This window comes from Triplophysa rosa, linkage group LG18 (genome assembly GCF_024868665.1).
Source record: "Triplophysa rosa linkage group LG18, Trosa_1v2, whole genome shotgun sequence".
NCBI lineage: Eukaryota > Metazoa > Chordata > Actinopteri > Cypriniformes > Nemacheilidae > Triplophysa > Triplophysa rosa.
In genome coordinates this window covers 22,210,402-22,454,194 of record NC_079907.1, presented here as the reverse complement: position 1 = coordinate 22,454,194, position 243,793 = coordinate 22,210,402, and the positions used below count along the sequence as shown (strand labels likewise).

The 243,793-nt window shown below is 38.8% G+C and overlaps 9 protein-coding genes across 28 annotated transcripts in view; 4 read left to right on the top strand and 5 right to left on the bottom strand.

Moving 5' to 3' along the window:
- The first annotated feature begins 489 nt into the window (after positions 1 to 489).
- Positions 490 to 102,892, top strand: raraa (retinoic acid receptor, alpha a). 7 transcript variants are annotated; one of them, XM_057358161.1, is made up of 12 exons: positions 490 to 697; positions 42,308 to 42,356; positions 42,436 to 42,481; positions 56,840 to 56,966; positions 62,129 to 62,592; positions 95,767 to 95,915; positions 96,566 to 96,707; positions 99,659 to 99,819; positions 100,037 to 100,213; positions 100,367 to 100,571; positions 101,751 to 101,909; positions 102,071 to 102,892. In XM_057358161.1, exons 5-12 carry the CDS (start codon positions 62,454 to 62,456, stop codon positions 102,388 to 102,390), a joined length of 1,452 nt encoding a protein of 483 aa, XP_057214144.1. In that variant the 5' UTR covers positions 490 to 697; positions 42,308 to 42,356; positions 42,436 to 42,481; positions 56,840 to 56,966; positions 62,129 to 62,453; the 3' UTR covers positions 102,391 to 102,892. The 7 variants fall into 7 exon arrangements, with proteins under 7 accessions (XP_057214144.1, XP_057214142.1, XP_057214146.1 ...); XM_057358159.1 differs by lacking the exon at positions 56,840 to 56,966; XM_057358163.1 differs by lacking the exons at positions 42,308 to 42,356; positions 42,436 to 42,481.
- A 3,824-nt stretch (positions 102,893 to 106,716) lies between these two features.
- On the top strand, positions 106,717 to 120,342 carry vps35l (VPS35 endosomal protein sorting factor like). Of its 2 annotated transcripts, none has more exons than XM_057358626.1 (30): positions 106,717 to 106,770; positions 107,069 to 107,168; positions 107,434 to 107,610; positions 107,686 to 107,802; positions 107,883 to 107,907; positions 108,000 to 108,076; positions 108,157 to 108,285; positions 108,487 to 108,571; positions 110,450 to 110,506; positions 110,623 to 110,719; positions 110,963 to 111,010; positions 111,088 to 111,181; positions 111,351 to 111,551; positions 111,954 to 112,000; positions 113,353 to 113,464; positions 113,540 to 113,656; positions 113,766 to 113,819; positions 113,900 to 113,980; positions 114,069 to 114,131; positions 115,043 to 115,128; positions 115,212 to 115,292; positions 115,389 to 115,452; positions 115,959 to 116,057; positions 116,300 to 116,377; positions 117,038 to 117,152; positions 117,966 to 118,105; positions 118,185 to 118,350; positions 118,425 to 118,543; positions 118,665 to 118,811; positions 118,882 to 120,342. In XM_057358626.1, the coding sequence occupies exons 1-30, from the start codon at positions 106,754 to 106,756 to the stop codon at positions 118,978 to 118,980; spliced, it is 2,892 nt and encodes a 963-aa protein (XP_057214609.1). In that variant the 5' UTR covers positions 106,717 to 106,753; the 3' UTR covers positions 118,981 to 120,342. The 2 variants fall into 2 exon arrangements, with proteins under 2 accessions (XP_057214609.1, XP_057214610.1); XM_057358627.1 differs by lacking the exon at positions 106,717 to 106,770 and adding an exon at positions 106,858 to 106,976.
- A 129-nt stretch (positions 120,343 to 120,471) lies between these two features.
- Positions 120,472 to 126,169, bottom strand: get4 (guided entry of tail-anchored proteins factor 4). The gene is made up of 9 exons (XM_057358628.1): positions 125,992 to 126,169; positions 124,777 to 124,855; positions 122,749 to 122,830; positions 122,351 to 122,500; positions 122,131 to 122,269; positions 121,816 to 121,956; positions 121,651 to 121,726; positions 121,286 to 121,358; positions 120,472 to 120,916 (listed from the first exon to the last, which is right to left on the bottom strand). The coding sequence occupies exons 1-9, from the start codon at positions 126,129 to 126,131 to the stop codon at positions 120,828 to 120,830; spliced, it is 969 nt and encodes a 322-aa protein (XP_057214611.1). The 5' UTR covers positions 126,132 to 126,169; the 3' UTR covers positions 120,472 to 120,827.
- Positions 126,170 to 126,486: 317 nt separating this feature from the next.
- zgc:174164 (uncharacterized protein LOC570656 homolog) lies at positions 126,487 to 143,918 on the bottom strand. Of its 3 annotated transcripts, none has more exons than XM_057359333.1 (22): positions 143,785 to 143,918; positions 143,154 to 143,263; positions 142,996 to 143,072; positions 142,601 to 142,673; positions 142,299 to 142,375; positions 141,548 to 141,731; positions 141,406 to 141,468; positions 141,248 to 141,319; positions 137,242 to 137,411; positions 136,759 to 136,849; positions 136,277 to 136,404; positions 131,783 to 131,954; positions 130,711 to 130,800; positions 130,431 to 130,626; positions 130,208 to 130,313; positions 129,837 to 130,020; positions 128,764 to 128,850; positions 127,924 to 128,029; positions 127,702 to 127,843; positions 127,480 to 127,576; positions 127,272 to 127,318; positions 126,487 to 126,988 (listed from the first exon to the last, which is right to left on the bottom strand). In XM_057359333.1, the coding sequence occupies exons 1-22, from the start codon at positions 143,840 to 143,842 to the stop codon at positions 126,934 to 126,936; spliced, it is 2,385 nt and encodes a 794-aa protein (XP_057215316.1). In that variant the 5' UTR covers positions 143,843 to 143,918; the 3' UTR covers positions 126,487 to 126,933. The 3 variants fall into 3 exon arrangements, with proteins under 3 accessions (XP_057215316.1, XP_057215317.1, XP_057215318.1); XM_057359334.1 differs by having other exon boundaries at positions 143,160 to 143,263; XM_057359335.1 differs by lacking the exon at positions 141,248 to 141,319.
- A 1,020-nt stretch (positions 143,919 to 144,938) lies between these two features.
- lg18h10orf88 (linkage group 18 C10orf88 homolog) lies at positions 144,939 to 149,471 on the top strand. Of its 3 annotated transcripts, none has more exons than XM_057358421.1 (7): positions 144,939 to 145,132; positions 145,326 to 145,486; positions 145,616 to 145,813; positions 146,865 to 146,937; positions 147,027 to 147,227; positions 148,083 to 148,369; positions 148,743 to 149,471. In XM_057358421.1, the coding sequence occupies exons 1-7, from the start codon at positions 145,073 to 145,075 to the stop codon at positions 148,918 to 148,920; spliced, it is 1,158 nt and encodes a 385-aa protein (XP_057214404.1). In that variant the 5' UTR covers positions 144,939 to 145,072; the 3' UTR covers positions 148,921 to 149,471. The 3 variants fall into 3 exon arrangements, with proteins under 3 accessions (XP_057214404.1, XP_057214406.1, XP_057214405.1); XM_057358423.1 differs by having other exon boundaries at positions 144,940 to 145,257; XM_057358422.1 differs by having other exon boundaries at positions 144,941 to 145,486.
- A 2,946-nt stretch (positions 149,472 to 152,417) lies between these two features.
- On the bottom strand, positions 152,418 to 176,235 carry htra1b (HtrA serine peptidase 1b). Its single transcript, XM_057359427.1, has 9 exons — positions 175,613 to 176,235; positions 167,461 to 167,563; positions 166,744 to 166,948; positions 156,168 to 156,362; positions 155,831 to 155,863; positions 155,409 to 155,523; positions 155,261 to 155,318; positions 155,022 to 155,117; positions 152,418 to 153,738 (listed from the first exon to the last, which is right to left on the bottom strand). Exons 1-9 carry the CDS (start codon positions 176,073 to 176,075, stop codon positions 153,570 to 153,572), a joined length of 1,437 nt encoding a protein of 478 aa, XP_057215410.1. The 5' UTR covers positions 176,076 to 176,235; the 3' UTR covers positions 152,418 to 153,569.
- Positions 176,236 to 188,193: 11,958 nt separating this feature from the next.
- On the top strand, positions 188,194 to 198,726 carry LOC130569176 (uncharacterized). Its single transcript, XM_057358631.1, has 3 exons — positions 188,194 to 188,538; positions 191,101 to 191,190; positions 195,847 to 198,726. The coding sequence occupies exon 3, from the start codon at positions 195,884 to 195,886 to the stop codon at positions 197,702 to 197,704; it is 1,821 nt and encodes a 606-aa protein (XP_057214614.1). The 5' UTR covers positions 188,194 to 188,538; positions 191,101 to 191,190; positions 195,847 to 195,883; the 3' UTR covers positions 197,705 to 198,726.
- Positions 198,727 to 201,263: 2,537 nt separating this feature from the next.
- plekha1b (pleckstrin homology domain containing, family A (phosphoinositide binding specific) member 1b) lies at positions 201,264 to 236,821 on the bottom strand. Of its 6 annotated transcripts, XR_008964778.1 has the most exons (14): positions 236,687 to 236,821; positions 222,915 to 223,075; positions 220,579 to 220,635; positions 220,073 to 220,118; positions 219,466 to 219,563; positions 216,791 to 216,916; positions 214,417 to 214,554; positions 214,002 to 214,070; positions 212,317 to 212,381; positions 210,993 to 211,056; positions 210,554 to 210,643; positions 207,204 to 207,274; positions 202,311 to 202,507; positions 202,058 to 202,164 (listed from the first exon to the last, which is right to left on the bottom strand). XR_008964778.1 is itself a non-coding variant. In XM_057358386.1 (13 exons), the coding sequence occupies exons 2-13, from the start codon at positions 223,053 to 223,055 to the stop codon at positions 201,957 to 201,959; spliced, it is 1,173 nt and encodes a 390-aa protein (XP_057214369.1). In that variant the 5' UTR covers positions 223,056 to 223,075; positions 236,687 to 236,821; the 3' UTR covers positions 201,264 to 201,956. The 6 variants fall into 6 exon arrangements, 5 of the variants coding, with proteins under 5 accessions (XP_057214369.1, XP_057214368.1, XP_057214370.1 ...); XM_057358386.1 differs by lacking the exon at positions 202,311 to 202,507 and having other exon boundaries at positions 201,264 to 202,164; XM_057358387.1 differs by having other exon boundaries at positions 202,055 to 202,507.
- Positions 236,822 to 240,510: 3,689 nt separating this feature from the next.
- btbd16 (BTB (POZ) domain containing 16) overlaps positions 240,511 to 243,793 on the bottom strand; it is a 14,746-nt gene continuing 11,463 nt past the window's right edge. For all 4 annotated transcript variants that reach the window (XM_057358650.1, XM_057358648.1, XM_057358649.1 and 1 more), the window contains 5 exons: positions 243,292 to 243,374; positions 241,702 to 241,776; positions 241,322 to 241,423; positions 240,897 to 241,085; positions 240,511 to 240,809 (listed from right to left, as the gene is read on the bottom strand). In XM_057358650.1, the coding sequence (XP_057214633.1) occupies positions 240,744 to 240,809; positions 240,897 to 241,085; positions 241,322 to 241,423; positions 241,702 to 241,776; positions 243,292 to 243,374 (515 nt within the window). In that variant the 3' untranslated portion in view covers positions 240,511 to 240,743. The remainder of the gene's footprint in view (positions 240,810 to 240,896; positions 241,086 to 241,321; positions 241,424 to 241,701; positions 241,777 to 243,291; positions 243,375 to 243,793) is intronic.

Below are 243,793 nucleotides of genomic sequence, written 5' to 3'. Positions count from 1 at the left end.
TTTTTAATGCTGCTTGAAGTACATTATTTAAAAATATGTTACATATCCATGCGACATTTCATTCAACACACCCAGAAACTCATAAACATGAAATCAACTCATTTAATTTGCAAAGTTTATTACAGCAATAATCTCAAGTTATTAAAGTAGTAGGCTGTAATTAAAAGAAATGAAGAAGGCATAAAATAAGTAATAAAAATGTATGATTACATACTTGGTGTGCATGAGCAGAAATGAGTGTTTATGGTGTCAAAATGTTCAGTTGCAATTTTCCTTTCATTTAACACATAAACTTATTAACGCTCTTTAAAACTTAAAACTTTTTTTCATAAAGCCTCCACATACACCAAACTGACCAAATGGTTAGCTTTGAGACCAACACAAATGTAAAAGTCCCTCTAGAAACGGTGATGAGTGTCACAGATGGAGCTGAGAGAGTTAACGGGACTTTGAGGAAACGGGGCGGGTTTATTCACTCGTGTTGGGTTTCACAGACACACAGTACACATGACTCTCCAATGGCCGCTGCCTTTCATGCGGATCAACGGTAACTAATACACATCTAAAAGCTCTGAATCTCACGATTATTCGGCTTTTCTGGATCGGACGGGGAACTTTATTCACGCGACGTCCTGAACGCATTGCATCTGCTGGAGGCGTCAGTGAGGCGGCGGGAGGGCGGAGTCAACAGGTTCAGGTATTTATCTTCATTTACTCTCACCTCACCTGGCTTCTTTAACGACGACTGCTGAGGAGTAACACACCGTTGAGTTGTTTTCTTCACAGACTAAACACAGACAGCATGACACCAAGTGTTTTGCAGTCCCGATAGTGGGAAACGATAAGAATAGCGCCAAAAAGTGAGCTTTGCAGTACACGAGATTGGATTGTGCGATTTATGACGCCGAAATATGCTGTCTAGGCAGGGAACTCTGTGGGGTTTGAAGCACTAGCCTCGGTGTTGCAAAAGTTTATTTAAAGCTTATTTTAATATTGTAGTTAAACGGGCATGTTTCGTAGTTAAGTGAGTGAAGCGGGAATTCACCGTTTGCTTTCGTGTGTACGTCCCGTTTGACACAGACCACATCTGTTTATACAAGCGAAAATATGTTAGTTGTAGAAGAATGTTTACCAAAATATATTGATGTATCAGTCGTATATTTTTCGTCCCAGCACTTTTTCATTTTCGCATATTCGATTTATAAGCTGTAGTTTGGTGAAGATGACTGACAGATACCTTTAAAACAGTGGTATGGAAGTGTAGGCTATTTTCATGATTTACTACAATATGTGTACCATGGCATCTTCACAGTACTTAGAGTACAAAAGTACTACTAAGTCAAATAACGTACATTACCTTGCTGAATATGTTGAAGGTTTTTTTAATTTGATTTCAATCATTGTTATCGTTTAATAAAAATGCATTTATTTTTTAGTGGCATCTCCCTTACGAAAATTAACCATGTTTTTTTGGTGCATTGATGACTTAGGGCAAAACCATGGTTTTACTACAGTAACCATCGTTTACTATGGTTTTTACAAAAAAACATGGTTTTCAAAACCATGGTTATTTTGTGAAAACCTTTGTTTTACTACAGTAGCCATGTTTTTTTTTTCAATTTTAACTGTAGTAAAACCATGGTAAATTTTCGTAAGGGAGTGGTCCCACAGGGATTGGGATTGACTGGATCCCACATTTTATTGCAAACAATAGCTGTATTTTGGTGATGGCTCTGGTTACCGTGGGAACATATTAAAAAGCAATATATTGAAAGCAATTGTGGTGTAACAATGGTCGAACGTTGCTTTGCACAGACTTAGTACATAGTTAAAGCTGAAAGGAGCTCAACAATGTACAGCAAGATGCAAATAAGTTAAGAATAAAACTACAGTCGGGTTTTTAAAAGGTTCATTTATTTTATTCATGAACTAAGTGAAATTTAGCAATAACATATGACCTATTAAAAATATCTTTAAGCTCTGATAAGCAATGGAATACCTTCTGTAGAAGCCACAGGTCAGTGTCTTGCTTGATTCCTGTTCAAAAACTGCACTACCCACAATCCTGAGGAGAAGAGCCTCCAATCAAGTCACTCCCGTAACTAAAAAAGCTACAACTTTTTGCAAGCTGCATCCAAATATACATTTATTTCTTAACGCTATTCCAGCATCTGTTGCTATATTCATGGCAACAACCAGTTAATCCATACACAAGTTAGCCTACACAAGCAGGGGGAGGGATATTTTAATATCTCGAGTTGACCGTAACCTGCATGTCTTTGGTCTCTGGGAGGAAACCGGAGTACCAGGAGTAAACCCATGCTGACACAGGGAGAACTTGGGACCGTTTTTCCTGTGAGGCAACAGTGCCAACGGGCCACAAAAATTGGACTAGTATGATATTAGTCGTATTAACACAAGTGTGTTAACTTGTGTATGGATTAACTGGTCGTCGCCATGAATATAGCAATAGATGCTGGAATAGCGGTAAGAAATAAATGTATATTTGGATGCAGCTTGCAAAAAGTTGTAGCTTTTTTAGTTACGGGAGGGACTTGATTTAAAGTGGATGTTACTTATTGACTGTCATCATGGAAGTGGGAATTGTGCCAGAGAAGTTCAGCAGTGCTCCTCCTCACTCTCACAGTATGAAGTGAATGATGGACCGCTGGGGAAAAAAATGTGCTTGAATGCACTGCAAGTCGCTTTGGATCAGAGCATCTGCCGCATAAATAAAAACGGTAATGTAAAAGAATTTACTAAGAACATCCTCATATTTATAACACTAAAAATATTATGCAATAATGTATTGGATAAAATATTTGGGACACAGTCTGTGAAAATTCTTCATTCATGTTTCAAAAATCTTGTTTGACGTATTTGTTCAGTGTTGGGGAGTAACTAGTTACATGTAACGGCGTTATGCAATTTAATTACAAAATAAAAGTAACTGTAATTCGTACAGGTACTGTGAAAAATATGTAATTAAATTACAGTTACTTACGAAAATGTTAAAAGGAGCCTTGGGTATAGAGAGATGTATGGCTTAATATATTAACAATGGCATTGACTTTATAAATGTGAAATAAAAAAACTGTCACAGTATTCATAAACTTTGAAAAAAATATTTTGACTTGGAGGCCGCCATTTTTTGTGTCAAAATCCGTGACGTCAAATGGTTGCAACCTAAACCCGTTCTCTTAACGCTACAGCGAAGCACACACGTTTTCCATATATAAAAGTAAAATATGAGACGTCAAACATAAGATCAGATATATAAATACACAGGGACAGTAGGTGGCGGTATGTCCTCTTGACACAAGCCAGCCTGTCTGCCATAAAAGAAGAATGCGTTCAGTAAGCGTCTGTTCAAGTTAAACGTGCATTAAATCATAGCTTTAAACTACCGTCTTTAAGACAGTTAAGACTATTTAAGACATCAGCATCCACTATTATCGTATACTTTATACATTATGAGAATATACTGATAAACACTATAATAAGATCGCTTGCGGTTTGGTTATTTATTCTGTATTAGAGCACACGTGAATATTAGCCCCCGTCAGCTAATGAGCGACAGAGAGAAGACAATAAGCTAAAGTCAAAATCTGGATAAAATGCATTTTATTATGGCTAAAAACATTGTGTATATATTAAATTCGCAATGATTTTGGTTATTAATATGTATGTTTGTATTGTTTCTGACCAACAATATTAAAATGTATGAAAATACACTAAATAGCGTCTTTATTTTCTTCAACCAATTTACGTCATCGAAAAAGAACATGGCGGCCTCCTTAGGTTAAAATGAGCAATACATTTAGGTTTTTTTTAAAGAAATAAAATATTTGATGGGTTTCTAACGACAAATGCAAGTAGTGTAAGGCTATTACAACGTATTAAGTTATACATCTCTCTATACCCTGAGTTCCCTTTAATGAGGGCATTACATCTGAATATTTTCTGTTTGCCTCCTGCCAAGGCCGTTTAGTAAAGCCATGCTATTCTGATGCTTTTGATTCGCTTTTCATTTTAGACGCCACGTCTGCCAATCACATCAGTCCCCACTGCTTCTGAAAGCTACGACCAGTCTGAGAATTGACGCCTGCCTGGTGAGCGATAAAAAGGCGTTCCACTGCAATTAAAAAAAAACTTCATTCAGAAATCTGATATGTGCGGAACTATAGACGCCTTTACTGTTAGTAAACATTGTGGCGCGTTTTTGTGGAGGCAGAAAGATCCCCCTGACCGCATTACTAATGCTAGGTAGCACGTTTTGTTTTCTTGCTTTTTAACAATGACTAGAAAAAATCAGATTAAATTGTAACATGTGAGGTCACTCACTGTCTAGGACCGCGATTGTTTTTGAAAAGTTAACTTTATCGCCATGAACCTGGCTGACCTGTACGTGCTCACTCAATGGATCCAGAGAGAACTGACATGATTACCTCCAGTTAAGTGACATCTACACCTACCAGACAGAGAAACCAAGCGTGTATAGTAAAGATAAAGAGCGTATACATCTATAGATGCCTGTGTGTACTAACAGTGGCAAACGTTAGCAAATGCATTTACTTGAACACAAACCTGACACATAACATCACTGTTCCCTCTGGCTTTATACTAATGCGCTTTTGACAACTAAAGAAGAGATGACAAACACTTTCCTTTATGTTTAGTTTCTGGCCGATAGTTAACTGCTAGTTCTATAACTAACAAAGTTAGCAGGCATACCCTATGCGTTCAAAAGTTATCGCTACATGAAAAATAACATTTTCTGATTTGGGAATACGTGAGATATTTTTAGACACAAAAGACAGTAGTTTTTAATCTTAAGTGTTTTGAAGTGAAACGCGGGAATGTTTGATGATCGTTTCTGTTCAGTCCGCTGGTTTTATTTTGTTTAACTACAGCTGTTGTCCGTGTTTTTGTTTGGCAATGGCAGCAGGTATGTGTTAAAATATCAAATTGGAGACTGTATTCTGTCGATTGTGGCACTAAACAACACAACAAGATGATATTTTAAACTCCTTATGCAGACGAATCTAAACTGGTTTGTATTGGCCGCCTCCAGTTTTCCCTTTGGTTTGCCTCCAGCTAATGCCGTGACTTAAGCGTGATGTCGCCGTAAAGGGGTCTATAACAGTCCAGTGCAAAATATCTTTGTTATTAAAATTCTTTCGACATCGAAGGCTTCAATGCCGAACCTTTCATTTAATAAAAGCAAACAGTTTTGTCGTTATTGTGAGTGTAAACAAATTAAAGTAGACCCTTTTGTTTAGAATGATGTTGATGTATTACTCGTTACTGTATGATAAAAATGATGGAGTATTTTAAGTCCAATTAGATGCTATGTGGAGAAATCCACCAAAATGCGCCATCATCATTAAATAATGTAGGATTAGAAAAGCCAGTGACTAATCCCGCCTGCTACACAACGCTAATGTAATCGTATTTTAGCTCTGTATTGCTTGGTTCATGTCCAGTTTATTTAACGATGTTCATCTCCATTCATAACAAATTCCACGGATTTCCATTGACAACTATACACACTCAACGTGAGCGCATTACTACGCTTCGCTGTTTGCTATGACGGCTATTTTGATCCTGAAGATGAACAATTTGATATTTGAGATATGAAAACTAACCGCTCATGAGTTCAGGAAACATCATATCTGTCTATTACTTGAGACAGCGCTGGATCATTTCAAATCCACAGCAAGAACAAACGATTCATCACAAGAACATATTAACACAAGACCAATTATTTTCCTTTAAAGGGGTCATATGGCGGAAGTACGTGTTTTTCTGTGTCTTTGGTGCGTTATAAGTTGCTCATGCATGTATTAGACGTGTAAAATTGCACAAATGAAAGTGTGGGAACAAAAGAGTCATTCTATCTAAAAGCGAATGCTCAACCAGACTTGCCTGAAACGCCTCGTGTAACCACACCCCCACAAATCTACGTAACTTCGTAACATGATTTGATTAAGACCGCCCAAATCTAGTTAAGGTGGGCGTAATTGTAAATCTCATTGTATCGCCTGTCAGTACAATTGCTTTGGAACCTGATGTTCCGAATATGGTAAGAGGCGTTACATTTCCGTGAAATGCTTGCAGTATTTGACCGATCACTACGCACTGGTGAATTGGCCAGTCATAGCGCACCTCGCTTTTCAGAGCCATGAGCTTTGTAAAAAATCAGCGCCTTTCAGAGAGGCGGGGCTAAGAGGAGATACAAACATGCACGGTATGTGGAAAATACAGCGTTTTTTAAACTTTAAATGGTGTTTACACATTGCGTTACATCTAAAACAAACAATAATATTCGTTTTAGCCGTGCAATATGACTCCTTTAATGTACAACACTATAAAAATAAAATATATACTTTTTTATATAAAATAACATGCAGTTGTTTCAAATGATTTCAGTTTTCAGTTCAGCCTGGTGTATTCAAACAGGCTCTCTACCTAGCACTAATCTATAACAAAGCTTTTCTGTAGGCTCTGCCTCTTTTTAAATGACGATCAGAACCAGTTTGTCACCTGCAGTTAAACGCATAGACAGGTAGCATTTTAAGACTTATTTTCACACTTATATTTGCGTATCGTATCTTCTCGAGGGTTTGAAACTTTTCCTATGAGGAATGTTATCTTCAAGCGCTACCTTGTGGACAAATCACTCTATATTAGTTTATCGTTTATTATAATCTTAATTCAACTGATGAAGGGTTTTGAAAGTCTGATACTACTCAGTATTGAGTACTACTGTAAGGTTAACCCCGCCAGGTTTAAATATTTGAAAATTATGAACAGTTCTCACATATTCGTGAGAAATTTCGAAAAGTAATCGAATGTTATCAGTTACTTTACTTTTATAAAGTAATTAAATAGTTACACTACTCATTACATTTAAAAAACGTGTCATCTGTAACCTATTACATTTCCGAAGTAATCTTCCCAACACTGTATTTGTTCTATTGAGTATACTGGATGTTTGTTGAAATCACTGTAGCTGAATTTTATAAAACACAATTAGCAGTTATTCTGCAGAGGTTTTGCAGAAGGAAACTGGTATCATGAAAACTTGGTTTCTGCTGCAGGTCATTAAATCAAGGGCCAACACACTTTTCCAACACGCTGTACTGCATGTGTACTGCAACGCTAAGCGTTCCCTCGTTTCAAATAACTCTTGTGTTCTTGATGTTTTGGCCGGTGTTTCAATGTTAAACAGCTGTATTGTGTGTGTTGACATGCAACAACAACGCAAACAATGTTCAGTACAACACACAGGTAACGGGAAACATGGCCCAGCATTGTAATAGCGTAATAGAATATTTAGCTGTGTTTGTTTGTCGTTGCTTGATGTTCCAAAATGACGCACGTTCAGCTCTTTCTTTGCTTCTTGATGAGAGGAGACCTCTTGCTGATGAGTAAGGCCATGTCAGCACGGCATGGAAAAAGCGTCCTGGCATTAAGAACTTGATAGTGACTCAACATCTCCTGGCAAATTATATTTCATTATTTTCAACTGCCTCGTTTTGGAGATATTGTTTTACTTATTTTTGCATAGCATGACCATATGTGGATTGTTTTGCAAATGAAATTAGAGAATTGTCAGCTATGGTGGATTGTAATATGGTTTCTGTTATTTTAGGGTGTCACGGTTATCATTGTGGACATCATATACCTCATCAAAGCTTTTAGGATGATGACGTCACTTAAAAACTATTCTTTTGTTATTTGACATTTACTCAACGGTTTCGCTTTTTTGAAATTATGTCATCTACTCACTCTCATTGTTCCAAACTCCTATGGCTTCCTTTCTTCCTGTGTCACACATTTAATTCAACTGCGTGCGAACGTGACTGGATTAGTATCGAGATTGTCAGTGATCTTGTTATATGCTCAGGTCAGCATGTGTCATCTACTGTCAGCAGAGATTATTTCTTTGTTTTACCGTAGTGTAAAGGTACCATTTAAAATCTGTGTTTTTTATTGACTTTTTTACATTCTTTTCCCACAGTTTACTGTGCAGAAACCGCTAAAAGAAAGCCATGCGTAGGTTGACTTCCCTCAAATATACTCAAGTATGTAAACACAACGGCTTCTAGCTACGCAAACATAATTTCACGTATCATTGCCTTTTGAAATGTGTTGCATATTTCAATTGCAATTCATAATGTAATATAAGGATGTTAAATTAAATTCCGGACAAATAATATTTTTTTTCATATGTACCCCACAGCTTTAGATTTGTATTTAAATCATTGACAAGTAGTGCTGATGAGGCAGAGAAGCACCCTGGACATGTGGCCAGTCCATCACAATGGGAAACAGCAATGGCACATAAATGAAACTAGTCACATTTAATACTTTGTTGCATGTCATTTGCAGGCAATACATGCTTAAAATTCCCAACCTACAGTTTAGACATCAGCAGGTGCTGGGTATCTTCTTTGGTGATGCTTGTTTCGGGAGCAAGTCTCCTTGAACCTTACGAAAATTAACCATGGTTTTACTACAGTTAAAACCAAAAAAACATGGTTACTATTAGGGCTGTGTATCGCCAACAACTTCACGATACGATATGCATCCCGATACAAGGCTATGATGCGATACGGGCACATTTTTTATTACATTTCTCATATGACAGAATAGATTTAGAGCAAAATATACTTGCAGAAAATTGCCATTCATAACTACTTTTCAGTTAATCTTACAAATCAATGCATAAAGTAGTTTTGAGAATGAGTATAAACTTGCAGAAGATCAAGTCCTTATACAGAGACCCTTGTTTGTAAAACAGGGTTTCTAGGCTACATCATACGTATGCATGTTTTATACTAATTTTTTGCTCTTCACTTTCTATTACACGCACATACTGTGGCTCTTCCACATCTACTGTATTATGAGCAACCGGCACGTCACTACATCTCTCCAGCGGCGGGAGTTTCATTGATTTTAATTGATTTAATTGTTTTATAGTGGATAAGGCAGAAGCAGCGCTGCGTTGTGTGTGTTGAATTAGCACCTACATGACACTAACTTTACACTTTGCCATAAACGCAAACATTTTTGTGAATTATACGTTCACGTATACTGCTCTCACGGATGCAGAGAGAAGGTAAGAGAGCGCGCTCTTAAACTTTCTCTTTATGATGGTGAAACTTTACAGTTAATCCACAGGTCACATAAAATCGTGAGGGGCGATCCATATGGAACACGGATTAACTCCGATCAGATCCTTTACACCACTAATAATTGTTACACAAAATGTTTTGCATAATAATTGGTTAATTTCAAAAGTGCTGCAGAATCGATGTATCGCCATATCTATATTTTGAACACAGCCCTAGTTATTATAGTAAATCCATGGTTACCACAATATTACCATGGTTTTGCAAACCATGATTTTCAAACACCATACGTAGTTAAAACATGGTTGCTATGGTAAAACCATGATTTTACCAGTAGTAATCAATGCACCAAAAAACACGGTCACTACACTTTTGCCACAAAAACAAAGGCTAATTTTCATAAGGGAATCTTTTCTTCAGCATATCGAAATCATGCTCCATTCTGCTCAGATGAGGTGACTGACTTGGCCAGGCAATTTCCCTTCCTCAGTTTTAAAAATAATTATTTGTTATTTAAAATGCGCCAAACCATATATATTAATTTGCAGCTGTACATTGTTAATAAAGATGACTGAGTAAAGTAAAATAAATGTTTTCTAAATGAAACAGGACCCTCCATAATATTTGGGGCAAAGAACCAAAGTGCATAAAAAAATCCACTACATGGCTACTTTTGATTGCTTTTCAATGAAGAAAGATGCTCTCTGCTTGCAATTTCCCCCAAAATATTTAATAACCAAGCATGCAAAGGATGCAGAATCCACAGTATAGTATTTTGTAAAAGATCGGTGGTTTCTGCAGAAATATTCAGAGCTTTTTGTGTGAAGTGTTTGTCGTTTCATAATGCGTACCATTGCACATGCTTGGTGTTTAATGTGTGCAATGCAGTATGCGTTAAACTGTAGGCTAGGAATCGTTTCTAGGTGAAGCAACAGTGGGTAATGCTGGAGTGATTTTATTGCCTGAAGCTTTGACGCAGCGCTCAATGCCTCCGGAGAGCACGAGAGTGTGGGAAGAGACGGAGAAGATGGAGAAAAAGCAGGAATCGGAGCAGGGATTGTGAAGTTAAACCATCATGATGCCTGGAGCAGATAAAGGCACAGACAGCTCTGTGCGGGTTACTGAGCGAATACTGAGGATCACACACACATCCTGAGAAAAAGTCTTTTTCTTTAACACACCAGCGTTTTATCTTTCTTCTTGCCTTGATGGTATTAGATAATCTCCACGTGTCAGACGGGGCCAAGCTGTGTGCTCATGGGAGCAAGAAAGAGTTAGTGAGGGGTAAAATGAAAAGCTAGCTTGGAAAAGAGAGAGAAGACCGTAAGGTATTATTTTACACATGACAGTGGAGTTGCATGCAGTTGTGTCTATATGTAATAGGCGTGTTAGACAGTTTCCGTCTAAGGCGATGTTAGAAAGATGAAAGTTGATGTGAGCGACATTAGTGACAGTTGTGCAAAGTCAACTTTATGCATGAGCATTGAGCTCACCTGATCTGCCTTCTGGTACCGGAGGAAACCAATAGCATGAAGAGCCTGCAGAGCGTAAAACTACACAGCAAATACAAATATTAGGTTAAAAATGTGGATCTGTGTAATGCGTCCCTATGGGATGTTATTATTAGGGTTGGGTACCGTTCACTTTTTAGCCGGTACCGTACCGGTACCAAAACGGTACCTGGAATTCGGTACCGGTACCAAACGGTACCTTTTTTCAGTACTTTACTTTATTTATTTCAGTGAAAAAAAGTCCAAACCTCTCAATTCAAACATTTTGTTGAAATTTTACACAAAGACTATAGAAATAACTATTACAACCAGCTTATTCTATTTCCTCCTCACACACATAATCATTTATTCATGCAGTGTGATAATTTACCTAAACCATGAGTCCTCCACCATTAACAGACCATTAGATAATATAGAAAAACAAAACTTGTCTACAAAAATATTTTTAACAGCATCATTACTGAAAATAACAGATTGATTTGTAATATACATTTTTAACAGAGATACTGAAAGAATTACATATAAATATATAATGTTGATCATACAATAATACATGATGTAAATGTGCATCAGTCTCCTTCGGCGCTGTTCACAGCTTTAAACTGCACCTTGGCCTCACTCACCTCTTTCCATCCACTGCTCTAATCTGTCACTAATAACTTTGTTTCAGGACTTCATGAGATGATTTTATTCATTGGTGGACAGAAAACACAAAGCGCCTTAACAAACTTAAATGTTCAGCGCAGTGTTATGTGTGTGCGTGCCGGCTGCGTCTGAGCGCGCACTTCCTTAACGCGACTGTATACTTAATTTTCTGAACAAGAGCAAGTGAAATAAATAATATAAATATGATAACCATATGTAGAGTCGAGTGTTTATTTTCATTTTGTACGTTGATAAGGACAGCCTGCTTTATTAGCGGTTTTAGTTTCGCTTTGCGTGAAGTAAAATGTTCTCTCTCTCTCTCTCTCTCTCTCTCTCTCTCTCTCTCTCTCTCTCGTACCTGCTCACGCGCAGTACCCGATACGTTCTCAAGTACCGAAATCTGGTTCAAACCGATTGATTTAATGTGAATCGATACTCGGTAGTACCGACGTAATTCGGTCGGTGCCCTTAAAAGTACCGAGTCCGGTACCCAACCCTACTTATTATACGGCATAATTTTGGTGCCGACCTTTGGGAGTTTATGTGCGATGTCTAGAAAGCCTATATTTAAAGCAACACTTTATAGTTTTTTCGATGTAAAAATTAATATCTCTTAAATTATTTCAGTGGCAGAACAACTCTTAACTGGACGAATTCTACTCACGCTGCTACCTGAGCAGCCTCAGAGCAGCTACAAGCACACTCTGTAAATTCTGTGTTCGGGTCGGTACACACAGCCCCGCCCATCCCCTGCCTACGGAAGAGTGCGAAATGGTTTCCAAAGAATGCATTCGCCGGTTTCATCAGTTTAGTCAACAAATGCATGTGTATTGCGCTGCCCACGGGGAAGCTTATACAGCAACATTATTTACGGCACTTGTAACAGACAATTGCGCTTAACAACCACATGGGGGAGCCGTGAGCAGAAGTCCAATAATGTCGCTTTAAAGGTGTGCTGAACTGGCCGTTTTTATTATTTTATACTGTTGTCTGAGGTCTACTTATGACGTTCGAGGGTGTTTACATTCGAAAACATCAAAATCAATAAGTAATAGGCTATTTTCTACCTGGGTTTTGAGGCCGTCTCGACAAACGTACTTAAAAATAAACTTCAACCACGCATTCCTAATATCAGAATCCAAAGGAAGCAACTGTGTTCTTCCGCAACCAGGCGCTGCACAATGTTGCATGTTTGTTGCTTGGTTGCTCTAAATAAAAATAACAGTGAAACAAGTCCTCACTTTTGCACATATGACACAGAGCTAGCCGCCCTGGAGAGCCCAACGCCAAAGTGACAGGGTTGCCAGATCTTCACTGAAAAAATAAGCAAATAAAGACAAGACAAAAACAAACCTTAAAATGCAAATTGTTTATATATTTTATAAGACTTCTGCAAAAATCTGCAACAGACCATTTATTAAGACTTAAGTGCCGAAGCTTTTTGATCTAAGACCAAACAACAAGCATAAAAGCGCTTATTAATAACAAACATGGCAACACAGCAAAAGAGTGCTGTGTGATGTAGCCTTCCGAGCATAAACACAACACAGCAGTTTAGTTTAAACTGACAGACAAAACAAATCTTTAGCCGAAAAATATGTCGCTATGGTTACCAGTTTGTCAATCATCACAAATGCGGGAGTGTGTACTATGTGTAACTAAAGTCATTCGCGAACCAGTGGGCGGGGCTAGAGAAGTAGTCGTTAATATTTTTCTGTGGAGGCGGTGTGTAACCTATCTATGACACAGATAGGTGCATTCCAGGACCTGGCGTTCTGAGCCTGGTGTCAGTAACAGTTGTAATTTCAGTAACAAGGGCGTTTTCAGTTCTGACACTTACAGGATGTTTGCTTGAATACGATTCCCTCTTATATAACACAAGCTCGGGGCGAAATTGAGGTCTTAATTCATTGCCCTTTTAAGTTTAGGAACAGTGTGTGTGTGTGTGTGTGCGTGTGCGTGTGCGTGTGTGTGTGTGTTTAAGAAAATTCTTCATACGGATTTTCTATTATTGGTGTTTCCCACAGATTTTATTGGACCTACAGGAAAAAAGTTACTTTGGAAGGCAGTCAAATCTTATATAATAGGGTGGAGCAGAAAATGCATGGAAATGCGGCGAAGCAAAGAGAAAATAACACAGGCTGCTCTGTGGAGGACGTCCTGCCTTCCAGTACAAAGAGCCAATCTGAAAATCTGTGGTGAGATGCTTGCCAAACATTAGCTGAAAATACATTGAAGATGTTTTTAGCGCGGTTTGAGCATAAGAAATATACGCTTTGGTACAGTAGATGTCAGCTTTAAGTTTTGGTTGGAAATGTGTCATTTATGTCGTCCCCCATTCAAGTAGATTGGACTTTGGTCTTCTTATGACTTGAAAGATGCTGTGTGTAATTTTTTTGGAGGATCTATTGACAGAAAGGCAATATAATCTACATAACTATGCACCACAATACATTAAAATTGCTCATATCAGTGCAGAACAATACAGTAAGCGACTGTTACAGTACGCTAACATCATACACACTGTAATTAACCAGCAGACCGTAAAATGCAGACAAGCTCTCAGGTTGCATTACGATGTAATTACATGTCACACAGCCCTGGGTGCTTCGCTATAAAAAGAAAGCCAAGCCAGTCCGTTCCCTAATTGAACCTGATAACATTTTCAGAGAAAAGAGGCCTTATTGTGATCAGCAAAATTCCCCTCTCCCCTCCCTGAGCCGCTGGTATCAGATTCTCCGGCGGTGGCTCTAGAGCTCAGACCCACACCAGGCCTTAACCCCATGTGCCCTGCTGGTCTGGTCTAATATTATCCCTAAACTTTAGCCCTGACATAACCTCAGCGTGCTCTATAATCTGACACACTGTGATTAGACAAGTGGTCCGTCTGGGGCTGAGACTGTGCATGCTGTATGGTACATACTGTACATCTGGATATGGATCATGCTTGCATAGATGTTTCAGATCGTGAGCTCAATCTAAAGTCCACGTTCCAGATAGCTGTTGTCTGTTTCCATTACACTGCTCCTCCTTTCTCTGTTTTCCTCTCCGACTTTCTTCCTTAGCTCTCTTCCTCTCTCGCCCTCGTCGCTCGGCACTCTGGGACATGCTGTTGATATTTGAGTTGGAGTAGAGCCGGGCGGTACTGTACAGCTCCACTGTACCGTTAACCCCTTCCTGCCCTCTCTAGCCTCAAACACGACGCAGAAAACAGAGATTCTTTTCCGACAGTTTGATGCTATTTCGCCAGACTCTCTTTAAAAAAGCCCGCAAGATGGTGAAGATGTTTGCTGTTGCCTGCACCGCTGAATTCCAGCACGCTCTACGTGTTGAGCTTCGGTCGCGGAGGGAGCGTGGCTGCATTCTTGCGGTCAGTCGTGTGGTGTTCTCCAATGGGATGGGCAGACGTATGGAGTCACACTCGGTTAAAAACACATGGGTGCTCACCGCTGCTCTTAACTTTACTGTCAGGCAGGACAACTGCCGCCCACTTAAGAGGTCATGGTGGATGTGTTGTTGTACCGGGGCCTCTGGTTGGGTTTTTGTACGTTCTATTTTTAAAGGAACGTTCCAGTTAAAAGCTATCTATCATATACGCTTTTATCCAAAGCATTCAAAGTACAGTCTGCGTATGTGTTTCCGTGGCTGACGTCACGCACTTCCAGTTGAGCTACAGGAACACGTGCTATCAAGAGCGTTTGTTGCATAATGTCGAAATCCAGAGATAATAATTTCTTGTTTTTTCTTGTGCAACAAAAAAGTTACTGAAATTGTTAATATTTTGAAGATAAATGTATTTCAGTTTTATTTTTTAATTTTGTTCAGAATACAGTGATGAGTATCGTATCGTGAACTTAGCATCGAGATATGTACCGAATCGTGTATCATTACACCCCTAGTTTCAATGGGAAAAGCTAATGGTTCGTAATGGTATTTTAAAGGAAACCAGTAGAATTTCTATGATTGTTTCTATAATTGTTTTTTTTTTCTTCAGCAGGGGAAATAATTAAACTGAATACTAGCATAATTTTTATTATACACAGTAAGTAATATTTTGACCCTTGTGTATTTAACATTTATTTTATCTACCCTAGCTGCGCAAATTAGCAACTTATGAATCAGTATATTGATATTGTTATAAGGTGCGGAGTATAAACTTCAGCAGTTCACACACCCAAAATGTTTAAAATATTTTACTTTTCAATGGTGCTTGCAAGGATGCATACGCTTATATTATTCGTTTTGTGTTTGATGTTGTCGACGTGGTAATTTCATTTGCATTTCGGCGTATGGCCTCTTCTTTATTGTCTATGCAAATGGAACCCTAATATCGTGCCAATTACGAGTCAACATTAATCAGGCGTGCCCGTTCAGCGAAGATGCACGTAATATGCAAATTTCAGTAAACAAACAACACATAAAGCTGTCTGGCCACAGGCCAATCATATTTCCCTATAATTACCAATACACATGAGCTATTGAGATGTCTGTCGTCATTTTTCAAGCTGCCGGTTGTTCTTGTCAAACCTGTGGCGGTTCTCAGGTTGCCGCGCAGATGCATCAGGACCTTGCGCTCTGATTGATTAATTGTGCTGGGATGGCGAGGAAACCAATGAAAACAAAACTCGGTCCATAGACACCTCCAACATATTAATGAATACCAGCACCGGTCTCTCACTGAAATTACGTGAGTAAATTGACCAGAACAAGATGGATGTGGTGCTGTAAATGACTCGAGCACCGCTCTCTGCTTGGTGTCGGCACAGCAGTGATTAGAACACGCCCATGCGCGGCCCCTCCTCTTCACTGGAGCCCGCAGATGAACAGAGACCCCGCAGGGCCTGGCCACATCCAGAACCTAATGAAAGGGGTGAAGCTTAATGCAGAACGATTAATGTGGTCTTTTTTAATAAAAAGTTAATTAACCGTTTCATTAACATTTCTTTAACGGTTTTCAAACGCTAAAATATTCAATGTACACTCCAGAGTCACGTTAAGTGCCTTTGTCATTACTAACAGTGCACTTAAAGTGATAGTACTTAAAGTGTTGCCCAAAAATGAAAATTCTGTCATCATTTGCCCCCCCCCTTTGTCATTTCGAACCTGTATATGACAAAAGAAGATATTTTGAAGAATGTTGGTAACCAAACACAAAACTAATGCAAGTGAATGGGTAACTCTGTTGTTCGGTTACCAACATTCTTCAAAATATCTTCTTTTGGGTTTTGCAGAAGAAAGAGTCACACACAGGTTTAAAATGACATGAGGGTGAGTAAATGATGACAAAATTAAAATTTTGGGTGAACTATCACTTTAAGATTTATTGTCACCTGTGGACAGGAATCAACACCCAGCCTGAATGGTATAGTATGAAACTGGTGTTCTTTATGGACCGAGATTTTGGCATTTTGGGCATTGCACACATTGGAACAGACCATCCCGGTGTCATACCAGATCATCCCATGTCTTGATTTTCTTTCTCCTGCAAGAGAAATCTAAAAGTCAGACCAAAACAAGAGATTCGATGCCTTGGGATGTGGAAAGTTGGCTGAAGTTCAGTATAAGGTATAATTCAGACGTTACGTTCCCTCTGTGTTATAAAAACAGATATATCAAGCTTTCTATTAAAGTGTCAAAGCACTCATTTCAGGAGCAGAATATATCATCATCACCATGACTACATTGTCTCAGGTGCACTGATTTAATGATGGAGAGTATGTCAATGCTTGTCACGCCTCTTCATTTTTAACCCAATTAATTGAAGCATAATATTATAGAAATGAAGTTAGGGAAAATAACTGTTTTCTCAAGTTGCAAAGGACATAATAAGCCACTCGTATTGCTGACATTTGTCACCATCGAACTGGATAAACCACTGAAAATTCCTGGCGAAGGAGACGAGGACAGAAATAGAGAGCAAGTCATTTTGTCCTTCACTGGGAGCTTTTTAAAAAACGACTTCCTTTTAATGGAGCAAAATCAATGCACGGGAAAGCCAGCTCCAGCGTCAAGCTCACTCATGTGAAAATGTGTCAGAAAATGTATCACTCCCTGATGTTTGGTACTCCCACCACACGCATTTCAATAGTGCCTTCATCAAATTCCCTGCCATAATTCATTTTTAATCTCCCATTAACTCTGCCGCCTGACGCACAGTTCCAAAAGAAACCACAGGAACCCACATGAAGTCTCGCAAATCTATCCTGACAAATTGCTGTTGGAAGTTTGGCACAATAGAAGAAGTGTTGTTTTTCTCTCAGTCTTTGTCTCAAGCTGACAATCTCCTGCGGTCACGCTCCGTGTTTGTTGTATCCGTGGCATTTTGCGAGGTTTCCTTCATCTTCCTCCGCAACGTTAGCTGTGGTTTGCGTGTTTCCGGTCCCGAGCCGCTTATCTGACGCGCGGGCACAACGGCATCTTCTGTAGTAGCTCCCGAACATAAAAACCCACCTCATATCTCGTCGCTCATTTGACACATGATAAAACCACAAACATTTCTGTCCACTCACGCTCATGTTCTCAATACAATCTCCCATCAACTCTTGAAAAGCACGATTATTTTCTGTCATTTGTAGTTGATACCATAACAAATTTGTGAGTATGGAAGCTGCAGGGGAACGTTTCGCAACTGTACTATCGAGACAAACGGATCTTTGAAGGAAATGTTTTTGGAGATGTTCGGTTGAGAGGTTGAGGTTTGCCTCCTTTCATCGCAAAAAAATGTTCTTTCGCCAACTCAGTTATTGAATCTCGGCGTTACACAAGCGAGTCTTCAGTGACTCTTTTGTATGTGTGTTCGTGTAAACAAACTTTTCATTCGCTGGAGTTTTTTTTACGGTTTATTTGGACATACTTGATGTAACTTTCAGCATTCTTCTCGAGTTCACGTTGAACTGTGTGATTAAACCACTGTGTATATGTTAAGCATCGTGTAATTGACAAGTGTTTTGAATCCAAACCGCAATCATTGAAATTAACAGTCAGTGGCGCAGCTCTTGATTCTGTGTATAATACAAGTGGATCATTATCTTCCACTGGAGACTGATGAGCTACCCGCAGGTTCTTATTCATTTTTTTCCATGCCGCATATATAAACACAACTGAAGGAATCTGACGGCAATAGCTCTTCATTAGCGCCCAGTGTTGACGTTATAATGCGGCTGAAGTCTTGTCGGCAGGTTTGTGGGAGGTTTAATAAACGTTTAAAAAAGGTTAACTCTCTGACCTCTGACACTGTCCTGTGACCCCTGCTTTTCTCTTTAGAAGGACAACAGGCAGCTGTCGCCACCAATGTGCTTTTTGTCTTTTCACACAAAACATTTGTATCTTCTACAGAAGGAACTAAAGCAAGTGTCACAAGTTTTATTGCTCCGGGACATGGACGAATCCCAAACCCCATGTATTGAACTTCAGGGCATAACTCATCCAGCAGCATTTGCGTGACGGACATAAATGATACCTCAAGTCACGAGGAGAGGTGTACTGTTAGATTCTGAGCATTCTGACTGATGGTTTTTAACAGGCGGATGATCGGGTGAAAAGTTACTTTGAAGAAGAAACCTGAGCCCCATCCAGACACGTGGAAGTCTTGGGCAAGCACCCCTCTATAATCTAGATTTAATTTTCTTTTGTTGGTTTGGTGCGTTCTCTTTTTGGATTTTGTATGAGTCATACTTTGGTTTGATCAAATATCTCACATAATATCTTTGGTTCGACTTTTGCCCTTGTTTTGGTTTCTCACAGAGGAGATATATTTAGCTGAATAAACCAGAAACATTTCTTTGTAAAAATGGATGAGAAGCACAGTCAACTTTTCGGTGTTTGACTGTTCCAACATGGCGGAAGACTAAGGGTATAGCGGCCCATGGAAACTGTTGCTAATTGATGTATATATTTTTTTCCTGTCATGGGAAACTGCGGCTAGCTGATTCTGTTTAGTACAAACGTTATGGCTCGTCTGCACCGTTACCAGATTTGCATAATTCCTCTACTAAATTAGCTAAAACAACACAGAGCTCATGCATTCTTGGCGAATCCCCCCTCAGTGTGAACAGAATCGGATTAAGTCCTAAAAAGGGGAGTGACAACCATATTTAGCTGCAGCATGTATGTGGCCAAGACTACTAAATCCCCCTGCAGCTCAGCAGCCAGTGTCACATGAGGTAGATTGAGCCATCTCACGCGGCTAAACCGCCTCAACCGGCCCGCCCCGTAATGAAGGAATCAGAGCTTGACAAATCTGCCGCCTCAATGTCCATTCAGCAAAGGGGGGTTTGGACATTTGCCTCTTATTGTAGTGTGGCTCTCTTTTTAGGCTCTTTTGGAGTCTGTTCTCAATCATTTAAAGTGTGAAAACATGGCGTGCGTGGATCGAGGGGTGTGGCTATGAGGGTCTTGTTAGGACGAATCACGTACAGTAGATGTCCTGAAATTGAGTTTTATGGTTGTGTAATAGATTCACTCCCTGGCATCCCAAAGCTGCGCAGGTCATTTTCTAGCGTTTTCTCCTGAATATGCCAGAACGTGGAATATTTAAAGATGAACGTTCTCCAGTTCTGCCAAGGTCTGTTTCTCCGCTGTGTCTCTTGTGCCGTTCCGAAACAGATCTCCCTCTGATCGGCCGCGCCGCTGGAATACACAGCCAGATCCGCAGTGCTTTTCTTCACTTCCAGACCTGCGCGTCAGCAGAAAAGTTAGCAAAATATAACACAAGCTGCTCTCTCCTGTGAAGGCCTGGAGCCATGAAGACTATTGCAGATGCATGGAGTGATTTCTTACAGCTGAGTCTCTATACATGTCAACAGCTCGTCTGAACCCTCTCAAAAGAATACAATGGGCCCACCTGATATCTGCCCTGGATAGGGGATCTGTCTGGCTGTTTGACTGATTGTCTGTCTTGGTCCTTGAGTATGTGTTTGTCTTCTTTTCTTTCTTTTGATTTTTCACATTTTTAAAGGAATGGTTTACCCAGATATAAAAATGGTCTTTTCAACCTTAAGTCATGCTAGATGTATGACTTTGTTTCTTCAGTTGAACACAAACAAACCATTTTATATTAAAATGCCGTCAAGTTATCTCATATTGAAGACAACGTGGTGAAGCTCCAAAAACCACAGACATGCATCATTAAATGAATCTAAATGACTCCAGTGCAGGGCTCTAGACTGCGACCAAAATGCTCACAAATGCGATCGTTTTTTTATAATGTGCGAGGAAAAGTTTCACAGGGTCTCATTGGTGCGAGTGCGTAAAACTAATTTTTGCCCCGCCAAAGATTTATTTAACATTTAATGTGATTTATGAGTGGGGAATGACGCGCTTGTGATAATTGCAGGAAAGAGCGAGCAGAGAGCTCGTGGACGCCCTAAGTCTGTGTTTGACTTCATTCGGTGTTGCGCAGACCGAACGGCATAAAAGCACGATGGGACAGAGTGCTCCATATGCTTTTAAAACGCTCTCATGGAACATTGATGTCATATTCCGATCGTTCTGCGCAGCGATTAATGGAGTCGAACACATCGGTCTCTCTCCTTCACACGTTGATCAAAAGCAAGGTCGGAAGTCATAATCAATGTTTAACGTGGCGCGTTTTGAAAATATTTTTACCTGAATGACAGCTGGGTGTGAATGATCTACATCCAACTATTTTAAAAGACAGAGAGACAAATTAACAGAACTATTCATCAACAGAGGTCATTATGATGGGTGCGACCAAATTGTAAGTTGGTGCGACCGACTTAGAAAGTGGGTCGCATCAGTGCGACCAGTGGGAAAAATGAGTCTAGAGCCCTGCAGTGGGTTAATATATGTTATCTAAAGCAAAGAAAATGTGTTTTAAGCTTAATAGTCATCAATACTTTGCATATTCTTAAAAAAACGTTTTAAAGTATGGCAGCAAGTTGACAACGTCAAATCTCATTGGGTTTTACATTATACATTTGGCATTTTTTTCAACACAGAGTTGGGTCAAAAAAAATGAACCCAACACGTTGGGTTGTAAATGAACCTTTGTTGGGTTCTTTCAACCCAAAATGCTGGGTTGATTTAACCCATTGTTGGGTTACGTTTAATTTTTTTTGTATTAATTTAACCCAACTGTTGGGTTTATCCCTTTTTGACCCATCGCTGTATTGAAAATATCCCAGCGTGTTTTGGGACTATTTGCATCATAATGAGAAGAAAACATGACAGCATTATAAAATTATTTGTATGGGTTCAACTGAGGAAAGAAAGTCCTATACATCTGGGATGGCATGAGGATGAGAAAATGTTTCTATACTGTATGGCCTAACTGTTCCTTAAATGCCACCCCCAACCTATATGGTACGTATAAAAACTATATTTACTCTTTTTTTTGTTGTATTTTCATCAGGATTGTAATGTTCAGGTTAATCAGGAAGATGTTTACGTGTAGAATGACTTGAATAGGCATTTATTTAAAGCTTTGATGTGTTTAGCATGATAAACCATTTGTCATAGCCAGTAGCGAAACACAACCTTATGTCTTCATTTTATGCACCGGCCCATCATTTTCATTCACAATTTGAAAACGGTTGCATACTGCATGAGACAAAATGAAAAGAATTCCTCCCTGACATACACACACACACACATGGACTGTTTTACATCATAACATGTCACGCCATGAAGTATTTACAGTTTCCTTCCGAGTGTGAATTCTTCTATCTTGCACTCAAGTGTATATTCGAACACTTCCTCAGGGGTCTTTACACGGATGCTTGCCGTTGTTCATCAGAGGTTTTATTCTGATGGATGTCAGGATGCTCACGAAGGCCCTGTATCCCATCCACTCCTTTGCTTGGTAATACTGGGAGGGGAAAGGTGTCAATAGCAGCCAATAGGAGTGTTGTGTTGCATGTGAGTCTAGCCATTGCCCTGGCATTTTTAGATCACCAACTTACTCAAACACATCCACTCACACACACGTGTATCTATTTATACTTGATTTGTGTTGACGCACAGTGGGAGACTGTCAGAAAGTGTTAAAGTACTCATTGGGCAAAGTGCTGGGTTATGATAGTACTTTCAAAGCAGCACTGCGTCGACATTTCAAGAGCGTTTTGGTTTTCTTAGATGTAATTAAAACAAATAAAACACGTGATTTTGAACTATAGTATGGTGTAGATCAAACTTGGATGCTTGTATTATATGTTTGTTTTTGCACCTGTTTAGGTGGCGTAGTTGCTCTCCACTATGTTCGCTAGAAGCATGATGGGAAGCAGATGACACATGGCTTAGAAGAACCAGGATGAAATATTGTTCCCACATACTGAAAGTATTATTTACAGTAGTGCACAGTGCATTGCCTACAATGAGTCTAAACAGTTTTGGATGAATGAAATGAAATAAACAGCAGGTCTGGAGAGGTTTTTGAAGTGGAAGCATGGTTGCCTTGCACATGTGTATGCCTACATGTTGAGTGTGCTACAGTTAGATATAACTTTTATTCTTTTCATATTTTATATGAAGTGTTTCATCAGTCATTATTAAATTACATTCGTCGGGTGTCAGACTCCATTTTTATAGATTCTGTAAAATGTAATGCAATGTAATTTCAGAGCGTCAGACAGGGTTTAACTGCAGGGTGAGTTCAGGGTAAGAAGGGGCTCTGATCAAAGACATGCATGTGTTTGTGTGAGCGAGTGGAGAAGCCGTTCTATTAATAAGCTTGGAAATGTCCTGCACAATTCCTCTTCCTCTCCCTCTTGAAACGTTTGAAGGTAGAGACAGAAAGGACAGGAATCCAAATGAGCAAACAGGAAATTCACCAGTAACAGGACGTAAGGGCAAAGGTCACACGAGCCTACAAACCTGTCACATCGAAGATGGTTGGAAGAAAAGAACAAGATTTACACGTGCCGCTTGTATGCCCTGACGTCATTTCCACTGAAACAGGAATTTAAGGCTGAACATAAAATTGACAATAAGAATAAGTTTACCTCACAGCCTGATATTTGATAAGAAGCTGAAAAAATCACCAATAGGATCTCTTTTAAATGATCTCAGTTATTACTCCTAGACATCAATGAGATGAAATAGAGAGCAAATCTAAACTTTTGCTCGAGTTTCTTTTGTCTCAGGTGTTTCTCCTTGGAAAAAGAGTCAGAAATCTCACAAATGTCATTAGAGTTTCAGAAGAGACGTCAACATTGTCACAAACTGAGCTCAGATTTGCCACGTCTGTAAACAAAGGTCAATATTTCTCATTAAGATTTACCCAAATCCAGTTTTCCCCCTACAATCTACATTAATTTTACACCTCCATACTCTCCATGTATTTCAACTATTGTCTTTTATTTCTTTTAAGCAATTTGAGGAGAAATATCTGAGGCTAAGTTTCATACTTAAATGAAAACCAACTGAGCTATGAAAGAACAACCCCTTTCATTTATGTGTTTTGTGGCATTAAAGATTACAGCATGTTTTACCTCCAATTAAATGTCTTGGGAAAAGAATTTTAGCTTCCCAGGGAACGCACATATACTGATTAAAAGTATACCTCACAATACACTGTTAGCTGATTTGGATAAAAGCGTCCACTAAATCAGGGGTACCCAAACTTTTCAGCCCACGACCCCCTCCCTGCATTGTCTTTGGTCGATATTAACCAATGTTTCATTTCGACAAATAAAAATATCCTAAGCTTAAAGCCTGAAAAAGAATCTGCCTGCACATATGGGAATTGGTGCACCTAACCTCATGCGGTTGCTAGTGTGATTAGCTTATTGATAAAATACGCTATTCCTAATTTATAAAAATGATTTCTGGAAATCATCTTGCGATCCCGGGGGGGTCCCGACCCCTACTTTGGGAACCCCTGTACTAAATGCATCTGCTGAATGTAAAAGTAAAAAGCCCAGTGCAAAGTGTCTGTCACAAGTGTCTGTCAAGTGTGTGAAGAGGACGTGGGTCTTGAGAGGAGTGATAAGAAGACACTTGTGAGAGAATACAGACTCAAGCTTTTTTATTCAGTCACTCTAAGTCTTTTGTTAAAAGGATGATATATATATATATACATACATATGCACATTTTTTATGTATTGTAATACAAATAATCCCTTTAAAGTTGCGATTGTTTTTACTTCCATATTTTGCCGCATTTCCGGGTGAAATGGAATTTTGAATGAGAAAAATAGTGGGCGTGGCTTTCGTCTTTCTCTGCGATTTGATTGGATGTATAAAAACAGCCGTTGCATTTTGAAATGGAACTGGCAGCAGACTGACAGTTGAAGGGGAGGAGTTAACAGATGCTCCGCCCAAGCCACCTAACACACGTCATTTAAGATGGATAGTCATCACAGAAAGGAAGTGCATTTTCAGATTTTAACTGAAGTTTATGAGGGCGCACGATTTTTAAAAAGAGTATGACCCACATTGATAAAGTATTTACACTAAACACTGCAATATTTCATGAAAAAATAGGCATTGCAATTTTTTATTTCACTGGGACTTTAACATTTCTCACCCACGTGAAACTGAAAAACTGGTTTGTGTGTTCTTTAGGTTAGTAAAATGAGAAAGGTACACAAGGCTGTAATTTAGCGATTGGAGTAAACGGGGAAGTTTTGTTGGTGTTTGTGTGTGTTGTTTGGGGAGCTCTTTCTGGCCTGCGTTTTTTTCTGAAAGTACATAATTACAATACGTGAACAGATTTAATAGTGGAGCTTACTAATGCTTAACAGCTTTGTGTGCCTTAGCCAAAAAAAGATAGATGTCTTTTAATAACTCCAGATATATTGTCATGTTTTGTATTTCTTGCATAATCAATACAAAATGCATTTTCCAATAGATCAGTTACAATGGACTGCACGCCCATCTGATTTCTACAGTCATGTCTTATCCCGTGTAAAGACATCTGCTGTAATACTAATAGTGATCGCCTCTAAATAGAGATTGTTTGGCATTTCGAGACACATCTGCTGCTTTGGTCAGAAAATATGTGGCTCCACCATTTTTCTTGTAAACCTTCATCACCTCATTCATAATCAAGAGTTTTGAGTCGACTCTACCACCATAACGTTCTCATTCTTTTTTGTATTCTGTCCAGGTCATATTTCACCCCGAATTCAAAATAAAACCATTAAAGGCTGTGGTATTGACAATGAAGCGGAAACGTTTTTCTGTGTAAAATATAACAGCCAGATCTTCTCAGTTTGTGAGGAATGACTTGTTCCTGTTTACAGTTCCTGGTTCCCATCCAGCTTGATCCAGCTTGAGCAATCAGGCCGAGCAGAGTGGATGAAAATTCCAGTGTAAGGACGCGGTACATCGATAAAGACTCCAGCTGTACAGTAATTGGTGTCAAAGGTGTTGCTGTTTTGTAAGGATTAGGGTCAGGAACTTACAGCAATGGTCGATCAAGACAACACGTGTTTTTCAGCTTCCAGACATTTGACCCACCATGAAATCAAGTAACAAGGGCCTTGTTGGTGATTCTGTGATTGATTGCAGTGTTTTTTCAGCAGTTCAATGCAGTCTGGTTCATCAGACAGTAATTTCGGACAGGGTGCAAAATGGGTTCTTGTGTTAAAAAACAAGATGGAGAGCAACTGAATGGTCTCGAGACATGTTTGCGTAATGAACTATTTTAATGCACTGCAGTGGCCAAACATGTCTGTCTGTGGACTGGTCATTAAGAAATTGATACTCATTTAAATGGCTCTTAAAGACCCAAAAATGAAAATTCTGTCATCATTGACTCACCCTCAATTTGTTCCAGACATGTATAAATTCCTTTGTTTTGTTGAACACAAAGAGAGATATTTGGAAGAATGTTACACCGTGTCTACACCGGACGCGACCGGCGCGATGCGGCACGACAAAAGATGTTAGAAACGTATTAGAACTAGGGCTGTCAAATGATTAATCGTGATTAATCGCATCCAGAATAAAAGTTTGTTTTTACATAATATATGTTTATGTGTGTACCGTGCATATTCATTTTGTATTTATAAACACATACACATACATGTATATATATTTAGAAAATGTTTAGACGTATTTGTTTATATTTACCAATAACTGAAATTACATATAACCATTTACTAATTTTTATATTTGATATTTTCTTAAATATGTACATGTATGTGTATGTGTTTATAAATACAAAATGAATATGCACATTGCACAGACATATATTATGTAAACACAAACTTTTATTCTGGATGCGATTAATCGTGATTAATCTCGATTAATTGCTTGGCAGCCCTAATTAGAACCCATTATTATTTTAAATTTTGTCCACACTGGATGCGGCGCGACTATCCCATTAGAACCACCGGTGTGTCGTGTCGCATCGCGCCGCATCCGGTGTAGACACAATGTTAGCAACTGACACATCTGGGACATCATTGACTGCATAGTAGGAAAAATTAAAATGGTAGTCAAAGGTGCCTATTAGCTTTCCTAAATTGAAAGCTCTCATTGTTAAAGTCAACAGCTGGTTTACATCACAAGAAAATCAGGAAGGAGATCCAGAGTGGCTATCAGAGCTTTGAAGGTGCTGTATATATGAATGTACTGTGCACTTCCTCACGGCGACGCAGTCCATCAAAACCTCACTGCTGTCGGTGATTGTTTCCTGTTTTTTATGTTCACGCACTTTCAGCAGTCTTTCCCCGTCTTTTCCTGCTCGTTTTCTTTCTCATGATCTCTCTTCCTGTCTTTCTCGCCTTTGTTGTCTGTTCTCTGGTCTTTTGCTTCCCTACACAAGTGAGTCAGAAAATCATTTTTAATGCTGAATTCAAACATGCCATTTAATGAGTTGGAACAGTGTTTTATGATGATTGTAAAATTTGAACCTGTTTACAACAAGTGTGAACATAACTTTCCTCATTAGCATGAGAATGTTATCAAAAACATTTTAGCCATAGAGCGTCACAACGGACCGGAATCGAGTTCTGTCCTGAATCAGAATCAAATATTCTGTACTTGACTTTGTATTACACACGGAACGTGTTTTGTCAGCGATCCAGTCAGAATTGTGTAACAAAGATACATTTGTCCCCCGAGACTGTTAAGCCCGATGTCAACAAAAATCAAATATTCAGTTGCGGTTTGTAGCATAAGTAAATGTGAATATATAAGATCAGCTTAATAGTGATGGCATGTGCCCACCCTGTCAGAAGTCAAATGTGTGAAGGCTTAGTGTGGCTAGAATCGTAACACACTTACATGATACTGTCTGCCGTACACAACTGTTGTGTGTGTTGTGAGGTGCTCTTACCAAAGGCGCCCTCGGGATATTTTGGATAGGGTGCCCAGATGGGGCCACCAAAAATCTTAGGATGGCACACCAGAATCATGAGGCATGCAACTACACAACTGATCGACCGATGAAGGAGATTTGTTTTTTGGTTTAGGTCTGACAATAAAGTGTTGCATAGTGTATTGTAATGTAGTACACTAAGTACAGTGTAATATAGTTGTATGCCACAGCGCCTAGATTACAGTAATTGTGTGTGTGTGTGTGTGTGTGTGTGTGTGTGTGTGTGTGTGTGTGTGTGTGTATTATAAGGTGACCGTCACTCCTAAGGAATGGCACAAATCTGTGTTTATCGGATATTCCGGACATCAGCACTCCTAACTGTGTGATACAGTGTAGTGTAGTATATAGTGTAGTGTAATGTGGTTGAATGTATTGTGCTGTTGGAGTTCTGGGTCGCCTCCTGACAGGATTTTGGCAGCAGCAAACGTAAACACATTTCTGTGCCATTCAACCATAACAACGCGCACGCACATCCAGCTGTGTGCTCTTAAAGTAACACTGCCTTCATTAACTCTAAAGTCCCTGACGCCTGCACACTTCCACTGTTTGATTAAGTGCACACTTAAGTGTTCACTTCCTAGATGTGTTTTAAAGGGGATGCATAAGTAAAAAGTGAAGCCATAAGTCAGAACAAACTCGTCCAGCTGTCCAATTCATCACATTGTGAATGAAAACTCTCGCCTTACAGTGATTTACGCATTCTGCATTTACAGCCGTGTACTGGAATAGAGGCACAAAAGTGTCCGCGTACATATAAACGCTTGTAGAAATGGAAAATGAGGACAGAATGTGGCTACGGTTTTGAGGAAAGAGCTCACAAAGGCCAGAGATCCATCTGTTACTGAGCAACATGACAGACTCTCTATTGTGCATGTTCCTCTTGCTTAAAGTGCTCGTATCGTACGTTTTTTATTACTTCGTGTATTTCCATGAGGTCCACTTATAATGTTAGTAACGTTTTCTGGGCCAAAACAGTTGTAATTTAGCTTTCATGACCGTTTTCCAAGTGGTCTCAGATCCTTACGGGACGCGTCCAGTGGCGGGAAGTGATCGGGCTGGCATTTCCAGTTCATTTTCTGTGGGCAAAACAGAGGTGTAAACGGTCCAGTCGATGAGAGGGGAAAGTCATTTCGCTGTTTTAAAGTCTACATAAAGTGTCAGAGGTTTCGGGCGGTTTTATAGCTTACTTTTTTTAATAGTCACTTAGTATATATTATTCACGATATTCATCAGTTATTGCCAAAGGATATAAAAATCTGTAAAAAACTGTCCCCTTACTGTACCTTACCAACCTCGTCTGTGAGACTTGAAGAGACTCAATACGTTGAGTGCAAACGTATCATACTGAAACTTCATATAACCCTTCTTTTTAAGAATATGCAGATGTACTGTTGTAATGATTCTATTTAAATAAAGTCTTCAGATGTTCTGGAATAATGATATTCACCCAATGGACGTCGTTGATGTGTAAATGTGGGCAGTCGTGTGTTGATGTATCGTGTGATGTCACAAAGTTGCAAAACGTGGAAGGAAAGTTTTGGAGATTTCTGTTGTCCATACATCATATAAGACGAAAGAAGTCCTTTAACACCTTTGTGTTTTTCTTTTATTTGCGGAAACTTCGCAAAAGCTTGTCCTTTCTGTAAGCCTAGAACACTGGGAAGAGCTCTCTGTCCGCAGCACACTGCTCTTATTGTGAATATTCCCCTGGTGCCGCGCCAAACCCATAGAAACCTAATCGCTCTAGCAGAGGACCCACTACTGAAGGACTGTGGCTAGAGAGGCAGTTAAGTGATTATCCCAGCGCTGTGGGGACTTTGTGCCGCAAAGCCTCGTTCGATTGGCTGGAGAACCTTGGGTTTTAACTTTATTTCTTTGAAGTTCGTCATTTGTCGAATGCTGTGACAGGCCCCTGTCTCCACAGCATCATCTCAGCACACAATTTTTCATCTAATGACGAGAGGGCCTGTGTCTGTCGACAGTGAAAATGAGAGATTTTATTTAGCCGTGCTTGTGTAAATGAGATTTAGCCATAGAGTTGATGTTAAGCTATGTTTACACTGCACGTCCAGATCACATTCCAAATATTCTGCACAGATTTCATTGCACGTGTGATTTCTCTATCACTTGTGTTTCTAAATCTGATACATATCTTATCATCTGCTGTTCATCTAAACACACTTGCGTATTTTATTCTCCTTTCATTTTGAATTGTTTTGCCAACAGTGAATAGTAAGATATAGGTCTATAGTGTCAATCGTCCTATAGCATTTAGGTAAGGTTAGTATATTTAAAGTCCCACTGCATTCGTTAATTTTATCACTTGCAAACTCATCTTTTATCATTAAAATAGCATATGTAAAAGTTTTCCTGTGATTATAATTTCTTCATGCCTTAAAATGTAACTACACCCTTGTTCCCTTTAGTATAGTGGATTCATGAATATGCAAATTAGTGCCCGCCTCCATGAGCTCAGACCATTGATTATAGGTACATAGACGTCCTCATTCGAGCGCGTGCTTGTGTTGGAGAAGCAGAGCTGAAACATAAGCGATCGTTTCAGTGCCGAGTCTCTGCTCCATCCTTGTGGCTTAAATCTGTTTACGTGATTGGTTACAGGGTTATGATGTCATAAACAGTGGCAGTTGCAAAAACTGTCTATGCAGTTTCATGGAGAAAATACTCTGCAATGTTTAAAATGATGAATTTGCACATGGTTTATCTTAAAGCATATTAAAAACACTACATAGACATATAAACAACATTAAAACTTTATTTTCACCACACGGGGACTTTGAAGCTGCAATCCATAAATTTTGCCTCTTTGTCGCCATCCCTGTTTGAAACCTAAAATTGCAGGTTACGTTACATGTCTTTACGGTTGAATTCGAACGACGTACAACTGACAGTTCATTGTTATTATAAGCTTACCATTACAATTTGTAAGTTGAGGTAACCATTTGCACACTAATGTTTTATGATTTTTCTTCATTTTTAACTGAAAAAGTCCTCAATTCCACAGGCCAGATTGTGCTCCAGACAGAAACGTTTTGTATTTTGCGGTATGTAAATACAGTCAGTTGTGTCTAACGTCAATGTAAACTACTTTCGGAAAACGAGCTGTAAATGGAGTTCTCTTGAACAGAGACGTTTGTTTGCTTTTCTAGCGTTCATGGCAGCGGTAATTCATCAAATGATGATGAATGGCCGTGTATCCAGATGTGAGATGAGCTCTAAAGAAACAATTAAGGTGAATCTTTACATTCTCAGTAAAGTTTGCCTCGGTGGTCTGCGGAATATTCCACAATGTATTACTGCAAGTCAGGATATTTCACCGCTCACATCGAGTTAGCAAATTTGCATAATTCGTTTGGTAAACCGACTGGTAAAACAACACAGGCAGCAGATGTAAATAAACTTTGCTATCTGCGGGTGCAATTCATGCTCGGTGAATTCCCCCTAAGTGCTTTGCAATTAAATAAAGCCGCAGTAAACCGCTGAGGTTTCAAGCAGAAGATCAAACAACTGCTCTGCGCTTTTGGGGAAAAAGGTTCTTGTTTGTTTCTCCTGTTCTTCAGTTCTGCTTCTCTTAGGCCAGAGACCGGGGCTGATTGTTGTGCTGCCACTTTTCAGAGTTGTATAAAATTTGTAATGGAGGAAATTTCCAGGCGTCTTGTAAAGGAGTAAAATGACTGAATTAGTGGATATCTTGACCAGCTCTTTCACGGACTCTGCACAATCTCACATTGTGCTGGAAATGTCAGCGCGAGCATGAATACATGTCCCTCGATGAATTTACGGTAAATATCCACTGTGACTCCCTCGTGCTGGCCGCCAGCTCGTCTCCGTCTGTCCTGCGTGCTTCTTATGATTCTTACAGGTTGCGAAGTCGTAATTATATCATCAAGTGCGTTCAGAGCAATATAAATGTGTACCTTACCTTCAAACCAAGTCAAACCTCTTCTCTGTTTTAATGTCTGCCAAACGACTTCTCTCTGACAAGCCTTCAACTCTTAAACTGCGGTCTCACTTTGTGCTGTTGTTCATGTGCACCCAAATACGATATTTCCGAGATGGCTTTTGTATTCAACAACACATTGCGAACATCTACAACCCTGCACACAAGCCATTACATAGCAACACCCTGGCAACCACCCATTACACCCTACAAGCATCATGGTTGCGATTTTTACGCTCACACCTTGTTCAGGAAATGTAAAAATAGTGACACACTGTCAGAAAAATATGTTTTTTGTACCTTTTCTGTTGCTGGGGTGGTACCCTTAAAGGTTCTTTTTTTGTAGCTTTACGGGTATACAACACATAAAATGTTGTACCTTTTTGGGTACGTTATTGTACCCTAAGGACCTATTGTGTACCAGGTAAATATGGGGGTACAAAACATAAAATGGTACCTTTGAAGGTACAACAATAGGTCCTTAGAGTACAATAATGTACCCAAACAACATTATATTATGTTTTAAGTGACAGAAAGTATCATTTTAAGTCTTTTTTTTTACCAGGGCACAAGGTAAATGTGCCACAGATCAAGGGATATCTCATCGCAATAATACAGTGTTAGCCTTTATAGAAAACATGCTCAAGTTTGGACAGTTTGTGAGGACCGGTTAGGCTTTAGAAACTCTTAATTGTATTTACTGTTTTATTTGAGAATGTCCTCTGTTATTATTATTCATATGACTTTGAAGTTGAGAAGCAACAATTCTGCACATTGGCAAGGGTTCCGTGGGATTATCCTTGGTGCCAAACTTTGCTCAATAAAGTTGGCAAGGGTTATTCACGAGAACCAAATCCACAGGCAAATGACCAGAGATTGGCATGGCAGGAGAAAATGTAGAGAGAGTAAGAGGACAAACGAGGTAAGAGGAGAAGAGTGAAACACAGAGGAAGGAAAAATATGATCTGTCACATGAGTCAGAGGAAAACCATCCAAGAGAACATAAAGAGAACGAGACACGGAGAGAGAGAGGGGGACAGGAGATTGAGGAGGGATGAAAAATATTGATGTGGACTCACAGATTGTAAGCACTTTCCACACACACACACATGTTGGGTTTCCATGCTTTACGGGGACATTCCATAGACGCAGTGGTTTTTATGCTACACACAACTGTATATCATATTCCCTCCCCCTAACAATCACACACAACTGTCTGCTCTTTTACATTTTCACAAAAGTTCATTCTCTATGATTTATAAGCTTGTTTCCTCATGGGGACCAATAAATGTCCCCACAAGGACAAGGGTTTTGGATATTGCCATCTTTGTGGGGACATTTTGTCCCCGTACCGTAGGGTTTACCAGGTACACACTCTATTGATAACTCTATTGATTACTGGCTCCGTGTGCACACTTATAGAGCTTTACTCAGTTGGGTGCGTGTGTGTTGGTAATTTGAAAAGAAATGTGAGTTAATGCATTCATGTCTGACAGTCCAAGCTGCACTCCTACGTTCAAAGAAAAAATTGAAAACTAAACTAGGTGTGTATGCAAAGAGAAGCGAATTCTTCTTCACTTAGTTTCTGGTCCTTATAAAGTGGTGAATGTTTGTTTCTTACGAGGAGTCAATGTAAAATTGGGCTGCAAAGAAACTTTATTTTTACGAGCGCACGCACACACACTGATCTCAGCGCGTCTCAGATAAGCGATATCCCAACTTCCCACAGTGTCTCCGAGTGGGCCGCTCTCAGCTCGTGCTGAGTTGATGAATTATCTCGGCAACATTAAGCCGCGCTTGTTATTGTTTGGTCCTGATTTATCGAGGGTTTTGGTCCCAGGTCAACTCCCGACCCCACCCCCGTCTCCTCCCTTTGTCTCTCATCTGCTTCTCTGTTTGGATTAGAAGACGTTTGATTGATGACTCCCGAGACAAAGAGGTCTGTCTGAAGATGGTCAGTAAATAAAAACACATGTGGCTGAGACAGGACTCATCAGGGACTGAGCAAGCACTATCTTCATCTTTTTTGCAGCCACACGCGATCTGGTTTCGTTCGGTTGGGCTGTAATGCTGCAAGCAAGCATTGCACTTCAAGCGGAGCACAAATAAATCGGGCTCAAATTAGTCGTAACACACATTTTCCTGTTCTGTAAGATATAAAGCGTGTGACCTCTGAGCTGTGTGTGTGTGAGTGTACATGTGCAGGGTTGCTGACTCATCGATTTGAATAAAAGAACAGTTCTCCCAACAATACAGTTGTCAGATCTGTACAGTGTGACTTTATCTTTCTGTGGATCTGCTGCTGTTGTCTTAACAATGTAGAAATACCATGTTGTCTAGCTCTAAAAAGAACCAAAAAAGGCATGCAAATATGAGGAAAGCACAATAAAAGTACTCCACATTACCATTTCGCTGCTGTCCTTCTGAAACCTTGTATTTCCATATTTCATGATTTTTTGCCATAAATAATTATTAGTCACCCTTTAGGTTAGTAAGTGGGTTTTGCAAATACAGCATATAACCAATAAAGAGTATTAAAAAGTGCTTGTCAACACAGTACTTGTTCATTCCAAGTCCAGTGTTTTCTCCATTTTCTAAAAAACAGTGAATTTGGACATCCAAGGTTTCAGAAGGAGTCAAAATTACAGATTTTTCTTTTATGACAAAAATCATTAGGATATTAAATAAAGCTTGTGTTCCATGAAGATATTTTGTAAATGTCCTACCGTAAATCTATTTTTTAAGTGGGTGCAGCCAGGGCTGGAGTGGGACTAAAAAACGTCTCTATGAGTCTTCTTGGCCCAGAACGGCCCTCAGTTGTGGGGCGGCCGGCCTGTCCGTCCGGGGGAAAATGTGTGGCCCATGTTTAAATTCGGCCCACTGGGAAAAGTCCTGGTATGCCAGATGGCCAGCCTGCCCCTGGATGCAGCAAAATCACATAAAAAAGGCCGGAAACACGTTTATAAACTTCGCTGCTTCTAGCTTTTGAGAATTACCCACTCAAGTTTGGTGTCTATGTAACCCTTAGAACTTCTGCTTTCTGGTTCATCTACTCTCTGCAACGGCAATGCAGCAGTAAGCCAATAGAGAGCGTTAAACCAAAGATGTTTCTTCTTAGCAACAGCCTGCTGCAGCACATTTAAGGCGATTTTCACAATATTTTGATTTTTTTTGCACCCTCAGATTCCTGATTTTCAAATAGTTGTATCTCGGCAACATATTGTCCTATCCTAACAAACCGCACATTAATGGAAAGCTTATTTATTCAGCTAACGTATAAATCTCAATTTTCAGAAAATGATGTCTTATGCCTGGTTTTGTGGTCCAGGGTCACAAATTTGTGTGAGGAAAATATTACAAATTATTATTTGTGCTTTAGCATATTTAAACTTGTCACTACATGAGACGTTGCGGACATCATTGGTTGCCACGTGACACATTTGAATATGCTGAAGTACAAATAAGAGTTATAACAAAGGTACATTTTCAGTGAACACAACTTTCAAATAAAAATTCAACAAAAGCATGCACATCTAGCAAGCAAAAGGCTAAATGTGGGTGTTCAACCACAAAAAGAGAAAAAGTTGGCACACCACAGCTCCAAAAGCGAAATGTTGTCACCAAGAATAACACGAAGCTCATCTATGTGAAGCACCAAACAGCTTTAGAAATGGATGTTTCCCAATTTTAAGGAAACAATTTTCACAACATTTTTAGGAAAAAGTTTCCCCAGATCCTCCTTTTATCTGCCATTGGTTCAATAGAAAAGACAGGTCCATTCCAAACGCACACCAATATTTGAGCTAGAGTTAAAAAAACAACACAACACAAACAGAGAAATATTTTGAAAGCACCCCAGAGGGTGTATTTACACTCTTTTGGAAGAATAATAGCTTTCTTGCATGTTTTCCAGAACACCATCACCATTAAATCTGAAACTACAATATATATGTGGGCACACTGCATCATTAATGTATATAGGAAATTGGTATTGTTTATGCTCTTGTATTGCTTTTTAACTGCGGTCATTTAGGACGGGAGGCATACTGTAAACACACAGTGCTTTGCGCAAGACTTGAAATATCAGACCTTGCATTTGTGTCGAAACTTTATGCTTTATATCCAAGATGTGAGTCATCTCTGGGGCAGTAACAGACTGGGAAACTTTAATGGTCTGGAAACTTGTTTTGTGTTGTTTTATTGAAGTCAGAGTCGTTTTATTCCACAGTATGTATGAGGCATTGCAAATCATACGTGAAGACAAAAAACACTGCTGACCAAATGACATCAGACAGTTTAAAACAGAACGGAAGAACATTAGCCTGCATGTACAGTATTTGTTTTTTGTATTATGTGGCAATTTTATTGCTCAGATGTTACTCTTTCAGAGATTTCTGGGTATTGTTTGTAATAAAAGTATTATATTTGTACCAGATGTTTCTTCTCAAAGAAATAGAAGACGCACAGATGTGATGTTTTTGACGTACAGTACAAGTGCTGTAAAGTGAATATAGTTAGCGCGGAGAATTTCATACAAAATATTCATATTGACATATCAGACCCGACTGCAGACTTCAGTATCGTGGCAAATCTGAGCACAGTTTGAGATCCTGAGATGTCTTCTGAAATTTGAGAGGAGACACGTGTGAGACGACTGAGGCCTTTTTCTCAGGAGAACACTCTGAGAAGCAGAAAACCTCAACATAAAGTCCACACAGCGGAGAAATCGCTGATCTCCAGTTGATCGCTGGAATGTGTTTGTTTTGTGGGTGTGGAAAGGTTCAGGACAGTGTGAATTCACGCAGGAATACAGCACGTTGGAGAAACTAGAAAAGCACATGAAGACCTACCTGTTATTTTTACTAGTAAATGTATGTGATGAGCTGTCAAACGCATATTATCAGTAATGGATGAAATGTGTATTTATCATACAATATTAAACATTGAAATCAAACATTAAAATGCATGTGTGGTTTTTAAATGTACAGGTTTGCATTTGGCAGATACTTTTATCCAAAGTGACTCACTGTACATCGTATTATAAGTAATATATTTGATCAGCATGTGAAGATTGACCTCATGACTTAACACAATGCTCTACCAATAAAGCTACATGAACAGAATAAATGTGTCTTGAATTTGGGCACAATATTGAATGTAGTCTAGGTTGAACTTTGTCTGTATAGTTTTGTTTAGGGTTTTTGAGGATGAGGACATGTGAAAGAAACTTGTCCTAGTTGGAATCTGCTGAATTTTGCGAGCTCCTACCAGGTGATAAATTAATTTGTGCCAAAATATCGTAGACGTTGCTTTTGTAACCTCCTAAAATCAATTTGACCTACAGTACCAAACAATCCAATCAATATTGTGTTGACTGCAGAAGTTGAGTCATCTGCAACTTTGTTCTGAATCTTGCGTGGGATGCCGGCACTCTGTTTTGATTGGCTTAAGTTTCAGCCGCTGTCCACTGTGCTGGAATGAGTCTCAGCACGGTTGACCCTTGACCCCTGAGGGTCATCGTCCATTACCACATGAAACATAAACGTCAGCAGCCCTCCTGCTAAACGCATTTGTCTTCTAGTGGGTCATTGGTCATAGCCCACCTGCTTTAGCCAGAACTCCTTCACATACACACGCGGAGAAATGCATCCGATCCATTAAACACCTTCAGGCGGCTTTGAACTACTGCGGTCGCATTCTGCAAAAGTATCGGTGAGTATGCAAAAGTAACTCTTAGTACAGACAGTGGTCAAAATACATTAGCTAACCGTTAATTGCATTTAATGAAGAAGGCCATGCAAATATATTCAGCTTTGGTTTTAGCTTTGTGACTTTAGGAGTCGCTAATGGATGAGAGCCATGCGCAGAGCTGAAAGCTGATTGGTTTATCTTAACGAATGGCCCGCGAGAAAGCTGCAGCACGTAAATGTGCAGAGAATTGCGACTAATGATGCCTCGGAGTGTGGCGGTGGTTATTGACCTATCAATCCAACCAACAGTCTTTCCCTGGAGCTCAGCTCCGGCGCTGTTTTCCACACATCACTACATTGTCTCCAACATCCATTCATCTGCCTAATGCGCTCTGTCAATACTCACACAATACTGTGAAAGGATTGGTTTGAATGTTCTGCGTTCTGTTGCATTCCAGACATTTTAATGTCGTCTGCAAATACCGCTCGGCTTTCTTTCTGCGAAAAAAACAACCAAACGCGAAATTAAAGATTCATAGAAATGGGGAAGTTATGTAATAGAACACGCTGAGAGGTAATTCTTGGATGTGTAGTTCTCGTAGATAATGTTTTGGTTCTGGCGGGTTGTACACTTGGTTGATTTCATTTAATTTTCTATAGTTACAGTTACGTAACCGTTCCGATCATTTTACTGCCCGTTTACAAATTAATATGATCGTGGAAGATTTTTGGTAGTTGCTGTAGGCAATGTGAAAAAATGTCCTGTGACTGTACATAGACTGAAATATGGCATCCATATACTCACTCACTTTTGTTAAAAAGTTGTTTAATATCTTCTTCGTAAAGGGGGATTTTTACTTCTGCGTCAAACCTACGCCGTAGCCTACGCAAAGACGCGTACCCTACGAATGATAAATGACCGTACATTCACATACTGTACAACACAGGTGTCAGTGGCTTTAGAAATCACACACATTTATTAATGTAAAGACTCTCCTGGCCATAATGAAATAAACCAGAGTGAGTAACTATTATTCTGAATGGTGCCCCCCCACACACAAACACAAATAGAGAAGTTAACCCCAGGTCATTAATCTGATAGGGATGTCAATGTGTGTGATGAAGCGGTTATTGTTCGGCTCTAGGGTGGAGGGGATTCGAGGAGATGACTGTGTCCTGATCTTTCGGCGGCTGCTTTGTGCAGACAGTCAGTGACTGAAGTGAATCATTTTTGCACCTCTGGCATCACCAAACACAAGTGTTTTTATTCTCTCTCTCTGTCTGCCACTAGACAGCCAAAGAATATTCAGCAGTGAATACATTTTCATAGACATGATGCTATCGTACCTTGTAATCTAAATGATTACTGTATCTTTAGTATTAATACTATATAGTCTAATCTTTAGTATATCACTCTGCTTGTAAAATCATGTCCTGTATGGAGACAATTTAGGGACTAAAGGATTTTGAAACTGAAAAAATAATCTTTTCTCTAGTGAATGTAGAACATTTTTGTATCTTTCAACTACTGAAATTTCCTTAGATTTACTTCCATTGCCACTCACCAAAATCAGCTTTCACTTCAACTAGAACTCTCAGACAGGCCAAGCAAAAACTTGTCTATTGGCTCTTTCATTTGGAAGGTGAGACTTCCGTAACAAGAGCTGTATAGGCCCTTTTAACAATGACGTCACTTAACTTCCGCCTTTTCGCAAAGCAGTGTATCATAACATCCGTCTTGCAATAAACAAGAAGAAGAACTTCTGTTTTGCCGTCGCGCTGGAATTTAACAACAGTGAAAAAAACTGACAGAACACGTATTCAAGTACTTATCCTAGCTGAAGTAACTTCTTCTTCTTGAGTTTTACTGGCGGTTGGCAAACCAGCTTATAGGTGCATTACCGCCACCTTATGAACTGGAGTGCTAGCGGAAGTAACGATACACTGCTTCGCGGCAGAACGGAAGATGCGTGACGTCATGTGAAATGGCGTATTGAGCATTCCAGTTTCTTCCATGTGTTTAAATACAAGTTAACTGTCTAAGCTATGCACACTCTTAAAAATAAAGGTGCTTAAAAGGTTCTTCTCAGCGATGCCATAGAAGAACCATTTTTGCTTCCGCAAAGAACCATTCAGTCAAAGGCTCTTTAAAGAACCATCTCTTTCTTACCTTTTTATCATCTGAAGCACCCTTTTTCACCACAATCCTTTCGTGAGACAGAAAGGTTCTTCGGATGCAAAAGTTTCTTTATGGAACCATTTAGACAAAAACGGTTCTTCTATGGCATCGTGAAGCATCTTTATTTTTAAGAGTCATTACCAACTGAATACCTCACAGGTTGAAAAAATCCTGGTTTACATCACCTCCGGTTGATTTGGCAAACGTGGTAGGTCTTGAGGTTTCCTGTACTCTCTCCCTATTAGTTAACTGTCCGAATGTCAGTCAGTTTAAAAGCGGATTAAAGTAGACATCGATGCCTTGCTAAAAGAAAGTTTTGAACAACATAAGGTTGAGTGAATGACCACAGAATATTATAATCCTGACGGATAGTTCTGGCTTTCATTTCTGTTTGGATGAGCCACAGTCATTGAAAAATGAATGTAAACATACAACCGTGACCACACATTCATAATGGGCTACATTTCATGGCAAGCCTACTTTGTTATAGTTTAATAAACTTTTTGCTCTTTCATCATAATGCCATTGCTGTCGTTTTAAACCGTGAGAGAGTGGCAGAGTGGTTTTTATTGCTTTATTTAGTTTACTTTTTGCAAAAAGAAGATTTGAATTTCAGTTGGAAAAGTAGACTGGTAAAAAACAGTTTGTGCGAAACAGAGGGAAGAGTGAGAGATTGACTGCGTGTTCAGGCGTTATACAGCATTCAGTACAAGCCAAGTCCATCAAACCCATCACACACACTGAGTAATGTAGGTCAAAACAATACATCACCTCACAGTGTGTGTGTGTGTGTGTGTGTGTGTGTGTGTGTGTGTGTGTGTGTGTGTGCGTGCGTGTGCGTGTGTGTGTGTGTGTGTGTGTTGCTTGTGAGGGCCAAGTTTTTACATTTGAAAATATCCTCGCCAATATAATGAAATATTTGTCATCGCTGTGTGAAAGGCTCGTAAATCATCTTTTGCTTTGAATCTAATAATATCAACAGGTGAGGGTTAGATTCAGGTGTAGGATATAGTAAAGACCATTATCTTGAATAATACAAAAATCATTACATCTATAAAAAGCCATCAAGGGAAGAGCTTTAAAAGTGTGTGTGTGTCAGAGAGAGAGAGCGAGCGAGAGAGTTTATTTACTGCTGAGGGTTTTTATGTGTGGGTGGACAGCAGGAACTGAACGTGTGCTCAAAAGTGTGTGTGTGTGCGCGCATGTGTGTTTGATGCCAGTCAGTAAGGCCATGTGGTTTAGATTCAGTCGGCTGGTTGCACTGCAGGCATCTCTCCAGAGAGAAAGAACCTTCTCAAACCCATCTTTTCTCTTCTGACACTCTTCCTTCAACACCATCTGTATTGCACTGCTGCTTAGAATGCGGCTCATCTCATTTACAAGCCAAACCAAGTTTATGCAGATACAGATATATTTTGTATCAGATGTCTAGATTTCTCAACCTAAGCAAACACTACAGATAACAACACCACGGTATCGTATGCTAAGTTTTAAACTCTAACATGCAACTCATCCTGTACACTCTTAAAAAAAAAGGTGCTTCAAAAGGTTCTTCGATGCCATAGAAGAACCTTTTGATTCCATAAAGAACCTTTCACATCTGAAGAACCTTTCTGTTTTACAAAAGGTTCTTTGTTGGCGAAAAAAGGTTCCTCAGATTTAAAAAAAAGTAAGAAAGAGATGGTTCTTTGAAGAACCTTTGACTGAATGGTTCTTTGTGGAAGCAAAAATGATTCTTCTATGGCATCTCTGTGAAGAGCCTTTTAAGCACCTTAAAAGTGTACGTTTGTGATATGCACCTCAAGGATACCGTAATGATAAACTCTAATGATTAAATGGATTAGATGATTAGATGGAACGGAGTCATATGTTGGGACCAGAATATAGAGAGTTGGGGATGGTTTTAATTTACTTGCGCTACCATGCATCCATCAAAAATTCCTAGCAACTGAATAACAACTATCTAGAACACTGTACCAACCACATAGCGCATCCCTAGTAACAACCCAGAACATCCTAGCAACCGCACAGCAATGCACAGTGTGCTAGACTAACACACACACGCAGACAGACACAATGGACATTAGCCTCTCAGTTTGTCTCAGACTGGAGGGGATGGATGAATGGATGTTGTGGGGAGGCGGGATGAAAAATGGATCTCGTCCTGCTACCCCACCCCCTTCCTGTCTCTCTTCTTACTGCCTGTCTTTTGTCCTTTTTTCTTCGAAACATTCTTTTCTCATACGTGTACAAACCCATTCATGTTATATATATAGAAACATTCGATTGTAAAATGCTACCTAAGTGGAGAGCTCACTAGGTTTTGGGACATTGAGTTATTCTGTTGTGTGGTTTGGAATGAGTTGTTGAGCATCTTGTTTCCTCTAACTTATGTCTTGAAGCTTGAGATGCTAGAAATATTCACAACCCATTAGAAACACTTGTTGTGCTGAAGGTTGTCTTATGTGTCTCAGGAGCATTAAAAGGGAAAGCTCACCCAATAAATGAAAATTCTCATTTATACATTCTCATGTCATTCAAAACCTGTGGAACACAAAAGAAGATATTTTGAAGAATGTTGGTAACCAAACAACATTGGCCCCCATTGACTTCCATTGTATGGACACGGATTAGACATCAGAATCCATAAGAGACATAAATAAGACAGTTGTTGGCATACAGTAAAAGAGCTTCGTTTGGTCATTTGGTTGTGGAAGAATTTAAAATGACTTCATATTTAGACCTCTGACTCTGACCTTTTATTTCAGATTTTAGGATCTAGTCAGATCTAGGGTTTGCTTTTTGAAAAGCTGGAGACTCAGAAGCGACATTTTGAAGAATGCGTTTTCTTTTCAAAGGTTCATGAATCTAACATGGGTTCTCTTTTCTTCCCTAGCAACACCTGCATCTGTGTTGCCCAGCACAGGATAAAGTTAAGGAAACAGGTATGAAAACTTTTTCACCCACATATAACTTTTGTACATTATTAAGTGTTTATCTAATATTTAATCTTCTGTACTATAGAATTGTCACAAACGTCAAGGAGAGAGAACCCAAGTGCAGGCGGCAGGTACAAAAATAACTTTTATTAACAAAACATAAAGACTAAACTAAACACTTAAGAGGAACAAGACTTGACTGGCGATTAAAAAAAATAAGGCCACAAAGTAAGTATGGTCAACTAGGCTAGGCAAAGCAAAGCAAACAAAACGAAACAGGACAGCAAACACAACGGCATTAAATAGGGGCACTAACAAGGGATAATTACACTAGGCAGGTGTAGGGAATGAAACACTGGCGGGAAGCTAAACGAGGGGGCGGGGTCAAGAGACGGGACAGGAGGGCACATGGCCATCATAAACAAACAATGACCATGCACAATGACCACACAAAACACGTGGGACTGTCACTGACAAGACTAGAAAAGCAAGACAAGATGAGGCAGGATCATGACAAGAATATTTTGTAAGTTACTAAATTATTATTTCTTTGAATACTTAACATATGAGCAGGAACAGTGATGCTTTCCTGCTCATATGTTGTAGGAATAAAAGGAATAAAAAATGTAAAAGATCACTATAGTTGACACAGTTAAATTTGGCAGCAGTGACTCAGCCGGATTGAGCTCTGGGCCACATCGGGACATGATGTTTTTTTGGCCGTAAGCCAGTGCCTTTTGCTGTATGTTTCAAGTCATTTGCATTGTGTTGGAGGAGAAACATGTGACAGTTGGCAAGAACGCTGAAATCTTGTCTGGAGTCTGTGACAGAGATGCGTCCCCAAAGCATGATACACACTTCCTGCAGCCCGCTGCAGATTTATGAGGTGTACGTATACTGCTGTCATCACAGTTTCTTCCAGCTCTTAAAAAGTTTTATGTTTCATAAAACTTTCAGAAGTTGCTTGGTGGTCTCACCATTGTATCCAGTAGTAGAGCCGGACCTTAGCATGCTGCTAAGCTAACAACATAGCCTAGTACTTTAAAAAGGAGTAAATACTCAGCATAGACAGATATTCAGGGATTTTTAATTACATAAGACTACTTTTCTGTACTGAATAAAATATTACTGTGCTTATTTTATAACCATAGTAGTTTTTGGTTTTTAGCTATAGTAAAACCATAGTCTTGCGTAGCCAGACCTTCATACTGAAGGTCTGGAACTTATCGCTGCTTTCTTTGGCCAAGGCCTGCCCAAGAGGCCATATGTCTGACAGGAAAAGCAACCAATCACGTTGCGTTTTGTGCTGTGTCATGTTTAGAGGCACGGAAATGTCCCCGTAGTAACAGACCGGTGCACATTCACGAACGTGTCAAAAGTTAACAGCAACAAAACCTTGCATACTTGTGAACCTCGCATACTTTTAAGAATTAAGTGTTTAGTCGATCGTGATGAATTCTTATAGCAACTGTTGTAAACATGACAACTTACTTAGAGGTGGACAAAGTACACAACTTCCTTACTTGAGTGAAAGTACAGATACTACTGGTCAAATATTACTCCACTACAAGTAAAAGTTGTAAAGACAGATTCTTACTTAAGAAAAAGTACAGAAGTACGTGCTTTTAAAAGTACTCAAGTATTAAAAGTATATTTCCTTTATGTCAGTTGTGCATTGTTTTATTGTCGTATACCTTATGCCTCTGAAGCACCCTACTGAATACACCGAGTAGCTCACAGTATCAGTTGTAATAAAGGAGTAGTTCACTTCAAAATTTGCCCCCATTACCTTAATATGGAAAGGCAATGGGGCAAATTTTGATGTGAGCAACTCCTTTAAGAGCTTTATAAAGAACATATATGAACATATATGTTTAGTTTAGATATAATCCTGTATGATCATTTAGCCTAATTATCCTCATTAGCCCTCTAGGCCTATATGTATTTATGAGCAGTGTTTTTTTTTGTATATTCCCTGGATTTATTACCATAGTTTAACTACAAACATAAACTATAGCTACTATAATTAAACTATGGTATTTTTAGTTACTGTGGTTTTACTAAAAATAGCTTAATTTGAGTATGTTTACTATATATAGAAAATGGTACATTTGTGGATACTGTGGTTTTACTGCAAATACCATCCCTGCTGAAAATATCATGAAATTTCGAATGAAAACTTTACATTTTCCATTTTCTCTGCATGTAGCTCAAGGTGTATGCGATGTTTATTTACCGTTTAGCCGTTATGCCGATCATTTTCATGACAGTGTTTCTATGATCTTTGACTGATCGTAGCGCTCGTTCTAAGCAGTGCATCACACATAGTTGAACCCACAGATGATTACACCACACTTTAGCATGTGCCTTTTTCCTTTTTTATCTATTGTTTTATCTATGTTCTATTTGCTAACATTTATGTTAGTTTAGAGGGGGTTGCCAGATTTGCGTAAAACAATTTGGGAAATTCAACCAATCAGATGACGACTTCGAACGTGCTGAAGTGTTTCCAGAAAAGTGTACCTTGTGCATCAGACATTTAGCCAACGGTCTGTGGGCGTGACGTCTGAGGCTGAGGCTAGTAAAACCATAACCACAAAATTGCTATGGTCTCACCACAATAACCACAGTTTGCTTGTTGTGGTATTTGTAGTACAACTATTGTAATAAAATGATAATCAATTTGCCAAAAAAGCTTAGTTATTACCACCTTGATTTCACAGGAATTTGTTACTATTTCGATGTGATTCATACAACCTATTAGAAAAAAGAAATAATGAAGGCCACCCCTGAAGCTAGAAGGTCAAATGCAGATCGTACTAAAACTTACAAATGAGATATGAGAATTAGCCACATCGTAAATACGTTACAAATTCCTGTGAGATTGTGTTGTACATTTTTGTATAATAAAACCATGGCTAACTTTTCTAAGGCAGTGGTTCTCAAACTGGGGGGCCCAAGATGGATCCAGGGGGGCCACAGATTTTGTGGCATTTTATGTAATATAGAAATGTTTCATAGATTTTATGCAACCAAACGTCAGAAAATTAAGATCACCAACCGAAAGAATTGATGTTCTATCATTGTATAACTGAATAAGTTTTTGGTTTAATTAAAATTCTAAGTTTAAGATTCTAAGTCTTTATTTGGGAGGCACCCTACACAAAGGGGGCCCTACAATGAAAAGTTTGAGAACCACTGTTCTACGGGATCAAACAGCATTGTGATAATGGTTTATAAACGAGCAATCCAAAAATTGCTGTAAGAATTTACATTTTCCATCACAATTATGACTTATTTTTCAAAATGTTGCATTCATATTTGTGAGTAACTCTCATATTTTTCAGAGTAGGAACAAAGTTTGACCCTATGAAGTTTACAAATCCACTTTCGAAAGTTTTTTTAAGGTTTGTGAAGAAGTGTTCACACTTCTTTAGTCTGGTCATGCAGACATTTTGCTATCCAATGTCTATGTCTGTTGGGCTGCTCAACTCCTATGCTCACTTTTAAATCACACTTTAACTCCTGTGATTTGTTACCCCAAAAGAGAAAGAGTAACCCGATGCCAAATCCCCGAAACAGCCCCAGTCACACCTACAGTTTTATGGCACTGATTTTTATCACGGAAAGTTTTAAACAGCATTGGACCATGTATATGAGTCATAAGTGAATACTTACTATGGTGTTGTAACCGAAATGGGATATTTTTGGAATTTCACACTGCTGCTAATGTACTATTTCTCCTCCCAAAAATAATAATATGAATAAATACATGATTGCGGTACATCTGTTCTGATCGCTTTTATATATTTTTAATACATCCATAATGTTGTATTCTGTAACGCTGATACAGTTGTAAAAATGTGTTATTTGTTATGCGATCATACAGCACATGTGAGTGTTGTGTGTCAGCCTATGCTGGAAGCTTTTATGCGTGATGCTGTGTATATTTCCCAAAGGGTCAGCCACGCTGTTTGATTGCCCATGATACCGCATGTGTGCGTGTGTGTGTAGCAGTCTCATGCTGTGTGTATTGTTTGATAAGCCATAATCATAAATCCTGAAAGCTAATCACTCGCCCACTCTGCACCCAATCAAAACACAGGCACATTACCCAGTGCTGGGCGCTATTGAGCTATCCATCATAAGTCATATTAGCACTCTGTGTGTGTGTGTGCGTGTGTGTGTGTGTTCGAAAGAGAGAGAGAGACAAAGATGTTTCCGGTTGGGTTTCCTGTGAGTGTGTTGGTGGTAATTGTGTTTTTGTGTGTGCTTTTGTGTGAAATATGTTGTGTATGTGTTCAAGAAAGAACGTATCATCCTTTACGACTAATTAATGATGAAATTGTCCCCATTAGAAAGAAAAACCACAGATGTGATCTCTTTAATTTCACAATTGTTTCTTCTAGATTGCAGTGTTATTGAATTGAAAGGAAATGAAAACTTAAGTCTTCAGTGTCACAGATTTTGATTGATTGATTGATTGATTGATTGATTGATTGATTGGTTTTGAGAAAAATACACAGAAATCGTAAGTTTCCTGTAGAATTTCATAATCTCAATGATTTGTCATCAAAGTTACCCAAAACCAGATCATTTAGGTAAAATCTGTTTCATATGAAATATTTATGATTAATCATGAAAAAAAAGGTTTGTGTTTACATAATATAAGTCAGTGTACTGTGCACGTGAATTTTGTATTCATAAACACATGCACAAACATGCATATATTTAAGAAAAACACAAAATATAAACATTTATATATCATTTAAATTATTTGTAAATATAAATAAATACATTTAAATATTTCCTAAATATGTGTACATGTATGTGTTTGTAAATACAAAAGGAATATGCACAGTACACAGACATATATTATGTAAACAAACTTTTATTGTGGATGCGATTAATCGTTTGACAGCCTTAGAAATATTGTATATTATATATATATAAACAAATCTAATCAGTAGTTCATATCAGTTTGGAACGGAATGAAGGCAACACAATAACAACCTTAGTTTTCTTTAATTGTTTTTCTGGGATCATAAAATGGATTGTATGTATTTTCCCTCCGTTGGTGGGTGTGGCATGTGTGCGGCAGCCTGTTTGTCTCCCGACCAATCATCAAGCTCATCTGGGTTGGCGCGGGGGCGGGCGGCCGTAATGACAGACGCCGGCGCGCGTGAGTTAAGGCTAGCGGTGGCTGTGTCATTAGCGTGCGCCCTGAAGGAGAGATTAGTCTGATTTATGGCGAGCGACGTTAATGGAAAAGATATGGCTGCCCTCGCACCCTGCCATCCACACTAATGAAAGTTTTGTGCAAATGTGAAAGAGAACGACAGAGCTGTCGCTTCTACCAGCCCAGCATCACTTCTCTATAATTCACATTCATTCATTCTTCAGCTTTAATGTGAGTCTGTCATTAGTGTAACATCCTAATTTACTGTGAATGTTTGTTTTCTCTCGCATGTAGAATCAGCCTTTGCTAAGACAGCGTGTTTGCAGCCCAAACTCCTTCAAATCTCTGATCACATCCTTTTGCAAAACTGTTCCAAACTACCACACTGATAATCAACTTTAATGTAGTTAGTTGCTTGCCAAGTTAGTCTAGTCTTTCATGGAACTCTTATGGATTATAAATGTGATCTTTAGCACTATCTATAGCCTACTCCAAGTGATGACATCTGATCAGACAGAGCTCTAGTACTACTACTAGTATCTGACAGACACTTTTTTATTCAGTTTCACATCTGGTTGTGAACACTAAATTGATTTGAGTGCGATATTGTATTGCATATGTTTTTACTTGAATGGAAATCAGATATTCACTGTTTGTCTGAAGTTGAGAGGGAAGGTTCACAGTGAAAAATCACTTTGTCAATCAATATTTTGTATCAACCACCTTCACAAGACGAAACCCTGGTCCAGAAGCACGATTTCATTTTTTTATTTTATTGTTAAATATTAAAGGTATTTGTTTAACATTATTATTCAGTTAGTCATCTAGAAACGTACAATTTAAAAGGTAAATCACACAAAAGATAATAAAGACTAATAAAGCTTTTTAGAGAGTATATTGCATACATTTTTAATTGTGTAATAAAATAGACTGATCTCACTGGAAATCTGCAACAGCTGGTTGTGTCTCCTTAAAGAAACAGTTCGCCCCAAAATGTAAATTCTCTCATCTTTAGACACTCCAGGTGTATGATTTTCTTTCTCCAGCTGAATACAAACTGAGTTAATATGAATAATATCCTTGCGCTCATTGTTTTTGTAATCTTGAAGCTCTAAATTCATCCATCATAAAACTAATGCAGTACTCCGATATGGTAATAAATGTCTACGAAAGCGAAAGGATGGGTCTGTATAGGAAAAACATTCATATTTCAAACTGTAAACATTGTCTTTAGTCGTATGCTTGGTCGTAAGTCAGGTTATGGCGTAAGGGTTACCTTTGACCTTTCACAACTGTATCGTAAAGCTCATGCAGAAATTGACGAACAGGAAAGCGGAGAGGAAAGTGCGTAAACTCGTCACAAACAAGTCTAAAACAAATTAGGGCTGTCAAGCGATTAATCGCGATTAATCGCATCCAGAATAAAGGTTTGTGTTTACATAATATATGTCTGTGTACTGTGCATATTCATTTTGAATTTATTAACACAATATTTAGGAAATATTTACATGTATTTGTTTATATTTACCAATAATTTATATAAAAATGTTTATTAATTTTTATATTTTCTTAAAGTCCCCGTGAACCGAAAGTTGCGATTGTTTTTACTTCTGTATTTTGACACATTTCCGTGTGAAATGGAATTTCAAATGAGAAAAATAGTGGGCGTGGCTTTCGTTTTTCTCTGCGATTTGATTTGATGTATAAAAACAGCCGTTGCATTTTGAAATGGAACTGGCAGCAGACTGACAGTTGAAGGGGAGGAGTTAACGGATAGATGGATAGTCACTACAAGAAGCTTTCCTGTAGCTCAGTGGGTAGAGCATGGTGCTAGCAACGCCAAGGTCATGGGTTCAATCCCAGGGATTGCACATACTTAGAAACAATTGTATACTATAATGCAATGTAAGTCGCTTTGGATAAAAGTGTCTGCCAAATGTGTAAATGTAAAGTGCATTTTCAGATTTTAACTGAAGATTATGAGGGCACGTGAATTTTAAAAAGAGAATGACCCACATTAATAAACTATTTACAATAAACGCTGCAATTATTCCTGAAAAAATAGGCATTGTAATTTTTAATTTCACTCGGACTTTAAATATATTAATATATGCATGCATGTGTGTGTGTGTGTGTGTGTTTATAAATACAAAATTAATATGCACTGTGCACAGCCATATATTATGTAAACACAAACTTTATTTCTGGATGCGATTAATCGCGATTAATCATTTGACAGCCCTTAAATAAATATTTTACTTTCTTGTGACTTTTATCCTCCTCTGTCGTAAACAGAGATTACAAACGTTTCTCAAAAGGTGTCAATTCTCATTTCAGGGTTGTTAAATTGCAAACATCATCCCAATAAAACGTCATTTTAGTATTCAATATACATGTATACTCTCAAATCTAACGCTACAGACCACATTGTCTTCAGTTCTTAGAGAAGTTTCAGCTTAGTCCACTGGAGGGCACCTGTGAAGTCCAGAGAGAAGAGAGACTGTATTTGACACGCTGTTGCCAAGTCAGTGCGAGAACTGTGATTTTTGCCAGCTGTCTTGATATCTTATGCAATTTTTGCAAGTCTTCTCTTAAGGATGCTTCGATATTTTTCCTGGAAACAAACTAAAGACGTAAATCCTACTGGATAGCTAGCGTGCAGTGTGGCTGAAGAGACAAGAGGCATAGAGCGCAGCACCTTTAATTGGGGGATGTGTCGATTCCTCAGCTAAAAGTTAGTTGGACGAGATGCGAGAGCGCTGGCATGTCTGTTATGGAAAAGGGTGGACCAGAATGTCGGTGTTTAGTTTGGGCTTTAAGTTCTTTCAGCGGAGTCTTATTTTCTCTGGAACTGTGCGTGTGATGTGATTTTGGGATGTGTGGGGGGAGTTGAACGTCGTCAACAGGGCTGATGGGAAAGAGATGGATTGTCATCACGGTGTCAGTGGCGGTCACATGATGAGTACCCGCGCGCGATTGATTAATCTGTATCCCACACAGAAAAATACACCGACGAAAGCAAGCCTCCATCGCTCCGGGCTTCCTCCTGATTAAAGTTCAGAGCTCCATCCATCTCTTCTCCTCCGCGCTCTCTAGGATGGATGGAGCTCGCAGAAACGCAATATTGTTTGCGGCGAAAAGCGATTTGCATCTTAGCCGTCACCCCCTCTGCACAATACAATCCAGATAGAGACCCGCAGAAACGCAGTTAGAGGCAATAAAGCGACGGCCCATCCCTCTGCTTTATCTCGCCCACGCTTTCTCCATTATTTTTCATTTACTTCCTCACTCACTCTTTCACTCTCTTTATTCTTCTGTTCCGTCTCTCTCGTTAGATGGATTTCCTCATTCCTGCAGTTTTGGGGCGTACGTACTACGGGCCAGGGTTGTGCAAAATTCAGAGTTTATTCATAATTTATTAACAAATTGAAGTATTCATAGAGAGGCAATGTTAAGAATAAGATGCAATGTTTTGCATAGAATATGCAATGTTAATAAGAGTGCCGTGCTCAAAGGTGTACATCAGGACAAGACATTCGTCCTTAGGCCTTAGGTAGCATCCGCTATGATGTCATCACACATACATACTCGTTTCATTAACTCGCTTCAGTCATGTGACAATGCGTGATCTCATAGCAAATGCACTTATATGGATGCGAAATCACATGCATACATCTGTTATTCAGGTCATGCAATCTCTTCCAAAGACAGCACGGCGCTCCCCTTCCCAACTGTGCGATTCCTCATGTCCTACACACACACACACACACTATATTTTATATACTGCAGAAATGAGGTCATTCTTTCTCATCCTCTCGGTTTCGTTCAATTTGAGTGAATCGTTTTGAGCCATGCACACACACAGCAAGAAAAAGCAGCCAATAAGAGGCCATTATTAATTAAAAGGACATTTCTTTCAAGATTGTTTCAAAAAGCTTCCCAGGGTGAGAAGCTGCCTTATAAAATAATCAAATCACAATTTTTCATTGAAATATGTTTATATATGAAGTGTCAAAGGGGCCCAGGTGTACTACTATCTTTAACCATAGAAATTAATTATCTTTTCGTAAGAGGTCAAAAGGTCAGGTGTCAAGGTCGGACCCAACCTCTGACCCGAATGCGTGTCAAAATACGAAACCTAAGCAAACGCTTGCACGCGTGAACTCTGGTGTAAGTCACGGCCTGTGAGCTGCGAGCATCACATTCGATCTCATTTCTCACAGAGCGTGAGCGTCTAATGAGACGCTGCCATCGCCGGAGGAGTTTGACCTGCAATCTGCCGTAATGGGCGCTATCACCGCACCATACAGATGAGCAGGCCCCGATGGGTGAGAACTGAATCCAGACGCTTCCGTTGATTGATTGATTTAATCAGAGAGACGTAACACTGCTGTCCATGCTGGGGGAGGGGCCACGCCTTAAAGGTCATTGTGGACCAATCAGATTAAGGGATGGAGGAGCCTGAGGAGGGCAGGAATGCTTCACAATCCTTTCTGTGTGCGACCCTAAATCACATTGTAACCTTAAGCAACACTACATGGTACAGTGATCTTTTGGATTATAAGACACTTATATTTTAGTGTCCAACTGATTGTTTAATGGCGCTATATAATACATTGCCTTAAATGTATTATTTAAAGGGACAGTTTACCCAAAAAGGAAAATTCTGTCATGGATTACTAACCCTTTAGCTGGTCCAAACCTGTATAAATGTCTTTGTTTGGTTGAACACACAAAAAAAGATTATAGGTATTAGAATGTTAGCAACAGAGTTTTGAGGCACCACCCAGCTAACACAGTACGTTCTGACGACGTCGCCAGTTCGTCTTCATTTGGTCACCGTGACATTACTTTGTGACCACGTTCTGAGGACGTCTTTGCAACGTTACGTTTCTTAGAATTTTTGCTTGTGTTCCAGAAACGTTCTAGCCACTTCCACAAATAACGTCGTGAATTAATCCCATGGAGAACGTGGAGCGACGTGATGTACTGGGCTTCACAAAAATATGTTTCCAGTAACGTTACTTGTAAATACTGTGGGTTCCTTTCAATTTACTTTTTAAACGACGACTGTATGACTGTTTTAAACAGGTAAAACTGTGTAGCATTACGCTACCAAATCAATGGACAAAGTCCAATATCAGTCGCGGGCTAACGTAGCATTACATTCCACGTTTCTTGCAAGCTAATTTATTACGATGACATAAAATGTATTCATTACCTCGTCCGTGAACATGATGGGCGATCTCCATACGTCCCATAATGCCACTCTCCTACATAACGTCATTTAGCTTCGCCTTTTGTTGTTGTTTCGAAAGTGCGCCATCTAGCGGTCCAAATATTCCATATTGTGGCTTTAAATCCTCTATATTGTGTTGAAGTCTTTGATTATTTATGTCATGTACTACAGTATAAATAAAATATCTGATTGTGATGTACAGTGCTGTGTTGAGTTTTATAATCGTTATACTGTGCTTTATACATATTTGAATAGAGAATTACTCCAATTGTGCATAAATGTCATCTTTAACGCACAGATTAAATCACAAATTAAATTTAATCCTCCATGTGAGGGATGATAATTGTTTAAATTAAATTTAAGACAAAAAGATTTTAACAACGTGACTGTTTGGTCATTAGGACATGCTCATCACGTCCCAGAAATGTTTTTTGGTACATCGCTGCGACGAATATGGTACGTCCCATGTATGTCTTCAGGAGGTAATCACCATGTCCCAACAACGTCCAATGTTACGTCGTCACGACAAATATGGGAATCTCAAAGTTACGTCACTGGAACGTTATTATAGTACGTCGTGGCAACGAATATGGTCCGGTCCAGGTTTAAATGAAAGTCAACAATTTTTACGCAACAATTTTTCCTACTATGGTAGTTAATGGTGCCTCAGAATTGACGACTGCTAACATTCTTCCAAATATCTTTCTTTGTGTTCAACCGAACATAGAAATGTATGCAGATTTGGGTGAACTATCCCTTTAAGATTGCATAAATAATTTTTTTAAATAGGTTTTTAGAAATGCTTCACAGACAGCAGGGACGACGCAAATAATAAAGTTCAACTATAGCTATTGAACAGTAAATTGTTAGGAAGGAATAATCATTTAATAGGCTCATTCGTTTGTGAAGGAGAGGAAAAGGCTCATCATATTTTGTGTCTTAATAAAACAGAATTGACCACAAATTGTCTGTCACTTGGTAATATGGATAATACCCTATACTTGGTTCAGTATTTGTTCTGTGTTGAATTGATGAGACACCTTTGCTTTTGTTTATGCATTTACCTATGAAAATCCGCTACAATTAAATTGATGATTTGTCATTTGCGTCTTCTGAGACTTATTACCTTCTAACATACTCTATGTACTTCTCGTAGATGCTTGTCTTGGGATAAATTGGCAGACAAAAAAAGGATGCAGACAAACGCAGGTTTCGTTGGTAAAGCTGAAGGGACAGATACGATAAGAACACGGTGAAACTGCCGTCTTGAGTGTTTCTTAGCTACAGTAATAAACAGCTGCAGCTACTCGCTTGCACTCAAGATGACGGCAGAAACACTGAAACATCACACTGACGAACAATAAAGAAAGCACAACAACATTTTCAGTTGCACAGTTGGGGTGCTACTTCCCATTAGTTCCTTCATTTAGTGAACAAATGTAATCATTACTTGTATTGAGTCTCTCCTGTCGCACAGACCAGCTGTATAGTGTTGTGTCATTTTTATGTTTTACATATTGAGTTTTTCCATTAGATGCATTTAATAACAGGTGCAATAATCAATGCTTCAATTGATCAATACTTCTTTTTTAGAGCCCCGGGGACATAGGAAACACTAAGAGACACTCAAAAACACACACGTTTGGTACTGAAGCCTTCAACTGAAAACATACTGTCTCCATTGGGATGTTTAGTTGAAGCGGAACAAGGTGTGTCCTGGGAACAGTCACAACAATTCAAATGTTTGCCCATCATATTGACATGTGTAAATTATTAATACGTTGATTTTAGTATCGAAGATGATGCATTTGAAGATATAAATTGTGTTTTGTATGATACATATTAGGATGATTATTTGTGAATCCGTACATCATTGTTTAAAAGCAGTTCTTCTGTGTGTATGGTTAGATGATGTGAAATATGTTTCTCATTAACAAAGGGGTCTCGTCTTAAGGTTAGGACAGAGCTTCTCTTGGTGGAATAGAGAGAGTTTGGTCAGTGGCCTCTGCCTCAGCTGACAAATGTCATTTTTATCATTTCCACAACTCATATTCTGCCACAGACCACATGTTTTCGTGTGTGTATTTGTATGTTTATTTGTGCTGCTGAATTCGGTCCACTGGTCCAGATTTTGGTCCAGAACTGCTGATGCTGAATTTAACTTAAACTGGGAGACCTGGTAGTGTGGGCTCTTAACCACCCAGAAAACCCTAGCGACACCCTAGCAACCACTCAAAGCAGTATTAGCAACCACAGATTGTGGCACCCCCAAATCCAGAACACTTTAGCAACATAGCAATGACCCTGCCAAACACCCACAGCCCACAATGACAGATTCCAATCTGAACTTCTGCCGGTGGTGTAAGCCAGGGGTCATGTTTGATGTGCTTTTACAGGGAATTCACACCATATCTCTAAAAGAAACACACACTGTCTGCTCTTTATTCTTTATCTCAGTTTTCTTTCCCCATTTTCACCGCACAGATTTCCTAAGATTTCATGTTTAGCAATATTTTCCGTTCAGCCAGCTGTGTCAATAGCCACGCCAAACTAGTGCGTTTTCACACACACAAGGGGCGGAGGGCTAAATTTCAGAAAGCATTTGACACCCTGTTCGTCGTCCTGTGTGTGTGTGTGTGTGTGTGTGTGTGATTACATTTCCCGCCTCTATCACAAACATTGACCTTTTCAAATGAGTACAATGTGTGATCTTCTGGTCAAAAGGCGTCTGTGTCATCGTGTATACAGTGAGACAGACAGTGGTTTTTTTTAAGCCTGCTTAACATTACACTGTTTCAATAACGCATTTCAAACGATGACGACGGAGACAGCAAGAAAAACGAAGATACGCTTAGTCAAACTGACCTACATGTTATGTTAGTGTGTCTGTGCAATTGTGCAATCCATCCACAGAACGTTCATTGTGCGTGCATGTGTGTACACTCTTTAAATTTGCATAAAAAGTATAGAAACATATTTGTCCACAAGCCCATAACATACAGTAATAACATTTTTAAATTCTACGCAATTATAAGACATAGCTATGTGTATACATTCAATACATTAAGATCTTTACATATTTACTTTTTGCTAAAAGTTACTTATTTTTATTCTTTTTCTGTCGTGTGAGATTTTAGGTTCTAATGTATGAATGTTTTAATATCATAATGTTAAATAAGCAATGGGGAGATTTTAGTGGCATCTAGTGGTGAGGTTGCGAATTGCAACCAACGGCTTTCTCCACCCCTCCCCCTCCCTTTCGAAGCACTACGGTGGCTGACACTGGACTAATGCTGGGTTCACACCAAACGCGAACAATCGTGCTCCACGCTCTTTATTACTCATGGGATAAGTTCATTATTTTTGCGTGAGTGGCGTGATCTGACAAATATTTTCAACCTTCGCGGAAGACGAGATTGACGTGCGTTCGTGGCAATCGCGCTGCCCGATTCTCGTCATTCGCACCGCCTGCTGCGAGTTTGCGTTTATACGCGTCTTTGCATTGACTTTGTATGTAATTTACTCACGCAAAACGCTTAATTCGCGTTTGGTGTAAACCCAGTGTAAGATGTCGTCACATTTTTGATTCTTTGCCGAAGAAGATTACGTATTTACGAAACGTGCTCTGTAGAGCAGTTTGCCCGTTTAGGGCTACTGTAGAAACAACATGGAGAATTGCATGTAAGGGGACCCGCGGTGTATGTAAATAGAAATAGTTCATTCTAAGGTAATAAAACATAACGCTATATCATGTAAGGTCTAAACCTCTGAAGACATAGTTATGTATATTATTTTGCATTTCTGTCAATAGATCCTCCCAAAAATTACACACGGCACTTCTAAATCATTAAGTCCAGAGCTGCTGAATTCAGCGGAGTGCTGCAGAATTTATCAGACAAGCCCAGAGTCTATTGTGTTTGTGTTATGAATTTTGCTATATGATGCAAGTTGGACATTATTCATGAATTTATTCAGACAGATGTTAATTCAGAGAGGGACGTTAAACAAAATGTTTTTTTTAATGTATAAATCCAGAGATTCTCACCGTAGCACGGTTCATCCCCCTCACAGATCACGTCGGGTGTATTTCTGCAGGTGCGTGCTCGCTGGCATTTCACCTAATTAAAGGCTGACCTTTCTAATGGAGGAGCAAATGTCAAGGGGTCCTTCTTGTCTGACAAGCAGGGGTGTCTGCTGGGTAAGTGTGTGCGTGCATGTGTAGATGTTGGCAGAGCATGAGGGTTTCACACACTGGGCTCTATTTTAACAATCTAAGCGCATGGTCTAAAGCGCAGGGCGCAAGTGCATTTAGGGCGTGTCTGAATCCAAACATGCCAAATATTAAACACATAAAGATAAAAAATCCACCTTGTCCTGTAGATGGGCCTCTCGCGCGCTTTTAAGAGAATAGGGACAACCCTTTTAGACCATGCGCCTGACGCGCTGACCGTTTTCCCCGTCCTCAAGGGGGATTTTTACTTCTGCGTCGGACCTACGCCATAGCCTGACGCGAACCTCTCCAAAAATGTAACAGCGCGTTAATAAGCAGAATGTACACGCGCTGTGCACCCGCCTATAGGCGCATATAACCATTTTTTTTTAATCATGATTTTTTTCGTGTCATGATTCTGCCTCGTCTGGTCATATTTTCTTATTCTTGTGGCAGGATCATGACAGATCCACGTGTTTAGTGTGAGAGAGACATGGCATTGTTTTTTTGACGTGCCATGTGCTCTCTCCGGTCTCGTTTCCTCATTATTGATTGTTAATTATTTCATGCCCTGCACCTGTTCCTCTCTTGATTTGGTTCCCCATTTAATGCCCTTGTGTTTTCTGTCTTGTGCCGGTTCGTTGTGCTTTATGCCATTGTTAAAGACATTGCGTCTACTTTGTACTCTGTGGAGTTTCATAGTCTAGTCAAAGTCGAGTCAGTTGTAGTTTGTGTCATGTGTTGTTATAGTCTAGTTTAGTCAGTCTATTGTGTTCTGTCTTGTCTGTGTATTCGTATCCTCTGTTATCATTGTTTTACCCCCTCGTGGGTTTTTGCTTTGTGTTTCAATTATTAAAGTCATTGTTTTCCACCATCTCGGTCTGCGCCTGGGTTCTCTGTCCCTTACCACGACAACGCGCTCTTTAACCAAAAACATATTGCGCCATTGACTTTAGACCAGGTTTCAGTTGGTCTATTTCAGTTGCCTCAAAATAGCAACGCGCCAACAATTCGCTTGAACACACCTCGTTTTCAGACCAGTATGAATGCAGAAACAAAAAAGTCATTGCACAAATGGCTCAGCTTTTGTCAGAAGTTAGTTCTGAGAAACGATAGAACATCATTTATTTACATAGTGCATTTCACCCAAAAAACACCTCTTAGTTTAATATTTGTTGTTGAATGCCTGAAATGTATGTATATGGCGAAATATCCAGATGCTTTTTGGGGGCATAGTGGATTGCTTTTAACTAACTAGACCAGTGGTTCTCAAACTTTTTCATTGTAAGGCCCCCTTTGTGTTAAGTGCTTCGCTTTGCGGCCCCCCATATAAAGACGTATAATCTTAAACTTAGAATTTTAATTAAACCAAAAACATTCAGTAATACAATGCTGGAACCTCAATTCTTTTGGTTGGTGGTGTCATTTTTCTGATGTTTGATTGCATAAAATCTATGATAAATTTCTATATTTCATAAAATGCCACAAAATCTGTGGCCCCCTGGATCCATCTTGGGGCCCCCAGTTTGAGAACCACTGAACTAGACTATACGGGCACCCTTCACCGCACATGAATTTAGGACACACTTACATCTCACAATTGCCCTCCGTTATAACGGATCAATAGTTTGTGGTGTTGTGAAGTTCTTTAGTACAACTCCATGCTAACATCTAATCCAAGATGGCACAGCAGAACAAGATTTCACGATCCGTGTGTGTGTGTGAGTTTTACATAACCCTTAACAGTGACCTGACCTTATGAAAATGCTCTCAGATGATGAAACCGCTTTCTCACACACACATGCGCGCTCTGTCCACGTCTGTCCTACATAGAAAGAGATTATTTGATGTCCTTTGAGACGGGTGTGAGGGACACATTCCCGTAAACCGTCTTATGAAATGATGTGGTTAGCTGGACAGAATCACAGTCATCGCAACGTGACGCAATGCAAAGGGCACTTACGTCATCTCAGGTCACTACACGCAGTAATTCACTCCCACTCACGACAATAGAAGGGATTACTGTTACAGAAAGGAACTTATTCCTGTCCAGTGTGTGAACATCAAATATGCGTCAGTCTCTCTAGATACACATACTGTGAAAGATGGTAGCAGCACACAAAACACACAACGTGTGTTGTCCCTAACTCAACGCATCTCTGTGTTATTTCTGGGACAACACATTTGTGTTGCATTTTCCATTTATTTCACTCAAAATCAACACTGTAGCGAGGAAGGCGGGACGAGAGCCGTGGGGCAGGAAGGCGGGGCCGGTGGCGTGAGTGATAATGAGTGTCAGCTGTACGCGCACCGGTCCCGCATGCCTCACGGGGAGCTAGGGAGCATAAGAGGACGAGCGACGGGACTGCCGACGAGAGAGGACCGGGCCCGGAAGCTGTTAAGTTTGTTTATGTTTGTGTGGCCGGCAGTCGTCCGTGAGGGGCTGCCGGCCTGTTTTAATGTTGTTTATTGTTTATTTATTTTGATTAAATATGTTTAGATGTTTGCCGGTTCCCGCCTCCTTCCTTTCTATTTGAACCGTGTTACATTGGTGCCGAAACCCGGGAGGAAGGAGGGACATGCTGTCGAAGAGCCCTCGCCGCCGAGCGGCCTCGCGGTGCTGAGGAGTTTGGGCAGCGCGGACGACGGCGTCCGCCAGCGGCTGCCCGAGATCGTGGTGCTGGAACGATGGGATTCGGTGGGGACGGAGAGCCCGCGGCCGTGCTCCTGGGACGAGGTGGGATGGCGGCCATGGAGGGAGCGCGGGAGTGCCGGCTGCCCTCAGCCAGAAGCCATCGCCGGCCGCCAGGAGGCGGAGGAGGATCGGGCCGTCCACCGAACGTCCAGCACCACAACGTAGCACCGCGAGGAAGAGCCTCTCGGCTGGCTGAGGACCGAGCGACGGCGTGTCGGGGAACCGGACTTTTTTTTTTTTCCTCTCTCCCCTCTCTCGTCCCTGTCGCTCGGGGTGCTCCCGGCTCCGTTCTCTCGTCTCGTCGGTGCGTACCCCCAGGCGCTGGGGCTCTCAAGGGGGGCCCCCCCGGGGGGGAGTAAGCACAGGCGCGGTGTTACCCCCCGGCCTGTGAGGGGCGATGGGGGTATGTAGCGAGGAAGGTGAGACGAGAGCCGTGGGGCAGGAAGGCGGGGCCGGTGGCGTGAGTGATTATGAGTATCAGCTGTACGCGCACCGGTCCCGCATGCCTCACGGGGAGCTAGGGAGCATAAGAGGACGAGCGACGGGACTGCCGACGAGAGAGGACCGGGCCCGGAAGTTGTTAAGTTTTGTTTATGTTTGTGTGGCCGGCAGTCGTCCGTGAGGGGCTGCCGGCCTGTTTTAATGTTGTTTATTGTTTATTTATTTTGATTAAATATGTTTAGATGTTTGCCGGTTCCCGCCTCCTTCCTTTCTATTTGAACCGTGTTACAAACACATAATGTGTAAAATAGCATTACACAGATAATGTGTTGATAAATAACACAATCTTTTTAAGAGTGCATGGTATAATATTCATGTAAAATGGTGTTTTTACGTAAATGACTAAGAATCGACGCTATCTTTGGTTATTTAGAGTATCTAAAACGGACTTTCCATACATCATAAAGCAACATTATTGTAAATTGGTAAGAAAACATCAGTGATGTATCAGTAGCCTGGTTGCAATTACAGATTACAGAGAAACGACATTCAAATGTCACGAACAGGCAATTTGGTTTAATCTTTTGTCAATATAATGTCATATTTGTTTCATGTTATATAACATATTTATTTTTAATTGGTAAAAAAAAAAGATTTGCTGCATCTGGGTTACCGTGTGTTATTAGCAGTGTTGGGTGTAACTAGTTACTTAGTAATTAGTTACTGTAATATAATTACTTTTCCCTTGAAAAAGTAAAGTAAGGGATTACTCTTATTTTTTCTGTAATTTAATTACAGTTACTTCTGATGTAATTAAACTAAATACTTTGTGTAATATATGTGTGTGTAGAAGAGGAATTTACATAAAAATTCAAAGTCTAACTTTAAAATCTGTGCTTTAATGTATAATTCTCACATTTGTAATTAATAATAATACTTTATCTAGTTTAATATTATTTATTTGAATGAATTATAAGAGCCGTTTCATGTCTATCCTTGAATCACTTAACTCATCAAGGTTGATATAGGATATAGAAAGTAATTAGTAATAAGTAATTAAATACTTTTTGGAGAGAGTAAGTTGTACAGTAATCTAATTACATTATCGAATGTGTAATTAGTAACTAGTAATTAATTACTTTTTCAGAGTAACTTACCCAACACTGGTTATTAGTTTTGAGCGTTTGTTATCTGGGATTAACCAGAGCCATTGAGAGAGAGTCGCGTCAACTCCGTTGACTGCAATGGAACAGTTTTTTCACAGCAATGTTCCCGGAGGTTACTAGTAACGCAGGGAGCTGCGGCTAAACAGACCAACTGAGGTAAACTTTTAACCCATTTAAAGACGCAAGTCATTTAATGAATAAAAAAATGAAAGAAATAAAGCATTTAAAGAGAAAACATAACTTCCTGGAACTATCTGAAGGCTCCATGAATCACGTGACACGCCAAAATTGTGAACTTCCGCTGGCGCAACTCTCGCTCTCAATGGCTCTGGGAATAACAAACCTGCAAATGTCGCGACTGGCCAATCAGAATCAAGCATTCCACCGAGCTGTGTGGTAAGATATATTGAGTGCAGCCAAATTGTGCAGCGACTGCGCATATCTGACTGACTTAAACACACCTGTCGCTACACAGCAAATAACAGCTCGCTGATTTATATTTGCATTTAGGCAACAGCATAAACTAGAAAAAACTTTGAGACTTGCCTGGGGTGACTTAACTCGGTGTAAAAAGGAATAAAGAAGTACAAAAAAGAATTTTAGTAGTTTAGTGTCAAGTGGCAAGCTGGGGTGTTAGTACTGTATTGTATTGGTGAAAACTTAAAAATTCAGCAAACTTCAAACCAATTATAATAATAATATTCTCTTTAGCTGTAGTATAATCTACATATTCATGTTATATCCCGCACTGCTCTCGTGATACCAGTAGAAGTGTGTACTACTAAAAACATTGATTTGAGTTTAAAGAGTAAAATGATTAATCTCTCGCTCTCTTCTTTAACCTCTAGGCATTATACAGAAATAATGAGGAGGACATCTTTTAAGAACACAAATCCTAAACTACAGGATTCATTCAACTGAATGTTTTACACACATTCCCTTTGGAAATGAACACAGCAACTCTGTGAGGCGAAGATCCGTCACTCAACCAGGCGAAAATTACCAGAAGAATTTTGTCTCGGACTCAACGTCATCAGCCTTTATGTATAAAGGACGCATGGAATAACCCCTTACATACACACCGACTCTGGAGACCTCGATGGGGGAGTAATCCCTCCAAAGCATCGGCGTTTTGGATTCTTCCGCGTGACCGTGGGCGGACTCCAGGCGGCCATGTCTGGTAAGGGCAACCCCAGCCCGCACCTCAATGGCTTCCCCATGGCCCACTATTCCTACTTCTTCCCGCACATGTTGGGGGGGCTGTCTCCCCCCTCTCTGCCCCTCAGTGGATACAGCACACCTTCGCCAGCCAGTGAGTATGAGCTCAAACCCTTTTATTGAACGAGATTATGCGTGATTGATTGAATTGGATTCGCACCGTGTTGGTTTAGTTTGGCTCAGGGTGCAATCCTTTATCCTGTAATGGATAAGAAGAAGTTAAAACCACCACATCCTGTGAATGTTTGTGATGGCTGATGGCTCAGAACAGAAGTGATGTGAAATGTGATTATTGAGGTTATTGAATGTACGCACATTTGACTTTTACTAAGAACTCTTAACAGCAAACGCAAGTGTGACACACATCATTTCCTGTTTCAGGCAAAAGAATGCATAAATGTCTTTGAAAATGTCGTTTACTAAGAGAGGTGGATCCTTCCCTCCCGCAGAACAAACATTTCCTGTGTGTAAAGAGCTCATAGTCAGACGACGCAAGCTCTTCCTGTGCGCATGTTACGCTGATTTCTCATCCACGCTCCATCACTTTACAGCTCTCATTACCTAATGTTATCACTATATCACCGTTGATGTCAGGATGTCCATTTTAGCACATCGGCTTCCTTTCATGGGTTCATAATGAAGTCCCGAATTGCATTAATAAATATAGAATTAAAAAGTATACTAGAAGTTACTAACTAAGAGTTGTTATTTTAAAAAATGCACATCGCTGCTGTCCTTCTGAAACCTTGTGTCTTCATATTTCGTGATTTAAATTTTTTGCCATAAGTCATTATTATTAGTCACCCTTTATGTTTTTCGCTGGGTTTTGCAAATATGTAACCAATAAAAAGTATTAAAAAGTGCTTTATTTACAGTATTTATTTATTTAAAAAGTACAGTGTTTTTTCCATTTCCTGAAAAACAGTCAAATTGGACGTCCGAAGTTTCAGAAGAACAGCAAGGATATCTTAGCTGTGTGTTGTATGGTGTCTTTGGCTGAAGGATTCTGGGGGTAAATATTAGTGTGTAGATGGTGCTGAGGTGGCTTTGGTGAATGTGGTCACATTAAAGTGTGTGTGGAGCTCTTTGGTTTTGTCTTGGTGGTCCCTGATGCAGGGGGTCCATGTGGGTGGTTGAGCGTATACTAAGTGCCATGGCGGTTGAATATTAAAAAAGACGAATGCCTGTTAAAGCACCTTTGTGCTGTTTATATATATATATATGGGGTTTTCTGTTTAATGTTGAGCACAATGGAAATAGGAAATCTGGCGTTTTTGTCAGGTAGTTTTTTTATAAACTTTCTTGACAGAAGTGTGCAGGCTAACAGCTGCTGGTCATGTGGTTTACGTTTATATGCAGAAACATGAAGAAACGGACGATAGGCTTTCTGTCAAACTGCAGCTGGCGTACCAAAGAACACATTACTGTAACTTCAACCCGGCTGTAGAATGGTGCAGTGATGTGGGAAATGTTGAGAATTAAGGACAGAACACACTGAAAACCCCAAAATGTCTTTAACAAAATCTAACATACCTGGAATAAAACGGAAACATTTCACCACAGTATCAAAAGGATAAGGATATTTACATTTAAAGCAACACTTTGTAGTTTTTCGACCTTAAAATAATGTCTCTAATATTATTTCAGTATTAGAACAACTCTTAAACGGACAAATTCCACTGCCGCTGCGACCTGAACAGTCTCATAGCAGCTACAACCACACGCTGTAAGTTCTGCCCGCCCATCCCTTGCCTGCGGAAGAGTGCCAGGTGGTTTCCAAACAACGTTCTGCATTTGCAGTTCTATGAGCAGAGTAAACAAATTCACTTGTATTGCGCTGCCCACGGGGAAGCTTATACAGCGACATTATTTACAACACTGGTAAGAGACAATTGCGCTTATTAACCACATGGGGGAACCCGTGAGCAAAAGTTCTATAGTGTTGCTTTAAAATAAAATGTCAAGGAAAATTCAAATAAAAAATGAAAAAATGTTTACAAAAAAATCTGATTTATACATGTTGGAATCTCAATCTTGTTGTTTTATGATTTTGTTGTCTGTTCATTACACCACTAGATGCCGCTAAATTTCATACACTGGACCTTTAAGAAAAAAACCTCTGATCTAAATACTCTGATGTGTTTATATTGAGCAGGTTGACAGTAGCTACACACACACACACACACACACACACACAGATTTGTCTCTACGGGCTTTTCCATCGATTATGCAAATGTGCCTGTGCTTTTCCACTTTGTGAACGAATGAAATGTCTGTCTGTAATGCTGGATGGCTCTATTCTGTGCTGAGATATCCGCACACGCACAGGCCTTATAGGAGTTTGTAATATAGTTTACTGTTACAAACACCACATCACATAAAGACTGTAAATGTGAATGCTGATCTGAGTAGTTTGGGACAATAGTGTAGTGCGGTTGTCTAACAACGATCAATATCTGAACAGAGAAAACAGTCTTGTGTCTAATAAGTACATAATAAGCACATGTAGGACTCTAAGGACTCTAATGCATACATTCTGAAAAATTACAAACTTCACATGAATGAATTGGCCTACTAGGGAAATCACAGGACAGGAACCAGGAGAACATAACGCACATAAAAGCGAGGACTGCCGCACAGTGGTGGTGTCTCTGAACAATCACAAAGTGACTCTCTGAAGAAATGGCTGAATGTCCAGCAGGCTTCCGGTTCTCTCATAAATTTGTCCTCCTTGTCGATTTGTTCAATTTGTCTTCATTGGCTCCGGGTCCGAGTTTCCGCCCCGTGCAGTTATACGGCCTCTCCTGATTGGTGGAGATCAGGTGAGCTCATGTCTTCAGAGCTGGAGGTCTCTGACACCGACACTCATAAACCTGTAGACCAGCCAAAACTCTCGTCTCTTTTCTGTGTCTCTCCTCCCATCCATCATTCTGCCCTTCCCTTCAGAGACAGGCAGTGAGACGCGGGAGGAGAGGCAGACGAGCGCTCCAGGTGCTGTAAATCTCCGCCGCCCTTCACTGAAGAATCACCCCAGAGGAGGGAATTCTCACTGTCAGCTGCATCTTCCTTCTCACTTGCTGTGTTGTCCAAAGCTTCCTGAGGAGCGGGGAAGTCCTGAGAAATGAGAGCGAGAGATGAAGTCGGAAGGGGCCAAAGCAAACAGCAGTCGCGGCTGGTGTGGAATGCTGGGAATACTTTCGATGTTTGGACACATTTGACTAAAACGCTCCAGTGTGATTTACAAAAATAAAAAGACATCTGCACAAAACCAAGCATATATACCATTCCGAGTCTGAATATGTCAGTGTTTAGTATAAATAAATCATATTTTTTATGAATGTGTCCTTGAAAATATTCGCTTCCACTCCTCCTCCAAACTGCATGACGGATGTCTCGGTGTGAGGGTGGAACTATAGTGACTGTCCAGTGGTCATGCTTCCGATTTCCAATGATCCAATCAGTTCCCAAAGTTTGAAAACAAGCTCCGCCCTACAATTTTGCCTCATACCCGAAGCCGTTTCAACTTCTGTTTCATGCTGATTTTAAAATGTTTTACAATAGAATGGAATACAGTTTTTTAATCAAATAGAACCATATTTAAATTTTTGTTTCACTTCGAACATATAGTTTGGTGATAAAAATACTTTTACTCCCTGGTAGAACTGTACCTGATGGCTCAAATGATAAATCATTAAGCTTACCATTGAGAATCATGGTAAGGTAAGAGTTTGAACATGGATTTTGGATGCACTTGCTCAATTTTTTTGTTTATTTATTTATAAATGTGTTTATTTAGCATACAAACCTTCATTTGTGGATCATCTCATTTGCACAGTACTATGTTATGTTGCACTGTTACAATAATGATTGATGTGTTGAATGCTATTGCACATATTATTGATGTTTAAAGAAACTTTCTTTTTCTGTAATTTGATGGTTAACCGCATTTCAAAAACTTTTTTACATTATACGTGAAAAAAAGTCTAAAAATAAAAGTAAAATTCTGTTACAGTGAAGGTCAGTTTATATGGCCGTATGATTTCATATTTGTGACCCTGGATCACAAAACCAGTCTTAAGTAGCACGGGGAACATGCCAAAAATACAAATCGTATGGGTCAAAATCATTAGGATATTAAGTAAAGATCATGTTCCATGAAGATATTTTGTAAATTGCCTACTCTAAATATATAAAAACTTCATTTTTGTGAGTGGACAACTTCAAAGGCAATTTTCAATTTTTGTATTATTTTAAAACGGTCGTATCTTCGCCAGATAATGTCCTATCCTAACAAACCATAGACAAATGGAAAGGTTTCAGGTGATGTAAAAATGTACATTTAAAAAAATAAGACTGGTTTGTCGTCCAGGGTCACGTTTGATTAGGCCTGGGGTGTGTAAATTCCTTAGAAAGCAGACATAGCAGAAGGCGGGGATGAAAATATGTATAAGTGTGTAGTTGCATGCGTGTGTGTGTAAAGTGTGTTATTCCAAACTGATTGGATAATTGCGGCATTAACACAGTGTGGGAGGGAATCCAGCCATCTGCTTTGATTTATGCCAATATTGCTTTAATTAGTGAGGGTGTGCGAGTTTCTGTGTGCACAGATAGACGTTATTTTGTGTTGACTGGTCAGGTTAGTTTGGTTTAACGATGGTTTGGTTTTTCGTGCGATGATGCTTTTTCGAACATGTCTTGGTTTTGCCCAGAAGGATTCGATTTCTGCCGAAAACAACTGCGTGTGAACGGAAAAATCCGTCATATTGGTAACGCTCTGTTTGGACTTCTTTTGTGAACCAGGAACAATGGAGTTCCCTTTTTTATGGCTTGCAGTCGTCTGCATACTGTATTTCTTCTCGTTTCCTTCGCTCTGTTCTCCACATGCTATATGTCTTTCTAATTGAAAGCAGCTTTTAGTGTGTGAGCGCTGAAGGATGTCTGTATGTGGACGCACAGACGGGGCAGACATGGCGAATTTTCCTCCGTCCGTGTGAGGCTGTTCTGACTGCTGGATCTAATTGACCCTCTGCTCCCCATTGGCATCTCTCTGTCCTACAGCTCCTCCTCTTCATTCCTGTCTCTCTCCATCTCATACCGTAGAGGTGTGTGTAGATCATAAGGTTTGAGTGGCTACGTCTGGTTTGCTGTCATCTTTGCTTCATGAACACTGATTTTTGTGCCATCACTGGCATTGTGCTGCTGGAAATGACATCATGATAACACTGATGGCTGATGGAGCCGGAGGAACATATATAGTGCCGTAGACTAGATTCTATCTCGCTGCTAAATGAGCTGTGATATCAAAGGCAGCAGATAGAGAAAACAGCCGTTTTCTAAACGTCCATTATCCAATATTCAAAGACTATTGCAGGCTTTTAGGAGCCCCTTGGAAACGCCAACTATACACCTACAGTATATTTGACTTCATCTGAAAACACAACTACTCTCAAATAGCCATCACTGGAGAGAGATGCTTTTTGGAAGCATAATGGTGTGTTGCAGTTACCACTAATATTTATAATATTAGTGGTAATATGGTAATAATATTTAGGGTATCACAGATTTGACATATATTCTCAACATTTTTATATATTGTTTTTCCATTTCATTTTTGTCTTAAATGAAAATTCTGTCTTTATTTTCACGCCCTCTTGTCATTTCAAACCTGTATGACTTTCTTTCTTCTGCAGAACACAAAAGAAGATATTTAGAAAAATGTCGATAACAAAAAAACATTGGTCCCCATTGACTTGCATTGGTTTTGTGTCCGTGCAATAGAAGTCAACAGGGCCCAACGGTTGTCGGTTAACATCATTTTTCAAAATATCTTCTTTTGTGTTTTGCGGAAGAAAGGAAATCACACAGGGTTAAAATGACAACAGAAAATGATGATAGAATCTTTGTTTTGAAGGTGAACTATTCCTTTAAATCACTTCGCCGTACCTTGTGGGACATCAAACACCGTGACCGCTGTTAGAAAGCAGAATTTATCTTCTGTAAGCCTGTGATTTATTAGATTGAAAAATGAAACCACAAATCAATTCAATATTGTTCCTTCCTGCTTTAAGCAGGAAAGACGTTAAATTAGTAACAGGTGCAGATCTGTGTTGTTCTTCGAAGGCAAAACTGTGTTTGTGTGTATGAGATTAAACCCACAAAACCTAGAAAATAAACCAAAATCTTTTCTCAATGATTGAGTTTTTGTCTTTTCCTCCATTAGATCATATAAAAGGTATAATTTATAAAATGATAATAATAAAGGTATACTAATAAAACTATACATTGGATAAAACCATCAAACAAGTGCGTAAGATGATTTGTCAAAGAGTTATCATATAAAATATTAAAAGTGGACTAAAGTGGAATGAAATGTTGTAAAGGTGTAAAGTGTAAGAAATCCAGTAAAGGAGCTGTATTGGTGAGAGAAAGACCAGCTGCAGACACACAGAGACAGATGAGCGGTATGTTTGGATGAGAAGGGGATTGGGGATTATGGTGGAAGTCCGAAGGAGAGTAGAGAGGGAAATCTCGCAGTAAATAAATTAAAGGCAGGAAGCAGCTTGCAATGGGCCTCACCACTAAGTGTGTGTGTGCGTGTGTGTGTGTGTGTGTGTGTGCGTGCGTGTGCGTGTGTGTGTGTACCACACAGATAGTAATACTAGTAGATTTTGACCTTGCGGGGGACATTTTTAGGGCAACATGAGGGAAAACTGCTTATAAATCATACAGAATGATATTTATTGAAAATTAAAAAATGCAGAAAGGTTTGTTTGATTATTAGGTTTAGGTGTTGGGGTAGAGTTAGGGGATAAAATATATTATAAGGCTGATAAAATCAATGGAAGTCTATGGAATGTCCCCATAAAACATGAAAGCCTGTGTGTGTGTGTGTGTGTGTGTGTGTGTGCGTGCGTGCGTGCGTGCGTGCGTGCGTGCGTGCGTGCGTGCGTGTGCATGTGTGTGCATGTGTGTCTTGTCTGTAAAGCCGGGCCATAATGTTGTACTCCATGTAGATAATAAATGATCAAATTGGTTGAGAAATGTGAACGTTGTTGTGCTCTTAATAAAAACAAAAATCAAAAAAGCAGTTTACCCCCTGTTGTGTTTATAGGGCAGTCATAATATGGTGGCGCTGTTGACCCATCACATCCACAGCGCTTAATGTACCTGGCAACTGGAGTAACCTAATAAACATTACATCATTGCATTTTTAACATTTTAAATGAATAAATGAACATACATGGACTAACATAAAAATGGACACACACACATTCAGTGGCCTCGAGTTTTCCAGCTAAGAAATCATTTATCCACACTGAGATCTTTCTCTCTCTCCAGCCAAACGGGATGAATTAGGGATGACAGAGGGAGCGATTGGGAATAAGGGAAACGGAAAACAGGAGGCGGGTTAAGAAAGTGATTAACACACAATTATTGTGCTACTGTGATATAGTGTGGCGGATTTTTCCAGAAGATCTCTGGAGTACAGCACACATTCATCTTATCATGATTTAATGTTCACAAAGAACACACACACAGTTATGATACTTATAGGGCTGGGCAGTATGACAGTTGCAATGTGTTAACTAAAGATTTTACTGCTCCTTTTATACATCAGTAAAGTGAAGATGAGATCAAACTTGAGAACACTGACAACAGATGCCATCGTTTGAAACATTTTGAAGGATGTTGAATGTTGGGAACCATAACTCTCATTTTCACACTGACTCTACAAACACCAGCAGTGTTAACACCAATCCAACAAATCACAACAGCCGTGTTTGTGGTCGTTTGTCGCATCTGAGTCTTTATGAACACCTATTGTTAGACAACACAGAAAGCAGACTTGAGTTGTTCATGGTTGCCAAGCATCCTTCAGTTCTATCTGCAACTGACATATACTGTTTAGTATTGTGAAACTAGTTGTTGAATGAAAGTCTTTAAGTTTTTGTTCGTTTGTTTTTTGACCGTAGTGTTACATAATGTGAAGCTGTTTTTGCACTGATGTCAGACTTAACGGGTTTGTGTGTGTGTGTGTGTGTGTGTGTGTGTGTGTGTGTGTGTGTGTGTGTGTGTGTGTGTGTGTGTGGAGGATGTACACAAACATTGACGCATCAGAGTATTCTTTTCACCCTCGGAACTTTTAATTTACTTTGTTTATACTGCAGAATAAAACACATACAAGCGTATGCAGCTCAGCTGTATTCACACACGCACAGACACACATGTGCACAATAGACCGCTGTATTGTTCTCACGGTGCTAAAATGATCTCATGGCTGATGCTGTCGATTTTTCACCGTTTGCGAGTGTGCACCATTGTTTACTTATGTGATATCAGACTTCGTTTCATACACTTTGCGTAACACACAAAATATTACATATTGAATATCGCATAAAATGCGTATAAAAAAAGAAGAATTCACAAAAATGAACGAGCATTTATTTACTTCATTAGACACAAGCCATGTGTTACTGTACACTCTTTGCATGTTTTAACAAACAGAGGAATGAGTCACAATTATCGTCGCTAGTAAACAACAGCATCTGTGACCGAGCCGAAATTTATCACAACATTACTTTCAAACACTACCATGCCATTGTTTAGTAGAATGAAAGGAGTGTTTGTTTATGGCTGTATTAAAGCATCAGCACTGTCATGATCTTTTATTCTATCACCTCCTCCATTAGATATTAATTTGCACAACAACACGACAAATACTTCACGACATGATGAAAAGAACTGAAATGCGTTTCTAATGTTGTGTGTGTGTGTGTGTGTGTGGAGAGGAGACAGAAAACCAGACGTGTGCGTGTGGGAACGCAGAGCAGTGTTTTCATGAAGATGAGTAGATAAATGATCTGCTTTTGTGTCTGTACTGGAGAGAGGTCAGTGGTATGTGTTGTCGTCAAAGGTTTTTTGTCCGAAGCTTTGTAAGCCCTGGCTGAATATCTGCTTATGTTGCAACTCTAACACGTCGTGCTGCACTAATGTAACTTCTAAAGGTCTGAAATATCAGAGAAGTCCATTGAAAGAGAGACAACAGGGGAATGTATATTGAAAGGGTGTGTGTGTGTGTGCTGGTTAAACATTATCAGTGTGTGTGCTCATGGATCACTCACTGTGACAGGGGTCTGTTCATCTGCAGTGATTCGGCCTTCTGGGATGATGTGGGGGGAAATCTGCAAAATCATGATCGAATAAAAAAAAAAACGGCGAAATGTGATGAATGCTACACTCTTACAAAAGCATTTACGGGAAAATGCACAAGGGATCATGTATTATCATTTGTGTAAAATAATCAAGCAATAAATAAATCCTACACCCTAGTTCAAATAACAAATGTACAGATTTAAATAAAACTCCAATTAATTTAATTAGCATTCTGATTAATGATATATTTGACGTCAAAAAGCTCTTGAAAGTTCTTACCATTAAACATGATGATGCTCATAAAGTGTTTCACCGTCGTTTATGTTAATTGTTGTATTTATTCACTTATTTGCAAAACAGTAATATAATTAGAATGTTTATTTTCTTTTATACAATAGTGAAAAAACTGGTGATAAAGAATATATAAGTTAGATGAAATTCAGGACATTAGAATCTATTTTGTCGTGAAATTCTGGAAAAGATGAATGTATGACTTCTGCTTTCTGCTGAGTTCAGTCATCGTGAGTCGTGAGTGTGTTTGCAAATAAACGAAAATCATTCTTAGTCAGTTTCCCACACTACTGTATCTGTATAAAAAGATGTACTTCGCTGTGTAATGTAGCCTACTATATCATCGGTATACCCACTGCCCCCTCTTTATTTAAGTTAGCGATCTATCAGTGACTGTGATCCGCTGGCTTCTCTGTGCGTGCGCTGGTTTTGTTTGCTCTAATGATCAGCTTTACTGGGACTAGAATGAGCTAATGAATACTGGAGTGTGTTTGGAGAGGCTCAAATCTGCTGATATAGCGCCCTGTGTCCTCTCAGCTCTTATCAAAGACATTTAAATGCTAATCAAGGGCCGCGGTGACCCCCGGCATGACGCTGTTATCTGAAGTGTCCTGCAGTGTGTGTCGCATGCCAGAGTCCTGTAAAATATATGCAAATGAATTCACTAGAGCGCAATTGTAACGAGACGCAATTGTAATTTTGTTCAATTACGAACACGCGAGAGTGACGAGGCCATTCTCTGCACACGCTCAGTAACGTTTTCTCGGTTGCTTCGTGAGATTTTTTGAACGAAAATTTGCTGTACAAAGTTTTGATGCCTTTGCTTTTAAATCTCATTTTAAAGGCTCACGTGGATGACCGAAGCTCAGCCTGTTGTACCTAGCTACTGTAGAAACATTTATTTTGGCTGTGAATCCTTAAAATGTTCTATAAATATTACGGTCAAATATAGGGGTGTCACAATATACTGGTACAAACCATGAAAAAACGGGGTTATTGATATCGTGTTAATTATACACATGCGGTAATATCGTCAATAATTCAGCACCCGTTTAAAGTTTTGCCACAATGGTCACAAACTGAGTCTCTAGTTCTTACACTTGAATTTTAAGTGTGATTTGACTGAAAGCATTACTTGTTCATTTAGAAAAATATATATATATTGTTATCGTAAAGTCCTTTGGTCACGATAATAATGAAGTGAAAATCTGATACCGTAAGAGCCCTAATAACTAGTTAAAGATCATACTTTACTGTCTATTAAAAACAGACGTCAAATAATAATCAACAAGAACTTTTTCTTTAATCGAACAATATTCATGACAGATAAAGGCGAAACCTATTCAATAATATACTGTAAGTAGTAAAACAATGTCAGTATTACGTAAAGAAGTGCTAAGCGGAGAAAGATAAGAGTTAAACATATGAAATAATGTCATATATTGCCCTCTTTTACACTCACACCAGTACCCGGGCCATTTGAAACACTCATATTAAACTTGATATTATAAAGTCTCTGTCGGTGTAAATAATTGAATAGTACATCTGTAGTAATACTGTAATATAAAATGTCATAGTTGATCTAGGGTCTGTTCTTATATGCTCACAGATCTCCCACAATCCCTATCTAACCCAAACACACACACACACCCTCCTCTCTCTCTCTCTCTCTCTCTCTTCTTTGATATGCTGATCTTCTTCTATTCTCTTTAATGAAGAGGTTTGGAAGTTATCCATTTCATTACCCCCAGCCTGTCCCCCACAAACACCCCCCGGGCTCAGGGCTATTTGTCATGGGGCCGTGATGGGCCTTTGTTTGCCGTATTTCTGATGTGCTATTAGCATCTGAACTGCCTCCGACGGGCACATTTCACATCGCACTCCTACTGACAACACACCACTCACAACAAAGATATCAGCGACACTTTGAATGTCTGGTTTATATCACGCGTGCGTGTAAAGCATTTGACTCTATAGTCAGTCCTGGCACTGTCTCCACAATCATTTCGAATAAATTCATGGTAAAACAGAGTTTTTCAGTTTTCTTTTATTGAAACCAGCATTGATTTAAGAACGCATCCGTTTGTGTGGCCTGCAACTCCACCTGCTTTAATGCAAACATTTAACATCCAAACATTTCCGAACCGTCCTGTTGCTCAGTTGTTTCAGAATTCTCTTCACGCTTTCTTTCAGTATCCCGGAGTGATACAAACACACAAGCCCACTCCACACTTGCTCTCTGCATGCTGGATCAGGTGTGTTTTGATGGCCCGGTGCAAGTCTCAAGTGCATGTCATACGGGATGCCTACAGCACCAGCACAGAAGAAAGTAATCCCCCCCCCCCGTCCCACATCCGACACTCAGAACGGACTAATCCTCTTCAACAGCTCTCAACCCAAAAGCGTCTCTCTCCCTTTGCTCTTGGCTGCGTGCTGGCTTACCCGAGCTCAACATCACAAGGATGGGCTTTCACAGGCGCTTGGATGGATGGACACAGTGAGTGCAGGGCAGGTGTATGTGTGTATCAACAATCAGAGCATCTTGATTAATGAAATCGTGTCCTTTCTTTTGCTTTCTCACGGTTATTGTCCAGTTTTTACTTGGTCTCTAAAGGAACTCGCCCTCGTGTTATTTCAAACCTGTTTGACTTTCTTTCTTTGACAGAACACAAAAGAAGATATTTTGATGAATGTTATTACCTGCCACCCATTCACTTGCATTGGTTTTGTGTCAATGCAATAGAGGTGAATGCGTGCTGTTACTGTTCGGTTGCCAACTTTCTATAAAATATCTTCTTTTGTATTCTGCAGAAAAAAGAAAGTCATACAGGTTTGAAATAATAAGAGAGTGAGTAAACGATGACAGAATTGTTCTTTTTAGGTGAACTGTTCCTTTAAGGAAGTTTTCGTGAATCTGTTCTTGTAGCTCAATTGCTAGCACACTGCAGAGGTTGTGGGTTTTATTCTCAGGTAACACGCTTATTCTTTTTTAATGTATGCCTTGAATGCATTTGTTTGACATCTGACAAATGTGTATATGTTCATGTTCATGTCTGGTTCAGAGCTGGCAGTATATACAGATTTTGCTGTCTAAAACATGAATGCCTCAGTATTAGGGGCAGCAATTCATGCAAAGTGAGCTCAAGATATTTTTCTCACATTTTCTCTAAACAAAAATGATATAATGCATAAATGATATAACCTCAAACATTTCAGTTAACATAATAATATATCATTACCGTAATACAAAATAACTTTTGAAATGACCCCTCCGTACCATACCGTATTAAAACCCCCTTTACCTGCTGGTGCTTTTCTCTGTAAGAATGGATTCTGCTTGGCTGAATGTGTAGATTGAGCACTATAGCAGGTTATGGCTGCCGTACATCAGCCATGTGCTATAAAGACCTCTCGCCAGAGCTCCAGAGTGTGCCATAAATGCCTGAGTGTGCTCTGTAGGGCGCATTAAAGGGGCCATGTCTCTGTGTGTTTGAAGAATGATAGGTCAGAGAGAATAAAACTACAATGCAACGTCTTGTGTGTCTAGATTTATGAAACACGCCACCCTGACACCCAAGACTGCTTCAGCTTTGATTTACTTGGCGGAGCTCTAGAAAGCTCTGGAATACCGCTAACATCACAGCGCTAACAGCTCACCCGGTAGAGTTAACAACACCAAAGTCACGGGTTTATTCAATGCGTGTAGTGTGTGAATGCAGTGGAAATAGCTTGAAGATGAAAGTTTTCGGTCATATATAGAGATATTTGTCCATGCTACTTTTTCCTTTTCTAACCCTTGGAAAAAATGTGCAATGACAACCGAAAATCTAGCCCAAATACCACAGTTATCGTAACTATGGCAAAGCTGTGGAAACAGTCACAGAAAAAACTCAATCGCAGAACGATTCGGAAAGCTCTGGACATTGTTTGAGAGAGATTTGTTATGATCTTGCAATAGTAACAAGAACAAACGTTGTCTTTCTACTTATGTCCTACATTATCTGCCATACTAGCCCATACTAGCCCATGCTAGGTCAATCTCTTCTCATTCTTTAGTTTTCTTCTCAACGTTCTTCACGGGCTGAAAGGTGTTCCCACACTCTCAATTCCAGATTCCTGATTTCATCCTGCCTAGTTAAACCACGTCTTAACTGCTCAAACTCAACGATCCAAGAACAGACTAACTCGGAGCTCGTCCTCGTGGACACGGTTCTTGACTAGAGTTTCCAGCCTTTCATAACTCGCAGTCCTGACTCCTTTCGGTCGTGCACTAAAAGATGAAAAGCCGTGCTTGCTTTGAGGAAGGATTCATTGGTAGAAGAACAACAACACAAACAGGAACGTAAGCGTCAGGGAAGACGTATACTGCAGTGCTCCAGTTGGTCTTCAACACACATGGCTCACGTTGTTGCCGCTTTAGATTATCCAGATTAAGACTGTTTTGCTTGCTTTTAAATGTAGAATCCAAATCCAAATCTGTTACCATTTCTTTTACTACTACTACTGATACTCTAACAGAAGATCCCAGGCAAGCCCCCGATCAATTTGATCACTTAATTATCCAAAGAGAAGCGTTCTGAGAAAGATTTTTTAGGTCATGAAAGCAACCTTGAAAACACCAAACTAATGCACACGAGGCCGGTGACAATCTATGCGTCATGTGAAAGGCCAAGCACTATTGTCCTGTTTTAGGGCACCTCTCTTAACTTCCTGGAAATGATTCATTTTAGTGTGGGTTATAAAAACAGTGTAACACCCTTAAAGGTACCATCCACTAGAACGGCCCTCAGCCTGGCTCATAAACCCACGTTTACCCCCTTTATCACCCCACTCAAACACCGAGCTCCCTGGCATGGGGGTGGCACTCATCAGAGGCTTTCTGTTTTTCGGTGCGTGTTGTGTAATCCTCCATCATGTTTCGGTCAAGAGGTTGAATGGAGATAAATGCACGTGTGCTGAAAGAGGACTAAACTCACAAAAACTCATACATTGTTTCATCTTTCTGGCATGAATCGCACATTCTCACTTCTCGCAAGGTCTCAATTTTAATCCTCGCCTAAACATAATCAGGGCTACGTTAGACCATCACTTGATCTTGTTTTTAATTTGACAGTCAATCAAATCATCTTAATTAATCTTGCTCTGTTACTTCATTATTCAGAATGAAATCTCAGTTGCAGAAGAGGTTTACATTTTCAAAACGGCTCCTATTTAATGGATCGATCGAATTTAGATCGTGTCTTAACACGCATGCTTCAAACTAATGTGAACTGCAGGAATGGAGGGACAGTAATGTGCAGGAATGCGGGTTTATCTTATCAGCTCGCACAAACAGATCGGGTACTGCATTATAACACCCACACAGTTATTTTCACCACTGCAACATTTGACTTAAGAGTACGTTTTGAAGCACTGGTCTCCGTGTCCATAGAGCTTCTTAACGTGTGGGAAAATTGTGTAAAATCACTTCACGTCCAGACTTCAGGGTTTGAAAATGCTGGGCTAGTTTCCACCTCCCGCACGATCACTTTGAACAAACTTTTCTTCCTTCCTGAAACTCTCGAATCAATTTGGATATTTGAAAGGAGTGAAGTAAATGCTTTAGAGTGACTCAGACACGTCTGGACGAAGCGGCTGCCTGTTGCGCAACTCATTCAAGGTGTTTTTCTGCAGAAACTACCAGTGTGTCTTTCAAAGGAAAGCGCTCTTGTCGCTGAGCGCGGTTGTGTGTGGCTGGTGAACACGGTGGAACGTCTTTGTGTGATGTCAGATGAGAAAGGCATGGGAGCGAATCTGTGTCATGGAATGGGTCATTGAGAGGTGAGACTGCCTTTTTCCACGGGTTCAGAGAAAGTTCAGCCGCATAACATTAGGCAAATTAGTAATACGGTAATGGAGTGAGAGAGAGAGAGGAGAGTAAATGAGCGATGAGAGAACTAGTGAGGGGCCAAACTAGTTGGGCGGGAGAAACTTAAAGAGGAATGAAAACTTAGACCACATGCTGTGTATAATTCATAAAACCGGACATGTTTACGATATCCTGTCATCTAGAATTAAATAAAATATAAAAATCCATGCATGTAGTTCTGATACATTTAGGAATACCATACATCCTGATTCTTATTGTTTTGCTCTCCCAGACGTCAATATGCTACACAGTTATAACGTGTTATTTTAATTCATCAACTTCCAGTTTGAAATGATTGATAAATGGCTTCATTATATATCGTAAATCCAGAGAAACATAAGCTATTTCAGTGACTTTTGTCAACGTGTTTAGACCGATTTCGAGACAACGCGCGTAGACTTCGATTCTAATAGGGCGGAGATGAGGGAGAAAGGTGGATGGGGGCGTGGCTAGAAGCAGCCTCTTCCCTCGTCACCGCTAGTGGGCAGGGCTTACAAAAAGCTGCTCGCTCTCGTCACGGTCCGCTCACACTCTCTGTTGCGCCGAGCTCGTGGACTCACGGCAGTCGCGCGGATTAACAACACACACGAGCCGATCATACGAGCGATTATACACATTTTAGAAGAAACCTTTTTAACGTTGGAGGAAGAGTTTGACCAGAGCACGGAGCAGATCAAGAGACCGGACAAAATAATCACGGCACATAATCCCGGACTCATCACTCAGCACTGGACATTTAACTGATGAAGTCCTGTCTCGTTTACGCTGTATTTTATTTATAAATTATATGAATAAACCGAGCGAGGCTTTGGAGTACGGTCTACGTTATATTATATAGAATTAATAAGATCTATATAGAATTTGCACTTTTAAAACAAGGACGTCTTGACGTGTGAATACATCATATTTTGCAAAAAAAGTTGCATTTCAACAGACACTGCTTGGGTCGAGCGGGATCATGCACACGGGCTTTATCTTTAGTTTGACGTGATTTCGTAGTCCCTCGTCTCCTCTGGGAATATCTGGGAACGTTTGGGATGGATCAGTCCCTCTGTTGAATCTCTATGCGAGAAGTAACGTGCAGTCGTGGTGTTGTCCTGAGGAATTAAGTCCGATCTGATCATGTACGAGAGTGTTGACGTGAACCCCTTCCTCATGATGGATTACTATAATCAGAGCAGAGGATGTCTGATCCCAGACAAGATGCCTCATCCATTCAGCTCTTCAATCAGACATCAGCACTGGAGCGGATCCAACCACTGTACGTGCACTTTTATTCAACCTTTCTTTTCACGCGCATGGGTTTTTGTACGGATGTCGATGTGTTTTTGCCCCTGAGCTTAACTAACGTACAGTCTTTAGTTTCTAAATGTGATTGGATTCTTTATGTGTCAGTCATTTATTTGCTGACATTTAAATCCAGCTGGTTGACCCACTTACACGCGCGCGGGCGCGCGCACGCATACACTGAGTGACTACTGCATGGAACGCAGCGCGACTCTGGATTTGACAAGCTCTTTAATATCTAAAAATGTAAGAGAGGACGTGCTTTTTACAAGTTCTTTACGAGTTCCAATAGTTGCATTGAGATCTAGTTATTTATGGATGTTAAAAGCACTGAAAACACCGTCTTACGAGAGCTGTTTATGAACGTTTATGATGCATGTTTTACGATGAATCGGACTACATAAACTAAAACCCACAGAATATGATTATAGGACGCTTTCCTGGTCATTAGGTCTTAGAATTGTGAACTCGTTTAAGTTAAAGGTTGTATGTGAGAGATTGCCTGATGTTTTCCTTGTGTGGCTCTTTGAGCGGTTTGTGGTTGGTGACCGGAGGGCGCGTAGGGTCACGCGGGGTCAAGGAACCCATGACCTCTGACACTGCACAATCTTTCTAACCGAGTGTCGGAAGCAGCAGTCTGCTAATGTTTATCCAAAATACTCACACTGTTGTATCCTACAATTGTTATATGTTTAAACTAGCCCAACCATAGACACATCAGCCAACCCTGAGAGACCCAAAATATTAAAAAGCAGGACTTTACCACAAACTCATAGGCTCATAATAACACTCTTTACCTTTCGGTTTATGTGTTTACCTTGTGCGTCTCCGTTCTGTCAGTTCCTGTCCCTGGTTCAGTTTATAATGCTGTTGCAATAGGCCTATAGTAAACTTTACACATACGCACGATGGAGGCAAACTGCAGATAACACGAAAGGTTGATGGTTATTACCCTAATATAAAAAATAACACAAAATCGCATTTAAAAATATATATTTGAAACAAAATATTTTTGTTTCAAATATATAAATAAACAAAAAAGTGAATATATAAACAAATGTGAAATTATTTACCACACGTGACGTTTTTAAACATTGTCTTATATTTCTATAGGCCCCTGCAGTAACTTCACAGACCTCCAGGGGTCCACAGACTGTCCGTGAAAAACACCACACCGGGTCTAAACTAAATTAAACATTGCAAGAATAAAACATTTCCATAGTGCAAGATTAACTAGATCAGTCAATAGAGTGCTTTTCTCAGGCGTAGTTTGAGGTGTATGAATAGGACGTGCTTTATGTTTGTGTACTTTGAGCTGTCATTAGAACCTGACTCTTGTCTAAAGTACATCTGCAGCCTTATCAAAGAGTTATCTACAAGAACAGCTGATGTATGTGTATATATGAAGAGTTTGGCTCCAAAATGAGATAACTCTGTTTTTAAAATGTTGGGTTCAAAAGTAAAAAAATGTGTTATATTTTATCATGTTTTTATTGTGTTAGTTAGCTGTATTTTTTAGTTATTGTGGCTTAAATCAAAACAAACCAACTGCAGTTTGATTGACATTAATTGGAATGCACAATAAAAAATGCATGACTTTTGAAGAGTTATCTCATTTTGGAACCAAACTCTTCATATTGTACATACAAGTGGAATGCATCAGATACGTCCATTTTGCTGCAAATCCGTGTTTCATGAGATTTGTGTGTGTTTTTAGATGCCAAAGTACTTCCTCCTATGCTATTTGAAGGTCGGTTCTCTAAAAGGTGTAAACACGGAGGCTCTACGGACATTCATTTTCTAGTAGAGAAATGTTTTACAGTATCCTGCAGGAAAGCATATACAGACATGCTCAAATGTGTTGGTACCCTTGCAGCTCATTGAAATAATGCTTCATTCCTCTTGAAGAGTGATGAAATTAAAAGCTATTGTATCATGTATACTTGCATGCCTTTGGTATGTCCTAGAATAAAGCAAAGAAGCTGTGGAAAGAGATGAATTATTGCTTATTCTACAAAGATATTCTAAAATGGCCTGGACACATTTGTTGATACCCCTTAGAAAAGATAAACATAATTGGATTATAGTGATATTTCAAACTAATTAGTTTCTTTAATTAGTATCACACATGTATCCAATCTTGTAATCGGTCATTCAGCCTATTTAAATGGAGAAAAGTAGTCACTGTGCTGTTTGGTGTCATCGTGTGCACCACACTGAACATGGACCAGAGAAAGCAAAGGATAGAGTCGTCTGAGGAGCTCAGAAAGAAAATAATAGACAAGCATGGTAAAGGTAAAGCCTACAAGACCATCTCCAAGCAGCTCGACGTTCCTGTGACAACAGTTGCAAATATTATTAAGAAGTTTAAGGTCCATGGAATTGTAGCCAACCTCCCTGGGCGCGGCCGCAAGAGGAAAATCCACCCCAGATTGAACAGAAGGATAGTGCCAATGGTAGAAAAAGGATAACTGCCAAAGAGACTCCAAGGTGAAGGTACGTCAGTTTCTGATCACCCCATCCATCGCTTTTTGAGCAAAAGTGGGCTCCATGGAAGAAGACCCAGGAGGATTGCTAAAACCCATATTGACAAGCCACAATCCTTCTGGGAGAATGTCCTTTGGACAGATGAGTCAAGACTGGAGCTTTTTGGCAAGTCACATCAGCTCTATGTTCACAGACGAACAAATCAAGCTTTCGAAGAAGTGAACACCATACCTACAGTGACACATGGAGGAGGCTCGGTTATGTTTGGGGCTGCATCTGGCACAGGGTGCCTTGAATCTGTGCAGGCCACAATGAAATCTCAAGACTATCAAGGCATTCTGGAGTGAAACGTACTGCCCAGTGTCTCAGTCACAGGTCATGGCACCTCCAACAGGATAATGACCCAAAACACACAGCTAAAATCACCCAAGAATGGATAAGAACAAAACATTGGACTATTCTGAAGAGTCCTGATCTGAATCCTATGGAACATCTATGGAAAGAGCTGAAACTTGCAGTCTGGAGAAGGCACCCATCAAACCTGAGACCGCTGGAGCAGTTTGCTCAGGAGGAGTGGGCCAAACTACCTGCAGACGTCTCATTGAGAGCTACAGGAAACCTTTGCAGGAAAATTGTGCAGTCTTCGTTTTATGTGGAGGGGTACCAACACATTTGAGCACGTCTGTAGAAGCTTTATGCGAGGGAGTTGAGGGTGTCAGTATGGTGTTAGTCATCAGACTGATGCATCAGGGTCTTAGCGGGGGTTGATCAGGATCAAACACGCTTGATCTTTAATAGTCGGCTTCTCTCTGTGCTAAGGTGGATGTTTCCAGAGAGATTACACGCCTCAGTATGAAGGAATGTTGCTGCCTCTTATTCATATGACAGTCAAAAACATGCATATGCAGGACCTGCTGTACATACATAATGTGCGTTTTGGCATTTCTGTGATGATAACAATCCTCAGTGCTCAAACCGGTGATAGAGTGACCTTCAAATGTCTGTGCCATCAAACCAGATGTGTTATTCAGGTAGCTAGCTATAATCATGTGGACAGTCTTACTAACTTTTACTAACATGTTTAGCAAGATTGATGATAGCAGTTAAATTGAAGACAGTTACTTTAATGCTACGTTGATAATGATCAAGTCTTGTGATAGAAATTATGGACGCTAAAAACATCAAAGGGTTTTGACTGAATTACTGGTTTTTGAACGGAGTGTCTTAGAGGCCGTTTACACGAGACCGTTTTTAACTAAAAATGGAAAACTTTTGATGCGTTTTGGCTGTTCATTTACGCAACAACAGCGTTTTGGGGTACTAAAAACGCAAACTTTTGAAAACGGGTCTCAAAGTGCAAGTTTTTGAAAACGACGGCGTTATCGTCTCTGTGTAAACTCTGAGGCGGCGTTTTCCAAAAACGATGATGTCATACGCATGCGTTTTATATGCATTTATATACACAATCTATGAACACACATGCACGCAGACAAAGTGTATTAAAAGCGCTTTTAGCTTAAAACAGGGTATGCGTATGTGCGCAGGCACGTGGTTTTTCTTTACAGCGCCACAGCGCCATCCACTGGCCTGGTATGCCTAATACAGCGTTTTTATTCATTTTCCCGGATCCGTGTAAATGCATATCGTTTTGATATGGTAATTCGCTGTCGTGTGTACGTGAAAGGAATTTTTTGTATGTTTTCGTCGTGTAAGAGAAGTGGTTGTGCTTCAGAGTTCAACTTTAGCATTGGAACATTAAGTGGTAACCCAACACGGTATCAGAATTGTTTAACGTGCAGAAGCAAACAAAAATGTCTGCACTATCAAAGTGTTTATACAAGTGAAATCATGAGGGCATTTTCTCCCTTGTTTCTCTTTTAGCTGTACGCAATTATATGGTTAGTGCGTTGCATGCTAGTCTTCTGTTTGTAGTTTCTGCGCTCATATCGCAGGTAATGGCGACCACAGCATGGTGGAGTCAGGCTTTGTCTCATATTAATCTTTAATGCAGACCTGTCCCACTTTACTTACCTGCTTCATGGCCTGGTCCGTCCTCTCATGTGCCAAATGTTTGGTTGGATGGGTCATGATGGGTGACTAGTCCATCACACACATTAAGACAGACATCATTTCTAGAAGTGTTACACTTTGCACTGGTTTATGGTGCATACATGGCATTTTATCTCTTCTGCATGATGCTGGATGTTTGACTTTTGGATATTGGTTGTTGATATGGTCTTGATCTGAACCATGTTTGTGATGGCTCTCAGAAGAGCCTGTACACATTACAAATAGAGTTTGTGCATGAGTTTGCCTGAGGATCCCCAAGTTTTTTAGATCATGATCATTTTACACTTTTATCAACATTAAAACTTTTACCAAATGTGACAAAAATTCAGTCTGGACGCATTCGGTCCCAAACAAATTGGCATTTAAGTTTGTGAGTTTGTTTTCTTGCAACTGTATGGACAATATTAAACAAGCTGAATACTTAGTTTTTTAAACAGCATGCTGTCTTAACATTAACACTAATCTTGCATCATTTCAGAAATGTTCCGAATTTTTCAAACAAAAAAGTTTGTTTGTGTTTTTATTTCTGAACGTGAAGGAATCTTAGTTCCCAACGTCCCATTCCTGAGATCTGTGTTAAGATATGAGGGTGGTTGAAGCGACACGCTTTTCACGTGCAGTCTAGGGTGTTATGTTTGCGTTGTTTGCTAAATAGTTGAATCGCATGGCTAGTATTAAATAAAGCAGAGAATACTGTACTTTTATTGGCAGCAGCAGGTATTAATATTTAGACAAACACACAAGGGTCGAGACACGTGTAGAACTTTGCGCATGACCTGCATTTCTATTCTGCTGAAATTCTGTGGGCGTGAATACTACTACAGCTGTCAATTTGTTGCAGTAGTACATGACATTCTTTTTTTATAGCCTTTGTAATTTTAGCTCAATTTGATATGATTTATATGTCACCACTTTGTGGTGTCTTGTGGTGTCTTTTGTCTTTACTCAGCCAACAAAAAAGCACTCAATCAGTTAAAGGGATAGTTCACCCGAAAATGAAAATTCTGTCATTATTTACTCACCCTGAATGTCAGTAACCAAACAGATCTCATCCCCCGTTGACTCCCAGTATGTATTGTCCCTACTATGGCAGTAAATGAGGGTTGAGATCTGTTTGGTTTCTGACTTTCTGTCAAATATCTTTCTTTGTGTTCATCAGAACTAGGGCTGTCACGATCATGAAATTTGGCTGACGATTAATTGTCTAGTAAATTATTGCGATTATGACGATTAATTGTCTGTTTTGGGGCTTTGGCGATTAATTGTCTGTTTTAGAGCTTTGACATTTAATTCTCATGCATTTTTGATTCAGCTTTGAAACAACCATATTGTTCTGAATATAAAAAATATGTTTTTTTTCTTGGAAATACATCGGAAAATAGTGGTTTATCATATATTTAAGGTTTAGGCTTTTACCTGTCAATAATACAACCACCAAATACTGGTAAATGAAGTAAATTGATCAGGTGTGAATTGAAGCCACCATTAAAATACTATCAGTCATAGAAAAGCTTCTAGTCTGTTTTTTTCTCACTTACAAGACTACAATAAGTTTTTACTTCTATGTTAATGAAATGTTGGTAGACTGGTTTTCACACTGAGATTATCTTAAATAATATGAAAATGTACTGCAGGTTATTTTTATGGTATATGCTTTGGTTTTTATTGTGTTGCGGTGGTATGTTTTACAAGTATTACAATGCGTTAGTTACAATAAATACACTAAAATATGTAATATGCAGATGCACTACAGCTCCCCCTAGTGTCTTCTATAGAGATGTGCAATAATTGCGATGATCTGAAACCATCACGACGAGGCCAAACAATCGCCATGAGACGGTTATTTAATAATCGTGACAGGCCTAATCAGAACAAAGAAATTCATACAGGTTTGGAAATTTCATTTTTGGGTGAACTGTCCCTTTAAGCAGTAAATTATGGTTATGTGGATCAATAAACAAAATCAGTGTTATATTAAAAAATAACAATGTATTCATTTTGATTGAATGTTGTATTCGCTTTCGTGTGTTCTTCACGGTGAGATTGATTGTTATTTCTACTTCGATTAACGCATTTATCATTTTTACAATGACTGAGTTGATTTCTCATATGATAATTAAATAGCAGGAATGGGCCGCCACATCAGACGTTTTTGAGAATCACACGTTGACTTGGGCAGCAGATATGGTGACCCTTTTCTCAGGAAGGGCTGATCTCTGACTTCAGATGTGCAGGGGCTGTCCAAAGACCTTCGATTCATACAGGAAATTGATGTCTGAAGAGGGAACGGGATCGTCTGATCCTCACAAATCCCCACGAGTGCACACACACATGAAAACGTTAAACTTTGTTTACTCTGCTGACAAACCCATGACCTCTGAGACAGTGGGCATGTGTTCAGTCATTCTACCCTTGAGAGATTTGCATAATGGGATATATGGTTCAGATGTGCCAAACATGGAAGAGTGAATGGGGTCAGTCTTCATTTGCTTTATTGAATTATTGAGGACGAACGAGAGAAGGAGCGAGGGGCCTCTGTCTGTTTTCATTCAACCCCTCTCTTTGCCCCCAATGAACCATGCCAGCAGTCGTCATTAGCGGAGAATTGCATGTCTTCATTGTCTGCCATCTGATATGCTGCAGGACAGCAACAAATTGACTGTTACAGTAATATGAATATAAAGATTGTGAATCGTAAAATGGTTGATTAACACAAATAAGACTTTTTGAGGGTGTCCTTAAGTGTTATAATATATTCTTGCTCTTTAGACACCACTGTTGGTTACAGAAATACTCGACTATGTTATAATGATGGCGGCCATTTCTAATGCGCTATTCATATTACACTCTTCAAAATAAAGGTGCTTAAAAGGTTCTTCTCAGCGATGCCATAGAAGAACCATTTTTGGTTCCACAAAGAACCATTCAGTCAAAGGTTCTTTCAGGAACCATCTCTTTCTTTCCTTTTTATCATCTGAAGAACCTTTTTTCGCCACAAAGAACCTTTTGTGAAGCAGAAAGGTTATTCAGACGTTAAAGGTTCTTTATGGATCCATTTAGACGAAAAGGGTTCTTCTATGGCATCGAAGAACCTTTTAATGCACCTTTATTTTTAAGAGCGTATAGCCGTCGGCTCTCGTAATAAGTAATTCCCACAGCTTTTCTTTAAACGCTATCACACCCACATTTGAACCGATATGACACATCTCAGTTGTGTTTGTTCACATGTTCATAGAGTAGAAAGATGTGTTGTCTCTCTGTTGGAGAGAATTAATGGTGAATAACTAAGGGCAGTATAGGGTTGAAGAGCTGGTTTGAGTGCTTTTTTGATTTGGCAACATAATTGGCCTACTTTCCTTTACAAAGACATCTGGAAACCAGAGCAGTCTAGATTGTCAGTGCTGCGTGTCTGTAAGCATTGTTTTTTTTTTTGTAATTTATGAAGAATCAATTTTTCTGATTTTACAACACTAACTGCTGTTTCTATGGTCAAAACAACATGTAGATAACAGGTATAAGCAGTGCGACGTATATATCGTACATGCTATGGAAAAATCTGTCTGTGCTAAGAATAAATTTGCCAATGTAGCGCGCGTGCGATACAGTTTTGCACGTGTTTTAGACAGAGCCGCTTGTTTGTGTGAGGTGTATTTGTCGCGGTGCTTGTTTGCGTGTGATGTAAATCAATGGTGCACCGCTATTTTAGTTGTTTTTGCGTCTAAAACTTGTTTTCCTGCTGTACTGAGTCCACTGTACTGTACTATCCGGCTCTTTAAATATGTCACCTGCTTGTTTTGCGTGAATGTGAATGAGCTGTTTAACGCATTACTACACGTACATGCGTGTGGCACTCGTGCATTTGTCTGCGTCTTTGTATGAGGACTCTGTATGATCTCCGGAGCTGATCTGAGAGTTTATTTCTTAAGCATTTCACTGCTAGAGAAAAGATATCGTCCACACACTCTTTGCGACGACCCGTCAAAATAAAAGTCTGGTATACATCCAGATTAAAACACTGTTGTAATATAATATTTACTATAGTAAATTGTAGTTTTCTAGCAGTAAATTGATCAACTATTAACACTAGAGTATACTTATATTTACTAAACTAATATATTAAATATTATACCATTGTATCTGCAAAAGGAGGAATTTTACTGCAGTTTACCATTGTAAATAATTGAATAGTATACTACAGTATGTGGACAAATATAAAATTATTGTATAGTAAAAGAATGGAAAACACAGAACTCAGAAAAATTCAAATGAACTTGGTAAAAACTCAATTATATGGCCCTAATATACCCAACTGTAACACCGCAGTCAGTGATTTAGTTATTAATTTTTATATACATTTTAAGGAATACATTTGGATCAGTGTGCTTGTGCTAAAAAAGCAATGCTTCAACAACAGGATCAGAGAATGAATTTGAGGTTACATGTTAACAGCACTATATTATTTAACACTGTATTTACACAAACATTCTGAAACAAAAAGGAAAAGTTCACAAAGTGGCCAATAAATCAGCCGGGCTAAATATCAGTGATTGCTGTAATTCATTCTTGATGGATAGGGTTCTAACAGTTTTGCTAGAAGCAGAAAAGCAAGTTCCAGTCATTAATAATGTTTATGCAGAATTTGACGTGCACTGAATATATTTGAGCCTGTGTGTCAAAACATATTAAAAGATTTGAGATCATGGTCTTGTAGTGAAACGGAGATGAATACTGACTGCAGAAGCCTTGAAAACAGGTGTGTGTGTGTGTGATTAATATAAACAGGAGGTGTGTATAGGTAGGGAGTCTCCTAATCTCCTCCGCTCAGCATGAACACATGCCCTTACCAGAGAGAGAGAGAGAGAGAGAGAGAGACAACTGTGACATTACCATCAGAACTAGGCCATTTAGCTAATAAAATATGATGTCATTTTTCGTCCTTTTAATTTTTTATATTTTTATTATATATGGTGATTTTAACTAAACAAACATTGAAGCTGGGTAGATTGAAAATTCAACGTATAGACCACTTCGAAAGATGTAAACAGTGCTTCAAAAGCACTTCCAGTTTCAGCTTTTTTATATTTATTATTATTATACATTTATAATTAAATCTTAAAGTGCCCATTATGTTCTATTTTTAAATGTCCTAATATTGTATTTGAGTCAAAAAACGCTGTCATTTTCTCAAAATATGCATTTAATATCGCCCCATTTCTCAAAGATCTCTAAACGGTTCCCTCTTAGCAGTTTGAAGATTCATTTCTCTAAACCCCTCCCTTCCGCAAGCCCACTGCTCTGATTGGTCGGCTACCCCAGTCTGTTGTGATTGGTCTTTCCCAAGCGGCAACCTTCCGATCTCTCTCGTGAAGCCAACGCGGAAGTGACTTAAACTGCAATTCATTGACCGGCCGCTAGAGGCGGGCTCCAAAACAGAGCAGAATCTCATTGAGCCCCATGTTAAAATGCCCAACTTTACAGCAGAAAAAAACATGTTTACAGTCTGGTTAAAAGATGATTTTGGTCTATATAGCTAATTTTACCCTTCATGACAACTGTGAGAAGGGTGAATTTTTTTATAACTCACCCGTTAAACTTATATTAAGCCTTAAAATTCTGCAAATTAGGTGCGTGGCCAGTTGAGTGACAATTGGTTTCAAACCCCAACCACGTCCCGCCTCTTTGCCCATTTACAATTATTCGGGAGTGACGCACTGCTAAAATAGCGACTGCCGGCTCCACCCACTTTAAGCTTCAAAACAGCTCATCAGAAATCTACGGGTGACGTCACGGACACTACTTCCATATTTTATACAGTCTATGGTCTTTCCGCATAAATGCACAGCTACATTTCAGCTCTTGGAGGCTTATTATTAACTTACACAAAGATTATTAGTACACAGAGATGCTAAGGTTAGAAAAATAGCATCGATTTGTGTTATAAAGATGATGACACTTATGTAAGCGAAAGGACCCACAGCTAAACAGTAACAGTAAAACCACGTTAATGCGTTAGCCGCAATGCTAACGTGGCTGACTTATGAAACATTACAGCATACTAGCATGGCGCTAGTAATGCTAAGGACATGGCTTCGATTCAGGGGATTACACATACTCAGATAGAAATGTATAGTACAATGCAGTGTAAGTTGCTTTGGATAAAAGCGTCTGCCAAATGCATAAATGCTATATGCTAATCACACTTACAGGTTGTGATTCAGAGATGTTTATTGGTCCAAATAAAGTCATGCTGACCGATCGTTCATGGACAAGCGTTTAGCAAATCCCACTCTGAACTCGCCAAGGTTGGAGAAAAAGTTGTCAGTAAAATGACAAAAGGTTTGGATTATACTGCTGTGCAATCGTGGGGAAAATATTTTTATCCTCTGGTTCTTTACATCTTCATCCTTTGGATTTGGAAGTAAAAACAGCGTTACATCCAGCGTTACATCCACCGTTTATATAACCTTCATCACCCAAATGCAGTGAACAAACAAACACCTGAACTTCTCTCTCTCTCTCTCTCTCTCTCTCTCCTGCACAAAAGAGAAAGTGACGCCTGCGCATGCTCCTTCTCCTGCTCTCCTTGCTGCCGCGTGCTGCGTGCTTTTCTGGGAGAATTGTCCAACAAGGGACTAAGAAAAATTGTTACGAGAAAGTTTTATATGTTCGAAAAAAACTTTCCAAAACCTGTACGATCGAAATACTACGTAATACGCCCAACTGATTTTTTGACAAGTTGACCACGTTAAGCATGAGAAGACAGCACGTTTAACATTGTAAAGAAGTCAGAATGCATGACACACCGTTGCAGCACCCCTTTAAGTGGCAACTCTTTTCACGTGATGTTTGGCCTATTAATTTTTAGGCCAATAGTTAATTAGCTTTTGTTGGTCATAAATAGCAGGGAGCAGAAGTTCCGTTTGTTGACGCAGGAAGGTCGACTCCATTTGTCTTGGACGATATTAGAGTCTGATCATGTCATAAACAAGAAATGCCTTGGGTCCATAAGCACAAAGCACACTCTCACTGTAAGGCAGTGTATAATCTAATAGCAAGATAAGTGTATGTGTGTTTGAGACGGCTCTCCCATCGGGCCTGTCTCTGGCCCGCTAACACACTTAAGCTGGGCTTAACTAACCCAAATCTGATTAATACCCCTCCCGTCTTCTCCCAGAGCTCTTCGGACCACTGGTAATGAGAGCTAAACAAGCCCAGACCCAGACCTGAACCCCCGGATAAATAACCCAGTGATTACAGCTCCAACAGACAGAAAGGAAGACAAATGGTCTGTCAGGAAGGAGGAGTTTAAAGCTCCTAAAGATGAAGAGGTGAGGAGAACAGAGGTTGAGTTACGTTGTTTGTTGGTCGCCAGAACATTAGGAACGTAGCCTCAGCTTGAACCTCTAGAGAGAGAGAGAGAGAGAGAGAGAGAGAGACTGTGGTGATTCTAAGATCTTCTGAAATAAATCAATATTATACACATTATAGACATTCAGACATGTATAGATATTATACACATTATAGACATGTATAGATAATACATTCAAATATATTAAAATGTGATGTCATCAAAATGTGAAGCATTTTTGTAAAGCAGGCTAAATCATTAAACGCATAACCTGGACGTGAATATGTTGACAAATACACCGTACATGTGCATCCTGTGGTGTGACATAACAAACATTTAGAAAACTAAAATTAATAATAAAAAAGAACATATCATTAACAGTTTTAGTATAAAATAGCATATGAGAGATTTATCTTCATTTTTTCTAGGACACATTTACGGTTTATTTGTGAACTACTTGTGTATGTATGGGTCGTATCATTTAACACAGCATGTCCACCACTTTAAAGGGGTAATACATATATATTTTTATTGTGAAACAAACAATAACTAAGACCCTATCCACACTAATGCATTTTCGTTTGAGAACCGGTTTGGCCTTTCGTCCACACTGAGACGACGTTTTTGTCAACGAAAACGGAGCTTTCTGAAAATGCACTCAAAATGATGAGGCGTTTTAGTCATGTGACTCAGTTGTTTCGGCTGCACTCCTGTTTGATAGCATTAATGTCAGTTCGTGCTTTACTTTACTTTAGATTGCATTTTAGGAGACGGATTACTTCATTACTGGCAGAGGAGCGTGAGTTAAGGAGCTTTATAGTCTTGTGTTAAAGGGTGTTAAAGGAGACTCGTCTCTAAGTTACCTCATTGTCCGTCTGTTTAAAAAAACGGTGTCTTTGCTCCACGTTGCCACGACATAGTAATGCGTTTTGGGCAGCGTTTGGGACGAAGTGTGGACGAAGAGCGTTTTGAAAACGAAAACCCCGTTTTCAAATGAAAACGCACTAGTTTAGACAGGATCTAAGATAAATAAGAACTCTTAAGTGTGCACAAGTAGAGAGAGAGAGAGAGAGAGAGAGAGGTTTGTTGTTAATGGGCAATGTGGTGAGTTACTATAAGTGTTCTGTGTGTAATTCAGTTGACATGACACACACACACACACACACACAGTTATCTCTCGTTTATTTCTGTCTCACTTCATTCATCTCTGCATGTCTGTCTCTCCAATTCATCGTGCCGTGGATGTATGTGTGCATCTGTGTGTTTGTGAATTTTATGGATATACAAATATGTTAAAGAGTACATTCCTCGAGATCATAAAAAATACATTTCATGAAGTGTTTAATTTTGCCGTGTTTGAATGTAAGCAATCTGCCAAGTTGTAAATCCGAAGGTGAACGAATAACAAAGTTATTAGCTTATAAAAAAGGTAATCGACTCTGAATCACGCGAACAAGCCATGACCTGTCCGAATCTTTAACCACAATGTACCTACGTCACTAGAAAAATCCCCGCCTACTGACTGCGAAAACTTAACTCTCTCCTCCCCAAACACTGTACTAGCTCGTTCGTGACGTGTGCATCATGTCTAAGAGAAGCTGTGTTCTATGTGGTGAAACTAAGTCAGTCTTATTTTCACTACCAAAGGAAGAACTTCTGAGGAAAAAATGGTTACTATTTATTTTTCAAACGACACCAAAGGAGTATAAACCGAACGTTTTACTTTGCGCGCGTCATTTTACCGAAGATTGCTTCATCAATCTTGGCGCCTTTACTGCAGGATACATTAAACGTCTTTCCTTAAAAGATGTTGCAATACCAACTTTATTTGGACCTGTAAGCTCCACCGAATCACAACCTGTAAGTGTGACTCTTTATTTTTGTCTTTACTTAAAATTAAATTTGTGTGACGTTATCTCATGTCTGTGTTTAGCTAACGTTACCGTTATTTTTGGGGTTGTTACTGTTTGTTTACCTAACGTTAGCTATAAACTCTTTGCGCTAATGTAAGTGTTCAACCATATTAACTCGCAAAGTCTTTATTTCAAGAACTGCGTGGTGTACTATAGTTATAATAACATCTGAAGATACGAACACCGTACACTGTATGCCGTGATAACTAACTGTTACAAGAGAAGTGTCTAAAACAGTCCTTTTTCTTACTGGCATCTGTATAAGGATTAAAGAATTATTCGTCAGACTCGTGCTCGAACTGGTAAGGTAAAATCGACGCCATCTCTCTCTATACACTGTTAATATCCAACCACCTGCAAACCGTAATACAGCAGTAATGATAGGCGGTCCATTTGCGACACATGCTGAACGCGTTTGACCAATCACAGCAGACTAGACCATCTGACCAATCACAGCAGACTAGACCATTTGACCAATCACAGCAGACTAGACCATCTGACCAATCACAGCAGACTAGACCATCTGACCAATCACAGCAGACTACGCTGGCGGAAAGGCGGAGATTACACAGATGAATCGCGGAACGAATCATTTGAGAGTCAGTCAAGAAGTAAGGTAATAAAAACTGCTTATTATTACGACATAATAGTATTTTTACATCACGTATGTACATAAACGTGTTGTCGGACACTCCATAAACCAAAATAAGCCCTTAAAAATATTGAGGAATGTACTCTTTAATATCCCACTTTAGATGTATGCATTTGGCAAGGCTTTTTGCCTTTATCCGAAGCGGCTCATAGTGCGTTCAATCTATACATTTATTACTGCGTGTTTCCTGGGATTTCAACCCATGACCTTTAGCTCCACTAACAGACCAGAACAGCTAAATATCACTTACCGTTTATTCAGCGGGTTAATAATATTTTTGTCTGGCCTTCTTAAGTACATCAGCAAAACACAATGTTATCTTTGAGGCAGAGCAAGTTGTTACATTTTGACGAAAGTAAACGTGTTTCTTTGGAATAACTGGAAAATTGTGCACGAAAAGAAACAAGAAACGAAGACGGCAAATAGGCTTTTGATGCCATGTTGACCTTCTCTACCTCCTGTATGTGTGTGTTTTATGCTGTCAGTTCCACCACACAAGATGAGCGCAAAACAAACCTTGTCTTTTATATGTCCCGGATGTTTCGCCTGGTCTCGTTCTCTCTCCGTTGCCGAGTCAGCCCTTCGCTCCATCACCATTCCTGGGCGTCTGTCTGAATATTCTGACAGACGGGAACACGCGCGTTGACAGAGTGTGTGTGTGCTGTTGGTCTTTGTGTGTGTGGATGCTGTTACGATCCAGATCTGCAGTCATCGCGTGTGTGATGTGCCCGGCAGGGCCGAACTGCAGTGGTGTGTAAATAATAGATCTAAATTTAACTTGCGCTTGCAAGTTCAGTTGCCCTCCGCTTCAGCTGACGCGCACACATACTCACACACGACAGCCAAATTAACCCAAGAAGCTAACAAACACCTACATTTCACCTTAAATGCAACTTCTGCCTGTTAGACACACACACACACAACTCCGTGATATCTTTAGCTGTCGTCGTTTGTGACCTCCACATGTTCTTCACTATGTTTCATGTTCTGACCTTCTTTTTTAGGGCAGGAAATAGATCACATTCATTCAGATGGTGACCTGCTGATGATGTCATCATGGCAAGCTTTTAGCAGTGAAACTACAGCTATGATGCTCTAGCAAGAGCTATTATGAGACTGACCGTGCAATAAATAAAAAGTCTAAATATATGGAGTTTTTCGAGATTTTCTTCTCCGTATTTCACATCACTTCTGAATAAGTGTTAGCACTGTAAAAGCAAGCATGAAACATCGCTTAATCCAGAAGGTCATTGCTGAAATCATAAAACCTTGGCTATTAAAATGCGTAGCAACATCTGTATCTATAAATCAACATGCTGCTAACCCCATGGAATCAGACGTCAGTTGTTGTAGAGCTGTTTAACCATTAATCGTGATTAATCGCATCCCCGATAAAGTTTCTGTGTACATAATAATATATGTGCATTTAGGAAATATTTGCATGTGTATATATTGATATATATTCAACGGGAGTCAACGGGGGGCAAGATCGGTTTGGTTACAAGCATTCTTCCAAATATCTTTCTCTGTGTACATCAGAACAAAGACATTTAAACAGATTTAGAACAAGTCGAAGGTGAGTCAATGATGACAGAATATTCATTTTTGGGTGAAGTATCCCTGTAAAGTGTTAAAAAGTAACAGATGTTTGTATTTGCCCATTGCAGGAACAGTAGGAAAACACTGTAGGATCAGAGCGACGTCTGTTCATCTCACACCAGCACTGGTTTGAGTCGTGTTTAACAGCGCTGATCTGTTGTTTTGATGTGTGATGAATGATAACATCATTTTGTTGTGTTGCGTGTGTTTCATGAATGATGTTCAGATCATCTGCTCGCTGTGATGGAAACAGATTTTCTTTCTGAGACGGAAACACACTTTATCCAGATGAGCTTGTTCAGACTGTCTGTTCTTTCTGATGGAAACTGAGTTCAGATCGTCTGCATCCTCGATCTTGTTTGTAATGTTCTCCATCACACACCAGCTGCTCTGTATTTGTGTCGCTGCAGGTGTGAGCACTGAACGCATCGGGACAAATACAAATGTTTGTTAAACGTGCTGAAATGGAGTTTTTCGAAGCGAAACAGCAGCTATTGGACATTTCTGGAGTGTTAAAAGGTGACTGTAATTGTTTCCATATAAATCTCTCTCTCTCACAGCTATCGAGACCCAGAGTACGAGTTCAGAGGAGATCGTCCCCAGCCCGCCCTCTCCGCCCCCTCCTCCTCGCGTTTATAAGCCCTGCTTTGTGTGTCAGGACAAGTCTTCAGGGTACCACTATGGCGTCAGCGCCTGTGAAGGATGCAAGGTGAGAGACACACGGATGATGTCCCCATCAAAAGAAGTGATTTTATGTCCATAGAAAGCACATTCAAATGTCTACTTTGTGGTTTTTGGAGAATAAAATGTCAAAATTTGGTTGAAATAATGTTATACTGTCATTGAGTGCAACACAATATTTATGTACAAATTCAATCAACATGCTTATTCTGACGTGTACATGTTCAAATATATAAAAGATAAGGGAGCATATTACATTTTTTGTGCTTTAAATGAGTAAAAACTTCTTTTTGACAAATAAAAAATGCAATTAAATTAAACAGAAAACGTTTTTTTAACAACAATTTAAAGCAGTATCACACGTATTGTTTTAACCCTTTTTCGTCTTTGACCCACGTACAGTATATATGAATGAATCTTGTTAAACCTGTCCAGAACTTCAAATTGGATCAAGTGATACCACCAAAAAATGACTGTGGGTTATAAAAGCAGCCCCTCCTCGTCCCTAACTCCACCTTCAATATCTGTAAAGTTTCATTGATAGATTCATGGCTTTTTTGGTGGAGGGGATCTCGGAAGCCCTTTGTGTTAGACAAAAAGACACCGTTGCTGATTTTTAAACGGCACGTGACTGGAGTTGCGTGTTGCGCCGCTCATCGCATGTTTGTCCGTTTACAGGGTTTCTTCAGGAGAAGTATCCAGAAGAACATGGTGTACACCTGCCACAGGGAGAAGAACTGCATCATTAACAAAGTGACGCGCAACCGCTGCCAGTACTGCCGGCTGCAGAAGTGCCTGGAAGTAGGGATGTCCAAAGAATGTGAGTGAGGCATCGAAAATATCGCTTCCGTGTGAAAAATCATCCTGCCAGGGTGCAGAGCAAAGACATACACAGACATATTCACACACACAGACTGAGTGTTCCCCTCCGGCTATGTTGGCACACATCTCTCCAAGGCGAGGTTCTGTCAGATTTGAGAAGTTAATTGGGAGAGGTGAGAGACGCACACACACATACAGCATCTACTGTAGTGCAGGTGCAGAGCAGATGTGGAGCCGCAGGTGTGTGATGTGCTGGAGACAAACGCTCAGCACACAGATGTGTATAAAACTGGTTGAATCTCATGAAAACAGGTCAAGGTTGTGTTTCATATTACTGTGTTTTTTCTATAATAAACCACATTACTTTCCCCAATGGATAGTGCGCATATGCACAATATCTAATATAAAGTGTCCTAAATTCTACAGGGCGTAATGAGGATTGTGTCGTTTGTAGTTACCGACTGACCCATTAGCAGGCTAAATCTGTGCCCTCAAAACCTTCATTACATTCCTGCAGAATTGAAACGTACATTATTGAAGGTCAACGCATGCATCTTTGATGACATATTTTTGCCGTAGCTGCGCAGAAAATGCAAAACAGTCAGCAGATAGCGTCTGCCCACCTGATCTCTCCCAACACTAGATGCACTGCGTCCCCCCCCACGATTCATTCATGTGACTTCATAGAAACTCAGACTCGTAGTACATTTACAAAATGATGCACAGCACCACGTTCACCCTTCACGAACCGCATGCATGCCAATGCACAAAGCATCCGTGATAAAACGCACGCATCGATTTTCAGCGAAACACTTTTTTCCGGCACGAACGCATTCACAACTCATCCGCCCGCTGCTGAGGAGGAGAGATCGTGAAAGAAGAGCGGTAGCGAGCGAGAGGGGGGGAGGAAACATTGACGTTTTTGTCATTTCACTGAATTTCATCTTTGTGATGGACGATCTGCCAGCCCTTTCATTTTCTCCTCTCAAATTATCCCTGCCAAGAGCCACACACTGAAACAGACGTGTGTGGAATTATGGGTTTAAAAATGCACCGATGCATCGCTTTGACAATACAGATCTGCGTATCAGTTACATCGCTGAACTGGATTTACATTTTCTGAAGAAAATATCTGTGCTTTCAAGGCAGCAAAAGAATAATGTTTAGATAAAAGTAGGATTTAGTTGTAGAGGTGCACGTCTTAAATCAACACTGGGGGAATTTCGAGCATTGTTTTTCGCCCTTGAAGAGGAAGACGCTACTTATCGGGTCGTTTTAAACTGAAGAGAGCGACCGAGCCTCTTTGACGAATGACTCTTCCATGAGACTGTTAGCAGAGCGCACAAACAAGTCATCGCTGTTTTTGATCATGTTATCTTACCCAGGAAGAAAAGATTGGAAATCTCTTTCATATCTCAGTTGTTCTCTAGGAGAGCAGATTAATTCCATACTTTTCTATCGTGTATTAATAAACATTTGAAATTGTAATTAAAACACGAAATGCAAATGAATATATAGTGTTCTGAAATATGGAAAAAAATATAAATGGAGATATATATAGGCTACAGTGAAACGTTTAGTTGCCTCAAAAACCAGTTCAGTCAATCCCCATTTAGTAGGGGAGTATTGTTTTGGGGTTTTCTGTTGTGAGCGGATTGTGCCCGCCTCATCTCAAGCTTCAAAAATCACTCCGTGCACTCCATTCCCAGTGCGTTGACACAGTAACAATCCCATTGACACAAAACAGCCCCCGTGCACCCTTTGATTCCGTCGGTCTCTCTCTCTCTGCAGTACAGCTTGTGTATGAGTGATGGCGCAGGCAGGCTAATAGTTCTTTAATGACTTCATTAAATTGTGTTTTGCGGCTTATGATCGCCATGGCGATCTATCATTGAGGCTAATGCATGCGCATTACGATGAGCCACTTTTATTTAGGAATTAATTCCACATCTCCAGAGGCCTGAGAGCAGAACACAGAGAGGGTCCGAACGCTGGCAGAGATGTGAGAGGAAATAATGCCGTGACATTACTGTGTGTGATATAATGCGATTAGCTGTGGGTCTAATGAGACCTGTGGTGATGTATCAGCATCATGCACAATTCTATCCTCCAGCACTATTCATCACAATACAAACCCCCCCCCCCGCCGCAGATCGAGAGAGTTTTGAGATGTTGCTGATGGACCGGGTGTGATGGCATATTCGACTTCCTGTCTTTCGATTCTCCATTTAACACCTTTTTTTCTCGCCTTTTCTCCCCTGTTGGCTTTTCTTCACAGATGTGCTCTATCGCTCTAACACATTTACCTCTCTCTCTCTCATTCTCTCTATCTCACAGAGTTTTCTCTCATCTGTCACGCTTTCATTATATCCTGTCTTCCACTCTTCAAAATAAAGGTGCTTCACAATGCCAAAGGAGAACCTTTTTTGTCTAAATGTTGCCACAAAGAGCCTTTAACATCTGTTTCACGAAAGGTTCAGTTTATAAAAAGGTAAGATAGAGATGGTTCTTTGACTGAATGCTTCTTTTATGGCATCGCAGTGATGAACCTTTACAGTGTACATCCTGAAATCTCTTTCCCTTTTCACCTCTTTTATGTCTGCCTAAAAAGACGGTTTTGAAAAACATTAATACCATTATGAACTTCTTACTGATACGCATGACTTTTTTTGGTAACGCCTGCGTAAAAGCTTCACACATTCTTTATATTCACAGTCTGCGCTGCTGTTAGCAGTGATCTGAGACTATGAAGTGGCTTAAAGACTGTATAACTGTGGACGCTGTAATATTCATGTTTGTTCAAAAGAGCGTTCGAAGCAAAACAATTAGTCAATTAGACTAAAAGCATTTCGATGCACATTCTTAATTCAGTGTACCCGTGCAAAACAGAAGCAAAGTGGAATATAAACGCACAGAATCAGCATGCATGGTCTCTCTTTTTCTCTCCAGCAGTGAGAAACGACAGGAACAAGAAAAAGAAGGAGGAGAAGAAGCAGGAATGTACGGAAAGCTACACGCTGAGCCCGGACACCGAGCAGATGATTGAAAGGATCAGGAAAGCCCACCAAGAGACCTTCCCATCACTCTGCCAACTCGGCAAATACACCACGGTGAGTGTATAGTAAAATCTCTGTTTGTGGGAACTGTTGAATCCGAAAAGTGTCTCAGTTTGTGAATAATAGCTATCCCAGAACCCCCCTGCACTGCTCCTGCCCGTGTCTCCGTGAAAGCTGATGCGCAGCGTTCCCTCTTTCGGCCATTATTGATGCATCTATAAAAGATTTACAGTAGTGTATCTAAATATAGTCTCTGTTGGTCTGTGTATAGAGTAACAGCTCGGAGCGGCGCGTGTCTCTGGACGTGAACTTGTGGGATAAGTTCAGCGAGCTCTCCACAAAGTGCATCATCAAGACGGTGGAGTTTGCCAAGCAGCTGCCAGGATTTACCACGCTTTCCATTGCAGACCAGATCACCCTGCTGAAGGCCGCCTGCCTCGACATACTGGTGAGAACACGCCCAACCCTGCATCCCTCATCCGTCCATGTGTCATGTTAGAAGCGTGTTGACTTTCATGCACTTTCAGGCATTTTTGTGCTCTGTGCTGTTTACCCATCACATAAGATTAAGTCAGACATGTCTGTGGTTTCATGTCTCTAGATCCTGCGGATCTGTACGCGCTACACGCCGGAGCAGGACACCATGACGTTCTCTGACGGTTTAACGCTTAACCGAACGCAGATGCACAACGCCGGCTTCGGTCCGTTAACAGACCTGGTGTTTGCCTTCGCCAATCAGCTGCTGCCGCTAGAGATGGATGACGCCGAGACGGGACTGCTCAGTGCGATCTGCCTGCTGTGTGGAGGTACGCACATACACTCCTCTGGTTATTAAAGACTACAGTACAGTGACCAGACATTTGATGTGCATAGACTCCGGATGGTGTCATTGTCCGTTCTATGGATCTCTAGTGCCACCCTGTGGTGTGGTGTGGTGGTGACGTTGAATTTATGAAGGTCTGAGAGAAATGAAATAGAGATGATGTTTGATGGGGTGAATCGCATGAAACGTGATGGAAGGTCACGTTTCAGAAAAGAAAAGACTATAATCAAAGAGAATTTTCAAATTAAACTGGTAATTAAAATAATAATAATCTGCATACGTGAAAACCCTGCTCAAGTTCTTGGATGTGATTTACTGTTTTCAACATAAAAAGAACAAGATCTTACAGTGCTAATGCTATTTGTAATATACTGTAAGTATATTTGAAGAGTTTGGTTCCAAATTGAGATAACTCCATTTTTAAATTATAAAAAAAGTTTTTTGTTGTGCTATTAATATCAATCAAACTGCAGTTGTTTTTTATTTATTAAAAAATACAGCTAACTAACACAATAAAAACATGATAACATAATAAAAAACATTTTTTTTTAAGTTTTAAAAACGGAGTTGTCTCGTTTTGGAACCAAACTCTTCATTTGTTATCGTATTGACCACATTATTGTGTATCATTGGATAGCAAAATAAATAAACTTTTACATTTAAGATTTAAAAACAGAACAGTTTGCATGACATGCCTCACAACCAGTGGAAAGAAACACAAAAGTCTCTGGTTACTATGCAACCTCGGTTCCCTGAGAGGCAGGATCGAGACATTGCGTTGAAAGCGTTATGGGGTAATCCCTCCTAGTGCTCTCGAAAGAGAACTATAATGTAACTCAAAGTAAAATCTGGAGCAAAACTATTATTATATAAACTACCATATTATATATGCAGCAGCATTACAGTATTTTGATGATAATTCCATAATGCTAAAAATAATTTCCCCTTTGCGCAAATATAATTTCTCATCTTTTGACTTTGAGAACTATACTATACCCCCACATGTTCCTGACACGCTTCATGAGACGAAACTGAAAAGCATCTCCAACAGTTCCCCAGGTTGTGTTAACGTATTTACTGTGGTACACACCCATCACAAGCAGAAGGCCAGAGATCACGGGAGGATGTGTAAACTGAATGTAATGTAATGTGATGTTTGCAGATCGTCAGGACCTGGAGGAGGCAGATAAGGTTGATGCACTGCAGGAGCCGCTGCTGGAAGCACTGAAGAACTACGTGAGGAACAGGAGGCCAAACAAACCTCACATGTTCCCCAAGATGCTGATGAAGATCACAGACCTGAGGAGCATCAGTGCCAAGGGTGAGTTAGGCAGTGTTTCAGACTCCTGTTGCCAGTAGTTAGCATGAGAATTTAATGCTGGTTAATTTAGATCAAATAAAGAAAATGGGAATTTCAGGGGGGTGCTTTTTTGTAACAAGTCACAATACAAATGTTTACTTTTAATCTCATCTTTCTTTTAGGAGCGGAGCGTGTGATCACCCTCAAGATGGAGATTCCCGGCTCCATGCCTCCTCTCATCCAGGAGATGTTGGAGAACTCGGAGGGTTTAGAGAGTTCTGCGGGCGGAGTCAGCTCGCAGGCCGCAGGCGCGCCTTCGGGCAGCTGTAGCCCCTCCCTTTCTCCGAGCTCCGCCCAGAGCAGCCCTGCCACACAGTCACCCGGACAATCGGCATCATTAGCCACTAACGACGGACAGCCGCGTGCCCTCCCCGACACGACAGCAGACGTGTGTTCAAAAGCACACTCTCATGTTCCCGCTGCTCTGCCTGCGCTCCTCTGACACTAACGGGGGATCCGAGGAGATGCATAGCTGGGATTTTGCAGTTTTTCTTCCCTCCTTCCTCGGAGAGATGAGACTATGATTCGATCGCTCCACGTTTACACTCCATTACAAAGTCCCTGTGTCTGAAGGCAGGAATGCCGCTGGAGGAGTAAAGACTGCGTGCAGGAAATCATGCACAAACGTATAAAAGGAACGACAGGATGGGACCTTTCTTCTGTCTGTTTCCAAACAGACACTGATTTCATAGAAGTAAAATATATATGAATATATAAAAAGAAAACACGAAATGATTGTGACTGAACTGAATGAGATATGGACTTGATGTAAAGATGCAAATGTACTTCCTCTTTTTTCTCTTCATGCCTGTGAAAGGAAAAAGAGAGTGAACTGTTCTAGTTCAGACTGATGTTTTTCATGGAGAAAAATTAACATCGACAAGACTATTAATTTACACTCACAAAAATGTGCACAGAAGATATAAAATCGGTTGCAGAAAACAGTGTTCGTGTAATGTGTTCTTCTTGATCTTACGAAACCTTAAACCTCGAAATACCTCAACGATCTCAATGTTTTCATAAAATGTGTTTGGCTTGAGATGGTGAGCTGGGTTGAGATGTGTGGAAGGGTTCTTGCGGCCTTTATAGGGAGGGTCATTTTTATTCTAGAAATGATTTTATTACACAATAGCTTTGAAAAACGTAGAGAGTCTGCTTTTCCAGAAGAAAGAACTGTACATTTTTTAAATGTGTCCGTTTCCTAAATGTCAAAAGTAGGAGTATACAAGCTTCCCACTGAGCAAAAGTACGTCTAAACGACGTCTTTTCAACGTCTTTGTCGGATGTTGAAAAGACGTCCCCTGAGGAGCCAGAATGAAAGTTTTTATGACGTCCATAGGACATCTATACAGAAAGTTCAAATTTAGTTCAAATGTGGTCATTGCGGACTTATTTTCAACGTCAACTGCAGACTAATTTTAGACATTATTTAGACTGTTTCCTGGCCAAATAAAGTGTCACACTAGTTTGGATTCAATTAAAACGTTACTTAATTCAATGCGAGGTCTCTATGTGGTTGTGTTTGTGCATGTGAAGGGTTGTGGATCTAAATGCAGCCTTAATAGACAGAGTTCCAGAAACAGGCAAAGGTCAGGGCAAACATTCATGGATGAAATCACAGGCAATGGTTGGGGCAGGCAGCTGAGGTTCAAAAGACAAAAAATGCAATCCAAGGTATTACACGATAATCCAACAGGCAACAATACTCAGAAATACAGTGTAACACTAAACAAGACTTTGCCAAGAATGAATGAAAACAAGGGGTTTAAATAGACCAGGGGTGCCCAAACCTTCTCCTGGACATCTACTGTCCTGCAGAGTTCAGTTCCAACCCAAACAAACCTGAACCAGCTAATCAAGATCATCTGAATTACTAGAAAAATAACAGACCGGTGTTTTAAATAGGGTTGGAGCTGAACTGCACAGGGCAGTGGAGTTGGCAAGGCTAATGGGAAACAGGTGAACATGTTTGAGTCTAGCAAAGGATTATGGGCAATGCAGTGTGCTATGATAGTCCAGGTGATGTGGGAAGTGCCCTTTGGTGAAGCACAAGGACACTCCAGCTGACGGGTGTGACAGCGTGTGTATATAATAATTAGTGGGTATAAAATTACCTTTTAAAAGGTAACATTAAAACAAATAAAACAACAATCTATATGGCTTTTTAATATCCATTATGTGTCTCCCCTCCATTTCTTGATGATGCATGCTTAAGATGGTCCAAAGTATGTTTTCTTATCTCCTCTGTTGCATCTTTACGCCATTTTATTACTGCAGCTGTAAGAATGGAAAGACAAAAAAGAGGGTAACAATAGCATTATAAAATAATTTATGATGCATCTTGTTCTCCAATTTTTTTGTTAATACACACTTGAAACTATATTTTAGGTTTTATTTACCAGCAATTCTTTGTCTAAAAAATTACTAACTTCAAAACAAGAGATGCCAGGAAAAAACTCTGGAGACAGTGGCGGACAATGCAAAATCTAACAAATTAAAGAAAGAATATTAATGTTACTCACAATTGTTGACATTACACAATATTACAGTACAGTCCTTACCAAATGTTGAGAATTATGTTAATATGAATATCTAAGATAAATCCAAGAATGTGTCTGGCAGTTAAAAATATCTTAGGATGCAAATGATCTGTTTGCACACAGCAAAAGGGGTTACATTTATTACATACGTGTGTGTGTGTTCAGAATAAATTTAACTAGAATAATTATTCATTTAAGACAGTGTTTCCCATTCATTAAGTAGACTGCTTCACACCACAGTCTAATCTGAGAGTTTACAACCCCTTAACAACTTTTCTGTCTCTATAAGTGCATGGACCAGCTGTTTATTACCGGTGAAGACTGAACTAGTTCCCCTCAGACTGAAAGCGAAAAACAAACAGTTCCCCTGACTGTCCTTATGTAAATTGATTTCATCATTTACGGTCTTGATATTTTTGAATATATAATTTTTTCTTTTGTAGTGGACTTGCGTTTTAAAATTAATTTAGATAAAACGGTTAAGTTTACCTCAGGAATATCCACTCGGTCTGTGCGCGTGATGGCTTGTTTCGCGGGCTGCTTGCACGCGAGTATTGAATTAGGAAAGTTTATTGTATAAAAATGTAACGTACATTTATAAAACGATACTTGCGTTGTATTAGTAAACATTTTGTTATATAAAAAATGACATTCATTTTTCTACCAGTCTTGCACGTGAACAGACGTCCAAAAACTCTCCTAGCTAGACGTAATAAATATTGAACCTCATATCTACGTCCAAGATAGGTCGTAGTCAGACGTCTAGATACCGTACTGCATTTGCACGTCGTGCAGACCTACAGATATGGACCCCTGGACCGACCGACGCAGTATAGACATGATGTAGGGTTGGGCTTTATTTTGCCCTTCCCGTTTTGATTGGTTTGTTGTAAGTCAGGCCTGGAGGGGAGGGCTAAAAATGCCTGAATGCCATTGGACAGTCAGTATAGTCCTACCTCTTTTTTGTTGCTTACGTCATGTGGTGAAGAGTTGTTAGGATTGTTCGATGCGGTTCCACAAGATCCACCAGGCGGATGACATCAAAGTAGGCTACCTCGAAAGCGAACTTTTTATGTTTTTTCGAATCGCTCACGCTGTACTTTGATGTCATCTGCCTGTTGGATCTTGAGACGCCGCATCAAGTCGAACAAGCCTACTGTTTAGAGGAGGAGAGGAGCTTAATGTTTTTGATTAAAGATTACAAGTGCAAATTTATTTAAAAAAAAATAATGGTGTGTAAGGATAAATCATTTATAATAATCACTGCAACACTGTGTAAAACACTTTTACTGTTTAATTTCACGGTGACTTTAAGGGCACAGTGAAATCTCTTCTACTCTCCTACTGACGTATGAGCTTGGAAGGTTCGCTAGTACTAAGAATTTAGATTATAAATCCATGGATGCATATTACACGTGTCTACACCGGACACGGTGTCAATGTGTATAATGTCCTAAACTTACATACGTAAATAAAAATATTATTAATAGAAAACAATATGTATGTATTTCGATCAAAACTGTATAAAAATTCAAATATATATATATAAACAGTAGAACTTTTGGACAGAACTTTATTTTATATTTTATGTACTTTTTAAATAAGCGCTTTTTGACGGACTAACAATTGCAACACACAAGTCAAAAATGCATGACGAACAGAGAGTAGCTTGCTGTGAGTGCACTGACCTGCTGGAGACGGGTGTTTTGCTCCTCTAAGGGAAGGTATTGTTCAAGTTATAAGGCGATGTATAAATGCTTCAAATTAATTTATAAATGTAGATTGTTTGATTACAAACACATATGCTGATATGCCACAAGTACTTTATTATTAAATAATGTCACCCTATAGACACGCAAAGGCAAACGTTATCTTCCTAGCAGTGTGCACCCCCTTGTGGTAAAAACTCGTTTTACGGATGCCCACTAATTAACATATAATGTACATGTTAACTTTAAATACTGTAAAATAACTGTTAAAATATCCAATTGAAAATATATAACATGTCAAAATAATATATAAACAGAACTTTACATGTTTTACTTTTTGATGTTAAGTTAGGGCAGTCACGCATCAACACTGCAGTGACAAAATCAATCATTTCTTATTTCTTTTTAGTTTTTTAATTTGACATTCGACGTCACTGCTGTGAAAATCACAATAGCATTTGGAAAAAAAACGAAGGCAGAATAAAAAGTGGTGACTTTTATTATGATAATTGGACTTTTATCTTTTGCCTACCGCATCACATGATACTGATTAAACATGGCTTCTGTTCAATGGTAAGAAATATTGACATTTTTTAAACATTTCTGACATTCGAAGACAGACTTTGATATGTATAAATTTATAAATTGTCTCTGTTGATGGAGCTGTACATTTATGCAGCGATAGATGGGCATTAGAAAAAAATGACGTATACTGTAGTTCAATTCCTAGAAACTACTGTGCTTTTTAACTTTGCTCCGTGCTATACTGTAGTGTACTAGTAAGTACTATACTATACCCCACTATTTAATATAGTTTTGTCTAATTATTATCATTCTACAAAATAAATGTATGGGTTTCTGTGATGGACAGGCACTCTCGCTGTCGTAAATATGAATATGAGAAGCAGATGCGTCGTCTGGAGGCTTCAGCTGTGGACATCAGTGACTATCATCCACTCAAAGCCATCACGGTACACCATGAGTCCAAACTAAACTCTTTTATTTAAAGCTTTACTATACTGCAGATTTATAACAGGTCCAATGCCCATAGTTCATGATGTACGATTTGTTAGTATTGACATGGTTTCGTACCAAAGATGCTGTTAAAGGGACAACTATTAAGCTATTACCCGACTCCAAACAATCCTACTGGTTATCCAACAGGAGTCTGAAATTGTGGAGTTATTTGTAGACAGACAGTACTGTCATTTTTTGTAACGCTTGACTTCTCTTCAGGTGACAGATTCTAAATCTCGGCGTAGTGCACGGAAAGGCAGCACATCCTCAACCTCGTCGTCCTCCAGCTCCGTGGCTCCAGATCCGCTCAGCTCTTTGCTGGATGGGACCGACCCGCTGTCCCTCTTTGCTGCGGCGTCTGTGATCCCCACTATCCCACACAGCATCTCCGCTGGGGTAAACTGGCCGTGAATACAGATCGCTGATCCGGTCTGACTAGTCTTTCACGCCTGTGTGTGTTTTTCGCTGTAGGAGTTGGGCATGAAACGTAAAGATAAGGAGGAGGAGGTGGGCTCGGACTTTGAGCCGTGGTCATGTAAGCGTGGAGAGATTCTGTCCAGATTCACCACCACAGAGAAGCTCTCTATAGTACGTGCCGCGCGTCTCATCGCTCATTTCTGTTGTGAATTTCTAAAAGACCTTATTACAGATTTGATTTCCCTCCACAGAACCTCTTCGTGGGCTCAGACAAGAGTGAGTGCTGTTTTATTTGTCCTTTGGTTACGCGTTATTCTGTATGTAATACGAGGCATGTTTAATCGCTGATCTGTTGGACCTCAATGAAGGTCAAGCGTCCAGCCCTAGCTCAGCCGTGTCAGAGAAGGTGCGAACACGTCTGGAGGAGCTGGATGATCTGGAGGAGGTGTGTCTCTTGTTTAATAGCTAGTTACATGTGTTCTGTTGAAGTGTGTGTGATGTGTGTGTGTGTGTGTGTGTTGGCAGGGCTCTCAGAGGGAGCTGCTGAATCTGTCCCAGCAGGACTATGTGAACCGCATTGAAGAACTCAATCAGTCTCTGAAAGAGGCCTGGGGTACAGACCAGAAGGTCAAAGCCCTGAAAATTGTCATCCAGGTATGAGAGCGTAAATGCGCACGATTACATCCAACAGATGCACAAAATTAAGCCACAGTTAACCTAAAAACGGACTATTTGCTTTCTGTATACAAGTTCTCTTATTCAATAAGAATATTAAAAAGTAATATTTTGTAATAATAATCTTTTCTTTTTGAAGCAACTCCACTGACGTGAATGACTTGTATTTTGTTTTGTCAGTGCTCTAAGCTGCTGTCCGATACGTCAGTCATTCAGTTTTATCCCAGCAAGTTTGTCCTCATCACAGATATCCTGGACACATTTGGTAAGGGCCGCTCACTACGTTATTCTCACCAATAGTTTCTTAACTTGACAATTCAGAAACAAAAGCCACACGACATGCGATAGTACTGCCAAAGTGATATTCTGAAGGAAATTTTGTTGTGTTATTTGTGTTGTGTTGTTTTGTTTGATCAGCTGTACTACATAAGACTCGCGTGGATACTTTGCTGTAACCTCCCGGTTAATAAAATTCATCTTTCAATTATTTTCTGATTTTTATTCATTTATATTTCAAAAAGCAAAATTATATTTTACTTAACTTGAAAGAAATTAAGCCTATTTCTATGTAAGATATTATGTAAAAATGTCATTCTCTTTACTGTAATATGTAAAAAAAAGATCAATTATATAAATTGTAAAGTATACTTACATCTGTAATCATTTTTGGTAGTTTTACAGCGGCTATATGGGCCATTCTACAGAATTGGTGCAAAATCAGAGTTGGAAACTTCTTGAGAAAAACAAAATCCAACATTTTTTATGGATGCAAATTGTATAATATCAAAGGTACACATTTCTAGTAATTGTGCAGTTAATTTTTGGTAAAATGTTCCTCTCCCCAAATTTTGTCAGTACTGAAACACAATAATATATAATTTAATAGGAAGGATTATATTTGCATATCAAGATTTTGTTTGAATCTACTTTTTAATTATATTTTTTGCTATTTAAAAAATATAAATCTACATCGATAACAGTAAATAATCATTTTAACTATATTTCAAGTGTAATGTATGAGATTTGTTGTATTTTGAATCCAATCTTTCTTTGTAAAAAGCATAAAATTCATCATGCCGATTAAGTTAAGGATTCTTTAGTTTATATATACATTGACCCAAACACTATCATAACATTTTAGTTGATCATTTAATATACTTTATTTTTGACAAAACATCCCATGTTTGGGTCGTGACACACACATTTTCAGTAGTGATGGTAATGTTTTGGTAGTGATCACAATATTTAATTTGCACAGCTAAATCAGACCCAACCCAATTTTAAGTACCCAATAAATTATGATTTTATATATATTAAGCTTACTGAATATTATAAATATTATTGTGGGTTTAGAAAGATGATAGAAGGATCTTAGTAAACAACTAAGTTTTGAATACTTTAATGCTTTTTAAATGTGTTTTTTTTTATGTGGGACAGCAGTTTGTACGAATTCTGTAGAATGGCCCATACAGTATAGTAATTATGCGTATATGTGGTAAACTTCACAATATGTGGACTAAATGTCCCTACAAAGATGACCAATACTGTATAGTTAACTTTCAGTTTTTAGGCTAGTGTCTAATAATATAACTATTTATATTTTATTTAATTTGTGTTCATATTATTATTTTACTGTATAATAATTGTATTAAATTAACAATTTGTTCAGTTTTGTTGTATGTTCATTTTATTAAATACACAATTAGTTGAATGGGTCCTGTAGTTCGGTCGCATTTAAACAAACCGTGTGGTACACTGACATCTAGCGGTTGATCTTGGTATCGCAGTCTAAATTCAAACGAGACAAGTTCAGCCAAGTAACGTTGTTCTCGGTTTCTTTTGATTGTTATCAGAAGTCATCTACAGGCGCTCTATTGTTTGTGAATGTGTGCCGGAAGTACAGTTGGGGTCACACAAGTGCGCACGCGCACTAACGTTTCTTTATGTTGCTAAGATGAAACCATCTATACCAGTGTAATACTAGGACATTTTAAATCCATAAGGAAAACAGACTAAATGATGTTTATTTGAAAACGTAAAAAAGCTGAAAGGTTTGTGTGAGGGGTAGGGAATCAAATATACAGTCTGTACAGTATGAAATGATTATGTCTATGGAAAGTCCCCATAACATGTGTTTGTGCAGGTGGTCTGGTGTATGACCGGATCTGGTCCATGTGTGCCGAGCCTCATCCTCTACCAGGTACAATAATACACATCATCGCAACCTGGCCTAGAGATGACAACATCCAAACAGTACAAGCTGTGTATATTGACATCCTTTCTCTATTTGATTTCTGTTGTTGTTTCTGTGTTTAGAGTCATTTAGTGCTGATGATGTGAATGACACGGCTAAAGAAACATGTCTCAACTGGTTCTTTAAGATCGCCTCCATCAGAGAGCTCATCTCTCGACTGTATCCTCTCTGCATCGTCATTTTCATTCCATGGCAAGCAAAAAAACAAAAAAAAGTCTTCTGCACAGAATGGAATGCAAATGCAGTAACGTTTTCTAATGGTTTCCTGAACACCTTCTTCCTCTTTGGGAATCTCTGCATATTAAAATGGGATTCAAGAAGAACTACCCACATCACGTTTAACGCTTTTATCATATGAATGATAAGCGCAGAATGTTACATTGGCCCTTGACTTTGACTCAGATATGTTGAAGCTGCACTTTTAAAGTGCAACCGCTTTTTAACCAAAGCGTAAGTATCCCATTAATGTGGCACTTCTCCTGTGTTTAGTAGAGTATGAATGGTGCTGCTCTCTGTCTGTGTGTCAGTGGGATTCAGGAGACACTGCAGAGGTTAACAGCGATGATCAGAGGGATAGGAGACCCGCTGGTGGCCGTATATGCACGAGCGTACTTGTGCAGGGTGAGACCAGTCACCATCTCTCATCGTGTTATGTTTTCTTCTCCACTAAGTGCTGTTTGCTAAGGCAGGCATCACTGTTTCTACTATGGACATGTCTGTAGATCACCCTAGCAACACATTAAACATGCCAAGCGAAACGTGTGATGGAGGCATGGTGTTTCTCTGTCAGGTGGGGATGGAAGTTGCTCCGCACCTGAAGGACAGTCTGAATAAGAACTTCTTCGACCTGCTGGCCTCCTTCCGTCAGATTCATGGCGACAGTGTTCAGAATCAGCTGGCGCTGCAGCGGGTGGAGATTCCCGTCTATCTGACGCTCTATTCTCCTGCCATACACTGGATCCTGCAGTGTGTGGCGTACAGAGCACCAGAGGTACACAAAACCACACTTTCCACCCATCTCACTTAAAGGGATACTTCACCCCAAAAACTCACCTTCCAGTTGTTCCAAATCTGTATACATGTCTTTGTTCTGATGAACACAGAAAGATATTTGGAAGAATGCTTATAACAAGACAGATTTTGCCCCCCATTGACTCCCATAGTTGGAAAATATACAATGGTAGTCAAAAGTGCCCCAGAACTGTTTGCTGTCCTACATTCTTCAAAATATCTTCTTTAACAGAACAAAAAAATGATGAAGTAATTTTTCCTACTATGGGAGTCAATGGGGGGCAAAATCTGTCTGGTCTGTGTCGATTCTTCGGTAAGAAATGAAAGCTCCTTGCGAGCTTATTTTAATATGAGACGTCTTGAAACTGCTTGTCTTTTAAAGGTTCTACTGACAGAGATGATGGAGAGATGCAAGAAGTTAGGCAACAAGTAAGATCTTTTTACTAGGGGACATTTCAGCCTGATTTCATGGGAATTCATACAAATGAGCCATCTCGTAACACGTTATTAATCAGTATGGTGTCAGTCGTACTAAGACATGGCATTATTAGAAAACGCAACAATGAAGCCCCACCCTTAACCCCGCGCACAGATCTAACTATCATTGCTGCAAAGACAAATTGTAATAAAATGTACAAATGAGGTCATACAGCTTAGTAAAATCGTTGCGAATTGTCGTGAGAAGCCTGTTCTTAAAATATTCTTAAAAACTATCCAGGGTGTCCGCGGGGTCTTAAATAGTATTAAAAGTTGATAAATCAATTTAGAGAAAATGAAGGCCCTTAAAAAGTATTAAAGTCCCCGTGAACCGGAAGTCGCGATCATTTTTACTTCCATATTTTGACGCATTTCCGAGTGAAATGGAATTTCTAATGAAAAAAACAGCGGTCGTCTTTCTCTGCGATTTGATTGGATGTATTAAAACAGCCGTTGCATTTTGAAATGGAACTGGCAGCAGACTGACAGTTGAAGGGGAGGAGTTAACGGATGCTCCGCCCAAGCCGTCTAACATACGTCATTTAAGATGGATGGTCATTACAGGAAGGAAGTGCATTTTCAGATTTAACTGATAAGATTATGAGGGCACACGAATTTTTCAAAGAGAATGACCCACATTAATAAATTATTTCCAATAAACGCTGCAGTATTTCATGAAAAAATAGGCATTGTGTTTTTTTATTTCACTGGGACTTTAAAAAGTCTTAAATGCCATTTTACAAGGTATTAAATTGTGTAACATCTTTTTATATTCGTCCAAAGAGGTAATATGCTAAAGTTTTCCTGACTTGAATCATTGCGTATGCGAATAGTGGTTCGTTAAACAACATCGTCGACTAATATGGGGAAATGCAAGTTTTTGTGCAAATGTTTGGAGTTGGAACCATGGCGGAGGACCGTCTCTGGGAATAACTGTGAGCCGTACTGCTCTGCGTGTCGGAAGGCGATTAGCGTAGCCTCGATGGGGATCAACACTGTCCGGTCCCACATGCTAAGTGCTGGTTTCTTTTTCTAAGAAACCTTGCATTGGGTTAGTCACTCAATTCATTCTCTTGTCCTTCTGAATTGTGTTGCATTAATAAGGAGTTATCACTAAGACTGTTTAGTTGCGCTGTCTTGCAGTCAGTATATATAGTAAATGTAAGTTCAAGAAGTGTCGCCAATGTATACGATTAAAACTTGAAGTGGCAATGAGGTCTTAAAATGTATGAAAAGTTTACATTTACCCTGATTTCCCATTTCATTCAATAATAATAAAGTCTGCTTTGTTTTATTTCTCATAGCGCTCTTCTGCTGAACTCTATCATGTGGGCGTTTCGGGCTGAGTTTGTGGCTACGAGAGCAACAGACTTCATTGGCATGATCAAAGACTGCGATGAAGCAGGATTTCCCAAGGTCAGACATACAGTACATTACAGACAGCTCGAAGGTAACATGAGTGTTAATGCTGTCTTTGTGTGGTCTCCTCAGCATCTGTTGTTTGCGTCTCTGGGCCGCAGTCTGTCCTGTGCCGATCCTCCTGAGAGCGAGAGACTCTCTGTACTCAATGAAGCCTGGAAGGTCATTACTAAAGTGCGCAGTCCACGGGTAAACATGTCATCGTTGAAAGTATTGCATTGCCAATTTTTGCAGGATTGTGAATTGCATAGTGATTTGTACGAAATAAAGGTCCATCCTGGTCCTGTTTGTAAATCAGGATTATATGAGCTGTGCAGAGATCTGGGTGGAGTTCACCTGCCGTCACTTCACTGTGAGTATCCGCTCTGTGCTACGCTTTTATTTTGGAAAATCTGACCCTCACTGATGCTTGTGTCATTTGACGTGTCACAGAAACGGGAGGTGAACACGGTTCTCGCTGACATCATCAAGCACATGACTCCAGACCGAGCGTTCGAGGACGCTTATCCACAGGTACATGAGACAAACTGATGTTGGGAAGTATTTACAGTGATGATGTCATGTAGGAGTGCTGATGATGTGGTTTGTTTTGTGCTCTCAGCTGGAGTCGGTGATAAAGAAGATCCTCACATACTTTCAGGATTTCTCTGTGCTCTTCTCTATGGTATGAAAGACAGATCTTTGTTTTAAATTGGAAATTACACATCGCTGCCGTCTTTCTGAAAACTCATATCTCCATATTCCATGATTCATTATTATTAGTCACCCTTTATGTTTGTCACTGGGTTTTGCAAACCAGTCTAAAGTATTAAAAAGTATTTGATTATTGTTACTTTTGAACTGAGGTAGAAAATAGAACGTGAATTTGTATTTGTAATTTAAGAAAGCAAAGTTAAATATTTATAGACCAATAAATGGTACCAAAATAAAAAAAGGATTATATGATATATTTAATTTTGTGACACACACATCATATAGGATCATTCCAGAAACATTACATTCATAAACAGTGATTGTTTAATTCTTCTATTTCTATTTTATTATATTGATTAGTATTTAATCTAGAGTTTCATTGGACGCACACGCCTGACCTGAAGTTAACTTCTGTTTATTTTATATTTGATTTAGATGAATATTAATTTGCATTAAGATTGTATTCAATTAAATTTAAACTACTCAACAGTTAATGATTCATTGCGGATGTTTACCGGAAGTGAAGTTTGGGCCACATGACGTTTGTCTATATTATTTCAATAAATCATTGTGGGAGCACCTTTTTCCCCAGATTGCTCTGATTTACTCAATATATTTTGGTATCAGTATATTTTTAGAAGCTTAAAAACAAAGGACATTTTGTGATGCTTTATGGCCAAATGAACAATGTTGATGGACCGTAGGTCTTGGATTTGGACAAAGATGTTTGTCTAATAAAACTTGTATTACATACATATCAGAAAACAAAGAGGCATAATTAGTCTATATTAATGAAGTCATTGTTTTTATATTGTTGCACAACTTAAATTATGAACTTGAAGTAACGTTTAGTTTTTGCGTCATGTGTTTTGGTCATTGCAGGAGAAGTTCCTGCCCTTTCTGGACATGTTTCAGAAAGACAGTGTCAGGGTGGAGGTGTGTAAATGCATCATGGAAGTCTTCATCAAGTACGTTTGTCACATTAATAACAAAAGCTTCTCTTTCTCGGTGTATCTCCGTGGTTACTGTTCTATCTGTCTCCTGTATTCAGACACCAGCAGGAGCCGACGAGAGACCCCGTCATACTCAACGCTCTGCTGCACATCTGTAAGACCATGCACGACTCGGTCAAGTGAGTGAGCTGTGTGTCAGACGTTCCAGCGGTTGTAGCAGAAACACAGAGAGTTGAACTGACCGATGTGTGTGTGTGTGTGTGTGTGTGTTTCAGCGCTTTAACTCTAGATGATGAGAAGAGAGCTCTGGCTCTGCTCATCAATGGATTTATACGGATGGTGAGAGATCTCTTTGTCTCCTATGATAGGATTGGGTAGAGATAGAATGGGATACGGTTGAATTGTTGCATGATTGAATTGAGATGAAAAAGAGAGTGGAATGGATGCAATAGGACAGGATGGCATGAAATGTCATTGGGATAAGATGCGATTGAACTTTATTGATCTCCTGCGGGAAGTGAGGTAAGAGATGACGAAATGAAAATCTTTCATCGTTTACTCATTTGAATTTTGAAATGACTTTCTTTCATATGCAGAACACAAGAGAAGATATTTTGAAGAGCGTTGGTAACCAAACACTGAACCCCACTGACTTCCATTGTGTGGACATTTCTCGAAATATCTTCTTTTGTTTTATGTGACTGATCGGTTTGAGTATTCCAGAAATACAAAGATGTCAGAACTGCTGCAGAGCGGAAAACATTTTAGGTTAAAGAGCAAATGTTATATAGGCCTAACAAAAACGGTGTAGTTTGTTTTATTAGAAATGTTCTTTTTTTGATCAGGTGTCATTTGGGAGAGATTTTGAGCAGCAGCTGAGTTTCTGCGTGGAAGCCCGTGCGACCTTCTGTAACCTTGAGCCCGTCATCGTTCATCTGATACATGTGAGCAGCGTGTTTCACTGCATGCGTGTTATCTATGGACGCCGTGAGTTCAGCACGCGTGTGTGTGTTAGCAGCAGACAGCTGCGGCAGATGTGAAGAATCTGCGTCTTCAGGGTCTACAGTCATAATAGCGCTGATTAAGACTATTTAAAGCACATTATTATACACGCTTTAAAATAGCAAGAAGAGATTTGAGGTCTTTGGTTGATGTGCTGATGATGTTCATCATGTGTCTCTTACAGACGGTCAATCAGTTAGCCATGGAGACCAACCGTGTGATGAAGGGAAGTCACTCCCGTAAGACCGCTGCTTTTGTCAGGGTTAGTTTTACTCTCACTCCTAAACATAATGTTCACGATTCACTCGTTTTATGTGCATTAAGAAAATTGCATGGGTTAAGGGGTCGAGAATTGTCTTTCATTTCATTCTCTTTACATGGCTACGGTAATACAATCACAATAACACTCATCCTGTCTGGACACAAGATTCTTGAAAGCAAATGAAGAGTTGGTTTCCAATATGAGAGAACTCCGTTTTTAAAAATGTTCAAAAATCATGTTTTTATTGTGTTAGCTTAAATCAAAACAAACCAACGGCAGTTTGATTGATATAAAAAAAACATGATTTTTGAACATTTTTAGTTCTCTCATTTTGGAAAAAAAACTCTTCAAATGATTTAAATGAGCATAAATGAGTGCAAGACCTATTCCAGTCATGTGCCGTATAACTTCTTAAATTATAGTTAATATTTCGATTACAGTAGGGGGGATTCTTGTTTGTCATTGGGGAAACGAGGTTAAAATTCTTATTTATATGTAACGAAATCAAATTGTATTGATTTGACAAACTCCATATCAACAAATCCCACATGACTGGATTGGTCAGGAAATCCTGTTTCATTGGTTAAAAATGTGTAAGGAACCCCGAATAATGTTTGCGGTTTTCTACATTTTTATTGAATGCGGTGTGTTTTGTTTCAGGCATGTGCTGCGTACAGTTTCATCACGATTCCCTCCCTCACGAGCATCTTCAGCCGTCTGAATCTCTATCTGCTCTCAGGGCAGGTAACGCTGGCCAACCAATGTCTGTCTCAGGGTGAGTGATGGATCTCCCATACATAGAAATGATGTACTAGAATCACGGGTAACACTTTACAATAAGGTGCTATTAGTTAACATTAGTAAATGCATAAGCGAACATTAGCTAACAATTAACAGTTTCGTTTTTATCAAGGTTAGTTCATGTCAATAGAGTTATTCATGCTAGTTCATGGTGCATTAACTAATGTTAACAGTGACAACGTTTGATTTTAATTAGGGCTGTCAAACGATTAATCGCAATTAATCACATCCAGAATAAAAATTTGTGTTTACATAATATATGTCTGTGTATTGTGCATATTACCGTTGTGTTTATAAACACATACACATACATGCATATATTTAAGAAAAATATAAAAATTAACAAACGTTTATATGTAATTCAAGTTATTGGAAAATATAAATACATCTCAAAATTGTATTAAATATATATACACATTTATAGGTATGTTTTTGTATTTATAAATACAAAATTAATATGCACATTGCACGGACACATGTTAAGTAAACACAAACTTTTATTCTGGATGCGATTAATGAACATGAATTAATCGCGATTAATCGTTTGACAGCCCTAATTTGAATCATGTATTAATAAGTGCTGAAATGAACGTGAATTATTATAAATAAATGCTGTAGAAGTATTGCTCATTGTTAGTTCATGCTAGCTAATGCATGAACTAATTGCAAATGAACAAATAGCACCTTATTGTAAAGTGTTACCGAATAATGAATAGGTAAAAACACGAAACTGAGCTCAGATCAGAAAAAGGATCGACTCGAATGAAAATATTTCTTTGTTTCTCAGCTGATGCGTTTCTAAAAGCAGCCGTCGGTATTTTGCCCGAGGTGCCACGTAGCATCAGTATCGAGGGTAAACAGCGTTCTTCAGAGCCCTTTCTGCTCGACTTCATCAACAACTTTCTCTCCACGCTGCTGGTGGTGCCGGTAATACATCATCACTGTAAATGTTTGCAGAAATGCTTGAGGTCCGTGTGTTCGTGGGCTTAATTGTTCTGGGCTTTAGGATCACCCCGAGCAGGGTGTGCTGTATCTGGTGCGAGGACTGTTGAACATGGTGCAGGATTACACCTGGGAGGACAACAGCGACGCTAAAGTCCGTGTCTACATCAGCGCTCTGCCGTTACTAGCGGCAATGAGCCAAGAAAACTACCTTTACACCATTCCTAAAGGTAACGCATGCTCTATTACCCAGCAGCAAAGCTGAATTTTCATCTGAAATCCAGCCTCTGTGTTTGTGTTTCAGTGGATTCAAATGAAACGCTCTATGGAGGAGATCCTAAGTTTATAGCAGAGCTCAACAAGTTGTGTGAGACTCTGATCGGTCAGGTTCTGGATCATTTAAAGGGGCTGGGGCGAGATGATGTAAGTACAGATCCGGCCATAATTCCTAAAGCTGAGCATGAATATATCAGGGATTCGTGAATGTAATGGAGTATAGCGGGATGCCCATCCTAAACCGTAATCCTTTCTGTTTTTTTGTCAGGGGGTGCGGCGGCAGGGTGGTCTGGCATTCTCTCTTTTTGGCTGTCTGTTGGCTCACGGTGATGTACGCAATAACAAACTCAATCAGTTAGCCGCCAACCTCTGGAATCTGAGTCACAAACACGGCTTCTGCGACGCACGCACGTCGGTTAGTCTCGCGCACACGCCTGCTCTGAATGGTGAATGTGAAGCGTTGACCTGTCTCTCTGCTCCTGTAGGTTCGGACACTGGAGCACATCAAACTGCAGGCTCAGCAGTCCGAAATGACTCATCTCTCTGATCTGACCACACGTCTGTCACTGCAGTCCAGAGCTTGAGACATTCTGATGAGACGCAGAACACAGCAGACTTTATACCACATCACGAGCAGGTGCTCTGTGGTGAAGGCGCTTCAGACATTTCTTGTTATGAAGTGTTTTACGGTGCCGATATACTGCTGTATGACACTGTGTAATGCACCATTAAAGTGTTTTGACAATAATAAAAAGAGATTGATCGAAATAAAATACATTCATTTCTAACCTTCTGATAATTATTCTACAATGTCAGTTTGCACTTCTTTTGAACCAGTGTTTGTGTATAGGTGTTATATAAAACGCTCTATCCAAACCCTAATTATAAGACAGATAACAGACTGGGTTCAATTTTTTTTCTACTTGTAGCCCAGAAAGACTTTGTTAGAAAACGTACAACTAGGAGTGGGGTAAATATCTTTACATTCCTTATTGCAAGAGTTTGATGCATCGTTTTAGAAAAAAGTCAGATCAAATCAGAGCCACAAATGTTATTCATTTTTGTCTGTTATTTGTTTTATTATATCATATCTTGCTGATGTTTTATGCGAAAAAATGTCCCTTTGATTTAAATGTTGAAGCATCAAATGCTACACAGCACTTTGTATTGCGTGGAAAAACACCCCTTTAACTTTTTTTATTCAGAGTTTTTCTTCTGTGAAACACAAAATATATTTTGAGAAATGTCTCGGAAGTTTTGTGTTCATACAATGGAAGTCAACGGGGGCAGTGTTTGGTTACCAACATTCTTTCAAATATCTTTTGTGTGCTGCAGAAGAAAGTCATACAGGTTTGGAATGACACGATTGACGGAAGTTATAAACAGATATTCTTCCAACATTATCATTCAAATATCAGTAAGCCAAAAATGCCATTTGAAAATATCATTGTAAACTCTTCATCGACTTCTGTGGATCACAATGTGCGTTTCGCACGTTTAATGGTTTTTCATACAATGGAAGTGGATAGGGACTGGGATTGTTCAAACCAAAAAGCATCATTAAAACACGATTAAAAGTACTTCATGCACTATATTAAATCTACCCAGTCAGAAATGAACAGCTTTGAATTACTAAAAAGAACTATGAACTCCACAAAAAGGCGCACAAATGATTCTGTTCTCATAGGCGAACAGAAATTGAAAAGCAGGACAAATGTATTCATGTAACATCCATTTCATTCTTTTATTAAGCTCAATCGCACCTCAAGAGAGACTGAAGCGGCCCGCTGGTGACCGACACATTTATCACACTTGATCGTCACTAACCATGCATTCATCTACAGCTCACACACGCGTTTAAGATCTGTGCTTTTCTCATCCCCACGCACACAATGTAACAGAAGAAGTGGTGAAGATCCGGGATGCCGTAATATCCCCGGTAAGACCCAGCCGTGCACAGACACGCAAAACCAAGTCACGCTGTGAAGTGAGCTATCATCCTGTAAAACTGATCAAAGTACAATAGAATGGATTATAAGTTAAAGAGTAAATTAATTACTTTCATTAATACAATGAGCTAGCTCCACCCTCCGCGGCGGGACAGGAACGCAGGAGCGTGGCCCCTCCCATAAATCAAAGGTCCCTGACACCAACAGCTCTGTGGAACTACAAATAGAGGACGTCACAATGACTGAATCTGAAGTGCATCTTCCTTTTATCAATTTTGTTCAGCAAAACTCCAGGAAGTTCCATATTGTTGCAGCTTCATTCTCTAAAAAATATTCATAGAACAAAGTTCAACAATAACAGGAAGGAGTTGAAAAAGAGCGCCCGAACGCATATGCGATTGGTCATCGTTCAGTTCAGTAGAACTTGTTTGTACGGGGCTGATCTGTGACGTGGGACCAGCGTGTCTCTGGTCACAGATGTTTTAGTCCAGCTCAATGGGGCTGCTGTCCTCCAGAGCTTCCTCACCGTCCTCTTCCTCTCCTGAGCCCATCAGACTATTCAATAGGTTTCCTACCACAAGCACATTAAACAGGAATAATGTTTCTTAACTTTCTGAATGCGATTCGTTCATATAATATTCAACAGGTTTTTTAACATTTTCTATGCACAGAGCACAAATTCATAGCATTTTCCTGTACTCTTACAGGATATATCAGCCCTGATCATCATTTATCGGTCAGGGTCAATTGTATGAAAAAAAACTGAATGTCAGGAGATGTATCGACCACTACAAAATGACCAATCAAGGACCGGATTACTCTAATGCTAACATGCCTGGTTTTTAAATAGGATTTTTGTACCACTAGTGAAATGCAAAAACGACCATTTCCAAACAGTTTGTCAAGTGTAACCTAATGTACTGATGACAGAGTGTCTTACCTAGCAAACCACCATATGATGATGACTGTTTGGGTGGCACTCCAAAAAACAGCTGCCCTATTCTGTCCAGGTACTGGGGTCAGAGGTCAAGACAAGAACATACTGTTATAAACGGTTCAACAACTCATGTTCATACACATGTTAAGCATTTGAAAGTGAAACACGATTTGCTTTATGCAAGCCCGTGACACTTTTATCCATAGATTTACAGCGCAGTCCAGAAATACGTTTCATCGGCATCTAGGCTTTACTAGAAACGAAACCCACGACCTTTATGTTGCTACTGTAGTGTTCTACATTCAACACTCTAAAACATGCACCAGGATCCCAAATGAAACCCATTAAAACGATGTCATTATTCTAACCTCGTTGTACATGGGGTCTTTCTTGAGTGACGGCTGATACTGTTCACATAACACTGTGAAGACTGTTAACTTCCCACTGAAAGCAAGCACACACATATACACAACATCAGATGACAAAGAGCGTCCAGAAGGCCTGACACACAGACACCCAGAGCGTCATCTCACCCGTCCACAGCCAGCAGCAGGAACCAGAGGAAGTTAAGCAGGGGCTGAACAAACGGAGGACCCTTCTCTACAGACGGATGCTTCTGTGTGTATGTGGTGAACACCACCGACGCGCTCGTTTTGTTCTTTAGACAGAGGAACCTGCAGTCAGAAGTGTGCATCGTTTTAAAACCAACATGAAATGACATTCTTAACCTAACGGACTTCATATCACAGACACATGCACAGATATTGTGCACAATAAAAACAGGGATTTGTTTCGAGAACGTTTCGATTTGAATCTCAAGAATCACGAAGATCAGAAGCGTCACTCACTGTAAAACGGCCTGTGCTACAAACATGTCCACCTCCCCGTGAAATCCTCGCGCCGACGAATATTCCACCAGCATCTGCGCGCAACCCTCTCCGTCCGACGAGCGCAGGAAATGATAGCGCGACTCACTGTAGTTTTGCTCTGGACACAGACATCGGAGTAAATAAAAACCATGAAATGTCTCTTCAGCCACTGAAGGTCGGTGTTATGGGTCTGTCGCACCTTTCCATAATGTGAGTGCCAGTAGCTGGTGTAGTTTGGGGTGGCCCAGCTTTCCAGAGCCCCCCGAGGACCACTTGATGGCTCTGGAGACGAATGCCACCCGCTCGGGGGTGTTTGGGTCCATCAAGCTGTAAAGTTTAGCCAAATGTTCTGGAATAAAACACAGTGATATTATTACACACAAATAAAAGCTCTCTCACGTTACACTTAAGTAAGCCGCTCCGGACCAGCTCTTCAGTCTCTTTTTGTGAGTTTCTAGATAGTGATCGTCACATTGAGCCACAGCCATTAAACCACATCTCATTCATTTGAATTTCAAATCGAACTACATACAGCTGCCGCACCACTGACGTCGACAAATGAACAACACAAGGGCATGACTCAACAGTAAAACTCACCTAATGTGTCATCATCTACTTTGTCCTCAGATTTCTCCAGTGACTCTAGTACCAGCATGGACAGATCTGCAGCACTGTTTTGCTGTTTAAGACACAGATATTGGTGCAGTGAACTTTCCCAGTAACACACGAGGCCTGTTCCCATGCAAAAAGACATGTTCTTATTCAAATGTAGCCTTAGCAGAAGCCAAACATTTGTCTTTTTGATGGGAACAGGGCCATATAGACCAAATACCTCAATTGACAATGTTGACTACCTCACTAAAATATTACTATATATTAATATACACATTAGGGTGAAACATGATTTTTTTTAAAACACTCGCATCAACACCTTTCCTTTTAATTCATTAAAAACAAGGTATGACATGTTTAAAGTCCCCGTGAACCGGAAGTTGCGATCGTTTATCCTTCTGTATTTTGACGCATTTCCGAGTGAAATGGAATTTCTAATGAGAAAAATAGTGGGCGTGGTTTTCGTCTTTCTCTGCGATTTGATTGGATGTATTAAAACAGCCGTTGCATTTTGAAATGGAACTGGCAGCAGACTGACAGTTGAAGGGGAGGAGTTAACTGACGCTCCGCCCAAGCCGTCTAACATACGACATTTAAGATGGATAGTCATCACAGAAAGGAAGTGCATTTTCAGATTTTAAATAAAGATTATGAGGGCACACAAACTTTAAAAAGAGAATGACCCACATTGATAAACTATTTCCAATAAACGCTGCAGTATTTCATGAAAAAATAGGCATTGTGGTTTTTTATTTCACTGGGACTTTAAAAGCATTCATTTCAAAACTGACAGTTTAGCACAATTTAAAACATTTTTTTACAAAAAGGTCTTAAAAATTCTCATTACCGTAACCATATAAAACAGTCAATTCCATAGCATTTTTGCTAAAAAAAGAAGCCATGATGCCAGGTTTTTATTAATCATACATAACAAGACATTAATGAAGTATATTTTAATAGAAAATTGTACATATAACATTTTTTTTAATGTGGAAACAACATGTTTCGGTAATGAGAATGAAAAAAGTCATGACAAGAGAATATTAAGCTTTTAACAGAAAAAATATGAAGTAATCAGTTAACTTTTTGGAACTTGTTAGCCATTTGAAAGGTACTGGTAGATGTGTTTCTTCACATAAAATCAAACTCAATGTAAATATATTTGAGCGCGTGTGTGTGTGTGTGTGTGTGTAAACAGTCCTTTAAAATGTTACGGAGGGTGAGAATCTCAGTCATGGATTGGACACACTTCTTTTTTTCCACTGCTTCTTCATTTTTGTTATAGAATTATATTCTGTCAATTATTTTTTTGTCATTTGAAAAGGCATCCAATTGTAGAGCATCCAAATTTAGATTTTACTCTTACATTCAAATTACAACATAAAACGCACTCAGACAAATCGGGACACATTACGTTTATGAGAATTTCGTGGAAAAAAAGCAATAAAATACCGAAATAATTCACTCATGTGTTAAAATGTTTCTTTGTGCAAGGTAGCGAACACAATTATGTTTATTATGATCATTTTTTGAGTTACCGAATTGTATGTATATCATTAAAATCTTTACTGCCGTGATGTTTTAGTGGTTTCATGAGAATGACCCATTTACATGACAGGAAAAAATTGAAAGAAAGTCAAGAAAAAAAGTCATATATATCTGGTGTGACATGAGTAAATTATGAGCAAATTTTCATATTTGGTTGAACTACTCCTTTGAGCCTTTCATAATTCCCATAATATATAGAACTTTTTCAACATTTTTCTAAGGTTAGTGGCCGATTATGAAAGCATTTCAACCCTGAGGACACTTTGACCCACATGGGCTTGAAGGCAAATTTCTACATATCTAAGAAACTCCAATGAGGCCAGCAGCAATTATAAATAAATGACTTTCAAGATAAGACCTGGAGCCTAGACTGAAAATAATGTTTCAGAAACAAAGATGTGTTAGATTCCAGTTATTAATGTAAAAATGCCTTTGACCGGAGCTACATTTTAAAGCAAAACATACCTGATTATAACTAAAGAAGAGTAGTGCTCCATTGTACATCAACTCTCGGGCTTCTGCGTGCTTCGCTTGTGACATATACCTGCACCCAAAACAACATGTGATTACATTAATACGCATTTATTCGTTAAAAACAATATTACCACATCAATGTACAAAGGAAATATAGGCTAATGAGCAGAAGTGATGACATCTACAGTAGACCACTTCCCATCAGTCTATGCCGTCACTGGGACTAACATTGGTCTTTGTTTCCAACCTAGACATCAAAAAATGACAAGCTACAATCATACGGTATCTTCCTGATCTGTACATAATCTCTGATGCCTGTCAACCCGCAGACCACACATTTGAGTATCACGGGACCTAAGATACCCCAAAATACATTTTTGGAAGGAAGCGGTCCAGGTTTTTAGACTGTGATGATGTAACTAGATGTCACACAAGGTGTGTCTTCGATAATTAAAAATACCACCTAGTTAGATTACTTCCATGGATATTTCACCCATGAATGAAAATTCTGTCATCATTTATTCACCCTTAGATAGTTTTGGGGTGAACTATCCCTTTAAAACTAGTGAAAGACCCCAAACTTGCCTTGAAAGCTATGATGCTGAAAAAGAAGACATCAAATCATGTTATGAATTGATGCCCATATATTGTGTATAGGTAGACTACAAGACTACGGTTGAATACCTACAAGAAACAGCAGGTGAAATAGATGACAGGCATATAGGGTGTTTTTGTTGTTTTAATATCACACTCACTTAAATCTATGTGATTATTACAGAAAGAACTGACGTGTACGTTAAAAAAGGTCACATTCCACTTTCTTGTAATGCATAACTAGCTTAACTGTTAGAATGCCTCAATTCTATCAAACGTCCGAAATCGTAAAAATGTCACAAAACGAAGTATTGTTTTTTTCTATGTAATCATTATTTTAACTGATTGGGACTTACTGAGCTTCCGCAAATGTTAAGTGCAACATTATTTACATTAGCATGTAGCTAAAAGGGGCTCGCGCTGATCATTTCTATTGACTGACGTCTACGCTGGCCAATCAGAGAGACGGTATGGCCGAAGGGGCAGGGACAGACTAAGCAGCTAACCAATCAGCACAAGCAAGGAGCGGGCACGGTTGACGACAAGAAAGATCTGGAAGGGAAAGGGCCCAAGCTGCTCATCATAATTACTGTATTAAACGCTCTGTTTTACCTGAAGAATAACGTGCGGTACATCTGATGGGCCTCATAATAATCCCCTCTCTCCACACTAGCTCTCAGCTTGCCCTCCACCCGCTGCACTCCTCCACGGTTCCTCGCGCTGGAGCTCTTTAGAGACTCCTGCTCCGACATGACTGCTCTTGCAACCAAACGCGATTGTGTGACTGAACCGTCCAACGCGCCGTACTCACGCTCACCTATATACCCTCAGTTCATTTATCAAACAAATGTTGCTCTTTTAATGCTTTCAGCATGTTTTTTTTAAATAAAATGAAATAATTGTGAACTGCTTTTCACACTATGAAGAGAAATTTGTTGAAAATAAAGAAATAATCATTTTATGTCCAAACTATACGATTTACTTTTCAAAGATCAATTAACTGCAAAATAATTATTCAAGCAAGAATAATAGTAATAAGTCATAATGACATAAAGAACAACACTTGTAGATTTTGAACAGACGAATAGAAAGCAAGTTAGCAAATAATATCTTTTAATCAATAAAACAATGTCTTTTATTATTCATTATTATATAACATTACAATTTGTACAATTTTACACTGTGGAATTGTGATAACAGGGCCAACAAAACCACGACCACAGTCCATAAAAATAACCAGTCAACCTGATTTTGAACGTTATAAAACAAATTCTAAATGTTTGTAGTGCTGTTTAACACAATACAGATGAAAAAGCCATACAGAGAAAAAGAATCGTAATATGTGTTCAGAGTACATTCAGATATCTTTACAATAGAAAAAACATTTATACAAATCTTTGTAAACATTTTTAATAACGTTAAGTAGCAAATACTTTAGTCATAATTAGTTAAAAACAACGTTAATCCTTCATCTGTTTCAAAAATGTTGGTTTACAGATATTCGACAGACAAAGACAGTTTCCCCCTGTCATGCCTTCACACTGGGACTTGTGTCTATCTGGGTGGGACTGGTCTGGGTGGGATTGGTCTGGGCACTCCTGGTCCTTGTCTAAAAGGTAGAGAAGCAGGTAAAGTCATTCATAATACAATGGTGATGGCCCCAGATATGATTGAAATGCCCCAGTGTGAGACAGAGAGACAGATCATTTCGAAAACCTTTTCTTTAAAGAGCTCAAAGAATAATTCATGTCCATAGACCATAGCACATAAGAAGTTGGGTACTTTTAATCCCTAACGCAACAGAATGAGAAGTAGCTACAGGGAAGTTTGAAGGGTTGGGTAAGGTCAAAGTACTACAAATAAATGTGTTTCCACATTTGTAGTTACATTACCTTGGTTGAGATACTGAGGTATTCACTAGACGTGATGGCGCGTTTGGCTGAAAGAAGAAAAAAGCACAGAGAAAGTTACCAAAGAGAATCAATGATGATTTTCCAAGTAGAACATATTCGCAAGTCATTTCTGGCATATCTGCAGATTATTTTCAGACACAAAGCTAATAGCCCATGTATTATGTATAAATGTGATTTCTGTTTGTACCTGCGTCATTGACTGCGGGGTGGACGTTCTTGTCGCATTTCCATTAGACTGTGCATTTGCCTGGGCATTCGTAGGACCATTCGCTTCATTAGATGACCTGTTGTAAGATATTATTAAATGACATTATTATCAGTGGAAAACCGTCTCCAGACTTTCCATGTTGTTTTCTTACAACTTAAGCCATAAATTTTAATATTGAAATGTCGTTGTTGTTTGATGGACCTGTTGCGTTTAGAGGGGCGGCCCTTGACACAACGCTTAAGGCTGTCCCGTTTAAACACATAGAGCAAAACAATGATTAAGACCACCAGAATTGGGACCACCAGAAGAAAGAAGATCAGAAGACCATCTCTGAGCGAATAATCTAAAAGAAAGATATAATACAACCATTAAAAACATGTGACTGTGTGATGCGTTCATTCATCAGAGAGAGCGTGACCTTACCGATCTGTGCAGGTCCGCTGTTAATACTTCCACCTCTACCTCTTTTGTCACAGTTGGGAGGAGCCCAGCCGTCATTACAATGACAGTTAAATTGATCATTACACACCTGTGAAAACAAACATCATACTTCAAGTTCATGTGGGATTATCTTAAAATGCTACGGTTTGAAATTCTGTCACCATTCTGTCATCTCATGACAGAAATTCATATGACTTCGGTACAACAAAACAGAAAATACCGTAAAATGAATCTGTTTTACTCAAGTGGTACATTCAAAGTCTTCTGAGGTACTGAACCAATGAGGTGTGATGTCATTCACATGCCACAGTAGTTGACTTTGACTCTGTATACATGAAGTTCACGAAGGATTTGATTTGAGAGTAAATAAGGATGTTCTTTAAAGTGATTGTATTGCTTTGAAAGAATTTATTTATATGAACTGATTTTATGATAGATGTATGTCCTTTTTGGGCATAAACATTCCTTTTAGCTTGGACATTCTGCAAAATATCTCCTAAAAATCTAGTCTGAAATGTTTGAGAGTGGATAAATGAGGACACCGTTTTTATTTTAAGGTGATCTAAGGTACATAAATAACAAATATTTTTGAATCATTCACAATAACACCAAGAACGAGCATTAAAGATTTCAGCCAAATGAAAATGTAGTGGCCATTGTGTCGTTCAAACCCCCATATGACTTTGTTCTTGGAATCCAAAACAGAGTTCTTAAAAAAAAGTTGTTTTTCTTTTTAGCTTTCAGCAGAGATGGAACTATGAGTACATTTTTGACCCTCGTGTAAATAGTCACTGTTGAACTGCTACTTTGTTAATAACTTACTCCATTACTGTTACAGTTTTTCTGGGCGTCACACTTCTGACTCTGATCCAGAACTGAAGAATTTGTACAGGTAAAGTCCACACACGCCTGTGTGTGAGAGAGATGTTATTCATTTATATTGAAGCTTTCACAATATACTGCTATTGACAATAACAACGATATTAAAAACCATGATTATCCATATCGTGCTAATACTACACATATGTTAATATTGTAAATGATTCAGCACCCATTTACAATATTGTCCACAATAGTTACAAACTCGCTCTCTCTCTCTTACTCACTACACATGTATCTGAGTATCATTCACTTGTGCAAAAAAGAAAAACACAGAATAAATACAAAAAAGGTGAATTTGACCTATAGTTAATTGAAACCCATTTCAATAAATATTTTGAACAAATATTGCGATAATATATTAATATGAAGTATTGTGTAGTAGAAGTGTTATAGCCCTAATGTATATGACTACTGTAGGTAACAGTCAGGGTTGGGGAGTAACTGATTACATGTAACGGGATTACAGTAATCAGGATACAAAAATCCGTTACAGTTACATGAAAAAACTAAATAATCAGATTACAGTTACAATTAGTAAAAAATTGGATTACTATCAGGATTATAATTGTTTCAAAATTTATAACACACCAAAGACACAGAAAAACACGTATTTGCGCCATATGACCCCTTCAATTTGAATCTTGCAGCCCTCTCTAATAAGTTCCTGTTTTTGACTTTATATTCTTCTTTGAGCCACCTCAAGACTATTCTGATGCTGCTTTGCTTCTGTGTACAGTAAATGAAAAGACTTTTTAAAATCATGTTGCTTTTCTGTTTTATTTACATATGTGACCCTAGAGTAATCCAAAAGCTACATTACTTTTACATTGTGATACTTGGATTACGTTACGGATTACATTTTGATAAAGTCATTTGTAACTGTACCGGAATACATTTTTAAAGTAACCCTGCCCAACCCTGGTAACAGCACACATACTGTACATTTAGCATGAGAAGTTCAAAATAAGCTTAGAAAACGAGTGACTTGTTGTCTAGGAATGATCTATCCTTACCTTTCCAGGAGCACAGACTGAGCCGGTTTTGACATATGCTGGATCTGGCACATCCGTACCCATGTTAAAGTCAGCGTTCATGCATTTGATTTGGCCTCCGTCTAGATACTGTACACTGACTTTGGCTCCTGCCGGAGGCTCGTTGCTGTCAAACAGGCACTGAATTTTCCCACACATAGTGTTCCTGTACAGATATACAAATAACTGTCAAATGCAGTACAAATGTTGTATAATCCAATGTTAGACATTTTCCTGTGGCAGTGTAGAATCACCCAGTCAAGTAATATCATACTATGTGTTTGGTTTTAATTGAAATACGGTATGGATGATTGTTCAAGTGGCAAAAACAGATTGAATTGAACTGGACTCACTCCCCAACACAAGCAATCGGACGATCACCAGGTTTTCCACAGTTCCCAAAATTATCACCGACTGAATTGACATAACTGAAACACTTTTCATCTGCTTTAGTCGCCTCTACATAGAGAGAGAAACAGAGGAGAATTCATCTCTATAAAATACGCTTTGTAAAGAATTTGATGTTTGGGAATATATTGGCAGACCAACAGATGCCTGATCTACATCGTGATCTACCTGAGCCAAAGAGCTGTTTGCACTGATAGTCCAGCGTCTGACAGCGGCCCTCATAGCAGTACGCGGTTTTACTGGCACACGGCAGGCCGTCCATAAAGTAGAAATCTCCCGGACAGAACTCAGACGTCCCATTACAGAACTCGGGAAGGTCACAGGGGTTCGCCGACGGTCTGCAGGGGGATCCAGACACTTTGATCTGCAGAAAAACGGAAGCACGCTTGCATTTAGTGCTGTTTACTTGTTTAAGCAAAAGCCTTACTGTATGTGTGTGTGACGTCACCTGACAGTTTTCACAGCAAACTCCTGTGCCACAGGCTGAGTTCTTTGTTAAAGTGCATGTAGCGGCATCACAACATTTATTTTTGCACACCTGTAACACAACATGACCACAAAAAACTCAACATTGTGCATTTAGTCTAACACTAAGCTGTGTTCTGTGCATTATGATATTACGATGATATGATATGATATGATAGATTAGGTTACATTATGATACCTTTAGGTTAAAAAACTCAACACCTATAAAAAGATGAGCCTTTGGTTAGATTACTTAAAGAACGACGTGATGCTGTATTCTTACACCGTGTCTACACCGGACATGACCAGCGCGGTGCGACACGACACACGGCTTGTTCTAATGGGATTGTCGCGCCGCGCCACATCCAGTGTGGACAAAATGTTCAATTATAATGGGCTCTAATGCGTTTTATTGTCTTTTGTTGCGTCGCATCACGCGGTGTAGACACGGTGTTAGTGCAATACAGTTTTACATTATGAGGATTTTGCAAGTAATTAAAACACAATTGGAAATGCTGTAAGGTGGGAAGGATTTGGCTGACTGGATTGTTTGGCCGGTACAAAAATTCTAAAACGTTCTACAGCAAAAGGACTGCTAAGAACTAACAGTATAAAACAGGAATCTTTTTTAGGTCAAGGGTGTCTTAACGGATAGAGAATCGGTTGTCTTCATGCAGTACTTCCAGATGAAGATATATGGTCTAAAACAGTGGTTCTCAAACTGGGGGCCGTGGTCCCCTGGGGGGCCCCAAGATGGATCCAGGGGGGCCACAGATTTTGTGGCTTTTTATGAAATATAGAAATTTATCATAGATTTTATGCAATCAAACATCAGAAAAATGACACCACCAACCAAAAGAATTGAGGTTCCAGCATTGTATAACTGAATGTTTTTGGTTTAATTAAAATTTTTAATTTAAGATTATACGTCTTTATATGGGGGGCCGCAAAGCAATGCACTTAACACAAAGGGGACCTTAAAACATCATTGGTTTAAAACATCAAAAATAAAGTTCGATGAAGTTGAGGTACCCGGCCAGGTACTGTTACCATACCTCCGGGCTGCCACAGTCACATTGTTCTCCATCTTCCAGAATGCCGTTCCCACAGGTGGGCACTGTGATGATGTGGCCAGAAGAGGGTGGGTTCTTTAAACACACCCCACCACCATTCAAAATCAGTCTCTCGAAATGCTTCACACTGCAGTTACTGAATTTACTCGATCCACTGTTGTCACACCAAAACACACAACAACAAGAAATGAGAGCGCTGTCTTTGAACAGACTTTCTGTCTGTGCATTGTGTCGACACAAAACTTTGGTTTCAGTTAAAGCGGATGTAACACACACAGTTTCTGCCAATCTCATATTAATCTCAAGTGCCTATAGAGTAGTATTGCATACTTCGTATCTTTGAAGAGTATTTATTACTTAAATACTTTATTTAATATATATACTACAGTATCTATACAGTATACACATATACTTTATAAAAGAAAGATACAGCTGTACGATTATTTCCGGAAACAGACGGCGTGTGGTTCATGTCCGGCATCTTTTAGCACTGGGACCGCGCCATCGATCAGTTTCAAACGATCTCCAAATCCAGCGTTACATCCACCGTTTATATAACATTCATCACAGAAATGCTGTGAACAAACAAACACAGCTGAACGTCTGCAAGCACATTGATGGGCGCGCTCGTTCTCTTGCTGGTTGACGTGTGGGCGTGCTTTTCCGAGAGAATTGTCCAATAAGGGACTAAGAAAATTTGTTACGTAATGGAATTTCATGTTCGAAAAAACTTCCCAAAACCTATACGAACCTTGGGGGAGTGCATTGAGCACAGAAATACTACGTCATACGCCCAACTTGTTTTTTGACAAGTTGACCATGTCAAGCATGAGAAGCCAGCACGTTTAACATTGTAAAGAAGTCAGAATGCATGACACACCATTGAACCACCCCTTTAAAATATATGTAAGAAATTTATATATGGATAAAAAATATTTTTCAATCAATTTCATTCATTCATACTTGAAGTATGGGTGCTGCTGTGTTGAATATCAGCATGCTCTTATACTCCTAGTGGACATGATGGATATGTGTCAATTACTAACCATGTTTAACAGTGAACACTACATGTATCGCACACAAATTCTGTCATTAGTGACATGTTTTCTAAATGTTTATAAAGGGTTCTGTTATAGAATCATTTCTACCACATCTTAAATTTTGCATTGTGTTTAAGAGCATTTTGTGGTAGACAATTCAAACAATTTTGGAATAAAATAGAAAATGTTTAATCTTTCTAGTGCTAATTTCATAGCAAGCACTGTACAATAATTAAATAACATTCACATAATAATAAAAAATTATAACAATGCAGTCAGAAGTGAAACCCGCTGAACAAACTAACTACAGCGCTCTTAAGGAGAAAATGCAATTATTTTATACCGTAGATCAAGATGAGCTGTCTAAAATTATTAGATCATCTAAATCAACAACATGCATACTAGACCCTATACCTACAAATCTACTGAAAGAGATGCTCCCAGAAATTATAGATCCTCTTCTTGGTATTATTAACTCATCTCTGACATTAGGACATGTGCCTAAAGCATATAAGGTGGCTGTTATAAGGCCCCTTGTCAAAAAACCCCAACTCGACCCTAGAGAACTAAGGAACTACAGGCCTATATCGAATCTACCTTTCATATCTAAAGTTCTGGAAAAAGTAGTTTCAACTCAATTATGCTCCTTCCTCCAAAGGAATGACATCAATGAAGAATTCCAGTCTGGATTTAGAGCATGTCACAGTACAGAGACTGCTTTGATCAGAGTTACAAATGATCTGCTATTGGCGTCTGACCGAGGTTGTATCTCGTTATTGGTGCTGCTAGACCTTAGTGCTGCATTCGATACCATTGACCACAGCACACTCCTACATAGACTCGAAAATTATGTCGGCATTAAGGGAATAGCTTTGAAATGGTTTAAATCTTATTTATCCGACCGTTTTCAATTTGTAGCAATAAACAATGAGGTGTCACGCAAATCGCAAGTCCAGTACGGTGTACCACAGGGCTCAGTCTTAGGGCCTCTGCTCTTCGCATTATACATGCTACCTCTAGGAGATATAATAAAGCGACACGGAGTTAGCTTTCACTGTTATGCTGATGATACTCAACTTTATATTTCCTCGAAGCCTCATGAAACACAGCAGTTCCATCGAATAATGGAATGCATAGTCGATATAAAAAACTGGATGAGTAACAACTTTTTATTACTGAACTCGGACAAAACGGAAGTGTTACTTATTGGACCGAAAACTGCTATAAGTAACAACCAAGAATACTGTTTAACTATTGACGGATGTTCCATAAAACCCTCGTCGTCAGCAAAGAATCTTGGCGTTCTATTCGATAGTAATCTGTCATTTGAGAGCCACGTCGCCAACACCTGTAAAATTGCGTTTTTCCATCTTAAGAATATATCTAAACTACGTCATATGCTGTCAATCTCAGATGCAGAGAAGTTAATTCATGCATTCATGACATCAAGACTAGATTACTGTAATGCACTGTTAGGTGGTTGCCCTGCAGGCTTATTACAAAAACTCCAATTGGTCCAAAACGCGGCAGCTCGAGTTCTTACACGTACAAAAAAGTATGAACATATTAGCCCGGTTCTGTCAACCTTGCACTGGTTACCTATAAAGCATCGCGTTAACTTTAAAATCTTGCTTATTACCTATAAAGCCTTACATGGTTTAGCTCCTCAGTACTTGAATGAACTCCTTTTGTATTACAGTCCTTCACGTGCATTACGCTCTCAGGCGTCCTGTCAGTTGGTAATACCTAGAATTTCAAAATCAAGTGCAGGTGGTAGATCCTTTTCCTATCTAGCGCCTAAACTTTGGAATAGTCTTCCCTGCACTGTCCGGGAGGCAGACACACTCTGTCAGTTTAAATCTAGACTAAAGACGCATCTTTTTAATCTTGCATACACTACTCTTCCATAATATAAATCTTCAGAGGGTTTAGGCTGCATTAGTTAGATCAACCGGAACCAAAAACACAACTGATGTACTTGTTGCATCAAAGAGTACAGAACAGTACTCTACTCTCAGCCAGTCTTGTCTCATTGTTCCAAGGTTACCACAGCGAGCAGGATGCAGTTCATGGCCTGACCTGATGGTAGAGCGGAGAATGGGAAGTGGGGACCTGACAAGAGCTGAGATGATAGAGCTGGATAAAGAAGGACGCGGTCTCTTGACATGTCTTCACCACAAAACTTCAAATGCTATTAGATTATTAATGATAATCTTAAACTATAATTTATTTTATTATTAAGTTTATTTATTTTATTTAGCCTTGTTGTGCAAGTTCTCTGGAGCTTGTGCAGAGGCAGCAGCTTTTGCCAGAGGGGAACTGGAATCCCCTGGTTGGGCCTGGGTTCTCCTGAGGTTTTTTTTCTCGATTAGAGTTTTGGGTTCCTCGCCACCGTTTGCATACTGTTTTTGCACTATCTGCCTGACCGGGGGGGCTGCTTTAGAATCTTAAAGTTTTACTTAATTAATATTGCATATAGGAATTTATTATCTGTTATATTTGACCTGTGCTTCTCTCTCCTTTATCCTAAATGTGTGCTCTCACTGAGCGTGTGTGTGTGTGCGTACTTGTCTGTGTACGTGTGTGTGTGTGTGTGTGTGTGTGCGTGCGCATCCGTGTGTGTGTGTGTCTCTGTGTCTGTGTGTGTTGGTGCGTGTTGTGTGTGTGGAGTGTTTTGTGTGTGGGTGTGTCTGTCTTCTGTGTTTTCAACCTTTTCTTGTTTTTGCAGGTACAACTTTGATTGTTTTGCTTGTAGTCAATGTGTCTCATGTACAGCTGCTTTGTAACAATGAAAATTGTAAAAGCGCTATATAAATAAAGTTGAGTTGAGTTGATAATACGTTGTATTAAAATGTAGATATTTTGTTGAAAAGACACGCCATAAAAATATTTTGTTGAAAAGTAATAACAATAAAAAGTAAAAATAACAACAATACATTATCCCTTTAACGTGTCATTTAACATTATTACACTTTTTTAGGGATGGACTGAAATTTTTGGCCAAAAATATAAACAGAGAACATCGTTGTGACTGCTGCTGATGATGAGATATTTCCTTCAGTTTATAGTTTGCATGTGAAAAGGAGTTCTGGCGAAGTGGGACTGGATGCAAATTTTGGTTAAATGCGTTTCACGCATTCTTTACACTCTTCAACATGCTGGCTTCTCATGCTTGACACGGTCAACTTTTCAAAAAGAATTTAGTAGTATTTCTGCGCTCGATTCACTCCGCCAGGGTTCGTATAGGTTCTGGAAAGTCCCCCCCAACCCCCCGTCCTCCCACACCCCGCTATACAATTCTCTAGAATATAATTGAATGGTGTGGCATTAAGAATGGTCTGCGCTAGAATTACGGCCCACATAATCTGCATGTTAAGGGAGTGTCTGTGCACTTAAACAGTTTAATGTACAGTGAAGGAATGATCAAGTCACTGACCTGGCGGAGGGTCCCATGACGCAACCCCCATTACAAGTACAGTAATCGACATCATGGTTCATGCCCAAGTTATGTCCCAGCTCATGAGCCACCACAGTAGAGAAGTACGGCAGAGAATTGCCGCTGAACTGTGAGCAGAACAAAACAGTCATCTTACATGTGTGGCATATGATATGCATTTAATTGACTACATTTAGCACAATCAATGAATGTGACAACACAGAAAATGTAAGGAAAACAAGCAAATAAATAGGGTCTCGATTAAGTCACATTTCAACATGTACACTGTAATTGTTGGCTTCTCTTCGAGCATCATTTTGCAAACACACCTTTTCATTAATAAAACATGCTGGGTTCAGATTACTGCCTTCAGAAAAACAATTACCCCCAAAGACGACAGCATGCTCAACACTATTCTGCAGAGCCAATAGTATTATTATCATTATACTTAAGGGATCTTAATGCAGTGTAAGTGTTCTAACCACATTGATTGCTCCACTGCTGTGAGCAGAGCACACGGTCCCTACGAAGGCCATGCCGAGCACACCTCCAGGGTACGAACCTGAGCGACCTCTTCAAGAAACAGAGACAAAGATCACGTCACTCAGAACATATGCAAAATCTTCTTTAATCTACAAACATCTGAAAAACTAGAAAAGTGCATTGGACTCATTTGTTAAAACTATTCGTTTGTGCGATCAATAGCAGATGGGGAGTGTCTGGCAATTATTTTCTAGTTTTATTTGGTGCTGATAGTGGCACAGAAATGATACACCTCACCCCTAAGGTTGATTTGGACCTAAACTCAGTTGGCAGTGACGTTAATAGTAGTTTTATTGTTCAAGATCTCCAGTAATGCCTATACTGCGAATACTTCCGTGATGCAACAAATTATTTTCTAAGTGCTGAAATCATTTTAATCTTTCTTTTGGTAGTATTCTACCAAATGATACAATGGTACTTACACAATGAGCTGACCCACGTCATGTCTGAGTCGAGGTAAGAGTTCTTCCCTCCTCCACTTCACAAACCTGGTCAACACCTCTCCAGCATTGCCCTCCACAGTAAAAGGGTTTTCTTTGTTAAAGATCTCCAAACCAATCAGTGCTATCCGGATGTTCAGCGGTTTGTAATACTGAAACAGACACACATTCACACAGATACTCGATTATATACTGGAAGTCTATACACACAGAGTCGTAATCAGTGTTGGGTAAGTTACTCTGAAAAAGTAATTAATTACTAGTTGCTAATTACATATTCAATAGTGTAATTAGATTACTGTACAAATTACTCTCTCCAAAAAGTATTTAATTACTTATTACTTTCTATATCCTACATCAACCTTGATTAGAAATGATTCAAGGATAGACATGAAACGACTAATTTAATTCATTCAAATAAATAATAAATAACTACATAAATAATTCTTAGTTTAGAAATGTGAGAAGGATACATTAAAGCATACATTTTAAAGTTAGACTTATAATTTTGATGTCTTTCCACTATTGAACATATTACACAGTATTTAGTTAAATTACATCAGAAGTAACTGTAACTAAATTACAGAAAAAATAAGAGTAATCCCTTACATTACTTTTTCAATGGAAAGTAATTAAATTACAGTAACTAATTACTTAGTAACTAGGTACACCCAACACTGGTCGTAATTTACTTGAGTAACGTAATAAAGTACTTGATTTTCAAAGTACTTGATTTACTGAAGTACTAAAGCTAAAAACACATTAAAAAAATATTTTGAGTAAAACGTCTAATACATGCTAATGTATTGAAGTAAAAATGTACTCCTTAAGTAAAACATACTTAAAAGGTCCAATGTGTAATTTTTTGGAGGATCTATCGACAGAAATGCAATATTTCATCGGACACATGCGCCTTGACGGAAGATAACTTCTGGTCTGTGTTTACATTTACATTTACATTTAGTCATTTAGCAGACGCTTTTATCCAAAGCGACTTACAGAGTTTATCGGCAGGGCTGGGAAGGTTACTTTTAAAATGTATTTCACTACAGATTACAAAATACATGCTTTAAAAAGTAATTTGTAACGTATTTCGTAAGATTACACAAGTTCTGTAACTTAATCTAAATACTTTAGAATACTTTAGAATACTGATAAGGTACGTAACACAAAGGGATCACCAAACAGAGGACTTGGTTTTCCTCTGCATTTTATTCTAAACAACATTTGTTTCCCACAATATAAAGCAAAAAAGCTCACAATCTTAGAAAAAAGAAAAGGAAAAATGCCGATGCTCAAAAAGGCAGCACAATGCATTAAGAGCTGGGGTGCGTAAACTTTTTTGAATTGGAGGCAAAATGTACTTATTTTGTCTTCTGGGAAACATGTGGTTATACATGCTTAATGTGAAGGGCAGAATGAAAAACATATTATCTATAAACAAAATAAAAAATCTTTACACATCATCCTGTTTAAACATTTTCACCCGCCTTCTCTCAATGCATTCTGCACTAAATAAAAAAGTAAAATTTAGGTTTTTCAGAATTGCGAGATTTAAACTCGCAGTTGCAAGTTATGAAATCAGAATTGCATGAAAAACTCACAATTGCGAGATCTCGCAATACATTTGTATAGTACGTTTATTTCAAGCAATTCTGACTTTATAACTTTATAACAATTCAAGCTCGCAATTCTGAGAAAAAAGTCAGTGTTTCTTCTCTCATTGGACTGACCGATGCAATTGTGAGTGTATATCTTTTACAATTCTAAGAAAACAAATCAGATTTGTGAGTTATAAACTCGCAATTGTGAGAAAAGTCAGAACTGTGAGATTAAAGAACTCTGAGATAAAAAGTCGCAATTACCTAAACAAATTACTTAAACAAGGGACTTGCAAAACATTAAAACAGTCGTGGATCATTCAGGTAACCACAGACATTAAAGATTCAAGGGTATGTCAATTTTTTTATGTGGCAATTCGTATAAATTGGCTCAAATTGTGTAATGGAGTATATGAAAACTTCTATTGCGTGAAATAGCTTATTCAGAACAGTACTAAATAAAATTAACACGCAATTTCTATGAACCCAGATCCCTCTTATTTTGTTAAAATTATTCCAATTTTGCATATTCTGCGAGGGGAAAAATGAGCAGTACTGTAGTTTGGGATGCTTTTGCAGAATGTCAGAGTCGGAGAATCAACGATTGCTGTTTACATTAATTGCCCGTTACAGTTAATATAAAGTTTTAATGAAATAAATGTCATTGAAATTCCAAGTAATCACTTTGGTAATCTAAAATACTTTTCGGATGTAACTGTAATTTGATTAACACCATTTAAAAAGTACTGTAATGAAATACCGTTACTCAAATTGCATATTTTAAATATGTAACTAAGTTACATGTATTTTGTTACTCCCCAGCCCTGTTTATCGGTCTGGTTAGTGGCTAATATAAATATTTATATTTAATTTTTATAATTATTTTATTAAATAATAATTGTATTAAAAAAAACAATTTGTGCATTTTATTGTATGTTTTTTTTATTAAATAAATATTTGTGACTCTGGACAACAAAACCAGTCTTATGGGTCAATTTTTCGAAATTGAGATTTATCCATCACCTGAAAGCTGAATAAATAAGCTTTCCATTGATGTATGGTTTGTTGGGATACAACAATATTTGGCCGAGATACAACTATTTAAACCTCTGGAATCTGAGGGTGCAAAAAATCTAAATATTGAGAAAATTGCCTTTAAAGTTGTCCAAATGAAGTCCTTAGCATAACATATTACTCACAAAACACCTTTGGCATAAAAGAAAAATCGATCATTTTGACCCATACAATGTATTTTTGGCTTTTACTAAAAATGTTCTCGTGCTACTTAAGACTGGTTTTGTCTTCCAGGGTCACATTTGTTGAATGGGTCGTGTAACTGTGTCGCAAAAAAAAACGTACGGGACATATGGGACATTGACATTTAGCAGTTGACCTTGGTATCTAAAGTAAAAGTTTAGTAAAAGTTTAGCCAAGTAACGGTTCTGCTCGGTTTCGTTTGCTTGCGCTACAGCCACTCTATTCTTTCATCTATAATATGGGTTCTATGTCTTCATAGGTGTATAAAGACCTTACATAATGAAGCGTTATGTTTTTATTTCCTTTAGAATGTGCCATTTCTATCCAGAGCTGTTGAAAAACAGAGTTACGACACTCACATAGACGTCCGTTGGAAGAATGGAATGTGGAAGTAACTTGTGCCATGGAGCGTTCAATAGTTCCAAACACTGCACTGAAGACATTTCAATGTCTACCAAACGCATTTGCTGTACAGTTGGTGAAATAACAGCATGTTTATACATTTTACAGAGTTGGTGGACATATCTTATATTCATAGAATTTATATTCACAGATATTCAGTATTCAGTGTACACAATGTGCTAATATATTTGGCAAAAAGTTTGTAAATATAGTTGCTGTTATCTGTCTCGCTAAAATCCATTTAAATAGGTTGACAGCACGGATTAATTTGGAACTATTGAGGGCTCCATGAACCCACGTGACCACACGGCCGAGAGATCGAGTGTCGTAACTCTCATATTCAATGGCTCTGTTTCTATCTACATACACCGCGGGTGCCCTTGCATGGAATTCACCGTGTTGTTTCTACAGTAGCCCTAAACGGACAAACTGCTCTACAAATACGTAAATACGTTATCTCCTTTGGCAAAGAAGCAAAAACGTGACGGCATCTTAGCCCTGTGTCAGCCACCGTAGTGCTTCGAAAAGGATGGGTGGAGTGAGCCGTTGGTTGCAGTTCGCAACCTCACCGCTAGATGCTGCTAAATTTCATACACTGGACCTTTAAGTAGTATCTGATTAAATTCAATGTCAATGTGAAAATATACTGTGACTTAAAATACAGCATTGCACATGCTAGCCATAACAGTAAAGGCATAAGACAGACTTGTGGTTGCTGTAATTCTCACCGAATCTAACAAGTTAGCCAGTTGGACCATCTCATCCCGCACTGCAGATGAATTTTTATTCTTATAGTTGAACTGATAATAAATACAAAAGCCGGTCACAACAACAAACCAATCATTTAAAAACAATACCAAGAAAACATTTAATGGAGAATACTCACCCTCAAGTGGTCAACTACCAATACCAACTCCACATATTTGATCTGAGGCAAGCTTCGTTTCTCCTGCAGAATCAAATAAACTTTGAAGAGTGTGTGTGGGCATATGAATGTGAACATTGCGTTTACGAGACATCTTGCTAACCCTTAAAAACATAGACATGCTAGGCTGCTGCGAGATGTCTTCGGTTTGATGCGTTTCATCGGCCAGTCCACATACAAACGGCTCTTGCAGACTGTCTTTCAACAGAAAGAGGAGATGTTCGTTGGCTTTGGACTGCGGGACGGGTTCCACTCCATAGCTTTCATTACCCATGAGAATCACACCCCTGCAGCATGGCACACAAAGACACACCCTAGTTACACGTAATGTTTGCATAGTCACATATTTAACTGTTTATACGTGCCTGGTCAAATTTCAAAATAGAGTAATACTTACATTTAAGTACATATAATAACAGTGTTTTAAAGGCAGCAAAACAATACTGTTAAAGTAAGCATGGGATTTTGCCGTTTGTTCTGTGGCACAAGTACTATTGTCAGAAATATACTGTACAAATTGAGGAAACATGACATAACTGTATCAGCTAAGGATTATTCTCAGCACATTATAAATGTACGCATGACTTTGATGACGTTCTGTTGCAACAGTCAACAGGACAATAGATAAGATGACAGTAAGACAAAAGGCATAGTAGGGGAAACATGTTTAAAATGAGTCATTAGTCATTAGTTCGCTTGGTGGTGCAGAAAAGTTACATTTGAATTATTTGCGTACAATTTTGCAGTTGTGGTAATAAGAAGATTTTTGAAACAGAGCTGCCTTGCACACATGTTAGTAGCTTGCTGTTAAATACTTAACTAATATGAATAGTACGTTTTTTCGAAGTTCATACCTGAGACCTTCACAGGTGCTGAGAGCTACAAGAGAGTCTTCATAACCCTCCACATACCCATGATAGTGGCAGAGCACCTGCAACAAAACGTTAGAAAATGTTAAAACATTGAAACTGGATGAAAATGTAGCTGGATTTGTTATTTAGTGTACTGTAAGTAAATCAAAAGAATGACTCGGCGTTGACTTTGCCAGATTCCTACAGAGCTTCATTAACTGATCAAGACATTAACTCGGCGATAGCGGAGGATAAAAAGTGGGCTTTGACATAAAAACATCATATAATACAAAACAAATTCTTACAGGTTTTTCTCTGTGCACTTTCACTTTCTGTGCATCCTGGGAAATCATGACAAAGTTGTCCGACAAGAAATCTCTGGCAAAGGAGAAAACATAGAGCAAATGGTTACCAACATAAATCAATTCTGTACAAAAAACGGTTATTCGTTATTAGCTTGTGACACCTAAAGAGTTAACTAATGGTAATATACAGCAGAGTAAAAAGTCTATTATATACTATAAAAAAACAGATACGTGAAAAATGTTTTACTCGAGTAGAGTAAAAAACACTACTGTCCACCTCTGATATACAGTATGTTATATAAAGCCTTATTTGAAAATTTCACCAATACATACAGTATATAGTTGCATTTGGAATTGTAATGTTAAAAAGCGAATATTTCAGTCGTATGGCTTACGTGTTCTTTGTAAGATGCAGTAATCGCTCGCTGCCATTAATGCTGATCGAGTATGTAACATTGTCAGCATGTCTTTCCTAAAATCATACACATTTTAAAACAGTGGAAGAGAAGAGTAACTTATTTCCAGTTGGTGTGAATAGTGGTTTATACTGTACCTGTACCTGTTCAGGTGTATGTGATGTGTCTGCATTTCTCCTCCAGCGCTCATGAACGAGCCGAGGTTTGACCACCTTATAGTTCTTCACATATAACGTCTGATCTATGGCTTTAAGGGCAAAATAAGAAAATCAATACATAAATCAAATAGATTCTGAAGAATAAAAAAATATATATTCAAGATCGGCCTTTTTATTATGATATACAATATGCAAATTAATGTACACTGCAATGAAGGATGTGGAGTACGTTTTATTCAAATAAGCTGACAGTTTCTTGATATTATTATGTACAGTATTTATACTTACAGTTTTATGTTGTAGAGTAAAACATTATGGCTATATGAACTAAACATGATTTTATACAAATTCTAAACAAGACGAATAAATGTAATTACACATGTCAAGCCCAAACACGTTAACTATAAAACTGTCCATTAGACATATTTTACCTATATCTACTATATATTTATTCGGCGACACTTATTGTCACGGGGCTTTTACTGTAGAATTGTTGTGGTTTGTGGTGGGAGAAACACGAAACCTCTTTGTTTCTAACTGTCTTCGCTACATTGTGTGCAAACAAACTAACCAATATGAAAGTTTCAGAACTAAAGTAGAGGTCTCTTACCGTGATAAATCGCGGTTTTGGTCAGGATGAAAATGAAAATGTGAATGTACCGTGTCATCCTGCTAGTCTAGCATCGAGCGCCCAGATGAGACGCGCAGGTGAGCTCAGCTCAAGCGAGGGGCGTGCACGCGCAGCCAGACAGGTGGAGCGACATTCTTTCCACTGAAAGAATACCTACAGATTACGTACATGCACTTATGTGGTATATCAAGTATTTATTTTTGATCATGTAGAAATGTCTTATTTGGGCATACATGCTTTATTTTAACTACACTTTAGCTGTAAATGTAAACATTTTGTCTACTTTAATATTGGGGGAAACTGTATGTTATAGTGTATGTTATATTTGATAGCACCTACCTTATTTATATACCCATGTTTTTTAGACGGCATCAGCTACATTATCGGCAAATGACATTTGTTGTAATATAGCTTCATTCCCATAGAGGACGCGTGTGTTCTCCAAAAAACAGTCCTCCATTGAGAGGCATTTAAATGTCACTTTTTTAAGATACCTGTACTCAATAATGTATAACCTAATTCAATTACATTCATATTTCGATTTCTTTTAAATTACCTTTAAATAGCAATGTTCATTGTTCAGTAATCACAAGTGTGTCTTTCAAATAAGCAAATTTAATCGTAATTTTTATTTTACTTTTTAGAATAACGTCAATGAGTCTGACACGACATCATACTGTTTTACAATTTTTGTATTATTTTACTAGCAATGTCAAATCTATTTTTTTACGAAGTGTTAAACTGTGTCCCAAATGACATACTATGCACTTAAACTGTGCACTATGCACTCAACCATGTAGTGTATGAAGTTTAGAAGAGTAGTATCGTCCCAAATGGAATACTAAACGGTTTTATACTAACCGGAAGTATATCTGTCAAATGACGTCAATCGCACGGCACATGCATGTGAATAAAAATCAACTTGAACATTTTACAATTAATGTAGTTTTCATGTGTTTTGCCCAGCATTACTTCAGTCATCATCAGATCGAAGCGTTATCACTCTGCAGGAGAGTTTTGCTCGAGCAGCGTCTGATAGCTCCGCCTCCCTTCCGCTACGTAAGCGAAACTCCGACCGTTGAGTGCGTGAAGTGTCCACAGTTCCACACTTCATATTTTCAAAATGGCGTAGAATAGTGCACAAGTGTGTGATTTGGGACGCACCTTTAGACCGTGTTAGACGAGTGTATGGTGTTTCAATCAGGCATACGAATGGGCGACTCTGTGGGTCCTGGCTCTTCAGTGGTCGCTGCTTGTTTAGCGTGTGATGTTGATAAGAATGGTCACATTGTTAAATATTAAACGCTGCTCACCGAAAAACAGCCAAGTAAGAGCGCTGCAGGAGTATGTCGATATGTTAACTGTTACTTTAAACGAAAGGATAACGCGTTATTTTTGCTAAGGGCATGACTATTTAAGATAATAAAACCCGTCATACACGGACCTATGGAGGTACATACATGAAATATTCATATTTTAGTTGATATCATGGTGGTTATTGAATGTTGTATGACTGGCAGCGAAGAGAATTGATCAGAATGAACTCCAGTACAGATGGTCTGATCTCTGCATACAGCTCGTGGCTGTGCCCATCACAGAAGCAGCTGTCTGATATTCTCACTACAACACAAGAGATCAGAAACAGTGATCACTGCAGACTTGAAGATGATGCTTTTTACAGGTCAGTGGTTAAAGAGCTGAGCTTGTTACTGTAAAGATGTAGGTTCAGGTTCAAGCCCGTAAGTGTTGATCTGTGAGGTGCTGCACCTGTAATGTTATTGTAACGCATTGTGCACATGTGACTTCACAGGTGTGAACCCGTCTGTCTGGAGAGAGCTGAAGAGGACTCGCCTTGTGTCATTACACTACTGTGTCCACCCAACTCTGCATCTTTGATCAGCAGTATTCATGTTGTCAGTGAAGGTCGCACCATTGAAGTGTACTCGGGCTCAGGAGAATACTGTGGCACATGTCGCGGGGAGGAAGTTCAAAGATCCGTCAGTAATGGGTATTTTGAAAACTCTTCAATTTCTAGCAAGTCCTACAGCCATAAATAATCATTTTCGTTCGGATTTGAGCTTCACACAGGTTTAATTTCACACATTTTGATACTCTCAACCACTAATAAACATTTAAGATAATACAAGTAAGGGATAATCCACGGCTAGCCGTGCATTAAAATCCTTTAATGCACGGCTAGCCGTGGATTATCCCGCTTATACCCTGGTTATTTGCCAAGTTAAAGCTTTTATTGATGTCATTTTAGATCAAACAGGTGAAATGAGGGTTATTTTGTCAGTTAATGTTAAATGTAATCAAACTGACTGTCTGGAGCTACCCGTGCGTTAAAGGCTTTTAATGCACACCTTCCAGCCAATCAGAATCCAGTATTCAAACAGACCATGGTATAATAATAATTATACAGGTATTTATTTATATCACCTTAATGTATGACATTAGAATGAAGCCACTAAATTAAATTAGGTGTCTGATATTGGTGCATACATTTAGCCTTGATCAGCAACTTTAAAGAATATGCTTAGATGAGTTTCTGTTTGTGCAAAAAAATGTTTTGCAGATTTAGATATTTCTGATAATTGTTTTATGGGTGTTTGATAATCTTATTTAGTTTGACATTTAGACGAACGGTCTGACAGTGACCAACCACCATCAAGTTGTTGAGCAAAAATAACAAATCGTTTTTGTCCCATTAAAACAAACAAAATAAACGTTTTATTTAAAATGCTAATTGTTTGCATATAGTAAAGTGTCTAGAAATATTAGAATATCTATTTGCTTTTACATAAATAATTTTGTGTGTAATATAATGTTTTATGTTTTTTTAAAGTAAAGAATGAATTCTGATAACTTGACAGAAGTAAAAACATTATAGATTTACATCAGATGTTGTTGAACTACTTGTTTCAAACTACTGATTGTTTATATTTTATTTGAACACATACCTGTGTATAAATGTATAGGATAATGCAATGTAAGTCGCTTTGGATAAAAGCGTCTGCCAAATGCATAAATGTAAATGTAAATGTATTTTCTATCAGTCTTCAGGAAAGAAGTCCTTTTTACAGCAGTGTTCTGGTGTTAGAGAGCCCCACTGTATCATGTGAGGTGAAGGTATGGAAACCACAAAATAACATCCACTCTGTCATCACAAAAGCACTAACACCGGTCTGTGTTTGCTCATCGTGAGTTTCTCTATACAGCTGCTGTCTTTTGGTGGGCGTTCATCTGTGGCTATCGCCCATGTGGGTGTGGGACTGGAGACACTTAAAGAAAGGCAGGGTGGGCCGACCCTGGACCCAGGCATTGACCTTCAGCACGTGCAGGCTATGATGGAAGAAATGGGTACCACCCTTTCACCAGGGGCTCAAAACCTGATGGAGCTCGTACAGAGCCAGCAGAAGGTCTGGATCCAGTCTGTCATTAAAGCACGCGCCAAACCGTTCTTGTTGCTTAATCGTTCCACTTAGTGCCGATCCAGGCCAGTCGGCTTAATGCACTTACAACAGGACATAAGCTTCTAAAATTAACACCAATTTCTAGTTAGTTTTCCAAGTTCTGCTTCATTCAACGCACAGGTGAAAAGTCTTTCAAGTATATTTCGGTTAGTCTAAGCATTGATGATCTCTTCCAGGTGTTTCTCGCTAGAGGCTATTGATGTTCAAACAAACTCGATTAAAAAAGAATGTTTTTTTACTATGTTATCATGTTTTTATTTTGTTTTATAGCGTTTTTTTAATTATTTTTTAAAATTTAATCATTACTAAATCAAAACAGCCCAATTGCATTTTGATTGATATTATTTGGAATGCACAATCAAATTAACATGACTTTTTTATATATTTTGTGGAAATGAACTATTCAAACATTTTTTGACCACGCTTCCTTACAGAATGGCTTTGAGTGATTCTTTACGAGAAAGGGAGTACTGCGCATTGTTTTTTATACTTATGCCCAGTTACAGTTATTTACTTGCACTCCTTAATAGAAAAATACATTTTAATAGTTGAATGTTACGCTTGATTAATTGATCATTTCTCAGAGAAGTACATTTTTCAAATATTTGTGTTTTCTCTCTGTTATGACAGGTGGAGGGTCTCATAAATGTATTACACACTGTAGATTGAACATAATACATGTGATTGTACGATCTGGTGATAATCCCCCTTTGTCTTTGTGATTTGGTTCGTGTTGTGGACTGTAATGTTTCTTTGAGGCTTGGCAAACGAACAATCATCCCCTCTGTTTTCTGTCTTCAGAATAAATCCGACATGCTGAGTGGATTCATTCCTCTTCTCATGGGAGGAGGAGCTTTGAGCCGTCTGTCAAGAGGAGTTGGGGCTTCCAGTGCTTCTGGGGAGGGCCGACATCCACCGACCGGTCCTGAGCAGCTTCTGTCCACCAGCAGTCAGAATCAGATCCCAAGTGCCATGTCTGGCCCGATCAACCCAGAGCTGCTGCCAATGCTGCAGAGCGTCTGCGGCCAGGTCACGCAGCTCCGCCTGGAGGAAGCCACCTCTCCCGAGAGGAAGAAGAATGGGGAACGGTAGGTGTGAGTCACGTGCGGTTTTGAGGAAAATGAAGTTCAGTTAACACAGTCGTGGTGGGTGGTCATACTGTAGTTCATCATGATAAGAGTAACACTGATGTTTTTGACTTGATGTTATGGAGACATTTTAAAGGAATTTTGGACAAAAGTGATACATCACAGCTGTTGCCATTGATTTTGTCTGTTGTGTGCACACCTTGAACCAAGAAACAATGTGTGAGAAGTTCATGATTCAACTTACCAGTTTGTTAGTAAAGTGTTTCGATGCCTTGAATGGGTGTGTCAGATACATCAAAATTGTGTTTTATTGGGTATCTTTGTAGAACATTTGTCCATTCACAGTTTGTCAATTTGTTTTGTGTTGTTGTAGGGAGAGTCACATGTGCTGCGGAGGATTTGAGAAGATGCTGGAGTCGGTTGTAGAGAAGAGGATGGAGGAGATGGAGAAAAGGTTGAAAGAGCATCTGGACGTGCGTCTTGATGCTCTTCAGCAGAGACTGGAGGTCACGCTTCAGCAGGCGCTTTCACACATGCCACAGCACCAATGAACAAAAACATCACAGATGATTAACCTGAACATTTAAAGGGAAAAAACGTAATGCCTGAGCGTTTGCTTCTAAATTACTTGGGTTCTGTAAAAGGAAATGTAACAAGAATTCACCAGACGTTAATGTTTTTTCAACTGTTGTTGGCCGAGGAGTTATGGTTGGACTGATCTGTGAGTCTTTCCCATGAGACTTGTCTTACTGGGCTGTTCAGTTTGTTCTTTAGTCCAAAAACTGTTGATACTATTTGTAATATTTTATTTTAATTCAATTCTTTTATTGCTGCTACAATAACTATTTTTCTACTATTCTGACTATTATAAAGTACTCATACTCACAGTTTGGTACAAATGTTAACCACAGTTAATATAGAAGTTGGACAAATACAGTGGTTGCGCTGGTTGTTTATAGGACAGCAGAGGTCTCTGGTGCAGTGAAAAGGGTCAAGTATTAACTGTAATTGTGAATTGCCTGTCTTAAAATGTTTACACTGACTGTTTTGGAAAACTAAGGACAATAAAAAAATACTATTTATACTAAAAACGAACCATTTATTACAGTTATAGTAATCTTTCGTTTGTGACACTTTAAAATATGGCTTTGACCTACATAAAACACGTTTATGCCTTTGTAATGGTGTTGTATCAATTACCACAACAAAAATGAAGACTTCTCTCCAAGGCCAGGTCTGGGGGGCTTAGGGGACATTTCCCCCCCAGATTTTCCTTGGACCCCTCCAAAAATATCCAGCTGACAATTAAAAAAAATACACAGTTAAATACTTTGTATTATCAAGCACATAATAATCTATCAATTTATTCACAGAATTCTTTTTAAAACTATGCATGCAATGAACCATGATTTTGTATTGTTGCTCGACCAGACTACCTGATTCCCCCCCAGTCGTTCCAGGCTAGTGCCGGGCCTGCTTGTCTCTCAGTTTGTATAAACATTATTTGTATTTACAAGGGAAATCTACTGTTTACTTACAGATATCCAATGTCAATGTCCCTTTCTTGTGCCTATAAATGGTCTTGTTTTTGCATATTAAGATGCTGTAGGCGGAAGTATTTTAATGTAGTCACAGTTTAGATTTAACGTTTTTAATCCTTTTAATGTAATTTATAAAGCACGTGTTCATAAAATCCCAAGGCTACAGGTTGATTTCTGCTAAACAGGTCTTGTTCAACTCATCTTCAGTAGTGGTAATATTTTTTTTATTTGATTAAAATGTAATTTAATTACATGTTTTAGTAGTTATAAAAGCTTCGAGTTGTTTCTTAGAGCCCTGCATTCCAGAAATCCGCGTGTCTACCCTCTTATTTACCGTATGAACATCTACCTGAGATATTCTTGGCAGTCTCCCGTCACCCATGAAGGGAATTTGCCACCTTCAGGAAGCATCAGTTAAAAACACACAGCTGAATTAACACTCAAAACTGAAGGAAATTCAGCATAAAACATTTACGGTGAATGAACTGAAATCGCTCCAAATGAGCAGGTTTCATTTAGTGTTTTAAAGAGCCCTATGAATAACTTTCCACCTTGATGAAGTGTTGACCTGAGCGTCTGTCTTCTGTCTACACCACAGTGATGTTCACTGGGTAGATTCGTTCAAACAGAGAGCTGTTGTTTTCTTGACCGACATCCACTTCAGAAGGGGTTTTGTAACAGCAGAGAAATGAGTCAGTGGCGGAGGTGGTACCACTGAAGAACAGCAGCTGTTTTTGTGCAGACACCCACGCTAGCGTCCCAGAAGTCAAACGGCCCGGCTGAATCAACAGTGTCCCTCATGCAAACCACACCATCACTCACGCTATAAAGAAAGAAAATAGCCCTAAATGTTCATTTAAGTGTATCATATATTCATATTTTGCATCAGTCCTTCTGGAAATCCAAAACCAAAAAGGAACTTTTTATTAAAGGTCCAGTGTATGAAATTTAGCGACATCTATCGGTGAGGTTGCGAATGGCAACCAACGGCTCACTCCAACCCCCGTTTGAAGCACAGCGTGACTTTTGAAGTCACGCTGACAGAGAACTAAGATGTCGTCACGTTTTCGCTTCTTTGCTGAAGGCGATAACGTATTTACGAAACGCAGTTTGTCCATTTAGGGCTACTGTAGAAACAACATGGCGAATTCCATGCACAAGGACCCACGGCATATGTGGATAGAGAAAGCTCATTCTAGGGTAATGAAAACATAACGCTTCACTATGCAAGGTCTTCATACATTGCATTTCTGTTAAAATGACACACTGGACCTTTAAGACTTCATTTTCCTAATGCAATTCTTTTTAATTTGAGATATAAGACATTTTTTATAAGATTCATCCATTTACTGTAAATTAACCGAATGCTGCAAAGTGACTTTGAACGTCTGAGAATGATGTAACAGTTACACTAAGCTGTTAAACCTTGCCTGTATTGGTTCCGAAAGAAAACAAACACAATAGTGAGTAACGGTGTAATATGTCTGTGTTTTAAATGACTTCATTCTGTCTGCATCTCATATTGGATGTTTTTATTCCATCTCTCCACTCAATATCTTCCAAGATCAACTGAAGCTGTTCCTGAGAGGAAATGAATGCAAACCCGCCTGTTATTCCTGAGTTCTGCTGCCTGAAGTCATCCTTTAAAGTAGTCCGGAAAAAACATGCCCAACTTTATCACTTAGATCTAATAAGCTTACACGCAACAGATGAGAGTTTGTGCAGTCTTGTGCAACGAGTTTGCTTTATATCTTCTCAATCTGGCCACATTGCTCGTTTCAGTCCTCAAATCTGATTGGACGAGAGGCAACGTTGAGCTAGGACCAGAATGGCACCGGGATTATTCACTGTTTTCTATTTCTGTGCCACAAAACCATTGAAACAATACTGTAATTACGTTTTCAAATTTGGCAGACGCATTTTTCCAAGATGCTTTATTAATCCTAGTACAATGTTATGGTGCCTCGAATGGCATTGAAGTACTCGCTGTAGATCTGTATGCATCACACTGTGCTTTCAATAAACCGACAAATGAGGGCAGCATTTCACAACTGAGTGACGATGAAGGAACGATTGCTTTAAAACTATCATAAACCAAACTTTATACTAAGACCTCATACCAAGCCAAACCAATAAATACTCCAATAATAAAGCTAATAACAGGCCTGTAACCTCTGCTATAAACCTTAACCAACCCCAAAAATCTGATTTGCCGACTAGCAATTTCATCCATGTCTTGGTGAAATCATATTCAATTTGTTTTGAGATCATTTGTGATCAACACAATGTACTAGAACCTTAGCACTGAGCTCAGAGATTTGGCCTGGTTTGAAGAATAGCTGTTTAAAAGCAATAAGAATCCAAACGAGTGACAGTTTTATGATTCCTTCGCCGCTTATTTTGTTTCGAGGTTACGAGGAGAGCCAGACCATGAGTAATGAATCTGATACATCTGAGTGGATTTAAGAACCATATTACGAACCATTAATCTTTTACGGAATGTTGATCAAAGGTTTTAATGTGTATGCAAGCATGATATCCAAACACGACAGGAAGTGATTATACAGTCTTTCAATCGAATTGGAATTTTTTGACAGTTTGGCAAAAGAATGGGTAAAGGACTCGAGTAAGCACAGCCGCCCTGATTCAAAACATTTTGTATAAAGGCAAGATTTAAGGAGTCTACTGTGTTGTTCATGTTTGTAGTAAAACGCTAGAATACAAAAACACTTTAAAAATGTCCCTTCTTTTATTCCGTTTCTGAAATCGCCGTCTGACAGACACACAGACACAAAAAGGAAGAGAAGTTATTGAGAGATAAGATAATGTTCAAAGCAAGTGCCAAAATATTCAGATATACTATAGCCCATACAAACATACTGTATTAGTTGGAGATTTTATAGTTGGAGATTAAACAGAGTCGCTAACACCCCGTTCCAGTTTTAAAAAGTGGTCCGGCTGCGTGTGACAGCTGAAAGACGCCTTCTGAGGATACAGTCCAAGGTCAAACGGCATCAGGGAACGGCAGAATCTAATGCTTGCCTTGCTTACTGTCTCCTGACATACCTTCATGCTTGATTTTTGAAGGCATATCCCACAATCCTGTGCACGTGCAGGTAGGATTCTGAATAGTGTCAATTTCTACTATGAAATATTTATTTCTAAACGAAGCTGAAATGACGATGATTTAACATATCAGAGCTTACGGTAGAATTACTGTTTGTCGAAAGGTCATTGCTAAAAATCCTTGACTCTATGGAGGAAACACATGGGATATTTACTTCTTTTGCGCTCTGTTCTCTTCATATTCATTTTCATGTCAAGTTTTAGATTTAAGTGTTAATGTAAAAAAGTTGAATACACACATTTGTCTTGCTGATGAATACACGAGGAACAAATAATATACATGTACAGTATATCAATTAACTAGCCGGTACTACATTTTAACTCTTGTATATATTTACAAAGGGCTCGTTTTCAAACAGTACAACATACAGATAGATGGAAAATGACTCTGTGATAAAGGTCATTTTCTGTCCTTAGCGCTTCAGGCTGGGTGACGTTGGGGTGTTCAAGTATGTACTACAGATTCATGTGATGCTCTGCACACACACTCAGTCAAAGTCTGAGAGCCAGCTCATGGATGAGCGTGAGGGAGGTCAAGGGTCAATCTCCTCAGGAATGATGGTGAGCATGACGTCCTCATTGCCCCGTCGTGCCACTGTCCTCAGAGTCTCGTCTTTCTTGATGGCCGTGCTGACATCGCTGGCTGATGTGATCCTCTGACCGTTGATGCTGATTATGACATCGCTCTCTTTCAGACCGCCCCTGCAAAACAGAAGAGGACGTCTTGTTGAATTCACAGTGCAAAACAGTGATGGGGTTTTATGCTGTTTCTGACTCGAATCTGCCAAATGCATAAATTTAATGTAAATGTTTTTGATTTCTGTTTAGTAAATACTGCTTTTTGTTTGACACTTTATATGTTTTATGTAAGGGATAATCCACGGCTAGCCGTGCATTAAAGGGTTTTAATGCACGATGTGGAGGCGAAGAACCACCCGACGCGAAGCGGCTAGCCGTGGAATATCCCGCTTATACCATGGTTATTTGCCAAGTTAATGCTTTTATTGATGCTTACAGTGTCATTTTAGATCAAACAGGTGAAATGAGGGTTATTTTGTCAGTTAATGTTAAATGTAATCAAACTGACTGTCTGGAGCTACCCGTGCGTTAAAGGCTTTTAATGCACACCTTCCAGCCAATCAGAATCCAGTATTCAAACAGACCATGGTATAATACTATTTATTACATGGCACTCTGGAATACTTGATTCTGATGTTCCCGGATAACAACCGCTCAAAACTAATAACACATGGCAACCAGGATGCAGCAAATCATTTTGACAGGGACAGTTAAATATTACACAAAGATGAAATATAAATAAGTCTTTTAATAAAGTATGTGACAATATATTTACAAATGATTAAACCAAATTTTCGAATTGTGTCTTACCTTAAAACCAAAAGTAAATGGGTAATACTGTCACAGTAGTCGTGTTTAATCTTCTACATTCAGTAACACAAACTTTTGTTTATGGGTAAAAACTCATTATGGAAATTGAGCCACATCTATAGAGAAGCTGGGTGGCTGCCTCAGCATGATTATAAAAAGAATTCTTTCCATAAATAAGCAAATCTGTTTCAAGCATTTGCATTTAAACAGGTTTGTATATTAAAGTAATAATAGCCAAATATAACTTTAAATATGAAAATAAATCACTTGTATGTCATTTATGTACTTTTCACAACTTTTCCTTGTGGACGCAGCATCGTGCAAACCAAATGTTTATGGTTGCCAGTGCATTTGTAAAAATACCCTAGTCACAGGTATCAGGATACCAATCACCAAAGTATCCAGTAGAGGGTTACAGTGTTTATGATTACTACTATACAATGATTTTTAATCAAATATTGAGTGTAATACATAACAGTGACTGTAAAACGTGTGTTTTAGGTAAAGCATATGACATATGTTAAGTTTTGGTATTTGGGCCATTTAGTTATGCAGATCTGGCAACCCTGATCTCAGGCCTGTGGCGTGCTGCTTACACTTCAGCGGGGGTTTTTGGGATAACTTCAATGACGTAAGCTCCAGAGGTCACATCTGGGAAATCACTCTGTCTGTCCTTTAGCTCCTTAGCAAGTCTACCAGATACATAAGAAAATACAAGAATGTCACGTTTGCAGGTATCCGGCTGCTTATGTATACATTTAAAAATAATTGATATGTTTGAATCATGTCATCAAGACACATCAGCAGAGCACTTCAGAGAGCACACGTGACATACGTTGGGGTTAGCGTCATCATCCTCACACCAATGTACTTCTTCTTCGTGGCGGTTTTTCCTAGAGACAGTATATTTATGTAGCAATACTGTGAACCTATATTTGATTTATGTACAGGTTTGCACCTGTTTTTAATCTGTTGTTACTGACCTTTAGATTGTCTCTCGTGGGACTCAGCCAGGAACTGTCGGATCTTGTCAGAGGGAATGGCGAAAGAAATCCCCGCTGTCACCTTCAGCGTGTTGATCCCGATCACTTCACCGTCCTGCAAAAACAAGTAAGTGCAAACTCACACAAACACGCCGCACATCTGCAGTGCGCAGATGTCTTTATGTCACACAGTGATCGCAATTAATGCATGTGTTCACAGTCACGGCTGACTCAACACAGAATGCCTCTGCCAAAGCATGTTTCAAGGCTCATTCAGCTCATGAAAACACATTATTGATTGTGCTCGTGGTCTGCATTCAGTGAACCCCCCCAGAACGGGACCGCCATCTGCTGTGAGACTCTAGTTTCATTGATTACATATGTGGAAGACATAGTACAAATAAAACAAAAGAGGAACTTACGAGGTTCACCAAGGGTCCTCCTGAATTACCATACTGAAACAGAGAAAAGGTCCTGTTATTAGATACGTGTCAATCATCCGTCGGCTGATTGTGTTTCATAACAATACATACAATTGAGTTTTTTCATTAGATTTATATCTGTGTCAATGAAAAAAGATCACCGAGATGATTATAACTAATTACTACCTAGTTATTAAAAACATGGTTATCGTGTAAGTCTTTAGTCTTTGTTCATTCATTGTATTTTACTGTACTCTTAAATACGGTTTACACTTTGGTTACCCAACAGACAGTTTTTATATGAATTGAATGTAATATGTGAATGGTGTTAGCTCACATTGATAATAGCGTCAGTCTGGATGTAGTCCATATCGGAATTACGCAGTCCCAGCTCTTTGCCGCCCCTCTGGGTTGTGCTGACGATGCCCGTGGTCACCGTGTTCTGAAGAGAGAACGGACTGCCGATAGCCACCACAAACTCGCCTGGTCTCAGATCAGCTGATCTGCCCAACAGCAGCACTGGAAGTTTCATCTGCAATGCAAGAGAAAACGATGTTGAAATCTTCAATTTATAAATACGCAGCATCTATACTGTTTCTTTTAATAAAACAAGATTTTCAGTTCCCAGCATGCTTTGCGTAAGACTGCACTTAGGCAGTCAATTTTGTGTTATTTTAAGTGTTTTTCAGTAAAGATAAAGACTTGTTTGTGCTTAATGTTCATTTAGTTTGTAGTATTTTTGAGTTTTAGGGTGACCATTGTTTAGAAGAGTGGTACATGTGCATAGTCTGTGAGGGGTTAAAGTACGCCCATGATGTCTACTGCATCATTCAATGAGCTGTAACTGTGCTAATGCCAGTACTGAGATGCCTCTCATCTGATTTGCTCATTGCGTTTTGACTTACATGCAGTAAGTCTGTATGTTATTTATGTATGACAACAAAAAGTACCATTTGAGAAGGATAAATATTGAGTTCAATTAACTTAAAATTACTGGTACAATCGGAATGGTTTGGACTTACTCAAAAAAGTTTTGTCAACATTACTTACATTTATTTTGTTCATACAACTTAAGTGTTATTTGTTCAAATTACTTAATATTGTTGCGTGGAACCATGACGCAGCTTTTTAAAGTAAATTCAACAAATCAATTTTTTGAGTGTACTCTTAAAAACGTGCACGTCTTTTGATCCGTCTGATTCTAATGTTAGACATTTGATATCATGATGAAGGAAGGCTGTATGTTTTACCCTATAGGAACTGGGAACTTGTCTTCTATTCTTTTAAACAAACGTGATTGTGTTTTTTGGTTATTATGAAAATCTTTATGATGTAAAACGTCAATGTGTATTAACACAGTGTAATAAATTTTTGACCTTTTCATAGTTCTTGTACAACTCTGTGGAGCTAATTATTGTGGTAATATTTATTTTCATGTCACATCAATATATTTAGCTCAAGTAAATTTTGATCTTATATCATTAATTACGATATATTGGTATATTGCAAATAATAACTACAAATTTTCACATATTTTAAGTTATTTTACAATCGTCACTGTCAGAAATTGTTTGAAATTTCTGTAGCACGGGGAAGGTGGGATGAAGCAATGATGGGTGACTACGTCTGGAACTTGGTTCGTGAGGACAGTATTAGTCAAAAGACAAAAACGATCATGTCACGGTCCTGCCGCTTTGTTCATGAATTTCTAGTCGTGTGGCAGGATCGGGACAGAGCCCCTAGGTTTTATGTGAGAAAGCCATGAGTTGTTTACGTTTTTACATCTCATGTGCTTTCTCGTGTCTTGTCATTGGCCCCGCCCCTCTCGTTTCATGTATGTTGTTTTGAGCTCAGTGTCATTTCTGTCTATGAGTAACAACACCGAAATGTATAAATGTGTGACATTTTTTGAGTTTTATTGCGAGTACCGTCTATGGAAAAAATAGATTTTCATATTCAGCATGTTAAACTTCATAAACAAAGTAAAAATGAAAGCGAAACACAACTTAAAACAAATTGTTACATTGTGTAATTTACACAACCCTGGTTATTTAGCTACATTATATGTGTCGGTAAGCAAATACTGTATGTCTCTGGTGCAATACTCTTCATATATGATAAAAATAGGAAACATAGGATAAATATAGGAAATAACGTATATCACAATCATATAACACATACACATTTTGTTTAGTTTTATAAGTCTAATTGTAAGCAATAATAGAGGATGTTATGACCAACCCAAGAATTCTACAAACTTGGAGCAAACAGCTGGGCATAAATGAATCAAGGTTCACAAGATGCCTGCAATGTCCTCAGCCAAACAGTGGACGCCATAGCAGCCCGATGAGACTTAAGATTGATCTTTTACTCCGGAGGGTTTTAAAACCTTTCTCCTTCTGGCAACAGAGAGAAAAACTGAAGAAAACAAATCCTCTAAAAATAGAGTCTGCTTGCATAATCAGGATAGTCACATTTTAGTTAAAGAATGGGCTACAACATTTCAATATAAATAACTGTATTTTAAAATTGATTTTTTGCCAATTGTCCTGTAACAGTCTTGTGTTGTAAAAGTACAGTCTAGCGTGACAGGTTTGTGTTTGTGCTTATGTGTTGTGGCATGTACAGCTGTCAGCTTGCGGCCTCAGGATATTTCCAGACAGGGAAAATGTGATTCCTTAGCAAGAAGAGAGTTTCAAATGAGCTGCTATAAATCTAATAGTTATTAGGGTTTGTGGCACTGGACTGTCATTGACATCATTTGATTTGTCATTTTATAAAATGTACAATGTACAGTCACTTTATTCTGTTGCTTATATCACACTGTTGTTGTTAAAGTGTGTTCTCAAACTCTCTGTCCGGGATACAAACTTTTAAAACATACGCTAAAGGGACTATGACTTCCAAATGAAAGATGGTATTTAACGATAATGATAAATAAAAAAAATCATTAAAATTAATAATATTAATATTTTTATTGTGTGGTAGCTGTATAATAAACCGATAAAGCATTTGAGGCTATATCGTAAACTGCAATTCCGTTCCCATTAATTGTATATCAATCGCTGAATAAATAATGAAATGACATATGAATCTATTATTAAACAAGCTGCCCTATTAATGTGAAACTGTAAGAGAGGTCAGAGGAGGAGTGCAGTGGAGGAGTACATGAGAATGTTTACGGTGCATTCCAGGCGGTCTTGTTTGCAGATGCACAATCGATGCTTGGCTAAAGATAACAAACGCCTATTCCACGCCTACGCTCATTCCCACCATCCCCGAATACACGCGACAACCTACAATCACGTCCTTAAAGCCAGCAGGGCACGTCCTGCGCTGAATCAAGCCTTTCCAAATTTACTCTCCAAATGATGTGTTTCTGTATGTAGGACTATATGCGTTACGTGCACAGACCGTCACTTAGTTGCTACGACACTGCACCGGCTTTAGATGGGAAATTAGAGTTTTGTGGCTTTCAGTTCATGTCTGTTAGTTTTCCTAGTGTACTTAAGACATCTGCATTTAAATGCATTTAGACATTTACATTACATTTATATTTAGTCATTTAGCAGACGCTTTTATCCAAAGCGACTTACAAATGAGGTAAACAGCAATTGGAACAAGGACAACAAAAAGCACAAGTGCAGTAAAACTGGTCTCACATAGCCTACCACCAAGAAATAGAAGTCAGAAACCACAATTTCATAGTCAGTGGAAAACCTAAGAAGCGCAGACTTTTTGATTTGGCGGCATTTCAAAAGAGACATGCTTCATGCCAGAAGCAAAACAAGATTAATAATAATGTGTTTTAATGGTGAATGCTTACTGTACAATTCTTACTGTTGCATTTTTTACAGATCTTAATCAGTCGGACTTAACAGCCGTGTTGCATTTTCTTGAATTGAAATGAAATGCCTCAGACTAAAATCTAATACACAAAACACATTCTCAGACATTACAGGACAGTAATATTTAGTGCCAATCGTTCCAGCTGAGAATCTGAAACCAGTGAAAGATGATCAGAATGTCAAATACAAACATGAGAGATGTATGGACATGTTGCCAATGGTTATGTCTCAAAGTATCTTATTCACTATATAGTGAATGACGCTAGTCCTCTATTTTGGGAAATCAAGCCAGAGGAAAATTCTATGGCTCTACGTTGCCCTTTCGTTCTCTGATGTGTTTCATTTAAGTATAAAGGTGCATTCTAGGAGAAATAAAATAAGACAATTGTTGAAATACATAAAGAGTGGGTATCCGCAAAATAAATGTATGTAAAATTAAGGCAAACAAAAATTCAATAATATTGACTTGAACATGAATATTTTATTCAATTACTGAACTTTTGTATGCATTCCCTGCAGACGTGGCAAATCTGAATCAGAATTAGACATCGTTAAGATCTCTTCTGAGATGCAGGAGTCTGAAACTTAAGCAAACGTTTCCATTTGATCTCAGTTTAATCTCATTGCTGTTGCCTTACAGATATCATCTGTGGTTGTTTCTTTATTTTGGGGGGAATAAAAGAGTTCTTTGATAAACGGATATTTTGGACAGTGCTACAGATGCCCACCGCCACAGTAAACAGGAAGCTATTTCACACCTCGGGTCTGTTATGATAATAAAGCTGATCACCAAGACACCTGTTGGCCCGAAAGCAAAACTCTTTTATTTTAGATGATTCTCAGAAGGACACAGATAAGTAAGGCCTTATTTAGAAACCAGGTACACTCTTAAAAATAAAGGCGCTTAAAAGGTTCATCTCAGCGATGCCATGGAAGAACCATTTTTGGTTCCACAAAGAACCATTTTGTCAAAGGTTCTTTAAAGAACCATCTCTTTCTTACCTTTTTATGATCTGAAGAAAATGATTTCGCCACAAAGAACCTTTTGTAAAACAGAAAGGTTCTTTGGGTGTTAACGGTTCTTTATGGAACCATTTAGCCAAAAAAGGTTCTTCTATGGCATTGTGAAGCACCTTTATTTTTAAGACTGTAGCTGACTTGGTTGACAAAGCATTGCAAGTATGTCCTGCTGTTTAATGCATAATGTCTGTTTAGAAAAGAGGAATGAAAATGTCAATTTCCATCAGTCATCTAAATAAAACACAGCACCGCTGATAAGCATACAGGACAATTTAATCGGCTTGCGTCGTCTGTTACACGTAGAAGAGGATTTGCTTCACTTAATCCCTCTAATTTCTTTACAAGTGGATCATTGATGTGAATATAGAATCTATCGAAGAAAAGGAAGTGAAGTACCAATGTGAGCCTGCACGGACATAAATGATCTCAACTGATGAATCACAGGGCACTGTTTCCACTGCTCCAAACAACTGCCATGATTTCAAACAACTTTCAATCAGACTACAACTCATTCTCAACGCAGTTCCAATCTGACCTACTTATGTTTTGACTCAATTATTCTCTTGAGTTCGCCATACGCTATGACTCAACAGCCTCAAGATGTTACATTTATCAAGGCAATACTGGGAATTGATGGATATATAAATCTCAACAGGAAGTTAAGGTGTGACTTTTCAAAAATGATTTTTAAATAACCAGTTACTTTTACTTTTACCATAACCTGCCTTTGAAAAAAGTTCACACATTACATACAAATCTGCATTTTGATTGCAGCAACAGTGAAAGTCCTTTTATGGCGTTGCACGCAACACAACACAACACAACACAACACAACACAACACAACACAACACTATCATTTCTTTTATGACAGCTGTAAGGAACTTAATTTTAAAATGTAACTTTTGTAATAAACAAAGGGGAAAAGGGAAAAAATCACTCTCACGCACTTTCTCCGGATGTGTTCCACGACTCTGGAACGACCTCCCTCTTGCCACAAGATCAGCGGATTCTGTAGCTGTCTTTAAGAATCAGCTAAAAACACATCTCTTCCATCAACATCTAACCCATTAGTACAGTCTTCTACTTCTTTTCTACGTACTTTCCTATCCCCCCCCCAAAAAAATCTTAGCTTCGTATACTGTGATAGGCTGACTGAGACCAGTTTTTACTGCACCTATGCATTATTGTTTTTTGTTGAACAAATTGCTTCTTTTCCCCAACTTTGTACGTCGCTTTGGATAAAAGCGTCTGCTGAATGACTAAATGTAAATGTAATAAGCTGCTTTCAAACAGCCTATGTTTCTTTTTCTCTTTTGGAGGATGACAGGTTCCAATGCCAGTCATCTCAGCATGGCCTCAAACTCTATAATTCTCCAACAAGCAGAATTACACACAGCATAAATATGCATCTTCATCTATAAAGTTCATCCATAAACCCAAATTGGATGAGACTGTTTGTAAATAATTTATACTGTTTTAAAAAGGCTGATGATTCAGGATGATACAGACATGTGCGGTGTGTACAAAACCCCTTCTAGAGTAAATCAATCTAAGCTCAGCCCTCAACATCCGCTCTAAAGCCATGTTCTGCCAGAAAGACCAGAAATCATCGACTCTTACCGTTTCTGTTTCTCAGCAACAGTAAATCAGATGTACTGTACCGTTTCCAAAGACACAGTCGCCCTGGTGTGGGTCGGTCTGACTGTTTGAAATATCTGACTTTGGCTCTGTGTAAATAAAAATGACATGGATTGTTTTTGCCAAACTTTTGCCTTTAGTAGCACTGCTGTGAAAAAAAAACATATTTTTTCTAAATTAGGTGATCGGTTTGAATGCTAAAAGAATGGGGAACGTGTACGCTCAAACATGACTCTTAATCACACATTTGTCTCTTTTAAAAGGATTTTTTTCATACACCTAGATTTCTTTTTTAGTCGAAAACAACAATTTAACACAAGAAAACACATGACAGCCAGATTTTGTGCTTTGTAACTTTGCAGATTACATGCACAATCAGCTACATTACACGTTGAAAAAGGGGTAAAAACAAAAAGTAAAATTATGAAGAAAAAGGCAAACAGGCTTATCATGTCACGAGGGCATGTTACCTATCCGTTTCATAGTGAATAACAAACTTGTTTAATGCTGAACAGGTTTGTGTTTGCAATAGGGAGCTTGACCCAATTTTGCTGTGTCTTACCCCATCATGGAAGAAGAAAGTTAGACCGCTCTCTTGGAAGCCAAGACCAAACTTTTTCAAATATGTGCCTATGTGCCTGACTTCTGCCAAACACACTTGAGTACTCCAAGGCTCCTTTATTTATGTCACCAAACTGGCATTCATAAGTTTTAAGTACAACACCGCCAACACGACGGCTTGTGAACTTGCTTTATGGTATGCATTAACCCCTGGAAAAGTACATGAAAAGAATTAAATGGTAAAAAACTAGACCCAAGACTACAGCTGCAATTTACCCAGATAATATTTACAGTACTCATCTGTACGAGCAACAGCGAGATGTTGAAGAGCTCTCTTTGTCTTGGCAAAGAGTCAAGAAGAGCTTTCCAGGCCCTGAGCAAGAACTGAACTAACACCAACCTCAAAGGTTTGACCCAGATTTTCGAAGACATCTATGAACTGAAAGGCATATTTCCATTAGTTGTGCCCATTTCAAGCAAACTGTGCCATATGAAGAACTTAAGGCAAGTTATGACAGTGCCAGAATATGTTCCCCTGGAATATGTTGGCTTTGCTAAGCAAAGAGCTTTAAATGATCCTTTCAATGCACTGGCATGAATGAAGGTTTATGAGACAGGAATGTTGCCAGGAGGCTTTCCCAATTTATCTTTGAGGGAAATTCCAGACAGATAAGTTGATCACAAATGAACTTGGATTCAAATGATCTCAAATTATCTTGCAAAGAAATGTCACACTTTTATTAATGTCACTGCATTAGATCAGGTGTTAGCAGCAAACTGTTGCTGCTGCATCTTTGGTACAAGCAAACTTATATTTAGAGAGACAATTTTGCATTGCAACATGATACATCACATTAACCATAGACATGTTGCACTAATGTCAGACCAGCAAAAGGCGGCATTTTTGTACACTATATGACTATAATTTACCATATGAATATGATCATTTTAAACCTCATAACTCTCTTTTGTCTATTCATTCTCATTGACATGAAATAGATGCGAATAATATATTAATACGGTTTTGTTTTCAGTAAGACAATGTGTGCGTTGAGACATTCCATTGCTTTAAACACTACAGACGGTCGTACACCTTGACTGGTGTTTTGAGACAGCATCCTAATTACAGGGGATTTCCTACAGCAGCAAATTATAAAGCACACGGTATTGTCAGATCTTTTGTTTTTGTAGTCTTTTAATAACATGAAGCTATGCTAACACCTAACAGAACCCAACACAGTGCAGACAAGAAATAAGTAGAGCTCTGTAATTAAATACAATGGAAGTCAAAAGAGACATATGACTAATACAAATGTAATTTCGGAGCTCTATAAGTCATAACTGTTACTAATAACAATTTTACAAGATGCAAAGAATAATGCTATTTATGTGCGTTTAAAGCTAATTTGGCTTGCCATAATCCTGCATACGCTGCAAAAAATGACTTTCTTGCTTAGTATTTTGTCTTGTTTTCCAGTACAAATGTCGAAAAATTCTTGAATCAAGATGCATTTTCTTGACGAGCAAAACGACCCAAGAAAAGAAGTCTTGTTTTTAGAACAAAAGTACGAAATTTCAGTTAATTTGTACTTAAAACAAGCAAAAAAATCTGCCGATGGGGCAAGAAAAATAATCTTGAATTAAGGTTTACCTTTTTCTTAGTCACTAAATTCAAGATTCTTTTTGTCCTAGACTACAAAACCGCACTTCCTGAATGTGAATGAGCTCAACAACCAACAGATCTGTGTTATTCATCAACAAGTAACATGTTTGGAAGTCAAAAGAACATCTGTTGAACAAAGATCTGTTAACATACTCAGTAGTCCTACAGCGAAAACACATACAGACACACACAGACTCCTGCCAAGATGTGTTTTGACCCAGAGACAACAGACAAACACACTTTCAAATATTCACACGGATAAACTGCTCTTCAGAAAATATCCTGACCCAGATCTGACTGAAGGAGACCCAGCTTTAGTCATCCTCGAAAGTTCATTACTGTATTTCTTTCACAAGATACAACTGAAACTCAAACCGCAACATGCTTTAACATGCTTCGCTGGTATCTGTTTTCTTTTTGCATCTCCGCAGGGTATGTTTATCTCTCGCAGGGTTAAGCCAGGTTTACACATCTGTACACATTTTACTATAGAAAAGATGATACAATTTGAAACGAAAAGTGAATGAATTATTGTGATTGTACACCAATACATCAGACAAATGAATACGTTCTTTAAAAATGTGCACTAAATCTACAAAAGTTTGTACTTTGGAGAATAATTCAACCCTTAATTAAATTCTTCATTAAATCAGTGCATTTAGTGTTTGACATGAGACATGTTTCTGGGCTGAAAACAGCATCTGCTTAGATCAAGGTCTGGTCAGGCTCTTTCATGGGTAGTCAAGTACTGATGTTCGATGCAATGTTCTAGTTAATTTTGTAGGTATATAGCTATAATAACAAGAGTCAGATCAAGAAACAGAGAATCAACCGATATAAGTGCTGAAATGTGCTTTTCCAGAGAACCTCGCAAATAATCTGCAAAACACTTCAGCTGCTGCTGAATCGACTTTCCGGCCATCTCAAATCTGTTCATTTAATAAAACAAGAAAGAACGCGTACCCATTTCTCTGGCTGACAGAAGTACGCACCAATCAGTCTGTCAGGAAACACAAGCCATACACAATATGAGACAGTTACACAATATAAATGATTCACAGTGCCGCAGCAGAACCTGAGCCAGAGGACGGCAGAACTATGCATGAGAGTCTGGGCTGAATTACAGCGACGTGGCACTTCTGACTGCCACCACCAAACCCTTAACATTAACACCATGTGTATCGTTAAGTAAGTCACTTGTGGGCTTTCTGGGCTACTGAAATGTAAATGACATTGGAAACTAACAAGACAAAGCTTTTTTGAGGATCACAAAACGGTATTGTAGCTGTGCTGGCAGCATTGCATTTTACTTGCAGTGATTTTGAATATGTTTGGTAGCACATGAAGCTTAAATCAAATTTGTGACCTTGCTATTTTTAAAGTACATTGTTATATTTACTTATTTATGGGACAATCCAATTCATGACAAACCAGTAGCCCGGATATCAAATATCAGACCTCTGAATCGAACCACGTTTTGTTAGAGAGGTGTGTTATAAACCATGAAAACTGTTACATTTCCTTTTGTTTGACAAACTTGCAATATCACATATTCTCTCTAAGATAGCTACACTGTAAAAAATGATTTGTTGTTTTTTGTTGTTTCAACTTAAAAAAATAAGTTACCTTGTTGCCTTAAAATTTTAAGTTAGTTCAACTTAAAAATATCAATAACCTGCAGATTATAATGTAGAGGTCCACATGTGACGTATACCAAAGCCACAAAGCGAACCTCTTGACTTGTTTCGTGATCTGTCTGGGTGTGGAGTCAGAGTTGTTTAGTGGAGCCATTCAACACTGCTTATCAAAGTCTGTCTCTTCCTGTACAGAAGTGACCTCCCTCTAAAACCGGGCCATTATCCTCTGAGCTACACGAAACACAAGCCAAGTAAAACATATTTCAGCTCTGCCCTTCTCTACAGTTAGTCATAAATCACACCATGCTCGTTTATTTGGCCAGAGGAGAAGTGGCCCACCGACTGAGCATTTGGGTTCCATGCCACAATAGCCTCTGCCTTGCTTAGTAACTTGGCACTTTATATTCAGTTATATTTTGAAATGTGTCTAGGGTGCCAACTCATTCGTTTGTGGAACTGAGCGTGGGATTGATTTTGTGTTGTCTCTGAAAAACCTTCCCTTCGTAGGATGAATATTGGTTGAGGATGAATCAGCAGGTACTCACCGGAGCATCTATCTTGATGAGGGCGATGTCGGCTTTCTCATCCACGTCTTTAATTTTGGCATCATAGGTGGCGCCGGTCTTCAGCTCGACCTTCACCCGATGCTTGTTGGCCACAACGTGAGCGTTAGTTACAATCAGACCATCTTCAGACACTACGAAACCAGAGCCACTGGCCACTGCCACCTCCCGCTTGGAGAACACCATCCTTATGAAAGGAAGAAGAGGGGATTTGAAGATCATTTTGATGAGAAGCCCTTTCGTAACATTATCTGCATTCCACAGAACAGAACAACAAACGATGATGGTAGCTTAACGTTCTTGGTTTCACATCTGAAAAATGAATTTGGCCCGTGGAGCAGAGTTTTGCATGCAGTGCGTGATTTCTAAAGCATCAAATTTTGTTGGCTGTACTTTACCCATGACACACGATGCCTTATTCAGCGAAAGAAAACCACTTAAACGAAATATATTTCATTTAATACTAAGACATTTCAATTGAAATGTTGTACCAAATATTGATGCATATAGATTTGTATGCTTATTAAATAACTGTGCTGTTGACTTTACAAAATCGTAAGAGTCAAGTCACTTTGCTCTTCTCATGTGCAAAAAAAATGATAGAGAATTCTGGATGTTGTGTTGAAGGTTTATCTTATATAAACACCCTTCAGGAATGGGGTCAGTGGTGTGTGTGATTCAGGAGACAGGAAGCCGTACTTCCTGAACAGCTCGATGTGAACCACAGCTGGAGCGATCTTCTCCACCACATCAGCGATGAAGTTATATTTGTGCCGGAGGCTATCTGGATTCTCCTCATGACCTGTAGCACATATGGAAAACAAAAAGCCTCTAATCAGAGATGGATTACAATGGAATACCGTAAATGATGGTTTACGTACAATTTAGGATCTTTCTAATTGTCTAATTGAGGCATCTTGGGAAATCATCAAGTTGGGTGTAAATACTCAAGCACTGAAAATCACCCGCCACAATGCCCAATGCTTACAAATCGGTCAGATGTTCAGCAGTTTCAGATTTGCACACTGGAGGCAGCTGTACAAAATGTGAAAAGCAGAGGCCAATTTTCTCAATTTAGACCTATTACCACAAACACAAATTTGGCCAACAAAAACAAACCAGAACGAGATTCGTGTTGGATTTTAAGAAAGTGGTATAGACTTATATAATTGCACTTATACTTGAAGTGTCCAGGCAGTCGAAAGTGCTTATAAAACTTGGGTCTGAGTCAACAGCTTTTATAACTTTGGAAATATAACACTTCCTTTCACCTTGTATAACAATCCTTTCACAACATCTGCGTGCAAACACATCTGCAATCTTTTTACTTGTTGGGTAGCATGTTATTTGTTTCTTCCCTACGGCTGTGTCTGGCTCTATGCACCCACTGTTTGAAATCTTCTGTGAATAGCACCTTAACCCCAAAACCTTAATGACCTTCTTTTCATTTCTGGGATGTTTGCCGTAATGCATTAGCAAATACAACTCGCTATTCTGGCTGTAAAAGGTGGCAATTACTTTTAATGCAATACAGATGCTTAAAACGTCAATGTACATTTACCAAAGCAAACACAGCCCTCAACATTGGTATGCAACCAAGCCACAGATCCATTTCTGCCTTTTGCTATTATGAATGATACTGTATCAGACCCCAAACCCAAGAGAAATGTCCTTTCTCAATGTCATTGAAAAACTGGTTGTAAATAGAAATTTTATTATTGTAGAAACATGTTGATAAAAATATTTGTAGGTCTATATGATGGATTGCCCTTTCCTTCTACACATCCCATCTTGATGATCTTGATAATGTAATTGTTTCCCCGCCCTGATGTTAAAATGGCTCCAAGTTTGTAGAGGGTGTTGCATATTTAAAGTGAAAGAACGTTTGAATTGTTTGAATTGTTATGTCATAGCTGGAACACTATATGTGAGATTTCGAGTTCAACTAATGGTTCTATGCTCTGGGGGCATATAAGAGGGCCTTCTTCAACAACATGAGGTTTTTATTTCATATTTTTTACACCAATTGGGCACTATGAGATATAACGTCACCGTTGGACCCCTTTTCATGTTTCACCTTCACGTATTTCACTCTAAGATTTTACTGTAAGCTTATCTGCGCTAAATGTGGAACAGTACTCTGTTGATGACTGCCTGCGTAGGAAGATGCCTTCCCAGGGTCCTTCTAATTTTCTAACCATAATGGAATCTAACAAGCAGGTCCTGACAGGATCATGAGTTTTACCCAGCATTTTTCCATGTTAATGGAATTCATTTAACTAAAGAAGAGTAGGGAATATGTCTGGCCAACAGTCTGACGGTACGTTCACATGACAACAGTGGAGTAGAAAAAGGTTTTCTTGTGCGTTTTTACATATAAAACAATCTGCGTTTACGTGGATCAACGAAAACCTCCACCATCATCTCCATCCCCAAAAAGCCCAGGATCATAGGTCTCAATGACTATAGACCCTTTGCTTAGACTAGCGCCTAGTGCTGTCCTACCTCAAATCCATCACAGACCCTCCCCTGACCTCTTTCAGTTTGCCTACATGCCCAACAGGTCTGTAGAAGATTGTCCTCCACTTCATCCTCCAGCACTTGATCTCTACAGGAACATGTGGTCCGATGTGGCGTGCGATTCAGTAGAGGCGGGGATTAGTTAGCATAGTCATGGTGCCCTGTAAATGACGTATATAACTGTGTGTACTAAACTGGTAATCCACCACTCTAATAAAATGAAAAATTTGCAATCTTTTAAAAGAAGAAAGTTACATCTAGATGGTGCAATAACAGCACCTACCAGCAGGGGAATGCAAGGCTGTGTTAACCGACAAAACATTTGAGTGTGACCACCCGATTATTCATGAATGCAGCCACATGCTGGTATAAGCCTTGTAAACCATTGGAGACTGATGCCTTGCTACTCTGATAAGATGTTTTTCTTGATTAGCCATCACGAGGAAAAATTATCCTATCATGCTTGAAAGCCATTTTACAGCTTTTAATGTCATTCTTATGACTTTTCATAATGTGGCTCTGCAGGGCTCTATTGTGTCAGCTGAACATGATCATGTAAAGGTCTGTAGAGACTCCTTGCCCAGCACTCTATTGATTATTCTGTTATAGAAAACAGCTGGAGACAAGTGTGTTGACCTAATTACCATACATTACTAGACTGACGTTGGTGGAAAAATCTGGTTTTCGTTTCATTACAAAATGCCAATCGATTGACACATAATCTAGACATCTAGCTATGCTTTTTGAGTGATTTGTTTGAGCCAAGCAAAGCTTCATGTATAAAGAGTTACAAAGTAAACAGACGGTACATAGAGACGTTTACAGTACAATATACAGGAAATTACTTTCAAAGATAAATTGTAGGCTATTCATTAGTGTAAAATGGCAAATTGAGTAAACTCAAGTCAACAAAGACAAGTCATTTAAAGGTATAGTTCACCTAAAAATGAAAAGTCTGTCATGAATTACTCACCCTCGTTGTTCCAAACCTGTATACATTTCTTTGTTGAACACAAAGAAAGATATTCAGAAGAATGTTTAGCAATCAACAATTCTTAAGCACCATTGACAATACAATACAATTATTAGTAACTCATGACAGAATTTTCATTTTTGGTTGAACTATCCCTTTAAAGTAAATGATGCAACAGGCTGACGTCACAATCCTCACAAGTTTTCACCTGGGTTATCTTGTTATGACACTATGATCCGGAATGCTGGCACAAATGTTCATTCTACCCTTAGGAACTAATCTGATCTGATCTTAGTTTTTGTCATATTAGGGACGGTATAAGACAGCCAGCATAATAGATAGACTCGGTTTTAAACGTGTTTTGATTTACAGTGGGAAAAGATAGCAAGTATAACCATGAGGCTTGCAAATAGACTTTCTTGTGATGTAATCTCATTTGTGTTCTATTAGTAGGTCAAATCCCATTAGTTTGTACAAAGAGATACCGATAATGGCAGCGTTCCGTGAACACCTTTATCTTTTGGAAGAAATGTGTTTCTCTTAAATACAATGAAAGTATAAGGTACTTTGGATGAAATTGGATGCATATGTAATTGTGCCTATAAAAGGGAACAGGTCTTTCAAGCTTAAATTAGTTCTGCGTTTCATTTTTCTCAAGTTACATAAAACCTCTTGCAAAACTCGCCGCCAAGATGCTAGGGCGTTATAGGTGGTTGCAGGGAATTGCTATGCAGTTGCTTAGGGGTTTGGAGATGTTTTAGCTTGTTGCTATGCAGATGTTGCTAGGTTGTTTCCAGTGTTGGGTGTAACTAGTTACTAAGTAATTAGTTACTGTAATTTAATTACTTTTCCCTTGAAAAAGTAAAGTAAGGGATTACTCTTATTTTTTCTGTAATTTAATTACAGTTACTTCTGATGTAATTAAACTAAATACTTTGTGTAACATGTGTGTGTGCAGAAGAGGAATTGACATCAAAATTCAAAGTCTAACTTTAAAATCTGTGCTTTAATGTACAATTCTAACATTTGTAATTAATAATAATACTTTATGTAGTTTAATATTATTTATTTGAATGAATTAAAAGAGCCGTTTCATGTCTATCCTTGAATCACTTAACTCATCAAGGTTGATGTAGGATATAGAAAGTAATTATTAATAAGTAATTAAATACTTTTTGAAGTGAGTAACTTGTACAGTAATCTAATTACATTATCGAATGTGTAATTAGTAACTAGTAATTAATTACTTTTTCAGAGTAACTTACCCAACACTGTTTCTTACTGGCTAAAATTTTCTCTTTAATTTAGAAACTAATAAAGCACTTGGTCAATGAAATCTCTTGGCTCAAATTCCCCCATTCCCCCTCTCTGCTAAATTTTCCACATCATTGGCACGTAGCCCGATCCCAGACTTGCTCTGTCAATGAAAGATCCTTTCCATGCATTTTGTTCGACACCACATGCCACCGGCTAAGATGGGCGGATGCTACTGTATGCATTTCCTCCTGCAAACTCAGCATTTGGGGCAAACCAAAGTGAATATTTGTGTGTATGTGTTGGCTTTAATGCAACATAACAGACTTCCTTCTCCAGCTAATGTTTGACAGAGATTCTTTGTGCTTTAACCTCTACAGTTAAATATTGTACTTGTGCACAGTGAAAATGTGTGAGGCTGAATTTTCTTGCTCAAAAAATCATTTAGAGTGAAGTTAAAAATGACAATTCTTTTTTTTTCATGAAATATTGCAGCGTTTATAGTAAATAGCTTATCAATGTTAAAATCAAAATCAAAATTAAAATCTGAAAATCCACTTCCGCCCTGAAATGACTATCCATCTCAAATGATGTAAATTAGACGGCTTGGGCGGAGCATCCGTTAACTCCTCCCCTTCAACTCTCAGTCTGCTGCCAGTTTCATTTCAAATTCAATCAATTCGCAGAGAAAAACGCAAGCCACGCCCACTAATTTTCTCCTTTGAAATTCCTTTTCACTCGGAAATGTGTCAGAATATGTAAATAAAAACGATCGCAACTTCCGGTTCACGGGGACTTTAAGAACTGATGTCTGTCAGCAATTACAGTCAATCAATACTTTCTTCACAGTTTTATGGAATTTTTATGTGCACTGTCAATCATTTGGGTGTACAACTATGCAAAAGTATTTTGGCATGACCCTTAAGACTGAAGTATAGTTCCCTTGTTACGCGTATGCGAGGGACAGCGTACAGTACGCGTGAAACAAAATTCATCATCAGAATAGTACTGCACGAGCACCGCCGGAATTTTGTTACCTCGCATACAAAGTACATGCAGGTCGCGCATGCCTGTACGCGTACGAGTCGAACGCAGTATACTTTGCAAGGCTATGCGTTCGGCTGTACGTATATGCTCGCGTACACGTAAAAAAATAACTATGCCAAGTACACTTGACCTAATAATATTTGACTTGAATGAAATCACATTTAGAAATCACATTAGGAATAGAAATAAATTACAAAATGGACAGAATTCTCCTTGTTAGTTGACATGTCTTCTTTTGACATTGTGGGTTAAGAGAGCTCAAGGACTGTAAAATTTGACCTGGATCTGAATTCTAAGAGAATAGGTTTGTTAGATAATGTCCAGCTTCTTGAGCTCCAGATGGACATTACATCATGCGATGGGAGATGTCTTAGTGTAATGACAAAAAAACCCCAGAATTTTGGGAAAACAGAATTTTGGCACCAGAACTGCGATGAGGTTTTAGCGTAACTATGTTGTGCTCACACACTCTAGACTGTATAACGCTATTTTTGGCTGGTCAAACTGTGACCGAACCCAAGGTGAAGTGATACCCTAACGTCACTCCCCGTTCTGTCACGACATCTCACCAGATTAGAGTGACACCTAATAATCCAAAGGGAATACGTAGAGTGCGAGTAACGAAGATTTGTGAGGCTTGATTTAGACATCATTATACCCATTGACACAAAGGTCAAATTGAATTAATTACATTGGTTGTGTAAGTCATAAAAACTTCCTGATCTCATAGATATTTGTAATAATTATTTACAAACGAGGTAAATAATTCGTATGAATTAGTGCCATGTGAATACAAAAACATTGAATTATTAGGAAAACGCAACACTTAAGCCCCTCCCCCAAACCTGACGTCACTGCAATCGCACTAAAATTTACGAATAAAATAGTACGAATTTATATGAATGAAATAGTTATGAATTCCAGTGAGATTGTGTTGGACCATTAACTTTGGAAAGAAATTGATTTATTTTGTACCTCCGTTAATTTAGTGAGCTTTTCTGCTGTCTACTGCCTACACGGGCAGCTACCTTCAAAGGCAGCATCCTAACTGAAAACAAAAACTCATAATTGACTCATTTGTAACCTTCAGGCACATCAAACAATACAGTTTTAATCACAAAAGTGCATTCGACTTACAGTACTCTCAGGACATAAATGCTCATGAAAGAATGGTTTTATAACTGGTAGAGGAGACCCGTGATGTTGCTGTTACTGGGTCCACATGATCCACTCAATGCAAAATCAAGATGGAGGTCAAGATGGCATTGAAGTCATGTTCCCCTACCATCAGTCACTATAGTGTGTGTTTTGAGACCAGACGATTATATACCAACTGGCTTAATGCCCATTGCCTGAATGCCTTACAATGCTGTCGATCGGCAGCCCATTAGGTCTTGGAATGGAGGTATTATTGACGGTGGAGGAAGCACTAAATTTAAAAACCTTGTTCAAATTATGTTGGGCCAGATGACATAGATCCACTAGATTGATGGTCACCACACTGTCAGCTCTGCTCTCTCTGCCCTTTTTGGAATCTACTTGTTATCTTGCGATTTCAGGAGACTCTGGCTGAACCGCTGCTAACCTCTATTGCAGGGAATGTGTCCAGGCATGAACTTCTTGAACTCTTCTTGTGTAGTTATCTGTTTTTGCGTATATTTCCAGTGCCAGGCCTAAATTCCAGATACCTTTGGGCTTATTTCCTGGTAATGGAGCTTCAGACAAACTGGCAAATCTCATAATCTCACTGCATTGACTGTCTAAAAATGAGCTATAGTTTAAATCAAGCGACGGCAAATTTGTTAATATATATACAGTATATCTATATTGCAAGCAAAAGTCTTTCAAAGACACATTATCACAGTATTTTTTATTATGTGTTTTATTAAACATATCTCTTAAAAATAAAGTTGTTACAAACCAGACTACAGTCTGAAGCTCACTGTTTTGATGCAGCATAGGCACTTTCAGGTGGGCATCATAGATCACAATGCCCCAACTTGCTGTCTACATAGGCATCTCACCAGATTTTAAAATGTCCACTTAATAGCTCAGTAGTTTTTTCAGACTATGATGCCCAAAAATACTGTCAACGTTTTTGGGACACGGGGTTGCAGTTATGATGCTTAAGAGTGATTCTATATGTAGGGGTACATTTCTGGTCCAAAAAGTCAGGAAATCAGTATTCTTTTTTGATAAATAAACTAGGTGGTTGAATAATATATCCCCTTAATGTGCAAAATAAATTATATAGCAAGCTTATGCTCTAATTTTTTTATAATAAATTAACACTGAATTGCCAACATTGTCAACCGTTGATGGTAACACGGTTGACAGGTAACACAGTTGACATTTCAGCCACTTTAGGGCCTTGTGCAAACTGCTGACCTTGGACTAGTTAGTACATGACCTTGATTAACTTATGTTTTTATATTCTTTCTCTACATATTTATAAATAGAACATGTGACGCAAGTTCAACAGAACATGTTGATAACACAGTTGACGGTCAATTAATCTACTCTATGCGCAGACAATAATATGGATCAAATATCGAAGAGGAGAAGTTATGACTTACCACACGGTCTTCAAATTTTCCTCCAAAAAAGGAAATGACATCATGTGATGTTTGACATGTGACTTTGTAACAAACCATTGGTGATTTATAGGGGGTTATATGGGGAGTAACAGGGTTGACACTAATTTCTCGGACATACAGTAAGTAAATGGATGATTTAATGTAGATGCATGAGCAAAATACTTTTTAAAACACCTTGTAAGAAATATATACAGAAACATGTATTCTAGAGCTGATCTGAAGAGCAAAACCTCACATTGACCAAATCGGACAGCACAAAAACAGCAGATTAAAGTCAAATGGATAATAGAGTCCATGGACACATGACATGTACCCCTAATTGTAGATTGACTCTTAAAGTGCGGTATTGATACAGGCAGAAACTACAGTTTCAACTTTAGTTTCACATTTTAAAACTAAAATGTTTTTAAATGATCAAGATCATCGGGAAAACAAAAGGTGTGTAAGCAGATTGTTTGACCTTTCCCGCAGGCTCCTCTCTGAATGAAGATGACCGGCGGCTGCTGAAGTTTCTGCGCCCGGTTGCTGACTCTCTTGAGCTCGCAGATGTTTCTGTAGGACACTCCATCACTCCCGCAAACCGGGTCCGGGTTCTTACACACGCACACGCCGCTCTTCCCTCTCCTCCTCACCGTGGCCGTGGATTCGACTCCGTCAGACACCACACACTCCAGAACCTCTCCACACTCCGGGTCTCCAAGTTTCCCCGTGCCGCCACAGGGCTCGCCTTCACCGGACGCGCACACCGGGCAGCAGTCGCACTGATCCAGGATGTCTCCGACGAGGCAGTCGGCCGGTACCGGCGGACATAAACTCTTATCGCAGCGCTCTGGACAGCCGATCACGTAGCGCTTGGTGATGCGTGCGTCACACAACAGCGGCACCGTGATCAGAGACGCGCAGATAACCCATAAAAGCATCATTATAATTATTCTGTGATACCAATTTCTTCTTTTGACGATAAAAAGTAACCTCACTGAAACCTGTTTAAGTAACTAAGTAGTGTAAAGTACCGGACAAACAGAAAGGTAGTACGCGTAAACTTCAGTTAGTTTCTTGCGCTATGAAGTGCCCGTTATTATTCGCTTCAATGACAGTTTTTATAAAGCCTGGGAGTATAAACAGCACCGCTCATTGGTTGGTTATGTGTGACGTGATTGGTGTGGGTGGGATTAGATGCAAGGGTAGACACATAAGTAACGCCCCCAACATGTGTGTAAATATTATGGTAACTAGTCCATGCACACTTGTGGGAGGATTTAGGCTACACAGTCCCATAAAAGCGCAAATCTTTGCTCTTGCCGCTGAATATAAGGCCCAAAAGCAGTACACAAGAAGTAACTTGTTTCTGATGCCTAAAAATACAGTATAGCAGTATAGCATATAGAGTATATATAAATACAGCTTTCAGATTAGGAAGTTCACTAATTTTAGATGAGATACTGTCTAAAAATGCTGCTTAAAACAGACACCAAGCTGGTTCAGAGATTCAAATGTCTTAAATAAATCAAAAATCTAGGTAGGTGATACTGAGACCATAATAGTACAAAACAATGCTATTCGTGTAGGCACCTTATGTGTCTACAATGCATGGCTAAGCAGCTCGTTAGATGATTATGATTCGCAAAGTGCTCTGGAGCTTTGTGGCTAGCTGACTAGGTTTTAAGACCATGGTGCCCGAGATGCTGTCTAGGTAGATTTTGACACTATAATGCCCGAAACATCACCAGGGTGTGTAGCACAGATCATATGGCCAGAAAATGTGTTTGGGTATGCAGATGACTACTGTAGGTTTTAAGACTTTGAGGGCCCCAAAATTGTATCTGCATCCTAGGTTTTAATGTTTGATCTCAATTGATCTGATTGCCTTAATGTTCTCTTTCAGGCATGTTACAAATCTCAGATGATGCTCAGTTGGTCAGGAGGTCTACCTAAACTAATTCGTATGTGACAGCTCAACGTCTACTACACATCATATACTATACCACTACATACTGGGATAGGGCAAGAAGACTGTTTTAAACACTAACTTTGTATGTCCTTATGTATGCTGCATGTTTGTTGTTCATTTTTCACAAAAGAAAGTTATGAATTGCAGCTTTTTTATAATTAATCTGTATGCTCTCAGGAATTCAAGTCTATTGTACCAAACTTGTTAAATTCTCCACCTAAAAATGAAATTTACTCCATAATTCGCCCATTCTCATGCCATCATGGTGTATACATCATCTATTCTTCAGCCAAACACAATAGGAGTAATATTAAATAAAATCCTGGCTGTATCTACCTTTGTAAAGCTATTGAATTGTACTCCATATTGAAGCTCTAAAAAGGGCATATATCCATTATATAAGTAATCCATACGACTCCAGGTGTTTAATACTTGTCTTCTGAAACAAAATGCTACGTTTTTGAGTAAAAACTATTAATATTTTTCTTGGTCGTGTAAGAATTTGAACATTAATAGATAATAGAGAAATACATCCTTCATGGTGGCACGCCAGCTTCACAAATCTTTGAAACATCTGAGAATGTGGTAATAAATAAATAAGTAAAGGGATTTTTGTGAAGAGAAGGGCTTGACTCTGTGTACAGAGCTCCACCCAACTGCAGAACTCATTTGATATTCAGTCAGTGTGTTGCTCATGTGGCGTGTTAATACTGTCAGGTCATAGAACACTGAACAGCACCCACATATCAAGATTTCAGGAACATACCATTATTCTAACAATAGCAACTGAACATTTCAACTGTTTTGCATTTTTCAGTCTACATTGTGGACACTTAGCAGTGAAAACAGACTGTTAGTTTTAAGACCTATTCGCACGGGATTAGTATTACCTGGGGACCTCTAGTCATTTGTTAATAATTGCGGCGGTTGTCTGTGATCTTAATCCCGTGCGAATCGGCCATGTCTGTAATTTGTAAAGTGAAAATTTGCCCGCAAATTACCTACCATATTTTGAGGAACACTGAGGTGCTGTTATGATATTAGTCCCATGCAAATCGGCATCTCTGTGATTTGGTGGGCTCGTATATCTTTTTTCAAGCTTTTACCCACCGTTCGCGAATAATGGAGGCTGTGTTTTTATAGTATTTTGGGTGCTGGGTCCACCAACACTGTCGTTTTGGCCGGGAGTCTCCCATTTTGTTATTTTTCCCGTGAAACTTAGATCCCGGAATGCCATCGCAGGTCTCAAATGCTCATATCGTTATACACCATACAACTATATATACAAACTATACGCAAAGCCTTGCCATCATATCGGGGAAATAAATCCATAAATTTGAGTAGAATCACAAGCTTCACTTATCCCGTGCGCCACATGAAGTACAGATGTGGGGAGGTCATTTCTAAATCACACAAGGTCCCCAGATAATACTAATCCCGTGTGAATAGGGCTTTAGTCAGAGTCATCCAATTGTTGACATCAACAGCACATACGAGCAAAAAAAACAAAACAAGTGTCCACGTGTCAACATGACTGGATGTGTGAACTGTTCCTTTAAGCATTGACATGACCTGAGTGAATAACAATTTAAATTTGGATTGTATTTTTACTCAAAGCTGTCATATTACCCCATAGGGCTCCCCCATAAGAATAGATTATTTTATTGATACAGTAATAACAACAGACTTGAGTTGTGTTCAAAAACCAAGCACTCTTTAACTTTTGCTCCATATTTTGACGAGCTGTAATACTTCATGAATTTTTATACGTTGTATGTCATTGTGTTTCAGGTTCAAGCTGTCCTCCCACGCAGCTCTCTGAAGGGATGATGTGAGTGGATCTCCTCACACACTCCCTGGTCCAACATGGCAACACGTCTTTTTTACATCTAGATGTCCTGGGATTTGAATCTACAGTATAACTTTCTTATTAGGCCATCATGCTATTTGAATTGTATGTACTGGAGTTGACAATGCCTATCAGTGGAGTTTGTTGTTTGTTATATTTCAGATTATAATCCATGTATCTTGGATTTATTATTTTATGCTACAGACATAAAATTAGCTTCTTTGGCCCATTTAGCAACATAGCAACCCTGGATTTTGGAAGCAGGGCAAACATACTGTACGAGAAGTAGTTTTGCCAGGGTAAACATTCTGCACGTTTCCTTAAAAATCTTTGATACCGAAGTGGAACACACCTTTTCCTCCACATCAAGTATTTGTTGAAGTTACTGTTACCAGTGTGTTCTCACTATGAAAGTTTATTAAGGGAATTTGAAAGGGTGGGAATGATACGATGACATCATGCTTTTGATACGCTTTTGTCAGGGAAAAGTTACATCTTCCACACGAATTAGGTCTAATTTGCAATTACAAAATTTGGTGGAGGAACGTTATTATGTAACAGCACATTGGGGCCTTCAGGGGTGTGGACCAGGGCCGAGCCAGGGAACGGATATCCGACGTGAAGTCAGGTGGGTCGGGACCATGCTAGAGACCGAGCGATGAGGAACCAGGGCGACGTCACCAGCTCAGAGGCCCAAGGCACGGCTGGGGCATTAAAGACCGAGGCGGAGCCAGTGGAAGTGACCAAGGAGGAGTCAGAAGGAATGAGGAGCTCCGGGGAGTCAAAGGGAACAAGGTCAAGGTGATGGCGGTCAGGGTGAAACCAGAGGGAGCCCGGTGGAGCCAGCGCAATGACAGACCATGCCGGAGATAGGTAGATTTCTCGTTTTTTATATTTCTAAACATTGATTTCTCTTGTACGTCTCACAGCTGCATGTTGTGCTGATTCCTTCCAGAGCAGTAGCTATTCTTTTACACAAAGAACCGACACACACTCTCTCACACATCTGGATGTCTGTGGACACACACAATATGTTATAGCAGCAACATGAATCATAAAGTTCACAAACTCACATAACTATTTCATATGTTGTTCATTGCTGTAACAGATCACGGTCTGTCCTGCCATCTCTGAGGTCGTTCATCAGGGCTGTTCTCTTAATGATGTGAGAGTATCAAACTGGGCTCAAGTCCGACAGAGAGCAGCATTCCGGGAATAAAACCTCCTCCCATAGTTCCTTGAAATAATCCCCAGGACAAGTGAGTCACACCAGAAATCACATTCCCTTAAACAACTTTTATTTATGGTACATCAGTTCCTTTCACCGTTACATTATTTCCCCATATCAAGGAAACAATAGGAGTAAAATATAAGTTAATAAAAGTCAATACTAGTTTAGTTCATTTTATTTCAATGATATTACTCAGATTTGACATTTATTCAAGGAAATAAAACTAGAATTTTGGCTTAAATTCAATAAGTTTTTTATCAGAGAAAGCCAAATGCCCGCACTGGTGCTTTAACCAACACGTGCACTCTTGCTAGGAGCTCATTATGTCGAATACAGCACACCATTATTACACGGAAAGCAGAATTAACAGTTCATTTGTGTGCTCCACATGAGGACGTGTAGAGCTTTCTCTACCTTAAAATCACAGGACACCAGTAACCGTCTCGTCTTCTTTTTCCTCCACAATGCATTGGTGGTCCTTATTATGCAAACTTGCTGTTCAAACATATGATATTCTATTCTATTAATGCCTTTGAGAATTAGTGCTAAAGTAAAGTTCCTGGTAGAACATTTGTCCTTTCTGAACTGAACTCTAGCAAGTCGCTTAGGGTCTGAAAGTACTATTACACTTACATTGAGTCGATGCCATTGTCCGTGTGACAAATGCGAGCTCTTGTTTCCTTCTTTTCGAACACAGAGAAACTGTGAGAGTTCAGCACTGGTAAGAGTAATACCTGGAACATTTGGCTCTGTAATTTCAACTTTGTTACTTTTTAAGGAAAGAGAAATCATATCAAGGCAGTTGCCTTGAGGAAAACTGCACCCAAAAATAAAACCTCATCATCAAATCTTTATTTCTGTTTTTACTGTAGCACACATGTTTGGTTGGGTGTTTTAAAAGTCCATATAAAGCATGTTAATTTTCTTTTAAATTTCGAAAATTAAAAATGGGCACCATAATAGTAGTCCATATACAACTTGTCGCGTATGAAGACTGAGACACGAACAGGTAAAAGCCAAACATGTGACTTTATTGACAATGATGATATCAGGTGAGATATGATAATTTGGAGAGTTCTTTGAATGATAATGATGATACTGATATAATGTCTCTATGTATAGGAGATGTATAGAGTTGGTGGACAATGGCATTGGTGCAGACAGCCACGTGGAGATCGCTGGAGAACACGGGAGAATACCAGAGAACAGGGGATCAGGCGGTAGGTTCGTGGAAACAGGTAAGTAAATAATATTAAAGCAGTAAGCCACAAGAAGCAGTGGGTTACTGTGCATTTTATAACAGCTAATGGTGTTGTGGCGCGAAGCGGAGTGCCTGAAACCCCCTTAGCTGTTATAAAATGCACTGTAACCCACTGCTTCACAGGGCTTATTGCTTTTATTAAAAGGTTATTCCATATGCGTAGCAAGGTTTCATAAAATAAAGTAAATAAAGTGATATTTAGGTTATGTAATGCGGTCAGCCGTTATAAATCTGAGTACTTTTTAACGGCTTAGAACTCGGCTCAACCAATCAGAATCAAGCACCAGAACTGACCGTTTAATAAAGTGCATTTACCGTGTTGGAGAACAGACGGAGTTGCTGTCTGCGTGTGTGCTGGTGATTGCTAATGTCGTGAAGGTACATGGGATCAGAACTTAGGTGAGTGAGAGCCAAAGCCACTAGATGGAAAGCGTACAACCTTTAGCCAAAAAAGCGTAACGCCTAAAGTTAACGCCGTGGTTTCAGCGGAATGCAGGAAAGGAGTCCAGATGCTAGTTTTTTAATGGATGTCAATAGGTTTTGTTAGCCATTACTGTTTCTCCAACTGGAAATATTACAGACCCTTTCATCACCCTATAATAAGAGTATCTCTGGTGAGGGCATGGAAGGGGGTGGAGCCGGGTGTGTCCGTGACACTTGTGTTACATGTTTTGAAATTAGAATATTCGTAACACTTTACCAAAAGCATACGTGTATAATGCATTATAAATGTAGTTTAATGTATTAATCAGTTGTAATGCACCTTGTATTGTAATGTCTCATGAAAAATAGTAACTACATTCAACTACTTCAAACACTTTGCATTTTTAATTTGGTCATCATTTTTTACAACAACATTTAATGTATTACAACACACATTATGAACAATTATAATGCGTTATACCCTTTATTAACCCTTTATAATGCATTATACATAAAGGCTTTAAGTACAGTGTTGCCGATTCTCATTACTTTTCTGTAGGGTTGAATCCCTTACATTTATATTTAATAATGAGGTATAAAGGTTATCTGAATCAACCTACTTCCCAAATGAGATAAAATAATTTTTATAATTTTATAAAAAGATTAGGAGTTCTGCAATGCCTGAAAGTTCTGCTTATAATTGGTCATAATACATAATACCATCATGCACTAATAATGTTTCATGTCAAACCTGTGTGCATGCACAAATGAGGTTTAAAAGCCACAGCGTGAGGGTGAGTAAATGATGACAGGATTTGATTGTTTTTGTTTCAGTGAACTGTTATGGCTACAGAACTAACACCATAAGACTATTCAAATGATGGCCAAACAAAATCTCATAAGTCATCCATGATCACCGTAGTAATGGCCAAAGCTTCCTATGACTAATATTCATACATGTTAAGATATTTTTCCAACACACGCACGCACGCACACACACACCAGTGTTTATAGTATGAATCTAATAAACTCTTAAATACTACAACCAAACATGTCTAACATTAGTCAAAACCATTTTATCTCCGCAATGAACTTGGGAAAATAAACTGGATTTACTCGTATGTTGCTTAAAACTACATAATATTCCACAAACAGTACAGTATGTTTTACTTTCTCTAGGAGGAAACTAACATCCTGAATAAGCCTAAGGTACTCCGGCTGTTGATGTAGCTACACATGATCTGTAGAGGGCAGTATATAAACATCATATATTTTGCTGATGCCTACAGATCTATTGCTACAATACCTGTAAGTGTTATTATATGGGAAAATACTTAAATAAATATTCATGTTCTAAACTCAATTTCAAGAAAGACAATTTGTTACCCATGACATGAGATTTTTTCTGATGCATCCTGGACTAGATGGACTATTATACAAGGGCCCCAAAAAGATTTTTTTGAGTCACACTTAAGTTTATGAAATCTGTCATTTTTTGGATTAGATATCAAAATAGCAAAGTGCTTTGTCTTTGTTTTACGGAAACCTAACAAACGTTTCAGGCTAAATGTACTTAACTCTTTCACGCATTAATTATAATAATCTCATTCAAGATTATTTTCTCATGTGTTTTAACACACTCAAACACACTTAGATTGAGTCTGCTATAAATCAGATTTTTAAAGAGGGGAAACCAGCAACGTTTTTACATAGCCATGACCTAAACCTCATATAAATCACATGAAACAGACAGACAGTAAAATTGTGTTTTTCGTCATTTTATATAAACACACCAACCAACAAAAAAACCTAGGTCAAACTGTACGGATGTAAACAGGGGTATTTATCTACAGTCCTTGAAATCTTAGTTTGAGAAAATCATCCTGATATGGATACAGTATAACAACAGTACGTGAGCTGAAATGCACGGAGAAGTCTTTCAAGCTTATGAAACACAGACTGATGAAGCTGAAGATGGCCGTCTTGAACACAGTATAATGATGAACAAGTGAACAAAAACCTCCATATAGGATACAGCTAGATCCACATGGAGAAGTAGTGTTACAGCTCATAAATGGCAATCCCTTCTTCTTCATTAATCAGTTGAAGGAGACCTTACAAATGCTAGATGTAACAAAGAGTCATTTTTTGATTGAGCTTTAAACCAAAGTTTCCCAATCAGGACTCATATCAGTGCTTCCTTTGCCCAACAAATCTCCCTTACTTCTTGAATTTTACTGGCGGTTGGCAAACCAGCTTATAGGTGCATTACCACCACCTTCTGAACTGTAGTGTGGATCCAACTATTGGCAATTACCTCAGTCATTCTTAATATTTACATAAAAAGACATAGAAAAAAGACAATAGACAAAAAAAACTACTACTAACTTATCTACTACTTCATTATCCTCTACCCCTACATGTGCATGAAGGATACCTTCAAAACTTGCATCATTACTGGTTACAGGTAACTTAAGATTGCAAGAGTGCCAACACACAACAAAGATATTTACATATATTTATAGAAAAGGACAGTTTAGTGTAGTTTTGTCACAGAAGTTTCTCTGGATCAATTACTCACTCAACTCAACTTTATTTATATAGCGCTTTTTACAATTTTCATTGTTACAAAGCAGCTGTACATGAGACATATTGACTATAAGCAAAACAATTAAAGTTATACATGTAAAAACAAGAAAAAGGTGAAAACACAGAAAAAGTTGAAAACACAGAAGACAGACATACCCACATACAAAACACTCCACACACACAATATGCACACGTACTAACACACATAGACAGGCAAACACACGCACGCACGCGCACACACACACACACACACACACACACACAACACACCAACACCAACACACACGTACACAGCACCCACCACGCACACACACACACACACACACACGCACACACAGACATGCACGCACAGTGAAAGCACACATTTAAGATAAAGGAGAGAGAAGCACAGGTCAAATATTAAACAGACTATAAATGCCTATATGCAATATTAATTAAGTAAAACTTTAAAATTCTAATTGTAAAGCAGCCCCCCCGGCCAGGCAAATAGTGCAAAACAGTATGCAAACGGTGCCGAGGAACCCAAAACGAGGAACAAAAAACCTCAGGAGAACCCAGGCCCAACCAGGGGATTCCGGTTCCCCTCTGGCAAAAGCTGCTGCCTCTGCACAAGCTCCAGAGAGCTTGCACAACAAGGCTAAATGAAAAATAAATAAATTTACTAATAAGGTAAATTATAGATTTAAGATTATCATTAATAATCTAATAGCATTTGAAATTTTGTAGTGAAGACGTGTCAAGTCGCCGCGTCCTTCTTTATCCAGCTCTATCATCTCAGCTCTTGTCAGGTCGCCGCTTCCCATTCTCCGCTCTACCATCAGGTCAGGCCATGAAGACGTGTCAGGTGACCGCGTCCTTCTTTATCCAGCTCTATCATCTCAGCTCTTGTCAGGTCGCCGCTTCCCATTCTCCGCTCTACCATCAGGTCTGGCCATGAACTGCATCCTGCTCGCTGTGGTAACCTTGGAACCATGAGACAAGACAAGACTGCACTCTTTGATGCAACAAGTACATCAGTTGGGTTTTTGGTTCCGGTTGATCTAACTAATGCAGCCTAAACCCTCAGGATTTATATTATGGAAGAGTAGTGCACTGTAAAAAAAATCCCGTAAAAAAACAGATAAAGTACTGGCAGAAAATTACCAGTACATTTTCCTTTATTTTACTGACATTTCCATTAATGCTAAAATGCAAATGAATGCAGTGCAAAATGTAAAATACAGGTAAAACAACTGTAAAAATGAACACGGAAAATTCCTTCATATTAATACAGTATATTGTGCCCTATTTTTACTGCTTTTTTTTAGAGTGTGTATGCAAGATTAAAAAGATGCGTCTTTAGTCTAGATTTAAACTGACAGAGTGTGTCTGCCTCCCGGACAGTGCAGGGAAGACTATTCCAAAGTTTAGGCGCTAGATAGGAGAAGGATCTACCACCTGCACTTGAGAGCGTAATGACAACAGGAGTTCACTCAAGTACTGAGGAGCTAAACCATGTAGGGCTTTATAGGTAATAAGCAAGATTTTAAAGTTAACGCGATGCTTTATAGGTAACCAGTGCAAGGTTGACAGAACCGGGCTAATATGCTCATACTTTTTTGTACGTGTAAGAACTCGAGCTGCCGTGTTTTGGACCAGTTGGAGTTTTTGTAATAAGCCTGCAGGGCAACCACCTAACAGTGCATTACAGTAATCTAGTCTTGATGTCATGAATGCATGAATTAACTTCTCTGCATCTGAGATTGACAGCATATGACGTAGTTTAGATATATTCTTAAGATGGAAAAACACAATTTTACAGGTGTTAACGACATGGCTCTCAAATGACAGATTACTATCGAATAGAACGCCAAGATTCTTTGCTGACGAAAAGGGTTTTATGGAACATCCTTCAATAGATAAGCAGTATTCTTGGTTGTTAAGTATAGCAGTTTTCGCTCCGATAAGTAACACTTCTGTTTTGTCCGAGTTCAGTAATAATACTCATCCAGTTTTTTATATCGACTATGCATTCCATTATTCGATGGAACTGCTGTGTTTCATGAGGCTGCGAGGAAATATAAAGTTGAGTATCACCAGCATAACAGTGAAAGCTAGCTCCGTGTCACTTTATTATATCTCCTAGAGGTAGCATGTATAATGCGAAGAGCAGAGGCTCTAAGACTGAGCCCTGTGGTACACCGTACTGGACTTGCGATTTGCGTGACACCTCATTGTTTATTTACATCTATTTACATGATTTCCCTGTTTTAATGCTCCTTTTCCTCAATCCACTTGAATCCTATCATTATTGCAACCAGTTCTACTGTATATACAGAAAGTTCTCCTTTTTTATTTTCATGTTGTATTTAGGAATATATACTGTACTGCAGTTCCTGTATTCCCATTCTCTGGATTTTTTGAACCATCTGTAAACATCTTTAAATCCATTGTATATTTCCTTTCCATAAAATGTGTAACTATATACCATTCAGGCAATTGTATCATATTGTCTTTTAATTCTTCTTGAATTTGTAAGTCAATTGATGGAATTCTAAATGACCAGTGAGGAATTTCTGAATATGATACTGTGGGACAATACTGTATTTGATTCAAAACCAATTTCCCTTGCTTTTATATTACTTATCCATCCAAAACTTCTTAATTTTGCTTTATTATGTTCCCAACACTCCTGAACTACATTCTTTGCAGGATGCATAACATTATGTCCCTGTAAATTCACCCAACAAGACATCATAATTTTCGTTCTTCTTATAAACAAAGGCTTCTCTCCCATTTCCACTTGTATTGCTGCCATTGTTTTAGATTTCGTTGCACCACAACAAATTCTTAAGGCTTGGTTTTGTTCTACATCAAATTTTTAAGGTTACTCTCAGCCGCAGACATATTCATACAACCATAGTCTAAACTAGATTTCATAAGAGCCTGATATATGTTCTTTAGTGATGCTCTGGTTGCTCCCCAATCACATCCCGAAAGACATTGCAGAATATTAATTACCTTCTTACATTTTGTTTTGACTTTATCTATGTAGATCTGGTGCGGCACTGCAGGGACAAAGGCTGGCAGACATGGCTGTATCCAATCTAGGTGGGATGCAGGGGTTTCCAAGCCCAATCAGCCTGGGTGAACGTGGGGCCCTCGCGTGTGTGTGGGCGACAGAAAGATGGCATCTCTTCCTATATGTTCGATGTTTCACCCTCTGTACGGATCATCAGGCTCTGACCACGCTCTTGTCAGCCTCTGGTTCAGGACATAAGCCCTTGCGTCTGCACAGATGGAGTGAGCGTCTGAGGCAGTATGACTATCAACTCAAATTCATGCCAGGGAGGGACAACGTGGTCGCTGATCTCCTTTCTCAATCAATTGATGCACCCACACCAGTAGCCTCACCAGGCAGTGAGGATATGGAGCCAGAGCTCATTCAAATTTTCCACGCACCTCTGCGGGCGTTGGTCTCCCTGGAGAAGTCTGAGTGTCACCCCACACTAACAACGCTCTGCAAATACAGTATATACGCTCGGGCTGGCCAGCGTGCGTGTCTGAGGAGTTAAAACCTTTTGCTAAAATTCAAAATGAACTGTCATGTTGGGCCGATGTCTGTCTCCAGAGGCTGTTGTACCATTGTGCCTGGGAGCCTGCGTGCACGAGTCCTATCTATGGCACGCAAAGATGCCGGGACCTGGCCGGGCATTGATCGCAACATTGAAGGACTAGTCAGAGACTGTGAACCGTGCCTCCTTAGTGGAAAGGCTGGACAACCTGTTCCAACCCCTTTGCAGTCTGTTCCATGGCCATCTCGTCCATGGGAGCACCTTCAACTAGACATTTGTGGGGAAATTCATGGTCGCGGCATCCCCCATCACCAGCGCTTTCTGGTGGTTGTTTCATGAGTTCGCCTGTGCAGATAATAATGATAGCAGGGGTAGGTAAGGTATGCGTATATGGAGTGCTGTCCGGGGAGTGGTCGGAAATGGCCCGAACCCAGAGTTTACCCCCCAGGGTCCTGCTGGAGAAAGCGAGTTCAGGAAGAGGAGCCGTGGAGGTGGAGGGATGTTGAATTACTTGTAGAGATGGCGCAGGTAAGATTTCTGGTCTATTTATGAGAAGGCTCACATGAGCTGATGTCGTGATTGCTGATATTGAACCAGCCGAGTTTGATTATATGCTCTGGCTTCTCCCGAATTTTGTTAATAAAACATCATGTATGATCTCCACTCTAAATGGCTGGAGGTAGTATCAGCTTTCTAAAAATGGACCTTTAACATGGAGGAATTGAACATTGGAAGTGCTTGTCGAAGCAGTGTATTGATTCTTCCGGTTTTCGCTATGAATTAGTACCCCAATTAAATTATTGTAAAAATTCTCAGCAGAGTTACTCGCTGTACTTACAAGGTGAAGGCTGATCTGCGTAGTTGTTGTCTGTTTCGGTTTCCTGGTTGTACCTCTTCCGCTTCAGGCGGTGGAACATCATGAACATCAATCCCAAGGCGAGTACTAGCCCGGTCAAAGGCTGACTGTCGAGAAATAGGGTCTTTGCCCCAATTTTTCCAAATAAATCGGCAAGGTGCAGCACCGGATTTTAGTCTCTTCCTTCCAATTTTGAGGTGTAAACGTCCTCAGCTTCAAAATGCATACTGCACACGAATGTACTCCCGCATATTACTTTAAAATAAGGACCTTCATCCTGCTGTATCAGTCTCACCCATGTGTTCTTCAGTTCTTTTTCTGTCGGGAAATTGTGAAAACTAAGGTAAGTGTGTCTTTGTTTGTAATTACAGCAGCTGGGTACGTCCAATAACACCGACAAGAGGATTCAGCCATTACTTCTGAATGTGTTGCAATGCTACTGGAAATAATGATACACTGCTTCACGTACCGGCAGCAGGAAGTGTGATAAAGGTCCATTAAAAAGCTTTTCTAAAATTAGGACTGACACTGCCATTATTTTTAAGAGTTTCTCCTAAATCGGCAAGTTAGAAGCTACTTTTAGCCTTAAGATATCTTGTGAATACCGGCCCTGATATACAGACTAGGAGTGATTTTTTGTTAAATACACCTTTGAATGGAACAAACTGATACAAATGCGAGTGGTTCTGGTAGATTTTATGTTTTATGCCAGTATGCAAAACACAATTCTAACTATACTTCCACTTGTTTCAAAACCCAACTTCTGAAAATGAGAGAGAAAATTAGTCTACATAATCCAAAGAGTATGGAGTAATTCTAAAAGCTCTGTTGCAACACAGACCTAATTTACCTAACCAATGCAAATCACTAGTTGTGGAATTCATGTTTTAATCTCCATATTAGTCTATATTATACACATAACGACATTAACTCATCTACAAATCAAAACAATTAGAAGTTGCTAGGTAGTGGAGACATTTTATTACAGTATCACGTAATGTTAACCTGGAATTCACTTAAAATGACTGTTATGTCGTTGAAACAAAATTAAGCCCTTCAGCAATAAAAAATATGATAGAAAAGCCTAACATACCTCACCATGCTTCCTCTCTTTCATTCACTCAGTCAGTATTCAGATCAACTCCACCTTTAGGTTGAACTGTGTAACTGCGCACGAGCAGTCCCAAACATGTAACTCAAACTTGTAAATATACAGATAGATGAATGTGTTGAGTTTAATCACGTTCTATTCAGAGTTGTCATTGCTCATTTAAACTAAGTAAAGTAAAAAAGTCAAATCAAAAGAAATTAAATGCACTATTTTTTTAAGTAAGCATTTCAGTTCAATATATTAGTATTTATTTTATTCCAGCCCAAATTATACTTGTTACTGTGTAAACTAGAAGATGCAAGTTATAAGCCTAACTAAAAGAAAATGTGAAGATTCTGAAGAATATAAAACTCTGAAGAAATAAACTTTACTTGCTGTGGCTAAGCTTGGCACTCGGTTGCTTAATTGTTTCTAAGGGGTTGCTAGTATTGCTAAGGCATTCTGGATCATTGCAAACGTTTTGCAAGGTGGTTGCTAGGGTGCTCTAAATGATTGCTAGGGCATGGCTCGATAGCTTCTCAAAGATCCTGTCTATGCTTTTTTTGCCTGCCAGACAAACATCATATGCACAATTACTTATAAAGTCATAGCACACCTCTCTTCAATAAGTCGCTCAATTTTACACCCCATTTATGGGTCTACGACAAACAATGCGGGACAAGCACCACTAACTTTGTGAACAAAAGTATCTAATAGGCTACTCAAGCAAAAGAATAAACACTAGAAGTATACATCAATACATCAAAAGTATATCTCAATTAAAAGTACAAGTATAGGCCAAATATAATTAAACTTTTCATTCAGTAAAATGAAGTATACTTAAAGAGTAAATTAAGGTATATTTCTGAGAAGTACATTAAGTATATTTTTAAGAAGTAGATATATGTTTTGTTTACTTTTCAATTATACTGTTTTAAATCTATTTCTTTATTAAACAGTTACAGCTGCATAAAACCTCTATATCGAGTTTATAGCTCATGTTCAAGGGACAGAACAGAAACTGGAAAATATTGATGCTTGACTTTCACTCTCTTTTTTCCATAAACGCGAAGCAGTCATGGAGTGACTCACATTTTACAAGGAAACGAAAGTGAAACTTTTCATCTGTGCTTCTGTCCGTTAGGCGGAGCAACGTTTTGATGACATTGGAAATCACTGTAAGCATCTAACTGTTACAGCTGAAGATCAGTGTCAAGAGCAAACATCAGTTGAGGTAAGTAACTTTCTGTAGCGTTTTTTTCCTATATTTAAGACACCATTTATATTACAGCAGCTTAAAAAATATAACAGCCTTTAATTTCATAAAGCAATTTTAAGATGTTTTTTCCAAACCTTATAATAATACAGTTATACTCTTACTAATGGAGGTTGTATTGTATTAAAGCAATAAGCCCCGCAAAGCAGTCAGTTACAGTGCATTTTATAACAGCTAAGGGCGTTAATAAAATGCACTTGTAACCCACTGCTTTGCGGGGCTTATTGCTTTAATAAAGCGGTTATTCCATACGAGTAGCAAGGTTTCATGAAATAAAGTAAATAAAGTGATATTTAGGTTATGTAATGTTACATTGTGTTTTATTGCACAATCTGATTAAATTCAATCCGATGTGTTCATGTAAATTAATGAGTCCCCTCAAATGTCAGAGTCCAGTAATAGCTCACCCTCTGCGGCGGGAGTGTGGGCGGGGCTTCCCTCTAAGCACTCCATATCCACACACTCCCTCACACATGAGGCGCGGAAGTTGACAAGTATGGTCTCTGGATCGGGGTGGGGCTGGAGATGTCCTCAGCCGGGCGAATGGACAAAAGTAGTCCATAGCACCCACTCCGCGGAAGCGGCGAATATCAGCTGGACGGCTGGGGAAGCCATCCGGGGAGGACAAAAAAAAACAAAAAAGGAATTAACGCCGCTAAAATTCGTACGGTCTGCTATTCTGTCACGGTTCTGAGCTGTATACAAAAAATGCACGATGAAGGAGTAGAATAATCCCAAGAGATGCCTCAGCCATCTTTCATTAAAACGACATATAAAGCGCAATGACTTTTGTGCCTGTAATTCGTACTACACGGAGAGCCCGAGAACAACTCGGATAAAACATTTCAAAGTTATATAATGCGAGTTACAGGCACAAAAGCCATTGCGCGTTGTTTTAATGAAAGATGACTGAGGTTCCGTAAGTGCAGAAGCGATTTACACCACCGTTTTCCCCTCACACATACAATATAAGCACAACATGATGTGTACTTGCTTTATGATAAAAAATATGATTTCAGTGATACAGTTCTTCCATATAAGATGGACTTGTATGTGCTTGGAAAGCTGGCTTAATCGTTAAAAGAGAAAAGGCACCTATGCTATACCTTGTGTTCTTGCACCTGCTCTGCATTTAACAATAAATATTTAAATTAAAAACGATTTAATTTGTTTTAAAACTTTATATAATTTGAGCTACAAGGAAATGGCCCGGATAAAACATCTCCTATAATCATGTAATCTACATGAGGCCGAGGCCATTGGGCAAACACTATACGTGTTTATAGGCGTAACCGAGTCGTGATTTTCAACGAATGCCATGATCACTTATGTCACGAATCTCGGGTGAGGTGAGACAAGGAGAGAGGACCCAAACGCAGACAGCGGGTAAGGGGTTAAACAAGACTTTTAATAAATAATAAAACACACAAAACAAAAACCCACGAGGGAGTAAAACAAGAGTATAATAAGAACAAAGACTAACTACACTAAACAAGACTAAAAATAACATTTACAACATATTACACAAGACTAAGTTACACTTAACAGGACAAGACCTCACCCACACGAAACACGACAGAGAACACAGGGGCATTAAATAAGGGGACAAATCAAAGGGGAACAGGTGTGGGGCATGAACTAATTAACAACCAATAACGAGGGATGCAAAAGGGCGAGAACACAGACAAGGACCGGAGAGAGTATCGAAGGCCGAAAGGGTCAAAATGACTCTCTCCACACATAAGGGATCCTGCCGTGATTCTGCCACAAGATCAAGAAAGACATGACAAGATGGGGCAGAATCACGACAACTTACTGTATATTTATATTGTACAGACAATGAACAAGGCCACCGGGATTCTTCCCATACATAATAGCCTATGCAGCAGTATTAAAGGGGTCATATGGTGCGAACACGCACGTTTTTTTTGGTGTGTTATAAGATGCCCGTGCATGTATTAGACACGTAAAATGAAACGCCTAGTGTAACCACACCCCCACAAATTTACATCAGTTCGTGGTATGAGTTGACTAACACCGCCCAAATGTATACACAAGTAAGGTGGGCGTACCTGTCAGTCAGTGGCGATCGGTGCCTCCTCTTCAGGGGAAGCAGGAATTCAAAATATGTGTTCAGCGCTTCACGTGAACCTATGTGCATCTTCGCATCATGTCAAAATACGTGTCTGCTGCAGACGCGTCGAAAGGGTTTATGATAAAAGAGACGCTCGCTTTCAGAAGACACGGCGTTAACACTTAACTCTGATTACACATGAGAATAAGCGAGTATCTAGCAAACGCGAGCGTCTCTTTTATTAAAAACCCTTTTAACGCGTCTGCAGCAGGCACGTATTTTGAAATGACGCGCCACACACATGACGGGCTAAATACATGTTTTGCCGAGCTTCGCATTACTGCTTCCCCTGAAGAGGAGTCACGGATCGCCACTGATGTCAGTACAATTGCTTTGGAACCTGATGTTCCAAATATGGTAAGAGGCGTTACATTTCCGTCACATGCTTGCAGTATTCGACCAATCACTACGCACTGGTTAACTGGCCAATAATAGCACACCTCGCTTTTCAGAGCCATGAGCTTTGTAAAAAGTCCACGCGTTTCAGAGAGGCGGGGCAAAGAGGAGATACAAACATGCACGGTATGTGGAAAATACAGCGTTTTTCAACCTTAAATCGTGTATACACATTGCATTACATCTAAAACAAACGATAATATTTGTTTTAGCCGTGTCATATGACCCCTATAAAATCTATGTAATGAATTTTGCCTTTTAAAAGTTACTGTCTTCATTAGGGCTGCAACTAACGATTATTTTGATAATCGATTAGTTGGGCGATTATTTTTTCGATTAATCGATTAATCGGATAAAATGTAATTATGTCTTTTGCTTATAATAAGTAAATCAGATATGGGAAAATTATACACAACTGAACTCATTAGCCTTCTCCCAAAATGTTGTGAATGTCTCCATAATTAACACACCTGGTGAGTTGATTCATGTGTGTCATATTAGAAGCAACTGACAATAGTCTCTCCCAAACGTAGGAGCCGGGGGGGGGGTGACGGTCGTCCAAGGAAATCATTTTTTTGTGCCATGAAAAGTGAGATATTTGTCATTCAAATGTAGTGAATTACAGTAAAAATTAAACAGAAAAAGTAATACTTAAGTACAGATACTCAAAAAGTGTACTTAAGTACAGTTCTCAAGTAAATGTACTTCGTTACCCACCTCTGAACTAAATAAACCACCAAATCAGGGTATTTAGCCTATTATGTACTTTGCAAAGTGCAAACGCCACAAATTGGGTTTTACTAATATAATCTTTAATTTTGTCATTTAAAACACCTCTCCCCTTTAAAATTTAAAACTGCGCAGCTTGAAGAGATGCATGCAAAACACGTCTGACTTTAAAACTGCGCACCTCGCGCTGCACGGAGAGATACGTCTGACTTTAAAACAGCACAACTTGTGCTGCACGGAGAGACACGTGTGACTTTAAAACTGCGCACCTCGTGCTGCACTTAGAGACACGTTTGACTTTAAAACTGCGCACCTCGTGCTGCACTGAGAGACACGTGTGACTTTAAAACTGCGCACCTCGTGCAGCACGTAGAGACACGTGTGACTTTAAAACTGCGCACCTCGTGCAGCACGGAGAGACACGTGTGACTTTAAAACTGCGCACCTCGCGCAGCACTGAGAGACACGTGTGACTTTTAAACTGCGCATCTCGCGCTGCACGGAGAGACACGTGTGACTTTTAAACTGCGCATCTCTCACTGCACGAAGAGACGCATCCACGGAGAGACACGTTGACTTTAAAACTGCGCAGCTCATGCTGCACGGAGAGACACATCTAAAACGGTAATTTTAAAAGGGAAGAAGATGCGCTTGATTTATAACTGCGCAGCTCGCAAGTGACGTCACAGACCAACTAATCGATAATGAAATTTGTTGACAACGAATTTCATTATCGATTTTATCGATTAGTTGTTGCAGCCCTAGTCTTCATGCATTAATACACGTTGTGCATGTTTTACATCAAACGTTTTAAAATATCCCCTCCCAACTGCATATAGACATGTAACCTATTCATTTCTAATTCTACATCTCTTGCACAGTATCTACCTTTAATTTAAACTGGTGCAATCTTGAGCCCTGTTTATGCATAACTGGCACATTCACAGTAACTCATGAGCACGCAAAAACTTTCGCATGCACACGAGAAACGTAGAAGTCTAAAGATTTTTATTTTTGACAATTTCCCTTCCACAGCTCCGTAGGATCATCTCTCAAGTATTATCCCATGTTGTAAACACAAAATATAGAAGAAATAATAATAAATAAAGACTATAGTAAGCCACAGAAAATTAACAAGCAAGCAACTAAAATTGAATTGAACATGAAAAACATTATAGTTTAAATGGACACTGAAACTGAAAGACATTAACTTAACCACGGTTCTTATTTGGAGGACAAAAAAGAACTGTATAGTATTTAAATACTTCCACATTTGGCCAAATAATGTTAATTATATATTTATCATATGAATGTTAGTTTTTTGTTTCTGAATTATTATGTTTTGTTTCTTCAAGGTTAACTGGGATTCATCAGTCTGTTGTCACCGAGAATATGCCAAGGTCCAAAAGAAACACGAGCAGCAAAATCCAAAAAGGAAAAACGAATACAAAATACAAAAAACAAAAAGACCACAGCAAGGAGAGTGATGGGACCACAGCAAGTGTTGCTTGTCATATTAAAAAGAACATGAGTAGTAAAATGAAAGACGCACCCAATGCAAATATACCCATCTTTAAACTCCACCTGGATGAAACATGGAAGAACAGTGATGGACACTGCAGAAGAAGCACATTTGGAAAAGACAACGCAAAGAAGAACAAGACCATTATGATGATTGGAGCCACAGGTGCAGGAAAAACCACTTTAATCAACAGTATGATCAACTTCATTCTGGGTGTGAAATGGGAAGATGACTTCCGCTTTATATTAATAGATGAAGGGAAGCAGAAATCCCAGGCTGAAAGTCAGACATCGGCCATCACGGCATATAAAATTAATTACATGAATGGTTTCCAGGTCCCATATAGTCTGACCATTGTGGACACACCAGGCTTCGGTGATACCAGAGGAATTTCACACGACCAGAAAATCACAAAGCAGATTCATGAGTTCTTTTCTCAACCCGGAGGGATCGATCACATTGATGCCGTGTGTTTTGTAGTACAGGCCTCACTGGCCCGTTTGACGCACACACAGAAATACATCTTTGACTCCATTCTTTCCATATTTGGGAAGGATATTGCTGAAAACATCCTTATTCTGGTCACATTTGCCGATGGGAACAGACCTCCTGTTCTTGAGTCGATCAAATCTTCCCAGGTGCCGTGTTCCACGGATAAGTCTGGAGAGCCACTTTACTTCAGATTTAATAACTCTGCATTGTTTATTACTAATAATAAAACTGAGGAAGCTGAGGAGGATTTTGGAAACTTTGATCAAATGTTCTGGAAGCTGGGAAATTCTAGCTTGAGAAACTTTTTAAAATCCCTTGAGCAGATGAAAACAAAGAGCTTGTCTTTGACAAAAGAGGTCCTAAAAGAGCGTCAACAGCTAGAAATGCTTGTGGAAGGTCTCCAGCCCCAGATCAATGCTGGCCTGACAAAACTGGATGAAATACGGAAGACAAATGCTGTTTTGGAACAGCACAAGTCTGAAATGGATGCAAACAAGGACTTTGAATACGAAGTAGAAGTAACTGTTCCAAAACAAGTCAAGAACAAACCAGGCTCATACCTGACCAACTGCCAAGTATGTTATTATACATGTCATGATACATGTAGTTATGCAGATGACAAGGACAAAATAAAGTGCTGTGCCATGGAAGATGGAAAGTGTCAGGTCTGTCCTGGAAAGTGTGTTTGGAATGTTCACTTTAATCAAGCATATAAATGGGACTATGTCACAGAGAAGAAAAAAGAAACATATCAAGAGTTAAAAAGGCGATATGAGGAAGCACACGGCGAAGTCATGTCAAAAGAACAGATCTTTCAAAAGCTTGAAAAGGAGTTTGAGGATGTGCAGATTATTGTGTTCCAACTCATTGAAAACTCCCAAAACTCCTTGGAGCGACTGCAAGAAATTGCGCTCAAACCGAACCCTCTTTCCGCACCTGACTATATAGACCTGATGATTGAAGCGGAGAAACAAGAAGCCAAGCCTGGATTTCAAGATCGCATCCAGTCTTTAATGAAAGTCAGGAGTAAGGCAGAAATTATGAGTAAAGTTTCCAGTGGTGAAGTGCTCCCAGAGGATTGGACAAGGCATGCACTAGAGAAAGAGAAAAGCTCAGGCAGGTCCTACAATCCCACGGTGCTGTTCAATCGTGTGGTATGTTATGTTGAGGAGAAAGTGAGTCAGTGGACAAAGTCTTAATTTAAATTTGTAATGCACTGTACTTAAGTAAAATATAATGACACTATATTACAAAGTAGTAGTATAGCAAATATGTACTGTGCATTCTGAAATGATCACAACAGTTTTATTGAATCATTTGAATATGTTGTTTTAGAATTGTCAAACTTCCATTGTAGATGAAGTATGTATGATGTTTTTGTAGTAAATTCAATCCCTGTGATATATGCAAATAGTGATATTAAGCAAATGGTGTGTTGCATCTATAGCCAATCAATACATATAAAATGTATACTTATTTTCTTTCCCTTTTATTGATTTTAATAAGAAACTTTCATTAACGTTTAGACAAAAGTGCCTCCTTCAAATCTTCATGTAAACTGGACAGAATTGTAAGAAATCAAATTCCCATTTGGATAAATAACGACCCATTGTCAAGGATGAGCGGTTATTTTATTTAGTGCTGTTAGCCACAGACGTGCTGTACACAACATTTGAGAAGCAAACATCACTGTAAACAGCGGAGAAGCTCCTTTCCACCACTGCGCAATCGAAGTTCAATCTTAAATTTTATAACAGTAAACATTTTGAACATGCAACAGCACGTTTAAAGCCCATGCTAGTACAACCTATGCTAGCATTATTTATTTAACTACATAAGCGGTTTTTGCTGTTGTACTTTTGCTAAAATTAGTGTGTTGAGATGTTATAAGAAGTATGCAACTGTGACACATTAAAGAAATCTCAGAAAATCCACGATTGTAAATTCTGTATTAAACTGTGGTTATGTAACTTTTTCATTTGCAAAAACCAAATAAAGCAGTTCAACGGTTTATTTAAGGACAGAAAAGATAGTGGTTATTATTTTTTATTATGACAACAGTGTGTTGTTATAACTATCAGGCATATGCAGTCGCTTTAGATTCGCGAAAAAAAATGATCCTGAACCCCTGTGATCCTAAAAACAAGATGTTTAAATGATTACTTTAAATTTAATCTAATGATTACTTTAATATGTCCTGTATTTGGCCCATTCTCTGCTTTTAATGTGAATAACTCTTGTTTTGATTTTTAAAGTGTTGCCTCCTGTCATGTAATAAGGAATTTATCACTTTCCATTTTACTGTTTCACAGTACATGTGGTTAAATACTGAAGGTGCAAACTGTGCCTTTGCGCTCCTGACGGAAATTTCTAACTAGTCGAACTAGTTTCACATGTAAATATTTGTTAACAGCTGCCCTTCCGCATCGGCGGAACTCAACGCAGCGGTAATAGGAATTCTGGTTAACTACTGTACTAAGTGTCAATAAGAGAAAGTTTGGGAAAGATACAGCATCAAATCCATTTCAGCGTGCTCGTCGTCGAATTCGCTGACACACTATATGAGAACGGATTGGCCAATCAAAAATCGTTTAACACATTTTTTGTCAGCAGTGTCTCTAGATGCTGCCTACCAAATGTTGTGCAAATCAGACAAACCGTCTAGGAGGAGTTCGAAAAAGTAAGTTTTTCAAAAGAATTCAAAATGGCGGGTGTCTTCATGATGGAAAATGACGTCATGTAGTGCATTCGAATCCGAAGATGTAAACAAAGCTGGTCCACGCCACAGACTAAATCCAGAAGAACTGTGGCAAGTCTCCCAAGATGCTTCAAGAAACCGACCTGCAAAACTACGCACAAGTGCACCTAGGGCAAACGCTGCTTTAAATGCAAATGATGCTCACACCAAATGTTGATTTAATGTAGTTAATAGAAGGTAATTGAAAAAGAAAATCGGTTTGACTTCATTTTTGACAGCATCCTCATTTTACAGCAAGTGCCTAAAATGTTTAGCAGTACTGTAGCTTTGCAGGTAGGTTTCTTGAAGCATCTTGGAGACGTTACCACAGTTCTTCTGGATTTAGTCAGTCTCAGTTCTGTTTCTTCATGTCATTCCAGACAGACTGGATGATGATGAGATCAGATCTCTGTGTGGAGCATTGGCTGTTGTATACATTACATACAACAAAAACGCACCTCCGCTCAACGGCATCCTTCAGAGATCCTTATGCCGATGCGAATACAACCTGGTAAATAGCTTGAGGGAAAACTTGCGCAAACGACATCCTTCTTTACTGCATCCTGAAATAAAGCGGCTATAGAACTTAGGACTTCCATTGATCATAAGTGCTACAGAAAATGCTAAATCTAAGCAGGTAAGTGCAAACACAGAATATATAATCACAACAAGCAGAAACATTATTAAATTGTCTGTTTTAATTAAAATAAAGAATGCACAATTTATTTTGAATATTAGGTATGGTTTGGAAAGACCTCAAGATAGAGAAAGAATTCAGGCACTTTTATAGGTGTGCGGTGAGTGTTGTGGGAAACCGTTTTGGGCAAACAAGCCCTCACAGGAGCTTCAAATACACACAAACATAAAAAAGGTTTTGTTACATTTGACTAAAACACAGCTAAGTAAACTCACGCCCATGTTTACCCTGTCAAATAAATAGAATCTATTGTTTTAACACAAAGCCAAGTATAGAGCGTGCAGAAAAAAAATATGGACAATCCTACATGCCCCCAAACTATAGTTACACTCTGTGATAGGAAACATCTTTCATGTATTACTCTGAGGCCACATTACAGGTAACTAAACACAGCACAGCAAAATAAATGTAGAATAAAAGTATGAGATCTTTAGCATAAGGGTTACTGAATCTAGATTTGTTAACATTAACACTGAAAAAAGCAGCATTGTGTTTTTTAAATGGCTATTTTTCGTTTGTGTTATATTTGTTCGATCTGGGCATGATCAATTGCCTATCAGTTTGTTTCTATGTGCATTGAACTGCCAAAAAAATGCTTTCCTCCCAAAAAGAGAAGCAGGGTAACACCTCCTTCGGTTTTCAGGAACACACCATTTGACAGGCAGTGTGTTGGTAGAAATGACACGTAAAACACAAACACATACATCTGCAGAAGCATGATGTTGTGGTCTGTTATCACAAATTCATTTGACCTTTTTTACTAAAATTCAGTTTACACGGTTTATAAAACATTCAAACAATATCAGAAAAGGTTAGTGACAAAAATATGTTCACCTTGAACCCGTGGGCCAAAAAGCCTATCCTGTATCCCAAAGAAAAGCACCACATTTAGTAGAACACCACCAAAAACGTATGAGATCTTGTTACGATATCTCTAAAACCAGAAGTTAATACATTTATTGGCGTTCTGTATCTGTAGTGTTTTTTTATCCGTCAGCTGTATCAGTACTGTAGGAAACTCCTGTAAAAAAATGAAGAGATCACTAAAAATATGCCATTAATCAGCATTTCTGCATGAATTGTGGCTATTCTAGTCCAACGTCAATTGAATTCACAAATCCAGTAGTGACCCAACAATGTGAAAGAGCATGCCAAGATGCATGTAAGCTGTGATTAAAAATCAGGCTTTTCAATCAAATCTTCTGTTCCTAAAATACATGTAAAAACATAAGTAATGTGTTTTTTGCAAGATTCAAGATTTGAAAACAGATTTTTTTACCTATTTCTATGTGTCCAATTTCAATGTTTTGCAAATAAATAGAAATTAAGTACAAGACTTTTATTTGGAATTCTGGAGAACTGCTGTCAGTAGTTCATAGAATGAAACAAACATGATCATTTTGCCTAAACACATACAGTATCTATAAATAGTAAATTCAGAAAAACTGAAAATCATTTCGGAGTAGGCCTACAGATAACCTTAGATTGCTTTGATATTTTCCTTTACAGACTTTCCAATTGTAGCCGTGTAGTCTTGACACAGTTCAAAACAATCCTGTCATACTTCTATCCTTTTATTCCTTATTCCTGAAGTGATTTAACTTTATGCAGTCAGTATTTTTTTCTTACAATGGACAAACATTATAGACGTACAGGTATCTCATATTAGCCAAAACTTTCACATCTCTACCAAATAGCTTAGTCAAAAATATAGATGGGAAATGGTAACACAGTTGAGCTTGAGATGGAAATAAAAGTCTTAGTCCTCTCAATCGATCCAAGTTCTCCGGTTTATGAACCTAATGTGCAGTTCACTCCCTGTGCGTGTCCAGATGCACTCGGCTAAAACTATTCACATTCCTCTTGTTAAATTACACCTCATTATTTGCTATTTGTGTATGCGTACTAAAGTAAGTATACTCTTACACCACTGTAGCCTGCAGATCTTCATCCGAAGAGTAATTCGAAGGCTCTTTCTCGCTGCTTCCTGGCTGCAAAGGGGAAGAAGAATCTGCATTTACTTGAAGAACACTTGGGACGACTCCTGGAGCGACAAACGCGATCGCGTCCCCGGCAACAGGCCGCTGAGGTCTGGCCCCTCCCACGCCATGCTGAGGGCCCGAGGAGGAACGGCATTCTGGGTAACCGAGTTCCATGGGGAGGGGTGCGGCACCATCTGGGAGACTCGGTTCACCGTAGAAGATGGAGGAGGGTTCGGCGTGTTCCTGTGGAAATGGCGTAATGAGAGAGAGAGCAGTGGAGGTTACATAAACAGCACAACACCTGGCCAGATCTGTGGCTCAGAAGTAGAGTGGAGCATCAGTCAGAATACAGAAATGGGCTTCGGTGGTGTGGGAAGGTAGAGCAAGACCTCAAGAGCAGCTCAAGCAGTTGTTACAGCGGAAAGTTTAGTGGTAGCCATGGGGACGTGGCCATCAGGAGACAGTAAAGGCAGCGGAAGCTAGTGGGGAGTTTGTAGCTCAGTGTGGGATACAGCAGGACAGCTGACGGAATAGAGGAAGGACCCGTTTTTGGGTCGTTAGTATCTCAGGTGTCACATTTTAATCTCTGAAAAGTAAAAATGAGAGACTGACGTTAGGCAAACATAGCAACAAGCATGCAAGGAAAGCAAGATGCAAGCATACATATAAAAACCATATAAGATGACTAAAAAGAGCTTTGGGGAGATAATATCCCTATAAGTCTCTAAAAGCAATATTTCAACCAAAAAAGCCAAATTATGTAGGTGAGTAAATGATGACAGGATTTGATTGTTTTTGTTTCATTGAACTGTTATGGCTACAGAACTAACACCATAAGACTATTCAAATGATGGCCAAACAAAATCTCATCTGACTTTCTTTAAGGTTAAAGTGATACTTTACCCTTGAATCAAAATTTCCCGTGTTTTACTCCCCCTCAAGGCATCCTAAGTGAATATGATTTTCTTCTTGAAGAATAATGCAGTCGGAGTTATAACACCACGTATCATTTTACTTTCAAGTGGTAGAATGGGAGTGAATGGGGGGCAAGTTTTTGAAGCTCCAAAAAGTGCATCCATCGATCAAAGAACTGCTCGACACGGCTCCGTGGTCTTAACAAAGGTCTTCTGAAGCGAATCCATGGGTTTGTTTAAGAGAAATATCCATATTAAGCGGAGGGTCTTGTATCACACTGAAGGGGCGATAACAACCGGCCGCCTACTTATTACTATTATTTTTTGTAATAAGTAGCCGCTTCTTACACGGCTACCTGCCACATGAGAAAAAAAACTGGACATGAAATGTGAATTTGAAATATTTCATTAGCTCATTTTTACCGAATGCAGACCTTCAGCGAGGAAAAGCCGTTTACTTTCGGCTTTAAGGTAAGAAACGACATTCAAATGTCACGAACAGACACTTTGGTTTAAACATTTTGTTATTAAAAGACATATTTATATTTAATTTGCCATTTTACCGTTTGTACGTGGTATTATAACTTCAACTGCATTATTCTTCAAGAAGAAAGTCATATTCAGTTAGGATGCATTGAGGGGGAGTAAAACATGGGGACATTTGGATTCATGGCTTTAAACAGTAGTATATTAGAATGGCCAAGCTGCTCTTTCACAGCAAATGCAGATAGTGACCAACAGCTGTCAAGCACCAAAACACACTCCCCATAAAACATAACAGGAATCAGTCCAACTCTCAAACTATACAGACGGTTTAAGAGGCAACAACATGAAGAAACGTTCTGTGGCCCAAACTTAATTTCCGGTATACCTCCACAAAGAATCAATAACCGTTGACTATTTTTACTTTCATTTACTACAATTCATATACACTAAAATATTCATATGAATTAAATATAAAATACATTGTTATATTATTAGCCACTAGCCAGACTGATAACCAAACACAGATTGGAAGTTATCTTTGGACCGTGCGTCCGATAAAACCATCTGTATGTCTTCTGAAACTAAACAATAGCTTTGTGTGAGGAATAAATGCATGTACTATGAATGATTTTTGAGAAATGAACAAATATAAATAGTTTTGGGCCGATCCTCAAACAATTGCTTTATATGGCCTCAAGAGACAGGAAATAAATCCCATGAGACATTTCTAGTCCTTGTTTGTCAGTTTTGGCATTTGACATCCCCTGGTCACTGAATGTTGTTATTGTATGGAAACGAAACCACCCAGAATCTCTTTTTTGTTTCACAGATGTTAATTTGAGTGAAAAAAATAAACATATGATAGAAGTGTTATTTCAGCAGTGAGAAACTGTTCTTGAAACACTTAAACGGTGACCTGCCACATCACCCAAAGGCATGCATAAAAAGCTTCACAGTTTACTACACTCTTACTAGCAGCAGGTTGCCAGTAACTTACTGTAGATTTACATGTATGTCATTTACTGGCAATAGTTTGTTCAAAGATAAATTAACATTGGACATTAAAGAGTCTTTATCATTACAGAGAAAAAGTATAAAATAACAGCCTTTGCAAAGCATATTGGGAACCAAAATCAGAAGAAAAAACAGAAAAAGAAGGTTGATGAAGATTTCTGGTTCCCAGAATTTTATAGTTTTTTTTTTCTGTAAAGCTAAAGAATTGTTAATGTTTAATGTTAATTTATCTTTGAACAAACCGTTGCCAGTAAGTTACTCATGCAATATCGCTCGAGTAGGAGTGTGATAGTGCTCTATATCAGCATGGCTGTGATTAGGCCAGAGCCATATCACACGACTACGAGAGCGATATTGCATTTATACAACGGTTCGATGGCACAAGTGTGTAGATAAATCAGAAACAACATTGGAGAGTCTCTAAAACTCTGTTTTTTAAAGGAAACGGGACACTACTTTCTTTCGCCAAGAATTCCAGCCCAGCATAACAGTTAAATAAACCTCCGTTACTAATTCCAAAGCGGCACGTCTTTAAATTTAGCGCAATGCTGCTTCAGTGAAGTTATTACTGAGAAATAATGAGGCAGCACGTGAAGGAACGAGAGAGACTGTAAAAGGACACTCACTGAAAATGCATTATCGCCATCGCACTGCGGTAGCTTCCATTTTTTTAAGAGTAAACACGCACTTGTTTACAGTAGCTTACTAAGTTAAGTCTCTCTCATGTTTATATGGTGGGTCGCAAACAACATGTTCAGATGCATACCGCCACCTACTGTAACAGCTGTGAATTGCTCTAAGAGACACTGTCAAATGTGTGTTTTACTCATAAAACGACTTAGTTTAGTGGCGGAGTGATACAAACAATGAAGCGGTTTCCAAGGTGATACTGGTGGAATATCGCATGGCTATCAGATTCAGATTAGAGAAGCTGTTGTAACAGAAAGGACTGTTGTAGAAATACATTTAAATCTATAAGTTACTGGCATTTCTATAGACATTTTTAACAGTGTTTTTTAAATTTTATTAGTATGACATTTGGTATATTATGTATACCAAAAACAGAGTAGGTATACCAAACACATAGAATACTTAGTAAAAAAATAGAAAAAATAGTATACACAGTCAGTAAACATTAAGCATACTTAGTAAACACTCTTACCACAGAGAACAATTGGTAAACGCTAGGGATGTAACGATTCACCGTGAGCCGGTTGAAAATCGGTTATAATGAGCGACGATTCAAATCGGTTGAGGCTTGAACTGAATCGCAATACATTTTTTGAACAGCAGGGGCCGCTATTTTCACTGCAAACCTAAATGTGGATGCTGATATTTCTTAAATGCAAAAAAATCCAAGAAAAGCACAGACAGTATTAGTTTGTTTATATTAAAGAGACTTTTTCTATTATTAATTTGTTATAAAATTGCAGTTTAGTTTTGTTATTTGAAATAAAACATTATTTTATCATACAAAGAAATGTGAAGCATTTAAGAAATAATGCAAGGGAAGTTGTTCATTTCTAATTTGTTTCAACTCATTTTTTCAAAATAAATCGTGAGTAAATCGTGAATAAATCGCATCGTGAGATCAGAATCGTGAACCGCATCGCATCGTGAGCTAAATGAATCGTTACATCCCTAGTAAACGCAGTCATTAAACACAAAGAATACTTAGTAAACACAGATGAATATTTGCAATGGATGATTGTAAATTGCGTGTAAAGTAACTGGAGGTCAGGAAGTGAAATGTGTAGTGGAGAATGAAGTGAAATGTGTATGAAATGTTGTTAACTATTAAGACTGTTAGTCCAAAAGATCTAAAAGATCAGTGAACGATTCATGACCTGTAAAATCAAGTTTGTGCAGAATTTGAACTTGTTTAAACTGTGTGCATTAGACCTGAAGGTAAAGGGACAAAAACAACTTAAGAAAAGTCGAATGTAAATGTTAGGCATACACTATCCTCAAAGCTATCAGATAAGTAAAAGCAAAAAAAAGAACTATTTTTATTTCACATGATCTAATTTGACATATTTTTCAATCTTAAAATACTGCTACTACACAAACAATACTAGTCATCTCCCAGCTTAATATGTACTGTGCTGTACGTTTTTTTGTAAATACTCTCTATATTTTTGCCACATTTGCAGTAAATTGTTATGCTGTATATATATATACACACACATACTGTATATATATATATATTGTATATATAATTTTTATTCTTTTTTTTCTCTTCCCTCGTTTCTTATCCTTAACTGTGTTCACTTTCCCCCCTCTCCCTCTTTATGTGTTTCTTTATATTATGACATATATTTTTACGATTGTATTGCTGTACACTGCCTATGCCCTCACAAAAGCATTTCAATGTATACTGTCACTGACATCTGTACAAATGACAAATAAACATTCGTAAAATAGTGACATTAGTGCCGCAGAAACGACTTCACCTCTAACAAAGTGTCCCAAATGAAGGTGCAAATTCATACACAAGCATCTATTCTGTCAAAGAATTAATTCCAGATACGCTTATTATGACCGTTTATGGAAATGACTCACTATATTTCAAAGCTTAGAATAATGTTCAGAAAAAACGCTCAATGAACCGAAGAACTGTTAAGTGTTATTGAAAATAATGAGATGTTACGACAAAGCCATGTGAATGTATATTAAAGCCGGTGACTGTGGGAATAGAGATGATGATGGGTGTCAGGAGGGCAGGTTTGACTTTGGGTTGTTCAGGGGAGTCAGCTCTACCCTGTTAAGATCTAGTTAAAGCTCTAAGATCTCCCAACTTAAAGCAGAGGACTGGGGTGCAAATAAACAGACGGGGAAAAGCGCAAGGAGTTTCATATCAACACATACGTGGCGCATTCACCATTGCAGGTTGTATACCTCTGTATACAAGGGTTTGAGAGCCGTCTGGCCTGACGCATCTGCAACACAGCGCACATTCGTTAGGCACGAACACGCCAGAAAAAGAGAGAAAGACATGTACAGAAAGAGGACACAGTTGAGTGGCCAAGTCTAACTACTGTAATATGTTTCCCCATAGTTCAATTGGTAAATTGCTGATTAATTTAAATGAAAATGCCTACTATTTTTTTCCCCTTAACATTGTTGTTGTAAAGAATTGAATCGTGTTTAAATAAAGCAATACGCCACAGGATTACAATGGTACAGGGTCCGGCTTTGTTTCTCGGTCTCCCGGTCAATGCATGTATTTCAATCTCTGTCTCATTTCCGTCAGTACAATCTGGCCAAAAACGCATTCAGAAGGCACAGGTGCCTACAGCTCTTGCCCATCACGGTGCTCTCCCAGATCTGCATGCTACCCAGCTCAGAGAGAGTGCCTTTCCCCGCAGCTGGCACAGTTTGAGGACGTTCAACGGGATGCCAGGCAGTTATCTTCATCAAGCCGCTGTTGATAATCAAAGTCAATATCCCGGGATGATCCGACGCCTCAAGGACCGAGCCCCTGAGAGTCGCTTTCCAGTGGAATGAGAAGACATGGCAAACTTTTGATGAGTTAAAGCCTTGTTTCATCTCTGCTCCTGTTCTTTCTATTCCAGGGGTCTCATTTATAAACGCTGCGTATGCACAAAACGGGGCTGTAAACGGCACTTTCCATGCAAAGGTTGTGATCTATTAAAAACAAACTTGACGGGAGAATTTTGGAGACAAGGGGCGACACAAATAGTGAGTTATGGCCTCTTTACACAGCAAAGGCGGCACAGAAACCGAATCTGAAGCGGCATAAATGTGTATTTACACAGACCGCTAATGCGGCTCTAAAGCGGCATAAATGCATTTACACAGGAATTAAAATGATGCGAAATAATGCTGAACATAACCACAAAAGCACTGTTCTAACAATATGCTATAAAATAATGCCTTAAATTAAATGATATAAACTAAAACAAAATACTGACACTAATAATAGCAATGCATACTTTAGGATAAAACAATATTAGGCTATAAATGCAACATTTTAAATTAATTTCCTAGCTAACAAAAACTCCATAGAAATGTGTTATTATCGTGCACCTCACCGCATATTGAAAGACGCCAAAATTTGTTTTAAAGAGTCCGAAAGTCACTGTTGACCAGGTAAATGAACAGTTCCGGTGTTACAGTAAATGTAAGATCGTTGTCGTGTATAAAATAATGTCCTCAATGAGATGCTTTTGGATGTATAACGACAAAATCATTTGTCGTTATATTTGTCGTATTGCATTTCAATCCTAGCCCGATGAGACCCAAATCATTTACAAGTGCTACTGTCCCCACTCATACTGTCCTCACTTTACGATCTGGACCGAAGCACACTTACATTATTATGATGCGACTGTTATGAGGTAAACGGTAAGAAAAGCACACTCTCTCATCACAGTAGAGTAATGTTAAGTTTGTGATTTATTATGTGTTCGACTTCATGCGCGTGTTGCGCAGACCCATCCGCTTAAGTAACACGAGAGCTATTTAAATAACTCCTGTGGTATGCAGCACTGCATAATGTCCAATAAACCTCATATTTGAAGCCGTTTGAGACGCGGTAACACAGGTCTGCATGTGATCGTATCCCACATATCAGAAGGTTTTTTCCTTAAGAAGGAGCGGAGCTAAAGGAGGAATTGAAAAAATTATATTTCATGTCATGAGTTCAAATAAAAACGTCACAAACAATCATACTCCAAACATTTTTCTAAACTAACTTTAAAAAGAAACGAAACAAAATAAATGTAATTTGCCATTAAAAACTAATCTAAACAATTTTAATGGCTGAAAACAGTCTCAAAATTTACAGCACAAACAAAAATACTCCAAACATTTAAATCATTTTATGAAGAAATGAAACGAAACATTTATGCTTAAATTATTTTAAAAATCTGCATTGTTATTAATAGCCTATAACAAATGTCGCTGTGTGTTTTTGGCTTCATCTTCACTCTCTCGCTTCCTGCTGACATGACAATGACGTAGTTTAGAGCGGCTTTAATGCACCTTCATTTACACCCGCATCACGGGTCTCAAATGCTGACAGGTACGGTCATATATCACTAAACACCATACAACTATAGGCTATACAAACTATACACAAAGCCTTGCCATCACATCCGGGAAATAAGTCAGTAAATTTGAGTAAAATCATCGTGTGCGAATGCGTCACATGAAATACAGATGTGGGGAGGTCATTTCTAAATCACACGAGGTCCCCAGATAATGCTCATCTCGTGCGAATGGTGCTTATGTGTAACCTAACGTTACGTCTCTAACCAAATTCACAGAAGGCTCCAACTAAGTTTACTACGCAAACTGCTATCCAATCATAGCAGTGGGCGTTTACTTCCAAGCCTTCATGGCGGAACGCCCATTAAAATCGATCGTTTGTAGTGCTGGCCTCAAAAACCGGGTAGAAAATAGCCTATTACTTGATGTTTTTAAATGTAAAAACCACGCGAACGTCATAAGTAAACCTCATACAACAGTATAAAACAATAAACAAGCCCAGTTCATCACACCTTTAACAAGCGGATTGGATGCCAGCCTTATTAATATAGGAATCAGCATTCATGAGGTGCTTTGCATTGACTATTTATGGGTAAAAATGGGCGTGTACAGGGCGGAATATGAGGCTGATTCACGTACGCACACTTGCAGGTGATCTGTAATGTATAAAAGTGAATATTGTTTACAGGTGTGCATACACACGGTTTTATAAGTGTAAATATTTTTTGACGTACGCTGTTTTTGTGTGCACGTACACTTTTAGTAAGGATCCTACGCACAGTTTTATAAATGAGAACCCAGATCCTGATTCGCAGTTCATCGTGGAGGTAGATGCAAAGAATAATGTAATGTTTAACCCTGTTATACTATACATTATATTTTTATGATCGTGCTTAAGACCACAATTACATCATTTAAAATGACTTATTCAAGTCTCTCTGTTTCTATTTATACACCCAACCCTAAGCACTGTTCCAAACCCATATGACTTTCTTTCTTATGTGGAAGACAAAAGGAAAATGTTGTGTTTTGTAATACAATGAAAGTGGATAGGGACTGTCCCTTTAAGTTTAAATCACTGGCAGTTTGATCCAACAACAAACAAAGTGGCACAAAAAAGAAAAATGGTTGTCTGGATATGGACAGGATGGGTGGCAACATAATTCCGCGCAAACCCGCTCTTAGTGCAGAAAGTGAATTCTTACAGAGGCTGCTGATCGTCCGGGGCCCCGCTGGGCCACTATGGCTCCAGAGATAGCCTTGATCCAACCGTGCATCTCCTCTGGGCTGTCAGACTGAAAGAGAAACACAAACACATGTGATTATTTATTCATGCCATAAATTGTTTACCCTATTCACAAATGATTATTTCAACGCTTGGTTTATTTATACCAACTCATTCGCTCTGCCAATGTTATTTTTCCTAGAGTCTAGACAGAAGACGGGAGAGGACTCGGACACAAGTAAACGTGTGGACTTTTATATCCGTGGTTTGAGGAGGTTGCACAATTGTGAGAAACTGCAGCGAGATTTCTTTTGTGGTCGCTAGCGAGAAACCACTTCAGTATCAGGACAGACCACTACATATACCACACTGGAGAACACAAAGCATATGAAAACTAAAACGAATCGTACGATCCTTACCTGAATATAGAAAGTTCTCGAGGTAGTGACCAGTTCAAATAGATTGTCTCTCATCATCACATCCCTGAAATATGAATCAATATAAGAAAAGAGATTATGAGTAAAATGCTGTACTGTTGAAACAAGAATCCTAAACATTAGGACTAATTCAATAATCAAGCTTGACTATTAATAAAAGAATAAAACAAACGGTTGTTTGATCCACCCACGTCACCAAAAGACAAGAGATGGAAACTAAAGGTCGCAGTCCAATAGGGATGTAACAATATCAAAATCTCACTGTACGATAACACCTCGGTATAAAGTCCACGGTACGATATTTATTGCAATGTTTGAAATGGCAAATGATGACTTGGAAACGTGCCCAAAGCATCTTCTTTTCTTTATCCTCTAATCATAACTGTTGCTTAGAGGTATGCGTTACATTCTCTATGTCATCGTTTCATACAGTCATGTGACCACGATAATATTGAGACAATTTTGCTATTGCGATAACACGACATTGATAATATTGTTACATCCCTACAGTTCAATTATATTTGTGACATGTTATTGAAAAATGTATGTCAAGATGTTTATCAGGGTTTTTTTTACATAAACAAGAGGTGTCAGTGTGTAACCTATTAACACCCATCTACCACCACATGATTGGTCGAGACTTTGACATGTTGGGCCTCTCAAACAAACAAAAGATAAAGGTTTTGACAGTGCCACACAGTCAGTGTTTACACTCACAAGAAAGTCAACACAGAAATGCACAGCTGTTTTCCAAGAAGTCTAGCCCTTCCAACTATCATACAGCGGTTTTTAGGAGAGCGAGCTGAAGCGATAATCAGACACTCTCATAAAGATTCACATTTGAATTATAACTAGGGATGCACCCATATGTAAACTTTAGCCGATAACGATACATTGGCCGATATATACAGTGTCTAAATATTAATCTAACATTTTCTAAGACTAGAAAAAAATGCTAAATGTGGACAACTGCTTCTACTTGAAAACATTCACTGCAGAAAACAAGGTAACCAAAGTTCTCCTTTCCCCCTGAAAATCATGTACCAAGCCTATTTTACACTAGTTAACAATCCTTTAACCTTCAAACTTTTCTGGTATATTTTTTATTTATTAAACAAGTTATGACGCGAGTGACAGATGCATCTGCACCACGAGTCTCCACTGACCGCGCGCGCTTTTTCCAAAACGGACCATGTATGTTTTTTACTGGGTACATCACACAACACAAAAAGTGCGCTTTCATATTCAGACCAAAATGATACAAACCAATCTGTATACAAGTAAAACAACAGTAAGTATGACTGACCTTTGCTTACATTCCTGCACCTTGTTGATCTCTTTCAGTAGGATAAGTCGTAGCGGCTCTCGCTCCTACCCAATTGGGATCAAACAGAGAGTTTTCCTTATTTAACTTTCTGAATACTGTCTTCATTTGATAATATACACTGTAGAGCACAGAACAAACATTACAGTAACATTACAGTGCATGTGGAGAGGGAAGTACAGGTCTGAGCAGGATGCTGCAGTTAGCCTGTCATTATCAGGCCTGAAATAGCCTTTATTGACGTCCACTGTATGACTTCGCCTTTCACCAAACCTCATTCCTGCCTCCTTACATGTTGCAATATGCCTGCCCTCCACAAACGCGCACACAGCTCCACAATCTGCCGAAGCACATAACACTTTCTGTATTGTAATGTAAATGTAACGCTAATTTCAATAGACTTTTATTTCATCTAAAAAAAATGATGAAATATTATTATTAGACTACTATGAATTAGTGGAAACATTTAACAGGAAGCTGTGTGTTTGAACGGGAGTGGGACAACTCTCTATTGTTTATCACCCTCAGTCAAAACAATTTCTAACTGTATACAATGATTTAAAAGCACTACAGCACAAAAGTAAGCCATTTCCATCATCAACTGCAATTGCTTTTAAACGGTGGGAAAAAGCACCTCTCTCATTTATCAATAGCAAAATATGCTTCCAAAAGCAGCTTGTCAAACCAACAAACTATGAAATTACTCCATAAATGAATGTTGCCTTGGCCCATTATTAATTCGTTTTTTGATTTACAAATGGGAAAAAATAAAGGATTGTGAATGTCAATTTAATGTGCTATAATTAATGAGAAGTGCTCAGGTATGTGGGCGGCTTTTTAGATTTGTGGGTAGCGCCTAAACTGACACATGTAAATGGAAGCAGAATCCAGTGCAAAAGCGCTGTAGAATATTTTACACTTTCATTCAGTATGCAGTATTAAATGCTTCAAGGGTGGCATGTAATTACATTAATAACGAAGACATTTATACAGGTTGGGAACAAGTAGATAGTGATTCATAACAGAATTTTCATTTTTGGGTGAACTGTCCCTTTAAGAAGCAGAAAGCCCTGCCGAGACACAGCTAGAGGAATTTACAACACTGAACAAGTCTAAACAACCACCTAGACATGTGTACGCACACACACATGCACACGCCATGCTTAGCCATTTTTGCTTTCGCAATAAAGCTAATTATAATATAGAGTAACTGTACTCCAAATGCACCATAACCCAGTAAATTCAGTAAAACTTGCACTTTAAATATTGGAAATAAAAAGAAAACATTTATTTATATACAAAGCTTGTCCCTGACTCGCAGTGTGTCCAAACACTATAGCAGCCTTAGTGAACCCACTCACGCACACCTCCATTGGCCACAAGCTTTCACCTTTCGCAGTCACTGCTCCAATTCTGTGGGCACATGTGTGAAGATGCTTAACTTTTGAAATGTGATTGGACACATGTTCAGATGCCGGAAACAAAACTAGGCCAGACTTTCACCATCAGATGTGAGCTCATAGACGCACAGGTGCAAAACACAATGAAAACACAGAGCCCATCAGGTCAATGGGTTCAAGCTGTACAGCATCAGTATGCTGGACTCTGACTGTGTACAGGAAGAGAGAGAGAGAGAGAGAGAGAGAGAGAGAGAGAGAGAGACTGACCATATCTGATTTGAAGTAGCTGAGGTTCTTGTCATCCAGTATGAAGTATCTCCTTTTCCAGTTTCTCATCTAAACAGAGACAAAAAAGCACTCACACATATACATCCTAGAATTGAACATTTCAGGTCTAAAACGACTAAAACTAAGGTATCATTGAGGCCTTACTGGACTATTTTACCTCCTATTTGTGTGTACTGCGTTTACGCTTAATGCTTTTTATAGTATTGCATATTACTGTAACAAACTCTATTATTTATTTTCAAACTAGACTAAAATCAGTTGTCTTGAGTTGCAGAAAATCTCGACTGTTACGAATCAGTCACTTTAGACAGCGCTCCTTTCTGAAACATAGTGAGCAGCCTCCCTAAACAGTATTTTAAGATGTCATTGGTGCATGCACATTTTCTTGACTCACCACAGCTCCCTGTTTAACACAATATCCGGCTTTGATCACCGTCTGGTCCTGGTTACTACGGCTCAGGTAATATGGCAGCGGACCGTGAGGTTTTCTCAATCCGCTCTTGTCGGCTCCATTCAGACCTTCCCCTTTCTCCTGATAACATCAAATATCTTAAAGTCCACGTGAACCGGAAGTTGCGATCATTTTTACTTCCGTATTTTGACGCATTTCCGAGTGAAATGGAATTTTGAATGAAAAAACAGTGGGCGTGGCTTTCGTCTTTCTCTGTGATTTGATTGGATGTATAAAAACAGCCGTTGTATTTTGAAATGGAACTGGCAGCAGACTGACAGTTGAAGGGGAGGAGTTAACGGATGCTCCGCCCAAGCCGTCAGTAACATACGCAGTTTTGTGCAAGTTACTTCCAAACTGTAATACATTACAGATTACTTGTTACTGTTATTTAAAAGTAATCCCTTACCTTGCAATATTACTGTCTCAGAATTGTAATACGTTACATGACTCCTGTATTACTTTTGAGTTACTTTTACCAAAATAACTACAGAAGTAGAACTTAACATTCTAAAATAAGTCTTTGAATTTTTGTATTTTCAAAATATTTTTTGCCAATCAACCTCTTTAGACTGCTGATTTCTTGAATTAACAAGGCTATACACAAATAAATACAAAAAAAATACTAGATTAAATGCATTTAAATACAACATACTACTACAAAATAATAGTATTTTGTATTTCAAATGGATGTATTTGAAACACTGCCCATCCATGCAGTCTAATAAGGAGGTTGATTGGCAAAAAGTATTTTAGTTTGAAAATACAAAAATACTAAGATTAAACACATTTAAATACAAAATACAATTAATTTTTTTCAAAGGTATTTAAATACAAAATAGTCCCATCCCATCACTGAACTAGATTATATAGAATTCTAGCTAGTCATCATGTAAACGTTAGCATACCTTGTCATCGCTGCTGGTCACAGGGATCTTGCTAACTAGCTTCCTGAAAGCAGCCCAATGACCCCTCAAAACCCGCCCAAAAGGAATGAAAACTAGCCCAATTATTTTCCGGTGTCAAATCAAAGTTAACAACTGCCAAAAGACGTTTCTATTGCTATATTTACTTATCTGAATGGTTTCCTAGGTATTGTATATATTTTTTGTTCTGTTGAACTCAAAATATGTTTTGGGGGATTAAGGAAAGCAAACAATTCTGGGTCACCTTTGACTACCATTAGAATTTTTTCTGCTATGGCAGTCAATGATGCCAAAGAATTTTCAGTAGCTAACATTCTACCAAATATCTTTGTGAGCAAAGAAATTTATACAGGTTTGAAACAACTAGAGGGTGAGTAATCCATAACAGTGTCCCTTTAAAAAAGATTGCATGTGTGCTCGAGGCCACGCACGGAAATGTACGAGAAACATGTTTTCTCTTCGTAAGACATGCAAAAACTTGCTTAAGAAATAAGCATGGTTAAATGTATTGCATATGTATAATGTGTACAAGCACGTCAATGTTTTAGTTGTTCTAGACTGCATATAGCGCTGCTCAAACGTGATATTTGGCAGCCGGAAGAATCAACTGTTGTACACTCACGCGTCATTTCTTTCATTGTGCAACGTGACATGCACCATAGTACGAAACATTGGTAAAACATAATTCGGATGCATTGTCTAATACCACCGCTATATTTTCCTCTTTGGTTTATTTTGGTATATTTTTTTATTTCACTGGGACTTTAAGCAATTCAGGTCAGCAGGCACCACTGAAATTTTTTATAGCATAACTTTACCTTGCTATTACTTTAGCCACAATACTAAGAAAACAAAAAATACAACAACAGAGAGTACCAAATGTACAATGGTTATTCAATGACATTGTAAACACATAAGATGATAATGATACTCTTTGAAGCAGCTAATAAATATTGTGCACCATGCAAAGTATCATAGCATCTGGTATCTTCACAAGACTTGTTTGTAGTAGTACTGTTAGGTATGTAGTATAGGTAGTAGGGATAGTGCTGACTGACATGTTTAAGAAAGAGCCCAGATGACGTCACCAGGGACGCATAAAGCCGCTAAGTAGGCAGGGCTGGAGTGAGAGAAATGGCAAAGCACGCCACACGTGTCTCAGACGTCTAATTCCCTTATGTGTCCTCCTTGCTAACAACGTCTTTTCCTTTGAGATTATTATTACCGCTACGGATTATGATAAAAACTTGAACAAAAGTATCGCCAAGCTTGGGCTGGATGGAGAACCGGAATCTCCAGATGGTACTACGCCGGGATGGGCAGCGGTGTGAACATTTATATTCCTAGATGAAAGCTTAACATTTTGGTTAAACTGTATAACAGCTGCTGACCTGCGTGGTGGTAATGATGGGAACTCCTGCAACGATCTCTGTTTTATAGGACATTTGTTTCGTGGCACCCAATGCGTCGGCAACCACTTCTGATGTATGAGACCACTGCTCACTTGACTTTGGCACCTGGAGGAGAAACACAAAAACATGAAAAACTATCAAATATGCATAATTAATAGCTAAAAGATTGCAATATTGATTCAAACAGCCATGCAATCTTATTCCCAAATGACAAAGATTCAGCTAGGCCTAAGCCTGTCTCACTGTTTGGAGCTGGTGAGTAGTTTGTGACTAACCCATCGCTAGTTGTTGACAAGCGGAAGACACAGATCAAAAAGCGTCCCAAATGTGTACGTGTAAGTATATCTGAGACACGGGTGACAATTCAGAGACACTACGACAGACAAACTAGCTTGATATCTAGACGTCATCATGTTTCCAGGTGTGCGCACCTTCCTGACAAGCTTGTGTTACCTAGCATTTAAAATACAGTACATCCTAATATTCAATTTTATTTCATAATATTTCACAGGGTTGTCTAAGTAGGACAGTTTAGTGCCTTTTCAGACAGTGTAAATCATAATAAATACTTTTTTATTTGAATACAGGAATATCTTATTTTAGCATCTCTTCTGTTTATTAACAAAAAGGAGGACTTGAGAATCAAAATAAAGTGAATGAATAAATGAATAAAGTCTATGGTAGCCCTATGAACCGTACGTAGGAAAATGATGAAACTTGGCACACTCATAGTGGTGGTCCTCACGGTCATGTGACCAAGTATAGATCTCTAGCACTCACTCTATAGCGCCACCAGCAGTTCAAAAATTCACATTTCAAACGGCTGTAACTTTTGAACCTATTAACCTACAGAAATTCTACTCAGCACATGTCCTCCACTCATCACGCTCATCGCATTCCATTTGTTAAACTAAGACTCCGCCCATTATAGTATCAGCCATCTTGAAAAGTACAGTATGGCGTCTACTAGTCCTAGAAATTGTGACCGATTGTCATGAAAATTGGCACAGAGGATCTTTGGACTGAGCCACACAGATGTGATGCTCCGGAATTGTGATTTTCGCCGACTATGAGGTCGCAAACTTTTCAAAGTTGATCCAAAAATGTATTGGAGGCTGTAACTCGGCCAATCTTTGATTCATCAGTATGAAACTTGGTACGTGTCATCGAAACCTCGGACAGGGGGTCAGTGCCAAATTTGGGAACAGCGCCACCTATGGGTCGCGAGATTTGAAAAATGGCTTGTATTTTTGCTTGTAACTTTTGAAATGTTTGTCAGAAAATCGAGATCTCTGTGTCTACGGATTCCTCGTGTCATGCCATACGATTACGATGCGGTCACGATTGGATGATCGGCCTGTCCGCCATTTTGAAATTTGTCATTAATCGTTATATGTTTTGAACTGTATGACATATCGGCACCAAATTTGACACATGCCACCGAATTACAGTCGCAAACGAACCCTTGAAATTTCAAGATAGCGCCACCTAGATATAAGATATAATGCTTTTATATAACTGCTTATAACTCTAGAACGCTTTGTCTGAAATTCATTTTCTGATGATCATTATATCTCTTGGTCCGTGCCGATTCCATCGATGCCTAATTTGTCATTTTCTAACATTCAGTTCCTAACTTATTGTAAAGCATATGAAAACTTTTTTTTTTCTCTGCTCATTTGACAAAAGTGGTCTATTTTTTTCAAAGCTCCGATTGTATGATCTTTGGACCGAGCTGAACAGAAGTGGCCGAACTGATTTCTGGGGCATTTTTTCTTTAAATACCTCTGCTGGGCTGCGTACAAATAGTGCAAGTATGTAAACAAACGAAAAGAAAGATAATTTTAGTAATGAAATAAAATAGAATAAAATAGTGTAGTGCAACTTAAAGTGGTTTATAATACATGTAAATATATAAAAACAAAAACAAGGCAAGTACAAAATGACATTCTTTCTTTCATTGTCACTTCTGACATCTGTTCCTCCTGTTCACTTTATTTCTGTTACTTTTGCTCTACTGTCTCATTTCAGCCCCTTCAGGGATGGCAGGCAGAGTACACTATGTCAACTGAGTGGGTCATCAAATAAAGCACACGCCTCGAGACCACAAGGTTGCGGGTTCGAAACCCGAGAGGCACTTGTGTTGCTTGTACAGTATATATCAGGTGTACATAGTGATTACACTCTCGAATGTTCATAAACATATCCGTTTTTCACATACATATTGTTCTTGTGGCTGTGCGCTGTCATAGCTGCAACTTTGGGTATTGTTACATATCGCTACTTACACCTCTATCAGCTTTGCTCAGTAGCCCGTTTGTGGGATGTTGGCTCAGTGGTGAGACTCGCTAAGTCACTAGCATGGAGTCTTTGGGGTCAGTGGTTCGAATCCGGCTGTGGCGTGTTCCGTGCTTGTGTGTAAATTGTGCGCTTTGAGTTTGTTTTCACCTATTCTTCTCGACCTGTCCCTTTTTCATCATGGCTTTTCTGTTTCTGCCTTTTTTTTGCTCTGTGCTTGCTTCATTATGTGGGCTTGGCCCCGTGTCGCTGCTTGCAGCTATATTTAGATCTGTATTTGTATTTGATGTACACCACAATGTATCTGCAGTGTAGATAAATCTTTAAAACTGAATCTGATTCAGGATCAGACTTACTGTGATTTTGGTGGCATTGTTGAGCACGTTCACCCAATCCACTAAATCCTGCTTATCATTTGCTTGAAGATAAAACTTCCTCATTCCAGCATTGATGACTGAAAATGAGAAGAGGATTAGAGAGCTTTGGACAGTTTAGCAAATTAAGTAACAGTTCACATAGACAATCTGTCATCTGTATAACTTCCTACATAAAACACAATAGCATCCCATTTGTAAACTTTGATAGTTATAGGATTATATCAATTATTTTTTAAGTGAACCATTTTAATCAGGCTGCAACAAATTCTATATTTCTCAAATTTATCTAAAAGAGAAAAAATAGCATAAGGTTGTAGGTTCAATACCCAGAGAACACACATACCGATAAAATGCATAGCTTGAATGTACTGCAAGTCGCTTTGGATAAATGCATACATGTAAAATGGTTAAAACTACTTTCTTTGTAACAGAGATTTTCATTTCATCTGAAATAAAAATCCAGCGTCTTTAGCCCTGCTCTCAAGAACAATATATTGGGTTAAGGGTCACGGTCTGACAAGCCCATCCGGTGACACTGTCTTCCACAAACAGTTTCCACTAAAAGAGAGAAAAACCCCTTGCTTACCGAAGCAGAACTCAGCCTTTGGTCGCAGTTTGGTGGCATCACTAACCTACAATGACAAAATATTATCGGACAAATCAGATAAAATAGACTTTAAAACATGTCATGCGCACACTGTTACAAGATGCATTCTGTTGGCGTGAGGTAGGTAAGGGACACTTTTGCATGAATCTGTCCTGTACTTTATTAGATAAACCTTCCTATAGTACTTGGTTTGCCCCACCTTTGTATTCAGAACGGCATGCTTTCAGCAAAGTGCTAGGAAAGTTTCTCTGAGATTTTGATCCATACTGACATCACAGCACTACTGTAGCCCATCTGCTTCAAGGTTACTTTTGCTGTTATCTGGGTTACTGTTTTCTTTATATCAGTTCGAACAAGTCTGATCATTCACATCTGACCTCTGCTAATGCTGTAAGGCATTTTCCCACATCATTTGTTTTTTTTCTTAATATTAGAGAGATAGAGAGAGAGATTGATGGATGGATAGATAGATGACAATGACAAACCTTGGATATATATGTTAATTTCAAGGAGCCAACATTAGATGTTCCCTCTGGAAGATTCTGCAGAGAGAAAGAGAAATCAGAGCAAGTAATTACACCTGCAACTGTGAAACGATTGCAACAAATTTGTGACTTTAATGATGTAAGAAGTATGTGCGTGTGTGTTGTATTTTAGGGCAGACAAGGACAGAATCCACCAAGAGCAAGAGTACAACATTCTCTCAAAAGTTGAGGAATTGCACAGAGGTTTATGAAAGTTTTAGCACATACAGATGCCATGAAGTAAATTATTTAGATGAAGCATCAATAAAAAATGCTGTCTGGGGGAGCGACTGTTGGTGCAGAATTGTGCAGAAGCTGAAAGGACAAGAAGAAAAAAGTCCATTTAAAGAACCCCAGTAAGACTATATAGAAACAAACAGACAGGTGCTGACTTTAACTAAAATAACATGTCAGCAGAGATTACAGAGCTAAATTACAAACCACACATTTCTCTCTCATTTCAACCCCCCCCCAGAAAAAACAATAGATCAGGGCATATCCAATTATGTTGCCAAACCTAATTAAAGTATTTTCAAATTTGTGATCTAAGCGTTTACAGTATCAGTCTAACAGAGAGAAGAGACTAGTATCACACCAAGACTAAAAAGACCCCAAAAGGAAATTCATCAGTCATTACCAGTCATCTGACTGTAACGTTTAGCACTATTTGGTTTGGTTCAGGGCTAACATCTATATGCCAAGGTGAAAAAATAAACTTTAGACAGATAGACACATTTAAAATGTACCTTCTCTATGGGAAAACATTGACAAGGAAAACATCTCAAATACAGTGTTTAAAGCAGGGGGATGAGACATTTTACTTTACTTTTACTTTCTGCTAGGTAACAGAAACATTTGTATGCTTGTCTGATGGAACCCACAAGCACATGAGAAACTCTACGTCCATTCAGCCAAGTTTCACAAACTGATATGTCACAAACATACAGTACGTGTGTAAACTGCTTTCTGAAACTGCGTGAAAGAGTCATTTTAACGTTACAAAAATATTTTGCATATCCAGGGACAGTGTTGGGTGTAACTAGTTACTAAGTAATTAGTTACTGTAATTTAATTACTTTTCCCTTGAAAAGGTAAAGTAAGGGATTACTCTTATTTTTCTGTAATTTAATTAGTTACTTCTGATGTAATTAAACTAAATACTTTGTGTAATATGTGTGTGTGCAGAAGAGGAATTGACATCAAAATTCAAAGTCTAACTTTAAAATCCGTGCTTTAATGTATAATTCTCACATTTGTAATTAATAATAATACTTTATGTAGTTTAATATTATTTATTTGAATGAATTAAAAGAGCCGTTTCATGTCTATCCTTGAATCACTTAACTCATCAAGGTTGATGTAGGATATAGAAAGTAATTAGTAATAAGTAATTAAATACTTTTTGAAGCGAGTAACTTGTACAGTAATCTAATTACATTATCGAATGTGTAATTAGTAACTAGTAATTAACTACTTTTTCAGAGTAACTTACCCAACACTGTCCAGGGAATAGTTATGATAGCTAAAAAAGGGTTAACCGATACTCACCGTTTTCCTGTTTCTGGCAGCACTAAATGTGTAACCCTCAGTTACTGCCCAAAAACCACACACATGCCACATGGTCCTACAGCAGAACTATGGTGTGCCATATGTCTACCCATTACTTTCCTGTAAGCAGCGGTGTAGCAACCATTATGACTGGGGGGTTGTGTACATTTTTATCCTTTTTATATATAAACACATTATAAATTAACTTTATTTCACTTTTATTTTCAGTCTTTTAAATTCCAAAGTTGTATTTGTTCTTTCAAATAATCAGCTTTTTAAAGATGTCTTATGCATTTTGTATTTTATCTTTCTTTGTCAATCATTTTATGTAAAGCACTTTGAATTACCTTGTGTATGAAATGTGCTATATAAATAAACTTGCCTTGCCTAAAATAACAACTATGACAACGACCATGCAGCCGCTGACAAACGGCAGTCATACGATGTATGATATTCATGAGTCAAGCCACACTTAGTCTATACTGTGCACTGACAAAAAGTACACTTCATGAGAAGTAATTGACCAAAAAGTTGTCTTTGTCAAATTTTTTTGTTTCAAATACGGTAGTATTTCATGTACACTAAGCATTAAAAATGTATCAGATCTGTAGTCATGTAAGACTGGGCTGATAACTCTTTTGATGGACACTATACTCACATATTTAAGCAACTATTAGAGAAATAAACAAACCTTCAGATGAGCCACTGAATTTAGTTACAAAATAAATGAGACAAAAAGGGTTTGATACCTGGGGGTTATCCATGTACCAGACCAGGCTGCCCTCCACTGTGTCCAGGATGAAGTAGCGGCGCAAAAACTTGCCGCTGTTTTCTATTTCTTCGATGTCTAGAAAGCCACAATTTCGATTTTGACGATCTACGTATGGCATTTCTAAACCTTTGCATTACCCTGCAACAGAGAGAGAAAGATAGGGGAGAAGATAGTGATTAGGAGATCTTTGTTGCATCTTTGTGCTTAATTGTCAGTAAAAATAATGATAACTTTCTGTGATGTCACGCTTCGTAGAAATGACACCCACTTCTTATTAGACCCCTGTGGTAATGAAACCCTGTCACACAACACTGTATGAATACAAATGGGTTGATTACACATTACAACAGCTATAAAAGCAATCCCTAGACACTGGTTTAATTTCACATTTACCTGCAGCCTCTCGAAATGTCAAAACAGCACTATGGTAACAGAGCAAATGATGTTCTAGCCTCCGTAAATTCTTCAGGTTGGAAAAAACTGGTCCTTCAAATTTTAATGAGCATTTTAGATCCTCTCCATTTCCCTCATGAATTTACAGTTTCCTCATTTGTTTGGACTGTAAGCTTTACATTATAAAGGCCGATTCGAACTGGTAACGATGGGAAAAAGCAAAATGAATGGCCAACGAACTGAGCTTTCACATCAAGGATGAAACCAACGAACCAATGTCAACAACTGAGCCTTAAAGTCACCATGAAATCAAACACGAAAATTCTAAGTGTTTTACACAGTGTTGCTGTGATTATTATAAATGATTTACTGTATCCGTGCACACCATTCTTTTTTCAAAATTCGTTTCCACAATCCTGTTACGCATCACAAACTGTTCTGGTTCCCCAGGTGCAAGGCTGCTTGGACAGGCGGAGAGTTTGCCCAGAACAGTTTCATTCCGCCAACCTTAAATATATGCTATTGTTAAAATATTTGGTCCTGACAGAATGGTAAATGCTGCTGATGAACAATAGCGGATGCACTTTGCAACCCAATGAGTACTTGGAGAATTCAACTAGTGAATCATTCATTCTGACGATGCAACAGCCAGTACAAAAAACACATCACTTTGATAGCCACTGCTTGTTTACGCTCTTGTTTGTAGAAGTCACTCACTAGTTCTGCTTTTCTCCATGACATCATGCACATCATAGTCGGAATGCAACTTATAGTCTGATATTGTTTCTTGTATGTGACAAGAATTTCGGAGCCAAAAACGGCATAATCTGACAAAGTGACCAACCATAAGAGTAAAAAAAATGGTGTAGCGGGCATTAGTCTCCAGCTTTCATTCAGTAAGCACATTATCTTAGTCTCTGTGCCTGACTTGTACTACTTTTAAAGTAGGGATGCATGATAAATTATCAGCCATATCGGTATCGGACAATAAATGGTCATTTTTAATGTTATCGTATAAGCCGATAATAAAATTTAGGCTGATAAATTATGAATAATTTTCTCTGGTTAAACCACTTCAGCTGCACGCTGCTCACAGTTAAAATCCAATACAGTGCTGTCTTTCTGTCATGATCATTCACTTACAGCTATTAGCAAAACATTGTTGATGTAGCTACAGTATGTAGATATTTATGTATATGTAAATTATAGGAGCAAAAGCATATAGTTTAAAGCTGATTGCTGTCTGAATGCTTTCTGTCTTGACACCTGTTAGACTTTTCTAGGTTGCTCTGGAAGAACATCTATATCAAATGGCACATGAATGGGGAATTCAAATGATTTACAAGTTGTGTATATTGAAACTATCAAAGCATCCATCACTGCACATACAGCCATCTAATGAAAAAATAAAACATGCTATGTGCATGTATGTTAGTAAGTAACTGACTTAAAACATCTCTTTTATTGTAAACCTCATTTTTGTCCATACAAACAATGACATTCAGTTTTTATTTCTGTTTTCTGTTAACTAAGAAACCTGAGTGAAATCTAAACAAAATATGGCCTGATTGGCGGTTTGCATCATGCAATATTTTTTTCAGGGCGGAGAGTCAAATAGCCAGACTGGAAACTTGTCACCTCTGAAGACTTAAAAAAGTGCAAGCCATAAAGTCATGATAAACATGAGAAAAAGGCACATTTGAAAGTCACAGTGTGTGTTTGTGTCTGTGTAAAGAGGAAGAGAGAATGAGAGGTGGACTAACATATCACAGGTGCAGTGTTTTGTACGAAGTTGAATAGATACTGTATATTTCTGAATCTAGCGCAGTGGTTCTCAAACTTTTTCGTTGTAAGGCCTTCTTTGTGTAAAGTGCATTGCTGCGGCCCCCCCAAATAAAGATATATAATCTTAAACTTAGAATTTTACTTAAACCAAAAGCATATTCAGTTATACAATGCTGGAACATCAATACCTTTGGTTGGTGGTCTTATTTTTCTGATGTTTGATTGCATAAATTTCTACATTTCATAAAATGTCACAAAATATGTGCCCCCCTGGATCCGGGGTCCCCCAGTTTGAGAACCACTGATCTAACAGTATGTCTTGTTTGGAATGTGGAAATTACATCTTGCCAAACCAAAACAGGCCTCTTAATTGTTTTTTACAGAATTAATTGAATATTATTTTTACTTTTTATGTCACATTATTTCAGAGCAAATAAGAAATGATTGCATCATTGCATCATCAAAAGCAGTGTAATTCTGGACAAGAACATTTCTGTTTTTCTCTCTAAATTGCATAGTTTAGTGGCCCAGATGTGCATTACGAAAAAAGTGAAGGTATGTTTCAAAGCAAGCAACACTGTGATACCAACAGTCAAAAATATTATTTTTAATTTTTAAATATTAATGTTAGCTTAAAGGGATAGTTCACCCCTAAATGAAAATTCTGTCATGATTTACTTACCCCCTAAAGTTGTTCTAAACCTGTATACATTTCTTTGTTCTGTTGAACACACAGACAGAATGTTAGCACTTTTCAGTTTTAGGACATCACATAGTAAGGAATATGGTGTATATTTTTTTGTTCTGTTGAATGCAAAATTAGATATTTTGAAGAATTTAGGAAAGCAAACAGTTCTGGGGCACCTTCGGGGTAATTTTTTCTAGTCAGTGGTGCCCCAGAACGGAAAATTGCCAACATTCTTTCAAAGATCTTCCTTTGTGTTCAGCAAAACAAATTAATATATAAATGTTTGGAACAACTTGAGGGTGAGTAAATGGTGACATAATTTTCATTTTTGGGTGAAGTATCCCTTTAAAATCCTTACAAAATAGAATACAAATAGTGGTGTCTTAGTACCATGGTACAGCCATAGTATCTGATTGTAGTAACTAGTAACATAAAGGTTATTTTATCATGAGACTGAATATTTACTATATTCATGTACCATGTTTTTTGTCAGAAGATAAAACAGGCAATAAAACCCCAAACATTTACATTGAAAAAGGGAACTGAGCAATTTCTACAGGAAAAAAAAGATTATAGAGAAAAATAGAGTTTTGACCTAGTTTATACACTGACCAAATTATAAACGCAACAATTTTGTTTTTGAGCTGAACTCAAAGATCTAAGACTTTTTCTATGTACACAAAAGACCTATTTCTCTCAAATATTGTTCACAAATCTGTCTAAATCTGTGTTAGTGAGCACTTCTCCTTTGCCGAGATAATCCATCCACCTCACAGGTGTGGCATATCAAGATGCTGATTAGACAGCATGATTATTGCACAGGTGTGCCTTAGGCTGGCCACAATAAAAGGCCACTCTAAAATGTGCAGTTTTACTGTATTGGGGGGGTCCGGGGGGTCAGAAATTTTGAGCTGAACTCAAATTATGCACAGGTGTGCCTTAGGCTGGCCACAATAAAAGGCCACTCTAAAATGTGCAGTTTTACTGTATTGGGGGGTCCGAAAACCAGTCAGTATCTGGTGTGACCACTATTTGCCTCACGCAGTGCAACACATCTCCTTCGCATAGAGCTGATCAGGTTGTTGATTGTGGCCTGTGGAATGTTGGTCCATATTATTTGGATATTTTTGCTGGATTATATTTGGAATATTGCTGGATATTGGCAGGAACTGGAACACGCTGTCGTATACGCCGATCCAGAGCATCCCAAACATGCTCAATGGGTGACATGTCCGGTGAGTATGCTGGCCATGCAAGAACTGGGATGTTTTCAGCTTCCAGGAATTGTGTACAGATCCTTGCAACATGGGGCCGTGCATCTCCCCCGCGGGTTCAGGGGTTTAGAGTGGCCTTTTATTGTGGCCAGCCTAAGGTACACCTCTGCAATAATCATGCTGTCTAATCAGCATCTTGATATGCCACACCTGTGAGGTGGATGGATTATCTCGGCAAAGGAGAAGTGCTCACTAACACAGATTTAGACAGATTTGTGAACAATATTTGAGAGAAATAGGCCTTTTGTGTACATAGAAAAAGTCTTAGATCTTTGAGTTCAGCTCATGAAAAATGTGGGCAAAAACATTTGCGTTTATAATTTTGTTCAGTGTAATAAGCAACAAACTAGAAACTACTCAATCAGAGCAGTGTAGCAAATGGACAGCAACAAAGGCAACCACTCAGGTGACAGTCCACTCGTCTTAACTTCTTACTGTTCCTGTCACATAAGCATAGAATACTGTAATAATTAATGCGGCATGCAAATCAGAACCGAACCAAACCAAACCGAAAATTGTGGGTAAAAATCTGATGTATTTATTGAACCGTGGGTTAACTGTCTTGTTGCAGCACTACTAGAAATGCATCTTAACATCATCAGACTATGACTTCTCTTAATACACTTTTAAAAAGACTTACAGAGTAAGATGTGGTGTTATTAGATAGAAAACCAGACAAGTCTTCAACTTGTAATTATAAGGCTCTATCTGTATTCCGAGCAGTTTTGAGATTAGTTTTTACATTCCATGTGACTCTGTGGATAAAACCTTTTTGTTTTCTAAAAAGTCCCAAAATGAACACAATGTAAAAACATCACATAATGTAAATAAGGTGTCACAAAATAGAAATATGTGAATAACTCAATTTTGACAAAAATGTCAACTTTATAATTCCAAGGTGACGAAGTGTCCTAGTCAGCTATCATACAATAAAAATGAGAAAACTAGAATAACTATACATTTTTGTAAAACTAGAGTGAAGTATAATATTGCTGTGCTCGTAAATCTCTGGACTGTAATACCTGTACCATTCTTAACATGTCACAGATTTTGAAAAATAATCTAATTGTGATTTTTTTAATCAATATTGCGATTGCGATTTAATATGCGATTATTTTTAAGCACCTTATCTTCTGTATTATTTAATAAAGAAAATCAATAAATCATGGTAACCAACGCAATATTAGACAGATTAACCATAAACCTTAGGCCAGGCTTAAGATGATATTAGTTGATGCATGAATTGATTGACATATTTTTATAGAACTACCCCAATCATACTAATATAATGAATGATTTGTTAAATTTCTAGCCATGTAATCATGTAATAATTAGAGATGCACGAATTGACCGAAAGTCTTGCGTCTTTCTGATTCCGAGCCAATACTTTTTTTGCCGGCGGCGCAGACAACAACGTCACAGCCAAGCGCACACTCACAGTCACGTGAAAACATGTCGCTGGTGTAGAATTTCTTCGCTGTGAGTGTAGACGACACAAAGATCGCAATTTGTAATATCTGTAAGTCTAAAATACCCTGTGGTGGAACCACTACAAAAACGTAATAAGACCTAATAAAATCGCATCATACAGCTGAATATGCCCAGTTTGAACAAGGGAAAGTGGCTAACGCTAATGCTAGCGCTCCGAGCCGGAGCTCTATGCCAACCACAAATCAGCAGCCTCTCCTATTTTTCATTGGTATGAGCAGTGAAAAGACTAAAGCAATTACGAGAAAAATGATGGAATTCATGGCCCTTGATGACCAGCCATTCTCCATAGTTGAGGACAGAGGCTTCAGAAATTTGATGCATTATCTCAGCCCAAAATACATTATACCGAGTCGGCGGTACTTTTCCGACGTCACGTTACCCGAGTTGTTTCATGTCGTGTCAAAACACACACACAGCCTGTTACAAGCCGGCCCCGAGGCAGCCATCAGTTTTACAACTGATATTTGGACATGTAACATTAGCTTGATGTCAATGATGAGCCTGACTGCTCACTGGGTAGACAAAGAATTCCAACGGCAACAACTACTTCTGCACTGTCAAGAACTGACGGGGTCCCATACTGCTGCCAACTTAGCAGCAACTTTTGACACAATGATGCAGCGGTGGGGTTTGGACAAAAACAGGGTTCACGTCGTGCTTCGAGACAATGCAAGAAATACAAGCAAAGCACTTGACGAGGGCAACCTGGCAAGTATGCCCTGCATGGCACATACATTACAACTGGTTGTAAACGAGGGTGTGCTATCGCAGCGAAGCATCACTGATGTGCTCGCAACTGCCAGGAAGATTGTCGGACATTTTAAGCACTCAACCCTTTCTTACTCGTGACTTCATGACATTCAGGCACAGCTGGGCCAGCCGAGTAAAAGACTGCAGCAAGATGTTCCCGACACGGTGGAACAGAGATGTGCTTTTGGGGCATACGCAGCGGAGCACGAGCTGGCGGCCACACTCAACGCGCATCAGTGGGGGCTTATTGAAAACGTCCTGACGTTGCTCGCACCTTTCGAGGAACTCACAAAGGAAATTAGCTCCTTGACAGCAATAACCGCAGACGTCATTCCAGCCATCACTGCACTTAAACAGCTTTTGGAGAAAAGGGCAGACACAGATCGTGGAGTGGGCACTACAAAAACAACACTGCTGGAGGCGGTTCAGAAAAGGTTCTGCAACATTGAAAAGGAGCCACTATATATTTTGGCCATTGTTATCGACCCCAGGTAGGTTATAGACAGCTATTAAATAAAGTCACGTGATGATTATGATGATCGTTGTTAATGATATTATTATCATTATTATTGTAGTTGTTATTATGTCTGATGGAATATCTTTATCAGAATATGATATTGTAACAAAGTTCAATAGAAGGGAAGGAAGGAGGCGGGAACCGGCGAACATTTAACAAACTTTAATGAAAATAAACAAACAATAATCCAAGAACAAAAGACCGGCAGCCACCTCACGGTAGACTGCCGGCCACACAAACATAAACAAACTTAACAGTTTCCAGGCCCGGTCCTCTCTCGTCGGCAGTCCCGTCGCTCCTCCTCTTATGCTCCCTAGCTCCCCGTGAGGCATGCGGGACCGGTGCGCATACAGCTGACACTCATTATCACTCACGCCACCGGCCCCGCCTTCCTGCCCCACGGCTCTCGTCCCGCCTTCCTCGCTACATACCCCCATCGCCCCTCACAGGCCGGGGGGTACCACCGCGCCTGTGCTTACTCCCCCCGTGGGGCCTCCCTTGAGAGCCCCAGCGCCTGGGGATACGCCCCGACGAGACGAGAGAACGGAGCCGGGAGCACCCCGAGCGACAGGGACGAGAGACGGGAGAGAGGAAAAAAAAAAATTGTCCGGTTCCCCGACACGCCGTCGCTCAGTCCTCAGCCAGCCGAGAGGCTCTTCCTCGCGGTGCTATGCTGTGGTGCTGGACGTTCGGTGGACAGCCCGATCCTCCTCCGCCTCCTGGCGGCCGGCGATGGCTTCTGGCTGAGGGCAGCCGGCACTCCCGAGCTCCCTCCATGGCCGCCATCCCACCTCGTCCCAGGAGCACGGCCGCGGGCTCTCCGTCCCCACCGAATCCCATCGTTCCAGCACCACGATCTCGGGCAGCCGCTGGCGGACGCCCTCGTCCGCGCTGCCCGAACTCCTCAGCACCGCGAGGCCGCTCGGCGGCGAGGGCTCTTCGGCAGCATGTCCCTCCTTCCTCCCGGGTTTCGGCACCAATGTAACAAAGTTCAATAGAAGGGAAGGAAGGAGGCGGGAACCGGCGAACATTTAACAAACTTTAATGAAAATAAACAAACAATAATCCAAGAACAAAAGACCGGCAGCCACCTCACGGTCGACTGCCGGCCACACAAACATAAACAAACTTAACAGCTTCCGGGCCCGGTCCTCTCTCGTCGGCAGTCCCGTCGCTCCTCCTCTTATGCTCCCTAGCTCCCCGTGAGGCATGCGGGACCGGTGCGCGTACAGCTGACACTCATTATCACTCACGCCAACGGCCCCGCCTTCCTGCCCCACGGCTCTCGTCCCGCCTTCCTCGCTACAGATATGTCTTTATGGAATATGTTTATCAGAAAAACTATATAACTAACTATAGGTTATTTGTTATGCATTGTCTGTAATCCTAGCTGTATTAGAAACCCCATCATGTGACCAATCACTATCATGTTGTCTTTGTTTATTCAAAAGGTACAAGAATCGCTACTTTTCAGCAGATGTAAAAGATCAAGTGAAACAGGCGCTTTTGACAATTCTGGAGAAGACCGAACAGGCACTTGATGAACCTGCAGCAGCAGCTTCTGCACAACCTGATCCAGTCACAGAAGGACCTGCAGCCAAAAAGCCATGTAGTCTATTACTTTCAGTACATGATGAAATACTAAAGGAGAATGCTGAGGTGTAGCAGTAACATGATGAAATACTAAAGGAGAATGCTGAGGTGGAGCAGCTGCTGGCCAGCCCCTCCTCTGTGCAGGCACATAGCTACCTCTCCGAGTTGCCCAGCAGCAGAAGCTAAAATGCTATGGCCTACTGGAGGATCAACAAAGATCGTTTCCCTGCACTGGCTCAACTTGCCCGAGCCTATCTCTCTGCTCCATGTACAAGTGTTGAAAGTGAGCGCTTATTTAGCTTGGCTGGACATGTGGTAGATGAAAGAAGAAACCGATTAACAGGTGACAAGGTGGAGATGCTTCTCTTTGTGAAGAAAAACGTTCTATTAATGCTAAAGTAATAGCATTTTGCATCTGTTGGTAACAAAGAAAATGTGCCTTGTTATTCAGTTATTACCCACTGCACCTATTATTACGTTATTGTACATTTCTGTTATATTCAGAAGAAGGTCAGTTTAATGACTGTGTTTGTTATATACAGGAACTTATTTTCAGTTGTATGTTAAACTGTTATTTCTACCTTTTTCAAGTCACAGAGCACTTTATTTTGTTAAGGTGAAAAGAAAATATTTTTTGTTATGAAAATAAAAGCTTTCATTAAAGAAAAGTAGATATTTGTTTGTATGTGCTTTCAATTATAGTTCTTAAAACAAAATTGGAATCGGCAAAAATCGGAATCGGCAGGTCACACGCACACACTTACAAAAAAAACGGAATCGGCCAAGAAAAATGCAATCGGTGCATCTCTAGTAATAATTATCATGACATAAATCACTGACAAATAAGCTTGGTGTAACATGAAAGTCATTAATCACAGAAACAAAAGTGCAGATTACATAAATATAAAACAAAACTGTGGCTTTACCACACTCAGTAGCTTCCGTCCCGAGCACTTTGGGGAAAAGAAGAAAATGCAGCGCATTTTCCATCCATTTTAATGCTTTTGAGATGGTACTGGTCAGCTACGAGCAGGGTCGCATGACACTGTGCATCCTATAATTTATCGCAGTCTTTGAGTTGTGAAAATCGCATTTCACCACATTGAGATTTAATCGCAAATTCAATTAATCGTTCAGCCCTGCTGTTAATGTACTTGATTTTTTGAGAGTGTAATTTCAAGGAACCTTAATTTGATACACTTGACATACTTGTTTGACAGGTCACGCACATCTTACTCAAGTAAAATACCATGTGCATAATGTCATACACAATGACACCACTTACTCTGCATTTTTCACATGGTTTCCTGCTATTTTCTTCCAAAACTATTAGATTAGATGTCTACTCTGTTTAGACCTCTATAGTATTAAATAAATGGTCATATTAATGTATTATCCCTGTTGCAGTTATCTGCACAGTTTAAAGAGTACATAACATGAGATCATGAAAATTACATGTCATGCCGTGTGTAATGTTGCCGTGTTTGAAAGTAAGCAGGCTGACAAGTTGTAAATCCGAAGGTGAATGAATAACAAAGTTATTGGCTTGGAAAAAAGGGAGTCGACTCTGAATCACGCAAACGAGTCGTCACTAGTCCGATTCGCGAACCGCCGCGGATTTAGGTCAATACATATAGTCCCTGCCTATGTTTTGCTAGGACTGCCCATGAAAACTTCTCTCTTCTCCCCCAAGCACTGTAGCTCGTGAGCCTCATTCGCGGTGGACCAATTACAGCAGACTAGACCATCTGACCAAACACATCAGAATAGGCTAGCGGAAAGGAGGGGATTAGACAGATGAATCGATGAACGAATCACTTGAGAGTAAGGTAAGAATAACTGCCTATTATTACGAAATAATACTGTTTTTACTAGGGATGTGCGAGACTAATCGACTACTCGTTTAAACGGTAAGCTTCTACTAGTCGACATTGAAAACAACAGTCGATTACACGGAAAAATTACACTAAATGTTATCATTTAAATGACTTCCATTTTAAAGTTTCGTTTAAAAAATGTTTAAATCACTTACTAAAACAATATGTTAGATAAAATAATTATTAATAGTCTTTAAAAGTGTATCAGGAACGAAATGTTTTAATTTTAGGTCCGATCTAGCATGCGTTTCCATTGTGCCAATTGCAGCACGCTCAGAAATGACCACTAGAAAGATTTCGAGTTCGAACGAGTTGTGGGGCTGTTTTGAAGGAGGAAAACGGGTAGGTTTTACGCAAACTATGTCATATCAAAGTGGCATAATAATAATTTCACTGGAGCCATGCGTAACCGTACTGTATTGTGTTCTTTTTGGCGCGATGCGGAAAATGCAGACGGAAGCGTGGAATGCAGGCATAAAACAAAAAAGTAGATAATGATCTAAAGCTACATACTGTTATGTTAACAATTACTTAATAATAATTATCAATATGTTCATATTTAAAATGCATGAAAGACGGATTTACGTTATTTGATGGCATAATGAGCTGTAAATGCGGTGAATGCATCCAGAGCACACTCAATAAAACTGAGGTGAGAATGTTGACAGAACTGAGACAGAACTTTGAAATTTCTTTGATTATAATGTTTATCACAAAAAAAGCACTTGAATAAACATGATCGCTTAGCACTGTTATCTGTGTGTCCTTGCAGAGTTTGCGCAGATTCCTCAGACGGAGTTATTGTTCACAAACATTGAGCCAACTTTCATCCGAGCATAACGCTTGCATTTCCTCAACAAGAACATGTAAAATAATATTAACATCATAATCACATGCGGATTCGAGTGTTTAGCCTAATTTGGGCAGTATGCTTTATTAGCGGCTTTTTCATTCGCTCTGCGTGAGATCAAATGTGTTCTGTACTTTTTGTCCATTGCTTTCTATTCGCTTTTTTGTTTACACACATGTTGCTCTTCTTTATAAATAATAAAAACATGATATAATGTAGGCTATCTTGTTGATATTCTATAGGCCTACCCTAATTATAACTTGTAGGCTACTTAAATTGCGACATAATTAAAAAATATATATTTTTTCAATCAACATCATTTAAATAAACAGATAATGAAACATTCGTTTTTAAGCTTTAATTAATTGTTAAATATTTTGGCCCGGTTTCACAGACAACGCTTAGCTTAAGCCAGGACTATGCCTTAGTTGAATTAAGATATTTATGTCGCTTTTATAAAAATACCTTAGAAGAATACATTACTGGTGTGCATCTCGAGACAAAACAATGGCACTGATATATTTTAAGACATTTCTGAGCAAGTTATATTCAGTTAAGACAGGTCACATATTCATTTTAGTCTGGGACTAGCCTTAAACCTTGTCTGTGAAACCGGGCCTTTAAGTTTCCTGACTTAAGTGTAATACTTTTACAAAAAAATTATATAAAAGTTCAATTAAATTATAGTAATCAAATTAGAGTCCGAAAAAACAGACTTAAAGGAGAAAATCAAATGGATTTTGTATAGGCTACATACTTTAAGCCCAGGCACAGACCAGACAAAGCAAACAAATGCTCATCGCGTCACTTCTTGCAGCCGCTAAAACGATCCAGTCAGGGTTGGCTCATCAGCAAATGCAGAAATATTAATGACATAACGTAAGGAAATTGGAACACATATGCCTGTTTTAGTTACATTAAATATCGTATATGAACAGTTTGATTAATAGCCTACATTCTTTAGTCTTTAAAATGTATTACATAGGCCCTACGCAAAGTTTTTGGAGCGCCTTCTGGGCCATTCTTAGTTTTAGAGTAGTCGACTACACGGTTACAAAACTTTCATTTAAACGACTGTCAAATTAGTCGTAGCGCACATCCCTAGTTTGTACACCTTCTATGTACATAAACGTGTTGTTGGACACTCCATAAACCAAAGTAGGACCTTAAAAATCCCTAGTTATATACTCTTTAAAATGTCATTCATTAGTCACATTGGATTGCATGACAGGACCGTTCAGACTGCAGCATAGAGTAAAAACTGAAACAAGGAAACAATGTGAACATGCTTTTAATGAAACATGTGAAAAGCTATGGGCGCATAGTACTACAACTGGTGAGCTATATAACTGAAAATCTTTCCATTCACCTCATCCCACAAACCTTATTCCCTTATTTGTGCACCAGGTTTGACAGCATTGGTGGTTTGTAACCAAACTTAATCTGCTAGTTCAAGTACGTGAAATAATGGATGGAATTGTAGATCTTTTCAAACTGTTCCTCACACAAAGGTATTGTATGGCTTCAGGAGATGTGAAATGTAGGGCATTTACTAGTTTTATACTGCTTTTTTTCAGCTACACTAATGTCCAGCTTTTGTTGTTGTATAGAATGTTGTACAAAATGGCTTTCTACATGCATGTTCCTTTTGTTTGTATTGTATGTTTAAGAAAAGTTCGTAAAAAACATGAGGGTAAGTAATTAATAATACGCTAAATAATGAAGATGGCAAAAGTACTTTATGCCATAGTAATGTTTTTAATTAAACCAAGTGGGGAGAGCTGTAAATGTAGAAACCATCCAAACAGGTTTAAAAAAAGTCCAACATCTAACACAAGAAAGACTTCCTACATCTAGTCTCAAAGACTGCTGAAGTCGAAAAATCTATATATTACCTTGATTGATTAACCGCTGTCACAACAATATGCAAACGGACCTTATAACATAGTTAGACTTTATTTGTATCTCAAAACCCACTCTAAGAAAAACTACCAGAACGTCCCATGGTACAACTACTACCATGGTTTTTGTGCGATGCTGGTACCGTGATAGTCTTCGAAGTGCCCGTGGAAATAGCGTGGAACATGACTATGATAACCCTTTAGCGCCACGGAGCATTTACAGTACTGTGATATCTAATATAGCACGATGTACTACCACAGTACTGTAAAATACCCAGACTGCGTTTTGGGGCATTTTTGACCTTACTGTTTATGCCCATGATAGACAGAAATGTAGAGAAGTGCACTAGGCTTTGAGACAAGCACATTACAGACATGACACAGACATAACGCATCAATCCCACATTTCCAGACAAGATAAATCTATCGTTCAAAATGGTTATATTATGTTTCCAGATATCGAGTAAATAATGTAACACGCTCTAACTGGAGCGACAGGTTTTTGGATAAAGTGAGGTAATAAAGCCCTCAGGTAAATATGGAACTACTTCACCACACAACACACCGTTCAAGCGTAATATTTAAATATTCATTAATTATAGCACATTTATATAAGTAGAGATAACTTACAAACTCGTACGCAGCTGTAAAAAACTCGTATGTAGCAGTGTGTTGGCCGTTTACACTGGACCTTCAGCCCATCACCCTAAAACTTCCGACGGTCTCTAACTGACGGTCTACTCGCAGCTGAGCTGACGGGCGGAGCGCGGAATTACCAACCCTACTATGAACAAGGGATGGGCTCGTGATGATTAATTAGGACCTTCTGACGTTGCTAGGTAACCTTCCTTGAGATTGGGCGAATGACTAACGCCCACATGCCAACGTTTGTCCTTAGCCAATCAGTTAAGAGCTGTACGTCAAAAATCTAATATTTATGAGCAGACCTTTGCTTTACTAGGATTCGCAGCTTCACAATCGAGGGCGGGAGAGACTTCTGCTGCCTTCACGTGATCTCGGAAATTCGATCATTCCCACTTCAACCCGGAACTAACGTCTGGATGCTAGTAACATTAAAAGTATTTAGTAACATCAAAACACTTATGTTACTAATGATTTAGTAGCATTCAAACATTACAAGTTACTTATCTGCTAACATTAAAAGAGCGCCGTTCCATACATTATTTCAGGGTTGAAGTGGGAATGATCGATTTTCCGATTTTTCTTCATTATACATTGCGAGATAATGGGAATTATAGTACATAACAATATCTGTTATTCCGTACTAAATGAATACCTAACGTATTTATTTCAGTTTTATCATAGTGCAATGCTTATGCTAACTTAATAATTCTCAAAATGTTATAAACAAATGGTGTTGTTCGTTTATGGCATGTAAGGGTATTGTCACTTTCCTTTTAGTACCTGGATAGCATTTTAGATAGCATATTTTATGCACACTTCATGTTTTAATTTCATGTATGATGCTAACACTGTTGTTTTCAGATTACTTTTGAAGGGACCGGTGCCGTGGCTTCACCTTACTTCAAATATAAATACTTTTATGTGGTTTTGACATTTCTTAATCAATTATTATTCAGCCATATCTTATTTTAAATTGATGATTTAAGCATGATTAACACCAACCTTTTCTGATACAGAAAGTCATCATGTTTGAAAACATCTTCTGTTAGCACACACTCTTCCCTTGAGGAGTTTGTGTACGTGTGATTGTATTGTTTCAGGAAAGTGAGAAAGAGTGGAAAAACACGAGACAGCTGTAACGTCATGTTTTAATTCGTAGTATAGTACATGCCTGTCATCTTTGATCATCTATAGTCTCATGACTCCAGAAGTGTTTGAGAGCTTTATGTTCTTGTTTATCTATTGATAACCAATCATGTGAGCTTGATTTACCCAAGTAATGATGTAGTTAGTTGTCTCTGTTAGCTTAATACTACTGCATTTTGGATGTAAGGAAGGTCGGCCTGTGGAACTCCTGGAGAGTGCTGAAGCTGACTTCTGCTGGCAAAACTACAAACTATGTTTCTTCAGTAAATTTTCTGATATTAATTACAATCCTGACTTCTTGTCTTCATTCATTCATAACTGGTCTACGGGTCTTTTACTGTAAATCCCCTACGCTTTAAAGCAGGGGTTCTCAACCTTTTTGACTCCATGCAAGGCCCCCCACTGTATTCAACAATATTCAAAGGCCCCCCTTCCGCTCACAATATCTCCAAATTTCAACCCAATAAAATATTGCAGAGCTTGATATTAAATGGAAAATAGAATTTCAATATATATTCAATATAAAAATGAACAAATACTAAGAAATATCTTGGTTTTTAGTTGTTTTTAAAATGCATTTCAATGCTCACGGGAAATCCTCTACAGGAGAATCAGCAAGTGTTTCATTGTTCTTTGAGATTTGAGCACAGGTTATTAGAGGGTAGTGACCTGCATTCACATACACTAAACATAACAATGAAAATGTGTATCCTATATGCATTCAAAGTGAAAACTGGCAGAAACACGTAATAAGCATAAGTCTCTGTTTTTTTCTAAATTATATATATACTGTATATTTATATATTGGTCAGTGTGAAACTTTTCTCCAAATTAATACCCTTTTGTTTGCCTTTGTTTATAAATAAAAACACTGCTTCATAGTCTTTTTAATAAGTCTTTGTTGTACCAGAACATTTTGGATAACAGGTCATATATTCTCTTCAGTGTTGAGATTTGGGTCATGGAAGTTGTTGGTGGGTCAAAGCATCAGTGTAACTTTATTTAAAGCATTCAGGTCAAGAAGTCATGCAGTAGTGTGGACGGCTCCTGTATATCCGCACTGCTCTGCTGAGCATTTTCCAGCATGTATTGTGATGGGATGACTTTACATCCTCAATGGCAGTTTGCCCATGTGAAAACACAGAGCACACCACGCATACACGCTTCCTCTTCCCTCAATTTGGACCCACTGAAAACAATAGCAATGCAGCATATTTCAAGAGCAGGGAAACTATTTTGAGGTTGCATGAGCCAAATGACGAAAGCCTGCAATTGGCCAGTGTGTCAGATGTACATGTGAGAAATTAGCTTTATAAACAAAATGGTGTTATAGCTGTTCCATGCAGTTGTTGATGAATATCTCTCTCTCTATATATACATTGTTATATACTGTATATTATTAGCACGGCTGACAAGAGTTTCAACATTTTTAAACAATATTAGACTTAAAATTCAAAATAGGCTACAATGTTCCAAGGTAATACAGTAAGTGAAGACCATGCAGGTGAGGACATGTCACAACATTGTAGCAAACTAGAACCGTTAGAATTGTTTGGCATATTTTGCATATGTGTACTTTCATATACCATTTGTTTTTAAATAGTAGGCAGTGTTGTGCAGTCGAATACTGCATTTCAAACATATTCATACATACAATTCTGCATTGCTTTCTTCATCCTTATAGATTGGATGACTATACATTTACCTTCTGCACAGGGAACATTTTGTAATACTATGTTAGTTACATCTAATAATATGATTTTTCTTACAATACATTTTTTTAAAAATAAATCTTAAAATAATCCAACGTGTTAACATCAGTTTTAATTAAAGGGATACTTCACCCAAAAATCCCAAACTTCATCATTTACTCACCTTCGAGTTGTTCCAAATCTGTATAAATGTCTTTGTTCTGATGAACACAGAGAAAGATATTTGGAAGAATGCTTATAACCAAACAGATTTTGCCCCCCATTGACTCTCATAGTAGGAAAAAATACAATGGTAGTCAAAAGTGCCCCTGAACTGTTTGCTCTCCTACATTCTTCAAAATATCTTCTTTTGTGTTCAACAGAACAAATAAAATGATAAAGTATTTTTTTCTACTACGGGGGCAAAATCTGTCTGGCTATAAGCATTCTTCCAAATATCTTTCTCTGTGTTCATCAGAACAAAGCAATTTAGATTGGAACAACTCAAAAGTGAGTTGTCATTTTTGGGTGAAGTATCCCTTTAAAGGCAACTGCAACAACTACAAAGTGTAGCATGATGACACTGTGAAGGAGTATGGAATGATTGGAGCTATAAAATAGGACTGACAGGACTCACAAATCATGTTTATGGATAATAAAGTAACCGTCCGTAACCGTTACGTTGCAACATGATTTAATAGATACAACAACAGAGTGGTGTTCTAGACGTTACAGCTACTTGCACAGTTTTTATAAGACTCACTGGTTTTGTCATGAGATGTGTTACTGCATGCGGTGCTGGACAGATTGATCAGCACATGGTGTCAAATAGTCGCAAGTATCGACAGTACTGCTTGCAAATCGCTCTCGCATAACTTTGATGTCATTTGCCGATCAATCTGTGCAGCACTGCATAAAGTTAAACACACATACAGGGTAAAAAATGTTTTGCTGTCAAGTGGTTGAGTTAATGTAACTTATAAAAATGAAGTTGCTTAAGAATATAAAGACAAACACTGAGAATAACGGGACATGATGCCATTGACAGGCAATGCAATAATGCACTGATTAAAACTGTGAATTTTTAGGATTTAGGAATGTACAGTAGGTACACAAGTGAACATAATGTACTGTGCTATAGAAGTTTTTTGGAATATTTTATTGGAATGTTTTCATAAATAGTGTCTTTAACGGTTGAGGCAACATCAAAATGGAAATGCTAGTGCAAAGGTCACCAGAATGGGTGGAGAAAGTCCTTCAACATGGAATGGCTGGTGAAGAAAAGAATCAAAGAAATTACAGCCATTTAGCTTTCTGTCATATGTGTTATTTCATTGTCTCTGTGCATATGTTTGTACCTTGCTCCTGCAGCAACGCTTCCATAAGCCAAACTCTTGATTGACAGCTCCACTGCTGTGCTCCTGAAACTCACTGTTGAAGTAGCTTTGAACTGTGATGTGATAGCACACTGATCGATCAGCCCTCATACAGAACGGACGCGTCACAATAGAAGACTGAGACAGAGCAGGGTCCCAGTGTCTCAACCTCTACAAAACAGAGAGAGAGAGACAGGAAAAAGAACAGGAGTGAAAAAAGGAAATGCAATTGATATTTACAGTATGGGTAATGTCTTATAGAAACAGTTTACACAAAATGATCATTCTGTCATCATTTTCTTACGCTTCTCTAAAATAGACCATTCATATTTAACATCTGGTAGACTTTTGGGAAAAACTAAAAGGTACAAAGGACTAGATGTGAATGAAGCTGTGAGAGCTCTGACCTCAATGGAGAAGCTGTATGTATCTGATTCACCCACGTTAACAGCTTTAAGTAGAAAGTAAAAGCCGTAGAGGTTGATGGTTTTAGTACACCACTCTTGTTCCTAGTGTAACAGTGAAAAACACATAAACACAGAAAGCACAGCTCTAAAGCATACAAATGGAGAGCACAGACATTAAAGACTAAGCATATATTGACTTTTGCCAAATGCAACTGTCGCATTTGATCAGGCTGGATGTCCAATATAAAAGCAGGTGATTTAAGGACAGAAAAGCATGTGTTTTGTTTAGCTTTAGACACCCTCTAAACAAGATTTGGGCCATGTATGACATTACAAATGGCTTTAAGAACAGTGTGAAAGTTTTAAAATGTATACCGTACCCCATCAACCATCATTCCGAATCGTACTGCTTGTTTGGAGAAGTCAGTCACGGTCATGTCACCGCCCTTGTAAAGCTACAGAAATATCATAGACATTTACACTTCATAAATACAGACCAAAAAGTAGCTGTCACACATTTAGTGTGAAGGGAAGCAATGATTTTGAATACATATTTTAAGGAACGTTCCAGGTTCAATACATGCATGCTAAGCTTTAGGAAATAACTTCATCCCTCAATTTGTAAACGCAAAGTAGAATTAAATAAAAAAAATGGAGGAATTACTGTAGTACTCATAGCCAGAAGTGCATTTACCTAAAAACGTTGCAAGGGTGATTTAGACAACTTTACAGCTCAAATACCACACACAATGCTACAATAAAAAGTAATATAACTGTAACAATAACCATTTCCAAAAACAAAATTTGTGGATGACATTTGGCTTTTAAACACTCTTCAAATATATATATATATTTTTTTAATTGACAGCACAAAGTGGAGGTAACATGCTATTTCATGCATTCTGACTTCTTTAAACGTGCTGGCTTCTCATGCTCAACTTGTCAAAAAACGAGTTGTACGTATGACGTAGTATTTCTGTACTCGATTCACTGTAGCAGGCCATCCACTCACAAAAAAAGTTTTTATATATTTACGATATGAAATTTACAAAATATCTTCATGGAACATGATCTTTACTTAATATCCTAATGATTTTTGGCATAAAAGAAAAATCGATCATGTTGATGTATTTCTGGCTTTTACTTAAAATGTTCCCGTGCTACTTAAGACTGGATTTGTGATGCAGGGTCACATATTGTTAACCTTTCTTTTAACAATGATGTTAAATGATTGTCACTATGATCAAGGTTTGTGTTTTCAGTGTTGAGGTGCATGATGTATAATGTTACTCCTTCTTCTACACAAGTGTTGCAGTTATGTTTTTGGTCTCTCTTAAAGGTCCAATCTCAATTTTTTTGGAGAATCTATTGACAAAAATGCAATATAATATACATAATTATGTCTTCAGATGTGTATAAACCCCTTACACAATGAAGCGTTATGTTTTTATTACCTTAGAATGAGATATTTCTATCTACATACGCCGCGAATCCCCTTGCATGGAATTCACCATGTTGTTTCTACAGCAGCCCTAAATGGACAAACTGCTCTGCATTTTGTAAATACATTAAAAGAAGAAGCGAAAACATGACGACATCTTAGTTCTGTGTCAGCCACCGTAGTGCTTCAAAAGGGAGGGGTGGAGTGAGCCGTTGGTTGCAATTCGCAACTTCACCTCTAGATGCCGCAAAATTTCATACACTGGACCTTTGAGTCAAGCATACGTATATTCTAATAATGAAACAGTTAAATAAAAGTTCAATTTCAGTTTATTGAACTTGTCAACTTGGCTAAATAAAAAAATCAGCGTTCCATGAAGTAATTTAAATGTAGACAATTGTTCAACTTCAACCAGCTAAGCAACTCAAAAGTCTTACTGCATCAGGTTGCCTTATATATATATATTTATATTATTTTTTACATTTTCTCAACTATTTATTTTTAACAGTGTGTGTTTGTGTTCACTTACATTGTGATAATGATTGGACAGGATGTGAAATAAGCAGGCTTCAGGAAACACTCTGATGTTGTGCAGCTCCTGCAGATGCTGCCCTGTGACATAAATACACAATTATCTCACAAAGATCAGCTCTGACAGCTATATCATAACAGAAACACATTTAGATATGGGGAGCATATGCGCAATGGGGAGCTTTTCTGAGCAGTGGATCATGATCATCCACCAGATGAAAGTATTGTTTTGACAGTTTGACTACATTGCAAGATCAATTACATGCTGAAGTTTAACATTTAGAGTTTGTCTGAATCCTTAGTCATAATAAAGTTTGTGAACAAACAGATATCACGTCATAATATGTCACCTGTACTTCATGTTCAGACAAACTGGTGGTCTTACTCAGACCATTGGTTAAGCTAGAAGTTTGAAGAGATCCTTTACCCAAAAATGAAAATTCTGTCATCATTTACTCACCCTCAAGTTAATAATAGTCAATAAATGTCTTTGTTCTGAT

Excerpts from the sequence above, each read along its gene's own strand:
- get4 (XM_057358628.1), bottom strand. The coding sequence starts at position 126,131 with ATGTCGGAGCAGGAGTCTCTAAAGAGCTCCAGCGCGAGGAACCGTGGA. Across the intron at positions 122,270-122,350 it reads GGCACTCACATTATGGAAAG|AGCAAAACTACAGTGAGTCG; the intron begins GTGCGACAGACC and ends GTCTGTGTCCAG. Across the intron at positions 121,359-121,650 it reads AAGACCCCATGTACAACGAG|TACCTGGACAGAATAGGGCA; the intron begins GTTAGAATAATG and ends CTCTGACCCCAG.
- vps35l (XM_057358626.1), top strand. Across the intron at positions 116,058-116,299 it reads TCATCGTTCATCTGATACAT|ACGGTCAATCAGTTAGCCAT; the intron begins GTGAGCAGCGTG and ends TGTCTCTTACAG. Across the intron at positions 118,351-118,424 it reads CCTTTACACCATTCCTAAAG|TGGATTCAAATGAAACGCTC; the intron begins GTAACGCATGCT and ends TTTGTGTTTCAG.
- raraa (XM_057358164.1), top strand. The coding sequence starts at position 62,454 with ATGTCTGGTAAGGGCAACCCCAGCCCGCACCTCAATGGCTTCCCCATG. Across the intron at positions 62,593-95,766 it reads CAGCACACCTTCGCCAGCCA|CTATCGAGACCCAGAGTACG; the intron begins GTGAGTATGAGC and ends TCTCTCTCACAG. Across the intron at positions 99,820-100,036 it reads AACTCGGCAAATACACCACG|AGTAACAGCTCGGAGCGGCG; the intron begins GTGAGTGTATAG and ends GTCTGTGTATAG.
- lg18h10orf88 (XM_057358421.1), top strand. The coding sequence starts at position 145,073 with ATGTTGATAAGAATGGTCACATTGTTAAATATTAAACGCTGCTCACCG. Across the intron at positions 145,133-145,325 it reads GCTCACCGAAAAACAGCCAA|CGAAGAGAATTGATCAGAAT; the intron begins GTAAGAGCGCTG and ends TATGACTGGCAG. Across the intron at positions 147,228-148,082 it reads TCGTACAGAGCCAGCAGAAG|AATAAATCCGACATGCTGAG; the intron begins GTCTGGATCCAG and ends TTCTGTCTTCAG.
- zgc:174164 (XM_057359333.1), bottom strand. The coding sequence starts at position 143,842 with ATGACACGGTACATTCACATTTTCATTTTCATCCTGACCAAAACCGCG. Across the intron at positions 130,021-130,207 it reads CCGATTGCTTGTGTTGGGGA|GAACACTATGTGTGGGAAAA; the intron begins GTGAGTCCAGTT and ends ATATCTGTACAG. Across the intron at positions 127,319-127,479 it reads CCCCGCAGTCAATGACGCAG|CCAAACGCGCCATCACGTCT; the intron begins GTACAAACAGAA and ends TTCTTCTTTCAG.
- plekha1b (XM_057358385.1), bottom strand. The coding sequence starts at position 223,055 with ATGCCATACGTAGATCGTCAAAATCGAAATTGTGGCTTTCTAGACATC. Across the intron at positions 220,119-220,578 it reads AATTAACATATATATCCAAG|GTTAGTGATGCCACCAAACT; the intron begins GTTTGTCATTGT and ends TTGTCATTGTAG. Across the intron at positions 210,644-210,992 it reads CGAGAACTTTCTATATTCAG|TCTGACAGCCCAGAGGAGAT; the intron begins GTAAGGATCGTA and ends TTTCTCTTTCAG.
- LOC130569176 (XM_057358631.1), top strand. The coding sequence starts at position 195,884 with ATGCCAAGGTCCAAAAGAAACACGAGCAGCAAAATCCAAAAAGGAAAA.
- htra1b (XM_057359427.1), bottom strand. The coding sequence starts at position 176,075 with ATGATGCTTTTATGGGTTATCTGCGCGTCTCTGATCACGGTGCCGCTG. Across the intron at positions 155,864-156,167 it reads AGACTGACGCTATTATCAAT|TATGGTAATTCAGGAGGACC; the intron begins GTGAGCTAACAC and ends TCTCTGTTTCAG. Across the intron at positions 155,319-155,408 it reads CCACGAGAGACAATCTAAAG|GAAAAACCGCCACGAAGAAG; the intron begins GTCAGTAACAAC and ends TACTGTCTCTAG.